The 288,358-nt window shown below is 44.2% G+C and overlaps 4 protein-coding genes, 1 long non-coding RNA gene, 2 other non-coding genes and 1 pseudogene across 21 annotated transcripts; 6 read left to right on the top strand and 2 right to left on the bottom strand.

The window, feature by feature from the left end:
• Nucleotides 1-64,911: 64,911 nt before the first annotated feature.
• PROKR2 (prokineticin receptor 2) lies at nt 64,912-77,695 on the top strand. Of its 2 annotated transcripts, none has more exons than XM_002747331.6 (3): nt 64,912-65,373; nt 67,484-67,949; nt 74,164-77,695. In XM_002747331.6, exons 2-3 carry the CDS (start codon nt 67,492-67,494, stop codon nt 74,858-74,860), a joined length of 1,155 nt encoding a protein of 384 aa, XP_002747377.4. In that variant the 5' UTR covers nt 64,912-65,373; nt 67,484-67,491; the 3' UTR covers nt 74,861-77,695. The 2 variants fall into 2 exon arrangements, with proteins under 2 accessions (XP_002747377.4, XP_035154216.3); XM_035298325.3 differs by lacking the exon at nt 64,912-65,373 and adding an exon at nt 65,384-65,581.
• Nucleotides 77,696-85,227: 7,532 nt separating this feature from the next.
• On the top strand, nt 85,228-127,707 carry LOC103792815 (uncharacterized). 3 transcript variants are annotated; one of them, XR_619701.4, is made up of 4 exons: nt 85,228-85,445; nt 100,525-101,071; nt 102,070-102,159; nt 127,526-127,707. It is a non-coding gene; the product is annotated as an uncharacterized LOC103792815 (long non-coding RNA). The 3 variants fall into 3 exon arrangements; XR_008481195.2 differs by lacking the exon at nt 127,526-127,707 and adding an exon at nt 109,465-110,627; XR_008481196.2 differs by lacking the exon at nt 127,526-127,707 and adding an exon at nt 109,468-110,611.
• A 5,968-nt stretch (nt 127,708-133,675) lies between these two features.
• LOC100385210 (ubiquitin domain-containing protein UBFD1-like) lies at nt 133,676-135,085 on the top strand (annotated as a pseudogene).
• A 16,435-nt stretch (nt 135,086-151,520) lies between these two features.
• Nucleotides 151,521-222,690, bottom strand: CDS2 (CDP-diacylglycerol synthase 2). Of its 4 annotated transcripts, XM_017971948.4 has the most exons (15): nt 222,376-222,690; nt 181,673-181,727; nt 181,132-181,469; nt 176,940-177,076; nt 175,607-175,703; nt 174,489-174,586; nt 172,292-172,431; nt 168,787-168,845; nt 168,078-168,160; nt 165,349-165,436; nt 164,500-164,568; nt 163,496-163,648; nt 160,548-160,667; nt 159,902-160,005; nt 151,521-159,636 (listed from the first exon to the last, which is right to left on the bottom strand). In XM_017971948.4, the coding sequence occupies exons 3-15, from the start codon at nt 181,246-181,248 to the stop codon at nt 159,504-159,506; spliced, it is 1,398 nt and encodes a 465-aa protein (XP_017827437.2). In that variant the 5' UTR covers nt 181,249-181,469; nt 181,673-181,727; nt 222,376-222,690; the 3' UTR covers nt 151,521-159,503. The 4 variants fall into 4 exon arrangements, with proteins under 4 accessions (XP_017827437.2, XP_035154212.1, XP_002747467.3 ...); XM_035298321.3 differs by lacking the exons at nt 181,132-181,469; nt 181,673-181,727 and adding an exon at nt 221,778-221,893; XM_002747421.7 differs by lacking the exons at nt 181,132-181,469; nt 181,673-181,727.
• On the bottom strand, nt 211,373-211,476 carry LOC118154394 (small nucleolar RNA U13). Its single transcript, XR_004744258.1, has one exon. It is a non-coding gene; the product is annotated as a small nucleolar RNA U13 (small nucleolar RNA).
• Nucleotides 222,691-222,893: 203 nt separating the features above from the next.
• Nucleotides 222,894-234,551, top strand: PCNA (proliferating cell nuclear antigen). Of its 4 annotated transcripts, none has more exons than XM_035298323.3 (8): nt 222,894-223,035; nt 225,489-225,641; nt 229,880-230,124; nt 230,844-230,941; nt 231,031-231,098; nt 231,929-232,123; nt 233,944-234,067; nt 234,149-234,551. In XM_035298323.3, the coding sequence occupies exons 3-8, from the start codon at nt 229,904-229,906 to the stop codon at nt 234,226-234,228; spliced, it is 786 nt and encodes a 261-aa protein (XP_035154214.1). In that variant the 5' UTR covers nt 222,894-223,035; nt 225,489-225,641; nt 229,880-229,903; the 3' UTR covers nt 234,229-234,551. The 4 variants fall into 4 exon arrangements, with proteins under 4 accessions (XP_035154214.1, XP_035154213.1, XP_035154215.1 ...); XM_035298322.3 differs by having other exon boundaries at nt 229,791-230,124; XM_035298324.3 differs by lacking the exon at nt 225,489-225,641.
• On the top strand, nt 227,767-227,889 carry LOC118154374 (small nucleolar RNA SNORA26). The gene has a single exon (XR_004744241.2). It is a non-coding gene; the product is annotated as a small nucleolar RNA SNORA26 (small nucleolar RNA).
• A 2,822-nt stretch (nt 234,552-237,373) lies between the features above and the next one.
• Nucleotides 237,374-249,536, top strand: TMEM230 (transmembrane protein 230). 6 transcript variants are annotated; one of them, XR_008481193.2, is made up of 5 exons: nt 237,374-237,476; nt 241,015-241,128; nt 242,405-242,527; nt 245,532-245,684; nt 248,158-249,536. XR_008481193.2 is itself a non-coding variant. In XM_002747328.7 (4 exons), exons 2-4 carry the CDS (start codon nt 241,030-241,032, stop codon nt 248,296-248,298), a joined length of 363 nt encoding a protein of 120 aa, XP_002747374.1. In that variant the 5' UTR covers nt 237,374-237,476; nt 241,015-241,029; the 3' UTR covers nt 248,299-249,536. The 6 variants fall into 6 exon arrangements, 5 of the variants coding, with proteins under 5 accessions (XP_002747374.1, XP_017827435.1, XP_008993961.1 ...); XM_002747328.7 differs by lacking the exon at nt 245,532-245,684; XM_017971946.4 differs by lacking the exon at nt 245,532-245,684 and having other exon boundaries at nt 237,374-237,567.
• Nucleotides 249,537-288,358: the final 38,822 nt, after the last annotated feature.

Below are 288,358 nucleotides of genomic sequence, written 5' to 3'. Positions count from 1 at the left end.
AATGACTATGACTATGGTATTGGCCTGGGAAAAGTCTGTTGGCCTCTCAAACAACTCTCCACGAAAGGGTCATTTCCTTGCTGTGGCGCTAATACTGCCACTTCAGAAATTTGATCTTCTTATTGTCCCGGAGGTGACGGGACTTGGGAATGGGACTCACATTTACTAGGATTACTGGGGCTGACCTCTCAGGGCAGAATGCCACTGCATTCATTTGTTCTCTGTAGCCGAGCTGTATGGGAAGTCCAAATGCCTCCTGAGGAGCTTGGGCCAAAAGCAAGAAGTTTGATTTGGGTAACAGGAAGGCTTCCTGACACCAGGCTGGGACGGCCCCTGCAGCCATCCCTAGCAGAGGATCTGGGTGATGGGCTGCACAGATCTTTCATGGATACCCTTGTCTCTGGGGTTCTGCTTTTTCCACAATCCCTCTTTATTTGACTGAGTCTATCCAGGCTGGCTAACACACTCTTTAGAAGCATTAATAACATGGAAGATGCTGTGCTTTGCTGCCGAGATCCACCTGCAGAACGGAGGCACTCAGTTATCCAGGTGCTGAGTCCCTCCCAGGGAAGCTACTTCCCTAGGACATCTAACATCCAATGACTAGTGGATGCAGAGGTATAAAAGCCCACCCCTCAGCTGGCTGCGGTAGCTCATGCCTATAATCCCAGCACTTTGGGAGGCCAAGGCAAGCGGATCACCTGAGGTTGGGAGTTTGAGATCAGCCTGACCAACATGGAGAAAACCCATCTCTACTAAAAATATAAAATTACCTGGGCATGGTGGTGCATGCCTGTAATCTCAGCTACTCAGGAATCCGAGGAAGGAAAATCACTTGAACCCAGGAGGTGGAGGTAGCAGTGAGCTGAGATCCTGCCATTGCAGTCCAGGCTGGGCAACAAGAGGGAAACTCCGTCTTGAAAGAAAAGAAAAAAATCTTACCCCTCTCACCCCAACTCACTGTCTATTGGAACTGTCATTCCCTCCTTTTCATACTCTTGGGAGCACCTCTTGTCTGTATTCCAAACTCTCCAACTTACTACTTTTGTGAACTTTGGAAGGTTACTTAACTTCTCTGTGCTTCTGATTTCCCATCTATAATATGAAATTCAAAAGAACGTTTCTATGCAGACACTGTGAGTTTTGAATGAGATAGTAATTAGGAACACATACTACCACATACGTGGTAGGCAGTGAATCTGTTTGCCAAATTAAGTGAACCATTAATGAGTAATATTAACAAATGTTAACCTGATCAGACAGCCAATTCTCCTTGTGAGCCTGGGATCAAAATGCCTGAGGCTTAGCTTGCATTTAGGCATTTATTGATTTATTCCCTTGTCCATTCACTCACTCACTTCCCATTCATTCATTAATTTGTGCATTCATTTGACACACATTTTTTCGCATCTTTCCTAATGAAGCATACAAGGAGCACACAATGACTCTTCTCAGTTATCACTGGGAGATAGTACACCTTACGTACTTAAAACATTTTAAAACTTATCAAATGTTTTTATATCTACCATCTCGTTAATCCTTACAACAACTGGTTGAGGTCAGGACAGTTATTTACATTTTCAGGTGGAGTTAAATGACCCGCTCAAGATCTTGCAGAAATTAAGTTGTGCCTGAATTCTGTTGTTTTGAATACAGACCCAAAGAGCTTTCCATGATCACATTCTAGGCTCCAGACAGACAGATGTGAAAAATTAAAGAGTACCTGATTAAGTGTTAAGCAACTGAGCCAAATAGCCTTGCAGACAGATGATAAATGGTGAGAGGAATATGTGAGGGATGGATTCCAGCACTTCTCCTGCTTTCCTTCCGTAAGTATGGTGGAAACACTTATTGATACCTATTTCTCTGCACCGCCTACACTCACTCTTCCCAACCACCAAGATGATTCTGGAACCTAGATTTATTTTTTTAATGATATGTCCACATCTTGGTAGCCTCCCCAACAAATTAACCTCACATCCTAATTCCAAAGCCTGTGATCGGAATAAATACACAATAGCTCTAGAGAGTGGTAAAGGGTGAAGACTAAAAGTTGAAAGGTTTCAATAAAGTCAAAAGATAGTTTCAGTGGTGTACTTGACAGGAAGTGGTGGTTGGAGAGTGGGATGTTTGAAGTTGCCATCTGAGAACTTTTGAGTGGATGTCTGAGTTGAAATGGAAAAGTCTTTGGAGATGAGTAAGTCAAGAAAATGAAGATCCAGAGTGGTCGATGATTCCTCCATATGGAAATGAAAATCAGAATGAAGCAAATGTTGACAGAAAACAGGGGCTCCCTTCTTCAGTGAATGACAGAAAGTGTTGAGGATGTTGGTGAATTACAGCAATGAGGAAGAGGGGAGGAGAGACAGATGGAACAATCCTCAGAGGCACTGGGGCTTACAGGAGAAATGGCTGGAATGTGGAAATGGGAATTAAGAACACAGACCCAACTTCCTGTGCTGTATACAGGAAAAATAGATAAGTTAAAACCACCCTCTGCTTGAGAGAGCTATGTAGGAAAGGGGGACCTACAGGAGAGCCTATCTAGTAGTTCAGAAGGAAGAGGCATGTTTTGAGAAGGTGTCGATGACACAGGAACTTTGCTGGCATTTCACAGCACACAGAGCCAGGCTTTGGGATGAAGAACCAGTCCATCTTACTGGATGAACTCAGCAGCACAGGATGAGTCAGAGTGATGATGGATGCTGCCGAGATGTGACTTAGGACTCACCCAGAAGTTCTGATGCATGGAGCCAACTGCCCACTGGTTTCTCCACATGGATGACCTGTGCATTCCTCAAACACAGTTTTTTCCTCTTCCTCCTCTCTTCCCTGCCCCAGTTTGCTTTTTTACATCAATCTAAGGTATCTCATTCATCCCATGCCAAAATCTGAAAAACAGGCATTATTCATTACAGATTTGTATATCTTTCTGTCAACCTCAAAGCAATGTCACCAACTATTGTTGGTGTTATCTCTTAAGTATTTATTGAATTTGTCCCCTCCTCTCCATTCCTTCTATTCTTTCCTCATTTTCCATCCACCTGTTACTTGCCCATCTCAAACTCCTTCTATTTTGTTGCCAAAGTGACCCAATGAATATGTGAAATCCAACCCATTCTCCTGCCTTGAAAACCTCACTGTCTCCCTGCAAGATGAAGCCCAGGACTCTTAGTGGAGTGCACACATGGACTTTGTGGCCTGACATCACTCGTCTCTCCAGACTAATTTTCACCAAACCTCCAACTGGCATCATCTTTTCCAGAAATATCAAATTGTCTGCAATTCCCTCAAACACCACACACACTCCTACACCAGACATTTCATGTTCTTCCTATGGCTTATGTGGGAGCAGGCTCTTTTAGTTGCAAAGAATAAAGATACACTAGGATTGCCTTAGGAAAAGGGTTATTGTCTAACAGAATGGAATTTACACAGAGTGGCATGCCCTCAAGGTGGGATGAAAACCAAGACACAGCCTCCTCTAGAGACCAGAATGTGGTTCAGGATCTAAAAAGTCATTTGGAAACTCTCTACTATCTTGTTCTCTAGTGATTAAGGGAAAAGGCATGATCATAAGAAGCACTAACACAAAAGATTTATTGATTGGTGCTTGGACAGGGTTGGGTGAGAGAAAAAGTCCCTCACAATATGATATTGTTCAGAAGCTTCTAGAAAAGGAGGAAGGCAAGGGAACTCCCACGGGAGAGAGAGATCAGAGGGGGTCTTATGTGTCTAGGTGATGTTGCTCAGCAGCACAGTAGGGAGTCCCCAGGTCAGAGAGCTCCGAGGTGTAGGGGTGGCTTGTGGTCTATCTCATCAATGCCCAGCAGATACTGGGTGTAATTTCACAGGGTAGACAAAGACAGTGGGCTCTAAAAGGTTTTGAGTTTGATGTCTGCAGGCTTTTGAGCCAACAGGTCTCAGCCTACTATGAAGAAATAGTCTAGAGAGAGGCCCTCTCTGGTTCATTCAGGAGCTCAAATTCAAAAACAGAGGCCCTCTTTGGTTCATTTATATAACAGGGCTGCTTCCATGCCAGGCTGCTCATAGGTCACTGGCCAGCCTGTTGAGTGGCTGCCATCTGATATGCTACCCAGTCCTGCTCCAACCAGCTGGGGCCACTGTGAGAGGGTCGACGTTCTAGACATGGTCATCCCTGCATAAGGAACCACTCAGAGGGTGGTTACTAGTTTAATGGACTCCAGACAATTTGCCCTGAAATCGCAGAGGGCCTTGTATTCTTCATGATCTTTGCTGTCCCATTCAGTCATTCACAGCTGAACACCAGCCATCTCTTACAGATAGCCTTCTCCCCTGACACGTGCCCACCCACTGCACCCATCCTCCTGTCTCCATAGCATCCTATACATGCTTCTGTCTTTCTATGTCCCCACCCAAATCTCATGTTGAATTGTAATTCCCAATGCTGGAGGCAGAGCCTGGTGGGAGGGGTTTGTGTCATGGGAGTGGATCCTTCATGGCTTGTTGCCATCTTCATAATAGTGAGTAAGCTCATTAAATGACCATTTAAAAATGTGAGGTACCTCCTCCCCAACTCTCTCTCTCTCTCTCTTGCTTCTGCTTTCACCATGTGACATGTTTGCTTCTCCTTCACCTTCCACCATGATTGTAAGCTTCCTGAGGCTTCCCTAAAGGTTAAGCAGATGCCTTCCTATAAAGCCAGCAGAACTATGAGCCAACTAAACCTCTTTTCTCCATAAATTGTATTTATACATATAAATCTATATTATAAATTATAATTTATGAAGCACACAAATTATAATATACTTTATAAATCATAAATTTCCTTTTGGCAATTCAAGAACAGCTTAATACATAAAATTGGTACTGAGGAGTAGGGCATTGCTATAAAGATTCCTGAAGGTGTGGAAGCAACTTTGGAACTGGATAATGAGCAGAGGTTGGAAGGGTTTGGAGGGATCAGAAGAAAACGGGTGAATGAGGGAAAGTTTGAAACTTCTGAGAGACTGAACAGTTGTGACCAAAATGCTGGTAGTGATATGAACAATGAAGTCCAGGCTGACAAGGTCTCAGATGGCAATGAGGGACGTATTGGAAACTAGAGCAAACGTCACCCCTGTTATGCCTTAGCAAAGAACGTGGCCCTATTGTGCCCACACCCTAGAGATCTGTGAAAGTTTGAACTAAAGAGTAATGATTTAGAGTATCTGGTGACAGACATGGGCAGCCTGTCAAAGGTGGAAGACATTTCTAAGCAGCAAAGCACTAAAGATTTGGCCTGGCTGATTCTATGATAACAGCCTGTGCTCAGATACAAGAGCAAAGAAATTACCTAAAGTTGGAATTTATATTTAAAAGAGAAGCGGAACTAAAATTTGAAAAATTTTTAGCCTTGCCATGTGGCAGAGAAAGTAAAAGCTTTTTTGGGAGAGGAATTAAAGTAGGCAGCAACCACTTACTAGCGGAGATAGTTGCATAACTAAAAGGGAGCCAAGTGCTAACACCCAAGAAAGCTAGAAAAAGACCTCAAAGGCACTTCAGAGACCTTAGAGGCAGCCCCTCCTATCACAGGCCTTGAAGCCAAGGAAAGAAGAACGGTTTTTTGAGCCAGATCTGGGGCCCCACTTCTCTGCACAGCCTCAGGACACTGCTCCTCACATTCCAGCCACTCCAGCTCCAGCTCTAACTGTGGATCAAAGGAGCCCAGGCAGAGCTCAAGCTGCCACTTTGGAGAATGCAAACCACAAGCCTTGGCAGCTTCCATGTAGTGTTAAGCCTGAGGGTGAGCAGAGTGCAAGAGTGAATGCTTGGCACCCTCCACCTAATTTCAGAGTTTGTGTGAGAAATTCTGGGTGACCAGGCAGAAGCCTGCTGTGGACACCCCAGAGAGAACTTCTACTAGGGCAGTGTGGAGGGGAAATGTGGGAATGGAGCCCCCACACAGAGTCCCCACTGGGGCACCACCTAGTGGAGCTGTGAAAAGGGGATTCCACTAGTCAGTGCCTCAGTGAGGTTCCTACTCTGCTGCCCTCCAGTGGAGACTAGCTTTACTGCCCTCCAGACTCCAGAAGGGTAGAACCACTGGCAACTTGTACTCTGCACCTAGAAAAGCTGCTGGCACTCAACAACCTGTGAGAACATCTGTGGGGGCTGAAGCCTGCAAAGCTATAGAGGCAGAGCTGCCCAAGACCTTGGGAGCCGACCCCTTGCACCAGTGTAGCTTGGATGTGGGATATGCAGTGAAAGGAGATTATTTTGAAGCTTTATATTTAATGACTGCCCTGCTGAGCTTTGAACCTGTATGGGGCCTGTGGTCTCTTTCTTTTAACTAATTTCTTCCTTTTGGAATGAGCATGTTTACCCAATACCTATACCCCCTTTGTATCTTGGGAGTAACTAACTTTTTTATTTTATAGGCTTATAGGTGAAAAGGACTTGCCTTGTCTCAGATGAGACTTTGGCCTTTGGACTTGGGAGTTAATGACTTTAGGGACTGATTATATTCTTCAATATAAGAAGGATATAAAATTTGGAAGGGTCCTGGGGCAGAATAATATAGTTTTGATATTTGTCCCCACCCAAATCTCATGTTGAATTATAATCACCAAAGGAGGAGCTGGGGCCTGGTGGGAGGTCTTTGGGTCATGGGGGCTTGGTGCTGTCTTCATAATAGTGAGTAAGCTCCCATGAAATCTGATAATTTAGAAGTGTGTGGTACCCACCCCCTCCACCACCTCTTTCTTGCTTGCTCCTCCTCTGGCCATGTGACATGCTTGCTCTCCCTTCACCTTCTGCCAGGATTGTGAGCTTCCTGAGGCCTCCCTAGAAGCCAAACAGATGCTAGCACCATGCTTCTCCTACAGAGATATGAGCTAATTAGACCATTTTCCTTTATAAATTACCCAGTCGCAGGTATTTCTTATAGCAATGCAAGAATGGTCTAATACGATGTCATTTATATAGGTTTTGTTTGTTTGTTTTTTATCACTTTGTGTCAAGTATGAAACTAAAAAGCATCAATGTCTGAACCACTTGCATGTCTCCAGGACATCTCAGAATTTCTGGTACAAGGGTACTCAACGAATAGACACTAAACAAAATTATTTCTGAAAAAGATTAAGAAGGTTTCATAGAAGGAATTATGACTAAACAGTGCCTGGAGACATTGGATTTCAGAGAAAGATGTAACAGTTTGGAAAAAGCCCAGAGGCATGAAAGTATAACATGGTTGAGAAACTGTAAGTACTTTGAGCTATAAGTCCTTGGCCAGAAGTTCCAAGTATTTGGTGGGGAGGGGAGGTGGGAATGGATGGTCCCTAGAGGCCTTCAAGGGTAATAGCATCTAAGTGAATTAAACCCAAATCCTCAGTTTTGGCAGCACCTCAGAATTAATCCCAGGCAGGCTGACTTGCACTAACAAAGCTAATTTAATATGAAGGGATAAAATCAGAATGCCAGTTTCTTAATTAACAAGGAGAAATAAAAATATCAGGCAGCACAGAATGCTTGTGTCAACATGACCAGTACATTCTCTCCCTGTAGATGGATTTACATGTGAAGCCAATTTATGAACAGAATAATGCTTGGTGAGGATGAGATTGGAACAAGGGAGTTGGGATTTGAATACTTAATCATATCAAGCCCTGATCAGGGTCCCAGCAGGAAACAGATGGCACACTCAAATTGGATAACTATGGAGACAGTTCAGTACACCATAACTACCCCTAGGTCAGAAGAAATGGGGGAAGGAGTGGCAATTGGAAATCAGAGAAAGAGAGCTGTCAGAGAAACCATAGTGCAGAAGCCATGGCCTTAAGTCAGGACAGCATGGAATGGAGCAGGAGGAATCAATAATCCAAACTGACTCTCATCTCTCTCTTTGATCTCCTGTTGCATTTTCCATTAACTAAAGCCAGTGCAAAGCCACATGGCAAGGGAACCCATGGATGCAGTTTATTCATGTCAGCCTTCCAAGACCAGAGTGGGATGGAGGGGACAACTGAGAACAGCCAGCACATTATGTTTATCTAACAGAGTTGCATCTGGGGCAAACCTCCCTGAGCAATGCTCAAATGTACATTGCAGTTCTTCCTGGTTGCAAACTCACTTTCCTCCCAGCTACTGATGGCTCTCCCCTTTGTGAACAACACATTTTCTTCACAAACTTCTTTAAACAGGGACATGATCTTTTCTCTGCCTGGACTTGGTTTGGCTCACATAGACAGACTTTTTTCACTTTTGCTGTTTCTGGCCCTGGAACTATTTTATCTCTAAGGAGCTTTCCATATATATCATTCTCATCCATTTGGGGTTGCTATTTATAGTTTAACTGGCAGAGTTAAACTCTACGTGTTGCCCACTTTAATGACCTTGAATTAAGTTCTACATGCATTGGGCTGGAAGTCGATAACTGCAGACATTAAGTAGCAAGACATCTGAGAGAAACAATTAAGGAAATTATTGCAGTGGCAATGAGAATGGAGAGGAGAAACTGGTTTTAAAAGCTGTTAAGGAAGCAGGGATGCCATGACTTAGGGAATAGGAGAGGAAGAACGGGGTGTCTGAAAGAAAATGAATTTCATTTGAGACTGCAAAGTTGGAGGGGCCTTAAGATCACCCAAGAATAAGACCCATCCTCCTCCCAGTAGCTATTTTTGTTCATTGTTCAGTCTATCCATTGTTTCTAGAAAGTAAGCCTTTCAGCACCACAACTGAGGACAGCTCCAGTCCAGTCAGGACTCACCAACTAACCCAGTGACATAAAGGTGCTGGATAACTCTTTGGAGGATCATATCTATACCCTTGGGGTGTACTAAAAAGCATGATTGTTCAACTGTATTATTCCCTTGTTTTTTTTTATTTGCTGGCACAGGTTAACTTGTTTCCTCACCTTAGGGTTACTTGGGGGATTATACACACAGCTCATCAGTCTGCGAAATTATCTTGGATGTAAATTAGGTAAATATGCAAACTAAGCTGTATGATAAACTGGAAGTTTTATAATTTCCATAATATGTAACTGTGTAATTCTCACTGCCCAGGCTCCAAGAAAGAATAAGAAATGTTCTTCATTCTCATGGAGCTTACAATCTAATTGGATGCATAAGACAATCACACACTAAAATGATAATTATGTAAAATAGCATTGGCATTCTCAGGAAAGAGAGACCAATGTTGGGGCAGGCTTAAAAGAGGAAGCTTGTAGGACACATAAAATTTGATTATGCTGGAAAGAGAGGGAAAGGCCCTCCAAGTGAGGGGAAGAGTCTAGGCAAAGGCATGGAAATAGGGATGCTCCCTGTGTTGGAGGCATGTGAAGGTGGAGCATGTCAGTGAGTATTCATCTATAATATAGAGGAGATGCTGTAGAAACTGTAGTAATAAAAATGTGAGGCTGTCCATGGCCTTTGGCTCATCTCACTTTAAATCATAATCATGGTGTTTTCCCTACCAGGTAAGTATCTGACCTTAAATTGGACTCTGAGAAAAAAAAGCAAGCCTAGTACTATACAAGCTGAAGACAAGGGTTTTGAGATTATCTTACTCATTGTTAAAAGCATTGTGAACACCTGCTATGAACAAGAATCCATGTATACCAAGATGAATGTCATTGAGTGCTTTCATATTTCTTTAATCCATTTGATTGTTAAAAACCTTTGTAAGGTAGACAGAAGGGAGAAGATTATGTGTAAGTTTCCAGGGGGGAAAACTGAGCAGAGTTCAGATGGCTTCATTAAGGCCAGGTGGTTATTGAGGAACAAAGTCAATACCATCATCCAAGTCTCTTTTTCTCCTTTGGGGTGCAATTGGCCCCAACTTTTGTAAGCTACCCTGAGCCTACCTAGAGGGTGATGGATGGCTGAGAGAATGAGAAATGGTGTCTACTGAACAGTAATGCATCATATATTTAGAAAACACCTACTGTCCTAGGTATTTTCCTCATTCTGCTGTGAATGAGGGGCCATAATCCTGGTTTTACAGAGTTCACTTTAGACTTTAGTGACTCTGTCCTGACTGTTAATCCATATAGGGATAGATCCTTGCAAAGTCTTCCCTACATAGTGGGGGCAATGGGATGTGGGACAGTCACTGATGGCCACCACTTTCCTGTTTCACGCTTTGCAATAAGCCAATTCGGAGAGACCTCAAGGGAAGTCTCATACCCTACACTCTAACTGACTTGACCCACAGTGTAGGTGTCTATATAGGCTGGTTTCCAAACTGAACTAATGAAATGTTTAAAGAAGGCTGGACATATGAGATTCCCTCTTTTCAGGTCTACAGTCATTCGGTGAGTATGAAGCAAATATAATTGATCCCTCAAGATTCTAAATGCCTTTGTGAGTCAGTCTTATTTCCCAGTCCTTCCTTTTTAGTTACTTAATTGGCATATTCACGCAAGAGTATTCAGAGACAGCAAAGGGAAAGAAGCCATATTATCCATTCCAGCACAGGCAGACCTGTTAACCACGTTATTTCTTGAAACAACTCTTAGATGAGGAAGTATTAAGGCAGAAGTCATCCCTAGTATTTCCTATTTAACACATAACCTCTATCTTGTTTCAGTAGTAAATAAGTCTTTGTTAATAACAGTGAAAGAGCTGTGAGCATACATGAACTTGTCTAAAACTACAGCATTTTCAAACTACAGAATTTAAAAATTAGCAATCTGAAATCTAATCCACCATTTTAAGTTTAAAAGATTCTTTTCATTGACCATGCCTTTCTTTATAACATGTAGTCAGAGATAACACAAAGACACACCCCATTTCTCAGTACATTTTTCTACATACATATGCATCCTTGACTATATTGTATTATATATGTAAGTGTCTCACTAAATTGAATCTGCAAACTTTCTAGATCTAATGTCTTTCCTAAACATATTTGTTTTACTATGGATATGATTATAACAAACTGTTTTGTAGAAACAGAATCCTAGGAATAGAAAAGATCTTAAATTTCATCCTCAACTTCCAATAGGCATTCTAAGGTAATATTTTTTAAAAATTATTTTTAAAATAGCCTCTCTGATTTGTAACATATTTTTATCTTCCCTGGATGTGAAGACAGCAGAGTGCATTTACAGTATCTAATTCCTGGTATTTGGACTGCTATTCCCTCACCAATCCATCTGACCCCATACACACGAGGGACTTTTTAAAATAAACATTTTCAAGAGTTTCAGGGCTTTTTATGGAAGTCCAGATCAGTTGCATTAACTGAGTTTCTCTAGCAACCCAGTTATTAGAATTCAATTAAAAATGAAAGTCCAGGAGAAGTGGCTAAGGTAATCCATTGTTCTTATTTGCTATTTATGGTTTATTATGACTCAGAGCAGTCAACTGCAGCTCAAAGAAAGGGAATGCTTGTAGAATAAAGTCATAAACTATTGGCTTTCTGCCTAAAAAACTATATGTCCTATATACTCAGTGCAGTAAATCATCAAGAAGATGAGAAAAGATCAACCAGTAATCACTGGAATTTTTCCATTAACCAGCAAAAACTTTCTTTTATTTGGCCCTCAAGCTGGAAAATTTGGAAGAGGAAAATGGTTAGAGCACCGGTTTTCAAGCTTGGCTGTGCATTTGATTCATTTGGTGAGATTTTAAAATGCTTAGGGCCCAGGCTGCACAGTAGACCCATTCATTAATCAGAATCTCTGGGAGCAGAAGCAGGTATAAGTATTTTCTAAAGCCTCCCAAGATATTCTAAATGTGAAGCCAGATTTTAAAATTACTGCCATCAAAAAACTACCGATGCCTGGGTGCCATCAGAAACACTAAGTTGCAAAAGGTCCTGCCCGAGCACCAGGATTCCTCCAAGCTCCCTAAGTGATCTCAGTTGTGTGGCCCAGTTGCGAGCCCATGATTTAGAGATGAGAGAGCAATGCAACAGCTGTATAAGATGAAAAGACATTCTACACATGGTGAGACCACCTTCCTGCCCATCCTCTCCACCCTCTCTCCCCACCCAGGTGGAAAATATACATTAGGAAGGAGTGGTTTGTCATAGAGCTTTACCATACCAAGCTATTGAGGGAGAACTTTGTAACATAATTGAGAATGTGGGTAAATAAATCCATCATATAGATCTGCTGAGGGTTTCCAACAAGGAACTACCTCTAGCAACATGAGCTACATGCGAGTTTTAAGGTTCTTGAAAAAGGAGGAAAGATTTCTATCTGCAGTGGATATGCCACATCTCCATCAGCCTTTCCTTCCCACTTAGGGACTTTGAGTTCATTTACCTGGCAGAGATCAGTTGCCTCTAATTTACATCAAAGACCACCAGAAGCTTCAATATTGGCAAGATCTAAGAAACTTAGTGGTTCTTTATATGGAAGGGGAATAATTTGAATAAGAGGGAAGGGCAAAAGAGAAAGGAATTGGCACAAAAAAATTGTCAATTCTTGTTGGACACCTGGATAGACAGAGGCCATATGGGTCATCAATTTGGTGGCATACAAATATTCAAGCTGATTCCAAACTGTGTTACTCACAGGAGAGGCACAGCCAGAGAAGACCCACAAAGGTGACATTTGGGGTAAGGCTTCAGGCTTTGTTCACCTTTAATCAGAAGCAAAGCTGTAGAGATGTATTGAGCATTGGAAAACTTCTAAACCAGTACTTAGATGTCAGAAAGTGTCACAGATTTCAGAATGAGGGAAAGAAAACCTGAAAAATGAAACTATCTTCATTACATTCATCATGCTTCTTCCTCAACTTACATGGCCTCTCAAGTGATTCTAAATGTACAACCAAACTTAATTTTGTAATTCCCCCAAATTCCTATTTTAAAGCATAAAGCTAAAGTTTGATCCTTGTATGTAAATGCTGCATTATTTGTGTTCTCTTTGCGAGATCTTGTGGCCTAGCCAAAGGCCTCTTCTCCGTGCCTGCTTAGCCAGCTGGTTTGGTCTTGGGCCCGGGTGGCATTCCTAGTGGGCAGAAACTTTGCAGTCTCGGTTGCTGGAATGATGAGGTGGTCATGGGGGCAAAGAAGATGGAGAGAAGAGACTGATGTAGGAAGGTTCTGCCATTACTTATTTTAAAGTATACTCTTATCCTGGGATTTCTCTACTGGCTCTTTGGTTTGAAACCAGTGGTCAGCATGGTACCTTAAAAGACACTCCACATTTTACTGATAGCCATTCTAACTAGTGTGAGTTGGTATCTCATTGTGGTTTTGATTTGCATTTCTCTAATGACCAGTGATGATGAGCTTTTTCTCATAGGTTTGTAGGCTGCATAAATATCTCCTTTTGGGAAGTGTCTGTTCATATCCTTTGCTCACTTTTTGATTAGGTTGTTTTTCTCTTGTAAATTTGTTTAAGTTCCTTGTAGATTCTGGACATTAGCCCTTTGTCAGACGGATACATTGCAAAAATTGTCTCCTATTCTGTAGGTTGCCTGTTCACTTGGATGGTAGTTTCTTTTGCTGTGCAGAAGCTCTTTAGTTTAATTAGATCCCATTTGTCAATTTTGACTTTTTTTTTTTTTTAATTTTTTATTGGATTATAGGTTTTGGGGTACATGAGCAGAGCATGCAAGACAGTTGCGTAGGTACACACATGGCAGTGTGCTTTGCTTTTCTTCTCCCCTTCACCCACATTTGGCATTTCTCCCCAGGCTATCCCTCCCCACCTCCCCCTCCCACTGGCCCTCCCCCTTTCCCCCCAATAGACCCCAGTGTTTAGTACTCCCCTTTCTGTGTCCATGTGTTCTCATTTTTCATCACCCACCTATGAGTGAGAATATGCGGTGTTTCATTTTCTGTTCTTGTGTCAGTTTGCTGAGGATGATGTTTTCCAGATTCATCCATGTCCCTACAAACGACACGAACTCATCATTTCTGATTGCTGCATAATATTCCATGGTGTATATGTGCCACATTTTTCCAATCCAGTCTATTATCAATGGGCATTTGGGTTGATTCCAGGTCTTTGCTATTGTAAACAGTGCTGCAATGAACATTCGTGTACATGTGTCCTTATAGTAGAACGATTTATAGTCTTTTGGATATATACCCAGTAATGGGATTGCTGGGTCAAATGGAATTTCTATTTCTAAGGCCTTGAGGAATCGCCACACTGTCTTCCACAATGGTTGAACTAATTTACACTCCCACCAACAGTGTAAAAGTGTTCCTTTTTCTCCACATCCTCTCCAGCATCTGTTGTCTCCAGATTTTTTAATGATCGCCATTCTAACTGGCGTGAGATGGTATCTCAATGTGGTTTTGATTTGCATCTCTCTGATGACCAGTGACGATGAGCATTTTTTCATATGATTGTTGGCCTCATATATGTCTTCTTTCGTAAAGTATCTGTTCATATCCTTTGCCCACTTTTGAATGGGCTTGTTTGTTTTTTTCCTGTAAATCTGCTTGAGTTGTTTGTAAATTCTGGATATCAGCCCTTTGTCAGATGGGTAGACTGCGAAAATTTTTTCCCATTCTGTTGGTTGCCGATCCACTCTAGTGACTGTTTCTTTTGCCGTGCAGAAGTTGTGGAGTTTCATTAGGTCCCATTTGTCTATTTTGGCTTTTGTTGCCAATGCTCTTGGTGTTTTGTTCATGAAGTCCTTGCCTACTCCTATGTCCTGGATAGTTTTGCCTAGATTTCCTTCTAGGGTTTTTATGGTGCCAGGTCTTATGTTTAAGTCTTTAATCCATCTGGAGTTAATTTTAGTGTAAGGTGTCAGGAAGGGGTCCAGTTTCTGCTTTCTGCACATGGCTAGCCAGTTTTCCCAACACCATTTGTTAAACATGGAATCCTTGCCCCATTGCTTGTTTTTGTCAGGTTTATCAAAGACTGTATAGTTGTATGTATGTTGTGTTGCCTCCGGTGCCTCTGTTTTGTTCCATTGGTCTATATCTCTGTTTTGGTACCAGTACCATGCTGTTTTGATTACTGTAGCCTTGTAGTATAGTTTGAAATCCGGTAGTGTGATGCCCCCCGCTGTGTTCTTTTTGCTTAGAATTGACTTGGCTATGCGGGCTCTCTTTTGGTTCCATATGAAGTTCATGGTGGTTTTTTCCAGTTCTGTGAAGAAAGTCAATGGTAGCTTGATGGGGATAGCGTTGATTCTGTAAATTACTTTGGGCAGTATAGCCATTTTCACGATATTAATTCTTCCTAACCATGAACATGGAATGTTTCTCCATCTGTTTGTGTCCTCTCTGATTTCGTTGAGCAGTGGTTTGTAGTTCTCCTTGAAGAGGTCCCTTACGTTCCTTGTGAGTTGTATTCCAAGGTATTTTATTCTTTTTGTAGCAATTGCGAATGGCAGTTCGCTCTTGATTTGGCTTTCTTTAAGTCTGTTATTGGTGTAGACGAATGCTTGTGATTTTTGCACATTGATTTTATATCCTGAGACTTTGCTGAAGTTGTTTATCAGTTTCAGGAGTTTTTGGGCTGAGGCGATGGGGTCTTCTAGGTATACTATCATGTCGTCTGCAAATAGAGACAATTTGGCTTCCACCTTTCCTATTTGAATACCCTTTATTTCTTTTTCTTGCCTGATTGCTCTGGCTAGAACTTCCAGTACTATATTGAATAGGAGTGGTGAGAGAGGGCATCCTTGTCTAGTACCAGATTTCAAAGGGAATGCTTCCAGTTTTTGCCCATTCAGTATGATATTGGCTGTTGGTTTGTCATAAATAGCTTTTATTACTTTGAGATACGTTCCATCGATACCGAGTTTATTGAGGGTTTTTAGCATAAAGGGCTGTTGAATTTTGTCAAATGCCTTCTCTGCGTCAATTGAGATAATCATGTGGTTTTTGTTTTTGGTTCTGTTTATGTGGTGAATTACGTTGATAGACTTGCGTATGTTGAACCAGCCTTGCATCCCTGGGATGAATCCTACTTGATCATGATGAATAAGTTTTTTGATTTGCTGTTGCAATCGGCTTGCCAATATTTTATTGAAGATTTTTGCATCTATGTTCATCATGGATATTGGCCTGAAGTTTTCTTTTCTCGTTGGGTCTCTGCCGGGTTTTGGTATCAGGATGATGTTGGTCTCATAAAATGATTTGGGAAGGATTCCCTCTTTTTGGATTGTTTGAAATAGTTTTAGAAGGAATGGTACCAGCTCCTCCTTGTGTGTCTGGTAGAATTCGGCTGTGAACCCATCTGGACCTGGGCTTTTTTTGTGAGGTAGGCTCTTAATTGCTGCCTCAACTTCAGACCTTGTTATTGGTCTATTCATAGTTTCAGCTTCCTCCTGGTTTAGGCTTGGGAGGACACAGGAGTCCAGGAATTTATCCATTTCTTCCAGGTTTACTAGTTTATGTGCATAGAGTTGTTTGTAATATTCTCTGATGATGGTTTGAATTTCTGTGGAATCTGTGGTGATTTCCCCTTTATCATTTTTTATTGCATCTATTTGGTTGTTCTCTCTTTTATTTTTAATCAGTCTGGCTAGTGGTCTGTCTATTTTGTTGATCTTTTCAAAAAAACAGCTCTTGGATTTATTGATTTTTTGAAGGGTTTTTCGTGTCTCTATCTCCTTCAGCTCAGCTCTGATCTTAGTAATTTCTTGTCTTCTGCTGGGTTTTGAGTTTTTTTGATCTTGCTCCTCTAGCTCTTTCAATTTTGACGATAGGGTGTCAATTTTGGATCTCTCCATTCTCCTCATATGGGCACTTATTGCTATATACTTTCCTCTAGAGACTGCTTTAAATGTGTCCCAGAGGTTCTGGCACGTTGTGTCTTCGTTCTCATTGGTTTCGAAGAACTTCTTTATTTCTGCCTTCATTTCGTTGTTTACCCAGTCAACATTCAAGAGCCAGTTGTTCAGTTTCCATGAAGCTGTGCGGTTCTGGGTCGGTTTCTGAATTCTGAGTTCTAACTTGATTGCACTATGGTCTGAGAGGCTGTTTGTTATGATTTCAGTTGTTTTGCATTTGTTGAGCAGTGCTTTACTTCCAATTATGTGGTCAATTTTAGAGTAGGTGTGATGTGGTGCTGAGAAGAATGTGTATTCTGTGGATTTGGGGTGGAGAGTTCTGTAAATGTCCACCAGGTTTGCTTGCTCCAGGTCTGAGTTCAAGCCCTGGGTATCCTTGTTGATTTTCTGTCTGGTTGATCTGTCTAGTATTGACAGTGGAGTGTTAAAGTCTCCCACTATTATTGTGTGGGAGTCTAAGTCCTTCTGTAAGTCATTAAGAACTTGCCTTATGTATCTGGGTGCTCCTGTGTTGGGTCCATATATGTTTAGGATCGTTAGCTCTTCTTGTTGTATCGATCCTTTTACCATTATGTAATGGCCTTCTTTGTCTCTTTTGATCTTTGTTGCTTTAAAGTCTATTTTATCAGAGATGAGAATTGCAACTCCTGCTTTTTTTTGCTTTCCATTAGCTTGGTAAATCTTCCTCCATCCCTTTATTTTGAGCCTTTGTGTATCCTTGCATGTGAGATGGGTTTCCTGGATACAGCACACTGATGGGTTTTGGATTTTTATCCAATTTGCCAGTCTGTGTCTTTTGATTGGTGCATTTAGTCCATTTACATTTAGGGTTAATATTGTTATGTGTGAATTTGATACTGCCATTTTGATTCTAAGTGGCTGTTTTGCCTGTTAGTTGTTGTAGATTCTTCATTATGTTGAAGCTCTTTAGCATTCAGTGTGATTTTGGAATGGCTGGTACTGATTGATCCTTTCTATGTGTAGTGCCTCTTTTAGGAGCTCTTGTAAAGCAGGCCTGGTGGTGACAAAATCTCTGAGTACTTGCTTGTTCGCAAAGGATTTTATTCTTCCTTCACTTCTGAAGCTCAGTTTGGCTGGATATGAAATTCTGGGTTGAAAGTTCTTTTCTTTAAGAATGTTGAATATTGGCCCCCACTCTCTTCTGGCTTGTAGTGTTTCTGCCGAGAGATCTGCTGTGAGTCTGATGGGCTTCCCTTTGTGGGTGACCCGACCTTTCTCTCTGGCTGCCCTTAGTATTCTCTCCTTTATTTCAACCCTGTTGAATCTGACGATTATGTGCCTTGGGGTTGCTCTTCTTGCGGAATATCTTTGTGGTGTTCTCTGTATTTCCTGCAATTGAGTGTTGGCTTGTCTTGCTAGGTGGGGGAAATTTTCCTGGATGATGTCCTGAAGAGTATTTTCCAGCTGGGATTCATTCTCTTCGTCCCCTTCTGGTACACCTATCAAACGTAGGTTAGGTCTTTTCACATAGTCCCACATTTCTTGGAGACTTTGTTCATTCCTTTTTGCGCTTTTTTCTCTGATCTTGGTTTCTCGTTTTATTTCATTGAGTTGGTCTTCGACTTCAGATATTCTTTCTTCTGCTTGGTCAATTCGGCTATTGAAACTTGCGTTTGCTTCGCAAAGTTCTCGTATTGTGTTTTTCAGCTCCTTTAATTCATTCATATTCCTCTCTAAGGTATCCATTCTTGTTATCATTTCCTCGAATCTTTTTTCAAATCTTTTTTCAAGGTTCTTAGTTTCTTTGCATTGATTTAATACATGATCTTTTAGCTCACAAAAGTTTCTCATTATCCATCTTCTGAAGTCTAATTCCGTCATTTCGTCACAGTCATTCTCCGTCCAGCTTTGTTCCCTTGCTGGTGAGGAGTTTTGGTCCTTTCTAGGAGGCGATGTGTTCTGGTTTCGGGTGTTTTCCTCCTTTTTGCGCTGGTTTCTTCCCATCTTTGTGGATTTGTCCGCTGGTCGTCTGCGTAGTTGCTGACTTTTCGTTTGGGTCTCTGAGTGGACACCCAGAATGTTGATGCTGAAGTATTTCTGTTACTTGGTTTTCCTTCTACCAGTCTAGCCCCTTCGCTGTACGACTGTTGAGGTCCGCTCCAGACCCTGCTTGTCTGGGGTGCACCTCTAGTAGCCGTGGCACAGCGAGGGATGCTACCAGTTTCTTTTTCTGCTCTCTTTGTCCCAGGATGATGCCTGCCTAATGACAGTCTTTTGGATATAGAGGGGTCATGGAGCTGCTTCAGGAGACAGTTTGTACTTTATAGGGGTTTAATTGCTGAGCTGTGCACTCTGTTGTTCATTCAGGGCTGTTAGGCTGCTATGTTTGATTCTGCTGCAACACAGCTCATTAAACAACCCTTTTTTTTTTTCTCAAATGCTCTGTGTTGAGGGGTTTGGGCTTTATTTTTGGATGTCCGATCAGGTGTCCTGCCCAGCTCAAAGGCAGACTAGCCACTGTTTGGCTGCCGAGGCTCCGCCCTGCTGTTGTGTGATTCGCGCTGTTCCTGCCGGCTCTGCTGTGGTCTCCGCCACGCCCTGCGGCGGAGTCTCTTCGTTGTAGCGTGTTGCCTCAGCAACGGCAGGCTGCGTCAGCAGTGGGCGTGTATCTCAGTAGGGACGGGTTGCCTCGGCAACGGCAGGCTGCGTCAGCAGTGGGCGTGTATCTCAGTTGGGGCGGGTTGCCTCGGCAACGGCTGGCTGCGTCAGCAGTGGGCGTGTATCTCAGTTGGGGCGGGTTGCCTCGGCAACGGCTGGCTGCGTCAGCAGTGGGCGTGTATATCAGTTGGGGTAGGTTGCCTCCGTAGTGGTGGACGCCCCTCCCCCACAGAGCGTCTCGGACCGTCTGCCCGGGATAGTTTGAAATCGCGGTTTTGTTCGTCCCACTGGGTATCCCAAGCGATCTGTCCCTGCAATCCCCTGGGCTGGGCTACTGTGCAAGTCTCGTTCAGTCTCAAGTCCAGCCCTCTCAAGTCTCAGGTTGCCGGTTCAACAAGGCACCCGGACAAGCGCGCCCTGTGGGGATTGCTGGGTAGGGCCGGCCGCCGCCGCCCCGGCTGCCGGCTTCGCCACCAGACCTACTGCCTGGCGTCCCGTGTCTTTTTATACTTGGGAGTTTCCCCGTTCTGTGGGCAACAAAGATCAGTCTGGAAATGCAGCACTGACTCACCGTTTGCGAATTCAACGCGGGCTCCAATCCTGGGTTGTTCTCACAGCGCCATCTTGAGTCCCCTCTCTCCGGAAAGCTCAATTTTGACTTTTGTTGCCACTGCTTTTGATGTTTTAGTCATGAAGTCTTTGCCCATGTCTATATCCTGAATGGTATTGCCTAGGTTTTCTTCTAGGGTTTTTAAGGTTTTAGGTTTTATGTTTAAGTCTTTAATCCATCTTGAGTTAATTTTTGTATAAGGTGTAAGGAATTGGTCCAGTTTCAATTTTCAGCATATGCTAGCCAGTTTTCCCAGCAGCATTTATTAAATAGAGAATCCTTTTCCCATTGCTTGTTTCTGTCAAGTTTGTCAAAGATCAAATGGTTGTAGATGGATGGCGTTATTTCTGGGGCCTCTTTCTGTTCCATTGGTCTATATATCTGTTTTGGTAGCAGTACCTTACTGTTTTGGTTTCTGTAGCCTTGTAGTATAGTTTCAAGTCAGGTAGCATGATGCCTCTAGCTTTGTTCTTTTTGCTTAGGATTGTCTTGGCTATACAGGCTCTTTTTTGGTTCCATATGAAGTTTAAAGTAGATTTTTCTAATTCTGTGAAGAAAGCCGTGATGGAGATAGCACTGAATCTATAAATTACTTTGAGCAGTATGGCCATTTTCACAATATTGATTCTTCCTATTTATGAGCATGAAATGTTTTTCCATTTGTTTGTGTCCTCTCTTACTTCCTTGAGCAGTGGTTTGGAGTCCTCCTTAAAGAGGTCCTTCACGTCCATTGTAAATTGTACTCCTAGCTATTTTATTCTCTTTGTAGCAATTGTAAAGGGGAATTCACTTATGATTTGGCTGTTTGTCTATTATTGGTGTATAGGAATGCTTGTGATTTTTGCACATTGATTTTGTAGACTGAAACTGCTGAAGTTGCTTATCAGCTTAAAGAGATTTGGGGCTGAGACAATGGGGTTTTCTAAATATACAATCACGTCATCTGCAAAAAGTCAGGAAACAACAGATGCTGGAGAGGATGTGGAGAAATAGGAATACTTTTACACTGTTGGTGGGAGTGTAAATTAGTTAAAACATTGTGGAAGACAGTGGTGATTCCTCAAGGATCTAAAACAAGAAATATCATCTGATCCAGCAATCCTATTACTGGGTATATACCCAAAGGAGTATAAATCATTCTACTATAAAGACACATGCACATGTATGTTTATTGCAGCACTACTCACAAAAGCAAAAACTTGGAACCAACCCAAATGCCCATCAAAGATAGACTGAATTCCATGGTGGCACACATACAACATGGAATACTATGCAGCCATAAAAAGGATGAGTTCGTGTCCTTTGCAGGGTCATGGATAAAGCTGGAAACCATCATTCTCAGCAAACTAACACAAGAACAGAAAACCAAACATTGCATGTTCTCACTCATAAGTGAGAACTGAATAATGAGAAGACATGGACACAGGGAGGGCAACATCATACACCGGGGCTTGTCAGGGAGTAGGGGGGTAGGGGAGGATTAGCATTAGGAGAAATACCTAATGTAGATGATGGGTTGATGGGTGCAGCCAACCACCATGGCATGTGTATACCTATGTAACAAACCTGCACACTCTGCACATGTATCCCAGAACTTAAATTATTTTTTAAAAAACAGTGTGACAACAACAACAAAAAGACACTCCACCTATCCTGACAGGTGTCTCCTCATCTGCTCACTGCGGCATTACTCATTAAACAGCATGAATTGTGGGGCTTCACTTCCCCTTTTGATTACCTTATTTTCTGCCTTCAAAGCTAAGCCCTAATTAATGAATTCCCAGATGGGAAACTAAGCCCAGCTATTGCCAGCAAGTCCATCCCTTAGGGAATCCTTCACTTCCCATCAGAAGGGAGCAGACATTTGGCGGCTGTCCAGCCCAGGGCTTCACAATTCCAGCTTCATAAAGCCTTGGAGGGTTTCTCTCTCTCTGGGAATCCACTTCCTTAATCACCAACACTTCAGAGCTAATTACACTGATTTAATGCACCTGGCTTTTTCTTGCACTTAAACCCTCAATGGGAGAGAAAATACTCTGACCAATCAGCATATTTGGAAAGCCATGAAACCAATGAGGCATAATCAGTTCCAGGGCATGTGCTAGGTCCATCGGAGCAGGAGTCACCTTAAGCCCCAGGGAAAGCTTTCTACCCTCCAATTATTAAAGGACTGTAAGCCATACTGAGAGTCTCAATGCCAGGGCATCTGTGAGTTCAGGCTGGTTCCTAATGGCTTAAAATGTGCAGGCCTGCTTTCCTCCATTAATAATAGATTGAAATCTGGTGTTGTCACTGTGGGAGCCCTTAGCAGTGGCTGAGAGAATGGACTCTGGAGCCAGACATCCTTGGGTTTAAAATCTTCCCACAAGACTGACTACATGTAGCATTTGGGTGAGGTAATTTCTCTAAGCCCAGTTTTGCAGCTGTCAAATGGGGGTACTACTGCCTAGCCCATACAGCAGTGGATCTAACTTCAGCTTCACATGAGAACCACCTGGCTCTTACCACCAGAGATACTGACATGATTAGTGTGGGCTACATCTGAGGATGAGAAGGCTTTAAATCTCCCCAAGTGCAGCCAAGTTTGAGAAACAGTTGCTATGACAGGCTGGGTGGCCATTTGCCCAACCCAAAGGTAGTACATGTGGGTGGGTACCAGCAAAAGTGGTACCAGCAGGTTGGGTGGACAGTCCTCAGTCCCCCAGGAAGAGTGCTCAGGAGCCAATGGTGGTGGGCAAGGCAGAATTATCCCTAGACCCCCAGAGGCCATGCTCAGGATCTGAGCGGGTGGAGCTGGGCCGGGTGGGCCTGTCCTCAGGCTACTTTGTGGTGCATTCAGGACTTGGTGTCCTTGGAATTTGTTTTGATAAAGCCACGTTAAATGACCAGCCTGTGATATTTTGTTCCATTGCTTTCCCTCTTTCTTCTCCTGAACTGAGAATGACTCAAAAGCTTTCCCCACTCTATTATTCAGGGCAAAAAGCAGCCACCATGGAGAGCTGGATTATAATTTCTGTTTTCTTGTGGCTATAATAAGGTTTTGAAGGGATAAAGTAAAGCTGTATCTGCACATGAAAAAACCCACAGTTTGAGTGGAAAGAGTCTGACTGACTTCCTAGTATTAGATTGCTTTTCACAACCTTGCCACTTTCATTATCTTACTGCACTTAGTAAAGATCAGCAATGACAAATAAAACATGTTGGAGATTGGTGACACGTGGAGAAAATGACCCTAATTCCAAGTAAACAGAGGAGCATTAGCACCACATGCAGGTACCAAACTGAAAAGCCCAACAAGCTGGTGTTAAAATAAGTCACATCCTGGGGCTGCTCTGAAACCAGTTCAGTTATGGGGAGAAGCCACTCTAGGGGCCAGGGAGGGGCTGGGTGGCCATGAAAAGGAGTTTTAGAAAATAGTAGAGCCTTCCCAGGTCATGCAGATGCATTCTTAATGCCCTGATACCTGTTCAGAAGATTGAACCCCCAAAGCCAAAGAAACTGCTGTGTTAATCTGTCACAGCGGTGGAGAAAAAAACAAATACATGAAAAATAAACAAACTGCTCTGTATTAATTTGCCCAACCATTCAAGGCTCTGATTACTCACGATATGATGTAAATGGTTCTGTACTTGTTCCAAGTGTGTGTTGCTCAGCAGGGCTATATTTTCAGTTTCTTTTGTTTTCTCCCACTACCTAGGCACCACTCCAATGCTCTTGTTTATGTAGTTTAACCTGAAAAGTACCACTTCTCTCAAGGCAGAAGGATTTAAGCAAAGGAAAGCATCTATACCAATCTCCCAAGATAAGATAAAATGATTTCAGATTATTAGGATGCTTGGCTAAAAAATGCACATGATGACAACATACCCACAGTAACAAGCTCATGGTAACAAATGAGACCCCCCTCCTGACTGACACGGCATACTACCTCCATGACTCCACTCATACCTTGTGATATGGTTTGGGTGTTTGTCCCTTCCAAATCTCACGTTGAAATGTGATTCCCAGTGTGGGAGGTGGGGCCTAGTGGGAGGCAATTGGGTCATGGGGGCGGATTCCTCATGAATGGCTTAGCACCATCCCCTTGGTGATGAGTGAGTTCTCAGTTAGTTCGCACAAGATCTGGTTGTTTTAGAGTCTGGAACCACACACCTCCTTGTAGTGATGTGCTTGCTCTGCCACGATCGGAAGATTCCTGAGGCCCTCACCAGGAACAGATGCTGGAGCCATACTTGCACAGCCTACAGAACTGTGAGCCAATTAAACCTCTTTTCTTTATATATTACTTACCCTTTATGACAATGTAAGAACGGGTTAACACACCTTTTTTTTTTTTAGATGGAGTCTCACCCTGTCGCCCAGGCTGGAGTGATCTTAGCTCACTGCAACCTCCACCTCCCGGATTTAAGCAGTTTTCCTGCCTCAGCCTCTTGAGTAGCTGGGATTACAGTCACATGCCACCACACCCAGCTAATTTTTGTATTTTTAGTGGATGCAGGGTTTCACCATGTTGGTCAAGCTGGTCTCGGACCCCTGACCTCGTGGATTGCCTGCTTTGGCCTCCCAAAGTGCTGGGATTACAGGCATGCACACCTTTTTTTGAAACTCTTTAGGTATATGACATAAACTAGTGTGTCTCTCTTTAACTGGGTTTTATGGAGGCATAATTCACATACGATGAACGATACAACACAATTCTTAAACATACATCTTGATGCCTTTATACCTATAAGTTACGCCTGTGCAAGTACCACCCCAATCGCAACTTAAAATGCTTATTACTTCTAAAACCCCAGCAGCGTTAGACACATGGTAAGTGTGCACATAGTGCTAGCCGCTCATTACTATCAGCAGCAGCAGCAGCAGCCTTTCTTAAGTGTTAAAGGATCAGAGAGGGACTTTTACTATTCATATTGTTTGTTTTCTCAAAATTGAAAATAGCCTTTATTTTACACATATGAATAACACATGTTCAGTGTTTCTAAAAATTCAAAAAATAAAGAACAAAGAAAGAATTTAAGAAAAAAATTCTGAGACCCTCCTTACCATTTATATTTTGATAACTAGCTTTTCATCTCTCTCTCTTCCTCTGTATATTTACACATATACACTTTCAAAGATGTCTTATTATGGACACTTTTATTTGATTTTAGTCTTTTCCCCCCTACCTTCAACTCCCTCTTTTTCACCCTTCCAGGTACCTCATCATTCACCAGCTGGTATGGTATCCACCCACAATGTTCTCTATGTTCACCTAATCATACACATGTATGTGTTCACATGTAAAAAATGATTTTTATGTTTGTTTTACAGATACAAATGATATATATTCATTTACATAGACATACCTATACATATTATATAGCCATATACCTGCATTTTTATTTTTCTCACTTATGACAACTAAAACAATTAGTTATTGTACACATAATATATTTCAGGCACTCTTCAACGCATTTAGATTTGTCATATCTGCTGATCTAGTTCTAATACATATGCTTAAAAGCAATATGACACTGCCTGGAAAGAATGACCATGTATTAAATCAATGGGCTGTTAATATGTATTCATGATGTTTCAGATATTTTTCTACCAAAAATGTGAAATAAGAAATATTCTAGAAGTGGAATTTCTAGGATGAAGGTGTGTTTTTAATTTTAAATATATTGGCTGCCAGGCCTTGTGGCTCATGCCTGTAATCCCAGCACTTTGGGAGGTCCAAGTGGGAGGACTGCTGAGCCCACGTGCTGAGTCACGAGCCCATCCTAGGCAACATGTTGAGACCTTGTCTCTATAAAATATATATACTGGCTTAGCCTTGTCCACTGTGGGAGAGGCAGAGTAGTTGTGGTCTCACTGTATCAGGAGTTCCTGTGACCTGTTGGAGTCCCATTCCATCATGCAAAAGTACAGTCGATGACACACAGAAAAAGGGGGCACAAAATGTAGCACCTTCCACCCCCAGTGACTCCCTAGGTCACCCCATCCAGAGCCCTGCATAGGAGGATTCCACTCCCAAAGCTGCATTTGCCTGCATGCATGGCCCAAATTTATAAGGTTCCACTTCGCAGAATTCTATATTCTGCAAGCCCAGATGGAAAGCAAAAGTCACAACTAAATTCAGTGACGATGATGCAATCCTAAAAGAGAATCTTGAGAAGGTAGACATAGAGGCTCCAGATGCTGCCCTGAACAATTCAGTGATATCCAGAGCTTCCAAGATGCACCTCCTAGTCTATGCATTCAGTTTCCTCCAGGACTCCAACAAACCAAAGAATACAACTATGAGGGCCGGCCAGCCAATAGACACAAGCACAGGCCCTATCCAGGTGTAATGGCGACACTCTGTACCCTAGAAGCAATTCTGGCCTCTGAGATGTGTCTAAAGAGAACTCTAAGCCTCATGAAAATTGCCTTGATGGACTGTGGGCCTATAGCTCTGCAAGCACAATTATTTAATGATTTTTAAAATTACATCTGCCCTTGTTTAGAGAAATATCCTAAAAGTTTTTAAAGTCTCTATAATGCAGAGAATGCTACAAATTTTCTGACATGGTTTCTTGATTGTTTTCCTTAATGCCAACGCCATGTAAGATTTGAACTATTAACATATGGAAGTGGATTCCTTCCAGGACAATGTAATGCACCAATAACCCCAGAAACTGCCTCCTGCCCTTAGTCCACTCCATCAGGAAATGTCTTCACCCTCTTCTCTCTTCTCACACGTCTTTAGTTTTCCATCTCTATTGCAGAGACAACTCCAAGCAATAGTGGAGGAGAACATGTATTATTTTTCCATAATTTAATGTGTTCCAGAAAATATATTGGCAACCATTATTTTTCTCCTTAAAAATTCTTTGATTTAATTTTATCTGGTGTTATTGTCTTTTTTCCTTATTTCTTTTCTCTTTTTTTCCCCTTAGGTCTTTGTGTCATAAAAGGCAAGAGAAGGAGCACAGATGTATTCAGAGTTAAAATAAAAGTGCAGTAAGACACCATAAGTGGTATAACCATTTCATCTGTTCATAAGTTTTAAAAGATTGTGTGAAATTAGTTGTGAATGCACTAATTCTTCCAACTCTGCTTCAGTTCACTCTGGCCATGTCTATAGAAACTTTTCTCAGACCAGTTTTCCTTGTGCATCTCACGGGATAATCGGGCAATGAACAAAGCCACATCCAGAAATCCCCATCCCTCTGCCCCTAGACCTCTATTTCTGGCCCTGTTAACCAGGGTCCAGGCTCTGCTGGCTCCCCATAGGCCACCCTGGCTGCCATGTACAACAGCATCTGGTCCTTTATTAGGTGGTGACAGCAGCCTGATTGCATATTGCTTTTCCCATCTAAGCAAAATTGTTGGCATTCCACGGGAGCCATTTGCTGCATAATGTACCACCTGGTCCTTTGGGATAAGAAAATAATTGATTATTTTTGAAGACTCTTAACTCATCCTGCCGGCTGCACCATATGAAGAGAGGGGGCCCTAAACTTGTGAGACAGCCAAGCTTTTACTAAAATGAAGTAAGCGGCTGAGCTTCATGAAGCCGACAGTTCCCTCCTGATTCACTTGTTTTTTAAGAAACAGATTGTGATAAAGTGATTGCTATATGCCAGGCACTGTTTTAAGGATTTTATAAACGTTAGCTCATTTATCCTCAAAGCAACCCTGATATGTGGGGGTGGGAATGAGGAGTGCTGGGAATGCTCTGTTTCTTGGTCTGGATGCTGGTTGTGTGGATGTGCTCCATTTGTGAAAATTTCTCCACTCCACACTTATATGTACTTATTTATGCTATTTTTCAAAAGAATTAAAACGCAGATTCTACTTAATACTATTATTTCCCCCCTTTTACTAATGGGAAAACTGAGGCATGGAGCTTGCCTGAGGTCAACATAGCTGAAAATGGTACCCTGGAATCAGAACCCAGACATTCGGATTCTGGCCTCCAGGCTCTCACTCCCACTTCACACTGGCCGTCTGAGCATGGTATTCTAGGGAGGGGCTCCGGCAGCGGAGGAGGATTGAGAAACACCACCTGTCCCCTCACACTGCTGCACGAGAAGGGATCCCTACAGCGAAGGAGGCCTCCTTTGGTCATCACCTTACTGGTTGCTTACAGATTGTTCTCTGGATAAATAAGTTTCAACCCAGGAACCAGAGAATGCAGCGCTGGCTAAACCAAAGTGAAGCTGCTAACATAGTGAGAATAAGGGAATGAGAATGGTGTCTGCCAAGACACAGGCAGGACAGGGAGCCAGTGGGCAAGCTGGAAGGGGAATCAAAGATGCGCTCCATCACCAGAAAGCTGGTGAGGAAATTAGTCAGGAGTGGCCTCCGGGGGAACAGCAGGAAGATGCCGGATCCAGGACACAGAATAACACACAGACTCAAAGCAAAGCATGTTCTGCAACCCTCTGGCTCCACAGGTGGTTGGTAGAAAGTGTGTTCATCAAGAAATAAAATAAACACAAGGGAGTTAGGTCTGTGCTGCTTTCCATCATTCTAGTAAGAACGAAACACGTGCGTCTGTACAAACTACAAAATATAAATTGCTTCCATGATTCTGCATACCAGTTGAATGTTTTAATTTGCACATAAAGCTGATATTACCTGAAGTTTATGCCGTAAAAGTTTAATTTTTTTCACTTATAACATTAAATAGCAAATTCAAAAAACCCCAGCCCGGCTGGGCACGATGGCTCATGCCTGTAATCTCAGCACTGTGGGAGGCCGAGATGGGTGGAATGGGTGGATCATAAGGTCAGGAGTTTCAGACCAGCCTGGTCAACATGGTGAAACCCCAGATCTACTAAAACTACAGAAAATTAGCCAGGCATGGTTGTGCGCACATGTAATCCCAGCTACTCTGGAGGCTGAGGCAGGAGAATCTCTTGAACCCAGGAAGTGGAGGTTGTGGTGAGCGGAGATCATGCCATTGCACTCCAGCCTGGGAGACAGAGCAAGACTCCTTCTAAAAAAAAAAAAATCCCAAGTCAAAAAACAAAAAAGACTGTAGATGAAATAAAAAAGCTTTGTCCTTTGGTAACTTTAATGGCCTTTTTTCCCTGCATTTTGCACAGGATCTCAAAAATTATGGAGCTTACCCTGCCTACAGAGGAGTAGCACCAGGGAATTTCAAGGGGGTTCTGGAATTATTTTATGTCTTGACTATGATGATGGTTGCCCTCAGATAACTCTACATGAAAAAAGGTAAATTTTACTATATATAAAATATCTCAATTTTTTTTTTTTTTTTTTAGATGGAGTCTCACTCTGTCACCCAGGCTGGAGTGCAATAGCATGGTCTCGGCTCACCGCAACCTCTGCCTCCCGGGTTCAAGTGATTCTCCTGCCTCAGCCTCCTGAGTAGCTGAGATTACAGGTGCCTGACACCAGGCCTGACTAATTTTTGTATTTTTAGTAGAGACGGGGTTTCACCATGTTGGTCAGGCTGGTCTTGAACTCCTGACCTCATGATTCACCCACCTTGGCCTCCCAAAGTGCTGGGATTACAGGCGTGAGTCACTGTACCCCGTCAAGTATCTCCATATTTTAATGGGGAAACTTTTTAAATATTCAGGGCTGATTGCACATGCTTTTCATGGCTTTTACTGACAATGAGAGTTAAATCCAACAAGCCTGCATTTGTGTTTGAAATCTGTGGAAACTGCCACCGAGTACAACAAAATAATGAGTTCTAAGTGGCTATTTCTTCCTTCAACTTTTGGATAATTATGCTCATCAGAACCTCCTGCCTTCTCAGAATCCCTGCCTGGCTTTGCTTGTTTTTCCCCCAGACAGAGCTGGCTGGTGAAGACCACCTTCTTTCAACAGCAGAGTATTCCTGGACAGGAGTGGCCCAAGTAGAGCCTGGCTGCAGTGAGGACGGTGAGGATAGGCTACATGCTGACCTGACACCTGAATCCTCACATGACGTGGCTCTCCCTGCAGCAGTGGCCAGGGTTCTGAGGTCCTCTATAGAGGCCGGCCTCCTCTCCCAAAATCTCCCTTGAGGGCTCAACTCTGGCCCCCAAGTCTCCCTGTAGACATATTTGAGATCAAAGTACAGGATTCCATCCATTCAGCATCCTGCAAGGTGAGCAGAAGCTTTGAAGGCTGACATCTCCTTGTCTCCATTTCACACTGTCCTTAGGACCCAAGTTGCATCTCCTTCCGGGCACTTGTGACTCTCAACCATTTGGTGAATCTCTCCAATATGATTGATTCTTGGTAACATTTGTCCAAAGAGTGGATGAACTACCTGTGAATAACCTCAGACCCAGCTGCTCTCAAAACTTGTTCTCTACCTCATTTCCTCACTGCTGTACTGCAGGAGCCCAAGTTCTCTATCTGAAGCAATTTGCAAATTTTCATGTGCTTACCAAAGAGTGAGCCCAGAATTTGAACCAAGGCACCCTCAACCCTAATACACACATATTCCGCCTCCTCCGACCGCAATAGCAGCGAGAGCTCATCATCAATGTATCCAGCCATTCATTTTTTATTTTCCTTGGCAAGTTTCACGCAACTGATAAAAGACTCAGAATGTTGTGACAAAAGTCTGCCTCTATGTTGAGGGAAAGACACTTGTCTTGGAAAGCTGTGGGGTTGAACAATTACCACCCTGGAAAGTTGGGATTATGTCAGCTTCCTGGTGGTTTGAATGATACGGTATTTTGGAAGGTCATAAATGTTTTTTAAAATAGATTAGGAAGGATCAGGTGTGCCATTTAGGGCATGGGGTTGCAATTTTAAATGGGGTGATCAGGACAGGCCTTAATGAAAAGGTGACATTTGAGCCAAGACTTGAGGGAAGTGAGGAAGTTAATCCAGGGCCACCTGAGATAAAGGTACTCAAGAGTAGAACCGCCAGTGCAAACACTCAGGTGTGGGGTGCTCAGCGTGAATAGCAAACAGCAGGGGCTCAGTGCAGCCAGGAGCAGAGCCAGCAGTGCTGAGTGGTCAGGGAGGTCAGAGCCCACTGTAAGGACTTGACTTTTACTCTGAGTGACCAGGAGAGACTTTGAAAGACTTTGAAAAAACTGCATTTATGTTTTGGTCACTTTGGATGCTGTGCTAAAAGCACAGGATAGAGGCAAGGAGACAAGCTCTGAAACTAGTATCGAAATCCAAGTGAAAGGTGGTGGTGTTCAGACCAGGTGCTTAGCTGTGGAGGTGATGGCACGTGATCAAATTCTAGATTGCGCGCGCGCGTGTGTGTGTGTGTGTGTGTGTGTGTGTGTGTGTGTGTGTATTTTTGAGACAAGGTCTTACTCTGTCACCCAGCCTGGAGTACAGTGGCATGACCATGGCTCACTGTGGCCTCAACCTCCAGGGTTCAAGCAACCCTCCCACCTCAGCTTCCCAGGTAGCTAGGACTACAGGCCTGCCCCAACACATCTGGCTATTTCTTTATTTTTTGCAGATATGAGGGTCTCACTGTGTTGCTCAGGCTGTTCTCGGACACCTGGCCTCAAGTGATCCTCCAGCCTCAGCCTCCCAAAGTACTGGTATTACAGGTGTGAGCCACCACCCCTGGCCCTGGATAAATAGGGACCCAAAAGGGTGTTCTTACAATAGGAAATGGAATGTGAAAGGAAGACAGCAGACTCCAATTTTCAGGAACCTGAGGAAGTGGAAGGTTGAAATTGCCATCAACTGAGAAGGAAAGGTTTATGGATAAAGTAAGTTTTGGGGGCAAGCTGAAGAGCTCAGTTTTGGAAATACTGACCATGAAATGCCCATAAAACATCCAACAAGAGAGGTCCGGGGGGCAGCTGGGTATATCAGACTCAAGGGAGAGTTCTGCCTGGAGATGGCAAAGGTAGCCATGTCACTTAGGGAGGTGTAGGGGCAGAAGAGGCAAGATATCCCCATCACAAAGATCACAACTGACACTTTTATAACAAAAGACAAGGTCAACAAGAAGAAAGAATAACAGACTTTTAAAATCAAAGTGTTGCATGGCATGGGGCCCTCAGAATAAAGACCCAAAGACTCAAGGGAAAAGTGTCCATTTTTATGATTGGGCAAAAAAGGGATGATCTAATGGTAGACTGATGCGGGGAAACCCAGCAAAGCCTGTCTGTTGAGATTCTTCTTGGTGCTCCTTGCAGTATTTCTTCTTCCAGGGTATGGGGCAGGACCACATCTCAAATGAAGGTCTTATGACCTACTATCAGACAAGGGTAGGTCAGAGAATTTCTTTATGGCCAGCTCTTACATGGAAAGGTAAGGGATAGTTAGAGTAATAATTTTAGTTGCCATGGCTGACTTTGGGGAAAAAGTGTTCTAGTTTTTATGATATGCCTTGAGGAAGAAGAATTTTGATTTCTATGACTTGCTTCCAGGAAGCATGAGAGGCAGGAGGCACGAGGGCAGGAGAAGGTCAGAGAAACTATGGTTCTGAGGCTGCTTCTGATGTCTTCCAATGTCCTTTAGTTCAAAGTACTCAGTATGCCCAGGCACCATACTTTGGGGTGTTGTTTTTTTGAGCCCCAAACAGAGGGGAAACGATGAGATCTAGCTCACAGGTGAAGAATTTGGAAAAGCTGGCCAGCTTACCTACAGTGACAGAGGGAAGTGAGATTATGAGGGTGGCAGGGGGTGGGGGCACTGCTTGTGGACATCTTTGGATTATCTCTGACTGCTTTCATTTTCTCAGTGCAGTGAGCTGAGTGAGAGTGAGAATGGGGTGGAGGTGACAGAGGTTATACAATGCTAGAACCTTCTAGCCTCACTCTTGTATCTTAACTTTGTTTTCTATGTCTATCCCTGTGCAGAAGTCCTTCATTTTTATACAGTCATTTCTGTTAACAATTTCCTTTATGGCTTTAGGATTTCAGTCTTATTTAGGAGGTCCTCCATCAAATAAAGGTTATACAATTATTCTCCTGTATTTTCATCTTGTACTCTTAAAAATCATCTAGATCTCTAATTATTCCTTAATTTTGTGCATGGGATATGGTAAAAAACTAACTTCCTTTCCCTCACATGAATGGTAAATCATCTAATACCATTAGTTAAATGGCCCATTGTTTTTTCCATTGATTTGAAATATTAACTTTGTCAATTACTAAATTCATCTATATAATTTGGTCTATTTCTGAACTCTAATTCTACTATTCAATCTGTATATTCTTAATTCAAATACTATAACGTTTTAATTATTGTGTCTTTATAGTATATATTAGTCTGTTTTTATGCTGATGATAAATATATACCTGAGACTGGGTAATTTATACAGGAAAAAGGGTTTAATGGACTTTCAGTTCCATGTAGCTGGGGAGGCCTCAAAATCATGGTGGAAGGCAAAACACATGTCTCGCATGTTGGCAGACAAGAGAAGAGAGAACTTTTACAAGGGAACTCCTTTTTATAAAACTACCATCTTGTGAGACTTATTCACTACCATGAGAAAAGCATGGGAAAGACCCTCATGATTCAATTACCTCCCACCAGGTCCCCTTCTACATGGTTGTCCTCAACGTTAATTAAACTATTTCTTTACCGCAATACTATAGTCTCAGTGAATTGATTTTGTCTGTGCAATGGGCAGGAAGAAATTGCCCATCAGGCAATTACACCAGCATATTGATGAGCAGGGTCTGTGGACAGTGAGGTCCTTATCATTACCTTTGATGGGGATAGCTCTACTGTTTCACCAGCATAATATGTCTAGGCTTGCTTCTTTTTCCTAATATTTCAATTTCTCATTTCCTCAGGTTGTGGACTCTTTTTTCTCCTCCTTTTGTCTTTCTTTCCTTCTAGTTGCTTGTCCTTCTAAAAATCCTACTTTAAGAATATAGAGTTCCCTCTCATATTTACCTCCCATATCCTTAACCTTTCTCTCATATATTCTTTTTTTTTTGTTTATTGCTAAAGTTTATTTCTCATCCATTTTTAAAAATTTTAGCAACTATATTTTTAATTTCCAAAAAACACCCCTTTTTCTTATTCTCTGGTTGCTTTATTCACAGTGGTTCTTTTTATATGAAATTATTTTATAGCAACAATTTATCAAAATATTCCCCAGGTATAATTGTGTTAAAGGTTTCTGTTTTGTTTTGTTGCATTTTTGAATAAACAGCATGAGGTTTAAGCTAAGGCAGACAGGAAGAGTGGAAAGAAAATAAAGGATTTGAGAAAAACTAGGAAACTAGAATTAATGATACTGAGGCAGGGATTGAGGCGAAGAGTGAAGAAACGGGGGAAGACAGTAAAGTTAGGGTTGAGGTTTTTTGTCTAAGCTATTGCTAGAATTCAGGACATGCTGCCCCCAAATATGACTGTAGGAGACCAGAATATGCCACCCCAAATATACCTCTTCTGCATGAGGATTATTTTGAGCGGATTATTTTGAGAAACTACAGGACTACTATGAAAACAAGAACAGAAGTGTTATCCTTTTGTTAGAGATATTTACATGTATAAAAGAAATCTCCATTTATAATGGTGCCTTCTTCTCTGCACCAAGAAGAGAGGAATGATTCTAATTCCCTAGAAACTCTCATCAGTGGAGAAGGCATGAGCTCAACTCCATATAACAAGCCTTGCTCATGTTTACTGAACTTTTCCTGGTCACCACAACTTAACAAGACTTTCCCCACACCCTTCTTCCTTTATTTCAGCAAATGGTAGTATTTAAGGCTGCAAGTCAAAGCCACCTCTCTGGGTTCTACTTTAAAGATGTATTAATGTTTCCCTGGGTATCTTCCATGGGAATGTGTTATTACATTCTGTTTGTTTTTCTTTTGTTACAAATAAAGGGAATAACTATTTTTTCTCCCTTACACTATTTAGTTATTTATTTAATAGCTCCTGAAAGTAAGGTCTGAAAATCAGCTAATAATGTTTAGAAGCATTTTTTTACTCTCTGTTGTTTTGATAAAAAACAAAAATTTCACAAATTTAGTGTAAAGATCAAATTGGCTATTATTAGGGATTTATGAACTAGGCAGAATCTCATTTAAACATTTAGAAAGTGCATTCCACTGGGCATGGAAGAACAGTCACTTTGCAACCACCCAACAGGTTCTTCCTGCTCACTGCACAAGTAAAGACCACGACATTGCAGTGAAGAAAGAGTTTCACTGACATGAGGCTAGCTATGCCATGTGGGAGGCAGAGTTATTACTCAGCTCAATCTCTCCAAAAATTCAGGGATCAGGTTTTTAAGGATAATTTGATGGATAGTGGGTGGGAAATTGGGGAGTGTTGATTGGTCATGTTGAAGATAAAGTCAGAGAGAGTTGAAGCTCTCCTCTTGCACTGAGTCAGTTCCTGGGTGAGGGCTACAAGACAAGATGAGCCAGTTTATTGATCTGGGTGGCATTAGCTGGTGCATCAGAATGTAGGGTCTGTAAACTATCTCAAGCACTGATCTCAGGTTTTACAACAGTGACTCTTAAACCATAATTTTGAATCTTGTGGCTAATTTGTTAGTCCTGCAAAGTCAGTCTCATCCCCAGACAAAAAGGGTATTTCTTTTGGTAAAGGGCTGTTATCGCTTTGTTTCAAAGTTAAACTATAAACTAAGTTCCTTAGTATTTTGCCTATGCTCGTCTCAAACCCCAGGCTCAAGCAATTCTCCTGCCTTCTACCTAAGCCTCCCAAAGTACTAGAATTACAGGTGTGAGCCACCTCATCCAGCCAGACAATTGCTTTTTAAAAATCTATGAACCGCCTCTATATTTTTATAAACCAAAACTCATAATCTAAGGGAAGCTTCACGGTATTGTGGAAAAGACACAAGGGGCTGGGTTCTGCTTCTAACCTCCTTTGGTAAGTTATTAAACTACTGTGCTCAATTTTCTTATCTGTAAGATGGAGATCAAAGAATGCCCTTCACAGGATTATAAGTGAGAACTGATATAGTACAACACTGATATGCAGACACATATTAGTTATTATTTCAGTGATCTTGTAACTCTTGACAATAATTTCCTAGTCACAGTTTTATTATTTCCATTTCTATGTTTTCTCATATGAAATTCTTCTCCTAGTGTTTGTATGAATTAACAAGAACTCTCAACAAGTTTTTAAAAAAGGAAAAAATGCTCTCAAGAATTATTTCTATTCCCTGAATTTTCTCATTAAGACTTATAAAAACAAGAGCATTTACCAAAATTGCTAGTTGAATCTAATTTAATATGTCTGCATGAGCACAAATTCTTAATAATAATTTTTGTTTGATTTCTGCTTCTCTTGGTAGTCTTGGGTGCTAGCTGAGAGTCAATATTTCACAGGAGCACCAGAAAGCATCTGAAATGACACATCACTGAGCTCAGAAGAGTGTCCAGTTCAAGGTTACTGACGTCTGTCCAGACAAGCAATCGCAGATGGTATCAGGAAACTAACTTTCCCCTCACTGTCTGCTGAAAAAAGGAACTATGAAAACAGGAGGATTCTTCATTGGGTGTGGTAGAAATGCTCCATAAAATGACCATGGAAAGCTAAATATTATTATAACAATAATAGTATTGTAATACTATTACAGCCTGAGGTTGCTAAGCACCTTCCTTCAGACCAAAGTCTGTCTGTGATGGTAACAAATCTTTATCACAATAAAACACCAAATTTACATACTCTCCAGTGGAGAATCAAGCATGGAATCAAGAACTACCTTACCACATTCACCTCCCTGACACCAGATACCCGCTGGATGGAGCTAGGATCCTAGAGGAAAAGGATTAGGAAAGAGAAGAGATAGGGAGACCAGAGTCAAAAGGGACTATGGGTGCCATATGAGGCTTATAATTTTGTGAGGTCAGAGGGAAACACAATGGGAAGAATAAAGACATGTCTCCTGCCACCCTCCGTGTGATCTGTGCTGTCATGATTTACTACCATTAGGATTGTTTTATTTCTAACGATGAAATCTATCATCCCACTAGACATTCAAGGGCTAACAATGGGATAATGATATCAACAGCCATGATTTATGTATGCTTTCTCTGCCCAGACACTAGATCAAGACTTCTATGTTCCTTACATCATCTAATCCATGAAATTATGTATTAGTTATCTGTTGGTACATAACACATTACCCCAATAGTTATCAGCTTAAAACAATAAACATTTATTGTCTCACACAATTTCTGTGGGTCAAGAATGTGAGAATGGCTTGGCTGGTGGTGGCTCTGACTCAGAGGCTCTCCTAAGTTTCTAGTTAAGATGTCAGCCAAGGATACTGTGATCAGAGGCTTTACTAGTATTCTTGGATCTTCTCTGTATGCCTGACAAGATACCATTGTTGGCAGGAGATCTCAGTTCCCTGCCATGCGGGCTGCTTGAGTGGCCTCACAACATGGCAGCTGGCTTCCCCCACAGCAAGAGATTCAAGAGAGAGCAAGTCACCATATGTTTTATGACCTAGCCTCAGAAGTCACATTCTGTCATTTCCATAACATCCTACTGCTTACACAGGTCAGCTGTATTCTGTGTGAGAGGGGACTACATGAAAGTATGAATACCAGGATGGGGGATCACTGGGGAACACTTCAAAGTCTGATGTCCTTGGGAGAGTGTGATTATCTCCATTTTACAGTAGAGGAAAATGAGGCACAGAAAGATATGTCCATTTGCCCAAAACACACAGCTGGCATGTGGCAGAGTTGGGATTTGAATCCTGGTTTCAGTGACTCCAACACCATGCAGAGGCAACATTGACGCCTTAAGTGAGAAGTCGGGTTGGGGCTTTAGCAGCATCAGGGCATGATGAGCTTATGGGTTTCATGTCTTCACCTGGCAATTCAACCTCCACTTGCGATACTGATTTCATGGCAAATTAAACTCTGAATCCCAGATATCCAACCTGCACATTTTGGAACCCAACCTGCTAGTAAAATGAGAATTGCCTGCATCATCAATTTCCAAGCATCCATCTGCAGTAAATAATTATAATGTGCACTTAAATGTAGAGCAGGAGTCTCACCGATTTATATCCACCAAACTGCTAACAGGTCAATTATGAATGTCATATTTTAGAGGAATAACTATGCCTGGCATTCTCTATTTATCAATAATGTCTAAAGTTTCTTCCAACTCTAAAATGTCCTGATTGTTTGATCATAAGAAATTAAGCTATTTTATTTATTCTGTACTTCATAGTTTTCTATAAATATGCAAAACCACTCATTAGCAAGAGAACTACTTGAGGACATTAAAACTGGAACTGTAAAAGCCAAAAAGAAGCTCATTTTATTCATTAAAATTCAAAATCTTAATAAATGCTCCTTGATTTTGGCATAAATACTTCATGCAATGGTTTATATGTCTTTTGTTACATCTGCCAGTCTTTTCCAGTCTCCATTCTGAACACAATAAAAACTCATTTTTCTGCCATGCTGTTTATCGAGATGAACACTTTTACACATCTTTAAGGCAGTAGTAATTTGCATTCATATGAAAGATTCCAAGATGTTCAGAATCCTGTAGTTACTTCTGGTTTGCCAATGGAAAAATACCCAGCCAGGTGGAACTGTAAGTACAATCAAACCTCTTTTTCTTCCCAGTCTCGGGTACGTTTTTATCAGCAGCATGAAAATGGACTAATACAATACTTCAGTCTGAATATACTGTAGGAGAAACAGTCAAGAAAGCCAGATTGGAATGCCCCAGTTTTCCAATGTGAGTCCACCCTGCTTTGGAAACTGGGTCCTCCGGTTCACATCTCTTCCCGACCCTCTCCACGGGGAACAGCTCTCTACTATACCTTCACCTTGTCCCTGGAAAAAGCCTAGAACTCTAGGTTCCGAGTCACGCTTTTTCACTAACCCAGCATACAGCCTTGGGGAGGTCACTTAGCCTCTGTGGCCTTCATTTCACTTACCCGTCAAATAGGCAGATTGCACAAAAGAACCCTGACCCAGAAATCTAATTAGGATAGAGTTGCAGAGGGATTTTTCCATTAAACCCCAGTCTGTGCAATGAAAATAAAACCCAGCCCTGCAACTGTCAGAGGGGATCATTATTCTTTCCTAAACTGCCCTGTCAATCATAACAGCAGAGGGGCTGGACCATGCCACGTGGGGTTCGAATAAATGCTGATTGTGGTTTTTGTTTGTTTGTTTGTTTCTCCCTCGTGTTACTTATCTAAAATTCAGGTTAAGCCAGGAATATGTAATAAGTGTTTGCTCTTTCTGGAAAGAAGTTGTAACGATTTGTGACTGTCTTCATCATAAGTTTAAAGCATCCCCTAGAGGTTCATTTTACTCAATAAAATTGCTTCCTCAAAAAGCTCTGCCCATGTATTTACCAGCTTATGGAGAACAAATAATCACACAGATATTTTCTCTTTTACAAAATTCCAAACATGATTTAAGAAAGTCCTCTGGGGGTAAAGTATGGGGAAACCAGTATTTTTTGAAAAAAAAAAAAACAAGCTGGGGAAGTCGTTCATTGATTAGAAACTCAATTACACTGACAAAACTTTATCCTAAAACACCACCCGGATGCATTTTAAAGCACTTTATAAACTCCTAATCATTTTCAACTGTTAGCACTCTGTTCCAAGTGAGGTTTTAGAAGTTAATCCACACGACCACATGGGTCAGTAATGTTCCTCATCTCATGCATTGAAAGCAAGAGATGGGACCAAAACCTCAAATTATAGGCTGTAAAAAAGAATGTTGTAGGAAAATCACATCAAGATTCAAACACTTTACAACACCACCGGTACTTTCTAAAATGTATATGGAAGTAAAAAAAGAAAAGAGCAAAAATGGTAAGCATACAGCTTGATACATTTTTTTACAAAAAGAACACACCACTGTCATAAGCATTCACAGCAAGGAATAGAGCATTACAAATCTTGCCTACACCCCCCATGTCTCCTTCCAGGGAGCACCCTCTCCTGTGTGACTGACTTCTGAACAAGGTGTTAGAGAAATGCTCTGAAAAAGTACATCCAAGGCCAGGAGAAGTGGTTCATGTTTGTAATCCCAACACTTTGAGAGGCTGAGGCAGGTGGATCACTTGAGGTCAGGAGTTTGAGACCAGCCTGGCTATCATAGTGGAACCTCATCTCCACTGAAAATACCAAAAAAAAAAACAAAAAATTAGCCAGGCATTGTGGCATGCACCTGTAATCCCAGCCACTAGGGAGGCTGGGGCAGGAGAATCGCTTGAATCCAGGAGGCAGAGGTGTCAGAGAGCTGAGCCACTACATTTCAGCCTGGGCAACAGAGTGAGACTCTGTCTCCAAAAACAGAAAGAAAGGCAGAGAGAGAGAAAGGAAAGAAGGAGGGAAGGAAGAAAGGAAGGAAGGAAGGAAGGAAGGAAGGAAGGAAGGAAGGAAGGAAGGAAGGAAGGAAAAAGAAAAGTACAGCTAAGCTGAAAAATCTGAGAATGGCAGGGTGATTGGGGATGTAGACAGGGAAGAGCTGAGGGGACAGGGTGGGGAGGAGGATATATCCCAGAGAGATGCAGCAATGTGTGCAAAGCCTGGCTTCTCACAGCATAGATTATTTTTGTCTGTTTTTATATTTTATATAAATGAAATCATACAGCATGAACTCATTTGTGTCTGTCTTCTTTCATTCAACATTGGGTCTGCAGCTGTAAATCATTCATCTCTCTTGCTGTCTTCCAGTGTGTGAATGTACCACAGTTTGTTTATTCATTCTGCTGTTGTGGGCATTCGGGTTATTTTCAGTTTGGGATCATTACAAATAGAGCATCCCCACCAGTGTTATTACCCTAAGATTAGAAGTGGCATGCCCAGGTCCTTGGCTCAGTAGTTCTGACGATGAGAGAATCAATGGCGTAAAAACAATAGACAGTGCAGCGGTTCTCAGATATTAGTGGGCACCGGACCCAGCTGCTGGGCTTGCGGCAGCACAGATTGCCAGGCCTCCAGAGACACTGATCTGGCAGGTCTACAGTGGGTCTGAGCATGTGCATTTCTAACAAGTTTCCTGGAGATGCTGAAGCTGCTGGTGCAGACACCACGCTCTGAGAACCACTAAACCAGAGATATTTGTAAAGCTTTGCCTCAGTGGGACCAACTATTACTGAAATCATACCAACTACGATGCATGGCACAGGCAGCCTCCAGCAATCCCTAACACTTAGGCTCGCTTTCAAAATCTCTCCAGCTTCACAGAGCCCTTACACAGAAAGTTATTTCTGTCTTCCATCAGGGAAGATCATTCAGGCTGCAGGAAACAGAGACCCCCGTCTCCTTCAGGTCCCCTCAAGTGACTCCCCTTTTATAAGGAGAAATGGGAGCAGGGACGCTCAGGAAATGACTCTGGGAGCGACTCAGCCAGGCCTTAGACAGTTGTGCTCATCAAACTTAATGAGCAAATGAATCATTCAGGGATCTTGAGTCAGGAGGTGGAAGGTGGGGCCCAATACTTTGCATTTCTAACGAGCTCCGAGGTGCTGCTAATGCTGCCTGTCCACAGATCACACAGAGTAAAAAGGTTATAGAGAATGAAGCCTCCTTCATCCCCGTTGCTGATACTGCAGCCACACCAGATCTCTGTTGGACCAAAGAACCTGTAGCAATCCAAGAAGTCTTCCAGGCTCAGACTCAACACCTGCATTTCTGCTTTCCTCCCTAGCTCCTCCCTCGCTTCCCCTCCACTGACTTTTTTCCCCAGACCTCGCACTCATCCGTGGCTTCTCCAGCTTTGGGCTTTTCCCCACTGCCTTCTCTCCATTTCTCTGCCCTCAACTGTCTGCTAATATTGTATGAGACCTTACATTCTAATTTTCCAATAGAGAAGATCTGATGGAGTCTTACTGGACAAAATTATTGAACTGTAAAGACAGGTCATAGATACCTTTGGGTTATGTGCCAATCCCTGGCCTCATTAGTTGTAGCCTGGGAAAGAGGGGTCTCAGGTACAAGAATAATGACCTGTATCAATGGTTCACAGTCCTGGCTACACATTAGAATTACCTGAGGACATTAAAAAAATGCCCAACCCAAGGCTGAAAACATGGAAATTTTATTTCTATTTGTCTAGGATGGAGACCTGGGCATTAGTATTTTCCAAGAGCTCCTCGGGTATTTCTAAGTAATAGCCAGTGTCACTGACTGTATTAGGTTCCAAAGGCTGCTGTAACAAAGTACCACCAACCGGGGGGCTTAAAAGTACGGAAATGTATTGTCACAGTTCTGGAGGCTAGAAGTCCAAAATCAAGGTGTTAGCAGGGTCATGCTCCCTCCAAAGCCTCTACAGGAGGAGACTTCCTTGCCTCATTCAGCTCTGGTAGCCCCAGACATTCTTTGCTTATGGCCATATAACTTCAATCTGTCCCTATCTTCTCTTGGCCATCTGCCCTCTGTGTAAGTGCCTGTGTCCAAATTTCCTTCTTCCTATAAGAACACAGTCATATTGGATTAGGGCCCACTCTAGTGATCTTATTTTAACTTGATTACACCTGCAAAGACCTTACTTCCAAGTAAGACCACATTCATGGGTACTGGAGGTGAGGACTACAACATATCATTTGGGGGGTCACACTTCAACCCACTGATCTTTGTGTAGGAACCTTTCAGAAGGGGGCTATGGCTTAGGAGGCTATGTGAAGAGTGTTCTGAAGGGGCCAGTGTAGGAGACTGTCACCTTGCATGACCCTCCCACATGACTCCTTCCCACATTTCCTCTGACCTACTCAAAAAAATGATGCTCCCTTGGGAGCTGGTAGTCTCAGTTTTCCTGCCCAATTTTGAGAGAGTCACTCGTTCCACCCACAGTAACCTCAATGCTCAAGAAAACAGAACTCACAACCTTGGCATCCACATTTGGAAGGTGGTTATTCCCACCACCCTAATTTATTCTCAGACCTATTTACAAAATTGCAAAGACACAGCATTTTGCTATCATGTAATTAACATTGCAGAGTCTGTAAGAAAATCACAACTCTTTGAAATACCGGAAAAAGTAGATCAAGCCAAAACAAAATTGTCATGACCAGAAAAATCTGGCAGGTTTGTCGGGCTTGTTCCATAGAGCATTACAATTTAGGGGGAATTGCATGCTCCCCCCATGAATATAAAGATATAAACATGGACAAATTCTTCATATGTCATTGACCCTTCAGCATATTGACATTCAAGTCATTTGGAAATTATCTGAGAGGTAAAAGAACGTTCAGGTATTCTCTGAGGACTGCGTGAATAACACTTCAAGTGCAAGTACAATTACTACTCCCCATTTTTTCAGTTTCAGTGATGTGAGTAGTTGTTCAAAGCTGATTCCAAAAGCCTAAGAGTGATTTTGTTTTAGAGGTGGCTGGGCCACAAGAGTACTCAGTTGCCACAAAATTACCATTTACAGGACAGAAAGCAAGTTTTAGCTGTGGTTCTGCCCAAGCAACACACTCTACATGTCCAGTGATTACTGAGTGATCTGGTCCTGTGTACACCACCCATCGCCTTTAGAGACCTTATAACATTGCGGTCATCTGAGCACACCCAGGAGTAAGGCAGGCAAGTCTCAGCTGAGTGGTTCATGAGCTGTGTGTACCCAGTCACATCATTTACTGCCTCTGAGCCTTGGTGTCCTCAGTTGGAAGATGAGAATCAATCTGCCTCTCTCATAGTGCTCTTTTGAGTATGAATTGTAACAATAAAATAAAGTGCTTAGCAGTGGCTACCACAAAATCAACATCTAATAAATATTATCTCCTCTTATGGACTGAATGACTGTGTGCTCCCCCATCCCCGCAAATTTATATGTTGAAATCCTAACTCCCAATGTGGTGGTATTAGGAGGTGGGGCCTTTGGGAGGTGATCACATAATAAGGATAGAACCCACATGAATGGGATTAGTGCCCTCATAAGAAAAGCTGCTTATAAGAAGAGACTCATAGAAGAAAGAGCTTGCTTCCTCTCTCTCTGCCCTCCGTCGTGGGAGGGCACAGAAAGAAGACAGCCATCTGCAAACCAGGAAGCGGGCCCTCAGCAGACACGCAACTTGCTGGCACCTTGATCTTGGGTTTCCCAGACGGCTGAACTGTAAGAAATAAATTTCTGTTGTTTAAGCCACCCAGTCTATGGTATCCCATGATGGCAGCCTGAACTGACTAAGGCAGCTATTAATTGGCTGTCATTCTCTCTGAGGTAGCAGTCTCCATTTGTTCCCATAATCCATGTCTATACATGGAGAGTGTATCCAATTACCTGAGAAGAGGGCCCCATGTTCCCCATTCTTTCTTCCTGAAGCAGAGGTCTGTTTTGCCTCTCTGTGACAAATTTCCAACACTTTTTCACATATCAAAATCAAGCAACCAGTAGGCCATACATTTCCTATGTCTTGTAACGTACTAGGACCTGTGAGAAGTACAAAGAAATGGAGGCCACCATCAGGGCCTCAAAGATTTTACAATCTTGTGTGATCAGAGCACAAAGGAGGGATGGGTATATCCAACTAAGTACCAAAGGAGATTACACAGAAAAGGAGTTCTTCAAGTTGAACTTTGGAGGAGTGGGGGAAGGGTAGTTTTCGTGGGAAGGACATTCCAGACAGCAGAAATGGCATAGGTAAAAGCCCAGGTTACAGAAAACAGAAACGGCAGCCTTAAACCAAAGGAAGTAGAAAGGAAGATAATTCTAAAAAGGGGAACAGTGCAAAAATATTATTAATATTTGAAGAGAGAATAGCTAAGGATTTCTCAGCATTGATTATGGGCTGAAGTCCACACATTAAAATATTCTCATAAGCACTCAGTAAAGTAAGTCTAGTTTTTAAAAAAAAGTTAACACAAACATATATCACAATGAAACATCAAAACAAAAGAATGTCTGAATGGTGGATCACTTGGCTGGTGTGTCGATGGATGAAGGACTCAGCTAGCTGTGAGAATGAATGTAAACGGCAAGGTATATTGATCTCCAACTCAGGAGGTCGAGGCTGCAATGAGCCGAGATCATGCCACTGCACTCTAGCCTGAGTGACAGAGTGAGACCCTGTCTCAAAAAACAAAACAAAACAAAAAGTGAAATTATACACCATTGTTACAATAATACTAGCTTTTATAGTTATTCATGTTTTCACCTTTACTGAGATCTTTATTACTTCATACAGCTTTCAGTTACTATCTAGTGTCCCTTCATTTTATCTTATAGGACCCCTTTTAACATTTCCTGTCGGGCAGGTCTAGTAGTAATGAATTCCCTCAACTTTTTTTTTCTATCAATGTCTTAATTCTCCATTAATATTTAAGGTCAATTTTGTCAGATATAGGATTCTTGGTTTAAAGGGTTGTTTTTTTTTAAGCATTTTGAATATATAAGCCCAGTGCCATCTGGCCTCCAAAGTTTCTGATGAAAAATCTGCTGATAATCTTACTGAGAATCACTTCTGTGTGATGAATTGCTTCTCTCTTGCTGTTGTCAAGATTCTCTGTCTTTGTCTTTCAACAGTTTGATTATGATGTATTTCAGTGTGTGTTTCTTTTCTCAATACTTACATTTCTCAATACTTTTTCTTTCTGTTCTTCATACTCAATAATTCCTATTTTAATAACTTCAAGTTCACTGATCCCTTCTTCTGCCTGTTAAAACCTGCTTTTGGATCCCTCTAGTGAATTTTAAATTTTGGTTATTGTACTTTTTAACTCCAGAATTTCTTCTTGGTTTCTTTTTAGGTTTTGTATCTCTTTATTGATATTTACATTTTGTTCATACATCAGTGTCTTGACTTTCTTCATGTGTTTCTTCAGTTTTTTTAACCATCTTTAAGACAGCTGTTTTAAAGTTTTTGCCATCAGGTATTTTTGCCATCAGGGATAACTTCTGATAGTTTGGTTTTTTTCAGAGTTTATTTCTATTTTTTATTTCTGTTTCTTATTTCTATTGTGGTAGCCATCTCTAGGCTAAAGATCAGCCTGAGGAATAAACTTAAAGTCTTTTTAGATTTTCTCTAAACCTGTGCCTTTCCCTGAATCCATGTGGTGACTTTCTAATCCCCCATATATGCAGTTGCTTCTGAATGTCTTAGTCTTCAATATCTGGTTCCCAAAAGGGGGAAAACAAGAAAAATGGAAGGGTAAAAATAAAGGATACTGGCCCTTTAAATCCTCAGGAAGTTGCTTCAGCCAGAGATAGAAGGGCTGGCAGCAATGGAGGAAGGTGTGACAATAATGGCTGCCACCTCTTTGTCTACATCTCTGTGATTTGAAGCAGCAATCAGCAATCAGAACATGGATCCCCAATATTAAGAGGAAAAGGTCCTTTTTGTCCACTCTAGCTTCCAAAAGCTGCATGCAACCTGCTCCAGGACCATATGCATGACGGCCTGCCATGGGGCTTAGGGGTGGATGATGGGTAACTACTGTGCTAAGAGCTAAAATTGGCCAAAATTAACTGCAATTTATCATCTAAAACCTTCCCCTGGAAATTGAAAGTCTTCAGTAGAATCCAGAGTTCCAAAATAGTTACACCAGACAGATTCTGCCGATGCAATTGTCACCTAGGTGGGAAGACAGATTTCTAGTGCTTCCTATTCTGCCAGCTTCCAGATGTTTTTAAATTGGAAATTTCAGATCTTGCTTTGGAATAATTTTTGTAAGTAATGCATGCCCGGCCTTCATGAAATAATATGTGGACCTGGAGTTGATCTGTGGAGCCAGCCAGAGTTTCACCAAACAGTATTCACGTCCTGTTGGATACTGACTCTAGGATGAGTGGTTTGGGAAGCAGAGGGATTGAGGAGATATAATGACAGCTCCTGTGTTCCCTGTGGCTTCAAGGAGGAAGGCAGAAAGCACCAAAGCAACATAACCCCGAGACATTCCAAGAAAGGGCAACAGAAGGAAGCACAGAACAGCTTCTGAGGTAAAATTCAAAACCCAAAATGAGCTCAGACCTGGTGGTCTGCACATGGCAGGGAAGTCCTGACTTTAAACAGAAAGACGCCTCTGGGAGGGACGAAGCAAGTTTTTTGGGGGTGGCTCTTCCTCAGTCTCCTGTGAGGGTTGCGCACAAAGACGTCCTGACATGTGACACTTCTCCACTTTCTCAGAGGAAACCTCTGAGATCTTTGCTCTTGTTCCTGTTTGCAGTTGTTGTATCACCGCCTCCAGACTGATGACTATGTGTACTGCAGGAGACATCAGTTAAAGCACTCCCTCCAGTCCCACTGAAACGGTCCTTACCATGTGCTATTAACTAATCCTAGTGCTGCTAAGTTACAGGTTGTTGCCTCCTGGGTACACATGCCTCATCAGAAAAATACTGACTCCTACTGAATCTTGAATGTCGATACTGGTATCTGACACCAAACTCCAGTGAACCAAAACCTCATCTTCAGACTCAGGAGAAGGTGACAGTCAAAATGAACTGCTTTTATGAGACACAGGGCCAGCCTGGATTCAAAGATATTAAGACTTGCTTAATAATTTTGCCTCTTTGTAAACGATTATAATTTTTTCTATGCCTTGATACTACATAATTTGAATGTTTGGCTAGCTGTGAGCTTCCTTTCCTTCTCACTGTCAAAACTAGACAAAGCTTGGCCGGGCGCGGTGGCTCAAGCCTGTAATCCCAGCACTTTGGGTGGCTAAGGCGGGTGGATCACGAGGTCAAGAGATCGAGACCATCCTGGTCAACATGGTGAAACCCTGTCTCTACTAAAAATACAAAAAATTAGCTGGGCATGGTGGCGCGTGCCTGTAATCCCAGCTACTCGGGAGGCTGAGGCAGGAGAATTACCTGAACCCAGGAGGCGGAGGTTGCGGTGAGCCGAGATTGTGCCATTGCACTCCAGCCTAGGTAACAAGAGGGAAACTCCATCTAAAAAAAAAAAAAAAAACCTAGACAAAGCTTAAAAATTTTTGTTGGAAATGTTGCTGATTCTTTATGTTGTGTTTTCCAAAGTCAAGGAAACCCTTTTTGGCCAGGAGCAGTGGCCAATACCTATAATCCCAGTACTCTAGAAGGCCAAGATAGGAGGAGGATGGCCTGAGCCCAGGAGTTCAATACTAGCCTGGGCAACACAGCAAGACCCCATCTCTACCCCAAAAAAATTTTTTTTTAACTTTTTTCTTTTGAGCTAAGTATAGCTAACAAGGGTCCCCAAGCCTTAGGCCACTGACCGATACCAGTCTGTGGTCTGTTATGAACCGAGCTGTACAGCAGGAGGTGAGCAGCCAAAGAGCAAGCATTGCCACCTGAGCTTTGCCTCCTATCAGATCAGCCCAGCCTAGATTGTCATAGGAGCGCCAACTCTACTGTGAACTGTGCATGCCAGGTATCTAGGCTGCACACTCCTCATGAGAATCTAATGCCTGCCTGATGATCTGAGGTGGAACAGTTTCATCCCCAAACCATCCTCCCTACCCTGAGGTCTATGGAAAAATCGTCTTCCACAAAACCAGTCCCTGGTGCCAAAAAGGTGGGAGACTGCTGGCTTATAGCAAGTAGATAAAGTAACAGAGCTCACAATTCTCTCTATACATATCTCCAACATTGGAAAACTATTCAGTCACACTGGGCCCAATACGTTTCCCATTGCCAACACACGGAGGAGCGCCAACCCTATTGTAAACTGTGCATGCCAGAGATCTAGGTTGCATACTCCTCATGAGAATCTAATTCCTGCCTGAAAATCGGAGGTGGAATGAATGCTGTACAATACTAAGTACCCTCCCTCTAGGGCCAGGGTATCGTGAAAGAGATGGACACCTGAGACTACAGTTTTGAGGGGTAAAATTAGTTCAGACCCTCCGAATCAAAAATAGGCACAGAGATGCCTAAATAGCTTACAAATTGAAGGACTTTGCCTCCTGGGCCACTCTGTGACCTCTTTCCAACCATCCTGACCATAAAAAATGTTCTTCTTCCTATAGACTTAAAGGAGAGTTACCAAGAGGACACTGAGATACCTGGTGACAAAGCCTACTGGGTGTGGGTGCTCCTGGTTACGGGGTTTACACAGAGAGATGATAAAAAAATTATTGGCCGCATAGAACAAATTACTAAAAAGATCACAGAAGGCATTGTAGCACAACAAAAAAATCTCTGAATTCCTTAGCTCAAATGGTTTTAACAAAATGCTTCTGTTTTATGAAGCTAATTGCTGTAAGTCTGGCTTGATGCATAAAACTTACAGATAAGTTAATTTTGTAACCTTGCTTTTTCAACTTTGGTTTTTGGCTCTTATGTTGCTTAGACAATTTAAGGGTTTAAAATTTAAAAAATTTAATAAGTTCCTGTTCACCTCCATTCCCACATGGCCTGGAATGTGAGTTGGTTGTACGTCTTTTGGCTGTAAGTCTCTTGAACACAGGGGTGCCACCAACAGAATGGATGGACTCGGGGCAGGTGACCACACCATCCAGGCAATGATTTGGAACAAAAATAAAAGTTTGGCCCTCAATCTGCTTCTGAAAAAATCTCAGCCAAAAGGGGGAAATAAGAGCTAAAAACAAAATCCAAAGCCCCCCCAACCAACTGAATGGTCCCCTTTTGGTCAAGGGATCCCAAAAGAAACCCTGAAACCTGAGTTCTCAGCTGTGATGGGACGGGAAGTCAGACACTCCTCATTCTATTCCCTCCCTTTTGAGGTTTAGATACAACAATTGACCAGCATTAATATTCAAATAGGGATCACGAAACTGATAGAATGGACTTTTTGTGGCAATAAGACACAAATTATAAACAGGACCTAAGGCCGTGTGAGACAAAAGTTGTCATGCACCTCTTCCTACACTTAAAAAACCATGAGGTTTTTCTTTTTCTCTAGCAGCTAAACCATCACTGACCTTGAGATAAGCAATATTAAAACAATTTGCAGCTCATCCACCACCAGACACTGACTAACTGACCGCCTGTTCCACAAGCCGTAACTACAACTTTGATTGAACAAGAGACTGGTTTCAGTAACCTCCCCTCGTAAGAGACCACTAACTCACTGACCGTGGACTGGTTCTGGCTGGTTTACAGATGCTGCACATGAGTGCCTTCATGTCCCTGCTTTATCTTTCAATGTATAGTGCCTAATTATAATGCATTTATATGTTAGGTCTCCACCTCCAAAGTGAACATGGGACACATGTAACACATGTTTGCTTATTACGCATGTGTGAGGACCCCCTTCATGAATATCCATAGTCTCTCCTATAACCTGTTGAATATGTATACTTGGCCAGCCCATTCAGCATAAATTTCGACCTCATCTTTCTTTCCCTCTCATGAATTGCCTGGCTTTCTACTGAAAGCTATGCTTTCCAGCCTGTCAGAATGGCCACCTGCAGGCCATAACACTTTATAATAAAGTCTCCTCTCCAAATTTAAGAAGACCTTGTGATTTTTCAGTTAACATATCAAACTTAAAATCAGCATCTTGTGAATTTCTATAAACATACTTATTTTCATACAAGAGGCATAAGTGCAGCTGAAAGATACCTTGGAACTTCTAAATCTTCTTTAGTTGGGTTGTTAACACAGACACACTGTTCAGTAGAAACACCAGGTTTCAGCCAGGCGCTGTGGCTCATTGTAATCCCAGTATTTTGGGAGGCCGAGGTGGGCGGATCACTTGAGGTCAGGAATTCGAGACCAGCCTGGCCAACATGGTGAAACTCCATCTCCACTAAAAATACAAAAAGTTAGCTGGGCGTAGTGGCACACACCTGCCATCCCAGCTACTCAGGAGGCTGAGGCATAAGAGTCATGCTTGAACCCGCGAGGTGAAGGAGGTTGCAGTGAGCCGAGATCACGTCACTGCACCCCAGCCTAAGAGACAGAGCAAGACTCTGTCAAAGATCGAAAGGCCGGCGGGGGGGGGGGGCGGGGGAGAGAAGGAAGGAAGGAAGGAAGGAAGAGAGAGAGAGAGAGAGAGAGAGAAAGAAAGAAAAAAGAAAGAGAGAGAGAAAGAAAGAAAGAAAGAAAGAAAGAAAGAAAGAAAGAAAGAAAGAAAGAAAGAAAGACGAAGGAAAGAGAAAGAAGAAAAAAGAAACACCAGGTTTTAACGAAGGCCAATCAAGCCAATCTGAAACACATCTGTTGAAAAAAGTTGTAAGAAAATCTCATAGAGGAGAACTCAGATTTTGCTGCATATTAGAATCATTTGGAGGAGCTTTTAAAAATCCCAAAATCCAGACCACACTCCAGACCAATTAATTCAGAATCCCTGGGATTATGCTCCAGGTATCAGTGTTTCTTTCACTGCTCCCTGGGTGATTGCAATGTACATCCCAGGCAGAGAACCAGAGCCACTGAGTGTGCCTGTTTGTAAGCATAAGTGTTTTTAAGTGTAAGATGTAAGTCATTTTGCAGCCTGAGTAATTGAGAGGAATGAGAATAGAGAAGCATAAGAAGAAATGTTCGCTCAACTGCAGTTTCTACTCGTAACAATTTCACGTCCTAGTGAGGGCAATACCAAATGAGTGTTCTGATGACCACACTTCACAATTGTTCAGTAATGTTTAGGGGTTTTTTCTCTTCCAGAGTATCTCCTAAACTCTGGACACTTATCAAAACAGTCCAGAAGGTTTCCAACTGTGTCATTAGAGGATTAAATGCACCATTTTCTCAATGGCCTGAGGATTCGCTATTCCATCACTTCCTGCCTGGCAAAAAGCATTTTGAAATCTCTTTGTGAAGGTTATTCTTGGCTTGCTATTCTGAGTTTCTTGGACTCTACATCCCAAAAATTTTATGGCTCAACGAAAAAACTTCTAAACTGTGTGCACCAAAATCATTGCATCTACATTTGTGACTTTCCCATAAGTGTCTTTTGTTGCTCAGGGATTTCGTCTGCATTTTACAACCTGGCTCCTACAAATCCTCCACAGCTTTTAAAACCAAAGATCTCTAAAATAGGCCAAACTACTTTTCTCTCTAGATTTTTCCAACCTTCCAAGGCACCATTGAATAGTTAGATGCCTAAGCCACATCACACCTGCAGTATAAGAAATGACGTATAGCCCAATATTCTCTGAGAAAGAAAATAGCACACTAGGATGAGAAGTTAGAAGAAATTCGGAAACTTTGCAGACTCCTTGCCCCAAATAAGATTGATTCAACCAATTACACCCAAGTTGCTAGTGTGACCATAGACATTCCCTGGCCAGGAATGCCCTATCCAGCCCAGAGGTGAGCCTTGAACTGAATTAAGTTAGTTATTTTCATAGCAGAAAATACACAATACAATCTGAAACAGAAAACCTAGGAACATCTGCAATATCTCAAACAATAGTCTAAAGTCAATGATAAGTATGTTGACTTCCAACTATAAGAAGAGAAAATGCCTTGTCATTTCACAAAGCCTAATGGGACGACATTGTGAAAAACATGCCTGGCAATACTGGGTCTAAAGAAATGGTGAGGAGAGGAGGGAAAGGCAATCAGTGGCAATGGAAGTTCCATGTCACGAGAAGAGCAGAGAAAAGAAGCCTGTGACTGGGCTTCTTACTGTGTTTCTGCCCCATCCTTCTCTTTCTCTGCCCCAGACCCAGCTTGACCAGTCTTCCTAGTTTTAAAGCAAATAATGACCCATCAGGCGAGAATGCTCTGCAGGGAGAGACAAAAAGATAATCAGGGGCCCTTGACACAGCCTGGAGTCTCATCAAGCACAGGAGGGGGAAGTGGGGGGCTGATGCAGAGGACACCAGCAGGTTTCTGGATAAATGCAGATGGGTTTTTATGGCTGATATGGGAACAAGGCTGCCAATTACAAACAGATTTCAGAAAGCCATGAGCCACTTTATAGGGAAAGCCTTCGAACAGAGTTCAAAGAGGAGTAGTCTTTCTCTGCACTAGATACTCTCATTGAGGATAAGGAGTGGCGGTGGGAGAAGCCATGTAGGCATGCCTCCACCTGCCCTTGCCCCTCTCCTGGTAGACAGGACCCTGTGCCTTCCCAGGTGTTTTAAGTTTCTGAAATGAAAGTTTCTCGAAGAAGAATGTCTATTCTTTCCTATAATAAACCATTTGTTTTTCAATCAGTCCCCAAAAATTACCTTTGATTTCACTCATTTATTTGATGATGCAGATTGAGCCCATATGAGCTCTATTTTTTCCATTAGCTATACATAGTAACACATTTTTCAACTTCTATTCAGTCATATCCTCCACACTTACAAACAAGGGTTGCAGTTTCTTAACAGAATATGCCAGGACGGAATACCTCCTCCAGCCCCACGGTAGCATGATCTGCCTGAGAAGGGCAGGGTGGAAAGTTCTAGAGCTGTTTTTGTTCATGGGAATGGAGGAGAGAAGGGCTGTCCTCCCCACCTACCTCCTTAGAAGACACTATGTGAATCTGCCTGCCTCTACCCCAGCCACAACTAATTGGATCAACAGTGGACAAGAGTTGTCATGTGGTGTTGCCAGGGTTGTGCCCTGCACAAGGAGAGGAATGGGTAGGCACAGAGAAGCCTAGATTGTGAGCACTGGCTCAGGGCTGCATCTGCCTGGTGGAAGGGTACCTTTTTCAAGTAATGCAAATATGCCCTGTGGGGTAGTGGCTACCTGGGTATATGTTTGACCCAAGCTGGGTCAGTTAAATTCTCTCTCTCTTAAGCATGTCAGATTCCTGGGCTTTAAAACTAGGAAGTCTAGCCAAACTGGGTCTGGGGCAGGGAAAAAGAAGGACAGGGCAGACACAAATTGAAAAAAGATGTAAAGACCCAGGCAGAGCCCCCAGAGAGTGGAGACACAAGTAGCTAGGATGACCCTCAAGCTGTGATTCGGGTCCCCAAGAGTCCTGACTTGGCTTGTGACACACACCACAGCTATCTACCCCAGATTCCTCTCCCCAGCTTGGGCATAAGTGCATTTCTGGTGGTTGCAAAGAACGATGCTTCCTTGAGGCAAAGGCGTTGTGAAAAGCTACTTCTCAGGCAACTCTGAGAATGGGCTGCCTGCATCCTATGCCTGATCTGTATAACCCCACTGATGGGGTCCCCTGACTTACGGAGGGGTTGCCAGTGCACTCAGCTGTTTCCTCAAGGAGACTTTACACTGGTTAACCATTTAGCAAGATGGCTCTAAACCAGTTGTTTGACTACTAGAAAATATTTGTTCAAAATTATCTGGGGTTTGATCATTCCCCAATTAAATTTTCAAAGGCATTGAATGTGTCAAAATGGAATATGTTGTTTACAAGATATCAGATATCTGTATAACTTTTGTTTTTGTTTTATATGTGTGCAACCTTTATTACACAAGTAATTCATGAGTTCCATGAGTTCCATTTAAAGATAGGAACATTAAAGATTCCTCCATAATTCCACCACCTAGAAGCAATCACTGCTAACTCATTGCAGTTTCTCATTCCAAGGTTTTCTTCACATGTCTAAGTATCTAGATTTTAACCACCTTTGTGTTACAAGAATTGTCTTCTTGGAGAGCCTGCCTGCCTTGATGTGCCATTTTCATTAATGACAGCTTTTAAGGTGAAGCTAAAAGAGCTTAGGGGGGAAATCGTAACTACGGTAGCCTGTTTGAGTGACCATCAGGCACAGATGACAGACTCTGTCATTTAGTTCTGGATGTTGCCAGACTTTTTTCTAAACCAATCCACCTGCCAAATTATCCCCCTAGAGTGTTGAAGTGCTGCCTGCAAGGAAAAAGTGGAAATAATAGCCGGCCCTTTCAAGCGCCATTCCTTTCTGCTTCAAGAAAAATAGCAACAGTCACTACCTCAGGATGTAAAATAGAAGTCAGCCCCCACCCAGCCTGTAAAACGTGAACCCACCAGACAGCCCTCAGAAAAGTCGTGATATTAACCAGCCTGCAAAGGTGCACAGACGTAAATGGGGAGACAATGACTTCAGAACTCCCTGAAATTCAATATCCAGAGACTCAGATTGACTTAGCTGGCCTTAAATAACAAGGAAGTTGCAGTCTAAACTCTATCTTTGCATGTGACGGTGTAAAGAGCATTCTGTGGGAACAAACATGTCATGGGGAAAACAGGGACTATCGAGGAGGCTTTTGCTATTAAAACCACAATGAAAACAGCAAACACCGAGGAGGTGGCGAGGAAGGAGCAATCCTGTGGGGCAATCTGACATGGACACAGTCAGGGGAGGGCTCACTTCTTCACTTCCTACCTTTCGAGTTTTTATAACATGGTTATTTATAATGTTTCACCGTAGCCATCTCTCATCCACATTTTCCTCTCCTTCTTTCACTTCACCCTCATCTCTGGCTGGGTCTCTTGGTCACCAGGCTGGGTCTCAGCAAATAAAGATGTATGTCTGTGGAATCAACCCAAGTGCTCACCAATGGTAGACTAGATAAGGAAAATGTGGTACACATATGCCATAGGGTACTATGCAGCCATAAAAAAGAATGAGATCATGCCCTTTGCAGGGACATAGATAGAGCTGGAGGCCACTATCCTAAGCAAACTAACACAGGAACAGAAAACCAAATACCACATGTTCTCACTCATCAGCGGCAGCTAAACAATGAGAACATGTGGATACTAGGAGGGGAACAATAGACACTGGGGCCTATCTGAGGATGGAGGGTAGGAGGAGGGAGAGGAGCAGAAAAAAATGCCTATCGGGTACTATGCATATTACCTGAGTGACAAAATTATCTTCACAGCAAACTCCTGTGATATGCAGTTTATCTATATAACAAACCGCACATGGACCCCTGAACTTAAAGGTTAAAAAAAAAAAAAAAGGATGCATGCCTGTGTGGGGCCTCCTTCTGTCCCCAGTCCTGCTTTTGCTGTACGGAAACCCAGTAGCCCCTGCTGGGCCTACGCATACCATATCCTCATCCTTCCTTCTAAAGGGTCCCTTGCGGTCAAGGATGGTGTTGTGTGGTGAAGGGGGTGCATAAGATGAGGCTAGAAGCAGGTGTGCAATTCTGGCTCACACCCCTCTCCCCAGCTCTTATTTACCATTGCCCTCAAAGGATAGCACAGCACCAATGTCCCAGGCCCCTGGATGCCTTTGTTTAGGGATATCTTTTCCACTGAGGATGCCTGCAATGGGAACAGTAAGGTTTTGGAGCTATAAGCTTTTTCCTTCCTTGTTCAAATGATGCAAAGGCCAAAAATATGCCCCCAGCTACACCATGTGAACACCTGAGGCTGCAAGCCACCCCAGCACCTCTCGGCTCTCATCCCTACCAAAGCATTTCTGGACTTAAATGCTAGATACCTTCTGTTTTAAAAGACTGGCCTGTGTGTGATTCAGGCCATTTATTGGGCACATGGTTTCTCAAAATCTACTTCCAGTTCCCTGTATCCAAAGCCACACCTTTGGATAACCTGACATCTCTCATCTCACCATCCTTGCCCCAGTTCAGCTACACCCCAACCGTCACTTTTCAAAGAATTGCAAGCCATGTGTGTTACACAGAGCTGGTACTCAAAAACAGCATGATGAATTTGTCACTGCTTCAACTTTCTCTTCCCAGCTTGTGTGTTTTTAGTGATGTTTTCAACTCGTAGAGGTTCAAAAAATGTACAAACTGAATTAAATATAGGAGAAAAGCCCAAAACCGAAGGTTATATTTTTAAAACAAAAGAAAAGCAGTCACACAATCTCGGCTGATACACAACATTACTAGAGAGAAAACAAAGGCCCCTGTGCTGGAAGATGTTCTGGTGTCTCTAGGCAGGGTTCATTCAGGTCCATTTCTTCTGGTCAATGATTTTCATCAGAGTATTTTTAGTTTTCCTTTTGCTTTTTTGTGGGAATCTTGGTAAAGAATGAATACTCAAAGAAGCCAAGAAAGTGTTACTGATATGTGGAATAAGAATCTCCCAGCATGGGCTGGGCACGGTGGCTCACACCTGTAATCCCAGCACTGTGGGAGGCTGAGAAGGATGGATCACAAGGTCAGGAGATCGAGACCATCCTGGCCAACACAGTGAAACCCCATCTCTACTAAAAATATACATATATATAGATACAAAACATTAGCTGGGAGCTATGGTGGGTACCTGTGGTCCCAGCTACTCGGGAGGCTGAGGCAGGAGAATCACTTGAACCCAGGAGGCAGAGGTTGCAGTGAACCAAGAAAAAAAGAAAAGAATCTCTCAGCGTCCGGCCAAGGCATGCACATTTTGAAAAAAGGTCTCAATATACACTCCAATTTGAGAGACACCATTACAGTCTGTCAATACCAGACAATCTGGGCTGGAATGCCCTTGGCCCCAGGGCCAAGTATGGGTCTTGGTAAGCTTATTCATTCCTCTCCCATTTTTTTTTTTTCTAGTTCCTGCTTCAATACCACACTCCTCCTGAGGCAGGAAGATTTCACTCAAGTTAGTGTAGTGAAAGAAGCCTAGATTTTGGAATCTGGTTTGAGTCCTAACTGCCACTCACCAGCTGTGTGACATTTAAAACTTAACCTGTCTGACTCTGGATCTGTTAGGATTCCTTGATAGTAAGAACAGAACTCAGCTCTGAGCAAATTAAGTTAAGAAGAGAAATGACTGAAGCAATCACAGAATCAGAGCAGTGCTGAAGGAGCAAGGCAGGCAGCTCTGGGATCTAAGACGTGAGAGCTAAGTGGGGGGACTGCATCATTTGGCCCGTTCTTCACCTGTCCCCACATCTGTGCCCTTTCCAGGTCACTTTGCAGCACCCACCTATTGCAGGTGGGGTGAATTGCCCCAACCCATGACTGTAGTCTCAGCTGTAAACCCTAACCCTACTCCCTGACCTCCGACAATAAACATGACTCAAATCTTTGTCTCAAGATCTGCTTTTAGGTGAATCCAACCTAAGACAACTTATTTCACCTCAGGTCACACCAAAATCACATTTTTAAAAACATTCCAGTTAATTAACTCAGAGATCTATGTTGGCCATAGTGAAAATGGCTTTCTCTGTCTCCTGACTCCACCCATAATGAGCCGAAGCATACCCAAAGCCTGTTTTGTTTGCGTTTGAACTTACGAAGTCCAGGTAATCATGTCACCTCTAAGGGGCTGCATTGTGGAGAGCAGACAAAGAATTTGACTTTTGACTTTCCAAATTTTCACATTATGTGAATTTTTCCACCTGAGTGCTCCCACACACCCTGCCCCTGACCTCAGGTGACACACCTAAAGGAGGGAGTTTTCATCCTTTCCTGAGCTCACGGCAAGACGGCATGTGATCACCTGGATACAGAGTCTTCAGCTGGAGGAGGACAAGCCAAAGAAAGTGAGGCTCAACATAAATTAATACCCAAGTGTCTCTTTATAAAACTAAACCCTTTCTATACTCTACCAAACATGGATCTGAAGGTGAAGCCCTCTCCTTCCTCTGCCCTGCCAGTGAACGAGGTCGTTTCCATGAAGGGATTTCATTAAGTGAACTCTCTATCATAGAGATCAGTTTTGAGTGCATCGAGGAGCTGCTTCCTGCAAGAACTTTGCTCCCTCAATCCACCTTCCTTCTACCACCGCCTCTCTCTGAGGGCTCGGGAAACTTCTTGAAACGGTTTTCACAGCAATCACAAATTTCCGACCGGAAGCTCTCCGGCTTTCATGTAAACTTACCTTTTTCTTGGGTCTGTCTCTATAGACAGTTAGCATGGCTGGTGAGCACTGACCCTGATTCCTTGTCTCAGTCCTGACTGTCGCTTCCTCCCCGAAAGGCAGATAGAAGCCAGAGAGGGAACAATACCTGGTCCAGCTGAGTCAGCCAGTGTATCCTACAGAGCCACTCTGCAGAACCCAATGAAAGCCAGCTGGATGGAAGGGAAAGTACAGCCAGGGTCAATGCACCTTGAACCATTAATTAAGCTCCGCCTTTCCCAGCTATGATTCATAGAGTTTAATTACATTTGCTTTCAACGTTAAAAAGTGTACCTAACAATATGTCTGCATTTAATAACAAGGGTACCTTCTCGATTTGATGATTGATTACTCCCAGAGAGAAACAAGGAAACACACTAAAATAACTTGAAGTCATTTTCTTGGGAATAGTGCCCCTCCCCATCATACTTTGAATGACTGAAAGGAACCTTCATTCAGGACTGAGGACCTGGCTGGGCACGTGACTCACACCTGTGATACCTGTACTTTGGGAGACCAAGGTGGGTGGATCAGCTGAGACAGGAGTTTGAGACCAGCCTGAGACCAGCCTTGGCAACATGGTGGAACCCTGTTTCTACTAAAAATACAAAATACACACCTGTAATCCCAGCTACTCTTGAGGCTGAGGCAAGAGAATCGATTAAAGCTGGGAGATGGAGGTTGCAATGAGCCTGGACCGAGCCTAGACCTCGCCACTGCACTCCAGCCTGAGCGACGAGAGCAAAACTCCATCTCAAAAAAAAAAAAAGAAAGAAAAAGAAAAAGTAGAAGAAAAAAGGACTGAGGACCTGTGTGAGAGACAGGCACTACTGAGAAATCAGGCACTTGAATATTGCCTCTGTGAACACAACAGACATTTTATTATTGTACTTTTTTAAGAAGCAGGGCCTTGCTCTGTTGCCAAGATGGGCGTGCAGTGGTGTGCTCATAGCTCACTGAGGCCTCAACCTCCTGAGCTCAAGCAATCCTCCCACCTCAGCCTCCTAAGTAGCTGAGACCGCAGGCACACACCACCATGTGTGGTGTGTGTTGTGGAGACAGGGTCTCACTATGTTGCCCAGGCTGGGCTTGAACTCCTAGGCTCATGCTAGCCTCCTGCCTCAGCCTCCCAAAGTTACTGGAATTACAAGTATGAGCCACCATGCCTGGCTGATATTTTATTATTGATCACTCCTGGTATTAACCTCTACCTCCAAAGACTACTGAATAGTGAGACCCCCTAATAAGTTAAATGTGACAATGTTTACATGAAAGCATTGACTCAGCAATACCACATCTAGGATTTAGTCATCCAAACGTATTTGCACATATACAAAAAGACATTATGTCAGAGTTATTCTTTGAAGCATTGTTATATGTATATCATCTTTACTACAGCACTGTAATAGCTAAAAATTGGAAACAACCCAATTTGTAGTTTAACAGGCATATTTTGAAAATATTAAACCAATGTGTCCAGCAAAAGTGACCTTAAAAAAATTAACTGTGGTATATCCACACAGTGGACTACTCTGTAGTTGTAAAATAAAGAATAAAGAAGCTCTATACATATTGATATGGAAACTTCTGAAAGGGGAATAAATGAGAATATACCATTGTGTTTACAAAAAGCAGCACAGGAAGGATACAACAGGAACTCATAAGAGGAGTCAAGGGGAACCAAATAGATGGGTACAGGGGTGAGAGCAACACTTTTCAATGTATAATTGTGTGTGCGTGTTGATTTTAGAATCATGTGAATTGATTACTGATCCAACAAACTTAACTAGGAGCCTGGTATGTTATAAAAGACATTCTTTCCACATTTTAACCAAGTTGTAAGAAATCCAGGTTGTTCTCAATTTCTTGTTATCCTCAACAATACTACTATCAATATCCTTGTAGCGAAATCTTTACCTGCTTCATTCATTATCACCATAAAATAAAGTTACAAAAATCGAATTTCTAGATTAAAGATTAGGAGAGGTAGAGTTTTTTAGACTTTTTTTTTTTTTTGGAGACAGGATCTTACTCTGCTGCCCAGGCTGGAGTGCAGTGGCATGATCATAGCTCATTGTAGTCTCAAACTTCTGGGCTCAAGCAATCCTCCCAAGCAAGTTGGGACCACAGGCATTTACCTTCATACCAGTTAATTTAAAAAAATAAATTGTAGAAACGGGGGTCTCACTATGTTGCCCAGGCTGTTCTCAAACTCCTGGCCCCAAAGGATCCTTCCATCTTGGCCTCCTAAAGTGCTGGAATTACAGGCACGAACTACAGTGCCCAGCCTCAAGCCTTTTTAATATCTATTGGCAAATCAAGCTCCAGAGAGTCTGTATTCATTTCTTTACAACTGAAAAAGTTTACATATAAAACCTGTATAAACCTGAAGACCCACGTGGTTTTGTCTTAGAAAAGAGTCGCTTTCAAGAAACATAAAACAATTATCAAAAGTAATTTAGGGGCCAGGTGCTGTGAATCATGCCTGCAATCTCAGCATTTTGGGAGGCTGAGGTGGGAAGATCACTTGAGCCTAGGAGTTCAAGACCAGCCTGGGCAACATGGCAAGACCTCATTTCTTGTTTGTTTGTTTTCTAAAAATAAAAATAAATTTACACTTACATTTAAAAAGCTGAGTATGGTGGTAGGCACCTGTATTTCCAACTATTAGGGAGGCTGAGGCTAAAAGACTGCTTGAGTCTGGAAAATCCAGGCTGCAGCGAGCTATAATCACACTAGTGCACTCCAGTCTAGGTGACACAGGGAGACCCTGCCCCCCACAAAGAAAAAAATAAAAATAAAAAAATAATTTCGGGGTCAAGCACAGTGGCTCGAGGCTGCAGTCTCAGCTACTCAGGAGGCTGAAGTGGGAGGATCACTTGAGCCTGAGTTTGAAGCTACAGCAAGCTATGATTGTGCTACTGCACCCCAGCTTGGGTGACAGATGGAGACCCTGCCTCTAAAAAATAAATACATAGTAAAAGTAATTTTAAAAAATTATCTGAAAATCAGATTTACCTGACAAACCCTGAGCTCTCTCTCCCTTTATACACATACTGACACATATTCTGAGTAGTGACACATACTCCCTCTCCCATTTAAAAGAATCCCTCGATGTGGCTCTATCTGGCTATCTCAGGCTGACCCAACAATTCCACCCTCGCTATTCGGGAGTATCTTTGAGAGATGTTATTCTGAGGCGGCATTAACCTACTCCAATTTCCTGAATTCATACTAGTGGAGTGACTGTCATGCACTAGGATTTGTGGGGGGAACAATAAAAACCATTCAGATTTAATATTATCAAAATATTACACCTGTTAAATTTCTATTCTTGTCTCTCAAGTGGATTCCAATATATAATCTTCTGGCCCTGTATCAAAGTATCCTTACCTCATCCATTTTTCTCATGTCCAGTTGTGTGTAGATAACCCCTCCCCTGAGGCTCTGTAGCAACTCCAGTCTGTAAGGTTTTTCTTTCCTCCCCTTGGCATCTTCCCCTCCCTAAGCACTTTATCCTCTAGTTCAGCTAAGCCTTTCTCACCAGAAAGACTTCAGAGAGAAGTCTCTTTCAGAGATAAGAAGAAGAGACTGTGGGCTTGCAATAGAGACATCTCTTTGACTAGGAGAAGTCCGTTAATAATTTTCACCTAAGTCATCTCCATTTCCCCAGTTCTCGCCAGCTTTGTGAGCCCAAGTGGGGTTGTAAGTTACCTCAAAGTACCTAATGCAAAGTCTTCAGCCCCTCTCAAAATCCCACTCAAATCACCCAGTTTCTCTGGGTTCACACCCAGTTCAGTCTATGAACTCCAGCTGAAGTAGGGCTCTTGCCCACCTCTGGAAAGGAAGGCCCCTCTGCTGCCCTCCTGTAGCAGCTGTGAGAGTGATCACCTGCCTGGAATCTCCTCTGCTCTCCTGGACTCACTGGCAGATGCAGTTCCAGGCACCATGACACCTCCCACCCACACGGCCTGATGCTCTCTTCTTTTCAGCCTTGGGCTTTCTACACCACACTGGGACACGACCTGAAAGTGAGGGAAATTCTGGCCCTCGGGTAACCTGTCCATGGGAGGTGGGGTAGAAATTGATGGCTGAATGTCCAGCCTCCCTGTGCTGCCGTGAACAACCATGTGGCATGTTCCACACAGCCTGCAGGTCAACTGGAGTAAGCCCCAGTGGCACCCTGCTTATTAGCATATAGTGTATGGGCCCTTCTCCCTTCTCTGTCTCACTTCCCCTCCACTTGTCTGGGAATCTCCTGAAACCCAAACCAAGACAAATCCCAGTAGCACTTTCTTTTTTCTCTCTCTCTCTCCTTCCTTCCTTCCTTCCTTCCTTCTTTCTTTCCTTCCTGCTCTCTCTCTCTCTCTCTCTCTCTCTCTCTCTCTCTCTCTCTCTCTCTCTCTCAGTCTTGCTCTGTCACCAGGCTGGAGTACAGTGGCATGATCTTGGCTCTCTGCAACCTCCGCATCCCAGGTTCAAGCGATTCTCCTGCCTCAGTCTCCCAAGCAGCTGGGATTACAGGTGTGCGCCACCATGCCTGGCTAATTCTTTGTGTTTTTAGTAGAGATAGGGTTTCACCATGTTAGTCAGGATGGTTTCCATCTCCTGACCTCGTAAGCCACCCACCTCAGTCTCCCAGAGTGCTGAGATTACAGGCATGAGCCACCGCACCCAGCCTGTTGCACCATTTTCTAAGCATGTCCACTCCCAGAAAAAGCTCCTAGTCTGGGCCGGGCGCGATGGCTCAAGCCTGTAATCCCAGCACTTTGGGAGGCCAAGGCTGGTGGATCACGCGGTCAAGAGATCGAGACCATCCCGGTCAACACGGTGAAACCCCGTCTCTACTAAAAATACAAAAAATTAGCTGGGCGTCGTGGCGCGTGCCTGTAATCCCGGCCACTCAGGAGGCTGAGGCAGGAGAATTGCCTGAACCCAGGAGGCGGAGGTTGCGGTGAGCCGAGATCGCGCCATTGCACTCCAGCCTGGGTAACAAGAGCGAAACTCCCTCTCAAAAAAAAAAAAGCTCCTACTCTGTCGAGGGTGGTCAGTATTTGGAGTTACTACAACGACATCTGCAGATCTCCAAATCTGTGTGGAAGCAACCGTGCTTTAACTCATCTTAGAGGATTCCATGAAAGCACCAGCAGGCAGATGTTTCTAGGGGTCTGTTTGCCCCCATTGAATAGGGCAGGCATGGTCCATGAGCAGAGAAGCCTCTAGCTGAAGTTGAAAAGTATGAGCTATGCCAAAGAATATGCCTAGGGTGTGTAACTGGCTACCTCATCATCTCCCTTTCTGGAGCAACAGAGCCTCTTTTGCCTCTGTCTCTGGAGTTTGCCCTGACCCTATAGAACACCTGCCCAATCGCAGCCCCTCCCCAGGAGAAAAGCAAACAGCTGGCTCTCCTGCCTTTGATCAGGCCCGGAGAGATGCTAAGAGGGGAGAAGAGTGGGGTCAGTTTCACTTAAGGTGGGAAAGTCAGAATCACAGAATGTCACAATATGAAGGGATTTGAAGTTCATTCACCCACAAATTTTTTTTGAAATGGAGTTTCCCTCTTGCTACCCAGGCTGGAGTGCAATGGCGCGATCTCGGCTCACCGCAACCTCCGCCTCCTGGGTTCAGGCAATTCTCCTGCCTCAGCCCCCTGAGTAGCTGGGATTACAGGCACGTGCCACCATGCCCAGCTAATTTTTTGTACTTTCATTAGAGACAGGGCTTCACCATGTTGACCAGGATGGTCTCGATCTCTTGACCTCATGATCCACCCGCCTCGGCCTCCCAAAGTGCTGGGATTACAGGCTTCCACAAATTTTTTAATTGGCAGTCCTGTGGACTGTGTTCAGTCTGAGACAAGTTCTCTTTAGCCAAAACAAGAATTTTGCTTTAACAAACCCAAAGAGTATTTTTTTAAGTTCTCAAATTCCAGATTCCCTTGGGAAAAAAAAGGGCGGGGGGAAGCTCTGACATAGTGGAGTCTATATTCTGACCTGCCAATTATCCGCTGGCTGGGGTTTAACAATGGGGAATACCTTTTTAGACCTTCAGGGTCCTGCCACAGGTCCAATCCTGTACACCCAGAGCTTCCTGGGCACCAGTCATCTGAATGGGCAGTTCCTGTGTTTAACCAGGGAGATCGTGGGAGGGGTTCGAGCCTGTTAGAAGCAAAGTGGAGGGCTCCGGACTCTCGGGACAGATGGGCCGAGGCAATCCTGGGATATGGCCCTGGAATCTGATGGCGGTGGTCATCCCAAAGTTTGAGTGAGGACTTTAGGGGTTTTGAGCAGGGCAAGCTGCCCCCATCCCCAGCTTCCTCCTGGGGGCCTCCTCCTTCACCGCCATCGCCAAAAGGCCCACACTGCACTCGTCAGAGCCGGGCTTTCCTTGAAAGAGTCACCTTGTAGTAGGCGCGGACGCTGGCACTGGGCACCTCCGGAAGACAGTACGCTCCGCTCCTGCGCCCGCGACCCGGGTGCCGTGCCACGGCTGGCGGCAGAGGGCGGTGCTCGCTGTTCCCAAGCGCACAGTCGAAACCCGGCTACTGTGGTCCGATTCAGACTGTAGGCGAAGGCGCTGAAATCCCTGCGAGGGGCGGCCCTCGCTGCCCCGGGACCCGCGTCAGGGAGACCAGAGCTACGGTGCCCGGCGCCCTGGACGCACCAGCCCAAGAGCACGCGGTGGGGTGCGGGAGCTGGGCACCCACCCTCGGCCTCAGTTCGGGGGCTGGCGGGGACCCCGGGGCGGAGTCGAGCGCGGGGCGGGGCTCACAGGTCCGAGCCACAGGAAAGAGCTGCGGGGGCGAGCGCCAACTCCAGCTGGAACCCAGAGACCGTGACGAACCGGGGGAGCGCGCCAGGGCGAGGAAAAAAGAGGGACATCCCCCACGCAGCGGCTCTGCAAGTGCAAGTCCCAGTCCTCGAGGCGAAAACCGAGCGGCCCGCTGGCGCCCAACCACCCTGTGACCCTCGATCCGGCTTCCAGGGCCGCAGATCACATAGAGAGGAGGCGCCGAGGCAGGTAAGGGCTCAGATCCGTGCAGTCCCGGGACTCCGTCGGTGCAGTGGGGGAGTCGCTGGGACAAGGGCCTCCGACGCCCACTTTTTCCTCTGGGATATTCTGGCCGCGTTGCCTCCCGCCACTCTCGAGATGCGTCGGGGCTGGCTCGAAGAAGGCGAGTTGGTTTCAGGAGATACCCTCTGGGCCCTCTAGGACCGAGCAGCGGACGGTAAGCGGGGCTTGAGGTGTGCGGGTGCGGGCGCGGGCGAAGGGAGCCAGCGAGTAGCTAAGCTCTCGGGGGAGCTCCACATCGCCGGGGAGGGCGCAGGTAGAGGGGCACCTTCCTGAAAGGTGAGAAGAAAATAGCAAGCGTCTGTGGGGAAATTCCCGCGCACCGCATCCTCCACCCACCTGCAGTTTTCTTCCCGCCCGGAAGCACCGCAGCCTTTGCTTCTGGAGTCTGAATTTGTGACTTAGTTCCTGCCCCTGCCAGGGCGTCGCCTCCAGACCTCGACCGCGCGGCCGCGTTGATGGGGCAGGAAGCGGGCAGCTGGAACGTGTTGCTCCCAGACCGGGAGCTCAGTCTGTGAAAATGCGCCCTGGACCTGTCCCAGCCCGGGCGCGCGTCCTCTCATCTTGGGTTAGGAAAGCCGAGGAGGGGTAGGATTCCCGATTGTTGGTCCCTGGCTGAGCAGAGGCTGGGGATTGGGGTTTCGCATGAGACGGAGGGGCGACCTGGAGGGAAGACACCTCCGGATGTGGATGCCACTGGGATTTGCAGCTCACCTCTTGGAGGTGTTCACTTTGGGAAAGGAGCTAGAGGGCACACCCCAGGGTAGGGTGTCTTTCGCTGGGGCGCAATTCCTGTCCTTCGGCGTTCTCCTCTCCTCGCAGGAGTGGACCAAATGCGTTGTCCAGCTGGGTCCTCCTTTTCTACGCAGCACACCCCGCGGCGCCCACATATGAGGTCGTTTCCAGGTGTGCTGTGAGGTGGGGGGAAGGCCACTCACAGTTGGACAGCCAGGGCCCCTTTCTGTGGGTGTTGGGGTCTGGGTTCTTTTTCCAGCCCCTCAGTGAAGCCTTGCACCCTGGGGTGCCCTATCTCCTCTAGGCTCAGGGCTTCAGAGACTATTTTCCCCATTTTGAGACCTTGGTGACAGAATTGGTGTCTTTCAGGCAGAGTTGACTCTGGATGGAGAACTAGAGCCCAGTGAAGGAGGTCCGAGAGCAGATCCAATGAAGTGAGAGCAGTGGGGGAAGGCAGGCAGAGGATTTCTTTCTGGATCTGATTCCCTAAGAACAGGGGAGCAAGAGGGGAATTCCTCTCCCCCACCCCAATGCAGCCTCCCCCACCTACAGCATCCTGGTCATGCACTCAACAGATCCCTGTCCAGCCCCCACTATGCACCAGCCACTAGACTGGGCAGCAGGAATTCGGTTTACAGGAAGATTAGGACTCGGAGAGCATAAATCGCTGGCCCAAGGTGACTCAGTCTGTCCATTTGAAAATGGACTTGATGATTTCCAAGTCTGTGGCTTGGTCAGTACAGAGGGAGTGATGTCCTGCTTTTGGAGAGAAGACCCTGCAGTGTCCTGGCAGTCCTGCTTCATTGTCCGTGGCCAACAGGTGCCACAACATTGCAACTGCTGTAGGTGCCAGGCCAGTGCCTGGGAGCAGCCTTGGAAGAGTTCCAGAAGCCCCTGTGGGAGCTGATGCATGGCGAGCTGGAGGATGTGACTGGGCAAAGAGGCCCTGGCCCCTGGGCAAAGGGCAAAGGTGCACATTCTTCTTGAGAGTTTTAGAGAGTCTGATCCATCCTATGCCATCTTTCCCAACAGCTGGGCAGCCATGGAGGGCTTCCCAGCTTACAGATCTCGGGTCTCCTCTCCCAGCATCCTGGGTAGTTCCATCTGGGTAGGCAGTGGATCTGGTTGGCCTATACCTGGGGAACTCGGGGAATGTGACCAGATATTCTCCTGCATGCTGTCCACTGGTTGTGCCTCCCAGTATCCAGGATGGCGAGTCAAGTCTCCCCAAGGCTGTGGGCAGGGTGCTAGGCTCACCGACCCTGAGAGAGCAGGAGGCTGCACCCCTACCCCTCGCACCTCCCTCACACCTCTTTTCTTTCAGGCATCACCATGGCAGCCCAGAATGGAAACACCAGTTTTGCACCCAACTTTAATCCACCCCAAGACCATGCCTCCTCCCTCTCCTTTAACTTCAGTTATGGTGATTACGACCTCCCTATGGATGAGGACGAGGACATGACCAAGACCCGGACCTTCTTCGCAGCCAAGATCGTCATCGGCATTGCCCTGGCAGGCATCATGCTGGTCTGTGGTGTCGGTAACTTTGTCTTTATTGCTGCCCTCACCCGCTATAAGAAGCTGCGCAACCTCACAAATCTGCTCATTGCCAACCTGGCCATCTCCGACTTCCTGGTGGCCATCATCTGCTGCCCCTTCGAGATGGACTACTATGTGGTCCGGCAGCTCTCCTGGGAGCATGGCCACGTGCTCTGTGCCTCCGTCAACTACCTGCGCACCGTCTCCCTCTACGTCTCCACCAATGCCTTGCTGGCCATCGCCATTGACAGGTGAGGATGGTGGGTGGGGTGAGTGATGGGGCTGAACCAGGCTGTCTCTTTCCTCACTTGGGCTCTGACAGGCTGGCATTGCTCCAGGTAGAAATGCTCGCCAATCTATGGAGGGCAAAAGGAGGTCTTATTTCTCCAGGTGTGTTCTGTTCCCCCAGATGTGAGCAAGACTGAGACTGCCGAGAGGCCCATCGCTGAGCTATGCCCCCGGATACCACATTTGCTTTGATACAGGCATGCCACATGACAGTACGTGGCATCAACACAAAGGGAAAGCAGACAGGGCAGGCAGCTACCTAGAAGCCACATGAGTGTTAACAAGGGCAGCTTCCAGTCAGGAAAACATGTATCAAGCTTTTCCTATAGCCACCATCCAGATGGAGACGTAGCAGTTACATCCCCTAGAGAATCTTCTGTGCTCCTCAGCAGTCAATCCTCCCACCAGGAACCACTAATCTGACTTCTATCATTACAGTTCAGCTTCACCTGTTATTAAAAAAGAAATCATACCGTATGTGCTCGTTTCTGGTAGACTTTGTTGCAGAGCTGCTTTTAAAATGAGATAACAGGGTTCATTTATGCAAAACAGGAAAGGACATGCTTGCTTTTGCTTTTCTGTATATATTGGTGTGCTCATTTGCATACATTTGCATAAGACATTGCAGAAGTCCTTGCTCTACTTTATTTTTTCCCTTCCTTTATGTATTTATTATTTTGTTTTACTTTTGGCATTTATTCTTTTTAATTGACATGTAGTAATTGCATATACTTATGGGGTACAGAGTGATATTTTGATGCATGTATACAATGTGTATGATCAATCAAGTTAATTAGCATATCCATCGCCTCAAATGTTTAGCATTTCTTTGTGTTGGAAACATTCAAAAGCCACTCTTCTGGCTATTTGGAAATTATATAATGAATTGTGTTAGTTATATTCACCCTGCGGTGCTGTAGAACATCGGAACTTATTCCTCCTCACCAGCCCTTGCTTTATTTTAAATTTATGAAGTAAAATGCACAGTAGCGGTTTATGACAAACCTTACACATGTTTTGTCTATGTGAACAGTTGCAGGCCAGCGTTGGGCCATCGCTGGCTCTGTTCAAGGAGACAGTTATCACCTTCTCTTGGTTGCTGTCCACCACTCTAAGCTGTGCTCATTTGGATGACCGCTTAGTCATCTTTTTTCCTTTCATCTTTCCAACTCTTCAGTTTTTCCCTTGCTTGTTCTCAGTGCTGTTCAGGTTTGTTCTCTTTAATCAACCACTTTAATAGTTTTCATTTTGGTAATAAAATACACAGACAAGTGTAGGAGGCATCCTCCTTCCTTTGCATAACATAATTCCTGCAGGAAGAATAATTTTTTAACAACTCTGAGACTCCAGCCCGGAAACCAGCCTTTATTAAATGTGTACCTATCAAACAACTGCACAAAATTATCCAGGGAAAATGGTGCAAATATCATTTGATAGACAATTACAAAGTCAGGTTGGGCATGGTGGCTCACACCTGTAATCCCAGCACTGTGGGAGGCCAAGACAGGCAGATCACCTGAGGTCAGGAGTTTGAGACCAGCCTGGCCAACATGGTGAGACCCCATCTCTACTAAAAATACAAAAATTAGCTAGCCATGGTGGTGCGTGCCTGTAATCCCAGCTACTTGGGAGGCTGAGGCAGGAGAATCGATTGAACCCAGGAGGCAAACATTGCAGTGAGCCAAGGCTGTGTCATCGCACTCCAGCCTGGGTAACAAGAACAAAACTCCATCTCGAAAAAAAAAGACAGAAAGATACAAAGTCAGATTTCTGGGCTCCACCCCAGCCTCTTGAATGGGAATCCTTTGAACTGATAGAATATATATATATATGGGAGTTTAAAGTGTTAACTCACATAATCACAAGATCCCACAATAGGCCATCTACAGACTGAGGAGCAAGGAGAGCCAGTCCAAGTTCCAAAACTGAAGAACTTGGCGTCCAGTGTTGGAGGCCAGGAAGCATCCAGCATAGAAGAAAGATGTAGGCTAGGAGGGTAGGTCGGGCTCTCTTTTCACATTTTTCTGCCTGCTTATATTCTAGCTGAGCTGGCAGCTGATTAGATTATGCCCACCCAGATTAAGGGTGGGTCTGCCTTTCCCAGCCCAGTGACTCCAATGTTAATCTCCTTTGGCAGTGCCCTCACAAACACACCCAGGATCAATACTTTGTGTCCTTCAGTCCAATCAAGTTGGGCCTCAGTTATTAACCACCACAGAGAGTGAGTACTGTTCCCAACTCCCTTGTTCCACTGAAACCTTTGTCTTTATAATGCTGGTTTCATTTTTTGTAACATTGGAGTTTCTTGGAAGCAATCGCCTTGTTACGACAACATAGACAACAGAATGGGTCCTTTTCCACCGCAAACCAACTCTGCCCTAGTCAGCCTGCAGCTCCGTCAGCAGCTCCTCCATCCTCTCAGCCATCCAAGCAGGGAAAAGTTACCATCATCCTTACCCTTTTTCCCTATCCTACCTCCACTCATCCCACCCTGTGTGTTTAGCCATGCAGCAAGTCCTGGCAGCTCGCCCTCCAGCTTCATCTCTTAGAAAGTCATAGCTGGACCATCATAATGCTCTACTGACCTGTGTTTTCACTCCTCAGGGGCTCCTGACTGTTCCCTGAAGTCTATACTTATTCATATTAACAGAGGAATGTCACCACTGATGGATCTTCCTGAAACATTTCATTGCTTACAAAATGTCTAGAAATTCAAGTGCTTAAGGAATACATATTAAATCCTGAGCCTAGCATTCCAGGGCCCTTGTAATCTGATAGCAATATTTAATTTGCTGTCTTTCTAAATTCATGCTATGTATGGAGATACTGATAGTATTTTCCAAAAGACAATTGGTTTTAAGCACAATAACTATGTGTTCTATCTTTCTCCGCAGTACCTAGTACATGGACTTATACCTGTGTCTTAGCTTGAGTTACACCCAAATCAGAATCTGAGACAAAGATTTATGTGCAGGTAACAACCAAGAAGTACTTAAACGAGCTTTTACTGTGGGCAATTAGAGCATATCCTGCTGAGGGACCCTTGGAGCCAGAGTAGACCACAGCTCTACAGAGAGTTCTTCCAGACGTGGGCAGTATAAATACCCCAGCTCCCAATAAGTCATTGATGAGGGCTGCTCTGGAAATGCTGTATAGGTGGCAGGTGGTAGGACAGGGAGAAAGGGTAAGGATCCTCTTCTCCAATCAGCTTCTAAACTAATTGAAAAAAATAAAGTAAAATGGTAAGAAAGATGGATGGCCAAACTCTCACCTGTGCCTGGATGATGCTGATTTTGGAGAAGGGGGCTTTTATCACTGGGCACAGTCAATCCCAGTATAACATAGGCCTGTGTACCCTGACATAAGTAGGGTGGGAGAAGCACAGGCCTCTCTGTCCTACTACACAGAAATATCAGAAGGGCCATCTAATGCTGTTTCCATATGCCAGAGGCAGCTCCATCTAGAGAGGGCCCCAGAGGAGGTGCTACTTCAAGTCATAGAAATACTAGAAGGAAAGGATTGGCCTCAAGAATCACATCCAAGCAGACAGATGAAAACAAAGACCTTGCAGAGATCCCTCTTGCCAATGAATGAGTCACAGGAAATGATTAGCTTAAACAATGTGCAATAGCTTTCAACACCCCTTATGTATGTTTACCTTCTCAGAACATGACAAAAAGCCTTAGAGATTGTCAGTGATGTTAATTATCCCCACTTCGCAGACGAAGAAACTAAGTCCCCCATGCATATGTGATTTATCCAAGTGCACAGTTTGAGTCCAGGTACACAGCTGGAATCCAGGTCTTCTGAATAACTCCTAGGCCAATGTTATTGCTTTCTGATTTATTTGAGGACAACTCCGAATTTTGGAACATCCTACAATGAGGAAGATGTTAGTGGAGGAAAAAGAATGAGAACTAGGAACTGAAAACAGAATAAGGAGGAGTGTGGAAATTCCCTTTGGCATGGGTTACTGAAATACTTTTCATGATAAAACCAGATTGAGGGAGACCTTTTAAGTTCTGAATGACTTCTGCATTATCCAAAGACTTTGGACTCAGTATGGGAGGCAGAATAATGTCCCTCACCCAAGGATAACCACATCCTAATCCCCAGAATCTGTCAACATGTTACATTACATGCCAAAGGGGAATTAAGGTAGCAGATGGAATTAAGGTTGCTAATGAGCTGATCTTAAAATACAGAAATTATACTGGATTATCTGGGTGGGCACAATGAAATCAGAAAGATCTTTAACTGTAGAAGAGGGAGGCAGAAGAGTTTGTGTCAGTCATACAATGAGAGAAACTTGATTGGCCCTTGCTGGCTTTGAACAAGGAAGAAGTTACCAGCCCTGGAATGCTGGAATCCCTAGTAAAGGCAACAAAAACAGATTCTCCCCATCAGCACCTCCAGAAGAAAATGCTGCCTTGCCAACATCTTGATTTTAGCATGGTGAAAACCATGTCAAATTTTTGACCTCCAAAACTATAAGACAATACGTTTGGGATGTTTCAAGCCACTACATTTTTGGTAATTTGTTACAGCAGCAATAGGAGACGAATTCACTGAGTCCTCACGAAAGACAGGGATTGTGAGATGTCCCTGCCCCCATCAAGAATGGGCCTGCCCATTTGTTCCATTCTGCAGCCCTGTGAGCCTTGTACCACGCAGGCGGGTCACGTAGGTTAATTTGGCAAGGCCAGGTCACCTGCATGGGTGAAGAACCTCAGCAACCACTGTGCATATTGATATATCTAGCTAGGGTGTAGCCAGTGGTTGGGGGAGGATCCACCTTCATCCCAGATCTTCAGAAAGTCAAAAGTGGGGGAGAGTCATGCTGCTTTGGTATCTCCTCTAATGGAATTCAATGGATCAGAGCCACTAGCAGGCAGCAGGTACACAAGAGAAGATAAAACAACTTTGTGGCAGAAATATTGGCAGGGACAGGAAGAAATAACATGACAGAAGGACTTCTTAGTCCAGTCAGACTTGGAAAGGGTGGCTAAAGGATCTGTTCACAAAGGAAAGGCAAGTGGGATAGAATTTCCTACAGGCAGCATCCGGCTCTTGTTCTCACCTCACTCTTGTTCTCCAGGTATGAAGCACACGTTCATTTCTAGGGTTGATTTGTTTCCTCCCTGTCCTTCACGCCTCCCGTCTTCATCTACCTCATCCCAAAGCATTCTTCTCTTACCTCAACCATAAGATGCACAGAAATGATGCCAGGGCACCAAGTATCTAAATAGGTGTCATTAGGTGTCTCTGGAAAGAAAGTATTCAGCCCACACAAATGAGCTCACTTCCCACAAAGGGCTCCAGTTTCTCTCCCAGACAGTGTGGCTCATTGGAAAGAGCAAGACTTATGGTGTCAAGGTGACTTCACACACCTTCTCACTTGAGCACAAGATGGCCCAGGGAGGTAGGAGCGTAAGCTTTGTATCAAGAGCCTGGATTCTGGTCCCTGCATGATGTGAGCTTGGGCACGGTGTTTACTTTTTATTAGAGTCCTTAGATTCCACCACAAGCCCACCTTGACTCTCCTGCCTCTGAAATGCAGGATGACAGCTCATGGCGGGGGAAGCAAGTTCTTGCCCATTGCCCTGAGAAAGCCCCCCACCTCTTTCTGTGGGGCACAAGCCCTTCCTTCACCTAAACCATGAGGTATTTGAAATGAAGAGCTTTGCGAGTATTATATGTTCTTGGGAAGAATGGCAAGATGGAAGCCCAAGGTGGTATAATAGGATGCTTAAGAACAGTAACAGGTCACAAGTATTTATTGAATACCTACTATACACAAAGCATTTTACAAAAATTACCGCATTTAATGTTCACTGTAGCCCTGCAAAGTAGGTATCCGCTTATCCCAGCTTGCATTTGAGGAAATAAAGCTAAGAGAGATTGAATAATTCATCCCAGACCTCAAAGCCAATCCAGGGAAAAACCAGAATGTATTCAGCCTGTTTGACCCAAAGCCTGTGCTGTTTTCACGAAAACACTCCACTACTCCAAATGACATTGCTAAAATAAGATGAAGCTTGTTAAAGCTGGATAACAGGTACATGAGGACTCACTGCCCCACTATGTCTGCTTTAGTGTATGTTTGGGGTTAGTTAAAAACTAACGTTTTGACGTTTCCAAGCATCCATTATTACTACTGTTGGCTTCCCTCCCCAGATACCTTGCCATCGTTCACCCCTTGAAACCACGAATGAACTACCAAACGGCCTCCTTCCTGATCGCCCTGGTCTGGGTGGTATCCATTCTCATTGCCATCCCATCAGCCTACTTTGCAACAGAAACTGTCCTCTTTATTGTCAAGAGCCAGGAGAAGATCTTCTGTGGCCAGATCTGGCCCGTGGATCAGCAGCTCTACTACAAGTCCTACTTCCTCTTCATCTTTGGTGTGGAGTTCGTGGGTCCTGTGGTCACCATGACCCTTTGCTATGCCAGGATCTCCCAGGAGCTCTGGTTCAAGGCAGTCCCTGGGTTCCAGACAGAGCAGATCCGTAAGCGGCTGCGCTGCCGCAGGAAGACGGTCCTGGTGCTCATGTGCATCCTCACGGCCTACGTGCTGTGCTGGGCACCCTTCTACGGTTTCACCATCGTACGCGACTTCTTCCCCACCGTGTTCGTAAAGGAAAAGCACTACCTCACCGCCTTCTACGTGGTCGAGTGCATCGCCATGAGCAACAGCATGATCAACACCGTGTGCTTCGTGACGGTCAAGAACAACACCATGAAATATTTCAAGAAGATGATGCTGCTGCACTGGCATCCCTCCCAGCGGGGGAGCAAGTCCAGCGCCGACCTTGACCTTAAGACAAACGGGGTGCCTGCCACAGAAGAGGTGGACTGTATCAGGCTGAAGTGACCCACTGGTGTCCCACAATTGAAAACCCCAGTCCAGTACTCAGAGCATCACCCACCATCAACCAAGTTCACAGGCTGCATGGGAAGCAACATCTGTGCTCATGTTTCCCCAGTGCCCTCAAGAAGCCGAATGCTGCAAAGTCATAACATGCAATGAGACTAGACATGAACCACAGCAGCTGGCATTTACTGATATCTGCTCAACACCTGCTGTGTGCACAATCCCAGCAAGATAGACATAAGGAGCAACTGACATGGACTGAACATCTACTGTGTGCGAACCACACCAATGAGGTTAGACAGGGACAGCGGGAGCTGACATTTACTGACTACCTGCTATAATCGAAACCATTTCATTTGATTACAATCAAAAAATATTTTAAAAAAAGAACAAAATGGCAGAAGCTATTGGAGTCCCCAGGCTATCTCCAGATATATAGGTAGCTCACCCTCTATCTTCCCTAATTCTGTATCTTATCACTGCAGGAACCTCAAAAGGCTATAGTCTGAGCATGATGGCTCATGCCTATAACCCCAGCACTTTGTGGGGCTGAGGCAGGTGGATCACTTGAGGTCAGGAGTTCAACCCAGTGTGGCCAACATGGTGAAACCCTGTCTCTACTAAAAATATAAAATTAGCCAGGTGTGGTGGCACATACCTGTAATCCCACCTACTCAGGAGGCTGAGGCAGGAGAATAGCTTGAACCTGGGGGTCAGAGATTGCAGTGAGCCAAGATTGCTCCACTGTACTCCAGTCTGGGCAACAGAGAGAGACTCTGTCTCAGGAATAAAGAAAAAAGGCTATAGAAGAAGGCCCTTAGACACAATGGAAATGTAAGAATAAGTTTGTCGGTGTGGGGTTTACAGCATCATGGGAGGAGTTGTAAATCCATCACATTGAACTTTCCCACCCTCCTCCTACTGCTTTCCAGGACATTCTCTAGGATTTTGGCTTCAAGAAAAAAACCTTATAGTCAAGCCAGCCTGATATGGTTATCCACAATGGTGTAATTTCAAAGGAAAGAACCTAAAAATCACCTTCCCGTTGATGCTTGAAAGCTTATTTTATTTTGGTGGAGATGGGTAATCTTGAGGTGTCAGTTTTTGACACCTCAGTGCAAAAGATGTCAGGGGCTCTGGGGTCAGAGAGGAAGACGATAGAGAAAAAAGTGAAGGTTGCCACTAGCAATGAACAAAATCTGAGTGGGCATTTTACTAAGGACTGGACCACTTTCTAGAGCACACCTTCTTTTACAAAAGAAATTCTACCTGGAATCTAAAGACCTGGGTTCAGGTCCTAACTCTAAGACTCATGTCCTAAACTTACGATGTTTTCTCTCTGTATCTCAGTTTTGCTTTAATGAAATGGCCATGATGAAAATACTTGCTCTGCCTACCTTGCAGGACCATTGGGAGAGCCCGTTGAAGTCATGATTTGTGAATGTGTTTTTCAACTGTGCACATGACAAGAATGGAGAAGTAATATTGAACAGTTTATTTGGAGGGAGTTTATCTAGAAACTCCATCCACTGTGATTTATTAGAGAAATATCCCCACTTTTTCATCCCTGTTCTTTGGACTAAAGATCCTGAACTCTTCACAGTGTACTCTGTCTACAGTGAGGCAAAAAGGAATCCCTGTTCTTGGTTATAATCAGGGAAGATTAACCTCAGAGTCTCTGTGACCCCAAGACTCTCAGCATCCCTATGGTGGTCTTACAAGTGTTGACAGTCTTCCCTGCATGTTACAAAATAGCACCCTAGCACTGCATAAATATAACTTCTGAATCTGTTTGTATTATTATACATTTGTGGTGACTGTAGATACACATCCTCATTTCTTCCTGATTCATTTTGAAGCGGCAGCTATACAAATAGTACCTGGTTTGGGACTGACCCATCCATATTTGGTCAATTCCTAATTTTGTACCGAGAATGAATTAGTTGTTTGCTTGTTTTTATTATTTGTTGATTTGTTTCTCCAACTGAAGTTTCAACCAACATTTCTTTCTATCATCTCCCAGCAGACCCACCTTCAACCCAATCGTTGTACCCTCACAAAATGCAGGCTGGCACGGTGGTTCACACCTGTAATCCCAGCACTTTGGGAGCCCAAGGTAGGAGGATCACCTGAGGCCAGAAGTTCGAGACTACCCTGGCCAACATGTCAAAACCCCAGCTCTACAAAAATACAAAAATTAGCCAGGTGTGGTGGTACATGCCTGTAGTCCCAGCTACTTGGAAGGCTGAGGCAGGAGAATCACGTGAACCCCAGAGGCGGAGGTTGCAGTGAACTGAGATCATACCACCGCACTCCAGCCTGGGCGATAGAGCAAGACTCCATCCTAAAAGGAAAGGAAAGAAAATGCTGCATTGGAACTGAATCATTTTCTGATTGTTAAAAAAAAAGAAAATGCAAATGTACTGTAATATGCCTAAGCAAAACTATTTAATTCTGATTTAGAAAAATTCTTACTTGCTTGGCTTTGAAATGCATTATGTAATCACAAAATTACAAAATTACACAATGCGTTTCAAAGCCAAGCAAGTAAGAATTTTTGGTTGTCTACATTTCTATAAATATAATAATAATTGTATTTTTATTTATTATTCTATCCTGGCTTTTAGCCGAATCAGAAGATTCTTTAGGAATGGACCATGTCGAGTCTGTCAGCAGGATCCATCCCCCTTTTCCTTTATGTCCTACAAGATACCATCTTCTTTTATTGAAATTTAACTGAAAAAACTTTTGTAAATATCAGTGTGTATTTGTGATTTTCCAGCGAATAAAAGTGTAATGTTGTTATCCAATTAAATAATTAACATATGGAATTAATCACAGGTTTCAGGTGCTTTCCCTGCCAATCTTTTATAGCCTGTTAGTATATTTAGATATGAATGAAGTAATAGCCACCTAAACACTCCAATCCTAGAACACAGAAGGAATTTATTGAAGGCATTTTTAGAACAGTGGCAGCTCATAGTACCAATCAGCCTCCTCTCAGTTGCATCCTTCGGGCTAATAGCCCAGGAGTGTATTCATGCGTGCAAATAAGCAGGACCACAGTCCTGGACTGATGTGATGCCTTCGTTCTAAAACAATCTCGTTTGTTCCAATGAAAGCTGCCGCTTGCACGGTGACTATTCATCCGTCCAACTGGTAATAAATGAATTACACTTGTATTTAGCCTTTTCTTTTCAAGACTAATTAGTGGTAAGCTTAAGACATTTTAATTAGTGGTAAGCTTAAGACACTTTTAATATGCTAAGATATATAGACATTTATGCCTATCATTATATATTGAAAAATTAATCTCATTTAGCAAAATGGATCCATTTCCTCAGCCAGAATAAGAAAAAAGATGGCTCTGTAATTAAGCTGATTTTTCTATCAGCATTTAACATTTAAAATAAGTTGCTTTACAAATTAAATAAATCAAAAGATGGCTTCAGGTCCTCAGTCATGAGAAGCAATCCAGACTTGAAGAGGAAGAAAGAATGTGACATGTAGGAGGTAATTAGAAAACTTAAAGTGAGTTGTTCTATTTCTACAGGAAAAATGATGGCTTTGAAACATATCCTTCCAGTTTAACAGTTATGTCTCCTTTGGCTGAAGAGATGGGTGCGCATGTGTACACACACACACACACACACACACACACCCCAGACCAGGAAAGACCTTATAAGGGCATACAATTCAACTCACTCCTTTCTTAAGTGAGGAGATTTGAGTTTCAAGAGGAAATGTCTTGCTTTAAGGGTGCAGCTAACACCGCTGGAGCCAAGATATTGCCCCATGTGTTCTCATTGTTCAACATCCACTTATGAGTGAGAACATGCAGTGTTTGGTTTTCTGTTCTTGTTTCATTTTGCTGAGAATGATGGTTTCCAGTTCCATCCATGTGCCTGCAAAGAACACGAACTCATCCTTTTTTGTGGCTGCAACAATCTGCACATGTACCCCAGAACTTAATTTAAGAAAAAATCTTGAAAAAAAAAAACATTGTCCCAAGATTTTCACTCTGATGCAGTAAACTGCACTCCTAACTTTCAAGAGTGAACCCTCAGTTGGTTTCTGGCCTCCCAGCCGAATCTTAAACTGCAGGAAAGATACTGTTCCTCCCTTCGGCAGGCCAAAAGCCATCCAATCCAAGGGACCATAATTGAGACTCCAGGATTCCAGGGAAACCAGAGGAATCACCCCAGAATCATTCTAGTGCTCTTGTGTTTTTTTCCTAATGAGAGAAATGGGCGTGTAGGGGCTCTTAACACATTTGACTTGAACGTATGTGGAGCTATTTGCAAGTGATCCAGGAGCCACACGGGAAAGCAGATTGTGCTGAGAGGCGACCTGGCCCCAGGAAAAGCAGGTGGAGGGGACGGGATTTGCTTGCACTCAAAGACAAGGCAAGTCCAGGGACACCCACAACACAGCATGCAGTCTTCATCCAAGCCACCGCTGGCTGACTCAGCTGTGGTCGTGCTTTGTGCCTCCCAGTAGCCAACTGCATTCTAAAGAAATAAACATCAGCTTTTAAAGAGTTCAAATTGGTTTTATTCAGAAGTCTTACTAAGGACGACAGCCCAGGGGGAGTCTTTCAGAGAGGTTCTGCCTCCAAAGCTGTGTTTTAGTTCACAATTTATATGCAGGTGTGAAGATTCAGCACGTGTACAACCACATCAAAGCCTGGATGGAAGGCTTTATCTGGTTATGGTTTACAGAAGCATAATCATTAATCCCATCAGATGTTACCTTATGTGCAGAAAAAGGCAAGGGTTAGGGTCATTCATCTTGTGAGAAATAGAGTGACTCAGGCAAGAGGCGTGGGTCCCGATAGGATGCTGTCAGCTGTGGTTCTTGTTGTTAACTTAAAATGCTACATGTCATTGTCAATTGAAAATTTTCATCAGATTTTACTGTGGCTATTCTAAGTTTTGTCTCTATGCTGTTTTGTCTTCAAAGCATGCCTCCAGAGAGCTGCACATTGTCACAGTCAGGGGCTTTGTGAAATTTTGCTGGCAAGCAGCAATGAGCACACGTGGCTTCTAACATTTGCTACTTTATCTTACATGGTGCTGTGAGACAAACACAGCATCTCTTGAGGTGCGCCAACCAGAACACATCACCTCCTGGGGCTGCTGATGCCTTCTTTTTATAATTTTAATTCTTATGGGTACATAATAGGTGTTTGATGCCCTTTTTTTTTTTGAGATGGAGTCTTGCTCTGTCACCCAAGCTGGAGTGCAGTGGCATGATCTTGACTCATTGCAATCTCAGCCTCCCGGGTTCAAGCATTCTCCTGCCTCAGCCTCCTGAGTAGCTGGGATTACAGGCATGAACCACAATACCTGGCTAATTTTTGTATTTTTAGTAGAGTCAGGGTTTCGCCGGGCTAGTCTCAAACTCCTGATCTCAAGTGATCTGCCCTCCTTGGCCTCCCAAAGTGCTGGATTACAGGCATAAGCCACCATGGCCGGCCTCGTGCTCTCTTAAATAGCAGCACAAACACAACTTTTGTTGGTTTCTTCCCTGGCAGAAGTTTGGACAGCCCTACCCTAGAGGGACCTGGATACAGAAACCCTGAGTGCCCAGTGGTGGAACCACTATGTGAGGAACATATTTATTTAATCAACATATCTTTTGCTAAGCAAGGTCTTCACCTTCAGCCCTCAGCTGGGAGAAACCTCGCTACTACATGGGGCAGTTCATCAGCAGGGCAGCCTGGATTTCAGGCATGAGTCACCGTGCCCAGACTCAGTCTTTTTGATATAGACATTTAGGGCTATGAACTTTCCTCTTAGCACCAGCTTTGCTGTATCTCAGGGGTTTTGATAAGTTGTGTCACTATTGTCATTCAGTTTGAAGAATTTTTTAATTTCCATCTTGATTTTGTTTTTGACCCAATGCTCATTCAGGAACAGATTATATCATTTCCATGTATTTATCCAGGTTCCTTTTGGAGCTGATTTCCAGTTTTATTCCACTGTGATCTGAGAGAGTGCTTGATATAATTTCAATTTTCTTAAATTTACTGAGGCTTATCACAGGGTCTATATTGGAGAGAGTTCCATGCACTATTGATTATAATGTGTATTCTGCCATTGTTGTCTGGAATGTTCTGTATATATCTGTTAAGTCCATTTGTTCTAAGGTATAGTTTAAATTCATTGTTTCTTTTTTGACTTTCTGTCTTGATGACCTGTCTAGTGCTATTAGTAGAGTATTGAAGTCCCCCACTATTATTGTTTTGCTGTCTATCTCATTTCTTAGGTCTATTAGTAATTGTTTTAGATTTGGGAGTTCCAGTATTAGGTGCATATACATTTAGGATTGTGGTATTTTCCTGTTGTACAAGGTCTTTTACCATATACTGTCCCTCTTTGTCCTTTTTAACTGCTGTTGCTTTAAAGTTTGTTTTGTCGATGTAAGAATAGCTACCCCTGCTCGCCTTTGGTGTCCATTTACATGAAATGTCTCTTTCCACCCCTTTACTTTAAGTTTATGTGAGTCCTTTTGTGTTAGATGAGTCTTCTGAAGGCAGCAGATAGTTGGCTGGTGAATCTTTATCCATTCTGCAGTTGTGTATCTTTTAAGTGGAGCATCTAGGCCATTTACATTCAATGTTAGTAAAGAGATGCAAGGTACCATTCCCCTCATCACACTATTTGTTGCCTGTGTACCTTGGTTTTTGTTTTTGCTTTTTAAATTGTATTTTTGTTTTATAGGTCCTCTGAGATTTATGCTTTAAAGAGGTTTTGTTTTGATGTGTTTCAAGGATTGGTTTCAATATTTAGAGCTCCTTTTCGCAGTTCTTGTAGTGGTGTCTTGGTAGTGGTGAATTCTCTCAGTATGTGTTTGTCTGAAAAAGACTGTATCGTTCCTTCATATACGATGCTTAGTTTCGCTGGATACAAAATTCTTGGCTGATAATTTGTTTGGGGAGCCTGAAGACAGGGCCCTAATCTCTTCTAGCTTGTACGGTTTCTGCTGAGAAATCTGCTGTTACTCTGATAGGTTTTCCTTTATAGGTTACCTGGTGCTTTTGTCTCATAGCTCTTAAGATTCTTTCCAAGAAAATGGAGGACAATGTGCCTAGGAGATGATCTTTTTGTGATGAATTTCCCAGGTGTTCTTTGTGCTTCTTGTATGTGGATGTCTAGGTCTCTAGCAAGGCCAGCAAAGTTTTCCTCAATTATTCCCCCAAATATGTTTTTTAAACTTTCAGATTTCTGTTCTTCCTCAGGAGAACCTATTATTCTTAAGTCTGATCATTTAATATAATCCCAAACTTCTTGGAGGCTTTGTTGATATTTTCTTATTCTTTTTTCTTAGTGTTTATTGGATTGGGTTAATTCAAAGACCTTGTCTTCGAGCTCTGAATTTCTTTCTTCTACTTTTTCAATTCTATTGCTGTGGCTTTCCAGAGCATTTCACATTTCTAAAAGTGTGTCTGTAGTTTCCTGAATTTTTCATTGATTTTTCTTTATGCTATCTATTTCCTTGAGTATTTATCCCTTCATTTCCTGTATCATTTTTTTAGATTTCCTTGTATTAGAGACTTCACCTTTCTCTGGTGCCTCCCTGATTAGCTTAATAACTAACCTCCTGAATTTTTTTTTCAGGTAAATCAGGGATTTCTTCTTGGTTTGGATCCATGGCTCATGAGCTAGTGTGATTTTGGGGGTTGGGGGGAGTGTTTAAGAGCCTTGTTTTGTCATATTACCAGAGTTGGTTTTCTGGTTCCTTCTTATTTGGGTAGCCTCTGTCAGAGGGAAGGTTTAGGGCTGAAGGCTGTTGTTCAGATTCTTTTGTCCCACAGGGTGTTCCCTCGATGTAGTACTCTCCCTCTTTTCCTATGGATGTGGCTTCCTGAGAGCTGAGCTGTAGTGACTGTTATTTCTCTTCTGGGTCTAGCCACCCAGCAAGTCTACCAGGCTCTGGGCTGGTACTGGGGGTTGTCTGCACAGAGTCCTGTGACGTGAACTGTCTATGGGTCTTTTAACCGTGGATATCAGCACCTGTTCTGATGGAAGTGGCAGAGGGTGCAATGGACTCCATGAGGGTCCTTAGCTTTGGTGGTTTAATGCTCTGTTTTTGTGCTGGTTGGCCTCCTGTCAGGAGGGGTACTTTCCAGAGAGCATCAGCTGTGGTAGTATGGCGCGAGCATGGCCCTAGAACCTCCAAGAGTATATGTCTTTTGTCTTCAGCTACCAGGATGGGTAGGAAAGGACCATCAGGTGCGGGCAGGGCCACGCATGTCTGAGCTCAGATTCTCCTTGCAGTTCTTGCTGCGGCTGATATGGGAGATGGGAGTAAGGTTCCCAGGTCAATGGAGTTTTGAACCTAGGAGGATTATGGCTGCCTCTGCTGAGTCATAGGGGTTGTCAGGGAAGTGAGGAAAACCAAGCAGTCACAGGCCTCATCCAGCTCCCATGCAATCTGAAGGGCTGGTCTCACTCCCATCATGCACTTCCTAACAGCACCAAGTTTGTTTCCAGGCTGTGGGCAAACAGGGCTGAGAACTTGCCCAAGGCTACCTGCCTCCCAGCTGCAAAAGAAAGGGGCTTTCGTTCTTCCCTTGCCTTTAGAGTCTCACTTCCACCATGCACCCCCATGTATCAAGTCTGTTTCATGGCTGTGGGTAAGCAGAGCTGAGAACTTACCCCAGGCTACCCACCTCCCAGCTGCAAAAGAAAAGGGCTTTAGTTCTTCCCTCGCCTGTGGAGTCTGCACGCCAGATTCACACCCTCCCCACAGTTCTGGCCAGAAGTCTTCTCCACAGGTTCAAATTGTTACAAAGTTCAGCTGGAGACTTTCTTCTCTCCGTGGCATTTTTCCCATGCCTCTGGCTGCTCTCCTGAAGGATCCCTGACTGCCAGGCAGGAACCGCCTGCTTGGGAACCCAGTAATCTCCCAGAGCCTTTCCCGCTGCTTCCTCTACCCCCCTATTTCACTCAGTTCTCTAAATTGACTCAGCTGCAGATAAAATCAAAATCTTCTCTGGCAAACTAGACCTTCAGTTTCCCCAGTGAGGGGTATGTGTTCGAGAGTGGAGGAACTCTCTTTTCCAATTCCACGGTTTGGGCATGCACAGTATTTGGGGTGTCTCCTGGGTCCTGCAGGAGCAGTCTTCCTCCTTCAGAGGGTCTGTGGTCCTCTTGGGATTCCTAATTTATTACTGCAGTCATTCTGGAGCTAAAATTCACAGTATGAGCTCCACACCCTGTTCTGTCTGTATGAGTTGGAGCTGCAATATAGTCCTGCCTCCCATCTGCCATAATTGACACCTTGATTTTATCCTCATAAACTCATTTTGGACTTCTGACCTCCAGAACTGTAAGAAAATAAATTTGTGTTGTTTTAATCCATTAAGTTTGTGGTGACTTGTTACAGCAGCAATAAGAAACTAATACACCTGGGTACAAATTTCCTTGCTACCTTTGAGGATGAATAGTTGGAAAGCACTTTGGTCCTCCCCAGACTACATCCCTCTGGCTGGACATATGTGCTCCTGTCTTAAATCAGTGAGGACAGACATAGAATGAAGTTGATCTGGAGGGCACATAACAGGTTCAGAAAAGAACAGGGTGATTCTGACAGTCAAGGAAGGCTAAGGGTCGAATCTACAGAGAGCAAAAACAAAAAGCAGGGAGGAACACACAGAGTCCAGGAGGTCAGATTACAAATTCAGCACTGAGGAACAAGACTGACATGCTCAGCTCCTAAGCCAGCAATGGCTTCCCCCTCTGTTTCAGCTTTGCACATCAATGGGGAATTGTTCATTGTAAGGCCAGTTGCCTTGCCGGGAGTCAAACGGACACATTCATCACTCTCCACGCCTGATAACTGTGTCATCACCCGAGCTCATTATCTGGCTTCCCCACAAAGCTTCCCCACACCTGCCTCTGCATACCATGCCCAAGCACACACTCAGCACTAAATTATGCATCCAACCTCCAGCCCGCTGTTAAAAGAGCCTGCAGAGAAATTTTTTTTAAAGAAGCCCCACCATTCCCTGCCCAACAACTGCCAGCCCCATACGCCCCTGGCAGGCCCACGTACCCAAGGTCCTGCCTGCCTACTAATGGCAGCTAGTTTCATGTACTTCCTACTTCAACTCCATGTACTTCCTGCTCCTCAACAGCCAATAGAAATGCTTTCTCTTTGTTTCCCCAGTAGTCAATCAAGGCCCACTTACCCAAAGTCCCTCCCACCTACCAATGGCAGCTAGTTTCATGTACTTCCTACTTTAACTCCATGTACTTCCTACTCCTCAACAGCCAGTAGAAATGCCTTCTCTTTGTTTCTCCAGTAACCAATCAATTGCCTGCACTCCCCATAAAACCGCTGGCCCTGAACAGTCGGGTGCGACTTCTCTGGCCCCCACTTGGGCCACTGAAGCTTGCCTGGGAGCTGAATAAATTGGCTTCTCACTTTTTTATACCAGCCTCAGTTTCCTCATTTTACCTCGGAAATAAATCTTACATTTGGTGCTGAAACCTGAGAAGAGTTGTGAGACCCCCCTCCTGGGGAGGGAAACCAACTCTTCCACTGGAGGCTAGACCAGGAGCTGCTCTGCCATGAGGTAAGACTTCTGTTGCCCATAACTTTTCCTGCTGCCTGCTCTCTGGACTCCCTGCTCGTAATTGTGGCCACGTCGGGCACTCCTTCTCATTACTCACTGTGGGCACAGGGCCCCGGCCTCGTTCCGAGGACCTGAGCATAGTGGAGACATCCCTACACCCTTGTCTTCTCCCCATAAGGGGTCTCTCAGGGCCAGGAATCTGAGGGAGATGTCCCCACCTTCCTGAACCCTCTCGTAATCTCCGGTGTTCGGTGGGGACAGCCCAGGATGCTGAGCCGCCCTTCCGATCATCTCCGCAGCAGCGACTAAGGTTTGGGTGATAAGAAGCCCTGTTCACAAGTCCGGGCTCTGCCCAGGACTGAAACAGACCTCTGGATCTCAATCTCAAACTTACCCTTTGGCAGGTCAACTCCCACTTAGGGACTTTTAGTTTCTCTCTCTCTCTCTCTCTCTCTCTCTGGCACTTTTAGTCTCTCTCTCTCTCTCTTTCTCTGGCACTTTTAGTCTCTCTCTCTCTCTCTCTCTCTCTCCCCCCCCCCTTCCTGAGCAAGTGTGTGAGTCAGTGAGTCTATGTGTAGTCCCACAGCTTAACGGCTACGGGGCTTGTGTAGGCCTCCACCCGTGGTTCCACGGGGACGTCATAAGGCATAACGGTGATTCACCTCAGGACCAACAGTTCTGAAGTGACCATCAGACTGGTCTCCCATCTGGGGGTGGGGTGGGGGCACCCACCTTTGTTCATCAATTCTATACGTGGCCTTGTCTTTATTGTAGATTCACCAGCTTTGTTAGGCTCTTACTTGCTGATATACACTGGTTCAGGCCTGCCTCCCTGGAGGTACTGGATATTCTGCAGTGGGTAACAGACCACTAGCTTCAGGGGAACTTCATTGAGTTCCTGCCTCTACAAATAAATCTGTTCTCCTTTTTCTTTCTATTCTTCTACCACTGAAACCCCACTTCCCACTTCCACTAGTTTCACTTCCTCTAACTCTACCATGTGGCAAATAGCTCTAGCCCTGTCCCTGTTTATTTTCTTCCTCATTGTTATCATTGCAGCCTGTAAGTTCTCTCAGCCTCCCCCTCCAGGAAAGGAGCTTTTCTACCCGTGTTGGGTATAATTGCTTTTCGTGTCCACTTCTTGCTCTTAAGCAACAGAAGAAGATAAAATATGGGTAATCAGAACTCCCGCCCAGACCCCAAGTCACCACTAGGATGCCTGGTCCAAAATCTACCTAAACTGAGTCTTTCTATAAAAAAGAAAAGGTTACTCTTCCTCTCCTCTGTGGCCTGGCCACAGTATCCTCTAGACAACCAGTCCAAGTGGCCTCCTGGGGGCACCCTCAACTTTAACATTCTAACAGATTTAGACAACTTCTGCCAAAGAAATGGCAAGTGGGCAGAGGTTCCCTATATTCAGGCTTTCTGGCACCTCCACTCCCACCCCAGCCTCTGCTCATCCTGCAGTACTGCCCAAGTACTCCTGGCAAAAAACGTCCCCCCACTGCCCTCAGCCCCTTCGCCGACCTCCTCCTCTTCTTTTTCTGACCTCAATCTGCTTGAAAAACTCTCCTTACCCTCCACTCCATCCACTAACCCCCCGCCATATGCGGACCCCCAACCTCCTGCTCCTCCTCCTCTTCCAAGTTCAGATGTGGACTCTCCTGTTAGTGCTCACACTCGCTCACACAGCACTCCCAGTGACAAAAACTCCCTCCTTTGTCCTCTCTGTGAGGTGGCCAGAGCAGAGGGTGTTGTCCGAGTACACGTTCCTTCTCCCTTACTGATCTGTCCACCATTGAGAAGAGCTTAGGGTCATTCTCTGCCAACCCTACTGCTTACATTAAGGAATTTCGTTATCTCACTCAGGCATACGACTTAACCTGGCATGACACTTATGTAATCCTGTCCTCTATCCTTACTCCTGACAAGCGTAACTGCATCCTCATGGCAGCCAAGGCACACGCTGATCAAGTACATCTCACTAATGATCAGATGCCAGTAGGCGCAGTGGCAGTCCCTGAGGCCGATCCAAACTGGGACTATCAAACTGGCCAAAATGGCCACCGCCACCGAGACCAAATGCTACAGTGCCTCCTAGCGGGCATGCAGGACGCAGCCCAAAAAGTAGTTCATTATGATAAACTGCAGGAAATAACTCAGGGTCCTACTGAAAATCCAGCTGCCTTCCTAGACCGGCTAACTAACGCTATGGTCCTTCATACCCTAGTCGATCCAGACTCTTTAGCTGGGGCTACCCTCCTAGCGGCCCATTTTATTTCCCAGTCAGCACCACATATTAGAAAAAAACTAAAGAAGGCAGAGGAAGGCCCCCAAACTCCCATACAAGACCTGGTAAACATGGCATTTAAAGTTTTTAATGGCCGAGAGGAAAAGGCTGAGGCTGCCCGCCAAGCTGAGCTGCAGCAACAGGTAAGCCTCCAAACCCAAGCTCTTGTAGTGGCTCTGAGGCCGGCAACTCACCAAGCGTCTGGTGTAAGGGGCCTATCAAAGCCCCTCCAAAAGGGTCCCTCAGAACCCTCTGGACCCGCCCAGACTGCTTCAAAGGTCCTGCCCAGGCCCTGTTTCAAATGCGGCCAGGAAGGACACTGGGCCCGACAGTGCCCCTGTCCATGTCCGGCCCTTGGACCCTGTCCTACCTGGAAACGGACCGGACACTGGAAGGTAGACTGCCCATCCCGGACTACAGGCTCACCCCCCACACCTCCATGTGAGGGGCAGGCCGGTCCGAAGGATACAGTCCCTTCATTTGAACTCCTCGGCCTCCTGGATGACTGATGTGGCCTGGACTCAGAGACCCCTATCACCCTTGCCGAGCCCAGAATAACGCTACAGGGAGCGGGTAAATCCATTTCCTTTTTAGTGGACATGGGGTCTACCTATTCTGTATTGCCTTCCTACTCAAGACCTAGCACACCTTCCCAGGTGTCAGTTATGAAAATTGATGAAAAGCCCTCCTGCCCCAACCAGACTCCTCCCTTAGCCTGTAACCTTGAGGGACACCCATTCTCTCACTCCTTCTTAATTATGCCTTCGTGCCCAGTTCCCCTACTAGGGCGGGACATCCTCCAAACTCTAGGGGCCACCCTCCAACTCACTAGCCCCTCACAGCCAACCTCATCCCCCACCCATCTTCTAATACTAACCCTAACTGGCAATGTACCTAGTCATAACCCTTCCCCTCAACCCCCTATCTCCCCTGAGATAGCCCCTCAGTATAGGATCTCTCCAAGCCTGTAGTGGCCACATATCACACACCAGTTAAAATATTTCTCAAAAACCCTACCCACTTTCCCTCCCATCCTCAGTTTCCCATCTCAAAAACCACCATCAAGGCCTAAAACCAATCATCACTCGACTTTTGGCCCAGGGACTCCTTATCCCCACCAGTTCACCTTGTAATACTCCTATCTTACAGCCATCCAGAAACCACCATCTAATTCAAGACCTCCATCTAATCAATGAGGTGGTAGTACCTCTCCACCCAGTAGTCCCTAACCCTTACACCCTGCTATCCAATATTCCTTCCACTACCTCTCATTTTACAGTTCTGGACCTCAAAGATGCCTTCTTTACTATTCCTTTTCACCCAGAGTCTTACTTTCTCTTTGCCTTCACCTAAACTGACAAGGTATCAACATGTTAAATTTAGCCAAATACACAAATTTCACCAACTGCTTTTTATGTGCCTCCCTCAACAACCCCTTTGCCACAGTTCCCCTCCAGACCAGGTTCAACCTGTCACAATCGCCTACAGGGCAGCCTAGCCCCCACTTAACAGACATCCCCCTGTTTAAAGTACACTCTCAAGGACTCATTAAAAAAAAAGAAAAGAAAGAAAAAGCCTAAGCCACAGTTTCCTACTCACCAAATGCGTGGCAACTTGCTGGCCCAAGACTGGCAAATTAATTTTACTCATATGCCCACCCACAAAAAACTTCACTACCTCCTAACCTTTATAAATACTTTTTCTAGATGGATTAAAGCCTTTCCCACCTCCAGGGAAATTGCAGACACAGTAACCTTCCTCTTAATTCAAAAAAATCATCCCTCTTATCATTATTTGTCTTTTACTTAATGTTAGCCCCTTTCTTTCTCAGGTTTTTACAAACTCACATAAAGAAAATTTCCAGGATAGCTGTAAATCAAATGTTGCTTCACCCCTCCATCCGACTCACAACCGAGACACCAACCAACTGATCCCCCACTCCACCCCGTTCAACAGGAAGTAGTCAGAGAGAAGCGGCGTCCTATATCATCAAAAAGGTTGGAATGTAAGGCCGGTTGCCTTGCCGGGAGTCAAACGGACACATTCATCACTCTCCACGCCTGATAACTGCGTCATCACCCGAGCTCATTATCTGGCTTCCCCACAAAGCTTCCCTGCACCCGCTTCTGCATACCATGCCCACGCCCACACTCAGCACTAAATTATGCATCCAACCTCCAGCCTACTGTTAAAAGAGCCTGCAGAGAAATTTTTTTTAAAGAAGCCCCACCGTTCCCTGCCCAGCAACTGCCTGCCCCATACTTCCCCGGCAGGCGTACCCAAGGTCCTGCCCGCCTACCAATGGCAGCTAGTTTCATGTACTTCCTACTTTAACTCCATGTACTTCCTGCTCCTCAGCAGCCAATAGAAATGCCTTCTCTTTGTTTCCCCAGTAGTCAATCAAGACTCACTTACCCAAGGTCCCACCTACCAATGGCAGCTAGTTTCATGTACTTCCTACTTTAACTCCATGTACTTCGTACTCCGCAACAACCAATAGAAATGCCTTCTCTTTGTTTCCCCAGTAACCAATCAATTGCCTGCACTCCCCATAAAACCCCACGCCCTGAACAGCCGGGTGCGACTTCTCTGGCCCCCACTTGGGCCACTGAAGCTTGCCCAGGAGCTGAATAAATTGGCTTCTCACTTTTTTATACCTGCCTCAGTTTCCTCATTTTACCTCGGCAATAAATCTTACATTCATAATATTTGTTTTCCATAGAAGGAGGTTAGAACCCTGCAGGCAAAACTTTGCATTAGGCTGAAATCAAAACAGAACAAAATGGCTGCCTTCCCTTCCACCTGGACATGCTCATTAGACTACTGAGGCCATGAAGATGTCAAAAAACACATTTGAGACCAAGTATTTATCTCTGTGGCTTTCCCAAGATCTGTTCTTATGTACTAAACCTAGGATGCGCTAAACTCTTCTTTGAAAACATAGAAATTTCTTGGCCAGAATGGTTCACTTACAGCCTCCCTACTCCCAATTATGCTGTTACCATTTTGGCACCTTTCTTAAGTGAAGAAAGAAGAGATGAAATCAATGGGGTAAATGATAGGAAATAAGAACACACCTGCACTGTATACTTGTATACTTTCTTGGTGCCAGATTTCATGAGGCACATTTGACATACGGAACCACGTTTAAACCTTGTTTTCACTTGATCATTTAAAAGTGGGTTATATCTCTTCACCTGGAATTTTTTGATACAGGAGTGACATCAATGTGCAAAATAAAGTGGACATTGTTAACATGGTTTCCTTGTGAGTAGCTGTTGGAAGCACATGGTGCTTCATCTCCAGGAGGTGTTCAAAGAAGCATCTATTTCTTTAAAATAAGTATTTCTTTAAACATTTTTATACAAGATTTTAATAGATGCTTTCTCATGTACGACCTTTTTACATATAAAGATGAGTTCGCCCTCATTCTTTTTTTTCTTAATTTTACTTTGAGTTCTGGGGTACATGTACACATGTCACAGGATTGTTGCCTAGGTACACACATGCCATAGTGATTCACTGCCTCCATCCCCCTGTCACCTACATCAGGCATTTCTCCCAATGTTATCCCTCCCCAAACTCCCCACCCCCTGCTGTCCCTCCCCCAGCCCCCCACCCCCAACAGACCCCAGTGTGTGATGTTCCCCTCACTGTGCCCATGTGTTCTCATTGTTCAACACCCATCTATGAGTGAGAACATGCGGTGTTGGTTTTCTGAGAATGATGGTTTCCAGATTCATCCATATCCCTACAAAAGACATAAGCTCATCCTTTTTTGTGGCTGCATAGAATTCCATGGTGTATATGTGCCACATTTTCTTTATCCAGTCTATCATTGATAGGCATTTGGGTTTGTTCCAGGTCTTTGTTATTGTAAACAGTGCCGCAATGAACATATGTGTGCATGTATCTTTATAATAGAACGATTTTTTTGTTGTTGTTGTTATTCTTTTTTTTTTTTTTGAGACGGAGTTTCGCTCTTGTTACCCAGGCTGGAGTGCAATGGCGTGATCTTGGCTCACCGCAACTTCCACCTCCTGGGTTCAGGCAATTCTCCTGCCTCAGCCTCCTGAGTAGCTGGGATTACAGGCACGCGCCACCATGCCCAGCTAATTTTTTTTGTATTTTCAGGAGAGACGGGGTTTCACTATGTTGACCAGGATGGTCTCGATCTCTTGACCTCATGATTCACCTGCCTCAGCCTCCCAAAGTGCTGGGATTACAGGCTTGAGCCACCGTGTTTTATTCTTTTTTATAGAATGATTTATAATCCACTGGGTATATACCCAGTAATGGGATTGCTGGGTCAAATGCAATTTCTATTTCTAGGTCCTTGAGGAATTGCCACACTGTCTTCCAAAATGGTTGAACTAATTTACACTCCCACCAACAGCGTAAAAGTGTTCCTGTTTCTCCACATCCTCTCCAGCATCTGTTGTCTCCAGATGTTTTAATGATCAGCATTCTAACTGGCATGAGATGGTATTTCAATATGGTTTTGACTTTTATTTCTCTGATGACCAGTGATGATGAGCATTTTTTCATATGTTTGTTGGCCTCATAAATGTCTTCTTTTGTAAAGTGTCTGTTCATATCCTTTGCCCACTTTTGAATGGGTTTGTTTGTTTTTTCTTGTAAATCTGCTTTTTTAGATTCTGGATATTAGCCCTTTGTCAGATGAATAGATTGCAAAAATTTTTTCCCATTCTGTTGGTTGCTGTTTCACTCTAATGATAGTTTCTTTTGCTGTGCAGACACTCTTAAGTTTAATTAGATCCCATTTGTCTATTTTGGCTTCTATTGCCATTGCTTTTGGTGTTTTAGTCATTAAGTCCTTGCCTATGCCTATGTCCTGAATGGTATTGCCTAGGTTTCTTCTAGGGTTTTTATGGTGTTAGGTCTTATGTTTAAATATTTAATCCATCTGGAGTTAATTTTAGTGTAAGGTGTAAGGAAGGGGTCCAGTTTCAGCTTTCTGCACATGGCTAGCCAGTTTTCCCAACACCATTTATTAAATAGGGAATATTTTCCACATTGCTTGTTTTTGTCAGATTTGTCAAAAATCAGATGGTTGCAGATGTGTGGCATTACTTCTGAGGGCTCTGTCCTGTTCTTTGGTCTGTATCTCTGTTTTGGTACCAGTACCATGCTGTTTTGATTACTGTAGCCTTGTAGTATAGTTTGAAGTCAGATAGGGTGATGCCTCCAGCTTTGTTCTTTTTGCTTAGGATCGCCTTGGCTATGCAGGCTCTCTTTTTGTTCCATACAAAGTTTAAGGTATTTTTTTTTCCAGTTCTGTGAAGAAAGTCAATGGTTGCTTGATGAGGAGAGTGTTGAATCTATAAATTACTTTGGGCAGCATGGCTGTTTTCACAATATTGATTCTTCCTAACCATGAGTATGGAATGTTTTTCCAGCTGTTTGTGTCCTCTCTTATTTCCTTGAGCAGTGGTTTGTAGTTCTTCTTGTAGAGATCCTTCACATCCTTTGTTAGTTGTATTCCTAGGTATTTTATTCTCTTTGCAGCAGTTGTGAATGGGAGTTCACTTATGATTTGGCTCTCTGTTTTTCTGAGCCCTCATTCTTGAATTCTGTATTTGTAAATCCAGAACTAAAATTTATTTGTAAATCCAAAATCAGTATTTATGGTGCTTTTGCAGTCATTTGTGTACATGCACAAAACAGAGAATAATTTGAGTCGTCCGATGCACATTCCCAGGGAGGTTGAACAAGCTGACATTCTGCCTTCTTGTTTCAGCTCTCATATAGTAAACAGTTATCCTTTCCAACATCTATTTAATGCCATGTCTTTTGATTTTTTGCTTTCTGTTGGTGATTTTGCTGTTTAAAATGGTCCCCAAGCACAGTGATAAAGTGCTGTCTATTGTTCTTAACTACAAGAAAGCACTGATGCACCTTACAGAGAAAATATGTGTTCAATAAGTTTTGTTAAAGAATGAGTTATGTTGGTTTTGGAGGTGAGTTCAGTGTTAATGAATCAATGAGATACATTAAATAAGGTGTCTTTAAATAGAAACACACATACAACAAAGTTATGTATTTATCTCTTGACAAAAATATTGTGACCAGTGGCTTGCATGAACTTGACCTGTACTTCCCCTAGGAGCAATGGTTCAGTATTCACTAATTCAGTGTTTGAGATGACTGTAGAACATGACCACCATGAGTAATGAGAATTGACAGTCATATTTTAAGTTTAAACCTTGTTTGTCACAAGACATAACTTTGGATGTTAGTTGGATAAAACCATAGGGTCCAAGATTTGAAAAAGCCAAATGGCCACTTTGCAAGACATCCCTGTCACCCCTCCCTCCTGCCCAAGTCTGCCATTTTGATGCAAATTGAAACCCTTTAGGCAGAAAGGACTGGGATGGAAATACACACATTTAACCAAACCACACGCCACACTTTCAGGTGAATACATGTCCAGAAGAGCAGCCCTCATTTTTTTTCCAAGAAAAAAAAACACTACGAACTTGAAAGCTCCAGCTCATCTGTTCTATCTTATTGCTATGGAACGGAAAGAGGAAAACCACACACTCTTCCCATCCCACACTGGAAAAGAAGGTAGTCCTTGGCCAAGACTTTAATTGAGCCTTTATGTGGCAATTGCAAAGCTTTTTAAAGTCAATCTTGGCAGAGCTGAGGGGACAGTTACTAAGGAATAGTGCTACTTCCTACTCCCAGTGACCCAGGTATACAAGGGGAAGGGGAAGGTTGAGAGAATAGGAAGGAGCCAGTGATCTTCCACATCAAAATGTGAAGTTTAACTCCACTGAGGAGCTGTGGCCTTGAAAATTGTGGGGCATCAAGAAAAATGTGATTCTTCCTCCTTGTGGGTTTCTACTGTCTCTGATAATTACCATTTGTCCTTGGAGTGAGAAAGAAAGAGGAGAGAGGAAGGGGGAAAGAGAGAGCTTGAGGGAGAAAGAGGGTGGAGCAGAGAGAGAGCAACAGTCGCATGCCTTTCCACTTGATTCAACAGCCACTTACTGGAAAATGTGAAAGATGAAGAGGTTCGCCTGCAAAATATGCAGATAGGAGAAGACATGGAAGGGAGAGCTCATGCTGGGCTACCCTGTGGGTCCTAGAAGGCAAAAGCAACTTCCCACTCCCCTCTGGAGCCCCAGGACATTCTCACAGACAGAGCTCAGCAGCAAGGAAAGTATGGCTAGTGGGAGAAGAATGAATCCTGGGGAAGGCAAATTGCTGGGATAGCCAATGGAGTTTCTTAAAAAGTGAGTTGAGAGTCCTATAATGAGAATTTAAAAGAAGTTGATACTCCCTTAACAAGAACCAGATACAAATATCTGCTCCCATCCCTTCCATTCATCCTGTACTAGAAGTTGGCATAATAAGAAAAAGAAAAAAAGTTACAAAAGATGAGGAAGGAAGAATCCATTGTCATTATTTGCAGAAAATATGATTGTCTACACAGAAATCCAGATCGATCTAGTAAAAAGAAATAGAGCCAATAAGAGGGTACAGCAAGATAGTTGGTCACAAGACCCAGAAACAAAAATAAATAGAGAACTTGACAAGTCTACCCCGTAATGCAAGCCAAGGCAAATTTCTGGAGGGACTTATTCCACCAGAGAGCAACATTTATTATAAAGCTGTGGTAATTAAAAGAGTGAGGCATGCAGGAAAGATAGACAGTCAGGCCAATGAAATAGAATATGAAGCCCCAGAGACAGATGCAAATATATATGAGAACTAACAAAATCAAATTGTCTCCAAAATGTGGAAATCAAGGCTTAAGGGCTAATTTAATCTCAGCTATAGAAAAATAAACTGAGAGTTTTACACACTTGGCTTTTTTTTTTTCCAAAACATTTACATCTTCAACCTATCCAGCACATTCTATGGTAGAGATGCTGAAAGGGACATGATCAGGATGGGAAAGGAACTGTGGCCTAACTCCTTTCAGCCCCATGCTGATGCCTGGAGAGAAGCAACAATGTCCAGGGGTCAGGCAGGCCTGGGTCACCATCAGCGAAGTGAGTAGGAGCGGAGCTGGGCGCCATGATGGCCTGGATACTGCCAGGTGCATACCTCGTGAAGGACTTCAGAGAAACTCCTGTCAGGAGGCCGGGAGGCAGGGAGGCCGGAGGCAGGGAGGCCGGGAGGCTGGGAGGCTGGCCCATGAGGAACTCTTCCTAAGCCCAGTCAAATACTGAGTATTACCAACGGAACTCCTCCACTGTGCATAACACACTAGCACTTCACTTCCTAAAGATATTCTGCAACTGTCCTCCCTGTGCCAGAAGCACTGCTTTCATGAAGACTTCCTCATCCATCTTTATCACAGTAATAATCCCTTCCTTCTCTTACCAACACCAAAGAGTGGGCCAAAGCTGCATTGTTCATGGGCTCAGATTCTGTCCCTACACAGCTGTCACCAGCTAATTTGTGTCCATTCCTGCCTGGCCCTGGACTCTTCCATACAAAGCCCCCAAGACCATAGGAGTAACCCTGAACCCCATGCCTTGATGTGACCCACTTCAGTTTCTCTCATGACTCTGAGCCCATTGCTGGTTCTAGCCCCATGCTCAGCTCTGGGCTCCCCAATCCATTGGGACTGAGCCCTGATGGATGCAGAAGGATTCCCCAGAATGAAGATGCAACTGTGCCATCTCCATTGCCCAGAGACTCCTGCCTCCTGTTTCACCAGAGGGCCGTCTCCAGGTTTTAGCACCAGCATAGACCAGCAACGATGACCTGTAATTTAGACTTATGTGACCCAGCTCTACTTTGGGCTTGATTCCTGGGCCTTGCCCCTGTAGCTTCCCAATTTACTCCAGTCTTTCTTCCCCTCCAATCTACATCCTGCTGTCTCAAAAAGCCAGTCCCACCCAAATCAGGATGCTTGGAACCTTTACTCTTTCTCCATGTGCCCATCAGGATCTTAGAAAGAAACAAATTCAACTCAGCTGGTTCAACTGAGAAGCCTTTAATAAAGGTGCTATTTTCAGCAGTATGGTTGGAGCTAATGGGACCAACGAGGGTAATTGGGTCCCAAAGACAAGCAACAGACTGCAGCATTACTGCCCTTAGGACTGGTGGTGGGGGCAAGGGAAGGAAATGGCAGCACAGGAGCCCAATGAGAGCTGGAGCTAGGTTAAGGGACTGTTCCTGGGGGGATGGTGCCAGTCAAAGCAGGAATTGGGGGTGGATCTCTCCTTCCATCTGCCCTTCAGTCTCAGATACCTCCAACTGGTCAAGCCCAAGAAGAATCTAGTTGTCAAGGGAATCTCAAAAGTGCCATTCACAGGGTCAACCTCTGCAGTGCAGAGAAGGGCTTAGGATGCCTTCATGTGTGTGGGTGTGGGTGGAAACTGAACAAACAGCCTACCCCTCTCATGGCAGGCCCTTCATTTCTCCTACGATCATGACAGCTTCTGCCCTATTGAGCCCAGACTCAGGCTCTCCTGGACTCCTGACAGGGGAGCTTCTCTTAAGCATTTCACAAGGTGTCCGCCAGGCACCATGACTTTCATGATGCAAATTGCTAAATTTCTATTCCAACCACTCAGCTGCAAGTGAGACTGTGACTGATATTCTCCCATTCCTGGGAGGGGAAAGTGGAGAAGGGGGATTCCTGGCACTTCTCTGATACCAGGTGTTACTGGGAACTTATGGAAAGAGAACAGAGAAGGCTTGTCTCTCCCAGGAAGCTGTCAGTGAAGACACAGGCAGGTGGGACACAGCACAGGGAAGGAGGACCACAGGAATAAAAAGCCCAAGACAGGACCCCTGTCCAATCGGTTAGGACAGTAAAGTGAATCGCTTGGGAGACAGTCTGTTCTCTCATTCCAGGGGATGCCCAACAAGAAGCAGAATGGCTCAGGCACCCCTGAGAGACTATGTGACAATGCTTATTCCAAACTCACACTTCTCCTTCTGTCCAAACCAGGGACAGCTTCCTGACCCCCACTTGGTCCCATACAGCTATCCCACCCTTAACATGCATTTCTGTACCTGCTTCTCATATTCTTAATTGCTGCTACTTCTTCTCTTTTGTAGGTCTATTTATGTCATTCCAGCACTTCTTATTGTCACATAGTCCCAATTTCACATCCTTTGCCAATTTTGTGACTTAAAAAAATATGGTTGCCATAACAACTCTTGCAAAAATCATGGACCAGCTGCATCATTTAGCAGTTGGCATGTCCCACTTTGGAAAGACTTCCCGATCAGATATCCCGGACTTCTCTTTTATGTTAACCCGAGACCCAGGGACCAGAACCAACATGTTTACCATAGCAGGCACATGGAACTCTCTCAACTGCCCTCTGAGCTGTGATCCACTATTACTCCCATTTTACAGATGAGGAAACTAAGGCTCAGGGAGGTTGAGTAATTTGTCCCAGGTCATACTGCCAGTAGGGATCAGAAGTGGGACATGTGAATACATAAAAGTAGAGAGCGGAGTAGAGACCACCTGGGGTGGGGAGAGGGAAGACATGGGTGAGGCAGGTCAAAGGGCACAAAGCTGCCATTAAATAGGATGAAATAGCCCAGAGAGCTAACTACAGCAAGGTGACCTTGCTGAAAATTTGTTGTATACTGAAAATTTGCTCACCCCAAAACCTAAAATGCAATAAAAAAAAATAAAAAAATAAAAATAATTAATATAAAAAAAAGAAATTTGTGAAAGCACAGAAATATATATATGAAAACAAATGAGCCAGAGGAAATTACTGTTGACATCCTGGCATATTTTCCTCCAGTTTTTCAACAAATTTTATATAATCTTGAGTTACTCTTTTAAAAATTGACATTATAACATGTACATTTTCCTGTTTTTATTTAAAAATTCCCATAAATAAAAAAAGAAAGAAAATTTGCTGAGAGTAGATTTCAGATACTCTTACCCTGTGAAAAGATGTACCTGTTAATTTGCTTAACTATAGTCATATTTTCACTATGCATATGTATGTCAGAACATCATGCTGTACACCTTAAATAAATACAATCTTTGAAAAGTGGGACATGAACTCAGATCTGCCTGAATCTAAAACACATGCTTTTGCGGAATAAATCTAGAGTCTCCCACATAAATTTCTCTTTTTTTTCCCCCATGTAAATTTCTTCAAAGATCTCCAAGTGAAGACACAATCATTGGAGATGATGATGCTGACCTCTAGGAGCCCCTCGTCCTAACATCCACCCCTCCTCCTCCAGCAGAGATCTGCTGTCTTTTCTAAATGACAATTCTGCTCTGGGGTATGGCCCGTTGAAGCTGTTCTCCTTCCTGAGAACCTGGGGTGTTAATTGAAATGTCTTCCTGGAGTTTCCCCACTATCATAATCACATCATAATCTGATCCCAAGACAGGCATTCAGGTATAAGTGGTCAATTGAGAAATAATTAGATAACTAATTAATTAAGGAGAAATCAACAAGAAAGTATGGAAAGCAGGAGGAAGAAGCCAAGAAAGGGGTGCATTTCGGGTGGAGCCCCAGCCTCAGCCTGATCCCATGGTGAGCTCTGGAACATATACAACGTCTCAAACTGTGTCTTGCCTTGGGCGCCGAGCTTCTGCACTCCCACACCCGTCCTGGGCTAGGAAGGGAGAAGGCTCAGGGGAGGGCATGAAACTCCAAGTCTCCTCTGGCTCATTGTTGGGCTCCACTGTCCAAGACAATCTTCCAAAAGGCACAGGTGCCACTGTTAGCAACAAAGCACAAGGGGCAGAGGACGCCACCAGAGGATGATAAGAGGAATCTCAGGGGAGCTGGGTGGCACAACAGCAGTGTCCAAGACCACTGCTACGATCTGCCTGAGTTTCCCAAAGTCCACAGATTGAAACTTAATTGCCAATGATAGTATTAAGACGTGGGCCCTTTAGGAGGTGATTAATCTGGGCAGGAAGATCCCTCATGGATGGGATTAGAACCCTTCTAAAAGAGCTTGAAGGAATGGGTTTGTTTTCTTCTGCTCTTCCACCATGTGGGGGGTTGCAATGTTCAAGGCATCATCTTAGAAGCAGAGACCACCCTTCACCAGACACTTGGACCCATTGTCACCTTAATCTTGGACTTCTCAGCCTACAGAGCTGTGAGAAGTAAATTTTTATTGTTTATAAATTGCCCAGTCTGTGGTATTTTGTTATAGCAGTGAAAACAGACTGACACAGCAACACATACCAACTTCTCTCTTAAAACCAAGAGCCAACACTGTTCTGTGTCAGGGCAACAGATGCTTCAATTCTCCTGGTGTTCTGTCTTTCTAGGCAGTTCTGACAATGTGCTGGTTTCTTTACCAGCCCTGGGTGAGCTTTACCCAAACTTTTTCAGTTAGTGTCTCTTTCTGTCCTGCCAAATGTCTGTGATCCCAGAGTCAGGTACAAAAGCAGCATTTAGGCCGGGCACGGTGGCTCACGCCTATAATCCCAGCACTTGGGAGGCAGAGGCAGGTGGATCACAAGGTCAGGAGTTCAAGACCAGCCTGGCCAAGATGGTGAAACCCTGTCTCTACTAAAAATACAAAAATTAGCCAGGCACAGTGATAGGCACCTGTAATCCCAGTTACTTGGGAGGCTGAGGCAAGAGAATGGCTTGAACCCAGGCAGCAGAGGTTGAAGTGAGCCGAGATCACGCCACTGCACTCCAGCCTTGGCAATAGCGTAAGACTCCATAAAAAAAAAAAAAAGGTAGTATTTGACAGGTAGCACTTCTCTCTCCCCTTGTTGCAGTTCTTTTTCAGGCTTCTCCTCAGATTCTCTGTAGCTCTGCCTCTCCTCCTTGTCTTGTGTTTCAGAATGATATTGAACAAGTGAATAGCCAGGAGCAGCTTCCCAGATGGAGTGACCTGGACCCAGGCACCTGGAGCAGAAGCCAGGCCCCTTGCCGCTGAGCCCTTTCAAGCTCAGCTCAACAACCCCCCATTGTGCCTTTGTTCCTTTTTGCCAGCCTGCTTTATTCCAGGGACAGAAGAAAGAACCTTCGTTTTTCGCCAGGGAGTGAGAAAGGTTGGGGGGAGTCATTCTGGGGAAGTTAAACTGAGATAGAAATGGGGCAACTCCCAACTACTCTCTCCCCCACTGACTGCCACTGTCAGTACAGGAGTTGAACAAAATCAAAAAAGCATGGCAGGTGGCTCTTAACAGACCATGTCCTGCATCATCTCAGGCAGTTTGGCATCTCTCATCCAACCCCTAGCACACACAAGCACACACACAGCGAAAGAGAGAGAGACAGAGGAGAGAGGAGAGAGGAGAGAGGAGAGAGAGAGCGCCCTTGGTGAGTACACAGAAGACACATGGACAAATGCTCCTGTCCCAGTTGCCCTCTGAAGCTAAATCCAGGTAAGATATTTGAATTTGAACAGTCCATAGAATCCTCAACTGTCTCTAAATGAGGAGATCAAGCCCAGAGTCTGCCAGCACCAGGTTCTGTGACCTTGCTGGCAGACTATGGTCTGGAATTCAGGTCTCCTGATTTTCAGTTCACATTGAGCCATCCACATTCTCTGCACCCTACAAGGGCAAGGTGAGGAGAGTCAACAGCAGGCTCCTCTAGCCAGGCCCTGACTGCCATGGTTGGAAGATCTTTTACGGGGAGAGGCCTCCTAAAAACCCAAGAGATGAAACTCATAACCTTTCTCAGGCCAGAGAGAGCCTTTCCCTGGCAGTAGGGCTGTCAGACTTACAAATTAAAATGGCCGGGCCTGGTGGTTCATGCCTGTAATCCCAGCACTTTGGGAGGCCGAGGCAGGCGGATCATGAGGTCAGGAGATCGAGACCATCCTGGCTAACACGGTGAAACCCCGTCTCTACTAAAAATACAAAAAATCAGCTGGGCATGGTGGCATGCACCTGTAGTCCCAGCTACTAAGAAGGCTGAGGCAGGAGAATCCCATGAACCCAGGAGGCGGAGGTTGCAGTGAGCCGAGATCACACCACTGCACTCCAGCCTGGGCAAGAGTGAGATTCTGTCTCCAAAAAAAAAAAAAAAAATTAAAATACATGTCATTCAACTAAATTTGAATTTCAGATAAAAATGAATAACGTTTTGGAACAAGTATGTCCAAATGTTGCCTCTGTCTGGCAATTCTATTCCCAAAGCAGATTTTGAGAAGTAGGGGGAGCAAGCACAACTGCCATAGACCCTTTGTTTATTTCCCTAAGGGTATTCAGAGAACACCAGCCGGATGAGACCCTCCCCTGATTTCCAGTTCAGAGGTTCAGTCTGAAGTCAACAGAGCACTAGGGAGCAACTGGGGAAGTCAGAGATGTAAATTGTTTGAAAATAGAAATTTCAAAACTTCTAACCCATACCACCTCTTTGCCATATGAATTTCTAGGAAAGTGAGAAATAGACTTGCCATGCTGGACAATCTGCCGTTGGGAATGCCACTCTAAGAAAGATGCCAAGCAGATTATCCTGAAAGTAGGTAGGTGCTCAACACTTTTTCTTAAATGAAATAATTGATGCATGAATGAATGGATGGATGGATGAGCAAGCCAGGGCTAGAGCAGGGTGTCAGGATGCCCAACCTCCAAGAGACAGCACTCACATCCTAAACGGACATCTCCTCTTCTCTCCCAGCCCAGGCCTGAACCATCCTTCAGAGCTCAGTAGAATCCTCTCCTCCTCCAAGAGCCAGGCAAGCTCCTGGTTTTCACCTTCAACACAGGATATTTTTCATCACCTGATGGAAACTGTGGGCCTCACAGTTTACAGAGGGGTAAAACGAGACAGCAGGAGTCGGCACAGTGGAGTGCACTGTAGTGTGGGATGCATGAGAGACTGCGGGACACAGTGTCCTTCTGGGGATCCCATGTGACTCTAGCCACATCTCAGTCTCTCCACGCTGCCCTGTGGTGCTCTGGGGTCTTGTGCCCACTGCTTTATTTCTCCATCAAAGGATTTTCCTGCTGTCTCCCATGCACAGATAAACAATCTTCACCATAAAGCTAATGACACACATTTTCTTTTCCATGACTTCCCAGAAATTCCCTCTTATTTTCCTGGCTACTCATCCTTAAGAATTGACTTCCAGGAAGTTCCTGCTAACTTCTATGCTATCCCCAGGCTGGGCAAGATGAACCTCTTCCAGCAGCAATGCATATAGATCTGCCTGTTTAATTTAATGCTACATAATATTCTGTTGCACGGATCAACCACAATTTATTTGATTCATCGCTTATTGACTCAAATGCCTTGTTAAATTCCTACCAAGAATGGAATGCTAGGGTAACAAAATTTAATGAGACACAGTATCTATAAACAATGAATTCAGCGTGATGGGTAAGCTGACATTTAACAACTTGATATAGTTTGAATATTTGTCCCCTCCAGACCTCATGTTGAAATTTGATCCCCAATGTTGAAGGTGAGACCTAATGGAAGGTGTTTGGGTCAGGAGGGCAGATCCCTCGTGAATAGATTAATGCCCTTCCTGGGGGCAAGTATGGGTGTGTTCTCCTATGAGTTCCTGAGGGACCTTGTTGTTAAAAAAAGCCTGGCTGCTGGGCACGGTGGCTCACACCTGTAATCCCAGCACTTTGGGAGGCCGACAAGGAGGGCAGATCAAGAGGTCAAGAGATCAAGACCAGCCTGGCCAATATGGTGAAACCCCATCTCTACTAAAAATACAAAAGTTAGCTGAGCGTGTTGGCATGCACCTATAGTCCCAGCTACTTGGGAGGCTGAGGCAGGAGAATCACTTGAACCCGGAAGGTGGATGTTGCAGTGAGCCGAGATTGCACCGTTGAGCTCCAGCCTGGATGACAGGGCGAGACTCCCTCTCAAAAAAGCCTGGAATCTCCCTTACTCTCTCTTACTTCCTCTCTCACCATGAGATCTCTGCATATATCCAGCTCCCCTTCACCTTCCACCAGGAGGGGAAGCAGCCTTGGCTTTAATCAGATGCCCAAAATTCCAGCCAGCAGAATCATGAGCCAAATACGCCTTTCTCAGCATTACTTACCCAGCCTCAGGTATTCCTTTAAAGCAACACAAACTAAAACAACAACTAACCATGATTAAACATAATCAGAGCTATGAGGGCATTATTAGCCAAATGTAACAAAAAATCAAAAGCAAATAAAAACATTTGGATCTGAGAAGGTCCTTAGCTCTTTCTTAAGAAAAACATTTTAAATGCCATATATAAATGATTTAGAGTGTAAAAGTTTAGACTCTTGCTGCTTAAAGTATATTCTGCAGACCAGCAGCATCAGCATCACCTGGGAGCTTGTTAGAGATGCAGATTCTCCCCTGAGACTGCAGAATCAGGCTCTTCATTTTAACGAGATCCCCAGGTGATTCATGTGCACATTACAATGTGAGATGTACTAAGGTAAAGGATTTGTTGGTTTTTCCTATCTTGACCTCGTTCCCGTTCCTTTACGAACACTAATTAAGCTAACTAATTTGATGGCAAATCTTATGAAGAATAATTTTTTGAAAATTGTCCAAGTGCTGTACATAAAATAAAAAACCGTGAGTACAATACTGGATCTCACAGATAGCTCGTGGGATCCTTTTCTATCCCAAGCCTCTATCCACAGATGTATTATTCCAGTTCTTCAAGTTTCTAAGTCCTTGTTCTAGAAATTCCCGACTTTCCTCCTAATGATTCCTTGCTCATTTTAATTCATCACTCACATTCCTAACGTTGGGAACTGTGGAAGGTGGAAGATATCTTATCAGGAGTGCCAGCTTAGCTTATAGGTCTTCCTTAATTCTGAATTGTAGGTAGTACAATTCTGGAGCCTAGCTCAAAGAGATATTCTAAAACAAATTATCTGGACAAAAAAAAAAAAAAAAGAGAGACAAGAAAATGTAGATGTCTGGTCCTTCAAAGACATTCTACATTAGGATGCTTCCTAAAATGCTCAACATCACTACTTATCAGGGGACAGTCAATTAAAACTACAGAGATACGTCTGCACACCCTCCAGAATGGCTAAAATAAAAGACTGATGAGATCAAGTACTGGTGAGGCTGGAGAGTAACGAGAACTCTCATACATGGAAGCATAAAGTGGTACAACCTCTTTGGAAGACTGGCAAACTCTGCTAAAATTAAACATGAATTGGCCGGGCATGGTGGTTTACACCTGTAATCCCAGCACTTTGGGAGGCTGAGGAGGGCAGATCACGAGGTCAGGAGTTCAAGACCAGCCTGGCCAACACAGTGACACCCTGTATCTACTAAAAAAATACAAAAAATTAGCTGGGCACGGTGGCTCGTGCCTGTAGTCCCAGCTACTCAAGAGGCTGAGGCAGGAGAATTCCTTGAACCCAGTAGGTGGAGGTTGTAGTGAGCCAAGATTGCACCACTGCACTCCAGCTTGGGCAACAGAGTGAGACTTCATCTCAAAAAAAAAAAAAAAAATTAAACATGAATCTACCATGTGATTTTTTTCAGAATGTCATATAATTGGTATCAGCCTTTTCAAATTGGCTTCTAATAATATTCATTTAAGTTTCCTCCATGTCTTTTCACTAATTTATAGTTCCTCTTTTTTTAAACCAATGAATAATATTTAATTGTCTGGATGTACCACAGTTTATCCATTAACGTACTGAAGGACATCTTGGTTGCTTCCAAATTTTGGCAATTATGAATAAAGCTGCTATAATCAACCACAGGCATAATTAAGTGTGGACATAAGTTTTTACCTTCTTTGGGTAGATAACAAGGAGTGTGATTGCTGGATCCTATGGTAAGAGTATGTTTCATTTTGTAATAAGCTCCCAAACTGTCATCCAAAGTGCCTATGCCATTTTGCATTCCCACTAGCAATGAACGAGAGTTCCTGTTGCCCCACAACCTTGCCCCATTTGATGACAGTGTTCTGGATATTGGGCATTCTTATAGGTGTGCAGTAGTACTTTCATTACGTTTATAATAATTTTACATTATTTTTAATGTAAATAATCTTTTTATTTTCCTAATATTAAATGTGTTCTCCCTAAGGGGAAGAGAAAGTTGGCCTCTGTTCCCAGCCCTCCCCATAAGAATAAAACGTAAGGAAGAGCACCATCAGCCTGAGAAGACTGTGGGAAAGGGATAGGGAGCATCTCCTCCTTCCACAACAGGTGTTTCCACCTTTTGGCCTCTTTCCCCTTCTTCCTCTCCCCTGTGAGCCCCCTCTTTAACCGCCTCTCACAGCCTAATGTGTATAATACTCAGTATGCACCAGACTCAACAGACCTTGCATGTACTTATTATATTATTTCCCCAGAACATTCAAAACATTTGAAAACAACTTTAAATAGAGAATATATTTTAGGTGAGGTTGAGAAAGGGGGTGGCTACATAAAGAAACAGTGAAAACAGTTACCAGGGGGAGAGAGTAGTGGGTGGACAATTTAGCAACATGATTCCATTTCAGAGTTCTCTGCTGTTTGTGGGTGATATTATGTCACTGAAACTGTCATAGTTAATCCACAAGGAAGTGGGCGGTGTTAACACAGCCTTTAATGTGCTGCCAAGGATGTTTCATTAACTTGTGAATCCTGCAAGCATAGAGAGTATACTGGTGGGCCAGTGGGGCTGCTTCTCCAGGTCCCCGAATGCAGCTGGAGAGATATATACTCCATATAACGAGGGGGTGAGGACGGAAGGAATGTGAGTGGGCCTATAAAAGGGCAGCATGAGGGATTCTTGTGGTGCTGAAATGTTCTATATCTTGACTGTATCGGTGTCAATATCCTGATTATGATATCGTACTACAATTTTTCAAAATTATTATAGGGAGAAACTAGCTAAAGGATATATTGAATCTACCATTTCTTGCAAATTCATGTGAAGCTACAATTATTTCAATATAAATGCATATATCTGGAGTGGATATATATATATTCCTACACTGTGCATATATACAGTTAGAACCACATCAGATAGTGTTACGATTTTTGATTCAAATGTAAAGTATAATTTTTAAAACTCAGGTGGAGAATGAAAGTCTATTGGAACCATCTACATTTTTGCTTACCTTGTTCTTTTCCTCCCCCCGATAGTCCGTGATTTCTGCTTTTATCGTTTTGCTTCTGTTTAGATAACTGATTTAGCATTCTTTTAGGGTAGGCCCAGCCAATTGATTGTCTTTTTAAATTCAGCTCAGGTCGTCCTTGGTCTTGGCATGATGAGTGATTTTTCTATTAAAATCTGAGCATTTTGAAATTCTGGGTCTTATTTAAAACTCCTGTTTTAGCTGACTTCTTCTGATGCTGCTCCAGCAGGGAAGGGGAGAAGAGCACCACCTCATTACTTTCACCTGTGGGTAGAAGTCCAGATTCCCCACTTGATCTCCACTGACACCTGATAAGGGGAGGACAGCCTTATTACTGCCAGGTGGAGGAGACATCCAGGCTTTCTAAGTAGTTTCCATTGACACTGTGGTGTGAAGAGATCACCTCATTATTTCCCAGTGGAGAGGAAAGTCTGGGCTCCCTAATTAATCTGTTCTGACACCATCTTGTTTAGGAAGTATGTCAGTCATTTTATAGCCTGGCAAGGCTGAAAGTCTAGGCCCTCCATTCAATATTTGTTGGCAGGGCTGGGAGTGGGGCCATCATTTTTCGTGATGTTTGGCTAGAGTAGAACAGTTATTGCCTAAAATACGTCTATATTTCTAAGCGTTCCTGGTCCTTCGGCTGGAGAGAGCAGACTTCACTTGGGGTTTTTTCCGTCTCTATTAACGTTTCCAGGCTGCTAGTTTCTTTACCTTCTAGTCTGAGATGTATGAAGCAAAAACCAAACAAACAAAACCAGGACAGAAAACACACCTCCCATCATATTTTGGGAAAAGTACATCTACATCTTCCTATAAGCAGAAATCCTTCTGCTTTTCTTTTTAAATATTTGATTGACAAATAACAATTGCATATATTCAAGGTGTACAGTATGATGATTTGATGTATGCATACATTGATGTATTAACAATCAAATTAACATATCCATCACCACCTATAGTTACCGTGTGTGTGTTTGTGTGTGTGTGGTGGAGGCACACAAAAACTACTCTTGTATCATATTTCAAGAAAACAATACAATTATAGTCACCATGCTGTACATTAGATCTCTAGAATTTATTCATCGTATAATTTCAAGTTTATACCCCTTGATCGAAATCTTCCCATTTTTCACACCTCCCAGCCCCTGGAAACCACAGTCCTACTCTTTGCTTACATAAGTTTGACTTTAAGATTTCACATGTAAGTGAGATCGTACAATATTTGTCTTTCTACATTTGGCTTATTCCATTTAGCAAAATATTCTCCAGGCTTTTTCATGTTGCTGCAAATGGTAGGATTTTCTTCTTTTTTATAGATGCAGACTATCCCATTATAGACATAGATATTCTTTACACCAACAAATTGAATAACCTAGAAGAAATTGATACATTCCGGAAAACATACAACCTACAAAGACAAAATCATGCAGAAATAGAAACTCTAAACAGACCAATTACTAATAAGAAGACTGAATCGGTAATCAAAAACTTCCTAACAAAGAAAACCCCAGAATTGAAGGGCTACATAGCTGAATTCTACCTAGCATTTAAAGAAATAAGAAGTGAGTCACTCACTCACATCTCCCCAAAACCACAACAATTCTCCACCAATCCACAGACAGAAGTATTTTTGTAGGAACCATGGGATTTAGGTTGAAGGTTCTAGAATCTTGGTGAAACTCAAAACCTGAGAGGGTCATTTTGAGACTGCAGACCCATACCCAGTCTGCAGTCCTGCCAGTTGTGGTCCTGGGTTCAAACCCGGAAATGATTTCACTCCCTGAAGCGTTTGACTACAGCTCTGTTTGGCCTTGAGCCTATGATAAAAACCATCTGCCTTGGGGTTCAGAGGAATAATGACCCTAGTGCCTCAGCAGAAAGACTCATCTGCCCATCAACATCGGTCTTGGCAGTGGACCAGAAAGTTACCCTGTAACTTGACTCCAGCCCTTCTCAGCTTTGGTCCCTGCTTAGTACTGCTTACACAAGGGCCCAGTGAGAGACTTGTTCATCTGAGCCACCAGCACAGGCTTATCTGCCTCCGTCCCATAGCAGATCCTGAAGGGACGCTGTCTCAGCTCCGGACCCACTCTGCCATAGCCAGGGAGTAATCCTGCCTATGCAGAGAAGAGCTGAGAGACTTCTGTGACTGTCACCTTAGTAGGCTTGCCACTCTCTATCCCATAGCAGAGACTGAAGAGCCCCTAAAATTCAATGCTACCCCACCCATTGGGAGCTATGCTGATGACACAGAGAAATTCTGGGAGATGTGCCTCTCTGTGCTAACTGGGCAAGCTTGCCAGACCCTATCCCACAGCAAATCCTTAAAGGGGTCCTGTCTCAGCTCCTGTTCCTCTCTGTAACAACCTTAGAGTTACCCCACCTATGCAGGAAACTCCTAGGAGATAGATCCAGACAGACTTGCTGGACTCTGATCCATAGCAGTTCCATCCCACAAGTTCCAGAAAGGGCTCTGAATGTCAGCTCCGGCTCCTCTTAGCTGCAATATGCAAGCAAATCTGCCTGCATAGGAAACTGCTGGGACCACTGCTGTCACTAGTTTGGGCTTGCTGACATTGGTCTCATAGCGGATTCTGATTGGCCCTGAAGCTCAGTTTCAGCCTCTCCTAGCTGTGGTCTTAAGAGCAGGTCTATCCAGGCAGGATCCTGCTGGGAGACATGACCATCTGAGTTCCTGCCTTAAGCTTGGCAATCTCTATTTCTCAGCAGATCTTCAGATGGCCCTGGATATTGGTCCTGACCATTTTCATCTATGGACTTAGAGCAGTTCTGCCTGCCTGGGAACTCAGAGAGAGGCATGTTTAATAGTGCCCCTGGAAGCTGATGCCCAGATTTTGGTCACATTGTGAATCTTGAAGTTGCCCTATAAATTGGCTCCAGTTCTTCTCAACTGCAATCTGAGAACAAATCTGCTCAACCAGGAACCCAGTGGGAGACACCTATCAGTGACCCCAGAGACAAACCTGAATATCTTGGTCTTTGCCATGGACCTGAAACAACCCTGTATCTCAATTTTAGCCCATACCAGCAATGAGCTCAGGTAGTACAGACAGCCCAGGGAATCATCCAGTAATCCAACAGAGGCTCTCTCAGAGTCCCAGAGGAAACCATACTCATCAGTGTACCTAGTAATAGGCCCACTATCTGCAAATCCTGAAGTTGATGCTTACGTTAGCACCAACCCAACAAACCAAGGTCCTAGAGAGTTCAGTACCCAGGGACAAGATAACACTTGCACCAAATAACACTTGCACCCACTAAAACCTCTGGGAATAAGCCCTCCAACTGTGGTTTCTACTGGGGACCTAGAATCAGCCACATGACCTGGACCCAACACCACTCAATTGCAATCTCAGAGGCAATCCCTTCAGCCCAGAGACCTAAAAAGAAAAGATTTAAGCTTGTCAAAGCCAGTCTTTAAGACTGAAAGAGATTTTTTTCCTTCAAATGCACACATGCCAATGCAAGACTACACAAAAAACAAAGAATCAGGCTCACATGACACTACCAAAGGAAATCCATAAGGCTCCAATAACTGACCCTAAAGAAAAGAAGATATACAAGTTGCCTGAAAAAAATAATTCAAAATAATCATCTTAAAGAAGTTCAGTGAAATACAAGAAAATATAAACAATTAAATAAAATTAGGAAAACAACATATGAACAAAATGAGAAGTTTAATAAAGAAATAGAAACCATAAACAGGAACCAAATAGAAATCCTGGAACTGAAGAATACAACAGAACTGAAAAATTAAGGAGAGAGTTTGAACAGCCGACTCAATCATGCAGAAGGAAGAATTAATGAACTTAGGTCATTTGAAATGATCCAAGTAGAGAAACAAATAGAAAAATAATTAAATAAAGTATAAGAGATTTGTGATGACACTGTCAAACATACAAATACATGAATTATAGAAGTACCTGAAGGAGAAGAGAGAAACAAGGAGTCAAAAAACTCAAAGAAATACCGTTGAAAACTTCAAATCTTGAAAGGAATACAAACATACAGATTTCAGAAGCTCAAAAGAACCCAAAGCAAGATCAATTCAAAAGAGAATACTCCAAGGTCAAAGATGAAGAAAGAATCTTTAAAAAAGCAAGAGAGAAGAAACTTGACACGTATTTCCCATAAGGCTATTAGTGGAATTCTCAACAGGAACTTTATAAGCAAAAAGGGAGTGGATTAAAAATATAAATGTAAGACCTAAAATCATAAAAACCCTAGAAGAAAACCAACCAAGGCAATCCCATTCAGGACATAAGTATGGGCAAAGACTTCTTGACTAAAACACCAAAAGCAGTGGCAACAAAAGCCAAAATTGACAAGTGAGATCAAATTAATCTAAAGAGCTTCTGCACAGCAAAAGAAACTATCATCAAAGTGAACAGGCAACCTACAGAATGGGAAAAAATTTTTGCAATCTATCCATCTGACAAAGGGATAATATCCAGAATTTACAAGGAACTTAAACAAACTTACAAGAAAAAAACAACCCCATCAAAAAGTAGACAAAGGATATGAACAGACACTTCTCAAAAGAAGACATTTATGCAGCCAACAAACACACAAAAAAAGCTTATAATCACTGGTCATTACAGAAATGCAAATCAAAACCACAATGAGATATAATGGCAATCATTAAAAAGTCAGGAAGCAACAGATGCTGGAGAGGATGTGGAGAAATAGGAATGCTTTTACACTGTCGGTGGGAGTGTAAATTCGTTCAACCATTGTGGAAGACAGTGCGGCAATTCCTCAAGGATCTAGAACCAGAAATACCATTTGACCCAGCAATCCCATTACTGGGCATATACCCAAAGGATTATAAATCATTCTACTCTAAAGACACATGCACATGTATGTTTACTGCAGCACTGTTCACAATAGCAAAGACTTGGAACCAACCCAAATGCCCATCAAAGATAGACTGGATTTTTAAAATGTGGCACATATACACCATGGAATCCTATGCAGCTGTGGAAAAGGATGAGTAAATGTCTTTTGCAGGAACATGGATAAGGCTGGAAACCTTTATTCTCAACAAACCAACACAGGAAAAGGAAACCAAACATCGCATGTTCTCACCCATAAGTGGGACTTAGATCACATGGACACAGAGAGGAGAACATCACACACCAGGGCCTGTTGGAGGATGAGGGGCTAGAGGAGGCATAGCATTAGGAGAAATACCTAATGTAGACAACAGGTTGAGGAATGCAGCAAACCACCATGGCAAGTGTATACTTCTGTAACAAACCTGTACCTTCTGCGCATGTATCCCAGAACTTGAAGGATAATAAAAAAAAAAAAAGACAAAGAAAAGGGGTGCACATCCCCCAGCCTGCAACTTCCCACAGGAAAAATAACTTGAAACTGAAATATGATAAAATTGACAAAAAGTATATTCCTTCATAGGCAGGCAAATTGTGAAACATAAGTTTCAATTCCATTTATAATTTCAACAACAGAAATTATAAATCTTTCATCAAGATAGAAAAGAAAATCTAAAGCCACTTTTGCATACCCCAAATGTCATTCCAATTAGTCGTTCTCTGTGTCCCTGCATCATCTGACTTCATGTTGACACATGTGCATTCTACATTGCTGGGTTCACACATTTCATATTTTTCTTTCAACTGTGAGACAGTTTAGTTGTGATTTCTTTTCAGAATAAAATGTTTTGAAATAAAATATTTAGAGAGAAACTTAGAAAGTTTCTATATTATTTTATTGGTAAAAAATATAAGTGGGTCATTTGTCAACTCTCTATTCAAAAAGAACGATTGTTGACTTACCCATCACCTACTTACCCACCAGTGTCTGTTTCTGGACTTTCTGCAGCACTGTCCAACACAGTAGTCATTAGCTACATGTGTCTATTTAAATTTTATCTAATTCAAATTAAACAAAATTTAATATTCAGTTCTTCAGTCCCCTGTGCCACATTTCAATAGTCACATATAGCCAGTGGCTACTGTATCAGACAGCACAAATACAGAAGATTTTCATCACAGAAATTTAACTATTATATAGTGCTATTCTTGATCATTGGGAAAAAATTTTTTAGAAAAAAAATATTTCTGTTTTCTCCCTAGCAGCTCTCCTCCTCCCTCACTCCGTTTCTATCATTGCCTCTTCTTCTTACATGGATTCAGAATTCCTGGAAGAGATTGGACATGGTTCTCCAGGTTTTGTGGGTGTGAATAAACTTCTGAATTCTATAGCAATGACACCAAACTTGTTATATTGTGTAGCCCGCCAGTAAGAAAGCTCAAGCCACAATCAAAGAAATTTTTAAAGGATAACCTAAATAGGAAATAAACGTTTAATACGTGTTTTAATAAATTTATTAACAGTTCTGTTTATTATAATGAGTCATTCTCATTAAGATAGAATTAAAATATGTTTATTATTTGGATTTTGAATTCAACTTAATTCAGTCTCCTTTAATTTAAAAAAAAATGACCTTTTGCAATAAAATAATTTGAAGGCATATTCTTTCAAGACTTGCTTTCAATTGCTGTCATGGCTAAAAAATTCTCACAAAAAGTAAAGATAGTAAGGACATCACCACATTACTGAATGTGCTGTCCTAAATTGTGAAACTCATTTTTCCATCTCCCTCACCACCTATTATGCAAAGATTCTTGTTGACACTTGGCAAGTAAATGACCATGTTCCCTGATGTTCCTGCAGACTGATCACAGGGTGATGTGTTTTTAAATATTTAACAGTGTTTCTGTCCAAACCTACTGAAACGCTCCATTTGGAAGCTTTTAAAACAGTTCAATAATTCTGTTCCCGGGTCTCCTGTCCTCATTGTTTCATTGTGGTAAAAACACATAACAAATTGACTATCTTAACCATTTTTAAATGTGCAGTACAGCAATGTTAAGTATAGTCACATTATTGTGAGACAAATCTCAAGACTTTCATTGTGCAGAAGTGAAACTCAAACCCGTGAAACAACTCCCCCTTTCCCCCCTCCCCTTTCTCTAACTTCTGGCAACTCCATTCTACTTTATGTTCTATAAATGTGATGATTCTAGATACTTAATATAGGTGCACTTACACAGGATTTGTCTTTCTGTGACTGCCTTCTTTCACTTAGCATTATGTTTTCAAGGTTCATCCATGTTGTAGCATATGACAGAATTTTCTTCCTTATAAAAGATGAATAATATTTCGTTGTGTGTATGTGTGTATATATGTATGTTTTATATGTGTGCATATATATGTACGTTTTATATGTGTGTATATATGTATGTTTTATATGTGTGTATATATGTACGTTTTATATGTGTATATATGTATGTTTTATATGTGTGTATATATGTATGTTTTATATGTGTATATGTATGTTTTATATGTGTGTATATATGTATGTTTTATATGTGTGTATATATGTATGTTTTATATGTGTGTATATATGTATGTTTTATATGTGTGTATATATGTATGTTTTATATGTGTGTATATATGTATGTTTTATATGCGTGTGTGTATGTATGTTTTGTGTGTGTATGTGTATGTTTTATGTGTGTGTATATGTATGTTTTATGTGTGTGTGTATATGTATGTTTTATGTGTGTGTATATACATATTTATAAAACATTTGTTCATTCATTCATCAGTGAACATTTGGGTTTCTTCTATCTCTTGGCTACTATGAATAACACTACTATAAACGTGGCTGTGCAAACATTTCATTGAGACTCTGCTTTCAATTCTTTTGGTTATATACTCAAATGTGGGATTACCAAATCATATGATAGCTCTATTTTTAATTTTTGGGAAGCCTCCACACTAATTTTCATAGCAGTTGCACAATTTTACAATCCTACCAACAATGAGCAAAGGGTCTATTTTCTCCACATCCTTGCCAACCCTTGTTATTTTCCAGTTTTTTGATAATAGTGTCTAATGGGTATGAGATGACATCTCATTGTTTTGATTTGCAGTTCTCTGATGATTAATGATAAGCATCTTTTCATATGCTTGTTTAACATCTGTATGTCTTCTTTGGAGAAATATCTATTTAAGTCTTTTGCCCACTTTTTAACTAGGTTACTTGATTTTTGTTTTTGCTGTTGAATTGTAGGAGTACTTTATATATTCTGGATATTAGCCCATTATCAGATATATGATTTACAAACATTTTCTCCTATTCATAGATTTTCCTGTCACTCTGTGGATTTGTGTACAGTTCAGCAGTGTTTTTTGTTTGTTTTTTGTTTTTTTCTTGTTTGTTTCTTTGTTTTGAGACAGAGCCTCGCTCTGTCACCCAGGCTGGAGTGCAGTGGTGTGATCTAAGCTCACTGCAACCTCTGCTTCCTGGGTTCAAGCAATTCTCCTGAGTCAGCTTCCTGAGTAGCTGGGATTACAGACATATTCCACCACACCCAGCTAATTTTTTTTAATTTTTATTTTTAGTAGAGACAGGGTTTCACCATGTTGGCCAGGCTGGTCTCAAACACGTAACCTCATGATCCGCCCACCGCAGCCTCCCAAAGTGCTGGGATTACAGGTGTGAACCCCCACACCCAGCCTGCTTTTTGTTTTTTGAAACAAGGGCTCACTCTGTCTCCCAGGCTAGACTACAGTGGCTTGATCTGACCTCCCAAGCAGCTAAGACTACAGGTGCACACTACCACACCCAGCTTATTTAAAAAAAAAAAAAAATAGGATTTTGCCATGTTCCTCAGGCTGGCCTTAAACTCCTGGGCTCAAGTGATCCTTGTGTCTTAGCCTCCAGAAATTGGTGTACAGGTGCATACCACCATTCTCAGCTAATTTTTTTTTAGAGATGAGGGTCTCCTATGTTGCCCAGGCTGGTCTTGAACTCCTAGCTTCAAGCAATCCTCTTTCCTTGATCTCCCAAAGTGCTGGGATTACAGGCCTGAGCCACTGTGCCCAGCTTGGATTGTGCTCTTTGATGTGCAAAAGTTCTAAAGTTTGATGTAGTCTTATTTGTCTAGTTTTGCGTATGTCATCTGTGCTTTTGGTGTTAACTATTGTCATTGCCAACAATGTCATGAAGTTTTTCCCTATATTTTTTCCTGGAAGTTTTGTAATTTGAGGTCTTATTTTAGGTCTTTAATGCATCTTGAGTCAATTTTTTCATATGGTATAGGACAAGGGTCCAAATTCATTCTTTTGCATCCAATTTTCTCAGTATCATTCGTTAAAGAAACTGTCCTTTTTCCATTGAATGATCTTGGCATCTTTGTTGAACATCACTTGACCATAGACGGGGGCTCTCTATTTAGTTCCATTGATCTATTTGTCTATCTTTATGCCAGTACCACACTATTTTGCTTACTGTAGTTTTGTAATGTTTTGAAATCAAGAACTACTAGTCCTCCAACTGTGTTCTTTTTTCTCAAAATTGTTTTGGCTATTCAGGGTGCCTTGAGATCTCATATAAATTTTAGGATAAATTTTTCTATTTTACAAAAAAATGCCATGGTATTTTAACAGAGATTGCATTTAATCTATAGATCACTTTGGGTAGTGGTAACATCTTAATAGTAATAAGCATCCAGTCCATGAACACAGGATGCCTTTTTATTTATTTCTCCTTTAATTTTTTTCAACAATGGTTTTGAAGTTTTCAGTGTACAAGTCTTTTACCTCGTTGGTTAGGTTTAAGTATTTTATTCTTCTTTATGCTATTATAAATACAATTGCCTCTTTTTTTTTTTTGAGACGGTTTTGCTCTGTGGCCAGGCTGGAGTGCAGTGGTGCAGCCTCGGCTCACTGCAACCTGTCTCTCAGGTTCAAGTGATTCTCCTGCCTCAGCCTCCTGAGTAGCTGGGATTACAGGCACCCTCCACCACACCCAGCTAATTTTTGTATTTTTAGTAGAGACAGGGTTTCACCATGTTGTCTAGGCTGGTCTCAAACTCCTGACCTTGTGCTCTGCCCATCTCAACCTCCCAAAGTACTGAGATTACAGGTGTAAGCCACTGCGCCCAGCCATGAAATTGATTTAATTTCCTTTTCAAATGATTCATTGTTTTTACCAAGTTTTTTTTAATATGGCAGGAGGATAGTGGGCAAATTATCCACTTATATTTCTTTTATCAATAAAATAATATAACCATAGAAACTTAACAAATTTCTCTACCTGTATTTGATTCCAAAAAATGTTACTTTCTCCCACAATATAAAATACCATTTTCACCTTGATGATAGAGTTTGTGTTTGCTTTTTAGTGTATTCCTTTTTATAAAATTTTTATTATAAACATTTTAAACACATAAATGAAGGGAGATAATGGTGTAATTATCTGCCATATAGCCAATACCTGGATTTAATTATTCTTTATATTTTACTAGATTTGCTTCATCTAATTTTTACCTCAGTATTTAATATTAAGTATCTAATATTTGCCTAAGTATTAATAATAAGCTACAATGACATTTCACCTCATCATATTTTCATATGCATCTCTAAAAAAGCAGAATATTTTTTTACATAACCACTATCTTAGCTTGTTCAGACTGCTGTGACAAAATACCAGTGGCTGGGCACGGTTGCTCATACGTGTAATCACAGTACTTCAAAAGGCCAAGGTGGGAGGATCGCTGGAGCCCAGAAGATCGAGGCTGCAGTGAGCCATATTCGCACCACTGCACACCAGCCTGGGCAACAGAACGAGACCCTATCTCAAAAAAAAAAAAAAAAAAAAGATAAACTGGGTAGCTTATAATGAAACTTATTTCTCACAATTCTGAAGGCTGGGAGATGCACAGGGTGCCATCGTGCTGAGGACCCTCTTCTGGGTTGCAGAATGACAACTCCTTGTTTTATCCTCACGTGATGGAAGAGCCAAGGAGTTCTCTGGGGTCTCTTTTATGAGAGCACTGATTCCATTTATTAGGGCAGAACCCTTATGACATAATCACCTTCTAAAGGCCCCACCTCCTAATGAATTCCGGGGGTGACACAAACATTCAGACCATAGCAGCCACTATATCATTATCATACCTAAAAAAATGAACAATCATTCTTTTATATTACCTAGTACCCAATCCGTGTTCCACTTTCCCCAGTTGTTGCCAAAATGTCTTGCAGTTGGTCCACATATGCCAAGATCCATGCTAGGGCTACACATTTCATCCTGTTCAGCATTGGTGCACTAAATTTAGCAACATGTCTGGACAAGGCTGCATTAGCCTGGGGAAGCAGAGGGGACATAGAAGGCTGTGTTCCTGCCTGAGGGTCTGGGACCTTAACAACGTGGCTTATCATCAACTCTGGGAGTGATGAGGTGCTCCTGGCCCTGGTGCAGAAGTCTGGAGCTGGAAAAACAATTCAGCTTCCAGAAGACCTGATGGAATTCTCACCTGATCAGATGTTACCATCTGACACTGCGTGGCTCTGGGAATAACTGCAGTGGACAAGTTTACACCTCTACGTGGTCCAGTTAGTATTCCTGATCTCTTTACAGTGAATTCTGACTATGCCAACTTCCTTCCCCATTCATGATATAAGTGAACATTGCTAACTTACCCATCAGTGTTTGTTTCTGGACTTTCTGCCAATCTAAGCTCTTCATGTCTCTTGTCAGTTCTATTGATAGTCACTTGTCTTCCCGGAAGAGTTTCCCAAATTTGAAACATTTGCCACCTTGTCGTAAAGGAAAACTGTGTAACTCATCTTTAAAGAAACTGGCCACAAATAATCAGTGAACTTCCTGGTCAACGAAAAGATTTTCATCCCCATCCTTATAAAATGCCCCTATAAAGCAAGCTACATTAATGGAGCATCTCTGTCTTTTATTTTATTTCATTTTATTTGAATTGTTTTAACTTAAATCTTTTTTAGTTTATGGGGGAAGGGGTGCGGAGCTTCCATGCCCTCCCTGGGTGAGCCGCTTTCAGGAATCTCCACATGTTCAGCTATCCGGAAGCTCAGCATCGCTGGCTTTGACCTCTGCTGTAACACCTGGCCTATGAGACAATGGTGGATATGTTCTTTATGGGAAATTCAATATTCTCACTGCAAAGTCCTTTCTGTTCCCCTCCCAAATCAAAGCAGACGACTCTTGGTAGCGTTTTCACATTTCACTTTTCATCAAACACTGTTTTTTTCTTTTTTGTTGTTGTTTTTTCTAACCACTAGATGATGTGGAACGTCAAACACTTTTTTTCATAAGTCATTATTATTGAGACTATATCTTATCTAGTTCATCTTTCCTTTCATGGCTTATTAAAAAGTAGTTCTTTCCGTTCATGACTGACACAGTCTAACAAGCACTATGAGCTAGGATGTGTTACAAGCATCTGTACTTTTATCAAACTGTATTGCAAATTTCCCACCAGTGTAATTTGTTTTAATATTTTCCAAATCTTTGGCAATATTTTCTGTGTTTCTTCCACTCTTTGACTAGCAAGGACTGCACTTTGATCTTGCCACTATATTGCCTCCAGATATTCTTTCCATTGTTTTTATTCCAGCAGAATGAGACTTTTATACATAGTGTGATTTTCATCTTTTACTCTTTCATAAGGAATCTCAAAAGAGGCTTTGTAAGTATTTATCATTAAGTCCAAGAGAATTTTGTAATGGTCTGAATAAGGTTTATCATAACTTTTAAAATAAAGTAATAAAAAATTGGAGTTTTTCATCCTTGGAATGCTTTTTTCCCCTTTTTCTTTCTTTCTTTTTTTTAAATGGAGTCTTACTCTGTCACCCAGGCTGGAGTGCAGTGATGTAATCTCAGCTCACTTCAACCTCTGCCTCCCAGGTTCAAGTTAATCTTGTGTTTCAGCTTCCTAAGTAGCTGGGACTACCAGTGTGCACCACCACACCTGGCTAATTTTTTTAGTTTTAGTAGCGATGGGGCTTCACCTTGTTGGCCAGTCTCTCAGACTCCTGGCCTCAAGTGATCTGCCCACCTTGGCCTCCCAAAGTGCTGGGATTATAGGCATGAGCCACTGTACCTGGTCTAGGATGCTTTTTATTTTAACCTTATGCTTATTGATACTAGGAAAGAGACTGTCAGTTCCCCCATGTTCTTGTAGAGTCATTTGACTTGCCTCATTAGTCTCTTCAATCTGTGAGTTCTTTGCAGCACTTTTAAAAGCCACTTGTTCATTTGGAGAGTATAACTCATAAATCTACTTGGCAGGCACATTTAAATCACAGAGAGGGTATGAGGATGCCACAAGCAACACCCCGTTTCTTGGGGAGCACCCTCTCTTTACTTGGGATCTCACACTCCACGGAAGCCTCATAACCCATAATCTAGCAAGGATGTCAGTGTCTATTGATACATGCAATATTAACAAAGCTTTAAATACAAATTAAATAGCCCTAGCTATTACATTTTATTTCTGCCCTCCAGCATGGGCACTCCTTTTTAGGAGGTCACTGTTCTAGGTTGGGTGTGGTGCCTCACGCCTGTAATTCCAGCACTTTGGGAGTCCAAGGTGGGTGGATCACTTGAACTCAGGAGTTCGAGACAAGCCTAGGCAACATAGAGAAACCCTATCTCTTCCTCAAATACAAAAATTAGCTGGGCATGGTGGTATGCACCTGTGGTCCCAGCTACTCAGGAGGCTGAGGGGGAGGATCACTTGAGCCCAGGAGGTGGAGGCTGCAGTGAGCTGAGATCACACCACTGCAATCCAGCCCAGGTGACAGAGGGAGACCCCATCTCAAAAAAACAGAAAGAGAGAGAGAGAGAGATTGAGAGAGAGAGAGAGATCACTGTTCGTTATGACCGTGGGCATCTCCTCTACGATAGGCTGCCCATCACTCTCCAGCCCCACCAGCAACTCATCAGACCCAGCCTATGGTTAGTGCCCACCCTCTCTCTTGAGAGTCACATTCACAGGAAGCCACCTTTGCTGTCTGTTCTTCCCTAATCTGCCCTTACCCCACATTCCATATTCTTAGCCTAACACACTACACTCCTGTGGAGTCTCAGGTGCAGCACGTGCACACATTGCATTAGTAAGAACTGGCTTTCAGTCAGGCAAGGGAGGAAACTAATTTCTAAACTGGAAAGCACAACACAGGCATTGGAGCAATGTTCTTTTGCAGGCCCAGCCCAGGAGTAGTGGATCCAAGTCTCTGGGTCATGCCCTGGACATCTCTATCATTACCTACCTTTCTACTAATTATGCACAGTTATGCATATTTAAATTTCAGGACCTCAGAATTAGACCTTACATCACCTGCCTACTCTTATTCTGGAAAATTTCTGACACTGCTATATGATGGCAGTGAAGACTCTCTTCATTAAGAGTGAACTTAAAGGCACATGATCAGCACTGCACTTGTTGAATGAACAATTCCTCTGGACTTCTGGGAGAAAGATAACTTTTTGGGATAGTTGGTTGGGGAAAAAAATCTACCTTGAGTCTGGTGTTGAGGGTTGTAGAATTTCAATTAAGAATTGAGTATTGGAATAATAAAGGGGGAAAGACCTGAAGTCAGGGAAGATTTGTGGTCTTATTCTTCTGGTTCTCAAAGAGCTGGAAGGATTCTATTTTTCAAAAAAATCAAAATTATTGAGAAAACTTTCTAAACTGTGGATTTATGTCCTCTCTCACTAGTTTTGAACCTTGCCTTAGGTGAAAGTGTTTTGAGAAATTAAGCAATGATTTCATTATACGTAGTCATATGGGTCCACAGAGGGGGCTTTTGGTGGAGTGCTTGTTTGTCTCTAGACATGGTTTTGAGCAAAGCGTCTATGCAGTGCCTCAAACAGAGGAAGAAAAAGGAGCTTCTGATGGAATGTGGGGTCCCAGGACGGCGTGGTGCTGCCGGCTCCAGGCAACAGTCCAGACACAGCCAGCCAGGACATGGAAAGGCTAGGCTTGATTTCCATGATTTTTTTCTAAATAAGTCCTACAGAAATGTTGGAAGCAGTGCTGCAATAAAAAATAATTAGCATAAAGAACTTTAACAACAAACACTCAGGAACTCCCTGGATAGGAGAAGAAACAGAGGAAGGAAATGAGGAATCAGGGACACAGGCCTCGCCGTTATGACCAACCCCACTCACTGCAGAGACTGTCTACACAGCAGGCAGTGCTGGGCTAAGATTCCTCCAAGAACACTGCGTACTGAGCTCCCCTTGACCAGGTTGAGGTTCATGAGGCCTGGAGCATACTCTGCTCCTTCAGCAATGGCTCTGGCGATTTCAAATCCTCTCGTGCTTGTCATTCTAAACTGAATGTGTGACAAAGAAATCCAGATGGAGATGGCTGGATATGGTGCACAAACAATTCAGGTCAACCCGTAAGTTCCCTCCCCTGGGCTAAAGTGAAATGGGACCAAGGCATGTCCTTGCCTTAAGGTTAGAACAGATAATGCACAAAGATGGGCACTGTTGGAAACAGATGGTTGGTGCTGCAAAGAAAACTCAGCACTGAGACAAAGGATCTTTCAGCAGGTCGATTTTTACTTTTTGCAGAAAGGGTGTTCTTGTTAGCTATCTTGTTATGAGAGTACAACGAACAAAGGAAAAGCAGACATGTTTATCTTTTATGCATTTGGGGTCATCTTTACTGCTGTGTCTGATCTCTGTTGGTTGGAGCTAGACTTCACAATCCAAACTAAAACTTGATTGGCTAACAACTTAAAACTTTTCTAAGCAGGTAAAAGCAATGGAGAACAAAAAGGAAGTCTAGATAAGGCAGGGGCGTAGGCTGGGAGCTGGGACATGCCTGTGAGCACATCAAACACAGATATCTTGGTTAAAGTACAAGGACATAGGATGTACTATGTGCTTGTGGGCATGTATAACAGCTACATAGGATAGGGCTTAAAAAAGAGCTACTAGCAAGAAGGCTTTGAAGAAAGTTAAAACAAACTATTATTTCTAACACTTATGATTTATTCTTTAATGAGAAAGGAAATTTTGAAGGGGAACTTTTCTACTTCCTACAGGCACTTAGCAGGGGCTGTATTGGTTTCCTAGGCCTGCCCTAACAAAGTACCACAGACTGGGTGGCTTACATCAGAAATGTACTGCCTCACAGTTCTAGAGGCTGGAAATCTGAACTTGAGGTGTTAACAGGGCCATGCTCCCTCTGAAAACCTGTAGGGGAGAATTCTTCCTTGAGCCTTCCAGCTCCTGGTGTTGCTGGCAATCCTTACTGTTCCTCAGCTTATAGACGTTACTCTAATCTCTGCCTCTGTCTTCACACGGTCATCATTCTCTGTGGCTGCCTCTCTTCTTCTTCTAAGGACACTAGTTATGTTGGAATAGGGCTCCCCCTACTCTGGTATGACCTCATCCTAATTACAGCTGCAATGACCCTATTTTCAAATAAGGTCACAGTCTAAGGTTCCAGGTGGTAGGACTTTAACTTATCTCTTTGGAGAATACAATTCAACCCAGCATAGGGCATAAGAAGTATCTGTTGGAGGAGTGACAAAAGGTACTCCCAGCACTGGCATTCTCTGTCTCCATAAATGAGACAACCCAACGTGAAATGCTGTGAAAGCTAGAAGTTACACTTGCAGGAGAACTATGGCTGCGTCCCACGACTGTCCATCGGGACAAGGTCGACTGGTAATATCATTCTGGCTTCTGGCTTCTGGCTCTGCCATCAGGTTTTGCTTCACTCAGACCCAGACGGGCTGGGTCCTGACTACTGTTCAATCAATGTATATAGTTACATCCTCTAGCCACAGGAGAGCTCTATTTAAGAATATTTCTTCTGGCTGGGTGTGGTGGCTTACACCTGTAATCCTAGCAGTTTGGGAGGCTCGGGTTTATGCCGCAGGGAAGCAGGCTTTGTTTGGCTAAAAATTATACATTTGAGAACTCCCGCATTCAGGGTGCTTTGAGTAATGGTGGGCAAGAAATGCTGTTAAACCAGGCATGCTTGTTGTCTTCTGTTCATGAAAGATCTTGGCTTTATAATGGTGTCTGGGGATATAAAACGTCATTGGCGGGCGAATGATTACAATGACACAATCTTACCCAAAGATTTGATGGTTGGATTATGATGGAGAAGTGCTCAAATAGCTATTGCTTTCTGCTATATTATGCAGGGGTGGGGAAGATAGGTTGCTATGATTTACCATCCTCTTCTCCACAATTAACAATGAGTTGCTTTTTGGTAAGGAATGGCTGGGCCCTTGTTAAACCATTAGGTGGCGCTGTCTCTGCGGTAAAGCAGGGCAATGCTATAGCTACATTGTTAAAATTATTTCGTCACAATATTACGTAGTTACAGGGCTGTAAATCCATGACTGAGGCCATCTCTAATTTCCCAATTGTCTAAGCTGATACACAGGACAGGAAAAAGCAAGGTCTACCACAACCGCAATGAGCGAGGGGTGGGGGTCCAGCAGGACTTACATGGCTTATTGTGGTTTCTTCAGGGGATGGAGGCTTCATGATGGGGAGCCCAGGTCTCAGGTCTACTGACCTTTTAACAGCATCCTACCCTTCGATCACCACCCCCAGCTGGCAGAGTAGATTAGTAGTTTGAACAATAGAGCTACACTGAGGTTGAAAGGAAGGCAGCTGGGAGAAGAGGTAGTTTTGCTCAAACTAAGTGTGCCAATAATCGCGGAAGCAGGAGGAAAAAATATTTTTTGATATAGCTTTCTATTTATAAAAGAAAGATATATCAGTGAAACACTATGAAAACACATGTATAGTATTTTTCCAAACATTTCAAATCACCCCTCCACTCAATGTGCCTGTTTTGAATACGGTCTACTCTCCTGGTATTTATGTATGTCTGATTTTATATGTAAGTAATTAACATGTCTGTATAATATAAGCATGTGTATTTATAATTTACATCTGCCTATATAATTTACCAAAATGAGGACCTCCTGTACATTCTGCCTTGCAGTCTGCAATCTATTGCAGTCAATATTGTGTTATTGAGTCAATATTATTTAGAACCTGACTATAGGACTGTGAAGCAATCCATCAAATGGTCACACCTGGGATACAGCTAGGTGATCAGATCACACTGAAGCAGGAACTGTACCACAGAGCTGGTCCCACCTTAAGGCAGCACCAGCTTTGATCACCTAGCTGCATCCCAGGTACCTTAGTCCATTTTCTGTTGTTTGGAACAGAATACCTGAAACTGGGTAAGTTATAAAGAAAAGGAATTTATTTCCAACAGTTATGGAAGCTAAGAAGTCCAAGGTCAAGGGGCTGCATATGGTGAGGGCCTTCTTGCTGGTGGGGACTCTGCAGAGTTCTGAGGTGGCTCAGGGTACCACATGGTGAGGAGCTGAGTGTGCTGTCCCAGGTCTCTCTTCCTCTTCTTATAAAGCCACCATGATAACTCATTGATCCACTAACCCATTAATCCATGAATGTGTTAATCCATTCATGAGGGCTTGGCCCTCATGACCCAACCACCTCTTAAAGACCCCACCCGTTCAATACTGCCACATTGGGGGTTAAATGTCAACATGAGTTTTGGAGGAGACAAACACTCAAACCACAGCACCAGGGTTGGATGTTTCGGTGGATAGATTTAGAATTAGCTGTTTTGTTTTGTTTTGCTTCCTTATCTTTGAGGCAAAGAGTTGGACTGCAGTGGCCAAAACAAAGATGAAGACTGAGAAGGAAGGCAAAAACCTTTCTGGTTTGTCCTCCTCCCCTACATCCCCCCACCCCCACCGTGCCTTCTATCCCCTCAGCTGCACACAGAGCCCACCGTCCTTGAGTTAATTAGAAATGCTTGAGGAGCATGGAGTGATGGTAGTAGATTACATCTCTCAAGGTTCCATAGAGTGTGATGTTGCATGGGATTATGAAATGCATTATTTATTTCAAATACAGCTTGCCTCCAGGCAGGCAATTCAGCCTTTCCACAGTCTGTCCATGCTACTAGTCTAGTCAAGGATGTGAAAGCTAACATTCATATGCTGGATATTCAAAAAAATTCTACATTCAAGTGTATGCTTGGGGTTGACTGGCAATTTGAGGCTGTATGCCACTTTTAAAAATAAGACACAGGGTTCTCATCCTATTACTTTTAGAAAATTTCCAGGAAGAAGGAACATTATTCTTTCGTACAATTTGTCTGTTTCTTTGCTTGTTGTCACTCATGCGGCCAACAGAGAATGCGTCATACCCAATGCGCTGTGAATAAACAGCAATTTCTAGTTGTGGTATGAAGCCTTTGGGGTGGACTTTGAGCTCATAGAGTCCAGTGTGACAAGGAAGACAAACTTGTTAACTGCTTGCAGTTTGTGCAGAGAAGCAGGCACGTGTGCAGGGGAGACCTATTGTTTTGCTTATCTTAGAGTCTTGAAGGGTAGGGTTGGTCAAGAAGGTGAAGATCCCCATGTGAATAGCTTAGATGAGAGAGATAAGGATAAACAAGAGTTAAATTGCACTCCATAACAGTGTTGGCATTGCCTCCTGGGGCTTGAGGGAAAATTGGAGACTGTGGAAGAGGAAATGGGAGGAAAGGGTCCTAGCCACATGGTGGAAAGAGGGGCCTGTAGGAGGACATGTGTGGCAATGGGAAGGGAGGATGGGGGCCAGTACTCCACCCATCCAGTGAAAGAGAACCCACCAAGCAAATGCATGAGGTGCTTTCAGCTGCCCAGATGCAGTAGGTTCTGTGCCTGCTGAGAAGGAAAAGTCAAGGTCCCCAGAAGGCGAGCCTGAGGCAGGGATTTGAGTACAAGTAGATTAATTAGGGAAGTGATCCCAGGAAACACTGGAAAGGGGTAAGACCAATCAGGAAGCTGGTACCATAAGCCAGGGGTGAGGTTATGGTGGCACATTCCAAAGTGGTAGCAAGGGAGGGAATGAGATCAGATGAGAAGCGCATCATTTGTAAGAGAAAGCGTAAGTAAAACATGCATTTGTTCCCAAAGTGATGTTACAGAGATCCATGTCATAAAAACCGGAATAGCAAGAAGAGAGCCAGGCACAGACACTGTTAGCATGAGATGTGAACTCAGAGAGGCGAGCAGAGGGGTGCCCAGCCTGATCAATGCCTCACTCCTTCTTCCCATTCCTGTGCTTATGGCAAAGACCCTCTTTGAGCTGTCACTCTTTTCCCCATGAAGTGCTGATATGGTTTATGTGTGTGTCTTCTCCAAATCTCATGTTGAAGTGTAATTCCTCATGTTGAAGGTGGGGCCTGGTGGGAGGTGATTGGGTCATGGGGGTGGATCCCTCATAAATGCCTTGATGCCATTCCCAAGGGTGATGAGTGAGTTCTTGCCAGTTGTTTCCAGGAGATCTGGTTGTTTAAAAGGCTCTGGGAGCTCCCCCTTCTCTCTCTTGCTCCCTCTCACCATGTGACACTGCCAGCTCTCCCTTACCTTCTACCATGATCAGAAGCTTCCTGAAGCCCTCACCAGAAGCAGATGCTGGTGCCATGCTTCTTGTACAGTCTGTAGAACAGTGAGCCAAATAACCTCTTTTCATCATAAATTACCCAGTCTCAGGTACTCCTTTATAGCAGTGCAAACAGACTAACACAAGGTCCATGCCTGTAAGATGCCCACAGCTAGGGCTTGGATTGCAATTTTTTGAGCTAACTAAATCTATGTTCACTGGACACTGAATTGCAGGGGGTTCCAAAGTCAGCATTGCCTCGTTTACTTCCACACACCTTCCAAAGCTAGTTAGTGTCATGGTCTTTGAGACCCAACTGGTGGGCTTGAGTTTCCTTCTGCCCCTTTCTGTAGGGTGGGGGTGAGCTGTTATTTGGTGCTTGCTATTACTTTTTTTTTTTTTTAAGTAAAAGCTGTTCTTCAAGATGACTGATGTGACTTTCTACTTAATCCTTTGCAGCTTAATCGTTAATGCCCTCAGAAGATCCAGTCTGTATTTGAACTGATTTGGGAAGAAATCTGGCAGCTCCTAGAACTAAGACTCATCTTCATAACCATGTGGATGCAAATGCAGTCCTTTATTGTGCCCAATGGTTGATGAAATGACAAACTATGGAGATAAATCATTCTTTTCTAAACTCACCTTTCCTGTTTGGCACTCCATTAATGCATATGGCAACTTTGTCCAAAGGATGAAAGGATAGACCCTCCAGACGTGGCTCCTTGCAGGACACAGGACAAGGCAAGTGAGCTGGGCTGCATCTTGGCCTTCACGGCCCCAACCCCCAGCTCCCAGCTACCTTGTGCAACATGGGATCTGCACCACAGCATCTAGCAGGCTGAGCCTACACATGCCAGGTATCAATAAATTAAAGCTAGCCAATTATCCAGATTCCTTATTATGCATTCCTGAAAAAGATCTGCCACCGCCATACATATAACTTCATATACATATGAAATTCACATAATATTCTGGCTGGTGTGGTGGCTCATGCCTATAATCCCAGCACTTTGAGAGGCCCAGGCGGGTGGATCACTTGAGGCCAGGAGTTTGAGACTAGCCTGGCCAACATGATGACACCCTGTCTTTATCAAAAAATACAAAAAAATTAGCCAGGCATGGTGGTACACACCTGTAGTCCAAGTTACTTGGGAGGCTGAGGCACAAGAATCGCTTGAACCCAGGAGGTGGAGGTTGCAGTGAGCCAAGATCATCCCTCTGCACTCCAGCCTGCACAAGAGAATGAGACACTAAGAAGAAAGAAAGAAGAAATGAAAGAAAGAAAGAAAGAAAGAAAGAAAGAAAGAAAGAAAGAAAGAAAGAAAGAAAGGGAAAGGAAAGAAAGAAAGAGAAAGAAAGAAAGAAAATTCATTTAATATCTTGGAGATGGAACCATCATGAAAATTCTTTTTCTGTTGTTTATAAGTTGTGAGGATCTCCAACTGTGAACTGTCACAGGCAATGACAATATCCTTTGCATTATGTTTGGAAAGACAGTCTCCATGCCCCTCCCCCTAGTCACTGCCTTGGGTCCAGCAGTCCAGGCAGTTGTAGCAGCACTGTCAGTGGCCTCCCCACATGCCCTTGACCCTCACCATTCCCACACATGCAATGGCTTCCTACAGCAAGCGTTTGCAACTCATTGCCTAAGAGCTATCTCTTGCTGCAGGAATGTTCTCGGCTGCAGGTGCAGCAGAGAAGATATGCTGCAGGATGAGGCTTCTGCCTCATCTCTTAGTGTTGACAACTTTGAGAAGTGCTCTTTATAATTCCCCAAGTTTCTGCAGGGGAATTAAGTCCCAGTTGTATCCAGCAGCAACCTGCTTGTTACAGGATCTCACTCTGTCACCCAGGCTGGAGTGCAGAGGCATCATAGATCAGCAGACTTGAACTCCTGGGCTCACCCAATCTTCCTGCCTTAGCCTCCTAAGTAGCTGGGACTACAGGCACACACTATAGGATCCAGCCCTACAGGGTTCTGTGTGCCCCTCCCTATTGGCACAGAGATGAGAAACTGTAGAAATAAAAGACACAGACACAGAGAGAGAGAAAAGAGAGTTAGGGCTCGGGGATCCACTGCCAACCAAAGCGTGGAGACCTGCAGTGACACCGAGTGCCTAGACACTCTGACTTTTATTGAGTATAAAGCAGTGGGCAGGGAACGTAGGCTGAGGTAATGGTGGTTGGTGATAGGGTCAGATAAATCACGTATCTTGGAGATAGGGGGCCCAATACTTTCAAGTAGCCAAGGAGAGGAGAAAAGCTAATGTGTCAGCGCTCTTCGCATACGTGTCAGAAATGTCAAGGACACTACGATTATGTTACTATTATTAATTCTTCATCTTTTAAGAAAAAGAGAAACCAGGTGCAGAAGCAGGGCGTGAGAGTAGACATGGAACGTGACCACTGAAGCACAGCATTACATAGAGACAGTTAAGCCCCTGGACGTCTGTGGGCTTCCCTGACAGCCATCAGGCCTTGCCACAAGAGCTTGGAGAAGCGGAGTTTTCTCCTAACTTGCCCAGGAAGGAGATGTCTCCGTCATTTTGGACATCTCCTTCCCTAGCTGGCTAAACAGCAGGCACTTTCACAGCGCTGGTGCTGCCGCACAGCCGAGGCACCCTCCAGCAGCCCTTATGCGGGCATGACAGGGAGCTTAGAGCATCCTGCCTTAGGATCACTTTGTTCACTATGTCACCTCAGTTCCATGCTTCATAACCTGACAGTCATTAGTAAAATTAAAGGTTATATTGAGTATATATCTTTATGATTATAAGTAACTATAAAGATTATCTATGATTATATAAAGGAATAACTATGTGCCTACATTTCTAATTCTTTTCTAAATCAATATTTATATGGGAACAGGCTGAGGCTTCAGACCCTTGCCACAGCACTTGAGGGGATTCCCCCCTACAACATACCACCATTCCAAGCTCATTTTTTTGCATAGATATGGGGTCTCTTATGTTGCCTAGGCTCAAACTTCTGACTTCAAGCAATCCTCCTGCCTTGACCTCACAAAGTGCTGGGATTGCAGGTGTGAGCCAATATGCCCAGCCAGCAACCTGCTCATTAATACAAATTTATGTGTGTCACCTGTCCACTCAACTTAGGGGTTCTTCCTAAGCTCCTCCAAATAGCCTACTTGCACACAGATTCTTGATGTCTGAAGCCTAACTCAAACCAGCTGCTTACTGGATTAGTTAAATTGATTCCTCCTTTAGACCTTCCTTTAGTTCTCCTTCTTCAGACTCATTTTCACAGGAGAATTTAAAATATGCAGATGACATTCAAGTCCCAGAGGAAGAACTACTGTTATTTCTGCCAACCTAATTATGCTCACACCCACCAAATGCCAGAAAAAGGGAGGCTGTCAAACAAAGATAACAGAAACAAATGCCGAAAGCAGTCAGCCCTGGCCAGCATCATCAACTCCAGATGAACAGGACTCTGCTATCAGGAGCTCTGATCTCCAAAGTAGGGAGAGAGAAACGGAGAAATACGGGTCCTCTTCCCTCTGAAACATCCTCACAACCTCGCCTGGTGATGTTCCTACTCCCTCCCCATCTCTGTAACAGCCTCTTCCCTACACTAAGCAGTAAGAGTCTTCCAGGGAAATAATGGTATCGTGTCCAACTGTTGAACAAGGCTAAAAACTTGTTGTTGTTGTTGTTGTTGTTTTGAGACAGAGTCTTGCTCTGTTGTCCAGGCTGGAGAACGGTGGTGCAATCTCAATTCGCTGCAAACTCTGTCTCCTGGGTTCAAGTGATTCTCCTGCCTCAGCCTCCCTAGTAGCTAGGACTACAGGTGAGCACCACCATACACACCTGTAGTCCCAGCTACTAGGGAGGCTGAAGCAGGAGAATGGCTAATTTTTGTATTTTTAGTAGAGACGGGGTTTCACTGAGTTGGCTGGGCTGGTCTCGGACTCCTGACTTCAAGTCAAGTGACCCACTCACCTCAGCCTCCCAGAATGCTGGGATTACAGGTGTGAGGTACCGTGCCTGGCTAAGACTCGTTCTTGATTCCTCTTTTTCTCAACACTCCCATGCATTTCATCAGCCGGCTCCAATGGTTCTGCCTCTAAAATACATCCCAAAGGATTCTGTGCCTTCCCTTCCAGCCTGACCACCTTAGTTGAAATCATACCCTGCACCAGGGTTACTGCAGCAGCCTCTTAACTGGTCATGTCTGCTTTGACCCTTGTTTCCCTATGGGGGAGCTAGAGACCAATTTCCCCTGCCTGTGATGCACGTAGCCCAACTGCACTGTAAGTCCCACTTCCGCAGTAACTGCTACGTCTACTGACCAACACGCTCTTGGCAGGATTTAGTTTTCTGTAGCAGTGCAGAAGTCCCAGCACATTAACCCCTGCTTCATGAGGGTCAAGTTGGCCTACTTATGGCAGCAACTCCCTGGGCGTCTCCTCAGCAGGAAGTATTTGTCCCCAGAGCCAGCCATACAGGCAGCAGCTCCCTGACCATGGAGGTGGCAGCAGCTCTCTTAGCCAATTCTGCAGTGTCCCTCTGCAAATCATTCCCAGAGCTCAGCCTAGCGTCTCATTCTCTAGTTTGTCCAATGATTTTACAAGAACCTAATTCTCTATATAAATCCCTTTCTGCTTGCCCCAACTGGAAGAATTGTTACCTATATCCAACTCTGATGGTCACCACTGCCGTATCTAAAGGGAATTACAAAGATTGCGTGGGTGTGTGTTTGAGAACATATTTAATAAGCCCTTCAAAAGAGGAGATTAAAGTTATGTGTATTGCTCTCCCCATAACCATGGGAAAATATATCCAAGAATTTAGTGCTTCCCAGGAGGTCTCCTTACTTATCCCTGGTTCTTGCCCTTGTTTCCAACCTGAATGCAGCCCCTGCCTCCTCCTCTTTGCTGGGGAATCCCCATGCAGCTTCTGGGAATCCTGGCCCTACCCAGAGTGCCTGGTGTCACCCAAGGGGCCATTTCTCTTCCCCTAGGATTATGCCCAGTGGCTCCCATGTGGCATTCCACAAAAGTGTCAGCCACTCCGAGATTGTCCAAACAGTAGAAGGAAAGGAGTTTGAAGCACCAAAGTCCCACCAAGTGGTCCTATGTGTGCTCGTGTTCCTCCCAAGCTCTTCCCCCCAGGAGGAGTTGCAGAGGTGCCTGTTCATGTTTAATTTTCCAGTCAGCTACTATATTTCCCATAGACATCCATAAATTCTCAAAGACAACGCCTACAAAGAAGAGGTGACATAGTTCTCCAGCTGCCTGATTTATTTTCAAGCCCATCTATCCATAAGTTAGAAATTCACAATTCCACGAAAGATTATGACAGTTCCTTTCCTTAAATCCCCATTTCCAAATTGAGCCCCCCTTGAACCTATAGGCTAAACAAAGGGTTTATTGCTAAGTCACACATTTGCTTATAGCTATTCCATGGCTGCACAGACCAGAAACACGTTCTACAGTGACCTCTTGTAAGGAGTGGACTAAACTCCTGGCTACCTTACCTTGGAATCTCTGTCTTGCAGGTAAAAGGAGGATTTTAGTCTTTTAGTTAATACCGTATTGAATATACAAGTCCAGGAATCTTAATTTATTTTTTTAAATAACAATAATTCCTTTAGCAAAGATGTTGCAGCAGAAATGGCACTAAGTGCCCATTGGTTCTGTTTGTTTCTAAGAGGACTCAAATCCCTATCCCTAAACCATCAGTGAAAACGTGCTGTGGCTTCCTAGGGACAGACAGGGAGGATGAGAGGATGAGCTGCTCATAACCTCCTCGCCCATGCCTCATGCAGGCATACACACACACACACACACACACACACACACACCCCGCCTTTTAAAAAAATTTTTATTTCAAATTACGGGATACAGGGGCAGGATGTGTGGGTCTGTTGTATAGGTAAACGTGTGCCATAGCAGTTTACTGCACCTATCAACATATCACCTAGATATTAAGCCCCACATGCATTAGCTAGTTCACCAGATGCTCTCCCTCCTCTCCCACAACCCCCTGGACAGGCCCAAGTGTGTGCTGTCCCCATCCCTGTGTCCATGTGTTCTCATTGTTCAGCTCCCACTTATAAGTGAGAACATGTGCACACCACACCATTTTTTGGAAGCAAAGGTATCAAAGGCAAGAATTTGGCCACAAGGCTCTATTCTGCTAGTGAAAGCAGCCTGAAAGAATACTGGCAACTCATGCTGCCAGTTAATGATGAAATATTTCTGTAGCATTTATCAAGCCCCCATTGTGCTTTCACATCAGTCTCCCCAAGGTGGCGTAGGATTGTGATAGAGAACAATAGTTGCCTCTCAATAACCATTCTTCCCTTTTCCCTTAGTAACAGAGCTCTTTCATTTCGGCACATGGCTGGCCAGAATAAAGGCTGCTTTCCTAGCCCCTCCCCCCAGCCCTTGGTCTAGAGTTCATTTGGCTCAATTCTGGCCAATGGATTATAAATGGACACATTGCTGGGACTTCTGGGAAATCTAAAAGGGGAATTAGTAGACATTTCCTCTCCTCTTTCTTTCCCTGCTGCCTGAAATGTAGGTGTGGTGACAAGCACTCCTGCAGCTATCTTGGACCACAAAATCAAAGGCCACACCCCAGAACCAAAAGCTGGAAGGAGCTTTGGCTTCTGATAATTTTGTGGCACCAAAACCACAGCACTTAATCTTGGGATTTCTTTTACATAAGATAGAAACAGACACAATCTTCATGGCGGCGGCCAGGGTCCCGGATGGCATGGAGGAACCTGGCATGGACAGGGAGGCCGAGACCTTGGTGATCTAGGCACCAGCGAGGCCCCTCAACTGCGTGGAGACAGAAGCCGCAGTGGAGGCAGCCTGCAGCTGGCCCTGGCCCAGGCCCCTCGGGACCCCGCAGCCTAGGCCTCAGTCAGCAACAGGGAGGACACAGATGGTGGCACAGGCAGGGAGCTGGTGGACCTGAAGATCATCTGGAACAAAACCAAGCATGACATGAAGTTCTCCCTGGACAGCACAGGCTCCAAGCCAAAATAGAAGATCCACTGGATAACCCATCTCCCGCCTGCCATGCAGAAAGTCATGCATAACGGACTCATCCGCAAGGATAAGACATTAATACAAGTGACCAGTGGTACCAAGATCATGGTGGTTGGCTCCACCATCAATGACGTTTTAGCAGTTCACACACCCAAAGATGCTGCACAGCAGGATGCAAAGGTCAAAGTGAACAAGAAGGAGCCTCTCTGCAGGCAGAAACAACACAGGGAAGTGTTGGATAAAGGAAAACCTGAAGATGTGATGCCATCTGTTAGTGGTGCTGAGGAGTGCATGCCAATGGTACCCCTGTCCAGCATGTACCATAAGTATGGAGAAAAAGTGAAACTCATCATTTTTTTTTTTTTTGAGACAGAGTCTTACTCTGTCACCAGGGTGGAGTGCAATGGTGCAATCTCAGCTACTGCAACCTCCACCTCCTATATCCTTATCTCTACAGATAAGGACTGGTGGGAAATTTGTTATAGATAAGGACTTATCTTATAGATAATGTCTGATGGGAAGTTTGTTTACCAGGGCAAGGGATACAGAGAGTAAAGAAATCTAGCCTTGAAAGCCATGAAAGGTGGCGTTATAGGAACCCGCCACCATGCATGGCTAATTTTTTGTATTTTTAGTAGAGATGGGGTTTCACTATGTTGGCCAGGCTGGTCTCAAACTCCTGAGCTTGTGATCCACCTGCCTCGGCTTCCCAAAGTGCTAGGATTACAGGTGTGAGCCACCATACTCCAACAAGATTCACCTTTAAGCTAGAACAAGACCACCTGTGGATTGGCACTAAAGAGCAAACTGAGAAATTGCCCATGGGCTCCATAAAAAAGGTTGTCAGTGAACCTATTGAAAGACATGAAGACTATCACATGATGGCCGTTCAGCTGGGGCCCATGGAAGCCTCTTACTACCAGGTGTACTGGGCTCCAACGCAATATGTGGATGCAATCAGAAACACTGTGCTGGGGAAATGGCAGTATTTTTAAAAGCACTTTCACCTTTGGCCCAGGAGGCTGACCCAAAGTGAAGGACATTGCTGGGAGAGGCCTGCAGCATCCCTGGATTTCAGAGTTCTGGAACTTTGTTCACAAAAAGTCTATATTCAATCTAAGACAATGTGGTGGCTGTGACTGTTAAGAACAAATGCTCGGTGCTGCAAGGAAGAATCAGCACCGAGACAAAGGATCTCTCAGCTTCGCAAATTTACTTTCTGCAGAAAGGGTGCTGCTTGTGATGGAGCAATGGCAAGAGCACCCCGAACAAAAGAGGGAAGGAGTTTTTCTTTCTAACGCAGCTCACCCCTGCTACTGTGTCCTGTCTCCATTGGCTGGAGTTGGACAATTTAAGCTGAGCCCAGCTAACTTGAAAAGTGAAAAAATGCAGTTATACCAGTGAAGAGTGCAGTTTCGGGGGAAGGAGTCTTTGTGACAGGAGGGGTAATCTATGGAGTGGGTAGCAGATGTGGAATGTGGTCTCTATAGATAAGGACTGGTGGGAATTTTGTTTACCAGGATAGGGGATACAGAGAGTAAAGAAATCTGGCCTTGAAAGCAGTGAACAAAGAGCAAGGATGCTGAGCAAGTTAAACCCTTGAAGAGGAACTCTTTTTATATCCAACAGTGACTGAAGCCAGAGGTGATGTACTTTCACCATTAGCTTAATTTTAACTTAAAATCACCAGCTCCCTTTCTTGCAGTCAGCTTCATACCATCATTAAAGTCAGTATGATGTAAATCAACAAATCTGAATTCAAAAAAAAAAAAAAGATAGAAACAAGGTTCTGTCTTGCTTAAGCCACTTGCTTAAGCCATGGTTATGCTGGCTTTTCTCAGATGTAGCTAAACTGATAAATTACTAAAAATGTGTGAAATGTTTCACTTTGTAAATGAAGCCCTGAAAAGAAAGTGACTTATTAAAAAGCAGGCAATGGAAAAGCTGGGATTAGAAACAATATCACTCAACCATAGCTTATGATGCTCCCCACTGTCTTATATTTAATATAGAGAATATATATATTATATAGATAAGATATATTTTATATAATTAAACCATCAACTGCAGAAAAGAAGTGGAGGGCTATAGCTGCCTCACTGATCAGACAGACCATTTCCTTCTTCACCAGCTAGCATTGTTTAATTACGAGACCCGGGTCTGACAAACTGAACTCGAAGCTCATCCTATATTGGTTAGGGCACTCCACCTCTTCCTTTCTCTCATGACAGTTAGACTATGGAATCTCCAAGTTGAAAAGTACCTTGAAGGGCTTTAGCTCAAGAGCAATGCCCTGCTCCATCACCAAAGTAAGAGTTAAAATATTTCTTTTTTTTTTTTTTTTTTGAGACGGAGTTTCGCTCTTGTTACCCAGGCTGGAGTGCAATGGCGCGATCTCGGCTCACCGCAACCTCCGCCTCCTGGGTTCAGGCAATTCTCCTGCCTCAGCTTCCCGAGTAGCTGGGATTACAGGCACGCACCACCGTGCCCAGCTAATTTTTTGTATTTTTAGTAGAGACGGGGTTTCACCATGTTGACCAGGATGGTCCCGATCTGCTGACCTCGTGATCCACCCGCCTCGGCCTCCCAAAGTGCTGGGATTACAGGCTTGAGCCACCGCGCCCGGCCCAAGAGTTAAAATATTTCTACCACCCAGCAAGGACTTGAAAGAGAATAGAAACATGAGAAATCATAAGGGAAGATACTTTTTAAGGCTAATTTTCACAAAGTAGAATTTAATAGTAATTGCTTGCCTCATTGTCATGAGGGTAGATTCATACTGAGTCTTATCGAACACTTTGAGAAAAATGTGCCATGAAAGTACAGACATCCCCAACTTTTAAAATATATAATGAACAACAATTCACACAATCACTTAATTTTCATGCCATAGTGAGTACATTAATTCCCTATTGAGATGAACCAGCCTGTCATCCTGATCAGGTCCCAGAAATGTCAGAATTTTGAGGATTTTAAAGAGGAAAAAAATCTATCAATAGCATTTATTTGGCCCCACTTGTTTAGAAGCTTATGAGTCATCTTTTGTCCCTCTCTTATTATTTTTCTGCAATGGACTGAGTGTTTATGCTCCACTCCCCCTCAAAAAACATTGTATGTTGAAATTCTAGCCCCCAGTGTAATGGTATTATTAGCTTGGTGCAAAAGTTACTTCAGTTTTTGCCATTGAAAGCAATGGCCAAAAATGCAATTACTTTTGCACCAACCTTATAAAAGTTGGGGCCTTTGAGAGGGGATTAGGGCAGAACCCTGGTGAATGGGATCAGTGCCCTTATAAACGGGGCCTCATTGAGATCGCTTGCCCCTTCTGCCATGTGAGGACATGGCGAGAAGATTGCTTTCTATGAGGAACAGGCCCTCACCAGACACCAAATCTGCCAGCACTTGTTCTTGGACTTCCCAGCCTCCAGAACCATGAGAAGTAAATTTATCTTGTTTAAAAGCCACCCAGTCTATGGTATTTTTGTTATACCAGCCCAAATCCGAGACATCACCCTTCCCTAACTAGGGTCATTTCCAGGCTACACTCCTAAGTAGCTTCTTGGTACATAGTTTTTCATGTCTGAAGAAAGAGAGGGTGGGATTTAAGAGGTACAGGGAAGACTTTTGCCTCCAAACCTCTCTTCCACTGTTCTTAAATGCAAACTAGAAATTCATTCTTTGGGATGAAAAAGGCAGTTCCCAAAATGAGTTCCACAAAACACCAGTCCTGAGAGATTCTTCCCCTGCCCAACCTTACCTTCACAAAAAATAAGGTATTCCATATCAAACACATTTGAGAAACTCTTTATACTGTATTCTGTTTGGAAAATTCCAGGAAGTTTTGAGGTAAAAGAAACTATTTAACTTGGTTTATCCCAGAGCTGCTCAAAATTCTTTGATCAGCGACCCCTTTCTGTAAATAGCTATTTGGTGACCAGAAGAAGAGGCCAAAAGGAATTTGGAAATATTTTATATGGTGTCATACTAAAATATTCCACCACCCTCAGGATGAATACGGCATTCAGCCCTTACTCCTGAAACACAAATTCATTTATTCTCCCCATCTTATTTATTGATACAGGTTAGATGTACTATTGTGGGGGCACATGTAAGAATTCAATGCATTCATACAATCAAATCAGGGTAATTGGAATATCCATCAACCTAATCTATCTTTACAATAGGAACATTTAAATTATTCTCTGGTAGCTATTTTTAGATGTACAATCAATTAATGTTAACTACAATCATCATACTAATCTATGGAACACCAGATCTTATTTATTCTAAGTGTTTATTTGTACCATTAATCAATCTCACCTCACCCCAGTCCCCTTCCTCCCCTCCCCAGCCTCTGGTATCTTCCCATCTTTTTTTTTTTTTTTTTTTTGAGACAGATTCTCGCTCTGTCTCCCAGGCTGAAGTGCAGTGGCACAATCTCGGCTCACTGCAACCTCCACCTCCCAGGTTCAAGCGATTCTCCTGCCTCAGCCTCCGGAGTAGCTGGAATTACAGGCACCCACCACCACGCGTGGCTAATTTTTGTATTTTTAGTAGAGACGGGGTCTCAAATTCCTGACCTCAGGTGATCCACCCACCTCAGCCTCCCAGAATGTGGGGGTTACAGGTGTGAGCCACCGCACCAGGCTTCCCATCATTTTTAACAGCTTACTGAGAGCAGTTTACAGCAGAATCAGAAATATCACTGGATATTTCCTACATCTTGTCTAACACAGTTTGCTTTATGCCTGCTCCTGTGCAATTATTAATAGCACTGCTGTCACTCCCAAAAGAGTCCTTATGTAGATGATAAGGTATAAGGTCACCCCAATCACAGCTAAGTTCTGGTGGGAGAGGTATGGAGAAGACACTACGGAACAGGATCAGTGTCCTGGGATGTGTTAGAAGTTCCCCATAGATGTGTAGAAGATAAATAGAAATTCCAGGACCCTAAAGAAGACTGCACAGGAGGCAATGACAAAAGGGTATGGAAGTGAGAAGGCACTAGAAATAAACTTGGCCAGCCTGGATTTTTGCCAATGGCTAATCCTGCCCGTGGTCAGCATGGCCAGGATAATATAAGCTCACACTGCCAGCTTCACAGGCACCTTTTCTGACAGGTACAGAGTAGCCTGTCCCACTGGAGAGAGACACCTATGTGTTCAGAGGGTACATGCCTCAGCAACCCAATGCACGGTTGCCCACCTAACTAAACTAGCTGGAAGAAGACTCACCAGCTGCCCAACAGGAAGGGCATCTAGAGATGTCATTTCCCAACCCTGAGGTTGCAACAGCTGCTGCATGAGGTTCAAAGTTCTCAGAGCCTGGAAGCCACTGGAGGAGGCTTCTTCAGCGAAAACCAGTGGCAGAAACCATGGGCATCTCAAAAGTGCTGCCATGGTACCCTGTACGACCAGCAGTTCAGTGTGTGGGTTCTGGACTCAGCTTGAACCTTGATTCCACTTCTTATCAGCTGTCAGACGCTGGGCTATAAACTAAGTCCTAACTTCCTAGTAAGAGGTTAAGAGTAGCGCACACAGTAACCCGAGGAAATATAATGCAAGCTACCAATGCAGCTAAATAACAGAGGTAATTTTAAAGTTTCTAGTAACCACATTTAAAAAGCAAAAAGATCTACCTTCAAATACATTTTTAAAAAATAGTAAAAAAAGGCCAGGTACAGGGGCTCAAGTCTGTAATCCCAGTGCTATGGGAGGCTGAGGTGGGAGAGGGTAGGTAGGGAGGATCACCTGAGACCAGGAGGTCAAGGCTGCAGTGAGCCATGATTGCGCCTCTGCACTCCAGCCTAGGCAGAAAGTGAGATCCCGTCTCAAAAAAGAAATAAATATATAAAATAAAAAGTAAAAAAAAAAAAAAGCTGAATTTAGCTTCAATAATTTTAATACATTATATCTGAAATGTCACTGCAACAATATTATCCCTGCAATCAATATTAAAAATTATTAGTGAGATATTTTACATTCTTTCTTCTGTCTACTGTCTTCAAAATTATTGACGTATTTTATGCCCACAGCATATCTCAGCTCCAATTGGCCCAATTTCAAGTACTCAGCAGCAACATGTAACTGGTGGCTACCATATTGGACAACAGGGCAGATGCTATCAGTTCCCTTTACATGTCTTGGCCACTAGCAACTTCTTACTGTAATCACCTGTGGCTCTGCCTTGGAGCTTCCTCTCATCTGAACATGCAGCAGGCCAGAAGTGCTGAGGAAGAAATGTCCCAAGGAGCAGCCCTCAATCAATGAAGATTCACAGTTGGCAGATTAACAACCTACTTCCTGACTCCTTAGATGGGGCGGGACTATTTAAATTTTAATTGAAATTAATTTGATGTAATTCAACTTCTCTTTTGCATTTTTTTTTTTTGAAATGAAGTCTCACTCCATCACCAGGCTGGAGTGCAGTGGCACAATCCCGGCTCATTGCAACCTCCACCTCCTGGGTTCAAGCAATTCTCCTGCCTTAGCGTCCCCTAGTAACCGGGACCACAGGCGTGTAGTCCTGTCGTCTGTGCTGGGATTACAGGCGTGAGCCATTGTGCCCAGCCATCTTTCACTTTTGTTGCTTGTGCTTCTGTTTCCCTGTCCAAGAGACCATTGCAAAATCCAATGTCATGAAGTTTTCCCCCTACACATTCTCAGGGAAGTTTTACAGTTTTGGGTCTTACATTTAAATCTTTCATCTATTTTGAGTTAATTTTTGTGTATAAGTCCAATTACAGGCCAGGAGCGGTGGCTTATGCCTGTAATCTCAGCTACTCAGGAGGCTGAGGCATGAGAATCACTTGAACCCGGGAGGTTGGAGATTGCAATAAGCTGAAACAGCGCCACTGCACTCCAGCCTAGGCAACAGAAAGAGACTCCATCCAAAAAAAAAAAAAAAATCCAGTTCCACTCTTTTGCATGTGGATAGCCATTTTCCCCACCATCATTTGTTGGAGAAACTATCCTTTCCCCAATGTGCATTCAGGGCATCCTTGTTGAAGATCGGTTGACCATATGTGCATATGTGTGTGCATTTATTTCTAGGCTATCTATTATGTTCCATTGGTCTACATGTCTGTTTTGATTCCAGTATCACACTGCTTTAATTTCTGTAGCTTTGTAATATATTAATATTTTGAAATCAGGAAGTGTGATGCCTCCAGCTTTGTTCTTCTTTTTCAAAATTGGCTTGGCTATTGGGGGTCTCCTGTAGTTCCATATGAATTTTAGGATTTTTTTTTCTATTTCTGTTTTTTTAAAAATGCCACTGTGTTAGCCAGGTGTGGTGACATGTGCATGTAGTCCCAGCTACTGGGGAAGCTGAGGTGAGAGGATCGCTTGACCCCAGGAGTTCTAGTGTGCAGTGAGTTGGGATGGCACCACTGCACTCTAGCCTGGGCAGCAGAGCAAGATCTCATCTCAATAATAAAAAATAAGTAAGTAAATAAATAAATAAATAAAATCTGTATTTTTTAAAAAGTCATTTTAATAGGAATTACATTGACTCAATAGATTGCTTTGGGTTGTATCGACATCTCAACAATATTGCCTTCTAATTTATGAACACAAAATGTCTTTTCATTTATGTATGTATTCTTTAATTTGTTTCATCAATGTTTTGCCATTTTCAGTGGACAAGTCTTTTACCTTCTTGGTTCAGTTTATTCCGAAATATTTTATTCTTTCTGATGCTATTGTAAATGAGATGGCTTTCTGAAGTACCTTTCACATAGTTCATCACTGACGCATAATATTTCAATTGACTGTATAGTGATCTTGTATCCTGCAACCTTGCTGAACCTGGTTGTTAGCTCTAACAGCTTTTTGGTAGATTTTTTAGGGCTTTCTGTATACAAGTTCATGTCATCTGCAAATACAAATGGGTCCACTTCTTCCTTTTATCGGGATGACTTATGATTTTTTTTCTTCCCTGATTCCTCTGTTCATCATTCATTCCCTGATTCATCATTCAGTACAATGTTGAATAGAAGCAGTGAAAGTAGAAATCCTTCTCTGGTTCCTAATCTTAGAGGGAAAAGTAGTCAGTCACCATTAAGTATGACATCTGCTGTGGCTTTTATATAAATGTCCTTTTATCACGTTGAGGAAGTTCCCTTCTCTTTCCAGTGTGTTGAGTGTTCTTATCATGAAAGAGTATTGGATTTTGCCAAACGCTTTCCTGAATGTATTGAGAAGTTAATGTCTTGTCAGGAGAAAACAGAATTGTAATCAGTGCATCCCAGAAGGTGCAATAATTTTGGCATGGACAGATTTGTTTCCTGTGCCTCGGGTCACTCCAGAAACACAGCTATTGGGCTTTCTCTGTTTGGGGCCAGCCAGCTATGGCCCTAACCCTTCCTGGAGTGGCGTGCTATCAAGGGGTGTGGCTCTGGGGGCATAAGTCACCACCATCAATCCTTTTGAAACATATGGCTTAAAAAAAAAAATCACACTCTGACTTTAAATTTGGCATCAGCACTCAGCCATATTATAATCACACCAGCCAGATTTTTAATTAAGGCCTCAGGCTCCAAATAATTTGGGTGACAGATTGATAACAAAATAAGAAAGAGTTATTGCCAAACGACATTTGATTGATGGGCTTGGACCTCTGAAGAGTATTGTCTTGAGACCCTTACCAACATATGCAACCGAGCTGTTAAATCTCTGTGAGCCTCAATTTCATGACCTATTAAACAGGTAGAATAATATTTAGCTCCTAAGGGTGCTATGACGATGAAAGGACATGGTGCGAATAAAGAGACAGTCACAATACTTGGTCGAGGAAAAGCTTTTAGAAGTGTCATTAATAATTAACTATGAATAATCCTTCCCACATAGTGTTGCAATGATCCATTTAAAATGTCTCTCTTAATAACAAGCGCAAGGTATGATTTGTTTTTGTACATTATTTTGTGAATAAATGAAAGAGCAATCCCAGCTAGTAAAGGAGAGGAGGGAAGGGAGAGGCAGGGTCAGGAGGAGCGTCTTAGGCTAACGCTCTGTACAATGACTTTTCCATTTCCCTGAATACCTTCTGGTTATGTTCTCAGAAGCCACCACCTCTCTCCTCTCTACAGGACCCTGACAGAATCGTAATCATCATTAATTGACAACTTCACAACCCTAGGCCATTGACAAACAAAAATCAGCTGTCAATGACACAGAAGAGTGTTTGTCCCCCTCCTACCTCGTTCTTATTCTTCAACCAGCAAAACACCTCTCCAAATAGAGGCCAATCTAGGCCAGGTGTACTCTCTGGGAACTGAGCAAGTTAACAGCAGGGCGCCTGAGGGGTACATAGTCTACCACCTAGGGAGAACAGAACAGGGAAGACAGCCAGCTTTTAAAACTCTGCTCTTAACAACAAAAAAAGAAAACAATAGGCTTTATTATGAACTTCCTAAGGACAAGAACCAGGTTTTGCAATCACTCAAGGTACCTAATACAGTGACCCTTCAGTCTAATTTATCAATTATTTTCTTTTATAGTGAGCCTTTTTGTGTCATGTTTAAGAAATCTTTGCCTCCTCTGAGGTCATGAAGGTGGCCTCCTACGTTTCCTTCAAAAGCTTTATTGCTTTACCTTTCACATTTAGATGGATTTAAAAATCCATCTGGATTTTTTTAATATGGTGTGAGGTAATTTTTCACATGAACATAAAATTGATCCAGCAGGTTTATTGAAAAGACTGGTCAGGCGCACTGGCTCATGCCTGTAATCCCAGCATTTTGGGAGGCCAAGGCTGGAGGATTGCTTGAGGCCAGGAGTTCAAAACCAGCCTGATCAACATAGCAAGACCCCATCGCTACAAAAAAATCAGTTTAAAATGAGTCAGGCATGGTGGCACACACCTGTAGTCCCAGCTACCTGGGAAGCTAAGGTAGAGGATCTCTTGAGCCCAAGAGACTGAGGCTGCCGTGAGCTATGACCAGACCACTGCACTGCAGCCTGGGCAACAGAGCAAGATTCTGTCTCCAAAAAAATGACCACCCTGTGCCCACTGCACGATCACCTTTGCATAAATCAAGTGACCATATAGGTGTAGGCCTGTTTTCTCTGCTATTAATTCTGTCATTTTAATTACCAGTTTAAAAGTTACTGCCTAGACTACTACTTGGTTCATCTTTACGCAGCAGGTATTTAGGCCGGGCATGGTAGCCCACAGCTGTCATCCAGGCACTTTGGGAAGCCTAGGTGCAAGGACTGCTTGAGGCCAGGAATTCGAGACGAGCCTGGCCACATAACAAGACACCATCTCTATATATCAAAGTAATATTTTTTAGAAAACAAGTATTCAACACCAATGGTACGGTTTGTTTAGAAAAGGCAGGGTAAGTGCTTGATTCTTTCCCTTCATTTACTAGTTTTAGAAATAGAGTTGGCTTGCCCACATCCTCCAAAACTGATCACATGAATTTAGGCATTATTATTCATATACTTAAACATAATCAATGTGTTTCCATCAATTGCAGTTATGACCCTTATTGATGTTTAAAATGTTCTATCTTTGGGAGTCTCTTCTTGTCAGCTCTGCCTCATTTTGACATGACCCTACTGTTGGCTTTTTATCTCTGGTGTGTTTGCAGCAATAAATAATGAACAGATAGAAAATCTTTGGTCAGATAACAATCCTTCAATTTCGACTGATGGCTCTGTAGAGCTCAGTATGAGCAGCCACTTGGGCAACAGCTATGTTCAGGGGCAGGGAGACCCAGATCCCAAGAGTAATTCCCCCACCCAGAATGGGACCACCTCGGGGGTGATATGAAAAGGCCAAGTGACCAGTTGTGGTGGTTCATGCCTGTAATCCTAATATGTTGGGAAGCTGAGATGGGCAGATCACTTGAGGTCAGGAGTTCGAGACTGGCCAGGCCAACATGGCGAAATCCCGTCTACTAAAAATACAAAAATTAGCCGGATGTGGTGGCAGTGCCTGTAATCCCAGCTACTCATGAGATTGAGGTTCTGCTTGAATCCGGGAAGCAGAGGTTGCAGTGAGCTAAGGTAGCACCAGCACTCTAGGTTGGTGACAAAGTGAAACTCCATCTCAAAAAAAAAAAGGAAAGGCCAGATCAGAAAGAAAACGGGGTGCCAGTGGGAGGAAACAATGAAGTAATAATAGTAATCATAATATTTATGAAAACTCGTGTGCCAGAAGCTAGTCTAAGCTCTTTGAAGGTATTAACTTATTTAATCTTCACAATGATCATGGGGTGAGTATAATCCACATATAGTATAAATGGTATTATCTCCTGTTTTGCAGACAAGGAGACTGAAGCACAGAGAGGTTAAATAACTTTCCCAAGGCCACACAGCCACTAAGGGATAGAGTCAGGAATCAAACTCGGGCACTTCCCCAGCCTGTATGGAAGACAAGCTGTTCCTCCTTCATGGATTTGGTAGGGATAGCTATGGAGGAAGTTCTAGCACCTGATGGGAACCTGGACAATGCCATAAAATACTCAGCCAGCATTCCAGTGTGAATTTTAGTTTGAGCTGGCTTTGGTGTGTTCAACATAAGGTCAGCCACGGCTACCACTTCATTCTCCTCCCCTTCGTTCCCTCCCTCTCTGTGCCCACAGCCTCAATGTCCGGCCCTGTCTCTGCCTTCGCTGGAAACTTTCCCTGCTTCTTCCCCGGCATCCCTGAGAAATTCACTTCTCAGCCAAGGTGGTAATATTACAAATAAAGGTTTAAAATACTGCAAATAAAACTATCTATTGGATGATTACTACATGCTAGGAGTGGACATGTGCTTTGCAAATGTTCTCAATTATCCTTATTTTATAGAGGTGGAAGCTGAATGGTTAAGGGTTTTGTTCAAGGTCACAAAGCTAGTGAATGCTGGGCCAGGATCCTCTGTGGATAAATGTCTCACTCCCAAGTCCTGCCTGTGCCTCACTCCTGAACCACCACTGCCCTCTGCTGGGCTAAGGACAGCACTGCCTCACTATGCTGGGTACCACATCTTACCTAGGCCTCTCTACAACAGCGGCCTCAGGCGGTTCCATCACAACAGGGAAGGGGCAGCCAGGAAGGAAGCAGGGAGGCTATTTCTTGTTCTCAAAGCTCCTGCAGAGCTCCTCAAGTTGCACCAGTCAAAAACATACGTATTGCTGAGCGTGGCGACTCACACTTGTAATCCCAGCACTTTGGCAGGCTGAGGCCGTCGGATCACCAAGGTCGGGAGTTCGAGACCAGCCTGACCAACATGGAGAAATCCCGTCTCTACTAAAAATGCAAAAAATTATCTAGGCGTGGTGGCGCCTCCCAGCACTTGGGAGGCTGAGGCAGGAGAACTGCTTGAACCCGGGAGGTGGAGGTTGCAGTGAGCCGAGATCACGCCATTGTACTCCAGCCTGGGCAACAAGAGCAAAACGCCTTCTCATCTCAAAATGCCCCCGAAAACGCCATCTCATACACACACACACACACATTTTTTTTTTCTTTGCTATGATGGATATTATTGGGATAATTGGTGAAATCTGAATAATGCTATATAAGAGTAAAGGGGCATAATGTCTATGACTTTCAAATAACTAAGAAAAAATGTGTGCATGGAGAGAGAATACAAACAAATGTGACAAAATGTTAACATTTGGAAAATTTGGGTGAAGGATGTAGGAAATTCTTTATACTATTCTTACCACTTTTCTGTAAGTCTAAAACTATTCAAAATACAAAGTTAAATAATTGCAACTTCAGGAAGCCACCAACCCCAGCTCCCCAGATTCAGGAAGTTCTCTGGTAACCGACAGATTACCAGAGGGCCCCCTCCTGGCCCTGCTTCCTAACGAACAGCATGGTAGACAGGAAATCTAGGGGTCCGTGAGACTACAGCAGGAAAGAAGCTCACTCTTGGGCATTGGGAGTCTCCAATGCCCACAGGATCCCATGCATGCCCCCTCCAACACACACACTGGTGCACAACCACAGGCAGTGACTTCGGACCCCCAAAAAGGATAAGCTTGTGGGCATGCAGAACTGGGCAGCACAGTGAAGGGAATGGGTGGCATTTCTCATGAGGAAGAGTGAAAAGAACAAGATGGAGAACTTGGGAAGAGAAGGCTGGGCAGCAAAGGGAAGGGCGGGAGGCACTTAAGAATCACTGTAAGCCAGGCATGGGGCTCATGCCTGTAATCCCAGCACTTTGGGAGGCTAAGGCAGGCAGATCACGAGGTCAAGAGATAGAGACCATCCTGGCCAACATGGTGAAACCCTGTCTCTACTAAAAATACAAAAAGTAGCTGGGTGTGGTGGTGTGCACCTGTAGTCCCAGCTACTTAGGAGGCTGACGCAGGAGAATCACTTCGACCCAGGAGGCAGAGGTTGCAGTGAGCCAATATTGCGCCACTGCACTTCAGCCTGGCAACAGAGCATAACTCTGCCTAAAAAAAAAAAATTGTAGACATGTGTCATGCAAAAGAGGAATCAGATTCAGTCTATTCAGAGGTGTAAGAAGACAGGAGGCAACAAGAGCAAAGCGCCATCTCATCTCAAAACACCCCCGAAAACGCCATCTCAAAACGCCATTTCATACACACACACACACACACATATATTTTTTTCTTTGCTATGATGGATATTATTGGGATAATTGGTGAAATCTGAATAATGCTATATAAGAGTAAAGGGGCATAATGTCTATGACTTTCAAATAACTAAGAAAAAAAGTGTGTGGTGGCTCACACCTGTAATCCTAGCACTATGGGAGGCCCTGGCAGGTGGATCATCTGAGGTCAGGGGGTTCAAGACTAGCCTGGTCAACATGGTGAAACCCCATCTCTACTAAAAAATACAAAAAATTAGCCAGGCATGGTGGTGGGCACCTGTAATCCCAGCTACTCGGGAGGCTGAGACAGGAGAATTACTTGAACCAGGGAGGCGGAGGTTGCAGTGAGCCAAGATCACACCACTGCACTATAGCCTGGGTCACAGAGCAAGACTCTGTCTCAAAAAGAAAAAAAAAAGACAGAAGTCCTAGGCAGAGGCACTGGGAGGCACACACCCAGGCCTCTAGAATTCTGGCCCCAGGGGGAAATTAATAGCTGCTTCTTCTGTCAGGTGGGAGTGGGGCCACCTGAAGGCAAGTCTACCCAGGCCTTTCCCCAGGCCTTAAGGCTGGATTGTCTTATTGAAGGGAAGGGGGTAGCCCTAGCTGAAAAGAAGTAGATCCCCAAGTCCAGAACAATAGAGGCTCATCTTCAGACCTCAGCTCCTCTCTATGGATGACTTTATCCAGTCTTCTGGCTCCTGGTGTAGAATAACACCCACACCCTGATTACTCTCAAATTTCTATTTCCATCTCAGACTACTCCCCAGCACTGGACATCCCTGTGTGGGCATTTCACAGCCATTTCAAACTGAAAGTGTCCAAACCCCTCTCTAATCCACCTCCCACCTACACCTGTCCTCCCACAGCTGTCCACAGTTCAGAAATGGCAGTGCCATCCTTCCGGCTGCCCAAGCCAACTTCACAGTCATCCTTGACTCCTCTTCATCCCTCTCCTCCATACCTAATCCTTCTGCAGATTCTGACAATCTGACCATTTCTCACCACCGCACCACCGCCATATGCTCCACTGAGCCGTGTGTGTGTGTGTGTGTGTGTGTGTGTGTGTGTGTGTATCTGTCTCTCTCTCTTCTTCTGGATCGCTGCTGTTGCCTCCTCTCTGATCTCCCTGCTTTCGCCCTTGCCCCGCTGCAGTCTGTTCTCAACATAGCAGCCCTTTGCAAACAAACACTTCGAGTCACTCCTAGGCTCTGAACTCCCAACCCTTCTCATCTTGTTCAGAGTAAAAGCCAATGGCCTTGGCCTTGTGTAATTACGATTCTTGGGACCCCTGGGTTTCCCGCCAGTGCTCCTCCCCGCTCCCCTGCTCCATCCCTGCAGTTCCTCCACCGCACAGGGGTCTTCACATTTCCCCAGACACCCAAACAGCTACCTCCCACACAGCCTCCAGGTGTGTCCGTTTGCCCACACACCATCTCTGCAGTGAGGCCTTCCCTGTGCACCCTATTTAATATGGCAACCTCTCCCCACCAGCATTCCCTTTTCCCCTCTCCTGGCTACATTTTTATCCATTTAACATGTTTTCTCAGGTTTGTCGTTCTTCCCTAAGATGAGCTCCATGAAACAAGGACTCTTTGTTGCAGTGTCTGGAGAGGGCCTACTCTAGAGCAGGCACTCCACAAGTGCTGGCTGAATACACAGAAATCATCGAGGTGGCCGGGCACCGTGGCTCATGCTTGTAACCCCAGCACTTTGGGAGGCTAAGGCGGTTGGATCACCTGGGATCAGGAGTTTGAGATCAGCCTGGCCAACATGGCAAAATCCTATCTCTACTAAAAACACAAAAAAATTAGTGAGGTGTGGTGGCATGTGCCTGTATTCCCAGCTACTTGAGAGGCTAAGGCAGGAGAATCGCTTGAATCTGGCAGGCAGAGGTTGCAGTGAGCTGAGATCGCACCACTGCACTCCAGCCTGGGCAAGAGAGGGACCCTCAAAAAAAAAGAAAAGAGGGGAGGGGAGAGAAGGGGAAAAGAAGAGAAGGGAGGGGAGAGAAGGGGAAAAGAAGAGAGGGGAAGGGAGAGGAAGAGAGGAGAGGGGAAGGGAAGGGAGGGGAGAGAAGCAGAGGGGAGGAGATGGGAGGGGAACCATTAAGGCCAGTGTTTGTGGGCTGTGGGTATGGAAGGACGCCAGATGCAGGCAACTACACAGGTGCTCTGATGCCACTGACCTAGGCCCTGCGGACTTCACAGGCCTGGACAACAGAGCCTTCAGCAGAGGGAGTGGAGCCCAGGGACCCTCACCACTTCTCCAGCACCATGTGAGCCCTCAGCTCCTGGTGCAACAAAAGGGAGCAAGGCAGCCAGGGAAAATGACTCATGTTGGGTTTCTTAGCAATCCTGGAAACTGGTGGCTTGCAGTTAGATTTTGTGGGGTTTAAGAAAGCAAATGAATGAAGTGGGGTTTTTTTTGTTTTTTTTTTTTGGCATCTGGATGTTGGTGAGCAATTCGTTGTGTAAGTTCCAATGGTAGTAGGTTTCCTGTGGGCGAAAACAGCAGACGCCCCTGTCCAAAAGGTAGTTAATCTACAGGTCCCACTGGCCTCAGACATTTGCCCTGGTAAGGTTGGCCCCTCTGGCTCCCAGGAGTTCAGACTCTCCCACAAAAATAGAAGGTCCTGGGGCAGAAGGCACACAGTGAGTGAGGAGACAGCATAAGGCCTCCCAACAAAGTGCTGTTGACGGTGAGAAGTGCAAGGAATAGAGGAGTTAGGCAGGCTGAGGAGGAGCCGGGGAAAGGAAAAAAACTGGGCAGAGGAAACAGCACATGCCAAGGCCAGGGACAGGCTCACACCTGGAACAAGGAAGGACAAGCGGCAGGTATGGCTGTGAGGGCAGGGCCTGAACGCATGGGTCAGGCACTGGGCAGCTCACAGATGGCCCAGAAGCCTCGTTACCAAGTCTGAACTTTAACCTCAGGCACCAAAGAGTTCCAAACAGAGAGAGCTCATCCAGCTATTATGTAAGAAATGGATTAGAGGGGCCAAGCATGGTGGTTCACACCTGTAATCCCAGCATTTTGGGAGGCTGAGGCAGGCAGATCACCTGAGCTTGGGAGTGTAAGACAACCAGCCTGACCAACATGGAGAAACCCCATCTCTGCTAAAAATATAAAATTAGCCAGGCATGGTGGCGCGTGCCTGTGATCCCAGCTACTCAGGAGGCTGGGGCAGGAGAATCGCTTGAACCCAGGAAGCAGAGGTTGCAGTGAGCCGAGATCGCGCCAGATCACTCTAGCCTGGGCAACAAAAGTGAAACTCAAAAAAAAAAGGATTAGCAGAGGTGGCCAGGCTGTAGGGAGAGGGCTGGAGGCTGCCCTAGGAATCCTGACAGGAGTTGGGGCCTGGCCCAGAAGGCTGCAGTAAGGATGACTCTGAGGATGTTGGGAATGCAGAACGCGCAGGACTGGGCAGCTGATGAGATCACTCCAGTTACTGGCTTGTGTGACAGACACACGGGTAGTCAAAGAACACTGACTCAGGGCAGGGGTAGGAAAAGGGCAAGGTTTGGGTTTTGTCACGCAGAGTCTGTATGAGAGGCCTCACAGGCAGATGGAAATGCAGGCCCATGTGGGCTACAGACATGAAGTGAGTGTGGTGATCAGAGCCCCGGGAGCGGGTGGGAACACTCAGGGAGGAGAATTCAGTGAGGGAAAGAGAGCCTCAGGCAGAATGCCACCACCAAGGAATGGCCCAGAGGGCAGGATGCAAAGGCCAAGAAAAGAGGGAGTCTCTAGAAGCAGGGGGTGGTCAGTAGCATCCTGGGAAGTAACGCTGGCTCCACAAACGTGACTGGACGTCCACACTCTTGGCCTTCCGACACCCCCCACCATCAAAGACCACACAGGATCTAGAATTTAATATATGTTTATTTGTGTAGTGGGAACATTCAGGTATATAAATACGGTAAATGCTTTCCAATGTACAGTATATCATGTCCTTTCATTGCATGGAAAAAGAAGCTACATGTATTGTTCAACACAGATCACGAGTGCAGAGAGAGAGATCAGCTGCATTTAGTGAAACACCAAGTTGGGGAAATGGCACAGCAGTAGCGCACAGGCACACACCTATCTGGGGAGTCTGTGGGGGCTGTCACGTGAACTCTGCACACCGAGAGCTGCTTCAAGTTCGCCCATGTCTGATTGCGGGAAAAGTGAATATCATCAACACCCAGGCTATCAGGAATTCCACCATGTCCATCCACTTTACAAAGGGGCAGGGGGCATCAAGGAGAAACTGACCAGAAATGCTCTGCCCTGTCACAGAGGAGACAGGGCCAGGGCAGACACAAGGCTGACCTTTGGGAGGCACAGACACTGGCAGTGATGGGTCCCGTGGGACGCCTGGCACTCCTAGCTGACAGCTCCCCTAAGCAGGTGGGGAGGCCATTTCTGTGTCTGGGAACTTTCTAGTTAAACAAATCCTCAGAGTGGAGAGAATTAAGAAGGATGTCCACAGCTGTGCATAACTCAACCAAAATCCACCAAGGTTCCCAAGATCCTTCAACAGAGGGGCTTGCCATCTGATCTCACCCTCCTGTTTTAGAAGGTGTTAAACATCAATAAAAATTAAAACTTGGTGTCAGCATCAACTCTAGAAGATAACCCATGGCTTCAAATCTCCCTAGACGGGTTCTCTGAGCCCAGATTTCTGGTCCCCAACTCACATGACATCCAGGGTCAGCAAGCATTCAGCTGGCCTCTGTTAAAAGAGTCTGCCCTCCACTGTGGAACTCCTGGCCCCTCCCTGGCCCCCGTGTTCTTCCTGCTGCTGCCCCATGAGTCCTCCAGCTGGGTAACAATAAACCAAACCACTGTCTCCTAGTCCCTGCCTTGTTCTTCTGACTCCTAGTCCTTTGATTTCATTGGCCCCTGATGTCTGTTCAACTCTTCCCCTTTGTAATCAGCCCCTACCACCCAGCCAGCATGACGTAAGACAGAAAAACAGCGTTTACTAAAGGCCGGAGCCCTGTGCATGGAGGAGTTAAAAGAAACAGCACACAAAGGACACTCATAAAAACATGTATGCACATCCTGCCTGCTAGAAACATTCTTAACCCCTTTTCTACTCTGGTGTTCCTTTAAGAAAAGCCAGCATAAAAAGTACAAGAACCTAACGCAGGTGAAAAAGAGGCATCCAAACGGCGAGGACAGAGAGGGCTATGTGGATATTATCAGCAAACAGGGTTTCACTAGGGACAGAATCACCAGGTGACTAACCCCTCCAAGTGCTTTATGCAGGGAAGTCCTCTGGGGGCTGCAAAGGGCTAGGCTCTGCCCAATGCCCAGGAGACCACTGCAAGGGCTTTCTCTGCTTGATTTCCAGAGGGCCCTTACCCCCAAGAGTGAAGGTTGTCTATGGATACAAGGCTGCCTGGGTCCATTCAACAGCACAATGAGGGAGGAAGAGCCAGGCCAGGCCAATACAAACCCAGAAGGGCGAGAGGGCTCCAGGGCAAGCCTGGGATTGGCCCATTCAGAGCAGCTGCTTCCTAGAACCCCCACAACCATCTTCTCCTGGTTCATGGTATTATCATTACTTCATTAATTCACTGAAGCAGAGAGACCATTCTTTCCATATATTATTAGCAATGTGCTGTTGGGTCCCACTAATATCCAGGAAATAATCCACAGTCAAACCAGTAGTTCAAAGTTATTAATCAATTAACTAGAATTCCAAGGATCCTGTTAGCCAACACCATTCCTTCAAAGTGAAGTGGCCTCCCCTCACACACACACGCCGCAACTCCCCATCCCCATTCAGAAAACTAAGTTAAAGAAACTCTTCAGGCCAGGCGCGGTGGCTCATGCCTCTAATCTTAGCACTTTGGGAGGCCAAGATGAGTGGATCACCTGAGGTCAGGAGTTCAAGACCAGCCTGGCCATCATGATGAAACCCCATCTTAAAAAAAAAAAAAAGAAAAACTCTCCATTCAGTCTTGTGTCTCTTCTCCCTTCATTTATGAGTCACCCATCTGAGTCTTTGCTAACCTAAAATCTGGGAGAAATACCTCACATCATGTGTCCTCAATGGGTCACCCACTTCTACCCTGTTACTACTTTTAAGAAGGAAACATGAAGCTCCAGATTGCCTGTGTCATAAGGATGTGGGCAGAACTTCTAGGCTTTTAGTCTACATAATCCCCTACAAAGCAGGTTTCTGTTATCCCCACTCTTCTTGGCCCCGATAACATCCACCCATATAGGAAAATGCTGCAGGTTCCTAAGCTATGTGCACAGAACACAGCCCTTGGCCAGAGGGGGAAGTGGGGTCCACAGCAAATCACCAACAGGCCCTCCTTGCCCAGAGGGGGGCGGGCACCACCAGGCAGAAAGAGAGGGCCTCCTTCACACAAGCAGTCCAGACCATGGGCAGAGGAGGTGAGCTGCAGTCTCAGGCCAGCCATTCCCACTAAGGCAGAACTTTTGCACACCCTCATGTCCTCTTGCCTCTTGTTAGGCTGGCCTCCTAAAGGTGTGTGAAGCACCAAGATGCTTCAGGGGGTGTTAGGCTGGCCTGCTTCTCTCAGAGGGACTCAGGCTGTGTGCAGGGTGGTGGTAGTGCGGTGGCTGGGAATCCCATCTCTGGCATTGCAACAATGGAAGTCAAACTACCAGCTGAGCTCAACAAAAGTAACTACCATTTACTGAGCACTTACGATGTGCCAGGCACGGTGCTAAATGCTTACATGCACTACTTCATTACACCCTCACCACCACCCGGGAAGAAGGTAATATTATCAGACCCAACTGACTTAAAGGTTGAAGCTTAGAGTAGCCTAGCAACCTGCCCGCACCTAGGGTGATTTAATCCCAAAGTCTGTCTTCTTAACCACTGCTCTCGGTCTCAGTCATACTGCCTCAGTTTCCTCATCTACAAATGGGGATAATACCTAATTCAAAGGTTGTTTTCTGGATTAAAAGGGATAACGTATGTAAACTCCTGGCACTATGCCTGGCACATACATATTAAGCACTATGCTGTTGCAATCCTTATTAATAAACACACTGATATCTCATTGGCTCAAGAATAAAAAGAGAAGGTGCCTCAGTAGGCAAGCATTTGATGGAAAAAGGAAGGGGAGGGTAGAGGACAGGGTCTTTAAACAGCCAACGAATTCAAAACCCACTGGCCGCAAAACCCTAGACTTCACATATTCTACCCCTCTGTTCTCATAAATCATCTACATGTCCTCAAAGCCCCAACACTTCAGCATCCAAAGGAAAACCTCCTAAACTGCAACGTGTCTTGGGAAACATGATCCCCATACAAACAGGTAACAGCCTTAATCAAGAAACAGACCCAGGTGAGAACAGCCTCCATCCACCTGAGAGGCCAGATAAGGCCACTGCTGGTCAACCTGAAAAGTGGGGGCACGTTCAAATGGCAACAGCAGCCAGGACTCTTCTGAGAATAGGGCCCACCTTCTGCAGGGATGTGGATGAGGACAGTCCAGGCTCAAGAGAAGGTGGGACAGGCAGAGCCCTGAGATAAGAATCCTTCATCACCACTTGGTTTAAACCCTAGGACCCCATGCAGGTTGTGGCACAAGACCCCCACCCAAGAAGAGAAACTGAGTCAGGAAATGAGAGTTGTTCATCTCTTTAAATACTGGCTGCTGGGCAAATGTGTGGAGGGTGATGAAGAGAAAAGGAAGTTTGTTTTGACCAAGACAGGGAAGAATATGAGGCTCTGCCCAAGTATTAGCCACCATCTTCAAGAGCCCACAGTTTGGTCCACCTGCTCCTTGGAGCCCTGGGTTCCAAAACACAAGCGCGAATCCATCCGCAGCTTACTGTCTTGCAGTGTGTCCACAGAAGTCACCTGGACATTCTCCCTACCCTGACCTCAGAAGAACAGGAACCTGGGTCCAAGTGAAATTGTCCACCTCCCCCTTTTTTTTTGTTGAGATGGAGTTTCGCTCTTGTTACCCAGGCTGGAGTGCAATGGTGCGATCTCGGCTCACCGCAACCTCCGCCTCCTGGGTTCAGGCAATTCTCCTGCCTCAGCCTCCCGAGTAGCTGGGATTACAGGCATGCGCCACCATGCCCAGCTAATTTTTTGTATTTTTAGTAGAGACGGGGTTTCACCACGTTGACCAGGATGGTCTCGATATCTCGATCTCGTGATCCACCCGTCTCGGCCTCCCAAAGTGCTGGGATTACAGGCTTGAGCTACCACGCCCGGCCTATCTTCACTCTTTTCTTAGCACATAATCAATGCAAGAAAGGTGATCCCAGATGTGTCACTCTGGAAGACAAAAGACAACAGTGTCTAAGATATTACTAAAATGGAGAGGCTTTAGCTGTGACATACCACATTTAGTAGAATGATGAAAATCTACTTCCTTGAACATGCATCTAGGGATGGCTTTGTAGCTAACAAGGCCCCTGCTTCACAGTTTTCTCCATCCCAAGTCATTTACACCCTTCCACTACCCAACTCTGTCAACAGTGGACATGGACTTGAGCCAGCCAAGGACTCACTGACAATGTGAAGATCTCAACTCAAGGATCCATTCAAATAAGGCTCCAGTCAACTCAGCAACTAGCTCAGCCCCAAATCACAAGGTCTATATAGTCCCTCTTAAAACATATTTTAGGGATTTTCTTGCATAATATAGGTCAAGTTACAGGATAAAAACCCAGTGAAAAAAAAAAATCTATAAAAATGGTCTCAAAGCCCACCTGTGTAAAGTAAAAAGTTATATCCCCCCAATGAAAGAGACTAGTTTCAAAGGATGTGAAACTAGTTCTCATACATTATAGGGATGCATAATACTAAGAGTAATTACATTTTAAATGCAAAATACTGTAGCTACTAAAATGCCCAGAATACAAAACGAGCTGCCTAAGACAGTTTCACTTTCAGGAATAAAATATAAATGGAACCTTTTCAAATATGAAAGGCAGTTAAGACAGCAGCATGCAAACACACAAAAGGCAAAGACTCAGTGTCCTGTAAGCGGTCATGAGCAGAGCTCCCAGGGGCTGGGGGGATGCCCATCAGCCCTTGTTCATCAACTCCTTATTCTACCAGGTAGGAGCCAACAGCAATCTAAGCTCCAACCTGGCTCAGGCCAGGCCTCCTGAGCTAGAGGAAAGCTGCAACACCTCAGTGTACTCACAACACACAAAAGCAAGCAGGGCTGGGAGACTCTCCAGGTGTCCTGTGGGTAAAGCACAGGATGGAGTGATTCCCTACTCCACCATGCTATCCTGGGGAAGCTCCCTGCATGGTAAGGTGCTCATGACTCACACCCAAGGTAAGAAGGCTGTTGTGAGAATGTAGGGATACAAGCTGGAAAGCAAAGCAAAAGTCTCTGAATGAGGACTATGCAATATTTATGAATACATAAACAAACAGGAAGCATAAAACCACAATGAAAGTAATAAACAGGGAATCCACAAGGGAAGGCACACAGTTGCAGTCACATTTTATTTCCAACCAAAAAAAAAAAATGGGTCTAAAGCAAGTGATGCCATTCATTAAGATCTGAATGTATATACATAAAAATAGTTTCTTGAATCTTGTCTGTGAATAGGCAAAATGTGCTGTATATGGACACAAGGTGGCGACACTCTCCTAGCCACCTGATGAAAATTCCTCATCTCCAGAAAGCATGCAGGGGAAATCAGAAAATAAAACACAAGCTGACCCTCTGGCCGGCCTGCTAGCAGCTCTAGTGAGCACCCAGCTTCGGCTTCCTAGGTACCACCTTCTGCACCCCACCCCCTACCCAGTGACCACTTCCACAAAGGAACATGAGCCTTGCCCGGTATGCTCAGCTCCCTGATCCCAGAGGCAGCCCTATTCAAGAGCAGCTCTCTGCAGCCAGGGCCCCAGCTGAGACTCCCTCCTCTCAAGGAGCCCACCATATGCCCACAATTGGACAAAAGAGACAAATAAGGAACGCTTTTGGTATCTAGTTTGGTGATCCAGGTTCATTCTTCAATCTGAAAACTACAGTTTCATTATCGATCACCTTCACTGTTCAGGTGTGCTGCTGAGATACCTATTCACCTAGAGGATAAGCATGTAAGGGCCTGAAAGCACTACCCATTTGGGGGTACCCAGGACCTTACTCAGTGAGCCTCTAGTGGCATGAACTTGCTCAGCCAAAATCGCAAAAAAGTGGAACTGGGAGTAGCTCTGAAAAAGAGGCCCTTGAGAGTGATGCATCCTACCTGGGGTCACACAGTGAGTACTGAAACGAAACCTTTTGCAATAATATATTTTGCTTTTAAGGAGCCTTGGACCTGAATAAGAAAAGCCACAAGGCTGAAATGGAAATACAATTTCAGAGGAAAGAAGCTGCTTCGGCCCTGCACGCATGTGGGAGGTCACTCAGGGATATGTGAGCTGAAACATCCCAGAGCTCCATCCTCTGCTGCAGGCTCCAGAGACCTGGGCTGACTGTGTGCTTTCAGGAAGGTGGTGAGGCTAATTTACAAACAAAACCACCACAAACCAGCACTAGACCAAGGTGCTGAAATAAGTAATTACACCCTCATTGGCAATGAAAACGTCCATGGCACAGAATAATTTAATATATTTGGGCACCAAGTTCTCTCTCCTGCACTCCATTGCTTGTTGGCCTGACAAAGAACTAATCTGTCTTCCCAAAGTCAATCTCATCCCTGAAATTAGGGAGGAGAAAAAAAAATCACAGTTTAAGCAAACAACAACAAAAGGTCCCCCAGTAAAATACAAACTACATTTAAATTGGTCACATTATATTAAAGTATGCATTTAATCTTCACAATAGTCAAGCCTCTAATCAGGTTAGCTTTTCCATAGTTTTAAGCAGGACTTTGTGGTTTCATCGAAGAAGTCATGGTGCAATTGAAATCAATGTAAGAAATAAGTGACTTTTAAAACACACACAGACACACACACTCCTCTAAAGAGTAATATATACATACACAGCAGCTACATGGGTGTTCAGGCAAAGGGTGCATGAACGAGAAGCCCTCTGCTCCCTGCCCAATGGGAAAGTCCCCAGAAAGGATTCAGCAGCAGCAAGTCTACAGCACAAACGTGGATGGCATCATCCCTGAAAAGACATGGTTAGGTGGACTTGAGACACTGGAGCCTAGACATGTGGGAAGGGGCTCAGTTACAGTACATTCTACTGCATTTACTTGAAATATTACAGTGTGTTTTTTTCTCCAGACTATTATAAATAATTTTTCGTGCTTTCTGAAAAAAATAAAAACTGAAACTTTCAATCTGCGATGAAGGTGAAACCATCTTATAAAGCAGAGCTTAGTTACATTCTGCATGATTTTGGTGTGAATAGAAGGCTTAGCTGGTTAGTAAGCCTTTGTTCCTCCGACCTACAGAAGGCAACCCTCCTGCAGGTCCAAGCAGGGATTTCTAGAAAAGACCAGGTGTACAAGACATCCAAGCTATGCCTCCCCACACAGGTGGGGAAGCCCCCTGATTTGGTCAGACACAGATGAATGTCTGTGTCTGACTGAGCCCAGAAACAGTTCAATTGATGGGGGCTGGAACTACCAGAAAAACACTCCTGACCTGGGCAACACTGTCTTCCAGATTATTAATACTTTTGTTTAAAAAAAAAAAAAATGGTTTTACCCCGATGACTTCTTTCCAACTCAAAGCTGTAGTTTAGTTACAACATAAATTCTAAACATACAGACCGTATATACAGATTTTTTGAACCCACAAATAAAAAACAACCTACAAAAAAAAAAAAAAAGAGTGAGTTGAAGCCTTGTCATTGTCTTAAGTCACACCAGCTGGGCTTGTCTTGGAGACCTGCCCCTGCTCAGTTCCGTTCCTGTTCTCCTGGCCCTGAGTGGCCCCTACTCATCCTCTATGGCAGATGTCAGCATCCCCTTGTCGATCAGATGAGACTGCAGCGTGTTGAAGATGTGGAGCTGCTGATCTGGCCGTAAGGTCAGGAACTGCTGAATCAATTTGCTTGGGTTAGGGCCTCTGAAACAGAATGTGAATAAACAGCACTAAGCTGGGGCCTGGAAGCTTCTAGGGCCTGATTATCCAAGTGGCTACTCTGATCTCTAGATCAGAGAGCTATCTACTAACAGACGGCAGGAGGAAGCCTTAGAAAATCCATAAGCACTAACAACTGAAAATTGCATTATTTGGGATGCTTTTCACTGGAACTTAGATGTTGCTAGAATTCTAGAATTGCCCGATAATTAAACATCCACCAATTGGTTCAGATGAAAAGGCACTATACCTGATAAAGCTGGCGATGTATACATTGACAAAGGTGGCCATCAGATACTGGCAGTCAAAGCGATCCATGATCCCTCCATGGCCAGGAATGGTATTGGCAAAGTCCTGTTAGAGGCAGCGGAAGGAGGGGTGAACTGGGGCTCAGCCACTGACCAATCCCAGCCTAATGGTCCCACCCTGATGTCTGGCTTCTGTCCTGAGTAGCTAAGGGCAACAGAAGGTGAGAAGTATTAAATCTAATGGTCAGGCTATATTAGGACACAATTTTATTGCATTACAAAATGTCCTTATTTTATTTACTTCTAGAGACAGGAGTCTTACTATGTTGCCCAGGCTAATTTCTAACTCCTAGTCTCAAGTGATCCTCCCACCTTGTCCTCCCAAAGTTCTGGGATTACAGACATGAGCTACTGCCTGGCCCAAAATGTTATTTTGAAGAAAGATACATTGACAAATAAACTGAAAAACAACTATTGCATTTTCCTGAAAATAAAGTATTTTTATTTAACTCACCTAAATTCAGTGCATGGGTCAAGAAGATTAATTGCCAGGGTGTACAGCCTCGTATTTTGGAGGGAGCAGGGAAGGTGGAGAAAGGCAGAAGACAGGTGAGAAGGGAGACGAGAGGAACGTAAGACTTTTCTTACTTTGATTTTAAATGCTCGCTTGAATCCACTTGCGAAGAATCCTCCAAAGGGGCCAATGAGCGAGGCAAAGGTAGAGAGGGCGATGCTGTGAATCTGGAAGGGGTACATCCGGACCGTTTTCTGAGAAGGGTAAATGAAGTAAAAGTCAAGGTACATACATGCCCAGTGCTACAGTTTGAGTTGTCAACTCATGCTGAAATTTGATCGCCATTGTGGACTCATTGGGAGGTGACGCCTAGTGCGAGGTGTTTGGGTCACAGGGGCAAATCCCTCATGAATGGCTTGGTGCCTTTCTCGTGGTAGTGAGTCCTCTCTGTCAAGAGACTAGATTAGCATTGGCAGGAATGTAACCGAGGGAATGGGTTGTTATGAAGTGATGAAGCCCCTGGTTTTGCCTCTTTGCATGCGTCTACTTCCACCTTTGACCTCTGCCAAATTACAATGCAGCACATAAAGCCCTCACCAGAGGCCAGGCAGCAGCCAGTACCACACTCCTCGCCCTTCCCAGACTGCAGAAACAAGCTAAGTAAACCTCTTTTCTTTATAAATTACCCAGCCCCAAGCGTTCTATTATATCAACCCTAGACAGAAAAAGACATCCAACCTCATAACTATGAAACTAATTATATTTATGTAGGTTTTTAAATCAATAAAAGGAGTGGATTTTTCCCATTTTTGTGAATCTCTAATATCTAAGTTAATGGAAAACATGAAGATATTCTGCATTCAACTTGTTGCAACACGATGTTTTGGTAGAAGTATATAAAGAAAAGACAGCCTCACACAGATACAGAGTTGAAAAGAGAGTATTTTAGTAGTAGTCTCACATGGTTTTGGGTATTCTGACATTACACCAGAGCTTGACAAGTAGTCATTTCTTGAATATTAGGTGTGATATGGATCTGGAATTCCATCAATGGACTTTTATTCTCTCTTACATTAAAATCCACTGGTCTATCTTATACTTGATGACTCTCTTACCCATGCATGACTATACAGCACCATGCATTGGTCATTTAGAAAATAATGGTTCACTGAGTTATGTAAATCTCTCATATGTAGACACATTTTATTATACAGTATCAAATGTGTTTTTTCTCATGTGATCAACACACACACACACACACACACATTAAGAATCGTCACAGCCAGGCGCGGTGGCTCACGCCTATAATCCCAGCACTTTGGGAGGCTGAGGCAGGTGAATCACGAGGTCAAGAGATTGAGACCATCCTGGTCAACAAGGTGAAACCCCGTCTCTACTAAAAATACAAAAATTAGCTGGGCATGGTGGTACGCGCCTGTAGTCCCAGCTACTCGGGAGGCTGAGGCAGGAGAATTGCTTGAACCCAGAAGGCGGAGGTTGCAGTGAGCCGAGATCATGCCATTGCACTCCAGTCTGGGTAACGACAGCGAAACTCCGTCTCAAAAAAAAGAAAAAAGAATCGTCACAGACCTCATCAGAAAAGGATTTAAGTATTAGAAAGCTGTCAAGCTCATAGTGGCAGGTTAAGCTTTCCAAAATTCAAATTTTCATCTGAAAGTCAAATTTTATCTTGGTAACAATTACTGGCAGTCATTTTTTTTTCTTTTTTTTTTTTGAAACCGAGTCTCACTCTGTCACCTAGGCTGGAGTGCAGTGGTGTGATCTCAGCTCACTGCATCCTCTGCCTCCTGAGTTCAAGCAACTCAACCTCCTGAGTAGCTGGGATTACAGGCACACACCACCATGCCCAGCTAATTTTTTGTATTTTTAGTAGAGACAGGGTTTCACAGTGTTACCCAGGCTGGTCTGGAACTCTTAACCTCAAGTGATCAGCCTTCCAAAGTGCTGGGATTTCAAGTGTGAGCCACCATGCCTAGACTCAGTCATTTTCTTTAAAGTGACAGGATTACTTCATTCTTTTCTTTTTTTCTTTTTTTTTGAGATGGAGTTTTGCTCTTGTTACCCAGGCTGGAGTGCAATGGCGCGATCTCAGCTCACCACAACCTCCGCCTCCTGGGTTCAGGCAATTCTCCTGCCTCAGCCTCCTGAGTAGCTGGGATTACAGACGCGCCATCATGCCCAGCTAATTTTTTGTATTTTTAGTAGAGACAGGGTTTCACCATGTTGACCAAGATGGTCTCGATCTCTTGACCTTGTGATCCACCCGCCTCGGCCTCCCAAAGTGCTGGGATTACAGGCTTGAGCCACCGCACCCGGCCTACTTCATTCTTTTCAAGAAAAATGTCTGCCAGATACCCAAGTCTGAAAAATCATAATTTGTTGGTTCTTTCCAAGTAAAATTTACTTTCTTTTCTAGAAAAAAGCAGCTAATTCAGTTCACAGCTCAAATAACTGCACACATGCATTCCCTTTAGGCAAGCAGTGTACTGCAGTACTTAGCAGAAATGTTTTAGACACACTTCCCATTTCAGTAGAGAGTATTAAAAAGGTGTGTATGCAAAGGTCAAGATTTAACAAAATTAGTAACTTTACTATTTCATGGACATTCATAAGAAGAACTGGCTCATTTGTACTGTGAGTGTGTGGCATGAGGAACCCACTGCCTTAACTCACACGAAGGCACCAGCAGTTTTAACCACTGCTGCTTTTGTACCGTATCACAGCAAATGTCAACACATTGGAAAAGGCAAATAATGTTAGTCTAATTATGAAATAGTGGTGACCTCACAGACCCCCCGCCATACCCCCGCAACTAAAAGGATCCCAGAGCCCTCCAGGGATCCACAGAACAAACTTTGAGAACCACTGGTCTACATGATCTGATGTTGGGGGAAAGGTCTCCTGCCCATACCCTGACCTGGCGTGAGCAATTCTTCACCCTGGAGCTTACAGCTTTGGGAATGGGGAAGCTAGCTTTTTTGGGAGGGCAGGTGGTGGAGGGAGATCTCTCTTTGTAGCTACTGTCCACAGAGGCCACTCGCCCCCTGTGAGTGGCACATACCCAGCCAATGACTGACTGGATCACCCCAGGAATGTTGTACTCCTGCAGGCGAAACAGGTCTGAGGGCTCACAGTCCACAGTGAAGCTGTTGGTGTCGTTGTTGTACTCCACAGGGCAGACGAAGCATCTGTACCCAGACATCACATAGGACAGCTGAGGAGGAATAACAGAGAGACCGGCAAGGAGATAAGTTCCAGCCATCCAGCCTAGACACAGGCACCTAGCTTGGCCATGTTTCTCAGGGTGCCTAGTGCCCTGCTAACTGCAAGCTATGTGTTCAGAGGTTTGTGTTTTACCATATGTATTTTATCTCAATTTTAAAAAAAAAAGACTCATGACCCATCAAGGTCATACATAGGCACCCAAATACCCAGGCCCTGAAAGAATCCAGGAAAACCTGAAGGGATTGGGGCAAAAAACTACAAGATTCTCCCCATTTGGGAAGCTATGTCCACTTTCCTCAGGATCTCTGAACTCAGTAATAACTGGAGAGAGGCTGTGGGGGAGGGGCACAGTGAGAGGCAGACCTCAGGAGGAACAAGGCTGGAAAGCATCAAGGGTAGGCACTGAGCACTGAGGGGCAGCCAGACAGCACTGAAGAACTATCTGGGACTGGCCCAAGGGCCAAAAGCAGAGAATGGTGCTCTGGTAAGGACAGGAAGACCGTCCCCGTCTGGGCAAGGCACATGTAGGAGAAAAGCTATGTATCTCACCTTCCCTTGGGTGCCCTCACCCTGACCCTGGAACATCAAATGCCTGACAAGACGGCTACCTGCTGATGCATGGGCATGAGAGGGCATTGAAGGTGCTCTTCAACTGCTAGCACCCTGCCTGAAAGCCGGTAGATGGCTGATGAGGCCAATGACCCTGTTCAGGGCAAGGCTGTCATGTAGTAGGACAAAGTCTGGCCTCCAGAAACAATCTCCAGCTCTGGACAGGCCTTAGAAGGTGGGGTGATGCTTCTGTCCACACACTCCCTCACCCAGCTGGAAGCTACCACCTACCAGAAGGCCAAACACCACAGTAGCAAAGAAGCCCCCAATGAAGCCTTCCCAGGTCTTCTTCGGGGACAGCTGCGGACAGAGAGCAAGTTCTCAGCAAAGGGTGGTTCAATAACTACAGCTTTGGGAACAATGATTACTTGTTAAGAACCTTTATTTCATGAAACCCCATTCTCTTAACCATGTCACCTTCTACATGGTTTTCTTGTCCCCTTCCTTATACCCTCCCTTTTGTTCCCTCTCTGTTTCAGTCAGTCATTCAAATAGTTTTATATTAGAGAACTATATACTAATTAAATGACTACATTCAAACCCAGATCAAAGTCCCAAAAAATGTGTCTATATAATCTTTAAAAATATTTTCCTTTCTTCTTTTTTCAAGAAATGATCTTGCCCCATCACCCAGGCTGGAGTATAGTGGCACTATCACAGCTCCCTGCAGCCTCAATCTTCTGGGCTCAAGAGATCCTCCCATCTCAGCCTCCCAAGGACCTGGGACTACAGGCGAATGCCACCACAATGCCTGGCTAATTTTTAAATATTTTAGTAAAGGCACAACCTCACTATGCTCCCCAGGGTGGTCTTAAACATCTGGCCTCAAGCAATCTTCCTGGCTCAGCATGACAAAGTGCTAGGATTACAGGCATGAGCCACGATGCCTGGCCTACTTTCTTTATTATCTTTTTTTTAATGAGTCGTCAGTGTTTTCCTTTGGCCTTTCTCTAGGATGACATGAAGGCATGGCCACAATACACACAGCTAGATTTCTTCTGTCTGCCAGGCTGATCTACTCACATTGAGAGCACCACCTTCCCCTCACAGTGATATTTCACATTAGGGAAATCCATTTACCTTGATGAGTGGGGTCCGACCAAAGAAAAAGCCAAACATATAGGCCATGATGTCATTACAGATCACACAAGATATGGGGACAATGAACCTAGAAATGAACCAAAGTAAAGATCAACTTGACCAAGGTGACAGTGCCTCGACAGTACACAAAGCAGTGCCGTTCTTAACTTCCAGTACCAAAATCACCCACGAAATTCTAGTCACCCATTAAGGAGTAAGTTACAAATATACAAAATACCAAAACAGTCGTACTTAGTACCTGGCACAGAGTACACATTCGAGTGTCTGCTGAATGAATACTGAATAAGTGGAGGTGGCAATCTGTAAAAGGTTAGTTGTCCTTTTTTCATGATAAAGTAATATATGCAAACGATAATAGAAATTTAATTGTAAAAGGAAAAAAAAGTTTTCTTTCCCCCATCCCTATCTCCATTCCCAAAAATAACCACTTTTAATCATTTCTAACTTTTATTTTTCTAGTGGTTACCTCCCCAATTCTAAATAATATACTTTAATGTCTATTTCATTATTTACTGACTTTTCTTGCTGTTTATCACTAGCTGTAGTGAGCCCTACCTTTCTGAAACCCCAACACGCACAGCTAGATTTCCTCTCTGCCCACTCCCGTGCTGATCCAGTCATCCTCACTACGAAAGAGAAGGTGGTTTCCACACTTGTACTCTCTCTCTCCTCACTCTCCACTCTGATGCTTTTTAAAAAGTTCTTCGATTACAGGGGTTTTTTTCTTTTATTTGTTTGTTTGTTTGTTTTGAAGCAGAGTCTCTCTCTGTTGCCCAAGCTTGACTCACTGCAACCTCTGCCCCCCAGGTTCAAGCAATTCTCCTGCCTCAGTCTCTTGAGTAGCTGGGATTACAGGCATGTGCCACTAGGCCCGGCTGATTTTTTGTATTTTTAGTAGAGACAGGCTTTTGCCATGTTGGCCAGGCTGGTCTTGAACTCCTGACCTCAAGTGATCTGCCCACCTCGGCCTCCCAAAGTGCTGAGGTTACAGGTGTGAGCCACTGTACCTAACCTGATTATAGTTTAATATAATACTATATACATAAATCCAATGTCCTAGCCCATCAACCACAGGTGGCATTTCCTGGCTTCCTGTTCATTAAGGAAGGGAATGAGCATCTGTATCCCCCTTACTCCATTCACCTCCCAATCCCCACAGCACAACTTTATCAAGGCCTCTAGTACATAGCCTCTGTTCTATAACTATCATTGTATTTATATTTATATAACATATATGATTTTAAATTTATATAATTTACAATTATAGAACAGAGGCTATGTGCTAGAAGGGTGAGTTTGAAAACCATTAATTATGAAGATTTTAATATTATTTGCTATAGAACCAAATGGTATGTCTGGCCCTAAAGATAAGAACCTAGCACATGCCAGTCTTAAAAAATACCTAACAAAAAATGCTGAAGGAGGAGTTACTTGCCTCCACAGGCCATTATAATTGTTTTAAATGCCATAATGCCTAAGCTAATATGAGTTGGCCTCAGTTCTAAATACTTTACACATAATATTTAATACTTTACTCTTTAGGAGGTAGGCATTATTGCATTCTAACTTTGAGATCTTGAAACAGGCAAATCTGGGATCTTAACCACAGTACTTAAGAACCTATCTCTTATATACACTAGCATATGCCTTTACTTTTTTTTTTTGAGACAGAGTCTCGCACTGTTGCCCAGGCTGTAGTGCAGTGGTGCAATCTCGGCTCACTGCAACCTCCATCTCCTGGGTTCAAGCAATTCTCCTGCCTCAGCCTCCTGAGTAGCTGGGATTAGAGGCACCCGCCACCACACCCAGCTAATTTTTTGTCGTTTTAGTAGAAATAGGGTTTCACAATGTTGGCCAGGCTTGTCTTGAACTCCTGACCTCGTGTTCTGCCCGCCTTGGCCTCCCAAAGTGCTGGGATTACAGGCATGAGCCACCAAACCCAGCCTTTTATCATTTCACTAAGGTCATCTAGCTGCTTCAGTTGGCCGGTGATTTCTATCAATTTTGATAGACTTCCTATTGAAACCACTGCATTTTTGGAATAAAATCTCAGTATTTGCATATTATTCCCTTGACACACTGCCAGATTCTATTTGCTAATATTTCATTTAGAATGATTTATCTATAATTTTAGCAGAAATGGGTTTGCCATTCCTGCTTCTCTCTCCTCATTGGCTTTGGTATAAAGGTTAGATAAAACTCAGCTATATTAAAAAAAAAAACTCAGCTATAAACCCATTTGGTCCTGTTTCTTTTTTCAGATATGGAATCTTACATAATTTTCAAAGCTCTTTTATAGTTATTGATCTACTCATGTTTTCTTCTTCATGACTTTTAATATACATTTTGCCAGGAAATCATAAATATTTCCTCTAGGTTTTCAAATTTGTCGCCATACATGTTGCATTGTCTTTGAGTCTTTAAATATTCCTGTACCTGTTAGCCCAGAACAGTGGTTCTTAGAGCGTGGGTCCTGTCCAGCAATATCAGCACCGCCCAGGAATGTACTAGGTGGTGCTGATATTCTCAAGCTCTACCCCAGATCTACTGAATAAAAAACTCAGGGGTGGGGCTCAAAAATTTGTGTTATAATGAGCCCTGCAGAAGATTCTTATGTGGCTCAAGGTAAGAGCCATTGGCTTACAAGGTAACTGTACGTGAGAAACACCCACAAAATAAAAGGCAAGATCCACCCCCCCAAAACTCACCAGATCATTCCTTCAAATAGGTTATGGATCACAAGATGTGACTGTGTTACAACAATAAGTAGTGTCACATGGGTCCAGCCAAACTGCAAAAGAAGAGAAATAAACACTATTTACTAATTTACCTTGAAAGTAACTTCAAAAAACAATCAGTACCAAATAGAAAATTGCTGAGAAACAGGTAGGAAAAACATCTGCTTTTGTATATGACTTATTGAAAGTGAACTGGTAAGATCAGGCTTCTGAGAGTAACACTTTGTCCCCCCTAGTTTGGCGGGTATTTTTCATTTTCTTAGTAGCCACTGAGCACTTGGAGCACTCACAGAGGAGCTGTTCTTAGGGAATAAGCGATACCAAGTGATGTACCAGACAGGACATATGAGGGCAATGTCCAAAGCTTCAGCTTGAGCCTTCTCTGGAGCCCACTTCAGGGTCCTAGTGGAGAGGCTGCTTAAGGTGTAAGTTAAGTAACAGTGACTGGGCCTAAGTCATTGCAGAGCCATTAAACCTAAATGGGTATTCTTCCTTCATGCTCTAGATGCATACAGATCAGACCAGGTTCCAGGGTTTTCATTTGTCACAGAAAGCACGAAAGGCCTGTTGAGCTCCTGAAAAACTTCATTTCAATCAAGAGGTCTAACATGCGCGCGCGTGCGCGCGCGCACACACACACACACACACACACACACACACACACACAAATTTCCCTTACCATGTAGAACTGCAGTCGATAATGCTTCTTGACCAGACTCAGTACAAACATGCAGAATCCTAGTTTGAGGTGGGAGGAGAAAGGAAAAATGAATTATATTCTGCATTTATCTTAGCCCTCTGTGAGCTATATTAAGTGGCTGCTGGCTAATTTATTCCCAGCAGCTAACCAGTGCACAATGTCAAAACCCAGGGGAGGAAAACATTATCCAGATAAACAGTCACAAGGAAAAAATAACTCCTCCGAAACAGTAAAAGGAAGGCAATATTGTATAATCTTGCAGACCACACTAAACTTAGGACATAGTTCATCAGATAGAAATGTTTTATTCCGAGAACAGGGGCCAGCAAACAGCGGTCAGGCCAGTTGCTTGTTTTTATAAATAAAGTTTTATTCAAACACAGTTAAGTCCATTTGTTTACATATTGTCTATGGCTGCTTTCAAGCTACAGCTCAGCAGAACTGAGTACAGTCATACTCTGAACAACTAGGTTCTAGTCAACAACAGACCACATGTACAAAAATGGTTCCCTAAGATTATAGTACCCATTAGACTGTAATACTATAAGATTTACTAATTACCATATGGTACCTTTTCTATGTTTAGATACACAAATACTTACCATTGTGTTATAAATGCCTACAGTATTTATTTGGTAAAGTAACATGCTGTATAGGTTTGTACTCTAAGAGAAATAGACTACACCTTATAGCCTAGGTGTGTAGGAGGCTATACCAGCTAGGTCTGTGTAAGTATACTCTATGATGTTTGCACAATGACAAAATCCCGCCAATGCATTTCCCAGAAGGTGTCCCATCATTAAACAACACGACTGGAATTGCAAGAGAGACCCTATGGTACCCAAAGTCTAAAATATTTACTGTTTGGAACCTTCATGAAAAGTTTGCTGGCTGCTGTGCCTATAGAGTAGCAATTCTTTTATTCCTTTACTTTCTTAATAGACTTGCTTTCACTTTACTCCATGGACTCACCCCAAATCCTTTCTTATATGAGATCCAAGAACACCCTTGAAGTCTGGGTCTGGACCCCTTTTTGGTAACATCTTTCTGGTGAACCCCAAAGGGACAATACTGAGGAGACCCCCCAACCCAAAGGAAATAGGCTGCAGCACTGATTGGCTGACTTCAGGGTTTTTCTGCAATTTAGACTGACTGCTTGTTCCTGTGAACCAACCAGTGATCTCTGGCTGCAGCTCAGAAGAAACGAGGGATTGGTGATGTAGAAACTTGAATCAGTATTCTAATTCTGGGAACATATTGTAGTCAACTACTGACCCCATATCAGCTTGGTTCCAACAATTGCCTAGTTCATAGAAAGCCTTCTTATTTAGTTTACTTGGGAGAGTTTTGCTTACTTTGCCTTACTGTTGTGGAAGATATTACTGTTGTACTCCTTGTGTAGGAATGCAGGATAAGCTTACCCAATGTTCTCTTAAACACTTATTAATCTTCCAGGTATCACCTTGTGTCAGAGTTGTGAATGGCCCTCACCATACTGACACTTTCTGACTGAGCTCCTCTCAACCCTGAATACTAGAGATCTTGATAGTTGGGCAGGAATATCATCACCCTTATTCAGCCTGAAGAAGTTATAGAAGATGGTTCATCCCTCTGCAACTTTTAGGATTAAGGGTTCTCTTATAAAAGCGAGGGAGGAAATGTCAAAGGCATTTGAACTACAGCAACTCCATCTTGAAAAGGAGCTGGGTAAAATCAGGCTGAGACTTACAGGGTCTACATTCCCAGATGGTTAGGCATTCTAAGTCACAGGATGAGATGGGAGGTCAGCACAAGATACAGGTCATCAAGACCTTGCTGATAAAACAGTTTGCAGTAAAGAAGCTGGCCAAACCCCTCCAAAACCAAGATGGCAATAAGAATGACCTCTGGTCATCCTCACTGCTACATTCCAACCAGTACCATGGCAGTTTACAAATGCCATGGCAACGTCAGGAAGTTGGCCTATATGGTCTAAAAAGGGGAGACACGAATAATCCACCCCTTGTTTAGCATATAACCAAGAAATAACCATAAAAATGGGTAACCAGCAGCCCTTGGGGCTGCTCTGCCTATGGGGTAGCCATTCTTGTATTCCTTCACTTTCTTAAACTTGTTTTCCCTTAAAAAAAAAAAAAAAAAGTTTGCCAACACCCATCCTAGAGAATAGGGCTGGGAGAAGAGGGATCTACATAGTATAGATCAAGACTACCTTTTTATGTCTCTCATAGTGACCTAGATAGTAGCAAAACATGTCTGCAGACCCCTTTTCCAGGAAGGAGAGGAATCTTTATCCATAACTATGCAGAGCCCCTCAAAAGCAGTCCTGCCCAGAAATAAGCATGCCACTGTTCCAGACCCCTCACCTCCCACTGGGGAAGGCTGCTTTCAGGGTCTGCAGCATGCTCTCTGAATATCCTCAATGGCAGCAGACCCCTTCGAAGTAGATTTTAATAGCGAGGTATTTATTATTTTAATAGCCAGGTATCATTCACAGAAGTATTGCTATCAAGCTGATCAAAAATAGGTCAGACTGACATTGAAGTCAGAACAAATTTTTCATGTACCTCAAACTAGCTTTGAAGGCAACTATGAAAAACTATCAGCGTTATTAGAATTAGGACCCAGGCTTAACTGAGTTTATATTAATATAACGCTTTAACGTTTGTGAAGTTTTAATGTATTTGATTTAATCCTCACAGTAACCCTGCAGTTTTAGCTCTAGATTACAAAAGAGCTAACTGAGACTCAGAAAGATTAGGTTCCTAGCCCCCACTGAGGTTGCAGAGTCTTTTTAAGCCCAAATCCAATAAAATTTCCACCATGCTGCAATGTTACCCAAGGTAGTCTCCTAAAATGACTCCCCTAAAGATGGCAAGTTCTGAGATGATTTTTGTTTCGGCAAATCTTTGCCAACAGGAGAGTCAGGACACAACCATGCTGTGGTACTATTCAATGGTGGCTAAAACACAGAGGCAGGTGGCACACACTACAGTCCCCGCCCTTCACACTCCATTTCTCTTAAAAGAACTGCTACAAGACTGGGCATCGTGGCTCTTTGGGAGGCTAAGACGGGCGGATCACTTAAGCTCAGGAGTTCAAGATCAGCCTAGCCAACATGGTGAAACCCCATTTCTACTAAAAATACAAAAATTGGCTGGGTGTGGTAGTGTGCACCTGTGGTCCCAGCTACTATGGGACCTGGGGTGGGAGGATCACTTTAGCTCGGGAGGCGGAGGTTACAGTGAGCTGAGATTGTGCCACTGCACTCTAGCCTAGGTGACAGAGTGAGACCCTGCCTCAGGAAAAAAAAAAAAAAAGGAAAGAGCTACTACAGCTCAACAGACAGAACATCAGCTCTGCTCCCCTCCATGGTCAGAGTTAACATCACAAAACTGTGCACTAACCAAGAAATTCCCCAATTCCTACTTGACAGATATACAAAAACAATACAGACACAAGAAGTGGTGAACTACTTAATGCATACCTATTAGATAGAGAGTAAAGGAAATGAACCGGTGGTATTTACTGAGAATCCGCAAAGGTTCTTCTCTCTGGACCAGGGTGAAGAAGTAATCTGTCACTGTCTCACCATAGAAGAAATAGTTTACACACAGGAGGAAGTACCTGCAAATGAAAACAGGTCATTGCTGCAGGGAGCACCCTTGACTTTACAGCAAGACAGTCAGACATCGCTGAGGAGGGGACAGAGAGCAGCAGAATGTCCCCTTCCCCCCCACCCTTTAGCCCCACAGAACAGCTTACAGAGGGACAGGCAGACCACAGTTTCCTGCTCTCTGATGACACTGCATGTGAGAAATTTATCCAGAAACAGGTAGCAGCTTTCATTCACTCTCCATTTCTCCCAAACTTGAGACTCCATTTTTGCCCCTTTTGTAGCATTCCCATACCTAACTGAGGGATCCTTGAACCATACGACCTTCAAAAACACGCCTCATCCTGCTTCCCAGTCTCATTTCCACTCTTCCCAACGGGAACCACTCCACTCCTATCAAAATGGTTTCTTCCTGCTTTGCTGCCTATCTGCTGTTCTCCTGCCTTTTTCCTGCTCCTGACATTCTCTTCGCTTCTCCATTTTTTTCACTCCTTGCTCAATTCCCATTTTATTCATAAAACTTTGGAAGACCTAACATGATATCTGCCTTCCCTGCATTTATTTCTATAGCAAGTAATATGTGATTATCCAACTAAGCAATTAATGATGCAGCTCCTTCTCTGAAGCCTGGCTCTGACACACAGACCATCCGCTAGCGTTAACTCTTCACTTGTTTATCCTCAACTGGTGTTCGTGAAAAGAGAAGCCATCCCTTATGGCTTTCGCAGTGCTGCTGAGTATGAGACCATGCAGCCACCACTGCAAACCTCCAACAAGGATCCTGAGATAGAGAAGAAAGTGGAGAGCTTTCTTTCCCATTCTTTTTTTTTATATAATTTTGAAATACAAAAACTCCCATATTGGGTTTATTTTCTGTTACATGGAAAAAACTTTCTTTGGAAAGTGACCACAGCAAGGAGTCAGGCCTCCTGAGTATGTTAACAAAAGCCCAAACACTGCTTTCCAGCTATAGAATAGGCACAAGAGGAACCTGCATCTTAAGCCAGGTGGCAATCACAGTTCCATCTGGAGGCTGGGAGGCAGCCTGTACTGTTGGGTAATGAGAAGCACCTCAGGAAGGGGGTGCCCAGCTTACATCTGAGCACATCGACTTCCTTGACCGTGACCAGGTTGCTGGGGCAAAAACCACTACTCTCCAGCCAGCTAAGCCATGGTCTCAACCCCTGTATCCCTGCACAGTGGGGTGAAAAGGTCTGCATTTGCCCCAGTCTTCTCAGCATTTAAAGTCACTACCTGAGAATACTACAGCCAATAAGGCAGAGGGTTTCAGATCAGAAAGGGGTCTCACACATGCGCTACAGGGTTTTCTTTTGTTTTTGCCTTAAGAAAGCTGAGTCCTTTCCTAGGAAACGGAGAAAGCCAACTTTCCCAGTGGAGCCCAGATCCCACGCATTCAGTCTCACTCCTGCCCACTCTGGCACTCAAAAGACCTCTGATGAACTAGGGCTCCAACACCACAGTCTGGAAACCACTAAATCTCAACCATCTGTCTTAGAGACAAAGAAACCAAGTTCCAGGGATAACAAGCAAAGCCAGCAGCAGAACCTAACAACTCCCAGACGGCTCTAACGGGATGCTGAGATATGACAGCATGAAAAATATGCTGATCTAGAAAAACAAGATCATCGTGCAGAGTTTAAGGAATCCAAATACCGAGGCAAATACAGTCACAGAATACAGCCCATCTGGTTTCTTCTCAGGAAGCTTCCAGACTCCAAGTAACTATTAAAGACTCCTCCAAGGCTAACCACACAGTCTGGCCTATGAAATTACTCAGGTCTCAAAGGTACTGTGCAAATCTGTGGCAATCACTCCATCTCCTTTTCTCCTGCCTTTTTCTTGCTCCTAACATTCTCTTCACTTACCCATTTTCTCACTTGTTGCTCAAATGCTATTTTCTTCATAAAACTTTGCATGATCTAACATAACTGCCTCCCCAGCCCTTATTTCTATAGCAAGTAACAGAAATACCCACCATCACTGTAAACACCTGCCACAAAGCACATTATCCAAATTCTAAGGGCCTCTGTGAGGCCGGAGAGCTTACCAGCTGAGGGTCCTGAACCAGGGCAGGTCATAGGAGTGGTAGACGTTGTAGCCAATAGTGATTATCTCATGGAAACACTTAATCTGAACACACATTACCTGCAGGACACAAAACATCCAATGATACCCCAATTCTTATGATTTTTGGAAATGGAAACCAACAGGTCATGAGCCTTCCAGAAAACCCATTATATTTCAGAAAAACATCAGGCCTCCAATGATTCTGCTTGCCTTATCCTTCCCCTCTCACATTATCCCACAGAGCAATGCAGCCCTCTATGTCACAGGGAGTAGATCCAATTTTCCACTCACAATAAAATATACATCCTGATGTTTCAATTAACTTTTTTTTTAAGACATGGTTTCACCATGTTGCCCAGGCTGGTCTTGAACTCCTGGGCTTAAGCAATCTACCTGCCTTGGCCTCCCAAAGTGCTAGGATTACATACATGCGTCACTGCACCCAGCCAAAAATATTTTTTTTTCAAGTAGAAATGAGGTCTCCTCTTCTTTCTCAAGTTGGTCTCAAAATCCTAGGCTCATGCAATCCTCCTGCCTTGGCCTCTCAAAGTGCTGGAATTACAGGTGTGAGCCGCCGTGCGTGGCCCTCACTTAACTTTTTATTCTAGAACCTCCAAGGATTCAACCAATCCATTCTCCTGATGACTTTGAATACTTGAAAAGTCCCAACGGCTTTGCTCGCATGCAGCTGATGGTCACTTGACCCTGTCCAGGACAGTGGAAAGACAGAGAAAGCAACTCTTGGACTGGGATTTCTTAATAAAAGCTCTAAGCCCTGGAGAGAGGCCCCAGGAAAACAAGAAACAAAACCAGGAGTCACACAGAGACATGGCCAGGGTAAAAGTTTACAGAGTTGGAATAACAAAGTCAGTTTTTTAAATGAAGAGACATCTTCAACCATAAACAACTAGCCTATCCCAAAGACCCTCCAGGTGGCTACTGAAAAGTAGAAAGTCACAGATGTTCTATGGCAGAGGTTTTTTGAGGAGCCTGGACCCCCATCAATTCCCACAACCAACCCAACACCTGGCACTTAAGACAACCAGGCCTGTAGCAAAAACTGAAGGGAAAACTAAAATAGTGTGAAATGGCACTTACAATTATCATTAAAACCATTGGTCCCAGGTAAATTATGATGAAGAAAAATGCAATCATGGCCAAAGTCAGGATGCCTCTCACCCACCAGTTCTTCCATCTAGATCAGAGAGCAGGAGAAGGAGAAAACACCAGTTAGGAACCCAGAAAGAACCAATGCACAAATCCAAGGGATATGGATCTTCCTGATACTTGAGGGCCCTGAGCTCAGTCCTTTCCAGATTCACCTTGAGGGAAGCACCAGCCACATGCTGGCAGGAGCAGGACAACTAGTACCAATGCCTCACCCACAACCACACTCGGCAGAAAAATACACCCAGCTTATATCTTAAAGAAGGTATCAGGCAAAAGCCAAACAAAAAAACCAAGGGAAATACAGTGCCCTCTGCATCTGTATCCACTTGAATGGTTTCTACAGCTGACTAGCTGAAGAAAAAAAAACATTTTCTTCTGGCAGCAGGATCCCAAACTGCACTGCCCTGAATAATTATGGGAATAATAGTAACATTATGCAATGATAATAACAGCTACCACAAATACGCATAAGGTACTTTTATGAGGACTTTACATATATTAACTCCTTCAATCCTCAACACACTTCATTTTTACAAGAGGAAATGGAGGCACAGGTCGAACAGCTGGCAAATAGTAAAGCTAGGATCTGAATCCAAGGGTCTGGCTGCAAAGTCCATGCCCTTAATCACTGTACAATTCAGCCTCCCAAGGGGACATCTGGAGGCACACATCGGAACATTTAGATAATGCTTTGGGGTCTTATAATTTGTTTTTGATCTACCCACAAAGCTGTGTTAGAAGGACCAAGTTCTCAAGGGCCAAAAGTTTTAACCCTAGATTCATCTAAGTTCAGATGTTTCCCAGTTCTTCCTGGAGAATTTAAAGAACTGTTCCCAATGAATGTGGGAGAGAGAAACTAAACTCTGAACTGGAAACATGGACTCCTCAGTGAAAAGCAGCCTGCCCATTAGTCACAAACCCAAGGCCAGTTTCCTGTGACATGCAGTGTCAGCTGAACTCACCCACCTCCATCCTTCCTGTCCCCTCTTCCTCTTTGGACCTCACCTCCTAGTCCAGTCTGGAGCACCCTTCCAGGGCCAGATCCTTCCAGCCTTGGTTGCCCTCTCCTCCTGGTCACTGTGCTCACAGCCACTGCTAAGCACTAGCTTATACTCAACAGGGCCTGGAGCAGCGGCATGGGAGGCTGAGGCAAGTGAGCAGGCCTTCTCCAAGAGACCATGGGCTCTCTGCAGGTTCTTCCAGGGCACTTGGACATGGTGCAAAGCCCCCAACAAGCACCTGTATCATTAAGCCAGGTTACCTTGAAGACAAATTGGAAAGGGCCCTATTGAGGACCTCCGGGGTATCATCTGCAGGGACTGGCAGGGGAGCAGATTCTGTCCGGCTCTCACTGTCCGACGCAGTCTCTCCATCTACCTTTGCTTCTGACTCTGACTCCTATGTGGCAGAAACACACAAGAGAAAAAGGTAAAAAGTGCCGAGTAGACCACTGAGAAGTCTATACCTGTCATGAGAGATCTGTGGGGAAAGATTCCAAACAGGGCCTAAGAACCTGGCACAGTCAGGTGACGGGACTGACAGCACTAGCAGCAATCCTGATGCTGCTGTGACATGTGCCGAGGTGGCCAGCCACACTCTGCTGGAAAAGAGGTGTGTATCTGCACCGCATACCAGCTGCTCAACCACAGAGGACAGATCCAGAAGAGAGAGCACATGGCTCCTTTGTATCCAAAGAATGCAAAAGGGAGGCTGGCACTGGTTTTACCAGGAGGTTATCCCTGAGCCTGCCAGGGCAGCCAATGGCACTGACCAGGCTCTCTCAGGGGAAGCCAGGTGGTGCGGGCTGTTGCCCCTGTAGACCTGTTAATGCCAACATGCCCCAAGTCCAGAGTATTATTTCTGGACTTCACTAGAGCACTCTGTGAGGAGGTCAACCACAGTCAGTGTGCACAATGAACCATATAGCCTACTCTAGCCAATGCTTGAGCCAGGACTGGTGCACCACTGTCCTTTCCCTTCCACCATGCCCTGGGTGTCAAAAGACCTGCAGGAACTCACCCTGCTCCTAGCCTGGGTGAGGGAACCAGAGTCACGCCAGCAGTAAGCTCTTTATCCAAAGTATCAAGGGACAGGCTACTCTGAATCCGAGGAACCATCCTACTACTCAAGTCTTTTCTATCAGAGGTGAATTTAGAATAGTAGCTATGACAGGTGGAGGAGAAATTAAATCACTTAGAGTATCAACACTACTTAATATCTGTATAGCCCTGCGCAGTCTGAAGAGTCTTTCCCAGGCCTGCAAACTTCAGGGCAGTACTAGGAGGAAGGGAAGGGCAGGAGAAGCCCTGTTTACAAATAAGAAACAGGGGAGCTGGGAATTTCAACATGTGGCCCAATGTCTCATATTAACCCAGGTCCTCTGACTTCCCTGATGACTGATAAATGCATGGAATTGAGCACTGTTTCACGTGTTCATCGGCCATTTGGATATCTTCTTTTGTCAAATATTTGTCAAATTATTGGCCAGTTTTTCTGCGGAGTTTTCTGCCTTGCTTTTTTCATGGATTTGTAGTGGTTTATGCACTTCAGATTTGAGTGAACTGTGTCACAAATACGTTCTCTCGGACTGCTCTAACCCTCACCTTCACCTCAGCCAAGGTTAGACACCCCAGTGACTTGCTCTCTTAACACTCAAACCTTCTCCCTCTCAGCTCTGGCCACAATGGCGACTTTGGTCAATGTCTCCTTGGCTGACAATAAGCTCCTTAAAGACAAGAACATAACATCTTGTTCTCATTATCCCCACGCATGGCACACAGCAAAACACTTACTAATGGATGGAAGGAGGAAGAGAAGAATTAAGTCCAGGTAGGTAAAGAAAAATCCATACCCTAGAACCTAAAATACAATAAAAAAATAAAATACCCTACCCTTTCAAAAAAAAAAAGAAAAGAAAAAAGAAAAATCCAGCCCCTGCCCTCAGAGAAACAGCTCTTTCTAAATTAATTTACAACTGTGAGAAGACAGAGACCCTTAACTAGTGCAGATTAGCAAAACAGAAAAACAAAACAGATTAGCAAAAAGAGGGCCTCATCTAGTGCAGACTGCTGATATAAAAGAGACAGCTGGCTTTGGTACAGGCCTGATAGAGACGGCCTCATCATCAGGATCCAAGGGAAAGAGCCACAGCTTCTGATGACAGTGACAGCTCCCTACTCCACTAAAACTGAGCCAGGTAGCTCTGAATAAGTCACCCAGGTACCTCTATACTTTGGCATCTTTACCTTATAAAAGGGGCCCAGTAAGGTAAGGCCCCTTCTTCCCATGGGGAGTCCTTGAAGAGATATAACCAAACTCCCACCCAGGGCTGTGTCCCAGTACACCACTCCAGAGGCTCTGAAACACAGCAAGGTCTCCAGAGTTGCCCCTCTCCAGGGAGACTAAATGAAGATAAAGCATTCACAACAGCTTTGCAATCTTTATTTCAACATTGACACCCACACACCATCAGCAACCACCAGTTGTCGGTAATATTACAGTAATCATTACAAGGTAATGATGCTGCCTGATTACCTGGCTCTGACCTCTAAAAACTCAGGGCTTCAAAATGCTGGCACCTGGACCCCACCGAGACTCTCATAGATGCATTCCAGGAGCACCCAGAAGCTGCAGGGACTGTTCTCCAGCACAGCAGGCGAGAGGACACTCACACACAGAAAGCCCGGCACAAGGTTATCCTATCAGAGAAAGAGCTCTCTTATCAGGGCCCTTCTGACTCTGGCCAGCTGCAGGATGTTTCTACCCCTCTCCCTACTCCTGTATTAGTTATTTCTGTACAGAGATTGGCCAGTTGTACGAGAAAGCCAGCAAGCATTGGGAAGAGGGGTAAGAGCAGACAGACTGGGAAGGAGACAGAGCTCATCAGTGGTCCACTCTCGTTCTGTTCTCTGTTTTGTTCCCTACTATTTCTTCAGAGTGTCTGGGCCTGCAGTGGATGTTGTGGTTACTCAGAGTCTCCTTTGCCTTGGCCTTTTGCCCACCCAGTCAAACAAGTCCCATCTCCCAAGGATCTGATGTCAAAGTTTTCAGTTGTGATGAATTCATGTTGTAATACTGAGTGCCCATTATGTGCTAGACATTCTGCTAATTAATGTAGACCAGAGATTGCAGAGTGGCAGCCTATAGGTATAAGCAGTCTACAGATATGTTTTTTTGAATGGCCTGCCTAGTGTTTAAATAAATTTTAATCAGTTGCCATGTTCAATAATTGGGAAATTTCACATTTAAAAAGCCAGGTTTCTGCTTTTCTAGAAAAGTTGGAGGAATTGGTGATGTTACTGGGCCCACATTGATGCAGGCAGGGCAGTAATATACCAGAGCTCAGTAGAGTTTTCTCCGTTGACAAGGGAATGAACTCTCCTCACCACTCCTATGATCTTATGCTTAGAGAATTCAATTAATTACCTGCCTAATCTTTGAATTTGTAACCCTGCTTAGTCCTCTTAACAGCTCTCTCAGTTTCTATCATGTCCCCATTCTACAGACAAAAAATTGAGACTAAATATGTTTATAGACGTTCTCAACATTATATAACTGTTACATAGTCTAACTAAAAAAAAAAAAAAAAAATTGCTGGCATCTGGACCCCACCGAGACTCATAGATGCATTCCAGGAGCACCCAGAAGCCACAGGGACTGTTCTCCAGCACAGCAGGCGAGAGGGCACTCACACACAGAAAGCCCGGCACAAGGTTATTTTTAGCTTATCCATCCTGTTGTCAAGGAGACTCACAAGGGCTGCTGGTTCCCCAGGCAGGGAAGGACAGGAATGGAACCCAGGCAGTGTCCTGTGAGGGAGGAACAGGCAGCTCCAGCTCCAGCTATAGCTCCGTGCTAAGAGCCTCTTTGGACCTTCCATTAGCCCAGCACTGCATCCTGCAACACTGTCAGAGCTGACTCCCCTCTTTCCTTCTAGGAAGGAGTGAAGTGAAGAGAGGAATCCGGAGGCAAAGAGAGGTAAAAGGAGATAGAAAATTGTTAGATGATACCGCAACTATTGTTACCAAGACCTCAAGGGGACCGAGCTGAGCAACTAAGGAATAAAGTAATCACCTGAACAAACAAGCCTGAAAGAGATTAACTTTCTAGGTTTTTCCTGCCTTTGAGTAACTCCAGGTTCCCTGGGCCTCACCCAGGCGTACTGAGGAACCATCCTCTGAGCAGGAGACCAACACCAACACGGATCACGCTCTCCCACAAGCTGAGACAGGGCCAAACAGGTGGCAAGGGCAAATCCCTGTGAGAGGGGAAACTGCACAGCCCAGGGAAGACACAGAGGAGGAGGGGGACAGGTCAGCCAGCCACCCTGCTCCCGACATCCTGTGGATGCCAAAGGGAACAGGAACCTGAGAGAACCTGAAGGCCTGCAGTCTTCCAGCTCCTCCCCACCCCGTGGACAAAGGCATTCTGCCTGGGGAAACAGCTGCTCATACCTGGGAAAAGGAAGCTGAGTGCCGGCGACAGCTTCCACAGAGGATCGGGAAGGACTCAAGGACCTGGGACCCATGCTCCTTCCCACAAGAAACGTGGCACATGCTGAACATGTTCATCAGTTTGCTCCTCTGGGGCACAGCGAGGCGGGGAGACGTCAAGGAAAACTTTCTGCAGAATGAGGCAGCAACCAGTCCAGGAAAGCAAGGCCCAGGGCCAGCTCTGACACTCGTGACACGCAGCACAGGCCTCCATGCTCTGGTCTTTAGTGGGGAAAGGACTCCCTGTCTTGGAAGGTTGTTGGGATGACCAATGTGACCTCGATGAAAGTCTATGAAAACTATAAAGGACAGAATAGCAGCAGGTGCCTGCCACACTCCCCTCCCCGACCTACCCCTCGGTAGCCTGACCATAGCACACAGGACTGAAGCACAAGAGCCTAGAACACCCACCCCAGACAAGCTGGGAACCCTTCCTGAGGAGAGTATCAGGCCTTGCTGGGGCCAGGTGCTAATAAGTGATCTGGGCATGGGATTTGCCTACCTTGCTTCAAGCTCTTTCACACTGGCAGCCCCGACTCAAAGCTGTAAGGTGGTGTCTGAAACGTAAAGGCTACCATTAAAGCAACAGTCCACACTAGTGGACTCTGAAGCTGGACGCACATATCAGCATCTGCCAAAGCGTGCGAAACCATCTTAGAACTTATCTCTACTTACCTCATTCTTACTTTTCTTTCCCATGTATGCTTTGTATTGGGCATTTTCATCAGTATATGTCATATGTTCATGAGTATAAAGTGGGACACATGGTAAAAACATCATATACATGTCAGACACGGTGGTGTGTCAGAGGCCGGGAGCCACCTGTTCACCACAGCACTGAGCGGTGCCTGGAACACAGCAGGTGCCCCAAGATTTGTTGAACTGATGAGCTAATTAATTCTACTTGACCTATGACAGACCAAAGTGTCCAGACTATCCTGAGATATGACAGCACCCATTTTCCTGCTCACATGCCTGACAAGTGCCCCTGCCTCCCCTGCAGCAGCCCTGGCAGCAGCACCAGGCCAGCATCCACTTCTGCCTCACTCCTGGTGAGCGCTGGGACCAACTCATCTCCACCCAACTCCCGGGCACCCCTCCTCCTTCCTTCCCTTTCAATCCTGAGGGCTGGGAACAGAGGCCAAGTGAGGCAGACCCTCTCAGGTTCTCTCTCAATCACCACCCAACCTCCCACAGTTCCTCAGCCATTTCCCCAGGGGGTTGTGGTACTGGTATAAACAGGAAACAAGAGTCCTGCTTTACAGGAAGGGGAAAAGCTCCTCTGAGGACCCACCCCTTTTGGTTTACATAGACCCTCTAGGGAAAGACAGAAGCACTTAGGATGAGAAACACCTGGAGTGTCCTGTGTACCAAGGGCTCAGTAAAAACCATTAGCATTTTCAGAGAAAATCATGCTCAGAAAGCTTCTCCACCAACTGCTCAGTAGCTCCCCTACACCCAGCACTGACCCGAAGATCAGAACAGAACAGAAGCCTTCCTTCAACGGAAGAAAGAGAAGGCAGTGAGGGAGAGCCAGAGGAAGCAGTGGGCAGAAGGGGATGTTCCTTGTGGTTAAGGTCTGGCTTTTCCTTGGGAGGGACCTATCTCAGTCCAGAACAGCATTTGTGGAACTCATTTTCACCATCGACTTTCCGGGTGGAAAACTCTGCTGTTCGGGTTTCCTGCCCGCCTGGTGGGCTTGCAAGGCTTTCTGGGCAGCAGCCTTCTGAGGCTCCCTTTCAGTTATCTGTTGGTGTCAGGGGCCCACCCTCCTACCTGTATATTTCTCAAGACTCTGACACCCAAGATAGTGATGGTCAGTGTTTGACCCCAAAAAGTGTGGCTGTGGCCAGGGCTGGAGAGAATCCCTTGAGCACTGTGTCAGGCTCCATGCTGGTGGAACTAACCCTACCCATGCCCCATTTCTTTTTTTTTTTTTTTGAGACAGAGTCTTGCTCTGTCACCCAGGCTGGAGTGCAGTAACACGATCTTGGCTTGATAGTGTTCAAGCAATTCTTCTGCCTTAGTCTCCCAAGTAGCTAGGATTACAAGCACCCGCCACCACACCCGGCTAATTTTTATATTTTTAGTAGAGATGGGATTTTGCCACATTAGCCAGGCTGGTCTTGAATGCCTGACCTCAGGTAATCCACCTGCCTTGGCCTCCCAAAGTGCTGGGATTACAGGTGTGAGCTACCGCGCCCGGCCCCATACCCCATTTCTTTACCAGATAATGGCTCAGCTTTGGACTCCACTAAAGAAAATATATTAATATCCTGTTCCCATTTGCCTACGAGGAACTAAAAACTAGGGAAAGAAAATAAGCAGTACCATCATTAGGCTTTTCTTCTCTTTTTCTTTCATCTTCAAGGAAATGTCACTAAAAGGTAGAGTTCAACCACACTGGTGGGTTATGCCTCCAACAACTCTGCCTTTCCCACTCACAATGCATTCAAATTCACAAATTTTACTAACTCCATAATTTACACAAACAATTTTTGCATTGCTTTATATGCAAGTTACCGACTTTCTCCTGGAGGAAAGTCATTAGTCTAAGCCTACCCTTTCTGCTGAATACCATGGCCTCCATCTTCTAGATCAAGCCCTGTGGCCACCTGCCAGGGAGGGCAACTCCTCACTCACACAGACAGGATCCTAGGAGAGAAATTACCAGAGATGGGTTTATCCTTAATAAGCATCCTTAATAAGTGCCAGGGACTTAGGTGGCCCTCTCGTTGAAAAAGCCAAGTAGGCTTTCATCTGAGTTCCTACTGAAAAAAAATTGACATATATGTGTGAGAGAATGTGCGTTTGTGTGTGTGTACTGTTAGGGATAACAAAGAAATACTCTTAGGCCTGTCCAATACTGACTCCAATTGACAAGTTCAATTGTCAGAACAACACACCAAACAGAAGGAGGAGCCCACTCTGAGTGAGTTTACAATCATCCCCAGTATGGCCAAAGCCTGTCCTCCAAAAGCCTCGTAACAATAATGGGATCCACAGAAAATGCATTCGGCTACTCAGACGGACAGCTTCACTTTTCGCATCTCTAACAGGTTAACTGGACTCAGAGAAAGGAAAAGAAAAGACGTGTATGTGGCAGATTCGGCTTCTTAAAACCTAACTCCAGCTGTGAGCCATTTTGCTTCCAGATAAAGAGATTTACAAAGGACCACAGGGGACTTAGTAGAGGACACACCACTGATGGCCAAGGCCTAGTGTCCTCAGGACAGCCACACTGGGAGCTGACCACGTGCTCGCCATGCCCTCTCCTCCCACCTCCTCAGAGACTCACTCCATCGTCCTCCCCATCTTCTTACCTCTCTCCCTCACCACAGCCCTACTTACAACCATCTAGGCAGGCTCAACAAACAACTTCTGACAGCACATCCAACCAGTGCACTTTCTTCCCCACTTCGTGGGTAAACCTCTGGGAAGAGCTGTCGACATTTCATGTCCCCTCCCTGGCTGTGTATCATTCCTCAAACCACAACAACCCAACTTCAGCCCCACCTATTCCACTGAAGCAGCCCTCCCAGGTCAATAAGGACCTTGTCACGAAACCCACCAGGGACTCAATCCTCACCTTGTTCAATCCCTCAGCAGCTTTTAATGCTATTATGGAAAAACACTCTTCCTCTGGCTTCCAAGCAGCACCTCACCCTGGGTTTCTGCCTGCCTCTCTGGCCCGGCCGTCTTTAGCTGGCCTTATCCTTAGCAGCTGCCTCTTCGTCAGCCTGTCCTTTCAATTGAGGGTTCCTTGGGGGTTGGTCCTAAGCTCTCTTATTCTTCTGCTGACACCCACTCTTCCTGAGTTTTTCCATTCATTCTCATGCTCCCTGCAGTCTCTTCTTGAGCTCCAGACCCTAAATCCAAATGCCTATTAGATGTCTCCACAGACACCTAAAACTCATCATGTGTCCAAAACCAAGCTCATCATCTCTTCCCACAAACCTCTTCCCCCTATGTGACCTATCTTAGCAAATGGTACCCTTTCCACTGAATTTTCAAAAGAACAAGGTGGCCATCAGCCTTAATGGCTCCTTCCTCAGCTTGTAGATCTGTCACCAAGCTTGTTCATGTCACCTCCAAAAGTTTTGAGCTGCATCCACTCCTCATGCCACTCTGTCATTCCTTTAATTCAAGCCAACATCATTCCTCCTCTGAGTAACTGCAACAGCCCAACTGGCTACCTCACCTTCAGCCTAGAGTCCACTCCCACCTTCACTCTTGCCACTGCAGCACAAAGACCTTCCCAGAAATTCTGACTGTGTCACTCTCCATCCTGAAGCCCTTCCACAGTTCCCCAGGGCCTAGACGACAGGTCTTTAAAATGCATACAAGCCCCTTGGGATCAGGGCCTTACCTGCTCATCCAGCCTTATCTCCTACAGCCATCCTGATCTAAAGTCAGTTTCCACAACAGGTTGTACTTTCTTACCGTTAGGGCTTTTGCTCCTGTGTTCCTACCTAAAACAGTCTGCAAACCACCCTCTACTTAGTCTAAGCCTACCCTTTCTGCTGAATACCATGGCCTCCACTTCTCTTCTGGCAAAATTTCACTGACCCCTTAAGAGATCCCTTTCTCTCCAAATCTTCCCTAATTGCCTGTGTGTCCCAGCAGCCCCTATCCTTCTTTAAGAGTGCTCCCCACCATGGTTCATGCCTGTAATCCCAAAACTTTGGGAGGCCAAAGCAGGAGGATCACCTAAGCCTAGGAGGTGGGGCTGCAGTGAAACCTGATCATGCCACTGCACTGCAGCCTAGAAGACAGAGCAAAATCCTGTCTCAAAAACAAAACAAAAATCTCTGTGGGGGAGCCATGTTGACTTCTTCACCATTTGTACCTCTAGCACCCGCCTGGCACCTAGAACCACTCTGCACAGGCAGCCACAGCCAATTATTTTGAGAGAATCCAGGGTTTACTAAAGTGGCAGGTACAGCTGGGCTACATATAGCGTAGGCCAACAATTCATTTTTGCACTCAATAGCACTATAGGAAGCATTTTAGGGCTGCAGCCAGCTGTCCCAATGTTTTATTTCCCCTTCTTCTTAGACATTCGTGGCCAAATGTATCCTAAGTGATACGGGGGTTTCCAAAAAAAGGACAATCTGTATGTCTCAAAAAAGGATGAGGAAAGCCTGTCTGAAGTCCAGCTTCTACAAATACAAGGCTTTCTAATTCAAATACATACAGTTGTACTGAGTCCCAACCTCTGCACGACTGCCAATCTCATACATTAAACCAATAATTTTTGTCACAAGGAATGATCAGGAATCCTTCTTTCTGCTAATACTCTCTTCCACCTTGTCCATTAAAGCCTCCTTCTGGAGTAGATGCATTTGTTTACTAATACCAAGCATATAACTATAAATATGAAATAGCTGCAGGAAGTACCAACCCCCATCACAAGCCATTACTCAATTCAGAACAGAGACTATCAGAGACTGAAAAACCACTCAGGTCCCCAGGAGGCTCCACCAATGGCTCCGTTCTGATGACATCACTTGTTTGCCTATTGTCTTCCAGGGTTAGGGGAAAGACACCAAAAATCAGCAGCCCCACTGGAATCCAATAGGTCCTCCCTTATCAGTTACTTAGTTGGGCATCTCTATTTAGTATTTAAGAGAAAATGAGTTCTCAGCCTTACTGGGGAAGGAAGGAATTTTTTTTTTTCAATTTATCTTTTATTAGGATAAAGCTCTTCCAAGGAGGGAGTATGTCAAATACTGCCCAAAAAATCTAGTAAGATGGAAAAGAAAAATATATTTGCAATCTCAAGACTGGTCTCAAGTGTGCTCCCCAGACGTCTGCCAGGAAGCTGAACCGGACAGCTGCTGGATTCCCCTAAATCATAAATTGTCATCTGGTACCTGCTTCACTGTCACTCACCTCACAATGGTGCTTTCTACAAAGATTCCTAGACAAAATAAGTTGATGTGAGAGCAAATGTCCCCAGTGTCTCATGCCCCAACCTCCCCTACGCCTGTGGGCAGGCAAGCACCTGGGGGCTGTTTACCATATTGGAACATTATATCGTCACTTTTGTAGTATTCCTGGTTTATAACCAACAATCACGGAATCAAGTACCAATCAAATACACTCTAATGTTTCTTCCTTAAAGAACATGGAATTAATAGTGTTCTCAATCCCAAATTTGTCATATTAGTTATAGAAGAGTTTTGGGCTGGGCGTGGTTGCTCATGCCTGTAATCCCGGCACTTTGGGAGGCCGAGGTGGACAATCACCTGAGATCAGGCATTCGAGACCAGCCTGGCCAACATGGTGAAACCTCGTCTTTGCTAAAAACACAAAAGTTAGCTTGGCATGGTGGTGGGCACCTGTAATCCCAGCTACTTGGGAGGCTGAGACAGGAGAATTGCTTGAACCTGGGAGGTGGAGGCTACAGTGAGTCAAGATCATGCCACTGCATACCAGCCTGGGCGACAGAGCTAGACTCTGTCTCAAAAAAAAAGAAAAGAAATCATGAAGGCAACAATGCTAAATAGTTTCTCTTTTTGACAAATAACATTAAATTGAAAATGAGAAAGCCATTGAAGAAGATTCCTAATGGCCAACAATAGAACAATTTGAGCATTAAAATAATAAACAAAAAGTAATTTAAAGACAAATATATGAAAATTTATGAGTTTGAAATGATAACTGTAAGAAATGGGCCACCCTTTGGCCACCTTTGAAGGGTGATGAGACACCAAATATTTTTTGAAAAACAATAATTAAAAGGAAAGAGCCTCCTTACATTGCCCAGGCTGGTCTCAAACTTCTGGCCTCAAGTGATCCCCACACTTGGCCTCCCAAAGTGCTGGGATTATAAGCATGAGCCATAGTACCTGGCCATCAAATCATTTTCAAATATCCATTACCTCAGCAGAGAAGTTAATGTGGCCTCAGTATGATCTCCCCAGGCTCTGGAGACCAAAGTGCATCTCAAACATAAAAATAAAACACTTCCATGCTGCCAAATCAGATAAGACTCTCTTGTCTTCATCTTATCATATATCTTGGCAATATCAGATCTAGTTGACCATTTCCTCCTTGAAACATTCTCCTCTCAGCTACCTCCGTACCATACTTACCAGGTTCTCACTCTGACTGGCTGCTCTTTCTCAGTCTCCTTTGCTATTTTCTCTCTCACTGTCAGATTTAAATTTTGTTTGGAGAACCCCTAACTTACCAGCAGAGAACACAATTTGCAAACTACTGTAAAACATAACCATGTATCTCTGACAAATGAGTCATTACTACTTGAGGACGCACCTTGTGAGATACAACCATCATCCAGTACTAAATTTCTGCTGTGCCCCCAAACTGCCAGCTGCTCAGAAACTGGCTGTGTTCTCATCCTGTCACTCCAACTGGAAATTGGGATACATACTGGTGGCTCTGTTTGTACATATCAAACCAAGATTCACAAGCTTTACTGTTAATAGAAAAGTCTACTTATGGTCTTATAGCCTGAAAATATTTCATTTGATGACCTGGAGACCAGAGTCTAACAGATTCCATTATAATCTGGAAACGACTGAAAAATCCTGGTGAGATTTTCCAGGTTTTTAAAAAAATTACCTAGGCTGGGCACGGTGGCTCATGCCTGTAATTCCAGCATTCTGGGAGGCCAAGGCAGGTAGATCACTTGAGATCAGGAGCTCCAAACCAGCCTGGGCAACATGGTGAAACCCCATCTCTACTAAAAATATAAAAAATCAGCCAGGCATGGGGGCGGGCATCTGTAATACCAGCTACTAGAGAGGCTGAGGCAAGAGAATCGCTTGAACCCAGGAGGCAGAGGTTGCAGTGAGCTAAGATCATGCCATTGCACTCCAACCTGGGCAACAAAAGCAAAACTCTGTCTCAAAACAAAAACTTCCCTGGGCCACAATGGAAGAAGAAGAATTGTTTTGGGCCACACATAAAATACACTAACACTAACAATAGCTTATAAGCTTTAAAAAAAAAAAACTCATAATGTTTTAACAACGCTTACGATTTTGTATTGGGCCAAGGGTTGGACAAGCTTGAACTAAAGGACCTAAAATGATAATCTGTCAGTAACAAGCTCCTTCAGAGAGAAATGAAATAAGTGCCTGCCACCTACTATCATCTGAAGTCTTGGCCTTCTGTACTCTGAATATGTATGTCTCCCCAAAATTCATACACTGAAATTCTAACCCCCAACTCAACAATAGTAGAAGATGGGCTACTGGAAGGTGATTAGGTCATGAGGCTGAACCCCTCATTAATGGGATTAGCACCCTTATAAAAGAGGTCCCAGAGCGATCCTTCTTCCACCATGTGAGGCCTCAGTGAGCCACCATGGATGAACCAAACAGCAGCTCCTTATCAGACGCCAAATCTGCTGGTGCCGTAATTGTGGACTTCCCAGACCCCAGAACAATGATAAATAAACTTCTGTTATTTGTAAGTCACCCAGCTCATGGTGTTTCATTACAGCAACCCAAACAGACTGAGACATGGCCTCTGTTTTCCCTGCCCAGGCCCCAGATCCCACATCTTCCAGCGCTCTCTTATGCCACTCAACTCCTCCTCTCTCTGCCTCTACCATCATGATCTTTTCTCTCAGATTTTTTTCCACTTTTCAGATGTTTGTCCTAAAACTGTTTTTCTTTCAACTGCATTCTGCCTGGAGCCACCAATCCACCTCTCCTCCTCTTTACTTCCAAACTGTTTTACAAAGTCTGTACCTACAATATATTCTCCCTTCCCCCACCAACTCTTCAAACTTCTCAGTTTGGCTTCAGCCTACACCGTGTCAGAAACCATTTCCTGAAGGGTTAGCTCCTGAAGTCAAGCCCCACACACTGCTCTCCAGCATCCTCACAGTCATCTGAGTAGCATCCAACCAAGCCTTGCTTTGTGCACCACCACTCCCCCTACCATCCGGATCCCTGGTGTCCCGGACATTTAGTGTCTTACCTCCCAGCTTCATTCCACTCTGAAATAACAGTTCCTTTATTTTGCTTTTGAGTATGTGATATAGCTAACTTAAGTTGGAACCTGTATACTGCCATCTTACAAAAGACAAAAATGTTTCCATTCTCCTCACAAGGACTGCTAACCTTGGTTTCTGTAATCTGCTAGATTCTTTGCACGATGCAAAGAGAGGTAAAGCTGCATACCTTCTCTTATGTGCCAGAATTGCTGGCCTTTGTTTCCCAGAGTAAGCACCCCCAGATAATTCCATCCTGGTGCCAAGCAACTGAAAATCTATGGATCCCACCCCTACCCAGACGATGTATAAATGAATGCTAATCTTAGCATCTGTGAACCCCTTAAATAACAATCAGAATGTCAAATAGTCCCCTGGCCCTCGAAATGTCCGGAACCCCCTCACCCTCCTCTCCGCCCAGAAGGTGATTTGAACCCACTGGCCCTCGGAATTTCTGAAGCCCCTCACCCTTGTCTTAGCCTGGGAGGTGATTGACAGCTTTCATTCCCATCTCCACCCCCACTCCCAAGGTGGTTTTGCGGGTATAAAAAGGTCTTGTCTCTCTTCTTTCGGGGCCATGGGTTGGAGAGACGTGAGTCCTCTGTGGTCGCCAGCAATAAACCCTGTAATTTGGCATACTTTTGTTCTGGTGTTGACTTTCTGTGCTGAGTTCGATATAACAAGTACTCCCTTCCACCCCCTACTCCAAGTGTAGGCACATAATTTAGACCTAACTCATCAGAGCACTGTGCTCCCTTAACCAAAGTGACTAGGTCAGAGAAGACAAGAACATGTAACAGTGACTTCCTGTGCTTCTGGAGCCACCAGAAGGAAGGCATGACCTTTCCCATGGGACTTTCACCTGCTGGCAGACATCTTGCTTCATCTAGCTACTACCATTTAAAACCCAAAAATGAAGCCAACATGAGGAGAAGTCAAGAGATGGAGGGAGACCAAAGCTTGGTGACATTTGGATTAAACCAGGCCTGAAGCTAGAATTATCTTAGTCTTTTAAGTTACATGAGCCAATGAATTCCTTTTTTCCTTTTTAGTCAATTTGAGTGCTGCCTGCATTTACAACTAATCACATCTGAATCCTCTCCAATTACATCTTCTCTGTTCTTTCACCCCACACTTCATAAATGCCAGTAACTCCCTCAGGCTGTATTTCCACACTGCCCCTTAGTAAGCTGACCTGCAGTTCAGCCTCTCTTCTGTGGACCAGCTCCCGTAACACAACTTATGTCCTCTCCTCCAAGCTCCAGTGCAACCTTTCAACCTGCCAACAAGATACCTCCAACTCAGTGGGTTCAAAAATAATCACCACCTTTCCCACCCACACTAGTTCATCCTTCTGCTTTCCTTCAAGACTCTAATCCCCCGAAATGGGCCCCCTGGAAAGCAATGTCCGCATCACTGTTGCCAAATCCTCTGCCCTACACACCTCCTCGATCCTCACACTATGCAGACCCTTTCATTTAGGGTCTTTCCCTTGCTGAAGCCTACAGGTCAACCCTTCACTACTAGGCTGGCCTCCTAATTGGCATCTCCACAAATTCCTGCCTACTCCCTCTCATTTATTCTCCACAGACTACCACATTAATCTTCAAAAAGCACAGCTCTTATCACACCCCTCCTCCATTGATTTCTGCCTACTGAATTAGACAAACTGTTCCCACTCGAGGTTCTCCACCATCCATCCCAATTCATCCCCCACACCACCTGCTCCAGCCAAGCAAAACGGCTGCTCCCTGTTCCTGATTACTTCCTGCGCTTTCCTCCTTTCCCACTTTACTCTCAAGTCTTTTCTCCTCCCTGTTAATCCTTAGATGCCACTAAGAAAAACCTCTTCTGATTGCTGTCTATGGGTAGGCAGGAAACTCCCCCAACAAAATGAATTCACTTCCTAATCCCTGGAACCTGTGACTATTATCTTACATGGCAGAAGAGTAAACATTACCTTACATGGCAAAAGATACAATTAAGAGGGAAGGGATTTATCCTGGATTATCCATGTGGGCCGTAAATGTAATCACATAGATCCTTACAAGAGAGAAGCAGGAGATTAGAGAGAGCAATGCAAAGACAGAGCAGAGAGAGAGATGGCTACAGCCAAGGAACGTCAACAGAAGCTGGAAGGGAGATGGCCAGATCCTCCCTAGGGCCCCCATATGATATTTTATGACTTTATATTTACACTAAGAGGGCACTTTCCATAATTTTAGACTTTCAGATTATAAAAAGTAAGGCCTGTCCTATTCATCTTTGTTGACCTTGAGAGCTCCTTCCCTTGAACCTGTTGAAAGCTCAAGGATTAATTTTTTAAAATGAATGAAATCCATCAATCTTTATCTACAAAGCCTGTAAAACTGGAGTGCCAGCATTTGTGTGGAAAAGACAACCCTAGAGCTACAGTTACATAAAGGCAATTAATGACTAAAAGTACGGAATTTCAGCCCTTCTCAAAGGTTAAAATGACTTCAGGTGGCAGGGGCATGCCTCCAAGGAACCACCATAAAATGGAGGATGGCAATGAATGTGCCACATTTCCCACAGCAAGGGTGCTGCCAGGGATAATGACTAAGTATACACAGCAGAAACTTTTAGAGTCCTAAGCGGTTCAGTCTAAACCTACAGAATGTATGGGTTTCCGTTTGTTTCCCTTGAATAACAGGAAATGCTCTAAGCAGAATCAGAACATATCAGCTGAGCACAATGGCTCACACCTGTAATCCCAGCACTTTGGGAGACCAAGGCAGGCAGATTGCTTGAGCTTAGAAGTTTGAGACCAGCCTGGGAAACATGGTGAAACCCCGTCTCTACCAAAAATACAAAAATTAACTGAGTGTGCACGCACATCTATAGTCCCAGCTACTTGGGAGGCTGAGGACCTCTTGAGGCCAGGAGGTGGAGGTTGCAGTGAGCCAAGATCACACAACTGCAGTCCAACCTGGGCTACAGACTAAGACCTTGCCTCAAAAAAGAAAAAAAAAAGAAGAAGAAGACATCTGTCCTTTGTGCCAACTGGAGAGCACACTGGAGAGCTCCTTCAGACGCTGGCACTTCAAAAGGGTACATCCTTTTAAGAAACACCTGTTTTATTCTTCTAATATCACTACCACCTGAAACGATTGCATATTGTCTGTCTCCTCCATTCAGACAAATGCTCAGAGTGGAAGCGACTTTGTTTATTCCCTGCTATATCCCCATGGCCTGCAACACAGCCCGGGACATACTTGCCCTGACAGTGTTTCCAAGCTGCCTCTCTTCCAGAGAACTACCAAGGGTGATGAACCCAGAAGGTCAAGGCTCTTAGAATGAAAGCCTCAGCTACAAACTACCATAGCCAGTGAACACTTAGCCCAAGAGAGCCCCCAGGCTCAGCAAATGGGGGAAAAATTTCCGGGTATGGGCTATGGGACTTCTACTCCCAGAGGTGCTGCCTGGGAGCAACGATCTCACAATCAGACAAGCTTACAGATGACAGGATAGCTCAGCACTCAGGCCCTCCATATAGGTATTCTGGAGCCTGAGGGAGACAGGTGGGAACAGGGTAGAAAGAAATCTCTCCATAGGCAAAGGCTACAGGCAGGGAAGGAACTGGTGGGGAGCTGTGCACAATCATCATTTGTCATACCTGCATGCCACCTATGCCCCTGCAGAGCTTCATCCTATTAGGGAGAAGCCAAAGACAAATACTAGGAAAGTTTCCAAGCCACAAACCTCCAAAGCAATATCAAATGCCTCTGACTCAGTCACAAAAACACAAACCAAAAACATTCTCAGTACTTAAGAATGGTAAGATCAGGAACTCACTAAAGCTACATTAATAATGAATACAATCTTGGAAACACATTAACGGGGAGTGATAAACAAGACATAATACAAAGATGGCTGCAACTGCCTTTCCGAAGCAAGTCACCCCTCATCTCAGGGAGAAGAGTCGCTCAAATGCATTGGAAAAAGGGGAAACGGTACAAGCTGTATGATCTTGGGAGAAATCTCACCATTGGGCCTTAGCTTTTTCATCCTTAAAAAAAAATAATTCCTATCTTAAGAGCTTTTGGGGAAAATAAAAGAGGGTTGTGTTTTTCTTTTTTTTTTGAGATGGAGTTTTGCTCTTGTTGCCCATGCTGGAGTGCAATGGTGTGATCTTGGTTCACTGCTACCTCTACCTCCCAGATTCAAGCGATTCTCCTGCCTTAGCCTCCCAAGTAGCTGGGATTTCAGGCATATGCCACCACACCCGGCTAATTTAGTACTTTTAGTGGACATGGGGTTTCTCCATGTTAGTCAGGCTAGTCTCAAACTGTGACCTCAGGTGATCCACCTGCCTCAGCCTCCCGAAGTCCTGGGATTACAGGGGTGAGCTACCGTGCCTGGCTTAAGGTTGTTTTTTTCAAACTACAGGCTGAGACCTACTCAGTCTTAAATCAATTCAGTGGGTCACAATTAGCAAAATATAAAATAAGATATGGTGTCAAAAGTCAGGCTAGTGGTTACCCTGAGCAGTTGGCAGTGATTAGGAGACATCATGAGAGACCCTTCCCCAAGACTGGTGCCATTTTGTTTTATCGTGGTTGCAAGGATGTCCTTACTTTATGAGAAATCATTGTAAACATATGATATGTATACACTCTATACAGATGCTATAATAAAAAGTGTACATAAAAGTATAAGATAGACTCAAATAGAAAAGAAAATTTCTGAATATATCGCAAATAGTAAGTACTGCTTCCTGAAACTCGTTTCCAAGTGATATATGCATGCAAGGTGATATTGAGACACAGTGGAGGTGTATTTACTCCTGTGGATCAAGGTCCAAAACAAGCCCCAAAGGTCTCAAGACAATCCAGACAAAATATTGTAAACTAAACTACACAAAAGCTGGCTATTATTGTGGGACAAAACAGGAGGAACAGGAGATACAGTATTGCTGACCTTTTACAGATGAGAACGTAAAACATGAAGCCATAACACCTGGGTGGTACATGCATTCTAAATGGCATGCTTTTCCAGTTACTCCACTTATATTTTGAGACTTATCCATATCAAGGTGTCCTCATTTAAAAGCCTTCTTCTTTTTCTCCCTAATCCTCAAGAGGAGGAAGAAAACCAATCAATAAAGCAATTTTTTTGCCTAGAGACTAACTCGTGTGTGTGTTTGTGTGTGTGTGTGTCAGAGTCTCACTTTGTCACCCACATTGGAATGCAATGGCACAATCTTGGCTCACTGCAACCTCTGCCTCCAAACTTCAAGCAATTCTTCTGCCTCAGCCTCCCGAGTAGCTGGGATTACAGGTGTGCACCACCATGCCCATCTAATTTTTTGTATTTTTAGTAGACACAGGGTTTCACCATGTTGACCAGGCTGGTCTCAAACTCCTGACCTCAAGTGATCCACCCACTTTGGCCCCTCAAAGTGCTAGATTTACAGGTGTAATTCATGAGCCACCATGCCCAGTCTGCCTGCACACTAATTCTTATGCCAGTTCAAAGAGTTTCCAAACTAAAGATGAAACTAGAGTACACCAAGATAAACAGGAAATGCTGTCTTTGAAACAAAAACACAGGACACTAGCAATTAAAAGGCTGCAACCTTGGCCGAAAAAAGAAATCCTCAAAGTTAGCAAACAAAAAGGATTCTTCTGAGATAAAAGTTTAAGAGAAAAGCGTTGCAGTTCAGTGCTCTCATCATTCCCCTACTCCTAGTTTATCAGCACCAGGAAAAAAAAAAACTTGAATAAAAATATATTTATATCAATGTCACCAATGACGCATATTTTAAAAGATCATTACCTGTTTTTTGTTTTTTAAAAGTAGAAAATAAAAAAAACACATGGAGTCTAGGCTGGACATGGTGGCTCATGCCTACATGGGCTCATGGTAATCCCAGCACTTTGGGAGATGCAGACAGAAGGACTGCCTGAGACCAGGAGTTCAAGACCAACCTGGGCAACAAAGCGAGACCCCATCTCTAAAAATATTTTATTTGATTTTTTTAAAAGAGATGGGACCCCGCTATGTTACAAGGCTGGACTGGAACTCCTGAGCTCAAGCGATCCTCCCAGTTCTGCCTCCCAAGTAGCTCAGACTACATGTAAATACCACCTTGCCCACTGATCACTACATTTTAAATCTTAGTTTCAATTTTGAATTAAATATAATAAATGAAGTAAAATAATTAACTTAGTACATCTTAGTAAACATTAAATTTTATCTACTAACCTACACAGGAATGGTAATTTATGTTTTACATTTAATTTTTGTGAAATTTGTTTTTTACTTGATATTCTGTAATGTGTCCAAACTTGGTGCAGTTGCAGCAGTTTTACTTTTGTAGATTGATAAATTCTAAGCACTGTTTAATGAAATATTGGGATTGATACTAAGTATATCATATGTTAATGTAGCATTAACGCTATCAAGTTGTTAAGGTGGGACTTCAACACTAAAAATAAACACTAAGATGGCAATATTTTATTTTGCTGCACAACTTCCTCCTGAAACCAGAGACCTGGTTCTCACTGCCCAGGCAGTTGCTAATCTTCACAGTTGATTCAGTACCATCTCAACCTCCTGACAACCATACGTGCTAGGATCAGCCAGGTCTGACCAGCAAGGAGGTTCATGACCAAGTCAGCAGGCAGCTCAGCAGTGATCTCTGGCTACTTTTTTCCCCTGATAGTTTTGCCCTTCTGCTAGAAACCCCTATGATGAATCAACATGCCTTTACTGAATCACCTGGGAGCTAAAGAAATCCAAGACAAAGAGCCTGACTCCAGAGACCATCTGCTGAGGAGACAGCACCTAATGAGGGTTTGGACAGTCAATTTCCACAGAAGCCTGGAGAGGAACAGAGATGAAGAAATGGGGTGGGAGCATCAGGAGAGCTCCACAGCGGAGGCTGGGAGCTAAGCTGGGACTCGGGATGAGGGCACTGTGCCACACAGACCTGGCACTGCTCCAGGGCACTCTTGCTTTTGGCCTGCAGGCCCCATGGAACGCAGAGGCCACTGTCACCTCCTCTTCTCTCTGAGACAGGACACAGAGGAAGGCAAGGGCTGCTCCGCTCCTAATAGCCCTGCTGGCTGACCCTAAGAAACCTACAAGTCTTCCCTGTGTTAGCGGCTCTTGGGCCAACCCATGAAGAAAAATGACTGGCGGAGACCAGGAAGCCAGGAAGGCAGAACTGTAAAGCAAAGAGCATGGAACTAAAATTCAGCCCACCTGGGTTCAAACTCCAACATGTCAAGTTACTGAACTGCAGGCCTGTCTGCTCATCCCAGAAAATAGAAGAAGCCAATGCTTCTGATAATCCAGTGAATCCGTTTCTAGAAATGGACACAGGCGGACAGCTGGTCACTGCATGGTCAGCCCTGCTGAACAACCAGCCAACACAAAGCCACACCCTGTCCCAAACCCTCCTCAGTTATCACAGTGGCAGCACTTTGAAAAATGGATCATTTTTAAAAATCCTTTAAGAAAATACCACATTTTAGATGTCTGCTTCATACCATTCACTAAAAGATATTCAAGATGGATGAAAGATTTCACTGTCAAAAGCAAACTATAAACATATTAGGAGGGCCGGGCACAGTGGCTCACGCCTGCAATCCTAGCACTTTGGGAAGCTGAAGTGGGTGGATCACCTGAGGTCAGGAGTCTGACACCAGCCTGGCCAACATGGACTAACCCCATCTCTACCAGAAATATAAAAATTATTTTTTTATAAAAGAATAAATTTTATAAAATTTATTTTATAAAACCTATGGGCCGGGCGTGGTGGTGGGCACCTGTAATCCCAGCTACTCAGGAAGCTGAGATAGGAGAATTGCTTAAACCCAAGGGACAGAGATTGCAGCCACTTCACTCTAGCCTAGGCAAAAGAGCAAGACTCCGTCTCAAAATAAAAAAATACTAAGAGAAGGCTATGCACAGTGGTTCACACCTGTAATCCAGCACTTTGGGAGGTCAAGGCAGGAGGATCACTTGAACCTAGGAGTTCAAGACCAGCCTGAGTAACACAGTGAGACCCCATCACTATTTTTTTTAAAAATAAACTAAAAGAACATATAAGTTAAGGATGTATATGGTGGGGGCAGCAAGGAGAGGAGGATTACGGCCCTTCTAAGCATGTCATCACAGGCAGAAACAAAGGAAGGCTGATAGGTTTAGCCAAAATAATTTAACATTTCAAACTTCAAACACTTCAAACAACACTAAAAATGACAAATTGAGAAAAATCTGCAGCATATAACAAATAGATCAACTTCTTTAACTATTTTAAAAACTTACAAATCAGTAAGAAAAATGTGAACATGCCAATAGGAAAATTAGCAAAAAAGAAAAAGCATTTCCCAAATACAAATAGCAGGTATATTTAAATACTCAACCACGGCCAGGCTCGGTGGCTCATGCTTGTAACCCCAGCACTTTGGGAGGCCGAGGCAGGTAGGTCATCTGAGGTCAAGAGTTCGAAACCAGCCTGACCAACATGGTAAAACCTCATCTCTACTAAAAATACAAAAATTAGCTGGGCGTGGTGGCAGATGCCTGTAATCCCAGCTACTTGGGAGGCTGAGGCAGAAGAATCTCTTGAATCCAGGAAGCAGAGGTTGCAGTGAGCCAAGATCGCACCATTGCACTCCAGTCTAGGTGACAGAGTAAGACTCTGTCTCAATAAATAAATAAATAAATGCTCAACCTCACTAATAATCCATCATATAAAAAATAAAATGGTCATGAGAAACAATCTTTCTCACATCAGGTTGATGGGCCAGGATTGGAGAATACACAGTATACTATACTCAAACGATATTCATGGAAATGGAAATTAGCACCACAATTTAGAAATATGTATTCAGCTGCTTTATTTATTTTTACTTTATTGTTATTATTATTATTTTCTTAGAGACAAGGTCTCACTGTTACCCAAGCTGGAGTGCAGTGGCATAGCATAGCTCATTTTAATCTCGAACTCCGGCCTCAGGCCAGCCTCCATCCTTAGGCTCCTCTGTAGCTGGAATTATAGGCACAAGCCACTGCACCTAGCTTAAATGAATATCTAAAAAAACATAGTTTATAAGACGATGTCATCACAGCATCATTTATAAGAAGAAACAACTGGAAGCAACCTACATGTACAACAATGCCTTGATTTATTTAACAACTTTAGGGGGAGACACCCAGCAGCCATTTTAAACCCATAGGAAAAAAGATCAGCGGAGCATGTATGAAAAGGTTAACCATAGTTCCATTTTGGGTAGTGAAATCAAAGACAATTTAAATTGGCTTATACTTCCCCTTTTCCTCCACATTTTCTACAAAATAAGTATTGCTTCCGTAATTGTAAAAAGTACAAAACTACTTTTTGATCTTCAGAGAGAAGACAAAATATAAAGAAACAAAGAAAAAATAAATAAAATTTAAAAGTACAAAACGAAGCATCTAAAGCATCTCACTCCTCTAATGCTGACACCATTACTGCCTTTCCTCTAACTCTCTGGCCTTCCCGTCATACTTCAAGAACCTTGACTCATTCTCTGTCCACTTTCCAGGCACATTCCCGCTCTTCCAGCTCAACTATCGCCACCCCTGCCACACCCCTTCCTTGGCCCTGCCCTGACAGTGCTAAATATCTGAGCCCCTGAATCACACACAAATGTGTGTGATAACTGAGCCCCAGAATCACACACAAATGAACACATGAGGCAGTACAAGATTTGTCAAGGCAACAAGGAGAACCAGCCTCCCCTCCAGATCAGCTTTCACAACCTCATTACCTATGCCAACTCATCAAAGCTAAGAGATTAACGGGCCAATGAAGGCTGAAAATCTTGATCCAAATTTCCCTAAAAAGGAAGGGCCCTCATCATGGTTTTATTCCCTTTTTGATCTGCTGGATACTTAAAAGTCTTTGTTTTATCAACTCTCATATAACTCATTCTAATATTTTAGATATTTTAAGACCAAGGAGAAATATGAGTCATGTGTTAGAATGCCAAATCCAGTAATAGAGCTGATTATACCCTGAGATCTAGAAAACAAGATGTTCCTCTAACTACTGCTCCCAGGACTTCAGAGGAACCCTCTGGAACAATAAGTCACTTGCCTGATGAAAAGTCCCTAGGAGATTGGCCAGGCTTACAGTAGCGTATATCTGTAATCCCAGCACCTTGAGAGGCCAAGGCTGGAGAATCACTTGAGTCCAGCAGTTCAAGACCAGCCTGGGCAACATGGCAAAACCCTGTCTCTACAAAAAATTAAAAATTTGCTGGGCATGGTGGTGTGCACCTGTAGTCCCAGCTGCTTGACATGCTGAGGTGAAAGGATTGCTTGAGCCCAGGAGGTCAGGGCTGTAGTGAGCTATGATCATGCCTGCACAATAGCTTTGGTGACACAGCAAGACCCTGTCTCCAAAAAAAAAAAAAAAAAAAAGAAAAGTCCCTGAAGAGACTGGTATCTCTGAAGAAACAGCTCTTGGTAAGTTTTTAAAACAGTTACTCCTTAGTGATACATTTTCAACAGAGAGACCATTGTGTGCATATTGAAAAAAAATCTCTGTACATAGTATTCTGTGGAACAGATAGGAAATAGAAATGGCAACTGTTCAAGAGAAAACTGGGTGTTTAGCTGATATCCCTGTGAGAAAACAAAGTTCAGGCAGCTTTTACACTCCCAAAACCATGAGAGGGGAAATATTGACCCAAACACAGTGCACACTACATTGCAGGGAGAGATTCTATTCAAAGTGCACAAAGAGGAGGGATTCCAGGGCATCTACAAAAAAAAAAAAAATTACTGCTCTTAGAGACCAAAAGACACAAATAGACAACGAAGGACATGAAGCTGAAGGATTTTTTTCCTGTACTTTTAGAACAGTGTGCCCTGCCAGGGGCAGTAGTGTGCTGCTATCATCCCAGCACACTACTCAGGAGGCTGAGACCAGGAGTTTAAGAGCAGCCTGGGCAACATAGCAAGACGTGACCAAGTAAAAAAAAAGGAAGAAAGAAAAAAGAAAAAAAAAAGTGTGGCCAGGCAGGGTAGTTCACACCTGTAATCCCAGCACTTTGGTAGGTTAAGGTGGGTGGATTGCTTGAGGCCAGGAGTTTAAGACCAGCCTGGGCAACATAAGGAGACCCTGTCTCTACAAAAAAAAAAAAAAAAACAGAAAGTTAGCCAGGCACAGTGACATACATCTGTGGTCCCAGCTACTTGGGAGGCGGAGGTGGGAAGATCACTTGGGCCCAGGAGGTGGAGGCTGCAGTAAATCCTAATTATACCACTATACTCCAGCCCTGTCTCAAAATTTAAAAAATTAAAAAAGAAAAGGAAAGAAAGAAGTGGGCCTGGACATACTTGGGAGGTACTGGGAAGCAGGGAGTATTCTGCAGATTAATCCCTTTATTTACCAAACATTTATGCACCAGACACCAAAAGACCCTCAAAGCCTGTGCTCTCCTGGACTCCACTATTGATGGATGTGCAGGCAGCTACTTGTGACTACACTTGACCCCACTCTTTCCTATCCCCAAACCTATAAAACAGTCCCCTTTTCCTTTCTGCCTGGCTATCATTGAGCCAGCTCTTACTACTACTAAATGAAGACCACAACTGATCTCATCTACTCTCCATCCTTGTAATCTCCCAGCCTCTCCTCTGCATTGCATCTTAGATTGGTCCATTTTTAACAGGCATCTTCAGGCTCGTCAGGAGTTCTCAGAGATTGCTGGTTGTCTCCCAACATCCATTCTCTTTTTCTTCCACTGTAATAGGAACCTTAATGCTTAGCCAAGCACATGACCCCTTAGGAAGGACATGCCCCAGCTTCTCTTGTGGTTAGATAAGAACATGCAAATTAGTTCTGGCCAATGAGATGTGAGCAAAAATCATGCGTTTTTCAGAAAGTATCCTTTCAGGAAAGGAGTAGGCCTCTCTCTCCTTCCTGCTTACTGAAGTATGAAGTGATTGCTGGGATTCTAGCAGCCATCCTATACTAGAGATGCCAAACAGGATGGTAGAAGAGCAAGACAGTAGAAACCTGAATCCTAGACACTGCGAAGCTGCTAGAATTCTGACCTCCAGACTTCTTTCAAGTGAGGAGAAATAAACTTCTAGCTTGTTTGTTACATATAGTTTTCAGTCATTTGCAGTTAAAAATACATGGACTATTTTTTGGTATAAAAGCCTAGGCCAGGTGCGGTCGCTCATGCCTTTGTGAGGCTGAGGTGGGTGGATCACAAGGTCAGGAGTTCAAGACCAGCCTGGCCAACATGGTAAAATCCTGTCTCTTTGGGAAATCCCAGCACTTTGGGAGGATGAGGTGGGTGGATCATGAGGTCAGGAATTCAAGACCAGCCTGGCCAACATGGTAAAACCCTGTCGCTACTAAAAATACAAAAATTAGCTGAGTGTGGTGGTGGGCACCTGTAATCCCAGCTATTCAGGAGGCTAAGGCAGAGAATCACTTGAACCCGAGAGGCAGAGGTTACAGTGAGTCAGGATCATGCCACTGCACTCCAGCCTGGATGACAGAGTCAGACTCCGTCTCAAAAACAAAACAAAAACCTCTGAAATTTTGTTATAATGGTTTAAAGAAACAGGTTATACATGCATAGTGGTAGTTATTTCGTAAGAGAATAGAGGATAAAAAAAATCACAAATAACAGCTTAGCAACATCTAAAAAACAGCAAATGTGCCGGGCACGGTGGCTCACGCCTGTAATCCCAGCTGAGGATTATAGGGAGGCTGAGGCGGGTGGATCACGAGGTCAAGAGATCGAGACCATCCTGGTCAACATGGTGAAACCCTGTCTCTACTAAAAATACAAAAAATTAGCTGGGCGTGGTGGCGGGCGCCTGTAATCCCAGCTACTCGGGAGGCTGAGACAGGAGAATTGCCTGAACCCAGGAGGTGGAGGTTGCAGTGAGCTGAGATCCCGCCATTGCACTCCAGCCTGGGTAACAAGAGCGAAACTCTGTCTCAAAAAAAAAAAAAAAAAAAAACAGCAAATGTATTTTATAAAGGTTTACTGCTCAAAAGAGCTTAGGTCCTATCACCTGAGATGACAGCCTCTCATCTGTCATCTGCGCCCCGTGGGAAGCACACAAGGGTGAGAGAAACCATGTCTTCTTATTCTACTCGACAGCCTCCCGTGGCACTTCACATTGACCTTTTCCTCCTTCTCAAAAACATTCAGGCTTTGGCAGCACCCATACTCTCCTGCCTTCATTGGTTTCCTACCCTGGCCCCTCTGCTCCATCACCCACCTCCAATCAAGCACAGGTACTTCCCAGGGTCACTGTCAGCACCTGCCTGTCCTAACGCCAAGAGCAGAAGCCCAGAATTCACAAGTGTCATCAATCAAGAGGAACCATTTTTATCCTTCACCAAGTACACAAAACGAACCCAGAAAATGTCAACAAAAGTGTTGCAACTGCCTGTTTCTATGTTGAAATGCTAGCTCAGTCTCTCAAAATTGGATGGGCACAGTGGCTCATGCCTGTAATCCCAGTGTTTTGAGAGGCCAAGCTGGGAGGATCACTTGAGCCCAGGAGTTTGAGACCAGCCTAGGCAACATAGTGAGACTCTGTCTCTACAAAAATTTTTGTCTCAAAAAAAAAAAAAAAACCACAAAAAACAAAACACACAACTTGAAATTTCCTGCTGAAGACTGGAGACAAAGCCATGCTTTGGGCCCCAATATCCCAATGAAATTAATGTTAAATAAGTACTGTAAGGAATGAAACTATGGCTTTAGAAATAGCAAGGGACAGGCATCATCAGTGGATGTGAGATTTCAGCAAATTTCTGATGACAAAACTCTGAAGAGCTAAGATGGATGAAACAAAATAGAAAATGCAGCCAAGAGTGTACATCAGGAATGCTCTAGAGGAAGTAGGAACCTCTGCCCTCCGAAACTCTGGAGAAGCTCCGGACCAGTATCAGACACATGGGATAGCAGATGACAGCAAGAACTAGGGATTGTAACAGAAATTGAAGGTCTATACACTGAAACAACTATGCAAGTTACAAGCTCTATTCCCAGACTCACCTATACAGGACATGGCTATTCCTCCAGGCTCAAAACTAGGTTTATCTTTAAACAAACCAAACAGACCATCTGGGTTAATTTAAGCTTCCAGTGTGAATACTGAGCCCTAGAATGGAACTCTCCTCATTCTGGGATTTGGCGGGGGGCAGGGGGAGTCTCTCCTCTCTATCCTTTCATCCTAATATGAGGCCTATCAGGCAAAAGACTGCATCTATGCACCCAGAGATCTTAGTCCTATTTCCACTCAGGAGAGAGGTGAGCCAAAATACTGCTGTGTCTTGTCTCCCCCATTCTTTCCTTGTCAGAATGGGAAAGCTTATTTTGGCTATTCTGCCCACCCCCCGATCCTGTCCCTTTTCCACAACTGCAGTTGGAGGAAAAAGGGATGACAGATAACCTGTTGGTGCACAGTCACTAGACCCAAGAAGGAGACTACTGGGCATGAAACTGTGATGCTGAACTCTGAGCCACTCACAATACTAGCAACTGAATGGGGCTTCATGCTGCCTCCCTTGGGGAGGAAGCGATATGTTCCGCAAGCCAGAAGGGAAAGGACTGGATCAAGCCAGCACACCCTGCAAACCCTCCACAGTTAACATTTTTCTGGGAAGACATGCATGGACTGTTAAAACACAAACTTCACAGAATGCATGAAATCCTCAACATGATGGTTTCAATGTTTATATGAAAAAAATGTATATTTTGTCTCAAAATTTACTCAACTTTTTTTTTTTTTTTTTTTTTTTTTTTGAGACGGAGTCTCGCTCTTGTTACCCAGGCTGGAGTGCAATGGCGCGATCTCGGCTCATCGCAACCTCCACCTCCCGGGTTCAGGCAATTCTCCTGCCTCAGCCTCCCGAGTAGCTGGGATTACAGGCACGCGCCACCACGCCCAACTATACTTAACATTTTTAACAAAGCAATGTGTAGAAAAAGTTGTTTCATGTTGAATTTCAAATAACACTGAAAGAATGTCAGAATCATTACTCATTTTGATAAGTATGTCAAATCTCAAAAGAGATATGTAGTCTCCAAAGCTATTGCATTTTGATTTCATGTTGGCGACATACTCTTTGTGATATGATGAAAAGCTTTCTTTTAAAAAGAAAATGCCCTGAAATTTAATAAAAATGTCTTATAGTATCATTCAAAAAACTTGTTTTTTTTTTTTTTTTTTTTTGAGATGGAGTCTTGCTATATTGCCAGGCTGGAGTGCAGTGGCATGGTTTTGGCTCACTGCAACCTCCACCTCCCAGGTTCAAGCGATTCTCCTGCCTCAGCCTCCTGAGTAGCTAGGACTACAGGCACCCACCACGCCCAGCTAATTTTTTGTATTTTTAGTAGAGACAGGGTTTCACCATGTTGGCCAGAATAGTCTCAATCTCTTGACCTCATGATCCGCCCACCTCGACCTCCCAAAGTGCTGGGATTATAGGAGTGAGCCACTGAGCCCGGCCTAGAAATTTTTAATATAACAGCCAGGACTGTAACAAAGCTTCTTTTGCAGTTTTTTTCATCCTAAACCTTGGTCCACCAAGGTTGTCCATAGGAAGATTAAAGTTTGCCTATTCAGAGAGCTCCACAGCAACACCAACACTAAGGTGACTTCATTACCAAGTGTGACCATCTGCCTAATATTAACTCCATTACTAGGGTGGCCATATAATGTATCACCCAAACTGGGTCACTTGAGAGCAAAAGAGTATGTCGCCCAACTCACCCACGTTATCACTTTCTATACCCACTGACAACGGCTACGTCAACCCTCTCCTTAATAATACAGTTCATTAAAGTAGTTCTCCAATTACTGAGGATCACAATAGCTGTTTATGTAGATTGTATCTACAGAAAAAAATCAAAACCGAGAAGTTTCTAAAACACAAAAATACCCAAATGTGGCAGTTCCCCACAAATTAAACAGAATTACCGTATGATCCAGCAATCCAGTTCTCCTGGGTATATACCCAAAAGAACTGAAAGCAGGTGGGGATCACAAGCATGAATCATCATGCCTGGCTAATTTTTGTATTTTTAGTAGAGATGGGGTTTCACCATGCTGGCCAGGCTGGTCTCAAGCTCCTTACCTCAAGTGATCCCCCTGCCTCGGCCTCCCAAAGTGCTGGGATTACAGGTAGGAGCCACTTCGCCTGGCCTTAAATCTTTCATTTAGGAAACAGGGTCTCACTCTATTGCTCAGGCTAGTCTGGAACTCCTAGCCTCACAAGCCATCCTCCAACTCAGCCTCCAGAGCGCTGGAATTATAGGCACAAGTGAGCATAACCAGCACCTAAAGTCTTTTAATCTATAGTTTTTACCTTTCATATCTATCTCTATCTATCCCCTCTTTCTTCTATAGTTTTTTAAATCAGAGAGAGCCGTGTGTGAAAGTGGTAAAACTCAAATTGTGTGTTTTTTTTCCCTCAGTTCTCACACTATAACAACAATCATGGAAGACTTCTGTGACCAAATGTTTTTTGGGAATGTCTCCCCACACACCAAACAAACAATCAATTCTGCAGTGGACACTAGCTGGGTGCCCTCCAATTTAATTCACTTCAGCCACTATTTGCCTGAAGATAGCCTCGGAAACTACAGGATGAGAGCTCAGCCCCACAAGACCACCCCCTCTTTCCCATCAGCTGCAAATCTGAGGCTCAAGAATTTCTGATCTACCAGCTTTAAGCTGGAGTCCCCATGACTTCCACCACCTTTGAGTTCAACTAATTTACTAGAATGGATCACAGAACTCAGTAAAACATTTACTTACATTTACCATTTTGTTACAAAGGATGCTTTAAAGGATGCAAATATACAGTCAGATGAAGAGATATATAGGGAGAAGTGTGGAAGAGTTCCCAATGCGATAGCTTCTGTCCCAGTGAAGTTGGAGTGCACCAAACTCCCAGCACGTGGATGAATTCTTGTTCGCCTTTCTGTAAGCCTCCATATGTTCAGCTACCCAGGAGCTCCCTGCACCCTGTCCTCTAAAGCCTTTTATAGAGGCTTCGTGAATGCACACGTTGCATGGACAACTGCAGAAATGTGACTGAACAAAAAGGATATGATCTAACACTAGCAAATTAAGGGGGAAATACAGCAAGGCCTGTCTATTCAGATTCTTCTTAGTCTCCCTGTGCATCAGTCTTTCCTCCAGGCTATGGGGTTCTGAAGTGAGAGTCTTATAGCAATAAAACAGGGAAAGCCAGATAATTTTTTATGGCCAGCTACAAGATAGAAAGGCAGGGGAAGATTCCTACCTTGGGGAGAAAAAGGAGCAGGTGAAAGGGGAGCAGGAGATGGTCAGAGAGGGAGATTCTATTTTCTGATGCCTGCTTCTGAGTTTCCAAGTGCCCCAACATTAAAACAAAAGACTTTAATAAGGGCTTTGAGAATTATAAACCAGGAATCACAGACATGGATAAAGAAATTTACACACACGCTTATTTACTCCTTGCCATTTATTTACTAAAGCAACCAGGTCCATGTGTTCTTCTGTCTCTTGAATTTCCTATAAACCAGCACTTAGAACTAGTCTTGATCAAGCTCAAATATGATTTTATGACAAGATTTCTCCATCAGGAGGTACATAGTATTTAGTTGTTTCTGTGACGGTAGCAGTATTGGTAATTACTGCCTCATCCTATTAATTCATTGGGGTTTGGAAATTTTAAGTATTTTAATTATATCACTTTGTCATTTATTCTATGAAGAGAAACTTTCCTTAATCAACTTCTTGAGCTCTAAGATACAATTTGTAAAGGAAAGAAATGATAATGCCTTAGAACAATCGTATAAGGTTGATATTATTCTCCGCCCGATTGTTCAGATGAAAACACCGACACAAATTAATGACGGAGCTAGGCTATAAATGAGGCATTCCAACTCCTGAGTCTATGATTGTAATCAGTAGGCTAAAATGCCTCTTTTCAAATCAAGAAACTAGTGAATACCAGTATTAATTCTGCAGGGAGGAGGGATCACAAAGACAGGCATTTATACAGGTATAGTGGCTACAAATTTACTGGAGAAGGAAATATATTAATTGTATCAAAACCTAAAGAAAGTACATCCCTTTGAGTCAGCAGTTCCAAACAAAGGAACATGCGCAGAAAGGTTTTTGCTTTGTTTTAACAAGGGTTATTTCCTGCAGCATTACTTACAATAGCAAAAACCTTAAAACACCTTAAATGCCTGATTAGTTCAGTAAGTTGAGATACAGCCACAAAATGAAATGACACACCACCTCTAAAAATGATGCTATATTAACAGAATGAAGGACAAAAACCATAAGAACATTTTAATTGATGCTGGCCATATGATCACTTCAATTGATGCTGGCTAGGCACAGTGGCTCACGCCTATAATCCCAGCACTTTGGGTGGCCAAAATGGGCAGATCACCTGAGGTCAGGAGCTCAAGACCAGCCTGGCCGACATGGCAAAAACCTGACTCTACTAAAAAATACAAAAATTAGCTGGGCGTGGTGATGGGTACCTGCAGAGGCAGGGAGAACTGCTTGAACCCAGGAGGTGGAGGTTGCAGTGAACCAAGATCACACCACTGCACTCCAGCCTGGGCAACAGAGTGAGACTCTGTCTCAAAAAAAAAAAAAAAATTGATGCTGAAAAAGTACTTGATAAAATTCAACAACTGTTCACAATAACAACTCTCAACAAATTAAGTATAGAAGGAACATACCTCAACATTATAAAAGCCATATATAACAAACTCATAGCTAACATCATATTGAAAGGCAAAAGCTGAAAACCTTCCTTTAAGCACTAAAGACAAGGATGCACAATTTTATCAATCTTATTCAACATGGTACTGGAAATCATAGCCAGAGCAATTAGGCAAGAGGAAGAAATAGAAAGCATCCAAATTAGAAAGGAGGAAGTCAGACTATCCCTCTTTGTAGATAGCATGGTCTTACATACAGAAAAACTAAATCCACCATAAAACTCTTGGAACTGATAAACTAATTCAGTAAAGTTGTAAGCACAAAAACAACATACAAAAATCATATTTCTTTTGTTTGTTTTTGATACACAGTCTCAGTCCTGTTGCCCAGGCTGGAGTGCTGTGGCATGATCTCGGCTGACTGCAGACTTAGCCTCCCAGGTTCTAGCAATTCTCCTGCCTCAGCCACCCAGCTACCTGGGATTACGGGTGTGGTGGACTAATTTTTGTATTTTTAGCAGAAATGAGGTTTCGCCATGCTGGCCAGGCTGGTTTTGAATTCCTGGCCTCAAGTGATCCACCTACCTTGGCCTCTCAAAGTGCTGGGTTTACAGGTGTGAGCCACCACACCCAGCCCAGTATCATTTCTATACACCAATAATGAACCATTTAAAAAAGAAATCAGGCCAGTAGCGGTAGCTCACGCCTATGATCCCAGCACTTTGTGAAGCAGAGGTGGGTGGATCACTTGACTTCAGGAGTTCAAGACCCATCTGGCCAACATCATGAAACCTTGTCTCTATTAAAAAAACAAAAATTAGTCAGACATAGTGTGTGCACCTGTAATCTCAGCTACCCCAAGAGGCTGAGGCAGAGGAACTGCTTGAATCTGTGAGGTGGAGATTGCAGTGGGCCAAGATCGCACCAGTGCATTGTAATATGATTAAAATAACCATACTACCTAAAGCAATGTACAGATTCACAGATATTTTTTAAATCCTGAAATCTGTATGGGATCACAAAAGATCCCAAATAGCCAAAGCGATACCAAGCAAAAGAACAAAGCTGGAGACATCACACTACCTGACTCCAAAACATACTATGAAGCTATGGCAACCGAAACAGCATGATATTGGTATAAAAGCAGGCACACAGGCTGGGCGCAGTGGCTCATGCCTGTAATCCCAGCATTTTGGGAAGTCAAGGCAGCTGTATCACCTAAGGTCAGGAGTTTAAGATCAGCCTGGCCAACATGGTGAAACCCATCTCTACTAAAAATACAAAAATTTGCTGGGCATGGTGGTATGCGCCTGTAATCCCAGTTACTCAGTAGGCTGAGGCAGGAGAATGGCTTGAATCTGGAGGGGAGCAAGAATGCAGTGAGCTGAAATGGTGCCACTGCACTCCAGCCTGGGCAACAAGAACGAAACTCCATCTCAAAAACAATAAATAAATCAAGTAATTGTGGCTGGGCACAATGGCTCACACCTAATCCCAGTACTTTGGGAGGCCAAGGTGGGCAGACCATGAGGTCAGGAGTTTTGAGACCATCCTGGCCAACACAGTGAAACACCATCCCTACTAAAAAATACATATAAAAAATTAGCTGGGCATGGTGGCAAGCACCTGTAATCCAGCTACTTGGGAGGCTGAGGCAGAAGAATCACTTGAACCCAGGAGGCGGAAGCTGCAGTGAGATGAGATCGTGCCACTGTACTCCAGCCTGGGTGACAGTGAGAGACTCAGTCAAAAAAAAAAAAAAAAAAAATCAAGTAATTAATTAAATAAAATAAAAACAGACACACAGGCCAATGGAACAGAATTAAGAACTCAGAAATAAAGCTATGCATTTACAACCAACTGATTTTCCACAAAGGAGCCAAGAACACACATTGGGAAAAGGACAGCCTCTTCAACAAATGGTGCTGTGAAAACTGGATATCTATATGCCAAAGAACAAAACTAGAACCCTATCTCTCCCCATATACAAAAATCAGCTCAAGGCTGGGAGTGGTGGCTCATACATGTAATTGCAGCACTTTGGGAGGCTAAGGCAGGAGGATCACTTGAGGCCAGGAGTTCCAGACCAGCCTGGACAACAGTGCACAATCCTGTTTTTACAAAAAAAAAAAAAAATTAAAGAAATGATAAATGTTTGAGGTTATGGATCTGCTAATTACCCTTATTTAATTATTATACACTGAATACATGTATGGAACTATCATCCTGTATCCCATAAATATATGTCAACTAAAAAATTTTTTTAATGCTGGGTTAAAATGTTTAAAAACTTATGCAATATTTAGGTCACATGTATATTTTTTGAGACAGTGTCTTGCTCTGTTGCCAAAGCTGTAGTACAGTGGGCTACACTGCAGCCTCAAACTCCTAGGCTCAAGGGATCCTCCTGCCCCAGCCTCCCAAAGTGCTGCAATTACATGGACTACAGGCACGCATCACCACGCTCAGCAAATTTTTTTTTTTTTTTTTTTCAAGTCAGATGGGTAATGTGCCGACGTCGTAACAAAGTTTAAGGGTAGCACATCTCACACAAGCGTGTGAACACCCAATCATCATGCTCATGAACTACAAAAGGATTTTTTTTTTTTCAGGCTCAGCAAATTTTTAAAAATATATTTGTAGAGGCTGGGCACGGTGGCTCACACCTGTAATCCCCGCACTTTGGGAAGCCGAGGCGGGTGGATCATGAGGTCAGGAGTTTGAGACCAGCCTGACCAATATGATGAAACCCCATCTCTACTAAAAACACAAAAATTAGCTGGGTGTGGTGGTGCGTGCCTATAATCCCAGCTACTCAGGAGGCTGAGGCAGGAGAATTGCTTAAACCTTGGAGGCAGAGTTTGCAGTGAGCCAAGATTGCGCCACTGCACTCCAGCCTGGGCAACAGAGCAAGACTTCATCTCAAAAAAGAAAAAAAATTTTGTAAAGACAGTTCTTACTATCTTGCCCAGGCTTGTTGCAAACTCCTGGCCTCTCAAAGTGCTGGGATTACATGAGTCACTACTCTCAGCCTGGGGCATATTTTAAATCTAAAAAACCAGTGGGTAGTAAAATGGTAATACACCATTTTATTGGTAGTGCAGGAATGTGTGACATGTCTAAAAAGAAAGATATATATAAGGCCGGGCGCAGTGGCTCAGGCCTGTAATCCCAGCACTTTGGGAGGCCGAGGCGGGCAGATCATCAGGTCAAGAGATCGAGACCATCCTGGCCAACATGGTGAAACCCCGTCTGTACTAAAAATATAAAAATTAGCTGGGTGTGGTGGCATGTGCCTGTAGTCCCAGCTACTTGGGAGGCTGAGGCAGGAGAATTGCTTGAACTTGGGAGGTGGTGGTTGCAGTGAGCCGAGATTGTGCCACTGCACTCCAGCCTGGTGCCTGGCAACAGAGCAAGACTCTGTCTCAAAAAAAAAAAAAAAAAAAGAGATATACATAAAACACAAACAGCAGTTTTCTCTGAATGGCAGAATTAAGATCATTTTTCTTTCTGATGCTTCTACAATGAATATCTTTTATTTTTGCTTGTTTCTTTCATAATAAAAAGAAAGTTTGAAATACTATTTATAAAGAACCTTAAGGACGTGGGGTAATGCATAAAAAGGCAACAGCATAAAAAGGCAAGCTATCAGATGCATGGTTGCTCTCATTACAGCCCTGAGTAGCAGTATGTGCGGGAGAGAACAAGCATTTGAAAAATTTGTTTCTCTGAATGACAGCAGCGTAGATGGATTTTATTCTCATATGTACACACTTCTGTAATTTTTTTTTAATTGAGATGGAGTCTCACTCTGTTGCCCAGGGTGGAGTACAGTGGCATAATCTCGGCTCACTGCAACCTCCGCCGCCCAGGTTCAAGTGAGTCTCCTGCCTCAGCCCCCCAAGTAGCTGGGATTACAGGTGTCCGCCACTATGCCCGGCTAATTTTTATGTTAGAGATGAGCTTTTACCATGTTGGCCAGGCTGGTCTCGAACTCTTGACCTCAAGTGATCTGCCCACCTCAGTCTCCCAAAGTGCTGAGATTACAGGCATCAGCCACTGCGCCCGGCCCACTTCTGTAATTATTAATAATACATGCTTATGTCACTTCTAGCCAGAGATGCTCTGTGATAAATTTTGAAAAAGTAAGACTTAAATAGGTAGAAAGGCCAGGCATGGCAGCATGCCCATAATCCTAGCACTTTGGGAGGCCGAGGTGGGAGGATCATCTCAGTTCAGGAGTTGAAGACAATCCTGGCCAACATGGTAAAACCCCATCTCTACTAAAAATACAAAAATTAGCCGGGCGTGGTGGCACACATCTGTAGTCCCAGCTACTAGAGAGGCTGAGGCAGGAGAATTGCTCAAACATGGTAAGTGGAGGCTGCAGTGAGCTGAGATCACGCCACTGTACTTCAGCCTGGGTGAAAGAGCAAGACTCAGTCTCAAAAAAAAAAAAAAAAGGTAGAAAAATAGGTAGAAATGAGAGAGGGTGACAGAAAGAATACATTTCAGGGGTAGGAAAGAGCTAGAATCAGTCCATGACACAGAGGCACCAAGCAGTGGTGGCCAAAGAAGGCTACATAAAAAAGAATAAAATCATGTCCTTTGCAGCAACACAGATGCAGCTAGAGGTCATTATCCTAAGCAAATTAATACAGAAATAGAAAACCAATTATTACATGTTCTCACTTGCAGAGTGAACTGGGAGCTACACATGGACACAAAGTGGGGAATAACAGACACCAGGGTTTGAGGGTGGAGAGTAGGAGGTTGGTAAGGATTGAAAAACTACCTACCCAGTGCTATGCTCACGACCCAGGTGACAAAATGATTTGTACACCAAACCTCAACAATATGCAATTTACCCATGAACCAAACCTGCCCATGTACCTCCGAACCTAAAATAAAAATTCAAAGGAAAAAGAGAGAGGGAAGGCTACAGAAGATCTTAAAGTTTATGCATTATGAAAAATGCCAGAATTCTGTCCTTCCGCTGCCACGCCCCATAATTATTAGGGTAATTTCAGAACTCCTGGAAGATACAAAGGGCAGATGGACTAGGAGGGATCTAGAGCAGACCCTAACAGGAGGAAGCTCAATTCACAGGGTTTACAATAAGAGAAGCAATATATTCTGAAATCTGGGAAATCTGAAAGCGCAAAAGACAGATAAGGCTTCCAGGAGAGGTGAGGAGCTTGATTTAGAAGCATTTACAGGCCAGGCACAGTGGCTCAAGCCTGTAATCCCAGCACTTTGGGAGGCCAAGGTGGGTGGATCACGAGGTCAAGAGATCGAGACCATCCTGGTCAACATGGTGAAACCCCGTCTCTACTAAAAATACAAAAAATTAGCTGGGCATGGTGGCGCGTGCCTGTAATTCCAGCTACTCAGGAGGCTGAGGCAGGAGAATTGCCTGAACCCAGGAGGTGGAGGTTGCGGTGAGCAAGATCACGCCATTGCACTCCAGCCTGGGTAACAAGAGCGAAACTCCGTCTCAAAAAAAAAAAAATAGAAGCGTTTACAATACCACACGCATCAAATCCTGAAGTATGTGAAATCTCCAAGAGCAACGAACAGATAAGGATTCCAAGTCACACCTGGTTAGATTCTGTATACTGTCCTGGGCGAGAGAAAAAAAAAAAGGAATAGGAGATTTCAAGCCAGAGTAACTGAGTCATCTGTGATTTTACCACAGGAGAAAGAAACCAGAGCAGGGTGGTAAGAGTAGAAAGAGAATTCAGATTTGAGACAAAATCAGTTTTTGTGGACTGTAAGGGCACGCGCCTAGGAATGTCCTGTAGACCACTGAAACCACAGCACTAGCAGGGCGTGGCCTGTGGAGACACAGCTCAGAGAGTTGCCCCCTCATGGGTTCGGTGTCAATGGCAGACATCCTTTCCACATCAGAGACCCAGGGGCAGAGAGTGTTGCCTATAAATCCCAAGTCCCAAGAACTCTCAAAACCTCAGCAAAGTCTTCACAGAGAAGCCCCAAGCTGGCCCTATGGTGATTCTAACACAAAGGAGCTGCTGCCAAAGGCAACAAATCAAAAAGATGTCCGACTTTGGTAGGACAGGTCAGGTCCTTCCACACACAGAGCAGTGCTCGTGATAACCACAGTGTGCCATGAGGCTGTCCCTGGGAGAAGCAGGTGGAAGAAAGGGAACCTTCACAGAGTACCCTTTGCTCCCTTCAAGTTCTGAACCACACACATTGCCTATTCAAAATAACATCATAAAGTTTAACTTCCTTTAAAAGGTCACTCAACTTAGCAGGCTCAATGCCATCCCTACTGTTGGGGCAAACAACATGAGAACAAAGATCAGGGACTGGCAATGGAAGCTGCCTGGTGGGAACCATATGTGGGGGTGGGGAGGGGGTGCCTCACTATTACCCCAACCAAGTAACCACCATGTGACAAGACTTGGAAGGCAGGAACTCTGCCCAATGCCAGGAACAAATCAGCATTCTTCCAAGGAGACCCTGGCAAAATTAATAGTGAGGAGTCAGTGTCCGTCTCTTTTCTGAACCAAAGGCAGTATGATACACAAACATCTGTACTTTTTCACCGCCAACAGCCTCTAGTGCCAGTCCAGAAGGCCTGAGAGGCCTAACCAACACAGAATGTAGGCTAATAAGCTGTGGAGAGGAATGTCCTCCAACTATGTGGATCCTAGAAAAGATGGAAAAGTATGAAAATCAGAAATAGTAATATTCAGATCTTTTCAAACAGTTTAAAGGATGATTATCTGCACTGTGAAATTAGTTAGAATGGCCAGGCACGGTGGCTCACGCTGTAGCAGCACTTTGGGAGGCCGAGGCGGGAGAATCACTTGAGCCCATGAGTTTGAGACCAGCCTGGACAATACTGTAAGACCCTGTCTTTATTATTATATATATATACACAAATACAAATTTTAAAAAATTAGTTATAAAATTCATTTTTAAAAGTGTATCAAATATATTCAAGATTATATAATTCCTGGCAGTTGTAAGGTTGAGAATTAAGTGAGAGAGAGGAAATGCTTTACATTAGTAGTGCAGTGCAGGTTTTATACAACCTTCTTGTTTGTCAAACATATTCTGAATGACTTTATCAAGTATTATGTTCCAATATCCATCAGTTGTTAGACTCTCATGATCATTTTCTACCTTATCAATATGCAGTCCACTGGGTACAGTGGCTCATGCCTATAATCCCAGCACTTTGGGAGGCTGAGGTGGGTGGATCATCAGAAGTCAGGAGTTCGAGATCAGCCTGGCCAACATGGTGAAATCTTGTCTCTACTAAAAATATAGAAATTAGTTTGGTATGGTGACGGGCAGTTGTAATCCCAGCTACTTGGGAGGCTGAGGCAGGAGAATCGCTTGAATCCAGGAGGCGGAGGGTGCTGTGAGCCAAGACCTCACCATTGCACTGCAGCCTGGGCAACAAGAGAGAAACTCCATCTTAATCAATCAATCAATATAAAAATGCAGTCCACATCATCCAGAACCCTGTCCTTGATGCTTAGGTGCTCAGACATAAAACTCTTAAAATATGATTGATTTTATATTATTTAAGGTTATATTATTTTTCAAATCAGTAGGGGAAAAACTGATTATGTGGAGTCAAAACAGGTATAAAATTCTGAATAATATCCTTAGGATATTATGATATTATGAACTCTGACAATACCAGCCCCTCTCAGAAATGCAGACACTGTCCCTAGCAGACTATGAAGTCAGTGAATGTTCTAAAGAAAAATGTTGATTACTGAATGAGTGCTTATTGCTAGAACAAATGGTTCTCATGCTAACAGTCATTAACTGGAAAGCATTTCTTCCAAGCAGCCTCACCTGCTGCCTGGATGAGGTGCCTTGTGGTCTTCAAGCACTGCGCTGGGAGTGCCTTTTGAGGATACCAGAGTGGCCACTCCCAGGAAAGTGCTCACAAATTTATAAATCATGCTCATCTAGTAACCAGGAAAATTGAGCCTCATCAACTTTCTCTGCCAAAAAATATAAATTTTTTTCTTCACAGAGTCTCCATATTTATTCTCTAAGACTTTACTTTCTAACATTTAACATTTTGAACGACTTAAATAGTATTTTTCTGATTTTGTAGCCGAATAAGAAAAACAGGTAATATTTGGGTATCTTATCTATCAACGTCAATCAGTACAGAAGCTTTTAAAGTCTGTAAATTAATTCTATGAGAAAAAAATAAAAAATGACAACCGGGAATGAGAAGACTTTCACAATAAGTACCACTCTGTATCTAACCAGCTACGTCATCTTGAGCTAATAACTTAAACTCCCTGAGCTGTGGTATCCTCTTCTATAAAATAACTACCTCAATCTGGGTGCCATGGCTTGGGCCTGTAGTCCTGAGCTATTCAGGAGACTGACGCAGGAAAATGGCTTGAGCTCAGGGGTTTAAAGCTGTAGGGAGCTATGACTGTGCCACTACACTCCAGCCTGGGCAACAAGGTGAGACCCTGTCCCTAAAAATAAAAAACACCCCTAAAGGCCCTTCTAGTCCTAACAACCAAGGAGAGCAATTTAACACCTTGAAAAGATGATAAAAATTCTTCTAATGAAATACCATATTAATTTGTGCAAACACAAAACGTTTTTTAAAAATAGATTTTAGAAAAACTAACTTGAAATAGTCAAAAACCATGAAGTAATTGAGTTTTTAAAATAAAATCACACTGAACAACAAAAATATAAGACATATAAGATACTGAGTTATATGACAAAATAATCTTTCACCTCCTCTCCCTGTTAAGCCTGGGAATCATAGTTAAGGTTTACTGATATTTCAACTCCCAAATTATTTCTCAAAATAAAAACATTCTCTTGAAAAAAATTAAGCATTTCTCCTACACCTGAAGTAGTTATAGTTCTTTAATATTTTATTTCAGTAGTTCAATCTCAAAGTCTATTGAAAACCATTTTTAGTTATAAAAGAAGACAATTACATACAGCAATGTTCAGTGGTCCTACAGCTAAAGTTTGATTGTGATTTGGAGTACTGAAAAATTCAGCAAGAAAATAAACTGAAAAGATAGGTCATAGAAGGCTAAGTCCTTTTTATAAAACTTTCCTTAGAAGATAATTAATATGAATAGACTCTACAAATACATATAACTTGAAGATTTAATCACCTTCTAAGAGTGTAAGATGAATATTAAAGTTTTTTCCTATAAAAATCTATTTTAACCAGTAGCAACAATAGCTAACATTACAATGTGACAAGCTCTGCTGCCCATACATACATTTAATTCACATGAATAGCCTGTGAAGCACACACAATTTTATCACCCCCATATTAATGATGGACAAACTGAGGCTGCCACAGCTTCGGTGATCTGCTCAAAGTCACACAGCCTCTATGTGGCAGAGCCCAGGCTCAAGGCAGATGTAACTGACTCAAGCCCCTGCTTTTAAACACTATCTTCAGTTAAAATTTAAACTCCCCTTTCTAAATGACGTCACTCTTTCCTCTCTATATGGGTTTCACCTATCTAGAAAGGAAGCCTTGAAATAAGTAAAGCTCTAATTTAAAAAGCACCTCGGATCGCTTCTCAGCCTTTTGGCTAAGATCAGATACTACACGCGCTCTGAGCCAAAATGTTCTTTCTTTTTAAAGAAGAAGGCTGTGGGAAAACAAAATATTGTCCTCGGATAGAGGACGTATCAGATATTAAACTGATAAGCAGGACAATATGTTAATGGATTTTTGGAGTAGGGAGATGGATTCTTTTTTTTTAAAAATAAAAATAGATATAAAAATAAAAAAATAGCACCTCGGGAAATAAGTGAAGCAGAAAACCCCAGAACCTTTACTCTAACTTACAAAACAAAATCTCCTGAAATGATAACTCAGTTATAAATTTTAAGATGCCAATCTTTCAGCCACATCTCATCCTTCCCTTTCCTAAGCTCCATCGTAAAAATACATTTGGGCAGGACAAGGATCATTCCCAAAGCCTAAACTCCAACTTTCTTAGATTGGCAACTATACTGTGCCTTGGGACTTTAAAATTATAAGCAGAGTTCCCAGAGGAGAACATTTCCTTTATTAGCAATTGGCTTTGAAAATTCCATTCTCAGATGCTAAATATAACAAAATACCTTCTGATTTTTTTTTTTTTTTTTTTTTTTTGAGATGAAGTCTCACTCTGTTGCCCAGACTAGAGTGCAGTGGCGTGATCCTGGCTCAGTACAACCTCCGTCTCCCGGGTTCAAGCAATTCTCCTGCCTCAGCCTCCCAAGTAGCTGGGACTACAGGCATGCGCCTCCATGCCTGGCTAATTTTTTGTATTTTTAGTAGAGACGGGGTTTCTCTGTGTTAGCTAGGATGGTCTCCATCTACTGACCTTGTGAACCACCCACCTTGGCCTCTCAAAATGCTGGGATTACAGGTGTGAACCACCACACCCAGCCTATGACTTTTATAAATAAACATTCTCCAGATTATTTTGATACTAATGATTATCTATTTACAAGAAAGTTTTGCCACTGGCAGTTAAGCAACTGTAACATTTTGAAGAATCTTTCAAATTTATTCCAGAGCTTTTAAAGCACTGACTTGAAAATTGTTTACTGGATTCTTCTACTATGAAATAAAAAAAGTTCTCATTTCCTTAAAAAGACAACCTGTTTTATTATTTCTAATTTCCCTGGGTTCTAACACAAGAATATTGGCAAAGCCAAAGTCATGGAAGTAGGCTTTTCCCAAACTATGAAACAGAATAAATCAGGATTTTTGAAAAAGTTTACTATGGGCCTGGCGCGGTGGCTCACACCTATAATCCCAGCACTTTGGGAGGCCGAGGCAGGTGGATCACGAGGTCAAGAGATCAAGACCATCTTGGTCAACATTGTGAAACCCCATCTCTACTAAAAATACAAAAAATTAGCTGGGCATGGTGGTGTGTGCCTGTAATCCCAGCTACTCAGGAGGCTGAGGCAGGAGAATTGCCTGAACCCAGGAGGCAGAGGTTGCAGTGAGCCGAGATAGCACCATTGCACTCTAGCCTGGGTAACAAGAGCGAAACTCTGTCTCAAAAAAAAAAAACAGTTTACTATGGGCCAGCTGCAGTGGCTCACACCTGTAATCTCAGCACTTTGGGAGCCAAGGTGGGTGGATTACCTGAGGTCAGGAGTTCAAGATCAACCTGTACAACATGGTGAAACACCATCTCTACTATAAATAAAAAAAAATTAGCAGGGCGTGGTGGCAGGTGCTGTAATCCCAGGTACTGAGGAGGCTGAGGCGGAGGTTGTAGTAAGCTGAGATTGCACCATTGTGCTCCAGTCTGGGCCACAAGAGCAAAACTCTGCCTCAAAAAACAGAAAAGAAAAGAAAAAAGTTTACTATATACATTCAAAGACAAGTAATAGATTTCACACCTTTTAAAACGTGCCCTTATTAAAAATCCCATGCATGACAATTCAGAAGTTCTGGAGGATGTGGTGAGGGACTGATTGCCTTGTTCTGGGTAATGAGTATCAGTGTGCATAGCAGCTGTCTTTTAGGGACCTCATGACCCCAGGCATTATGTCACTGCATAAGTGATGTAAGTGCACCTTCAGCTGGACAGCTCCTCATGTCCTCCCTACTGAAAGTAGGGGATGTGAAAGTAAGACCAACAGGCACTTTATCTCTGGGGATGGATCCAAGGAGTCCAGAAAGGGCAGAATCTTTATGTTCCATCTCACAACCCCATCGTTGTTTTTTTTGACATTCTAACTATTGTACATAGTCAGCTTTTCAAAAACATGGCCTACCAGCTTTCATGCCTTCTTTCTTCTCCCTCTTCTCATACCTTCTAGGTCCACAATGTCCCAGTGACATCAAGTATGATCTCACCTTAAACAGAGCCTCCAAACATCTGCATACTCACCAACTAGCAGTAACAAGGTAAGTCACAATTCTTTCAGGCTGAACCAGAAGAGCCCACTGAAAAATTAGAGACTTCAAAGTCTCTTGTCTCTGCAAGCAACTGCTAAATCCTTAGCCCTAGCCCTAAATTGTCTCCAAAATATGTTTTTTTTGTTTTTGTTTTTTGAGACAGGATCTCAAACTCCTGGGCTCAAGCGATCCTCCTGCCTCAGCCTCCCTAGTAGCTAGGATTACAGTTGTTCAGCACTGTGCCTGGCCAAAATACATTTTCTAAAATTCAGTATGAACAGTTTTCTTTGGATGGTCCACTGTCAATTGCAATAACACAAAAGTTGATTTTAAAAAAAACAACCATTATCTTTCACCCAAAACATTCCTCCTAGTGTAATTGATCTGTTGACATCCTGTCACCAGATCTTGTGCTTTCTTCCTTCTTGGTGTCTCCCTAATGTCCCTTTCTTCCAGTTATCAAAAAGTTACAGGCTGCATTAGAAGAAGCCATGAGCCTGGGTGTAAGGCAACAGGAATTGGTGGGAACAGATGATCCTCAGCTCCAGCCAATCATTAATCAGGTGAGAAAATGATGGTGGACCCTCCAATTATCTAAGGCAAGAAACTTAGATTGTTAGGAGAAATTTTCTGATTTTTAAGGCAACATGTGGGCCAAAGAAAACATCTACAGGTCACCCATGGGCAATCCCCAAGTGAACCAGTCTCCCTCATTCTAGTCCAAGCTCCCTCAATCCATTCTACACATCACTGCCAGATCAGTTTTCCAAATACAGGACTCCTGACCACTGCTATCTCGGAAAGCACAACTACAACTACAAAGTCCTATGCTGCCATTCAATGTCCACAGTAATACAACTACTCCCTACCTTCCTCAACTCCCCTACACAGACCTTTCACTTCACCCAAAGGAATCTACTCCCACACCCGTCACCCCCCAGCCGCTGTCCCCGCCAAGATGGCCTCCTTCCTACTCTCCTCCCCTACTCACCAGAACCCATACGGCACAGGAAACAACCCATCAACTGGGAGGACTCCCTCCAACACCTGCTGATGACGGGGTGGCTCACTGCGTAACACACCTCTCTGCTCAAAGCCGATGATTTCCTGTCCAAGAAGGGATTTACATATGCCAGGAGGCAAATGCTATGGCCTTGTCCCGATTCCGACACCCCCCAAAATAATAACATTGCAAAAGGGAACGGAGAGCCTAAGTCGCGGTCAGAGGAGCCGCCTATCTGAGAAAGCTCTGCACATCTTCACCTCCAGGAAGGCCTCAGGGAGGTAGGGGGAGAGGGGGGTCCCGCAGTCAGCCCAGCGAGGCAGGAGGCCGTGCGCCACTCCAGGCGAGCTCCTTCCTGCGCCCCAGGGGAGCCACTCCAGCCAGACCCTGAGCCGGGACTCCGACCCGCCAACCCTTGACATGCGCGCAGCAAAGGCTAGGCACCCGAGGACCCATCGCGCTGCCCGGGGCCGCCGTCCGCCACGACAAGGGATCAGAGGACTAGAGGACCCCCCTGCGCGCGTCCCCACCGGGCCTCCTGGATGCGCCGCTGTCCCGGCCGCGCCCACCCCGAGGCTGCCGCTACCTTGTCCTCGGGCGGCGCATCCGGCTCGTGGGCCACCCTCTGCCTCAGCTCGGTCATCCTGGAAAAACCTGCCCGACGTCGCCGCGGGCGAGCAGCGCAGCAGCCAGGAAAGGCAGCTCAGCGCGGGCACGCGCGGACTCCCTCGGCCGGCCCCGCCCCGCCCGGGAGTCGCGCGGCTCCGAACAGCTCACAGTTCCCTTAGCAGCCCAGCAGCCAGCCCTGGAGCTCGGCCCCGCCCAGCGCCGTCACGGCCCTTTCACCCGGGCGGAGCAGGGTCTGCCTTCCCTGGCCCCGGCCCGCGAGCTCCTCCTCCCCGGAGGCGGGCTCGGAGCGAGTGCGCACGCGCAGCGCCGCCATCACGACCCGAAAGATCGACCAACGGCGCAAATACGCCAGGGACAGGGAGACGGGGGCGGGGCGGAGCAGAGTTGAGAGGCTCGCATTGGACGGCAGCGTCAGGGGCGGGAATAGGCGTGCGTTTCAGAGTCCGATTAGCCAATGGGAGCTCCTGCTTCAATGCAGATGGCTGAAGCTGGCGCCCTGGTTCTGGAGGTAACGGATTACCGACGGCGAGAGGCGCCACCCGGAGGCTCTAGCCTGACAAATACTTGCTGACCTGGGCTCTGAGCCCGCAGCAGCAAGGGCTCTTTCTTCACGCAAGTAAGTAGACGTTATTTAGGCCGAATGGAGAGGCCAGGTGAGCCGACCTGATTAAAAGCATTATCGCTTATCACATGATGAGAAGTGGAACCCACACTTCAATCTGCCTTGCTTTGCCAAGCGGTCTCTAGTACTTGTTGAGCGCTAACTGTATACTAGGCACTGAGCTGGGTAATCGCTTTAGTTGGCTTATCTCATTTAATCCACACATGGCTTGGAAGTGAGTATGATTTGCATTTTGCAGTTGAGATCTTCCTCAGTTTATTTATTTATTTATTATTGAGACAGAGTCTCGCTCTGTCGCCCACTATCTCAGCTCACTGCAGCCTCCTCCTCCCGGGTTCAAGCAATTCTGTCTCAGCCTTCCGAGGAGCCGGGACTACAGGCGCTCGCCACCACGCCCGGCCAATTTTTGTATTTTTAGTAGAGACAGGGTTTCACCATATCAGGCTGGTCTTGAACTGCTGACTTCAGATGATCCGCCCATCTTGGCCTCCCAAAGTGTTGGGATTACAGGCGTGAGCCACTGCACCGAGCCCTTCCTCACTTTCTAAAATTTGTCTTCTGGACTATGGAAAGGCTCAATAATTTTGAGCCAGGCTGGCCAACATAGTGAAACCCCATCGCTACCAGAAATACAAAAATTAGCTGGCCATGGTGGCGGGAGCCTGTAATCTCAGCTACTCAGATGGCTGAGGCAGGAGAATCGCTTGAACCTGGGAGGCAGAGGTTCCAGTGTGCGGAGGTCACGCCACTTGCACTCCAGCCTAGGTGACAGAGTGACATTCCATCTCAAACAAAAAATGATTTACTTTGACGGCTGCTAAAATTATTGATGGAGGGGCCATCCTAAAGTAACTAAATTTCTGGGGGAGGGCCAAGTGGAATAGGCTTTTTTAAAGCTCCCCAGGTGAGTCTAGAGTGCAGCCAGGATTGAGAATAATTCTGATACATATTACCTTATGAAGAAATTTGCCAGATACTACATAAAATAATTTATAGCATTTTCTCCCAGTATTCATTTTCTGACCAATACATTTTTACTGAAAAAAGTATAGAAAATACAGAAAATGCAAGAAAAATTTAAAATTATTTGTGGCACCATCAGCCAGATAATTACTGTTCATATTTATCTTCTTGCTTTTCCATTCCATTTACTGTACACATACACCCAGATATAACAATTTGAGAAAATTGGAATACCTTTGTTTATTCTGCTTCATAACGTGATTTTTCTCTTTATTAAGCTCTTTGCAAATCGTACGTTAGAGGCTAAACAATATTCCATCTTACAGATTTATCACAATTTACCTAACAAATGCAAACACTGTTAGACCTTAAGGTTATGTCCAATTTCTGGGGGAATTATTAATAATTCTGTAAGAGGCCAGGCACGGTGGCTCATGTCTGTAACCCCAGCACTTTGGGAGGCAAAGGTGGGAGGATCATTTGAGCCCAAGAGTTTGAGACCAGCCTAGGCAATATGGTGAAACCCTATCTCTCCAAAATATTAGCTGGGCTTGGTGGTGTTCACCTGTAGTCCCAGCCACTTGGAAGGCTGAGGTGGGAGGATCACCTGAGCCCAGGTCAAAGCTGTGGTGAGGTGAGCTCATGCTACTGTACCTCAGCCTGGATGACAAAGTGAGAACCTTTCTCAAAAATAATAATCATCGGGCGGGGCATGGTGGCTCACACCTGTAATCCCAGCACTTTAGGAGGCTGTGGCGGGCAGATCACAAGATCAAGACCATCCTGACCTACATGGTGAAACCCCGACTCTACTAAAACATTCAAAAATTAGCTAGGCATGGTGGCACACACCTGTAGTTCCAGCTACTCGAGAGGCTGAGGCAGGAGAATTGCTTGAACCCGGGAGGCAGAGGTTGCAGTGATCTGAGATGGCACCACTGCACGCCAGCCTGGTGACAGAGCAAGACTCCATCTCCAAAAAAAAAAAAAAATTGTCAGTCATCATCATCATTCTGTAAGAAACATTTTTTTTTTTTTTTTGAAACATAGTCTTGCCCTGTTGCCCAGGCTGGAGGGGAGTGTCGCAATTTTGGTTCACTGTAACCTCTGCCTCCCAGGTTCAAGCAATTTGTGCCTCAGCCTCCCAAGTAGCTGGGATTACAGGTGTGTGCCACCACACCCAGCTAATTTTTGTATTTTCAGTAGAGACAGAGATTCACTTTGTTGATCAGGCTGGTCTGGAACTCCTGACCTCAAGTAATCTGCCCACCTTGGCCTCCCAAAGTGCTGGGATTACAGGTGTGTGCCACTGTGCCCAGCTGCTTTTATTATTTTCTAATAGTTTAATATCTGATCAAAATTTACTTAATTGATTCTTTACTGATTCAATAGTACATTTACTAGATGTTAAAGTATCCTCTTAAAATGTAAATTGGATCATATCAAAGACCTGCTGTTGACAACGTTCGCTTGCACTTTTACAGAGCCTACAAAGTCCTGCAAGAGTTCACCCCAGCCTCTCTGCAACCTCACCGAAACCTCACCTTGCACCACTCTTACTCCAGATGCAACCTCACCTTGCACCACTCTAGCACTTAGTCTGAGTGCTACATCTAACTTGTCTGAATATATTCCAAGTATGCTGACCTTTATTTTTTTATTTTATTTTATTTTTTTTGAGACGGAGTTTTTGCTCTTGTTACCCAGGCTGGAGTGCAATGGAGCGATCTCGGCTCACTGCAACCTCCGCTTCCTGGGTTCAGGCAATTCTCCTGCCTCAGCCTCCTGAGTAGCTGGGATTACAGGCACGCGCCACCATGCCCAGCTAATTTTTTGTATTTTTAGTAGAGATGGGGTTTCACCATGTTGACCAGGATTGTCTCGATCTCTTGACCTTGTGATCCACCCGCTTCGGCCTCCCAAAGTGCTGGGATTACAAGCTTGAGCCACCACTCCCGGCCTATGCTGACCTTTATAATCATGCTATTCTCTCAGCCTAGAATGCTTTTCTTCCAACTCTCCAAACAGCTGTCTTCTCTGACAAGATGCTATCTTCTCAGAGAGGCCTTCTCTGACCACAGTCAGAGGCATGTTTATGTCCTCATTTCAATTTAACATGAGTTTAACACAACCGTACACCTCTTTATCATTCGACATTTTTAGGAACACATCACTTCTAAAATAGCAAAAATAATTCATCTACATTGTAAGTCCCACATGGGTAGAATTTAATTGACATTTAAAATGCCGTCAAATCTATTACACTGTGATTTGGCATTAAACCAAAATGTTATTATGTAAGCAGACAGGACTGAAACAGAGTAGTGGAGCATATGCATTTGTTTTTAGTGAAGCAAATGTTCCTCACTGGAGGAATGAACACATTCCACATTTTGTGAGATTTTAAGGGACCCAAGAAAGGAAAATACCCACAAACAGATGATGCTGTATTATGTTTTGATATTGAGATGCATGCAAATGGGTTGTCCATCACACATAAAGCAAGAAAGTGCCAACATCAAACTTACAAATGGGTAGGAGAGGCTTGCAAGAAATTCTTCGAGAGACAATAGAATAGCACTATTGAAAAATGCTGCATCATCAACACCCTTAACAACACAGGGTACAATATTATACAGAAAAACAGCAGTATCAGCAACTGAGTGGAAAAACAGTAGAAATGCCTTAACCAATATAGCTTACATTTTTTCTTGTATGCACAAGAGTAATAAGAATGTGTTTAAAGTCTAAAAGTTCTTTTAAAACAAATTAGAAATTCTAAGTGATAAAGCATTGTGTAACAGTTTGAGGCTGGGTGCAGTGGCTCATGCCTGTAATCGCACACTTGGGGAGGCTTAGTGGGAAGATCGTGTGAGCCCAGGAGTTGGAGCCCAGACCGACATAGTGGGACCTCCTCTCTACAAAAAAATTTAGAAGGCCAGGCACGGTGGCTCACGCCTATAATCCCAGCACTTTGGGAGGCAGAGGCGGGTGGATCACGAGGTCAAGAGACCGAGACCATCCTGGTCAACAAGGTGAAACCCCGTCTCTACTAAAAATACAAAAATTAGCTGGGCGTGGTGGTGCGCGCCTGTAGTCCCAGCTACTCGGGAGGCTGAGCCCGGAGAGTCACTTGAATCCAAAAGGCGGATTCCGGCCTGGTGACAGAGCAAGACTCCATCTAAAAAAAAAAAATTTTTTTTTGAGACGCAGTTTCGCTGTTATTACCCAGACTGGAGTGCAACGGCCGCCCGATCTCGGCTCACCGCAACCTCCATCTCCTGGGTTCAAGCCACTCTCCCGCCTCAGCCTCCCGAGTAGCTGGGACTACAGGCGCGCACCACCACGCCCAGCTAATTTTTGTATTTTTAGTAGAGACGGGGTTTCACCTTGTTGACCAGGATGGTCTCAGTCTCTTGATCTCGTGATCCGCCCGCCTCTGCCTCCCAAAGTGCTGGGATTATAGGCGTGAGCCACCGCGCCTGGCCCAAAAAAAAAGTTTTAAACTTAGCCAGGTGCAGTGGTGCACATCTGTAGCCCTAGCTACTTGGGAGGCTATGGCAGGAGGATACCTCAAGCCTAGAAGTTGGAGGTGGCAGTGAGCAGTGATCATGCCCCTGCACTCCAGCCTGGGTGTCAAAGGGAAACCCCCTTTCTAAAAAAAATAGTAAATAATAGTTTGACAGTTTTCTTTCCTGTGCTACATAAAATGATGGTACGTATTACACTTGAAGGCATCTTAAAATAGAACTGCCTTTTCCTGTTCCCTTTCAAGGCTGACCCAGTGCTTTAAGAGGCTGACACAGAAGGGTAAAGTTAAGGCTCCACAAAACCCAGGAAAGAGACTGTGAAACTCCTCTTAGAATCCTGTCTGAAGTCACAGCTGAACTAGGGGGGAAAAAAAAAAGACATTCCAGAGATAAAGAATAGACTAAGGAGAGGAGATATTTGAAGCCATAATGAATGAGAAAATGTCAGACGTGAAATGCATCTGCAGTTCCCTGAACAAGATAAATAAAACTAAATCCATACCTAGACACATGGCAGAAAAACTAAGGAGTTCTACTGACCAAGATGTTAAAAGCAACTAAAGAGAAAATGGTGTAAACAGAGCAAGACAGAAACAACAAACCCCGTAACAATTCCTGTAACAATTGAAATTTCTGGCTGGGCGCAATGGCTCACTCCTGTAATCCCAGGACTTTAGGAGATGGAGGTGGGTGGATCTCCTGAGGTCAGGTGTTCGAGACCAGTCTGGCCGACATGGTGAAACCCTGTTCTACTAAAAACACAAAAATTCTGTGGGCGTTGTGGTGGACTCCTGTAATCCCAGCTACTTGGAAGGCTGAGGCAGAATTGCTTGAACCCGGGAGGCGGAGGTTGTAGGGAGCCAAGATCATGCCACTGCTCTCCAGCCTGGGTGACAGAGCTAGACTCCATCTCAAAAAAAAAAAAATTGTAATTTTTACACTGATGAGCAACGATTTAAAAACGAGATTGCTGACATCTAGTTTGGAAAATAAAGAGAAAGCATGTTCATACACAATCTTGGCTAGAATGTAAATTGCAAACTTTTGGAGATTAATTTAGTAATATTTATCAAAAATTTAGCCACGTGCGGTGGCTCACGCCTGTAATCCCAACACTTTGGGAGGCTGAAGCAGGTGGATCACCTGAGGTTGAGAGTTCGAGAACAGCCTGGCCAACATGTTGAAACCCCGTCTCTGCTAAAAAAGTACAAAAATTAGCCGCGCCTGGTGGCAGGTGCCTGTAATCCCAGCTATTTGGGAAGCTAAGGCAGGAGAATCACTGGAACCCGGGAGGCAGAGTTTACAGTTTGCTGAGATGGCACCACTGTACTCCAGCCTGAGTGACAGAGCAGGACTCCATCTCAAAAAAAAAAAAAAAAAAAAACAAAACAAAATTAAATGTATACGCTCTTTGACTCAGCCGTATTACTTCAAGGAGTTGATGACATCAAAATTACCTAAGTACTCAAAGGTGTTTGTAATTAACAACAGGCGCTTCATAAATTAGGTCACACATGTGATGCTATCTTTTAAAGAGGTACTGATATAGAAAAAATGTGGCATAAAATTAAATGTACTTTATTATTCTTTCAAAGTGCTTACGGAATGAACGCATTTTCAAAAAGATGTGTATTCATACTTTTAAAAAAGCTTTAAAAACTTTATACAGTGAACGATTGACTCTAAGAGCCGATGGAGGAATGTTAAGAGGGTGATAGAGAGCTAAGTTTAACGTAACAGCCCACCTGTCTATCAGGGGACACTTAGGAGCGCATCAATTCTGTAATTGAAAAATAAAGAGCATATTTGCAGCAGCTGAACTCTTCAGGCTGCAAGGAGGTTTTTCCTCCCGGTATGCTTGACTTGCATTTCGCTTTCACTTTCGTGGCTGGAAACTTTCTGCCCACGAAGTGGGAGGCTGAGGAGGCACCACAAAGCTGGAGCTTGACGAACCGGGGCCTGGGCCTGATCCCCACAAACGCCCGGACTAGTCCAGCGGCCAGGTTCAGAAATCAGGCAAAGAGGCGGGGAGACCTGCGGAACGCTGCCTCGCCCTGCGCCCGCATCCTCCAATGCATGTTCTAGGAGGGCGGGCCTCGCGGGGAGCAGGGACACGATTGGCCCTAAAGTGTCCCCGCGCAGCCCGTGGGCGTGGAGACGTAGTGACGTCACAACGCGGCGCAGGGTGAGAGCGCGCGCTTGCGGACCCTGCGCTATTAAACGGTTGCAGGCGTAGGGGAGCGGTCGTTTTTCTAGGGTTCAGCCTCTCGTCACGTTCGCCCGCTCTCTCTGCGGCTCCTGAAGCCGAAACCGGCTAGAGTTTGCTTCTTCCCGCCTGCCTGTAGCCGCGTTGGTGCCACTCCGCCACCATGTTCGAGGCGCGCCTGGTCCAGGGCTCCATCCTAAAGAAGGTGTTGGAGGCACTCAAGGACCTCATCAACGAGGCCTGCTGGGACATCAGCTCGAGCGGCGTAAACCTGCAGAGCATGGACTCGTCCCACGTCTCCTTGGTGCAGCTCACGCTGCGGTCTGAGGGCTTCGACACGTACCGCTGCGACCGCAACCTGGCCATGGGCGTGAATCTCACCAGGTGAGCCCGGCAGCGCCTAGAGCCGACTCCGGCCCACCCCTATCTCCGGCGCTTGGCGGGAGCGCTTCCGAGCCGAGCCCTCATTGGCTGGCGTGGGCCATCCGCGCCTTCTCACTGGTTTGCCACGCGGGGTGGGGTGGGGCCCAGCCGAGCGCGCGGTTCCGAAAAGCCCGCGCTGGCTGTTGTAGCGCGAACCTGCTTTTTCGCGCCAAAGTCACAAAGCAAGTGGTGGCGGGAAAATGACTGGTTTTTCTGCAGTGCCAGGAACACTGCTCCGGGGCTCTGGCTCCTTATATCCCGATGGCCTTGAATGGACGCTTTAGTTGTGGCTGACTTTTTTGTTTGAGACGGGGTCGCGGTGTGTTGCCCAGGCTGATCTCCGACTTCTGGGCTCAGGCGATCCACCCGGCTCAGTCGCCGTTGACTTTAAATGGTTTATAATGTGCCCTTGCGAGAATGTGTCAGCCTGTCATCCTACTTGGTGGCAGGAGATTGTTTCTATCCAGAAGGGAAACTGCCGGTGGCGTTTTAGTATAAATACTGCCAGATGCATCCCAAAATGTCTGCATTAATATTCACATCCTCTAGCAGTACGTTTACTCTCCACCAGTTCTGAGATGGCCCGATGGGTGAGAGTGGTAACCCCTTCTAACTGCATTAGAAATACAGACCTTTAGCAGGTGGTGTTGATTTTAAACCATGTGTCTCCTGTCTTCTAGTATGTCCAAAATACTAAAATGCGCTGGCAATGAAGATATCATTACCCTAAGGGCTGAAGATAATGCGGATACCTTGGCGCTAGTATTCGAAGCACCAAGTAAGTCATCTTTTTACTGAGTTGTGAAGCTACAGAAACTCAGAACTCTGTATCAGTATTTCACAGCAGCATTTGCTTTCTTTTGGTAGACCAGGAGAAGGTTTCAGACTATGAAATGAAGTTGATGGATTTGGATGTTGAACAACTTGGAATTCCAGTGAGTATCAATTTCTGATTGTAGAGAGTACTGTACACAGGCATGATAGTTGTGTAATAGAATGTGGGGTTGTCAGTCCGTCCGCCCCCCTCCCCTCACACAGGGTCTTGCTCTGCTGCTCAGACTGGAGTTTAGTGGAGCCTTATAGCTCACTGTAACCTGGGACTCTTGGGCTCTAGCCACGCTCCTGCCTTGGTCCCTAAGTGACCAGGAAGGACTACAGGCTTGTCCCATCGCACCTGGCTAATTTTTTTATTTTTGTGTGTGGGTGGGGACAGTCTTGCCCAGGCTGGTCTGGAACTCCTAGCCTCAAGCAATCCTCCCCACTCAAAATATGTTAATATAATTTAAGCCTACTTCACATAACTTTTCTAGAAATGTATCTACTAGTGCATGTTTCAAAGACAGATTTTTAGTATTTGAATAGTTGTTGTTTACCACAAGCCTAAAACTGGTTGTATTTATTGTTTATTGCCAGTTGTCTATTTGCATTAACTTCCATGAACCTCTTTTAAAAATTTTTTCCTTCTAGAATGCTTGGTTTTTATTAAGTGTATTTTAAAGATATCTTCGAAGAAATTTATCCAAGTTAGGTTTATAAACAGCAAAGGAGAAAAGAAATGTCAGAATGTTGAAAATGCCTAATGTCATATTCTTAGGTTTTTTTAGAAAGTAGTTAGGCTTGCTTGCACCGTCATCATTTCTTTGGTTGGTTAAGAAATTATCTGAGAATCTTGATTCTGCATTGTTTAGATGTTGCCTCTTAAGAAAGAGTGCCTAATCATTAAGTTTCTAACAATTAACTTTTGGAAAAAATTTGTTCTTAATAGGAACAAGAGTACAGCTGTGTAGTAAAGATGCCTTCTGGTGAATTTGCACGTATATGCCGAGATCTCAGCCATATTGGAGATGCTGTTGTAATTTCTTGTGCAAAAGACGGAGTGAAATTTTCTGCAAGTGGAGAACTTGGAAATGGAAACATTAAATTGTCACAGACAAGTAATGTCGATAAAGAGGAGGAAGCTGTAAGTAGTTTTTAAGTAAAAAGAAAATAGTTTGAAGAGAATTGTTTTCTTCTTTTTTTCACATTGCTACAAAGACATACCCAAGTTTGAAGAGAATTTTAATACCACTTAACATTGGGTTAATTGCTAAAATTAAAAGTGGATAGAATTGTACCTTAAGTAATTTGTGAAAATTGGGATACTTTTGAAATCTGCAATTGATTTATAAGTGGCCGTCCAAATTCAGCACATGTACATACCATGGAACAGTGGTTTATGAATCAAGCCCACACAGGCTCTTAAGGATAGGATTGGGAAGCTAGGTGTCTAACCTTTAGGTTTCTGGAGATACTTACTCTGTTATTAAATAATTGAGCATAGGTCAGCAACTCAATAGAAGGATATGGTTAGGAGTAAAAGTCTACCTGTTGTGAGCTCTTATGTAATCCTTATATTAGCTTACATGTTGTGGGTCCAATTGGTAGCCCATTCTAAAGGTAGAGAAGCAGGCTGAGCCAACCTTAAGTGGCAATTTAGCTAAAGTCACAGGCTGTAGGAATCAAAGGTTAAACAGAAGGGAGACTTCTCACTAAAGCTAGAATGCAGACTCCATGCAACTTTGAGAGTGCCTAGAGAACCCTTGGCACAAAATAGAATACATGGTAAAACCCTGTTTCTACTAAATACACAAAAATTAGCTGGGCATGGTGGCACACACCTGTAATCCCAGCTACTCGGGAGGCTGAGACAGGAGGATGACTTGAACCCAGGAGGCAGAGGTTGCAGTGAGCTGAGATTGTGCCACTCCCCTGCATCCTGAGCGACGAAGCAAAACTGTCTCAACTTAATAGCCTGAGCATAAATCAAAACTTTGTAAATCAAGGACAAAGGTCCTAACCTCATAGGATTGTTTGGATTAAATAGCATATGCTGTGTCTGACACATTATAAGCTTATAATAAATACTAGATGTTGCTTTCTTATTCCTTGAATGAATAGTCTACCTTTAGTTTAAATAAAAGAAATTCAGTTGAAAATGTTTTTTTTAAATTAATGAAGTCTAGGAGCTGATTCTTTTGTTTCCTGAATCACATTTCCACTCCTATGCCAATCTCATGGGGTTTTGTTTTGTTTTTTGTTTTTTTTTTCTGTTTTTCTTTGTTTTTGGGACAGGGTCTTGTGCTGTCCACCCAGGCTGGAGTGCAGTGGTGCAGTCTCCAGGGCTTAAGTGATCCTCCTGCCTCAGTTTCCCAGGCAGCTGGGACTACAGATGTGTGCCACCACACCTAGCTTGGTTCCCTCTAATTTCATTTTCTCTCTTCGATTACAATCTATTTTTTAACGAAATTAGATCATTCGTTAGGTTTTCCAGAGTTTGGATTTTGCTGATTGCATCCCTGTATATACATAAATTCCTCTATCCTGTATGTCCTACAAACTGGTTGCTACAGCCCTGGAGCCTTGATGATATTCAGGATGTTTTGTTTTGGGGTTGGAGAGCAAGAATACTTTATAGTTGGTAGTGTGTGATTCTAGTAGGAGGCACAGGGTACCTGGGTGTCTTTGCAATGTTTGTTAGCAGCTATAATAAATTAATGTTTCATTTTTTTCTTTTAATATATAATGAGCTGGGCCAGGTGTGGTGGCTTACGCCTGTAATCCAAGCACTTTGGAGGCCAAGGCGGGCAGATCATCTGAGGTCGGGAGTTCAAGACCAGCCTGACCAACATGGTGAAACCCTGTCTTTAAAAAATATATATATATATATGTATATATATATAGTGAGCTAATAGATTGCAACTTTCTTGCTGTTTTTAATGATGAATCTGTTTTCTCTTGTAGGTTACCATAGAGATGAATGAACCAGTTCAATTAACTTTTGCACTGAGATACCTGAACTTCTTTACAAAAGCCACTCCACTCTCTTCAACAGTGACACTCAGTATGTCTGCAGATGTACCGCTTGGTAAGATAATAAATTGGAACCTTATTTTGTAGGTAATATATGTGATACTCATCAGTAATTAACTATCTTCCTGTCATTCAGTTGTAGAGTATAAAATTGCTGATATGGGACACTTAAAGTACTACTTGGCTCCCAAGATCGAAGATGAAGAAGGATCTTAGGCATTCTTAAAATTCAAGAAAATAAAACTAAGCTCTTTGAGAACTGCTTCTGAGATGCCAGCATATACTGAAGTCTTTTCTGTCACCAGATTTGTACCTCTAAGTACATATGTAGATATTGTTATCTGTAAATAACCTATTTTTTTCTCTGTTCTCTGCAGTTTGTTTAAAGATCTCTGCAAAGTCAGATCCAGTCTAATTAACCTAGAAGTATTTTTGTCTCTTAAAAATACTTGTGATTTTTATAATACAAAAGGGTCTTGACTCTAAATGCAGTTTTAAGAATTGGTTTTGAATTTAAATAAAGTTACTTGAATTTCAAACATCACGGGGCAGTGCCTTCATTTGGACCAAGACTGTTGGAAGTATCCTCCTGAATTGCTACAGCTACCCTTTCCTGTGAATGTTTTTTCAGCTTAGAGCAACCTGGTGAAGATAAAATATTTCAAATACAATAGGTTACTAGATATTTTAGAGGATTCACTTGTCAAACTTGTTATTCCAATTTGAGCTCAAGTAACAAATGAGAGAACAAATCCTGTGTATTTCATCATTTTAGTTGGCAAAAATTAATATTCTTCAGAAGCTTAGTACTCAAAATCGTGTGTGCTTTATGATAATGCAGTGGTTTTTTTTTTTTAGCCAAGGGAGTCCTACAGTAATCTTGGATGTTTCAGTAGCTCTGTGATGGAGCCCAAGGAGTATGGTTGTGCAAAATTTCTCTAAGTACACTTTTTGCAAGCAGCTCCCCTCAAAGAACGAAGATGTCTATGTTTGTGTGTGTGTGAGAGAGAGAGAGAGAGACAGTCTTTTTTTTTTTTTTTTAATTCTAGACCAGGACCACCAGAAATAAGACAGAGCCTTGCTCTGTCGCCCAGGCTGAAGTGCATTGGTGCAATCTTGGCTCACTGTAACATCCACCTCCTTGGCAAGTGATTCTCCTGCCTCTGCCTTCTGAGTAGCTGGGATTACAAGTGTGTGCCACCACGCCTGACTAATTTTTTGTATTTTTAATAGAAATGAGGTTTCATAGTGTTAGCCATGATGGTCTCCTGACCTTGTGATCCACCTACCTTGGCCTCCCAACGTATTGGGATTATAAGTATGAGCCCCTGTGCCCAGCCTAAGATGTGTTAAATTCCCCAGATGTTGGATCCAACCAAGAAAGTGAAAAAGCCCTGAAATTGTGAAGAAAGACAAAAACATTCCCACTAATAGCTGCAAGGTCACTGTGCTGAGAGTTACGAATTTTTTGCTGGGTACAGTGCCTCAGGCCTGTAATCCCAACACTGGGAGGCTAGGTCGGGCAGATCACTTAAGGTCGGGTTTGAGACCATCCTGGCCAACATGGTTAAATTCCATCTCTACTAAAAATAAAAAACATGCCTGTACTCCCAGCTACTCGGGAGGCTGAGGCAGGAGAATCGCTTGAATCCGGGAGGTGGAGCTTGCAGTGAGCCGAGATCATGCTGCTGCACTCCAGCCTGGGCAAGAGTGAGACTCCATCTCAAAATACATATATACACATATATTTTTGGCTAGTTTGGTAGGAGGTTATCAGAATTTAACATTAGTGTCACCAAAGTAGATATATACAACCCCCACGGCTACATTTGGCTTTAGAAAACATCCTTTGTTTTTTTTGAGACAGTTGCTCAGGCGCCAGGCTGGAGTGCAGTGGCACGATCTTGGCTCACTGCAACCTCTGCCTCTCGGGTTCAAGCAATTCTGCCTCAGCCTCCCCAGTAGCTGGGACTACAGGCGCGCCCCCCCATGCCCTGCTAATTTTTGTATTTTTTTTAGTAGAGATGGGGTTTCATTATGTTGGCCAAGATGGTCTCGATCTCTTGTGATTCAGCCTCCCAAAGTGCTGGGATTACAGGCGTGAGCCACCGCGCCCGGCCAGAAAAAATATTTTTTAAAATTGCTTTATCATGATCCTTTTTCCCAGTGCATTTTGTGTTTGGTACATTAAATGACTGTTTTTTTATCTTTATTTTATTTTTTGAACTCTGCTTTTGAGAATTTGGTCCCAAGTCTAAATGACTGGTTTCTTTCTTACATTACTTGGATTGAGTTCTAGTTACTGGACGTGAGAATTAACCAGGTCCAGTAGTTAAATATTCATTTGCTTACAGTGTGTGAGTGGAGAAGGAAATAGGCTGCAAAAGAGCCCCATGAACCTTTGGCATGATGAATATATTTCCATCTAGATTGGTTCCAGGACGCTGTGCATTTTCAGAGTTCATCTATTTGTACTTGTGTATAAATTATATACCTTAATAACTTTTTTTTTATATAGTTTTGCTGGTTACCCAGGTTGGAGTGCAATGGTGCAATCTTGTCCCACTGCAACCTCTGCCTCCCAGGTTCAAGCGATACTCCTGCCTCAGCCTTCTGAGTAGCTGGGGTTACAGGCATGTGCCACCATATCCGGCTAATTTTGCATTTTTCATAGAGATAGGGTTTCTCCATGTTGATCACGCTGGTCTATAACTCCCGACCTCAGGTGATCTGCCTACCTCGGCCTCCCAAAGTACTGGGATTACAGGCATGAGCCACCGTACCCGGCCTAAACCTAATTTTTTAAAAAGCTTCATGTGCAACAAAGTGTTCCTTGTGGGCAGGCCTTTTACCTGGGCAAGGCCTGAAGACAAGCACAAATTTGTGGAGTTATTCAAGGGAAGTGCAGTGGGGTGTTGACAGCAGAGATTAAGAGTGTTATTCAAGGGAAGTGTGATAGTGGAGTGTTGACAGCGCGTGCCCTTGGAAGGCTTGCGCCTTGCAGCGGATTAAGATCTGGCGGCTCTGACTGCTGGTCCTGAGGCTGCGACAGACTCGGCTTCTGCCTCCCTGGGAAGCCACGTCGCCCTCTAACCCGATCTCTTTACTGAAACCACGTAGCCGGCTAGCCCTGGGCCTGACTCGGACCCAGGGGGGTAGGGACCCTAGGTGCTCGCCCACCATTGCCAAGGTAACCGACAGCAGACACAGGTCGCGGCTGCTCAAACAAAACCCACGGAGGAACACTTGATCGCTACCGCCCCGGAGCCCGGATGCTGAGTGACTAGACAAACGCTCCCGAAGACGCAACTTCCGGCGCGCCTGTTTCCGACACGCCACTTCCGGCGCACTGATCTCGCCTGGGGCGGGCTGGGTAGCGTTTAGGCGGGCCGTGCCATGCGATCTCTGGTGCTGCCAACCGTGGACGAGCTCTGGGCGTGCGGGCAGCCTGGCGCGGCGCTCCGGTAAGGTGTGCGTGCGTGCGGCGGGGCGGGGACAGAAGCGTCTTCTCAGGCTCTGGGTGTGACCAAGACCGCGTTCCCCGCGGAAATCAAGGTCCGAGTCATCCCTGTGGGGCATTCGCTCGCCCAGGTGCGGTTGGCCTCTTTCCAGAAGCCAGTTTTGTTTGTTTTATGTCTAAATTCGCGCCGGTTCTTATTTCTCTCCCTGGCAAGGTCTGAAGACGGGCAGAAGAATAACGTATGTAAAGGCGCGTAATGCCAGGCACTGTGCCAAACGTTTTATGATGCTTTTAGAACTTAACATGCAGGTGCTAAGGGAGTTTAGGGGCTGCGGTGAGCTGATAAAAAGCCTGTTGGGAACGAGGACTGATACTTTTAAAATGCTTGTTTTTACTTTTTCCTTCTTTTAGAATCATCTTTGCCAAGAATAAACGTTCGTCTCCCCCTTCGCTCACGTACCCGGCGATGTATTTTTTTTTTGCGGATATATGAATAGTTAATGTCAGAGGACGTACTTTTTTAAAAAGCCTAAATGCGAGTTACATGTGGCTAGATTCCCTCAAAAACTACACATATTGGTAGTTTGTTTTATAGAAGTAAATGCAGTCAGAATCACAGCACTAAAACCCTAGTGACGCAGTTTGATCCAATCGTTTTTGAAAAGTATGGAAATTAGCCTTACGCTAGTTTTTTCAATACTTGATTTCTAGACCAGGATGTAATCAATAAAAAGGGAGAAGAAGGGCCGGGCTCGGTGGCTCACCCCTGTAATCCTAGCACTTCAGGAGGCCAAGGCGGGTGAATGCGTCGGGAGTTCGAGACCAGCCTGACCAACATGGAGGAACCCCTGTCTCTACTAAGAATACAAAATTAGCTGGGCATAATGACACATGCCTGTAATCCCAGGTGCTATTCGGGAGGCTGAGGCAGGAGAATCACTTGAAACTGGGAGGTGGAGGTTGCGGTGAGCCAAGATTGCACCACTGCACTCTAGCCTAGGCAACAGAGCGAAATTCCGTCTCAAAAAAAAAAAGACATGAATATTTAGCACCAGTTCTTTAATTATGCTAGTTATTTTACATTGACCTAAAGCCACTTAAAACAGTTTGTTAATTTTTGGAATTAAGTATGTATAAAGTACTTAGAACAGCTGGCACCTAAAAAAGTACTAACCACCATTATTGTGATGAAGATGAATTTACAAAATGCCCTCCAAGAGAAAAATTAGTCTTTTTTTATGTTACCCTTATTGAAATACTTTTTCTCTTTTTTAAAGATATGTTTTTGAATTTAGAATTTAAATAACTTTATAATAAATGCCGAAAATATATTTGCCCATTTTGATCGTATAGTTTTGTTACTTTATGTAGGAAAAGTGGACAAATTAAAAAAATTTTTTTTGTTTTAAACAGTCTCGTTCTGTCACCCAGGCTGGAGTGCAGTGGTGCAACCTGGGCTCACTACAGCCTCTGCCTCTCAGGCTCAAGGGATTCTCATGCATCAGCCTTTTGAATAGCTGGGATTACAGGTGTGTGCCACTGCGCCCAGCTAATTTTTGTATTTTTAGTAGAGACGGGGTTTCACCATGTTGACCAGGCTGGTCTCAAACTCTTGACCTCAGATAACCCACCCACCTCAGCCTCCCAAAATTTTGAGATTACAGGCCTAAGTCCACACACCCGGCCTACAAATACAAATTATCTCAATTTAAATGTTTTTATTTTTCAAACTTATCCACTGTCTCTTAAACTGGTGACAAAATAGCCGTTATTTCACTACCACTCTCTGCTTTGAATATTTTGAACAAGAAACCAGGTTTTTATTCCTTTTGTTGTTGTTGTTGTTCTTTATTTAAAATTTATTGTGAGATAAATATTGTACAGTGTTCTGTTTCTTAAGGTAGGTACAGAAGTAATTAGGAAAATGAAATCACTACTTTCAGTGCTTGGCATAGGACAGAGAGGCGGGCACTTCTGGAGGCACTAGTATAGTACTGATAGCCAGGGCCTTATCCAGATTTACAAGGGGCCTTGCTCAGTGGCCTGTAATCCCAGCACTTTGGGAAGCCAAGGCAGGGGAATCACTTGAGGTTAGGAGTTCAAGGCCTGGCACAGTGGCTCACGCCTGTAATTCCAATACTTTGGGAGGCCGAGGTAGGCAGACCACTTGAGGTCAGGAGTTCAAGGCAGCCTGGCCAACATGATGAAACCCTGTCTCTACTAAAAATACAAAAATTAGACAGGTGTGGTGGTGCACACCTGTAATCCCATCTACTCAGGAGGCTGAGGCAGGAGAATAGCTTGAACCCAGGAGGTGGAGGCTGCAGTGAGCGGAGATCACCCCACTGCACTCCAGCCTGGGTGACAGAGTGAGACTCCATCACAAAAAAAAAGACTTCGAGACAAGCCAGGCCACCATGATGAAACCCAGTCTCTACTTTAAAAAACACAAAAACGGGGGAGGGGGGCTTGGCTATTAAAAAAAAAAAAAAAATTCATCGGGCATGGTGGTGCATGCCTCTAATCCCAGCTACTCAGGAGGCTGAGGCAGGAGAATCACTTGAACTCAGTAGGCAGTGGTTGTAGTCAGACAAGATTAACCCACTGCACTCCAGCCTGGATGACAGAGCGAGACACCAACTCAAGAAAAAACAACATATATACACAAATTTACAGCAAGAAACTTTACAGATATTTTACATTAAAAGGTTGATTTCTGTCCACAGGAAATAGGCAAAATGCTGATGTGAGTGTATTTCATTCCCTGCCCTCTTCTTTCTCCCTGTTAAACAAGAGTCTTGAGTATATGCTCCTCTTTTCCTTAAAAGTGGGAGCAGGCCAGACACAGTGGCTCATGCCTGTAATCCCAGCAGTTTGGGAGGTTTAGGCAGACAGATCACGAGGTTAGGAGATTGAGACCATCCTAGCTAACAAGGTGAAACTCCTATCTCTACTAAAAATATAAAAAGTTAGCTGGGCATGGTGGAACGCGCCTGTAGTCCCAGCTACTCAGAAGGCTGAGACAGGAGAATTGCTTGAACCTGGGAGGTGGAGGTTGCAGTGAGCCAAGATCTTGCCACTGCACTCCAGCCTGAGACTCCATCTCAAAAAATAAAAATAAAAAAGCAGGAGCAGGGGACAGATAACACTGTGGTGTCAGTTGGTCCTGGATTTAAGTCCCCACTCTTCTTCCTAGTTTCTGTGTGACTTTGGAAAAAGTAAGAATCGGGGAATCTTGGTGGCACAATAAACTGGAATGTGATTCTTGATGAATGTCTTCACTCATTCTACAAGGACAGACCAGAGTAGATATTTAATACATACTGAGAATGTCTTCACTGTGTCACAGGCATATTTGGTTTTCTATATGCATATGCTTCTGACACAATGAAAATTAACAGTGAAGCATAAATTGCCCATTGCTAGTCTGACATGGCAGCCCAGAACTCCAATGCACAGCTCTAATAATCCTGAACTCACTGACTGTAATGCACCATTGTCACCTACAGACAATAACAGGGTTTTTTGTTTCCATACTCTAGCCGTATCAGCGTGTTATGATGCCGTCCCGTACCAACTTGGCTACTGGAATCCCCAGTAGTAAAGTGAAATATTCAAGGCTCTCCAGCACAGACGATGGCTACATTGACCTTCAGGTAAATGCAGAAGAGAACTGACAAGACTGGCTGGCCATGTTTCTGTTGAGTTAGCAGGAAGACCTCCCAGAGGGGCGTTTTGCTAACTGTCCCTAGGGATTAGGGGAGCAACAAGAAGAAAACTCAGCTCTGAGACTCTTTCAGCCGTAATTGCAGAAGGGGGCCTTGACAGGGCAGTTTCAAACCAATTCCAATATTGTCCATTTCTAAGAATTTTTAGTTGTAATGCCAGAGTCTTGTAATTACAAGTTTTATTTACTTTAATCCAAAACTAATCAGATTGTGTTTTGTTGAATGGAGTGTTTTTTAAGGAACTGTAAAATTTTTGTTAAGTGGAATTTTTTTTATCACTGTTTATTTACACTTTAGTCAAAGCCAATTCATCTTTTCAGAGTGTTTTTTAAACAAAAACAGAAATCTTTATAAAGTTGCTTATGATACAATTAATGATTTATGGAATGAAATTAGAACTAGAGACTGAGACTCCTTTGAGTAACTGTGAGAGCAATAACTAGAGCTTCATCTCTTGCCAGTCCCTTTTATTTCTCAGAACTGCGCTGGGTGGTAGGACATACTTAAGACACATAAAGCATCTAGTTTGGTTCTTAATTACCCTCCCATTTTTGTTGTTGTTGCTTTTGTAACAGGCTCTGGCTCTATCACCCAGGCTGAGTGCAGTGGTGTAATCTTGGCTTGCTCCATCTTCACCTCCTGGGCTCAAGCCATCCTCCCACCTCAGCCTCCCAAGTAGCTGGGACTGCAGGCACATGCCATCACACCCGGCTAATTTTTGTATTTTTTGTAGAGACGAGGTTTCACCATGTTGCCCAAGCTGGTCTCAAACTCCTAAACTCAAGTGATCCACCTGCCTCAGCCTCCCACATTGCTGGGATTACTGGCATGAGCTCTCCTCCCTGTTTTAAAGTGTTTGAGACTGGGTTTGATGGCTCACACCTGTAATCTCAGCACTTTGAGAAGCAGAGGTGGGAGGATTACCTTGAGCCCAAGAGTTCAAGACCACCCTGGGCAACTTAAAAATTAGCTGGGCATGATGGCGTATACCTGTAGTCCCAGCTACTTGGGAGGCTCAACAAAAGAATTGCTTGAGTCCAGAAGTTTGAGGCTGCATTGAGCTTTAATTGCACCACTGCACTCCAGCCTGGGTGACAGAGCAAGACTCTGTCTCTAAAAATTAAAAATAAATAAATAAAATGTTTGAACCCTGGTATTTGCCTAATGTTCTTCCTTGTCTTTTTCATCTCTGTTTCTCTTCCAGTTTAAGAAAAGCCCTCCAAAGATCCCTTATAAGGCCATTGCACTTGCCACTGTGCTGTTTTTGATTGGCGCCTTTCTCATTATTATAGGCTCCCTCCTGCTCTCAGGCTACATCAGCAAAGGGGTAAGCTGACGAGCATGTTGGAATAAGCTGTGAGAGCCATAAAATGCTAGCCAAGGCTCGTGTGTGTGTGTGTGTGTGCGCGCGTGTGCGCACGCGTATCCATTCATCCGTCGCAGTAGTCTATTTTTTTGAGACAGGGTTTTGCTCTGTCATGCGAGCTAGAATGCAGTGACACAACTTTTACCTCCCTGGGCTCAAGTGATCCTCCCACCTCAGCCTCCCAAGTTGCTGGGACTATAGGTGTGCACCACCACACCCAGCTAATTTGATTTATTTTTTACTTATTTTTGTTCATTTTATTTTTTTGTAGATACAGGGTTTCACTGTGTTGCTCAGACTGATCTCTAACTCCTGAGCTCAAGCAGTCTGCCCAAAGTTCTGGGACTGCAGGTGTGAATCACTACACCTGGCCAGTTTTTACAGGTATATGGTGTCTATACTTACGGGATATGAGAGGTATTTTAATACAGTCATGCATTCATAATAGTTAAATCAGGCTAAATGGAGTATCCATCACCTCAAGCATTCATCGTTTGTGTTACTTTCCAATTATACTTTTATTTATTTATTAATTTATTTTTTGTTGGTTTTTTTGAGACGGAGTTTTGCTGTTGTTACCCAGGCTGGAGTGCAATGGTGCGATCTCAGTTCACCGCAACCTCCGCCTCTTGGGTTCAAGTAATTCTCCTGCCTCAGCCTCTTGAGTAGCTGGGACTACGGGCACGCACCACCATGCCCAGCTAATTTTTGTATTTTTAGTAGAGACGGGGTTTCACCATTTTGGCCGGGTTGGTCAGTAATTCCCGACCTCAAGTGATTTGCCCACTTTAGCCTCCCAAAGTGCTGGGATTACAGGTGTGAGCCTCCATTCCCAGTCTTAGTTATTATATTTTTAAAGGTACGATAAATCATTCTCTAGTCACCTTGTGCTATCAAATACTAGAGCTTACTCATTCTATGTAACTATATTTTTGTACCCATTAACCATCCCCATTTCCCCCCTCTCCACCTTTCCCAGTCTTTAGTAACCATCATTGTACAGTCTTCATGAGTTCAATTGTTTTAGTTTTTAGTTCCCACAAATGAGTGAGAACATGCAAAGTTTTTCTTGCTGTGCCTGGTTTATTTCACTTAACATAATGTTCTCCAGTTTGATCCATGTTGTTGCAAGTGACAGGATCTTTCTGTTTTATGGCTGAATAGTACTCCATTGTGTATTTGTACCACATTTTCTTTATCCATTTGTCTGTTGTAGAACACTGGTTGCTTCCAAATCTTGGCTGTTGTGAATAGTGCTGCCATAAATATGGAAGTGCAGATAATCTCCCCGACAGACTGATTTCCTTTCTTTTGGATATATACTAGCTGTGAGATTGCTGGATCATATGGTAGTTCTATTTCATACTGTTCTCCATAGTGACTATATTAATATACATTCCCATCAACATTGTACGAGGGTTCCCTTTTCTCCACATCTTCGCTAGCATTTCTTATTGCCTGTTTTTTTGGATAAGCCGTTTTGGCTGGGTACAGTAGCTCACACCTGTAATCCTAGCACTTTTGCAGGCCAAGGCAAGAGGATCACTTGAGCCCAGGAGTTCAAGACCAGCCTGGGCACGATAGTGAGACTTCGTGTCTATATTTTTAAAAAGCCATTTTAACTGGGGTGAGATGATACCTCATTGTAGTTTTGATTTGTATTTCTTTGATTAGTGATGTTAAGCACCTTTTCATATACCTATTTGCCATTTGTATGTCTTATTTTGTGAAATGCCCAATTTTGATTGGATTATTAGATGTTTTTCCTATAGAGCTTGAGCTCCTTGGATATTCTGGTTATTAATCTCTTATCAGGTGGATACTTTGCATATATTTTTTCCATTCTATGGGTTGTCTCTTCACTTTGTTGATTGTTCCCTTTGCTGTACAGAAGCTTTTTAACTTGATGGGATCTCATTTATCTTTTTTACTTTGTTTGCCTGTGCTTTGAGGGGCATTACTCAAGAAATCTTTGCCGAGTCCAACATCCTGGAGAGTTTTAGGTCTTAGGAGAGTTTTAGAGCTTCATAGTTTTAGGTTTAAATGTTTAATCCATTTTCATTTGATTTTTATATATGGCAAGAGCTTTCAGGGGTCTAGTTTCATTCTTCTGCATATGGATATCCAGTTTTCCTAATACCATTTATTGAAAAGATTGGTTCTTGGCCAGGCACAGTGGCTCACTCCTGTAATCCCAGCACTTTGGGAGGCTGAAGTGGGTGGATCACCTAAGGTCAGGAGTTCAAGACCAGCCTGACCAACATGGTGAAACTCCAAAAATCAGGGGTCTAGTTTCATTCTTCTGTGTATGGATATCCAGTTTTCCTAATACCATTTATTGAAAAGATTGGTTCTTGGCCAGGCACAGTGGCTCACGCCTATAATCCCAGCACTTTGGGAGGCCAAAGTGGGTGGATCAGCTAAGGTCAGGAGTTCAAGACCAGCCTGACCAACATGGTGAAACTCTGTTTCTACTTAAAAAATACAAAATTAAGACCGGGCCTGGTGGCTCACACCTGTAATCCTAGCACTTTGGGAGGCCGAGGTGGGTGGATCACCTGAGGTCAGGAGTTCAAAACCAGCCTGGCCATCATGGCGAAACCCCATCTTTAAAAAAAAAAATACAAAATTAGCTGGATGTGGTGGTGGGCACCTGTAATCACAGCTACTCGGGAGGCTGAGGCAGGAGAATTGCCTGAACCCAGGAGGCAGAGGTTACAGGGAGCCGAGATGTTGCCATTGCTCTCCAGCCTGGGCAACAAGAGTGAAACTCCATCTTAAAACAAAAGACTGATTCTTTCCCCAGCATATATTCTTTTTTGTATTTGAGACAGAGTCTCACTCTGTTATCTGGGCTGGTGTGCAGTGGCATCATCTCAGCACACTGCAACCTCAGCCTCCCAAGTAACTGGGACCACAGGTATGCGCCACCACACTTAGTTAATTTTTTTTCCTTTTTTTGTAGAGACAGCGTTTTGCCATATTGCCTGAGCTAATCTTGAACGTCAAACTCAAGCAATCCAGGAATACAGTGGTGTGATCACAGCTCTCTGCAACCTCAATCTCCCAGGCTCAATCGATCCTCCCACCTCAGCTTCCCAAGTAGCTGGGGTTACAGGTGTGAGTCACCATACCCAGCTAATTTTTTTGTTTGGTAGAGATGAGGTCTCATTATGTTGCCCAAGCTAGTCTTGAACTCCTGGGCTCAAGCAGTCCTCCTGCCTCAGCCTCCCAAAGTGCTGAAATTACAGGCTTGAGCACTGTACTCCACTGCACCCTACTGGCCATGTTCCCCGTTGTGTGTTAATTACAGTCAGTACAAGGTCCACCCTAGCCTCCCAAAGTACTGGAATTATAGGTGTGAGCCACTGTACCTGGTAGATGTAGAATTTTATCAGATGCTTTTCTAGCATTGATTGAAATAATCATAAACATATGGTTTTCATCTTTCATTTTGCTGATACAGTTATATCACATTGATTAATTTGTATAAGTTGAGCCATCCTTGCATCCCTGAGATAAATCCCACTTGGTCCTGATGAACAGTCTATTTAATGTGTTGTTGAATTCTGTTTGCTAGTGTTATCCTCCTTATTCAGGATTTTTGCATCAATGTTCATCAGGGATATTAGCCTATAGTTTTCTTTTTTCCATGTGTCTTTGCCTGGTTTTGGTATCAGAGTAAAGCTGGCCTTACAGAATGAGTTTGAAAGTTTCAGAACAGTTTCAGTAGGATTAGTATTAGTTATTTTTCTTCTTTTTTTTTTTTGAGACAGGGTCTCACTCTGTCACCCAGGCAGAATGCAATGGTATGATCTCAGCTTACTGCAACCTTTGCCTCTCCAGGCTTACATGATCCTGCCACCTCAGCCTCGCTAGTAACTGGGACCACAGGTGCATACTACCATGCCCATCTAATTTTTGTATTTTTGTCGAGACGGGGTTTCACCATGTTGTCCAGGCTGATCTCGAAATCCTGAGCGATCTGCCTGCCTTGGCCTCCCAACATGCTGGGATTACAGGAGTGAGCCACCGTGCCTGGCCAAGTATTAATTCTTTAACCGATTGGTATAATTCATCAGTGAAACCATCAAGTCCCAGGCTTCCCTTTTTTTTCTTTTATTTATTATTTTTTTCTTGCCCGTCACTTCACAATTTTATGAGTCCCAGGCTTCTCTTTGCTGGGAGACTTATTATTAGGGTTTCAATCTCATTACTCCCTGTTCAGATTTTAGTTTTCTTCATGGTTCAATCTTTATTTTTATATTCATGTCTGTACAGCAGATTTCAGCAGAAAGAACAAAAAGATTTTCTTTTATATTTTGTTCTCTGTTGGCAAAACATGTTTTTCTTCCTTTGAGCAATAGTAAATTTCCATAATTCCAGTAAGGGAACTAGTGGCAGGTAGGCACACTTGGCCTCTGAGATATTAGACAAGTTTGCTCCCTGTCATAGTTTGGAACAACACGGCTGAGCCTGACATACAGGAGTCCTAATTGCTAAAGGGTGTAGCTGGAGCAGCATGCTGTCATTTTAGCTGTGCAGTGCCATGAACATACGGGTCAGTGTTTGGAGAGAAATAGTGATTCTGTTTATGTGGGGTCACAGTGCCTCATAAGTCAGTTCCTTCTTACCTTAGGTTTGGTTTGAGTTCCTGTTGAGCTTCTTTTCCTTTTTTTTTTTTTTTTTAAATCATTCTTCAGAGTATACCTGTTGAGCTTCAATATGAAATCTTAGTAACCTAAAGTAGTTGGTGGTTCTTTCTCATGGGCTGTCCCCACATACACAGTGTCTAAGTTTTCTTGACCAATTCTGGCCATAGTTAACACACAACAGGGAACACAGCCAGCCAGGTGCAGTGGCTCAAGCCTTTAATTCTAGCACTTTGAGAGGCTAAGGCAGGATGATTGCTTCCAGCCTAAGCAATATAGTGAGACCTCATCTTTACCAAACAAACAAAATTAGTGGGGTATGGTGACTCACACCTGTAACCCCAGCTACTTGGAGGCTGAGGTTGGAGGATCACTTGACCCTGGGAAGTAGAGGTTGCAGTGAGCTGTGATCACGCCACTGTACTCCAGCCTGAACAAGACTCTATCTCAAAAAAAAAAAAAGGAAAAGAAAAACCTGAAAGGCTAAGAAAAACAGTTTTACTGTAGTAGCATCTATACGATTACAAAGGTGAAAAGCCACCAAAGTGTCCAGCAGCTGTGTGGGGGGCAGTTAAGTAAAACTGTGTACATTCATTTCAGTGGAATGTTAATACCATTATGGTTTAAACATATGAAGAGGTTTTAATAATATTGGCTACAGGACACAGAGTATGGTGTGTTTACAACTAAGAACTTTTAAAAAAGGGAAAGAAGCCAAAATATCTAGTTGAGATTGGGTCATTCTTTATAATTGTTAGTGCTTTGTAATTCTCCTTCAATTTCTAATAAGGAGGAAACCTTTTCCCTTGGTAGTGTACAACTCAAATAAAATGTACTGAAAAGTATAAAATACTTATCTAAAGATTAGGTCTGAGACTTTTTATTTTAAAATGTGTAACTCTTAAGAGTACTAATGTGTTTGCCTCCTTCTGCCACCAGGGGGCAGACCGGGCCGTTCCAGTCCTGATCATTGGCATTCTGGTGTTCCTACCCGGATTTTACCACCTGCGCATCGCTTACTATGCATCCAAAGGCTACCGCGGTTACTCCTATGATGACATTCCAGACTTTGATGACTAGCACGTACCTCATATCTGAGGAGAAGAGTCACAGTGGGACTGCCCCAGCTTTAAGATACTGAGCAGAAACTCTAGATAAGGGCTAAAGAATTCTGCATCTTGCAGATGTTTAAGTAAACAATGGCCAGATTTTATGGGTTCTTCCCAAAGATGTTAACTGAGCCTACAGTTAGCTAGTTAGGACATGACCTGCTCTGTTTCTCATCCCTTGGCCCTGGCAAGAGCTCCTGACAAGTTTTTCCACAGGAATATTATCATGGAAGAATAGAGGTTATTCTGTAGTGGAAAGTATTGCCTGTCACCGCCCTCGGTAGAGCTGAGCATTTCTTTTAAATAGTCTTCATTGCCAATTTGTTTCTGTAGCAAATGGAAGAATGTAGTATGGCTAATTTCTTACTACTAAGTAATTTATTTTTAAAATATCTGAGTATCTTGGTTGGGCGCAGTAGCTCATGCCTATAATCCCAGCACTTTGGGAGGCCAAGATGGGCAGATCATAAGGTCGAGAGTTTGAGACCAGCCTGACCAACATAGTGAAACCCCATCTCTACTAAAAATACAAAAAAATTAGCTGGGCATGTTGGTGCACACCTGTAATCCCAGCTACTCGGGAGGGTGAGGCAGGAGAATTGTTTGAACCCAGGAGGTGGAGGTTGCAGTCAGCCGAGATCGCACCACTGCACTCCATCCTGGGCAACAGAGCAAGACTCCATCTCAAAAAAAAAAAAAAAGTTGGAGTATCTTATCCTCTACACTTACCCCTACCTTCATGTTCCAGTGGAAGACCTTGGTAAAAATCAAAGATTAGTGAATTCAGTAATATTTGTTTTATTTGCTTTCTTATTGACAGCAGCCAGGAATGTTTTAGCCTGCACAGCAAGTTTTCAAAATGTAAATACTTTCTCTGTTTAATAGTCCTTGGCCCATTCTGATCCAGTTCACCAGTAGGTTGGACAGCATATAATTGGGGTCATTTTGTCCCTTCTAAATCAAAATGTTCTGTAGATGATTCCTTTAAGGGCAGGACTTTTGGCTGTTCCTAGTGAAACATGTAGATAAGCATTTATTAGTTAGAGTTTATAGCCCTGTTGCTAGCACCTTGTATTATGTCATTATTCTGGTCATGATTGCAAGGCTCTGCCTGGATGCCTGGAGCACTGGATTGCCTTAGTTTGATTCTGTTTTTTAGCTTGCAAAAAGTTACTTATATTCCAAAGAAATTAAAATGTTGAAATCCAAGTCCTAGAGTTAAAATGAGTTAACTTTAAACATTTCAGAAAACACTTCAGTGATTTTATGGTATCTTTAATCCCAGTACCCAGATCTACCTTAGTTTCTAGGTAGCTGGCATTGTGAGTCACACTACTTTCCCCAACCCTGAGGTTAAGGACTTGGGCAACTAGAAGCCTGGCCATGCCATCAGCTGAGATGGAAGGCTATGGGAAGAGCAAGTTTTAGATGTCTGCTCAGTATTCAAATGGAGCTGTCGGGGAGGCAGTTGAGTGTGTCTAGAGTTTAGAGTGGGTCTTATGGAAATAGAAATTTGAGAGTCACTATTTGGACAGTATCTTAAAAACCAGAGTGCTATTTGAGATCACCAGTTGAATGAGTGTACATGGAGGAAGAAAAAAGGACCCAGGAAATAAGGGACGAAGAGGGGGTGACCTGAAGCAGCCTCCAAGATTAGGCACTTTTACTAATGGGAATGTTTGCTGGGGAGTCCAGTAGTAAGTTGCTAAGCCTTGACAGTGAATTGTGAGGTGATATATAAAGCTTTATCTTGGGGAGTGGTTGCCTAGCAAAGCTCAGATCAGAAGGTTTTGGCCAAACCAAATGATTTGGATTGATTGATTGATTGATTTTTGGAAACACAGTCTTGCATTACCGCCCAGGCTGGAGTGCATTGGCACAGTCATGGCTCACTGCAGCCTTAACTCCTGGGCTCAAGTGATCCTCCCACCTTGGCCTCCCAAAGTGTTGGGATTACTATTATGAGCTACTGAGCCTGGCCGGTTTGGTCGTTTTTTTAAAAGTTGAGGCTGCTGGTCAAAATAAATAAATAATAATGGAACAGAAGGGTATAAAGTGAAAAGTAAACATTTGGGCATGGGGTGGAGAGTGTACATTTACTCCAGCTTACCTTTCAAGGTTTTCCAAATACATTTTTTTTTTTTTGAGTTGGAGTCTCACTTTGTCACCAGGCCTGGAATGTAGTGGCTCGATCTCAGCTCACTGCAGCCTCTGCCTCCTGGGTTCAAACTATTCTCCTGCCTCAGCCTCCCAAGTAGCTGGGACCACAGGCAGGCACCACCACCCCCAGCTAATTTTTGTATTTTTAGTAGGGACGGGGTTTCACCATGTTGGCCAGGATGGTCTCTATCTCTTGACCTCATGATCCACCTGCCTTGGCCTCCCAAAGTGCTGGGATTACAGGTGTACTGTGCCCAGCCCCAAATAAATTTCCTAATATATCCTTTCTGAAATGTTCTAAGCACATAAATACATGTCTGATTTTTAAAACTTAGGCTCACATTCTATGGTTCTATAATTTCTCCCTTCCCCCACTGATTGATTTTGTGTATCTTTGCATATCCATGGAGATCAGTCATATTCTTATTGATGTACCTTATAAGTGTAGTTTTTCATCCTGTTTATTTACTAGTCATAGTGTCAGAGCAGAAACCAACTTCCTACATGGAGCAGGAATCTCCTCTCCAGAGTCCCCTGAGGAATGGCCTTTGCTGCTCTATTTGAATATTCCAGCTGGAATTGTTAAGCAGTATCATTTATTAAGCCAAAATCAGACTCCCTGTAATTTCTATGCTTTGGCCATAGTTGTATTTAGTGTTTTATAGAAAAGACCTAAATTCCTACAGCCATACTACCCTGAATGCTCCTGACCTCATCTGATCTTGGAGGCTAGGTAGGGTCAGGCCTGGTTAATATTTGGACAGGAGAAAACATCTAAACCTATGTAATAATGTTGAACATTTCTTGACCCCTTTGCCAGATAATTCTGCCAAGTGCTTTTATTACATATCTCATTTTAATCCTTAGAAAAATCCTGAGTTAGGTAAGACTCTTAGGAAGTAAGAGAGATATTTAGGATTAAAATTAGGCAAAGCCTGGGCCAAACATGACGGCTGATGCCTGTAATCCCAACACTGGGAGGCCAAGGCGGGCAGATCACTTGAGGTCAGGGGTTCAAGATCAGCCTGCCTACTAAAAATACAAAAATTAGCTGGGTGTGGTGATGGGCACCTATATCCCAGCTACTCAGGAGGCTGAAGCAGGAGAATCACTTGATCCCAGGAGGCAGAGGTTGCAGTGAGCCCACATCACACCACTGCACTCCAGCCTGGATAACAGACTCCATCTCAATAAAAAATAAAATTTGATAATAAGGCAAAGCCTGAATTCCCTTTACTACCCTGATAACCAAATGCTTTTAGGTACGGGACCAGTGAAGAAATGGGGAAGGTGGGTGTGGAAAATAGAAGTAGTTAGGTGACTGGTCAGCTGTCAGATGTATATTTTACCTCAAAGTAGCCGCCTCCCCACTCCAAAGTATTGGCCAGACCATATACCCTAACTTTTTAAAAGGCTGTTCTTATTTGCAGCAACTATTCTGCCTCCTGTTCGTCATTTCCAAGGCTAAAAATCCTCTCCAGTTGCTTCAGCTATTCTGCATATGATGGAAATTTCAGATTCATTGCCACTCTGGCGAGTCTCTTGGATGAGCTTCATGTGGTCGTATACCAGAGGCACTTCTGCTAGGAATTGTGTGTTGCTAGAGGTACAACAGGAAAAAATAGCACTTTGGTTGTTTGTGCTGCAAACTAGCAGCCACATACTGGCCTGCATTTGAGGATTGGTCGATTGATTTTATTTGTTTATTTTAATAGAGACAGGGTTTCACCATGTTGGCCAGGCTGGTCTCGAACTCCTGACCTCAGGTGATCCACCATGTCTGGCCGAGGATTTACTTTTTTGATTTAATTGTTCCATTTTATTTCTTACCACCTATCTCCAAGTTCTGCACATTTGTTTCTAAAAAGTGAAATGTTCACATGATCTTGATTTTGGACTTCTCTTGAAAAATCAGGTAGTCCTTCATTACTGAGAGGCTCCAGCCAACTAGAGCAAGGTAGTGAAAGCTTTAGCTCAGCAGCATTCTCCAGGTCTCCAAAGTTTCTACCACTCTGCTACTTTTAGATCCAGCATGCTGGTTTTACTCACTAAGGGCAAAGACTATGTCTTAAACCCTCCCACCAAGCCTAGCACAGTGCTTATCAGCACTTAGTTTGTCAAATGAAGAGCTGGAATCTTGTGTGCATTTCCATCCCAGGACACTGTTCCTTTGAGGTATGGACAGGTAGGCGAGTACCATTTACTTCAGACTTTTCTAAATGGCCATCCGCCAGCTGCCTAGCAGGCCAGCTACTTTTCAAACAGTTGGTGCTGCCTGGTTAGTCATGCCTCTGCATGGCACCCTCTGCCCAGGCCAACGAGCCCAGTTAACAGCCTACCTATACCAGCTAGCACAGGAGAGCCTCCTGCCACTGTTGTATGGTAAGGGAACCTGCTAGAGGGATAATAACACAGCACTGGCTTTCTGCTTACCTGTGGAGGGTGATATACCAATCAGTGCACCGTAGTTGCCTTGATTTTTCATTAAATTCCAATCCTGAGGCTTCTCTCCTAGATTTGGCCCTGTAGGCCCCTGGCCTCACAGGTACGTAGTTCAGTGATGTGGCCTCAGTTTCCTTGTCTTCTAAAGTGGTGATAAAACAATTCCTACCTTACAAGGTGGTTGTAAGGACTCAGTAAAAACAGTTCCAGATCGTGGTTTCACACAGCCTGGCACAAAGTAAGCTGCCGTTTAAGAAAATAAAGAGCATCACTCCTTTGACTTCAGGGAGCAGAGCCTGGGATGAGGCAGAGGTGGAGGGGAAAGAGACCATCTGTTATCCTAGTGCCATCCTGAACCTGCTGTTTCATGGCAGAACCACCCCAGAGCCACTGGCAGGGGCGAGGGTTGATTGTCTGCCCAGCCCAGGCATGGCTGCTCTTCCTGACAGCTGCCAGTGGAGGGTGTTAGGAGGTCTCAGGCCCCTGCCGCTTTGCCAGCATGCAGCTGTGCCTGGAAGGCTGTGTGCTCCAATCCTCTGGAAAAGGTGAAAGGCCCTGCAGGGAAATCCTTGAAAACAACGTTTTGTAGCTGGAGTGCAATCAGATCACCTCTCATGGAGCTTGTTTTTCCTCCCTATTTTTTCATCTCCCTTTTCACCTCCTTGCAGTCTTGCTCCTTGGAACTCAAATGCAGTCTGGTCTGTGGACCAGCAGCATCAGCATCACTTGGGAACTTTGAAAAGCAGACTCTTGGGTTCCTCTCCTAAATCGGTATCTGCATTGTAGCAAGATCCCTACATGTAAAGACCCCTACCTGATAGTTGCATGTCAGTGTCAGAAGTGCTGGCTGATGGGGGCCCACTTTCCCTCCTAGTCCATCTTCTCTCACTTTGAGACTGGACCTCCTCAGGCAGTGCCAATGGGTGGCCCTGGGGGTGGGGCACTTAGAAGGTATAATCCCTCCTCTTTGATCCACTATTATTCTCTAGTTAAGACAGTCACTCCCAGAGTCTGCAGAGGCTTCATAAAAGTGGCAGAGAAACAGTGCAGTAAGACTGTGAAGATTTTTGTGATCAGCGAAAAATCAAAACAAATCCCAAAGATGAGGAAGGTTGATGGCAAGAGTGGAACATGCATCAGTGCCCTGAAGGCCCAGGGAAGGGGACAATGTATAATTTATGACCTAATGAGAAGCAGGATAGGTTTTCTTTCTGTCTGTGTGAGGCAGGCCTGGTGGCTCAGGAGTTGATTCCAATCGATTGAAGTGCTAACTTGCCTCCATTCTTTTATTTCTCTCACTAACACAAGAGGAGCCACCTAGAAAATGCTCCAATCTGTAGGTTAAAATTTCTTGGCCAAGATGCTAATCCTTCAAGAGGGTTTTCTCTAGAATTAATGTCTACAGACTGGGCACAGTGGTTCACACCTGTAATCACAGCACTTTGGGAGGCTGAGGCGGGCAGATCATGAGGTTTGGAGTTTGAGACCAGTCTAGCCAACGTAGTGAAACCCCGTCTCTACTAAAAATACAGAAATTAGCCAGGTGTGGTGGCACACTCCTGTAGTCCCAGCTACTCGGGAGGCTGAGGCAGGAGAATCACTTGAACCTGGGAGGTGGAGGTTGCTGTGAGCCAAGACCACGCCATTGCACTCCAGCCTCAGTGACAGAGTGAGACTCCATCTTGAAAAAAGAAAAAAAAGGAATGTCTACAGAGTTTGCCCTGAGACCACCATCCTTTTGCTCCACAGTTGAAATAATGGCAGCAACAAAATCACCAGCACAGCCTGGGAGGGTTTGTGGCCTGGTAGAGTTGAAGGAAAGCAGTGCCCCATTGCTCGTAGTTACAAGGAGATGACTTGCATTGGGAAATAGGAGGTGCCCATGAGGAACCTGGGCAGTAAGATCAGCTGTCCCTGTAGCTGTGATCAGAAAAGTGTAAGACTTAGCTTACTGATGACACTGGGCATGGTGGCACACACCTGTAGCCCTTGAGGCCAAGGGTTCAGGACCAGCCTGGGCAGCAGATCTACAAAAAAATTTTTTTAATTAGCCAGGTGTGGTGGTGTATGCCTGTAATCCTAGCTACCCAGGAAGATGAGGTGGGATCAGTTGAGCCCACGGTTTGAAGCTACAGTGACCTATGATGGTCCACAGGACTCTAGCCTGGGCAACAGAGTGAGGTCTCATCACTTAGGGGAAAAAAAGCTCACTGATCGAATTTGTTCATAGCTCCAAGTTTCCCCTTCTTTGGGATATCAGTGTTATTTTGAAGTATTTTATGTTTTTTATAGCTTTGATAAACGGGAACTTTTAGGCTGGGTGTGGTGGCTCACGCCTATAATCTCAACACATGTGGAGGCCAAGGCGGGCGCATCACTTGAGGCCAGGAGTTCAAGACCAGCCTGGCCAGCATGTGAAGCCTGTGTCTCTGAAAAATACAGAAATAGCTGAACATGGTGGCATACCCCTGTAATCCCAGCTAGTTCGGTAGCCGAGGCATGAGAATCACTTGAACCTGGGAGGTAGCGGTTGCAGTGAGCCAAGATGATGCCACTACATTCCAGCCTGGGCAACAGAGCAAGACTCCATCTCATAATAAATAGGCCAGCAGTGGCTTATGTCTATAATCCCAGCACTTTGTGAGGCACTCCTGTCTGGGTGATAGAGCAAGTCCATCTCTAAATAAATAGGCCAAGCACAGTAGCTCATGCAAGATTCCATTGCTCTTTTTTTTTTTTCTTTTTCTTTTTTTTTTTTTTAAAAGATGAGGGTTTTGCTCTTGTTCCCCAGGCTGGAGTGCAATGGTGCAATCTCGACTCACCACAACCTCTACCTCCCAGGATCAAGCGATTCTCCGGCCTCAGCCTCCCTAGTAGCTGAGATTACAGGCATGTGCCACCACACCCAACTAATTTTATACTTTTAGTATAGATGGGATTTCTCCATGTTGGTTAGGCTGGTCTTGAACTCCCAACCTCAGGTGATCCGCCAGCCTCAGCCTCCCAAAGTGCTGGGATTATAGGCGTGAGCCACTGTGGCCAGCCAAGACTCCATCTCAAAATAAATAAGTAGGCCAGGCATAGTGACTCATGCCTGTAATCCCAGTAGTTTGGGAGGCTGAGGCGGACAGATTGCTTGAGCCCAAGAGTTCAAGACCAGTCTGGGCAACATGCCAAAACCCCATCTCTACAAACTATACAAAAAAAATTAGCCAGGTATGGTGGCATGCACCTGTAGTCCAAGCTACTCAGAAGGCTGAGATGGGAGGATAGCTTGAGCCCAGGAGGTGGAGGTTGCAGTGAGTCACGATTGTGCCACCCCTCTCCAGCCTAAGTAACATAGTGAGACCCTCTCTACAAAATAGTAAAATACAAAATAAAATGGATTTTTTATTCATTTTTTCTTTGAATAGTTCTTTGTTAATATATAGAAACATTACTAATTTTTATATGTTGCTTTTGCTTCCTACAACTTTATTTAGTTTTGACAGGTTTTTGGTGGTGTCTCTAGGGTTTTCTATTTATAAGATCATGCCATCTGTAAATAGAGACAGTTTTACTTCTTCACTTTTGATTTGGAGGCCTGTCATTTCTTTTTCTCGCCTAATTCTCTGGCTAGGTTTCCATTACTATGTTGAATATAAGTGGTGAGAGTGGGGACCTTGTCTTGTTCCTGATCTTAGTGGAAGAGCTTTCAGCTTTATACTGTCAAGTATGTTCACTGCAAATATGTCATACAAGGTAAATTTCAAGGTATATTGAAGTACGTTCCTTCTATACCCAATTTGTTGAGAGTTTTTACCATGAAAGGATGTCAAATTTTCTCGTGCTTTTCTGCATCTGTTGAGATGATCATGTGATTTTTGCCTTTCATTCTCTTAATGTGCGTATCACATTTACTGATACGCGTATGTTGACCCTGGCATGTCAGAAAATGTCAAGTATTTTCCCCACTTAATGGGGAGTGAAACCACAGTGAGATCAAAAGCGCCGTAGATTGACGCTGGCCCAGGATCAAGGACTCCTCCTCGTTCTGAACATCAACTCAAGAAGATCTTCCACTGTATTTTTCTCCCTGGTGTTTTTATCTCCCCACCTCCAGCAAGGGGTAAGACACTAATCTCTCTCTGCCAATCTTATCAGACTGGCAGTAAAAGAAGTTCAGCATCTCAGTGCGTGGAGATTAGGACTTTGCAATCTAGGAAAAAAAGGGAGGCAGGCACAAAGTCTAGAAAGTCACATAGGGTGTTGGCAGAGTAGATGCATGTTTATATACCAAGTCCCAGGTGACCAAATGAACATTAAACGAACATTAACCAAAAAACATTTCCTAGACTTTGCAATCTAGGAGAGAAAGAAGGCAGGCACAAAGTCTAGAAAGTCACATAGGGTGTTGGCAGAATAGATGCATGTTTATATACCAAGTCCCAGGTGACCAAATGAACATTAAAATGAACGTTAACCGGCCGGGCGCAGTGGCTCAAGCCTGTAATCCCAGCACTTTGGGAGGCTGAGGTGGGTGGATCATGAGGTCAAGAAATTGAGACCATCCTGGTCAACATGGTGAAACCCCCATCTCTACTAAAAATACAAAAAATTAGCTGGGCCTGGTGGTACGTGCCTGTAATCCCAGCTACGCAGGAGGCTGAGGCAGGAGAATTGCCTGAACCCAGGAGGCGGAGGTTGCAGTGAGCCGAGATGGCGCCATTGCACTCCAGCCTGGGCAACAAGAGTGAAACTCCATCTCAAAAAAATAGATAAAAATAAAATAAAATGAACATTAACCAAAAAACATGAAAACAAATGAACATTAACCAAAAAAGCAGACCACAGAGCTTTGAATGCAGCGCTATCTTGATGTACTTAGGTTCTCCAAATGTCTTAACTGTTATCAGTGACAGCTTTAATCTAACCTTGGTTTTTATCTCCAGACTTTGATTTAAATTTGCATATCAAGTCACCTTGAATTAGGCCTTTATCCATGAAATATTTTGGGGGCATCTACTATGAACATAGCTTTGACAGGCATCAAAAAGGAATTGTCCACCATGCCCATCCTCCAGAAGTTTGCAATATGCATGCAGAAGTAGATCCATATTTCAAATAACTGAACAAATATAATATTAATAAATGAGTACAGTCAGCCCTTTTTATGCTTGGGTTCTATATCTGAGATTCATATATATATATATATTTGAGACGGAGTTTCGCTCTTGTCACCCAGGCTGGAGTGCAATGGCACGATCTCGGCTCACCGCAACCTCTGCCTCCTGGGTTCAGGCAATTCTCCTGCCTCAGCCTCCTGAGTAGCTGGGATTACAGGCACGCACCACCATGCCCAGCTAATTTTTTGTATTTTTAGTAGAGACAAGGTTTCACCACATTGATTAGGATGGTCTGGATCTCTTGACCTCGTGATCCACCCACCTCGGCCTCCCAAAGGGCTGGGATTACAGGCTTGAGACACCGCACCTGGCGAGATTCATATTTTTTATCGGATCTAGATAAAAAATATTTTGGAGAAAACATAACGAAAACAGCTGGGCTAGGTGGCTCACACCTGTAATCCCAGCACTTTGGGAGGCCAAGGTGGGGTTGATCACACGAGGTCAGGAGTTCAAGATCAGCCTGACTAACTTGGTGAAACCCATCTCTACTACAACTACAAAAATTAGTTGGGCATGGTGATGCATACCTGAGATCCCAGCTACTTGGGAGGCTGAGGCAGGAGAATCGCTTGAAGCCAGAAGGCAGAGGTTGCAGTGAGCTGAGATCACACCATTGTACTCCAGCCTGGGCAACAAGAGTGAAACTCCATCTCAAAAAAAAAGAGTAACAAAATAACAAAAAAAAAATCCTTACAAAGAGTTAAAAAATTAGCTGGGCTCTGTGGCCCATGCCTATAGTCCCAGCTACTTGGGAGGCTGAGGTGGGAGGTTCACTTGAGTCCCAAGAGTTCAAGGCGGCAGTGAGCCATGATCTCGCCACTATACTTCAGCCTGGGTGACAGTGAGACCCTGTCTAAAAAAAATTCAACAAGGCTTATGAAAATCAGTAGTTCTTGGCAACCCCTCTTTCCTCTCTCCCCAGGAGATAGCCACCTTCAGTTCTTCCAGATGAATGTTTTAGTATTAAATTTTATCTCCATGTGAAGTATTTATATTACCATTTCACAGTTGTTCACTATTAGGCCTTATCAATTGACTGTATCTGGTGGTGCAGATTTGGCTGCTCTTTAGTCATCCTTTATCACAGACACGTACTTTCAGTCCCTCCATTTTTCCATATAATTGTGTCATTTTGGTGGGGTCCATATTAATGTTGATATTACTAAGGATATACAAACCCTATTCATAGCTGAGCCAGGGCACTTATTATGACTTCTTTTCCTTCTGACACAACTTTTAGTTTTTTATTGGAGTTAATAATCATGCTCGTTTGCATGATTTTCTGTGTATTTGTTGTAAGTTAAGCCCCAACTGACCCCATTTGTATATATCCCCTAGTCTTCTATTCGTTTCATCTGCAAGAACTCTCTCCATGCTGCCCTGTCCTCTTCCTGCCCATTGTTCCTCTGAGGGGAGGAAGTGACTGTAGTGCCTTCTGGCTTCCCACATGACTTCTGATTCTTGGTTCTTCCTTTGTCGTCATTTTTCTCTCTGGATGCGTGTAGAGTTGTCTTCAGTGTTCTGAAATTTCACAATGTGATGTTCTGCTGTTGGCCTATTTTTATTCAGCACCCATTACCCATTGTGCCAGGTGCTCTGGGCCCTTTCAGTCTGGAAACTCGTGTCTGTTAGTGCTAGGGAATTTTCTGAAATTAATTTATTTGATAATTTATTTCACTCATACCTTGGTTTCCTATTTCTGGAATTTTTTTCATTAGATGTTGATCCTTTTCTGTTTTTTGTATTTTTGACTCTTCCATATTTTGTCTTTCTGATCGCCATTATGGAAGATTACCTCAGTTTTTGTCTTCCAACTCCTCTGTTATACTTTCTACTATTTTTTTTAAACAGTCTCACTGTGTTGCCCAGGCTAGAGTGCAGTGGGGTGATCTCAGCTCATTGCAGCCTTTGCTTCCCAAGCTTAAGCAATTCTGCCTCAGCCTCCCAAGTAGCTGCGATTACAGGCCTGAGCCACCACACCCAGCTAATTTTTGTATTTTTAGTAGAGATGGGGTTTCGCCATGTTGGCCAGGCTGGTCTCAAATTCCTGGCCTCAAAATGATCTGCCCACCACAGCCTCCTAAAGTCATGGGATTATAGGCTTGAACCACTATGCCCAGTCTTCTACTCTTCTGTTACTATTTTTTATTTAAAAAAAAAAAAAAAGGCCGGGTGCAGTGGCTCAAGCCTGTAATCCCAGCACTTTGGGAGGCCGAGGCGGGTGGATCACGAGGTCAAGAGATCGAGACCATCCTGGTCAACATACAAAAAATTAGCTGGGCATGGTGGCGTGTGCCTGTAATCCCAGCTACTCGGGAGGCTGAGACAGAGAATTGCCTGAACCCAGGAGGCGGAGGTTGTGGTGAGCCGAGATCGCGCCATTGCACTCCAGCCTGGGCAACAAGAACTCCGTCTCAAAAAAAAAAAAAAAAAAAAAGAAACCCTTTTAAATTTTTGTTTTATTTTTGTATTGAGATAGAGTCTTCCTATGTTGCCCAGGCTGGTTTTGAAGTCTTGGGCTCAAATGATTCTCCTGCCTCGGCTTCACAAAGTGCTAGGATTATAGACATGAGCCACCACACCCAACCTGTTACTTGCCATCATGGTTTTAATGTCTAAGGACTGTTTTTTATATTTTACAGCAATTAATTTTTATTTTGTGAGCATAACATTTTTAATTTCAGTATATTATCAACGTAAAATAGTCACTTATCAGCACAGCAGTCGAGTGATCCCTTCAAAATCTATTATACTAAGTTCCCACCCACACTCCAATGAACTTGGTGTCATTACACCTGCTGCTTGGATCTCCTATCACCATTTCCTCCTCTACAGTTATTAAATCTGGATCTGGGTTGAGCATGGTAGCTCACGCCTATAATATCAGCACTTTGGAAGGCTGAGTTGGGAGGATGTTTTGAGCCCAGGAGTTTGAAAACATCCTGGGCAACACAGACCCCATCTCTACAAAATTTTTTTAAAATTAAGACAGGCATGGTGGCATGCACTAGTGGTCCCAGATACTCAGGGGGCTAAGGTAGGAGGACCCTTGAGCCTAGGAGGTAGAGATTGCAGTTAGCTGTGATCATGCTACTGCACTCTAGCCAGAGTGACAGAGTGAGACCCTGTCTCAAAAAAATAAAAAAACACCTGATTGCTTTGCTGTTTCGCATCCTTCTGCTGACCTAGCAGAGTTAGGAGACACAGGCACAGCTTATTTTTCTTTTCTTTTTTTTTCCTTTTCTTTTTTTTTTTTTTTTGAGACGGAGTTTCGCTCTTGTAACTCAGGCTGGAGTGCAATGGCGCGATCTCGGCTCACCGCAACCTCCACCTCCTGGGTTCAGGCAATTCTCCTGCCTCAGCCTCCTGAGTAGCTGGGATTACAGGCACGCACCACCGTGCCCAGCTAATTTTTTGTATTTTTAGTAGAGACGGGGTTTCACCATGTTGACCAGGATGGTCTCAATCTCTTGACCTCGTGATCCACCGGCCTCGGCCTCCCAAAGTGCTGGGATTACAGGCTTGAGCCACCGCGCCCGGCTCTTCATTTTTCAAATCTCTGTCTCCCATGGAAAATGCTGGGGTTTTTTTTCTCCCCTTCTCTTTAAGGGAGGTTGGTTTGCATTGTGTTTGAAACCATTTTTTTTTTTTTTTTAAGTATGTCCTGGCCAGGCCTGGTGACTCATGCCTGTAATCCTAGCACTTTAGGAGGCCTAGGCGGGTGGATTGCTTGAGGCCAGGAGTTCAAGAGCAGCCTGCCCAACATGACAAAACCCCATCTCTACCAAAAATACAGAAATTAGCCAGGTGTGGTGGTGCATGCCTGTAATCCCAGCTACTCCACCAAGTGCCTCTTCTTATCGTTACCCGAAGGAGCCTGTTTTTCTCTTGTGTCAGGAGTTGTGATATGGGTTTCCTGTTTTAATCTTCTAGTCCCAGACCAAAAAAAAAAGCCATACTTTCTTTAGGTTTATTTACCAGATTTAGATGTCGAGCTGAGAGTGAAGAAAAGGGCTGGACCCCCAGCTAGGGTAGGGGACAGGAAGCCAGTCTCTACCCAGGCCAGGCCAGGGGAGGAAAGGCGGAGGTTACACATGGCACCACTGCATTCCAGCGTGGGCGATAGAATGAGACTGTCTTAAAAAAAAAAAAAAAAAAAAAAAAAAGCGTGGCATCTTACTCCTTGAGATTCCTGGAAAGCACCTGGAGTGTACAAAGCACTGGCAAAGACCTAGCAATGATCAGGTTCCAACATTCAAAACCCTGTGAGTAGTTGATACTCTGGGGTGAAGGCTGGAAGGCAAGGTTGTCTGTTGTTAAGGAGGGAGACAGCTACTTGTTGAAATCCAGACACAGTTGAGGCTGCGATCGTGCCTCTGTCTTCTAGGGTCAGCCCTGGGTTTTCCTGTGTCATCTTCCAGACTTTGGAAAACAATTGTTGGCTGGGCACAGTAGCTCATGCCTTTTTTTTTTTTTTTTTTTTTTTTTTTTTGATAGAGACAGGGTTTCACCAGGCTGGTCTCAAACTCCTGACCTCAGGTGATCCACCCACCTTGGCCTCCCAAAGGGCTGGGATTACAAGCGTGAGCCACTGCACCCAGCCAGCTCATGCCTATAATCCCAGCACTTTGTGAGGCTGAGGCAGGAGGATTGCTTGCTTCCAGGAGTTTGAGACCACCCTGGGCAAAATAGCACGACCTCATCTCTACAAAAAATCAATTATAGCTGAGTATGGCAGTGCAGACCTGTAGTCCTAACTACTTAGAACGCTGAGGCAGGATGATTACTTGAGCCTTGGAAGTCAGGACTCCAGTCAGCCGTGATCACACTGCTGTACTCAGTCCGGGCAACAGAATGAGACTCTGTATCAAAAAAATAAACAAATAAGAAATTAGCCAGGTGTGGTGGTGTGCACCCGTAGTCCCAGCTACTTGGGAGGCTGAGGTGGGAGGATGGCTCAAGCCTAGAAGGTTGAGGCTACAGTGAGCTGTGATTGTGCCACTGCACTCCAGCCTGGGCAACAGGGCAAGACCCTGCCTCAAAAAAAAAAAAATTGTTCATTTAAATATGGAATTAAATTAAGCAAAATATGAAAGACTTCATATTAACAATCTGTCATTGTATTATTCCAGGGGGAAAAAAAAGCATATATAAAAATATGTACAGATACCTTTTTTTTTTTTTTTGAAACAGTCTCACTCTGTCCCCCAGGATGGAGTGCAGTGATGCAATCTCTGCTCACTGCAACCTCCACCTCCCGGGTTCAAGCAATTTTCCTACCTTAGCCTCCTGAGTATCTGGGACTACAGGCACCTGTCACCATGCCTGGTGAATTTTTGTGTTTTTAGTAGAGATGGGGTTTCACTATGTTGGCCAGGCTGATCTTGAACCGCTGACCTCAAGTGATCCAGCTGCCTTGGCCTCCCAAAGTGCTAGGGTTACAGGTGTGACCACCATGCCTGGCCAATACTTTTTCTTTTTTTTTCCAATAGAGATGAGGTCTCACTATGTTGCCCAGGCTGGTCTCAAACTCCTGAGCTCAAGTGATCCTCCCACCTTGGCCTCCCAAAGTGCTAGGATTACAAGCATGAGCCCCGCCCCCGGCTGCATATTAAAACCCTTTTCATTGTGAAATAAAATATATACATGGAAAAGTACACGAACATAAAGGTATAGCTTACATTTTAGTTTATTTTATTGAGACGGAGTTTCACTGTTGTTACCCAAACTGGATCGTGCAATGGCATGATCTCGGCTCACCTCCTGGGTTCAAGCAATTCTCCTGCCTCAGTCTCCCCAGTAGCTGGGACTACAGGCGCATGCCACCATGCCCAGCTAATTTTTTTTTTTTTTGAGACGGAGTTTCGCTCTTGTTACCCAGGCTGGAGTGCAATGGCGAGATCTGGCTCACCGCAACCTCCACCTCCTGGGTTCAGGCAATTCTCCAGCCTCAGCCTCCTGAGTAGTTGGAATTACAGGCACACGCCACCATGCCCAGCTAATTTTTTGTATTTTTCATAGAGACAGGGTTTCACCATGTTGACCAGGATGGTCTCGATCTCTTGACCTCGTGATCCACCCGCCTCGGCCTCCCAAAGTGCTGGGATTACAGGCGTGAGCCACCGCGCCCGGCCAGCTTAAATTTTAAAAGCAGAAGTTTAGGGATGTACTACCTAAGTCGAGAAGCATGACATGGGCATCTGGACTGATGGAGCAGCCTGTGAGAGGAGCGCCTGTGAGAGGTGACATGGCAGGTATGGCCTGACAACCACCTGGCTTTCTTACGGCTAAGAGGTTGTAACATGAGGGTCCTGTGGAGAGGATGCAGGCAGGTGAGATGCTGGAGAGCCCTTTATGCCATGGAAAAGAGCCTGGCCTCCTGTCCCCTACTCTGGCTTGGGGTCCAGCCCTTCTCTTTACTCATCATCTAAATCTGATAAATAAGCACTGGCTTTTCTGTCTGGGACTAGAAGATTAGAACAGGAAACCCATATCACAACCCTTGACACCAGAGAAAAACAGGCTCCTTTGGATAAAGATGAAAAGAGGAACTTGGCTTATGAAAAGATTCAGGAGGCCAGGTCCAGTGGCTCACTGTAATCTCAGCACTTTGGGAGGCCAAGGCGGGCAGATCACTTGAGGTCAGGAGTTTTGAGACCAGCGTGGCCACTGTGGTGAAACCCCATCTCTACTGAAAATACAAAAATTAGCCGGGCGTAGTGGCATGCACCTGTAATTCCAGCTATTTGGGAGGCTGAGACGTGAGAATTACTTGAATCCAGAAGGCAGAGGTTGCAGTGAACCAAGGTCATGCCACTGCACTCCAGCCTGAGAGACAGAGTCAGTCTTGTCTCAAAAAAAAAAAAAAAAAGATTCAGGAGCAGGAAAAAAAAAAATGGAACGGCAGAATTGGAGGAGAATTGCTACCAGCAACAGGAGAAACTTGTACAAAAAGAAGATTCGTACTTACGGTGAGATCAGAGAGGATGCTGGAGGGGCCATTGGGAGTCCAAGGATACAGCTTTCAGATGAAATTCTGGATTCAGGGATAAACACTCAGATAACAGAAGATTGGGTACAACCTTATGTGTGAGTTAAAAAATGGAAATGAAATGGACTTTTTTTTTAAGGCGGGGTTTCACCATGTTGGTCAGGCTTGTCTTGAACTCCCGACCTCAGGTGATTCATGATCCACCCACCTTGGCCTCCAAAGTGCTTGGATTACGTTCGTGAGCCACCATGCCTGGCCTGAAATGGACTTTTAAAAATAAAATACAAATTACTAAAATTGACTCAGGAAGAAATCAAATAAATATTGGAATAAACCAGCTAACTCTGGAGGATAGGAAAAGGGTCACCAGGGATCTTATGTTTCATCAACAGTGGACTGGATAAATAAAACATAGCACAGATACAACATGGAATATTATGGGGCCAGGAGTGGTGGCCCACGCCTGTAACCCAAGCACTTTGGAGGCCTAGGTAGGGCGGATCGCCTAAGGTCCAGAGTTCAAGACCAGCCTGACCAACATGGTGAAACCCATCTTTATTTTATTAAAAAAAAAAAATACAAAATTAGCCGGGCATAGTGGCACATGCCTGTAATCCCAGCTACTCAGGAGGCTGAGGCAGGAGAATTGCTTGAACCCGGGAGGCAGAGGTTGCGGTGAGCCGAGATCACACCATTGTACTCCAGCCTGGGCAACAAGAGCGAAACTCCATCTCAAAAAAAAAAAATGTACATTCGAACTTCACCTATAAATATTGATTTTAAGATTTTAAATAAATTACAATAAGATAAAATCAAGCTGTGGATTAAAACAAATAGGCAAAGTCAAAGGTATATTAAGGAAATCTGTGTGTACTTCATTGCCCTAATAGATTGAAGGAGAAAAATCATATGACTCTCTTAATAGAAATCAAAAAAACCATCAGATGAAATTCATCATCTATTCCTGATTTAATAAAAGGTATATTAAAACTCCCTAGCTGGGTCTTTCCTCTCAGAAGTCCCTTCTCTCTCAATAGAGAGAGAGAGCTGTTTTTCTTTCTCTTTCTTCTATTAAACCTCTGCTTCTAAAAAAAAAAAAAAAAAAAATCTCCCTAGCCAACTTCAAAAAGATGGGCACTAACATCATCAAGAATATGAAGAATTAGGCTGGCTGTGGTATCTCATGCCGTAATCCCAGCACCTTGGGAGGCTGAGGAGGGCAGATCCTCTGAGGTCAGGAGTTCAAGACCAGCCTGGCCAACATGCTGAAATCCCATCTCTACTAAAAATACAAAAATTAGCCAGGCGTGGTGAAGCACACCTGTAATCCCAATTACTCAGGAGGCTGAAGCAGGAGAATCGCTTGAACCAGGGAGGTGAAGGTTGCAGTAAGCCGAGATCATGCCATTGCACTCCAGCCTGGGGGCAACAAGAGCAGAAACTCTGTCTCGAAAAAAAAGAGTTAATCACAAATGCCATAACTAACAATAAAATACCAAATGCATTTTCACTAAAATCAGAAACAAGGTAAAAATGCCCACTAACATCTGTCATTTTTTTTTTGTCACTTGGTGTCAAGGCCTCCAGAAAGGAGGAGCATCTGACTCTTGAGTGTCCACACTGGCAAAGATGTGTTTTGTTTTGTCTAGACCTTGGGTACTGGTGGTACAGGTAGCTGTGGTTTTGTTCCCTGTTCTCAGCTATGAACATGCTTCTGATCTGTGTCTCAGCTCCTGCACCCCGTTTGGGAATGTGGGAGCTTTAGGTGGTGTGTGTGCCTACTTTATGGGAATATTCAAGGTTCTATGCTGCATTTGGGCTCCTTCTGGACACACATCAAATTGTTCTGCTGCTCCCAGCACATGCTGGGGTGCCTGAAAACCATGTAGGCTGACAGACCCAGCAGCTGCCCTACTGTGCCCATAGCCTTTTCACTGTCTTACCACTTCCCAGACTCTACTTAGAAAAAGGGCATGGATCCCTTCAGATTCCAACTTTCTAGTTGGTCAAGGATATCTTTTGTTCTCCTGCTGGCAGCTTGCCCCTTCCATCCCCCACCACCCACTTAGAGCAATCTTTTGGGCTTCTAAAAAAGGAGACAAGATGCAGGGACACATCTCAGATTCAAACCCACGTGCTTCTCTCTAACTCTTCTCTTTCTCTGCATCAAGAGACTTCTAGAGAGCAGCTAATCGCACTGACTTAAGGGTAAGTAAAAAATAATACGTTGAATAATATATATGAGTTTGGGGCAAAAATAATAAAAACAAAGATTAAAAAAAAGAAGAAGAAGCACTTATCAGGCTGGGTGCAGGGGCTCACACCTGTAATCCCAACACTTTGGAAGGCTGAGGCAGGTGGATCACAAGGTCAGAAGATCAAGATCATCCTGGCCAACATGGTGAAACCCCATCTCTACTAAAATACCAAAAAAAAAAAAAAAAAATTAGCCAGGCGTGGTGGCGCATGCCTGTAGTCCCAGCTACTCAGGAGACTGGGGCAGGAGAATCCCTTGAACCTGGGAGACAGAGGTTATAGTGAGCCAAGATTGCACCACTGCACTCCAGCCGGGTGACAGAGCGAAAGTCCATCTCAAAAGAAAAAAAAAGAAGCACTTATCAACGTGTGATGGAAGATCAGTTTTGTTTTACTTCCAGTAGTCATGAATTAATCTGTTTGGCCTATATACTGTTGAATGAGATGAGTCAGCCAATCATGCACTTGGATATTGTGGCAACATCATATTGCTATAACAGCTGCTAAATATTTGTTCCTAATACCTGTACTTAACTCATCATGGACACTAACAGATAGTTCATGGATCAGCAGGAGTCCAGGGTATAGAGTCTCACTGGCCTCATCTGCTATTTCAAGACTTTAGAAATTAAACATTTCAAGAATTTGACTTCCTTTTTCTACGTTCTGCTGTGTCATTCCTTTCCTACGCCAGTAGGCACTGAACGCCCTGGCTGCTGCCAGCCTGGAGAGAAGCAGTCATGGGGTCACAGAAAATAGTGGAAATGAAAATATATCAATCAGTTAGCACAGCAACTTTCAGTCTTCCTGCAGAAATGAGAAGTATGAGAGGTATGAAATCAGTACAAAGAGAAAAAGGAAAGAATGAGAGAGTAATCATAGTTTGTGAACACTTTCATTGCAACTTACAAAAAACTAGAATTTTTCTTCTTTTTTTTCCTGGTCTCTATATTAAGGACACAGATTTTTTCAAATGCTATTTGCACTAATAAGAGAGTTCAGCAGCAGTGTAGATGGTTACAAATAATATCAAAATTGAGAGAATTTCTACTCTACTAGAATAACATTTAGAAACATGGTCTCATTCACAATAACTATAAAACAAAATACTTGGAAGATCGAATTAATAAGTTACTGAATATAGTAACCTGGCTTTTACTAGTTTAATAAAATAATATTTTTAAGTATCTCAGTAAGATGTTACGATTTTTTTTTCAGACAAAAACTATGTAGTTAGTTTTTTAAACTAAAAATACAAAAATTAGCCAGTTGTGGGGTTTATACCTGTAGTTCCAGCTACTCAGGAGGCTGAGGCAGGAGGATTACCTGAGCCTGGGAGCCAGAGGTTGCAGTGAGCCGAGATCGAGCCACTGCACTCCAGCCTGGGCATCAGAGCAAGATCTTTTTTCAAAAAAGAAAAGAGAGAAATAAGGCTTCCAATATTTTTCTTTTTAAAAAAAAAATTTCAGTGAATTTCAGTCATTCAGTGACCATTCCCCCAGGGACGGAAAGATGATTTCGTTACACAGGTGAAAGCTGGGTACAGTGGCAGGCATCTGTAATACCAGCTGAAATGGGAAGATCACTTGAGCTGAGGAGTTGGAGGCTACAGTGATCAGTAATTGTGCCCTTGCACTCCAGCCTTGGTGACAGAGCAAGACTGTCTCTAAAAACAAAACAAAAACCTGATGTCTCAGTATTATAAATAAATGCAAATTCATCTACAAATGCAATTCCATTCTAGTCAAAATCATATAGAAGGAGTTAGGGGATTTGACAGAGTGATTCTGAAATCTATCTAGAAATAAAGATTAATAGCTAAAATGGCTGGGTGAGGTGGCTCATGCCTGTAATCCCAGCACTTTGGGAGACTGAGGTGAGAGGATCATAAGGTCAGGAGTTCAAGACCAACCTGGCCAACATAGTGAAACCCTGTCTCTACTAAAAAAACAAAAATTAGCTGGGCTTGGTGGCATGCACCTGTAGTCCCAGCTATTCAGGAGGCTGAACCCAGGAGGCTGAGGTTGCAATGAGCAGAGACCACACCATTGCACTCCAGCCTGGGCGACAGAGCAAGGCTCCATCTCAAAACAAAACAAAACAAAAGATAATAGCCAAAAAAAAAAAAAAAAAAAAAGTAAAAGGAGAATCTTGACAATACTTAACTTCTTTGGTATTAAATGACGTTATAAATCAGGTTTGGTGTCTCAGGCCTATAGTCCCACTACTCAGGAGGCTGAGGCAGGAGGATCCCTTGAGCCCAGGAGATCAAGGCCAACCTGGGCAACATAGCAGGACTCTAAAACAATAAAATGTGTTTATTGTCTCTAAAACAATAAAGTAAAATGTCATTATAAAGCTACAGAAATTAAGACTGGGCACAGTGGGTCACGCCTATAATCCCAGCACTTTGGGAGGCTGAGGCGGGTGGATCAAAAGGTCAAGAGATAGAGACCATCCTGGCCAACATAGTGAAACCCCGTCTCTACTGAAAATACAAAAATTAAACGGGGCGTGGTGTCGTGCACCTGTAGTCCCAGCTACTCGGGAGGCTGAGTCAGGAGAACCACTTAAACCCAGGAGGCAGTTGCAGTGAACCAAGATCGTGCCACTGCACTCCAGCCTGGGCAACAGAGCGAGACTCCATCTCAAAAAAAAAAAAACCTACAGAAATTAAATCAGGGTAATTCTGCATAGGCATTGAAAGAAAAATCAGTGGAACAGAAACACTATGCAAAAAGTTTTGCATATGATAAATGGGCAATTAAAATCACCAGAAAAAGCATGGCTTGTTTAATAAATAGTGTTGGAATAATGAATGTAGGCTGGGCCCGTTGATGCATGCCTGTAGTTCCAGATACTTAGGAGGCTGAGGCAGGAGGATTGCTTGAGCCTGGGAGGTTGATGCTGCAGGGAACCATGATCACACTTCTGCAGTCCAGCCTGGGCAACAGAGCAAGATTCTGTGTCTTAGATAAACACACAGAAAAACAAGTGGCCCAGTTCTCTGGGCTCATGTTCGTATTGAACTTCTTCTTCTCTTAAAGGAGGGTGTCGCCACGTGACTTGCCTTGGCAGGGAAATGTGAGTTCAAGCAATATGTGTCATTTCTAAGTAGAGGCTCTAACCACTAGTGCGTCATTTCCCTTGTTCCACTTTCCCTCCGCCACAGTCCTAGAGGGACGATGTTGCTCAACAGAGCCCCCAGTTGACCCAGCATAAACAGGAAGTGTGAGAGTAAAGTACACCTTCCTTGTTTTAAGCCACTGGATTTGGGGGTTTCTGTCATGCAGCATACCCCAGCCCATCCTGGATGATAGAGTCTCTATCTCATACTTCACACCTGTTAAAGGAAAAACAAGAAAATTAGAAACATGAATCATTAGCATTTGCTGGGAGTATCTGTGCTTCCAAAGTGGGTGACAGGGAGAAGGCGTCGCCTATTCAAAAGAATGAAGGACCAGCTACCTAACTTGTAACTTGTGAGGCCCAGTGCAAAATGAAAATGCACAGGCCCTTGTTTAAAAACGGATTAAAAACTTCTAGAGGGTGACAGCAGAGCATCGAATCAAACACAGAGTCCCTCTAAGCATGGGTCGCTGTGCAACTACACAGGTCACACCCCCAGGAAACCATGAAGCACCACTGGCTATGTGTAATTGATGTGTCTACATCCTCCCTTTCCTCCTGGACCAGTTTCTACTGCTCTGCCTCAGATTATACTTCCACAGAGCAGTGAGGTTGGTGTGTGTGTGTGTCATTTATGAAGTCTTGATGCAAATGTCCCCTCTGTGAAGCTAAGCCCCCATGCCCCATGCTACTTATCTCTGATCCTGATTAATTTATCTCCTTAATACCACCATCTATCATGGTACATATTTTACAAATTTATCTTATTTACAAGTATTTCCCCTAGTAAGATGGAATCCACAAGGGCACAGATTTTTTTTTTTTTTTTTTGAGATGGAGTCTCACTCTGTTGCCCAGGCTGGAGTGCAGCAGCACGATCTTGCTTACTGCAACCTCTGCCTCCTGGGTTCAAGCAATTCTCTTGCTTCAGCCTCCCAAGTAGCTGGGACTACAGGCACTCACCACCACTCATGGCTAATTTTTATATTTTCAGTAGAGATGGGGTTTCACTATATTGGTCAGGCTGATCTCCAACTCCTGACCTCAAGTGATCCTCCTGCCTCAGCTTCCCAAAGTGCTGGAATTCCAAGCGTGTGCCACCATGTACAGCTAGTTTTTGTATTTTTAGTAGAGATGGGGTTTCGCCATGTTGGCCAGGCTGGTCTCAATTCCTGACCTCAGGTGATCCACCTGCCTCAGCCTCCCAAAGTGCTGGGATTACAGGCATCAGACACTGCACCTGGCCAAGGACACAGATTTTTGTCTGTTTTGGTCACTGTGTAACCTCAACATTTAGGATAGCCTGTCAGATAGCTGGGATTCAGTAAATACTTGTTTTTTGTGTTTTGTTGTTGTTTTTGAGACAGGGTCTTGCTCAGTTGGCCAGGCTGGAGTGCAGTGGCATGATCCTCAGCTCACTGTGGTCTCTACTTCCTGAGCTCAAACTACCCTCCCACCTCAGATTCCCAAGTAGATGGGACTATAGATGCATGCCACCACACCCAGCTAATTTTGTTTGTTTTTTGTAGAGATAGGGTCTCACTGTGTTGCCCAGGCTGATCTTGAACTCCTGGGCTCAAGCAATCCTCCCTCCTTGGTCCCTCAAAGTACTGGGATTACAAGTGTGAGCCACTGCACCCTGCCAATATTTGTTGAAAGAACGTATAAATGAATTTAAAGACTATCAATCAGCCGAGCACAGTGGTTCACACCTATAATCCCAGCACTATGGGAGGCCGAAGCAGATGATCACCTGAGGTCAGGAGTTTGAGACTATCCTGGCCAACATGGTGAAACCCCATCTCTACTAAAAATACAAAAATTAGCTGGGCATGGTGGCATGTGCCTGTAGTTCCAACTACTCCAGAGACTGAGGCAGGAGAATCGCTTGAACCCAGGAGGTAGAGGTTGCAGTGAGCCAAGGTTGCACCATTGCATTCCAGCCTGGTGACAGAGCAAGACTCTGTCTCAAAAAATAATAATAATACAATTTTAAAAAATAAAAGAAGCAATAAATTATTTCTATTATTTTTATTTTTCTATAAACACAGGGTCTTTTTTTTTTTTTTTTTTTTTTTTTTGAGACAGAGTTTCGCTCTTGTTACCCAGGCTGGAGTGCAATGGCACGATCTCCGCTTACCGCAACCTCCACCTCCTGGGTTCAGGCAATTCTCCTGCCTCAGCCTCCTGAGTAGCTGGGATTACAGGCACGCGCCACCATGCCCAGCTAATTTTTTGTATTTTTAGTAGAGACGAAGTTTCACCATGTTGACCAGGATGGTCTCTATCTCTTGACCCCGTGATCCACCCGCCTCAGCCTCCCAAAGTGCTGGGATTACAGGCTTGAGCCACCGCGCCCAGCCAAACACAGGGTCTTAATATGATGCCCAGACTGGTCTCAAACTCCTGGGCTCAAGAAATCCTCCCACCTCAGAATCCCAAAGTGTTGGGATTACAAGTATGAGCCCCTACACCTGGCCAGCAATAAAAATTTTAAAAAAACATTAAATTTACCATCTTAATCATTTTTAAGTGTACAGTTCAGTAGTGTTAAATATATTCATTTTTAAGTGCACAGTTCAGTGTGTGAAACAGATCTTTAGAACTTCTTCATCTTGCAGAACTGAAACTCTATACTCATTAAACACTAATTCCCTCTCCCCCTTTCCCCAGAGGAAAATATATACTGAATCACCTCTATACAGTAAATGGAGCATTCAGTATGTTTAAAGAACTCCCTAAAATACTCTCAAAATAGGGCCACTTCCAAAAAGAGCCAGTAAATCATTCAGGGCTCTAAAGAGTGCAATTTTTTTTAATTCAATTCAAATTGGCAAAGTAGCAAAAAAGAATTTGAGGACTCCTGTACCAGAACAGTCCTCTATCCAGGACTCACGTGATGACCAGGGCTAGTTTCTCTTTCTTCCCGACTTGACACTGTCTCTGGATGTGTCTTGTTCACATAGTGGCAGGGTGCAGCACCGGGGTTATGGGCTATGTAGGTCCCTCCTCAATCACAGCCTTTTCTTCCTGGACCTTCCAGGAAGGAAACTTTTCATTCCTGGAAATCCCCACAGATGCATCCTCTACTGGATCTGCTTGGGTTTCCTTTCCACCATGATCAAAGAAATGTCCATGATGTCTTAAGCCAATCAGGGTCCATGTGAGAACTTGGGTGGGGGTTGATGCTCCCTTACTGCATTGCTGAGAGTGGGTGAGCCAATAATTAACCAGGGCAAATTGGTTCCAGCTGGTAAAAGGGGGAATGGATGCTAGGCAGATACTGTGATATCTTTATATGTTATATTACTCAATCATTCAGTATTCAGTGAGTTCCAGTTGCAAAATGATCATCTTGATGAATGTTTGGGATGTGGATCAGGCCGTCCCTGAATCAAAGTTTCAGGTGCCAATGGTTTATTAAGGAAGCGCTCCCAGGAGAAACCTGTAGGGGATGGAGTGACTGGCCTGTAAATTACACCTCCAGGCAAAGGACCTGGACTAATGTCCTCCCATGCCAGTCTGGCTACTGGTCAGGGAGAAGGGGGAATTCACAACTCCCAGACACTTCCAGCTCTCCAAGCAGTCACTGAGGCTCCTGGGGCTCCAGTTGCCAGCCATTCATGGCAAGCAGACAGGAGATGGTTGCACAAAGCTTGTCAGACTTTCACGAGTTGAGGCCAGCCTGGGCAACATAATGAGATTCCATCTCTAAAAAAAAAAATACCAAAAATAATTTTTTTTTAAAATGACAGGGGCCAGCCAGGCACAGTGGCTCACACCTATAATCCCAGCACTTTAAGAGGTCAAGGTGGGAGGATCACAAAAACAGGAGTTTGAGACCAGCCTGGCCAATATGGTGAAACCACCCCATCTCTACTAAACATACAAAAAAAATTAGCCAGGCATGGTGACGCATGCCTGTAATCCCAGCTACTTGGGAGGCAGAGGTTGCAGTGAGCCGAGATCATGCCACTGCACTCCAGCCTGGATGACAGAGTAAGACTCTGTCTAAAAAAAAAAAAAAAAAAAAAACAGGGCTTCCATAGAATTCACTGCAAGGCATTACCAAAGATCTAGTATGAAAGCTGGTGCCAGGATAGGTGGGCCAAGGTGGCCGGAAGAGCTGGAGAGGGGCCAAGGCTTGTGCCTTGAAAAGAGTCACTGCCAAAAGTGCCCATGCAAAGGCATAAACTGCAGACCTGGCCCAGAGAACACCTGGCCATGGGCCTGGAAGAATGCGGTTGTAGAAAAGAGAAGAGAAATGTGTGGTCTTGAGAGTGAAGAACGGAAAAACTTTTACTCTTTTTTTTTTTTTTTTTGAAACAGGATCTCACTCTGTCACCCAGCTGGAGCGCAGTGGTGTAATCTCAACTCACTGCAGCCTCAACCTCCCGGCTCAAGTGATCCTCTGACACCCACCTCCAGAGTAGCTGGGGACTACAGGCATGTGCCACAGTGCCAACCTAATTTTTTTGGTTTGGTTTTATATTTATAGAGACAGAGTTTTGCCATGTTTCCCAGGCTGGTTTCAAACGCCTAAGCTCAAGCGAGTTGCCCGCCTTGGCCCCGGAAAGTGCTGGAATTACAGGCATGCCCAGCCTCCTCTACTCTCATATTCTGTAGCTGGGCCTGGGAGTTAAACTGTCAAAAGACAGATTAACAAAAGGAAAGTTTTATTTTGTGTACACATAGGGACTTCATAGAAAAGAAGTGAAAACCTAAAGAAGTGGTTAGATTTGAGAGCTTGTATATGGTTTTAACAAAGGGTGATAAATTGTGGAGAGACAAAAAAAATGGGTTTGGGCTTCTAGGGGATGTAAATTGTGGGAAAGTAAATATAAGGGGGTACTATAGATAGGTTAGATAAGGGTTATCTGGGAAGGTTTGTTTATGCAGACTCATCTTGGTACCATCTCCAGTGATAATGGTTTTAAGAGTTATTCTACTCTTTCTGGGAGGCAGAGAAAGACACCTTTACAAATGAAAATTTATGTTCTGCTTTTAGGCAGAAATGGGAGGGGCAGTGATACGGTTTGGATGTGTGCCCCTCCAAATCTCATGTTGAAGTGTTGGAGAAGGGGCCTGGTGGGAGGTGTTCAGGTCAGGGGGACGGATCCCTGTGAATGGCTTGGTGTCATCTTATAGTAATGAGTGAGGTCTTGCTCTGAGTTTAGGCAAGATCTGGTTGGTCAAAAGTGTGGCACCTCCCCCAGCCCTGCTTGTTCCCACCATGTGACATGCCTGCTCCCGCTTCACCTTCAACCATGAGTGGCAGCTCCCTGAGTCCTCATCAGAAGCTGAGCCCTGGCTGGTACCATGCTCCCTGTACAGCCCACAGAGCCAAATACACTTGTATTCTTTTTTTTTTTTTTTTTTTTTGAGGTGGAGTCTAGCTTTGTCACCCACGCTGAAGTGCAGTGGCACGATCTCCACTCACTGCAACCTCTGACTTTTGGGTTCAAGTGATTCTCCTGCCTCAGCCTCCTGAGTAACTGGGGGTACAGGCACACGCCACATGCCACCACACCAGGCAGATTTTTGTGTTTTTAGTAGAGATGAGGTTTCACCATGTTGGCCAGGCTGAACTCCTGACCTCATGATCCGCCTGCCTCAGCCTCCCGAAGTGCTGGGATTACCAGCGTGAGCCACCACGCCCGGCCTATGTCTCTATCCTTTATAAATTCCCAGCTTCAGGTATTCCTGCAAACAGTAACACGGGCAGAGAGTTCTTCCTGTGTCTGCTATTTCCTAATTGCCTTCAATTCAAAATAATTCTTGTGCCAATGTGGCATATTTTGGAATCATTCTGATTCTCTTCAAGGAGGACAGCCTAACAGTGAAGGGGAGAGAGGAAGCCGTGGTTCAGTCTCCTCAACTTTGTTGCCTCAATTCCCATGACCCAAGCCTTAGACTGGCCCTTGGGCTTTCCTGTCTCTGGCCACTGAGCTGTCACCTGGCATCGCCGCTGGTCATCCAGGGCCCAGGCAGCCTCTCCAGTGCAGTCCCTAGTGCCAGTCCTCAGCCACTCCTTGGCTCCAGCCCTGCCCTCCAATAGCTCTGACCACACCCTGGTGTCCCAGCCAGTGGCACCAGGCCAGGATACACAGTGAAGTTCCCTCAGTGTGAGCCACCAAAGCCAACCCCCAGGGCAGGAAAAATGCGGAACCTCCAGGCCACTCCAACAAGGGCTTCCGGTACCCACATCCTCTCTCGCTATCTTTGTGTGCTCCACCTTCGGGGCCTTCCTGGTGCTTTCCCACACCCGTGACTTTCAGGAGCATCTTTCTGGAGTTTCTGGAGCTGCTATGTAAGCACTGGGACTTTATTCACCAGGGTGATAATGTGGGAGGAAGAAAGTCCACATCTCTTGGATAGGAAGGATAACCCTGAGGTGTAATTGACACCCCACAGCTTCTCAAGGGACAAGGTCAAGACTGAACTTCACGTGAAATCCCACCCTAACTCAGTTTTCTCCTTTTCCCTGACCTGCTTCTCTCATTCCCTTACTGTTTCCCCTGGAAGTGCCTCCTTCATAATCTCCTGTACTTAAATCCTCACTTCAGAGTCTATTTCTGGGGAATCCAGCCTAAGTTACTATGCTGTTTGGCTTCTGTTTCTCAAGTCATCAGTCTCCACACGGAAGTTGGCATTAGATCCTCAGGCAACTTCAAGTTCAGTTCCTATAGTCTCATGGCCAAAAAGGAAAAACACTCTTTTCTACCAGCTCCAGGTAGAAAAATCCCAGGGAGACTTCTTGGCCAACATTGGTAGTGTATCCTTCCCTGGAACCATCACCGTGGTCAGGGAAATAGGGTCCTGCAAACTCCCCTAGAACTACACTGTTCAAAAGGGGCTGGACATGGAGGCTCATACTTGTTTGTAATCCCTGCTATTCTGGAGGCCGAGATCACAAGAGTTCAAGACCAGCCTGGACCACACAGTGAGGCCCCATTTCTGCAAAAAATAGAAAAATTAGCCAAGCATGGTGGTACACGCCTGTAGTCCTGTCTACTCAGGTGGCTGAGGTGGGAGGATCACTTGAGCCCAGGAAGTCAAGGCTGCAGTGAATCATGATGGTGCCACTGCACTCCAGCCTGGGCGACAGTGTGAGACCCTATCTCGAACAAAAACTCAAAAAAGACTGGATGTGGTGGCTCACACCTGTAATCCCAGCACTTTGGGAGGCTGAGGCAGGTGGATCACTTGAAGCCAGGAGTTCGAGACCAGCCTGGCTAACATGGCAAAACCCCATCTCTACCAAAAATGCAAAAGTTAGCCGGGCGTGGTGGCACATGCCTGTAATTCCAGCTACTCAGAAGGCTAAGGCATGAGAATCACTCGAACCCAGGAGGCAGAGGTGGCAGTGAGCTGAGATCACTCCACTGCACTCCAGCCTGGGTGACAAAGTGACACTGTTTCCAAAAATAAAAGAAGACATTTTTCTACTTTCTATCTTTCTCTAAATGCACATATTAATGTCTATATTCACCTTGCTATATTCGTATCACTGTAATATAAATCTATGTACCCTTATATGAATATTCATGCCCCATCTTTCTCCGGCTTCCATCTCTACAGGTCCATGCCCAGTTCTGCATCTGTCTGTCTTTGTGTGTGCCTGATTGGCCCTGCCCTGCTTTAGGCCCCATATAGCCCAGGGATGCTGAGCTGAGGCATTCACTAATGACTAGAGTCAAAGGTATCCCCACTCCCAAGCTTTACCATCATATCTGGTGCCTCTAAGGACATGATCAGCTGACTTTTGAGTATTGAGTACCGCCGGACAACCATTCCATTGCCATTCACCTGGAAATGGAGCATTGTTAGCTCCTAGAAAATAAGAAAAAACAAACAAACAGAATATCCTCTACATCTTCTGAGATTATTTCTTTTATTCTGCCACATTTGCTTCAGAGCAACCAAAAAAAAGTTAGGAGTGGTGCCTGTGGTCCCAGCTATTCGAGAGGCTGAGATGGGAGGATCACTTGAGCCGGGGGCGGGGGGCGGGCGGCGGTTGAGGCTGTGGTGAGTGCTCCAGCCTGGGCAACAGTGAAACCCTGTCTCAAAAAGAAAAAAAAAGAACCAACCAGCAAACAAAATCTGCCAGGTTATTTGCACAAGGTGAACAAAAACCTTTTTATGCAAATATTTGTTAGGTCTTCACCCTCTGAATAATTAAATACTACTTTCCACTTACACATGAATTAGTGTAACCACTGTAGTGGAAGGAGGCCACCTGTCACCTAGCTCATCTGAATGAGGAGTATGGCAGAGTAGGTAAGCTGGGCAGTGCTTTCTCACCAGTAAGGCTCCTGAGTGATCAAGACAGCGTCTTCCAGGTTCTCTTCCTGGTGTAGTCACTCTTCTGGTTATCTATTTCTGCTTTACAGATTGCCCCAACACTTCATGACTGGACAATTGGTTTTTGTGTCTTATGGTTCTGTGAGTTCACTGGGCTAAGCTCAGCAGTTCGCACTTGGGATCTCTCAGGTGATCGTTGTCAGATGTGGTTAGTGCTACAGTTAGCACAGGACTTAATCGGATCCAATGCAAGATGACTCATTTACGTGGCTAGTAGGTGATGCTAATTGTCTGCTGAGAACTCAGCTGGGACGGTCAACTGGAGAGTTTATGTGTAGCCTTTCCAGGTGGCTTGGGAGCCCACTTAGTATGGGGGCTGGGGTCTGAGAAGGAGTGTCCTGAGAGCAAACCAAGAGAGCCAGATGAGACCTGCAAGACTTCTTAACGCTGTGCCCTGGAAGACACAAGATATCCCTTCCACTCTTAAGTCACTAAGGCCAGCCCCAATTCAAAGAAAAGGGAATTTGCTGGGTGCAGTGACTGACACCTGTAATCCCAGCACTTTGGGAGGCCAAGGAGGACAGATTAGTTGAGACCAGGAGTTCAAGGTCAGCCTCTGCCCAACATGGTGAAACCCTCTCTCTACTAAAAATACAAACATTAGCCAGATGTGGTGGTGCATGCAAGTAATCCCAGCCACCTGGGTGGCTGAGGCATAAGAATTGCTTGAACCCTGGAGGCGGAGGTTGCAGTAAACTGAGACGGTGCCACTGTACTGCAGCCTAGGTGACAGAAGGAGACTTTGTCTCGGAAAGAAAGAAAAGGAAAAGAAAAAAAAAGAAGGAGAGGAGAGGGAAGGGCAGGGAGGGAGGGGGAGGGAAGGGGAAGGGGAGGGAGGGGGAGGGAAGGGGAAGAGGAGGGCAAAGGGGGAGGAGAGAAGGGGAGGAGGGAAGGAAGAGGAAAGGGGGAGGAGGGAAGAGGAAGGGGAGGAGGGAAGGGGAAGGGGAGGAGGGATGGGGAAGGGGAGGAGGGATGGGGAAGGGGAGGAGGGAAGGGGAGAGGAAGGGAAGAAGGGAAGGAGGAGGAGAGAGGAGGGGGAGAAGGGGAGGAGGAGGGGAGAGGAGAGGGAGAAAGGGGGAGGGGAGAGGAGGGGAGAGGAGGGGAAGAAGGGGAGGAGGAGGGGAGAGGATGGGGAGAAGGGGAGGGGGAGGGAGAGGGGAGGAGGGGAGAGGACTTAAATTCTACTCCTTGAAATGAGTTGCAACATTCATCTATGGGGAGGGAAGGAAAAGTTGGTGTCTGCCCTCTTCAGAGATAGTTTACCTTGGTCGCTTACTGAGTGACAGATTATAAGCAACCATGCAATGAACAGGTAGAACTTGAGCTCCTGCCTCACTCAGGCCTGCAGGAGGTGTTGTGGGGCACCAAAATGCATAAGATGTGGTTTCAAGAATAAAAAAAGAAAAAAGCAAGGCCGGGCACAGTGGCTCACGCCTATAATCCCAGCACTTTGGGAGGCTGAGGCAGGTGGATCACGAGGTCAAGAGATCGAGACCATCCTGGTCAACATGGTCAAACCCTGTCTCTACTAAAAATACAAAAATTAGCTGGGCATGGTGGTGCGCACCTGTAGTCCCAGCTACTCAGGAGGCTGAGGCAGGAGAATTGCTTGAACCCAGAAGGTGGAGGTTGCGGTGAGCCGAGATCGCGCCATTGCACTCCGTCACAACAGAGAAACTCCGTCTCAAAAAAAAAAAAAGATGTGGTTTCTCGACAGGATTTTTTGAGGGTTGAAGAGGTAAGAATGGTACAGGCAACTTTTGGTGGAATTCAGAAGGGGTGTTTCTTTGTCAGAGTCTTGGAGCCACTTCACAAGAACAAAAGAAAGCTGACCACAGACACCTACCAGCATCCTGTGGGACATGATGGGAAGTGTCAGTGGGAGGAGTCCCAAAGGAAAACTCAGCTCAAGGCTTCCAGAAGGAAAAGGAACTCAGGCATCACTACCTGACTGAGGTTGGTGCCTCCAGTTTGAGATAAGTATCTTAAAAGGGCTAAGCTGAAAATGTCCTAGGAATAAGTACTTCAGCATGAAAATGACCCTGATTGTAAAATGCAGCAGAGAGCTTCCTCTACTAAGAGCAGGATATGTGGAGGGAATGCTTTATATGCCTAGAGGAGCAGGCAAAAGGAATTCCAGCTGTCCTCTACCCCCAGGCAACTCCTCCTGTGAATGGTGAGAAAGGTCCAGACCACTCCCCATGGCCTGCATGCCTGTTCCTGAGGGCAAGAGGATTCCTGTCCCCTTAGTACTATCCTTGGTACTGAGAGCAATGCTGAAGAGAGTGAGATGCGCGTATTCCCACAAAGGGACTGCAGGATGGTACAGATGGCTGGATGTCCAGTACTACATCCATTCTCCTCTTTTTCCTTGGTAATAGAACCACTGAACCATAGCTGGATGAGTAATAAAACCACTGAATAGCCGGGCGCAGTGTCCTATGCCTGTAGTCGCAGCTACTCGGGAGGCTGAGGTGGGTTGGGAGGATCACTTGAGCAAAGGAGTTCTGAGCTGTAGTGCGCTATGCCAATCGGGTTTCCACACTAAGTTCGGCATCGATATGGTGACCTCCCGGGAGTGGGGGACCACCAGGTTGCCTAAGGAGGGGTGAACCGGCCCAGGTTGGAAACAGAACAGGTCAAAACTCCTGTGCTGATCGGCAGTGGGATCGCGCATGTGAATAGCCACTGCCCTCCAGCCTTGGCAAAATAGCGAGACCCCGTCTCTTAAAAAAAAAAAAAAAAAAAAGCAACACTGGCAACACTGGATAATCTTGGCTTAACATGGTGATATGATTTGGCTCTGTGTCCCCACCCAAATCTCCCCTTGAATTCTAATCCCTGTAATTCCCACATGTCAAGGGCAGGACCAGGTGGAGGTAATTGGATCATGGGGTGATTTCCCCCTTGCTGTTCTTGTGATAATGAGTCACTCACGAAATCTGGTGGTTTTATAAGCATCTGGCATTTCCCCTGCTTGCACTCACTCTGTCCTGCCACCTGTGAAGAAGTTGCCTGCTTCTCCTTTGCCTTCCACCATGATTATAAGTTTCCTGAGGCCTTCCTAGCAATGCAGAACTGTGAGTCAATTAAACCTCTGTTCTTTTTTTTTTTTTTTTTTTTTGAGATGGAGTTTCACTCCTTACCCAGGCTGGAGTGCAATGGCGCGATGTTGGCTCACCGCAACCTCCGCCTTCTGGGTTCAAGCAATTCTCCTGCCTCAGCCTCCCGAGTAGCTGGGACTACAGGCACGCACCACCATGCCCAGCTAATTTTTGTATTTTTAGTAGAGACGGGGTTTCACCTTGTTGACCAGGACAGTCTCGATCTCTTGACCTCGTGATTCACCCGCCTCAGCCTCCCAAAGTGCTGGAATTATAGGCGTGAGCCACTGGGCCTGGTCAAGACTTTTTTTTTTTTTTTTTAAATACACCTGGACAAAAAAGGGAAAAAGAAAAAAAAGAAAAGATAGGAGCCTAAACACTGTCGACATTGTGGCACATTCATCTGCAGCATGGTTGGCAGTTCCAGGACACCTGACTTGTTTCCACTGCAGATACCGCACAGGTTTCCCTAGCACCACTGAAGCTTGCTTAGCCTGTGTTGAGTAGTCTGGACAGACTGGGGCTTTAGTTCCCCAAGGACAACTCTCAACCAATGAGTGCCAGGAATCAGTGGGTAACTGCCCACCTGCTTTCCCACATCTCACCAGATAATTCTGAAGCATCTACTCAGCTCTGCAGAGGGTCTCACCAGTACGAGCCTGGTGCCCCCAGCAATAATCTGTACTTCAATGCACCCTTCCCTGGCTTTCCACCCTGCCTGTTCTCACTTATCCACTACTTGAAATCCTTTCCAAACTACCCATACCTGGAATCTACTTTTACATAAACCCAAGCTGAGACGGTGGAACATTGCTTCATTTTGAAGTAAGTGGGAGCAATTAGAAACTTGAACGGTGGTTGGATGTGTGTGGATTGGCAGCTGAGGACTCCAGAGGTGGGGCCGGAGATGAAACAGCTGAGTGGGGAAATGAACACACTCATGTCTGTGAGGGATGATGCGAGTTAACCTGGGTCAGTGAAGTTCTGTCTCACTCGAGAGACATTCAAGGATGACCTCGTGAATCACAGGTGTGAGTAACCAGAAGGAGGATACTTGGGTATATTTGGGGTTTTGACTTTTGTTTTGTTTTTTCTTTTTATTGCATTTTAGGTTTTGGGGTACATGTGAACAACATGTAAGATTGTTGCATAGGTACACACATGGCAGTGTGATTTGATGCCTTCCTCCCCATTACCTATATCTGGCATTTCTCCCCATGCTATCTCTCCCCAACTCCCCACCCCCTGCTGTTCCTCCCCTATTACCCCCCAACAGACCCCAGTGTGTGATGCTCCCCTCCCTGTGTCCATGTGTTCTCGTTGTTCAACACCCACCTATGAGTGAGAACATGCAGTGTTTGATTTTATGTTCTTGTGTCAGTTTGCTAAGAATGATGTTCTCCAGATTCATCCATGTCCCTACAAAGGACACGAACTCATCGTTTTTGATGGCTGCATAGTATTCCATGGTGTATATGTGCCACATTTTCCCTGTCCAGTCTATCGTTGAGGGGCATTTGGGTTGGTTCCAAGTCTTTGCTATTGTAAACAGTGCTGCAATGAACATTTGTGTGCATGTATCCTTATAGTAGAATGATTTATAATCCTTTGGATATAGACCCAATAATGGGATTGCTGGGTTAAATGGAATTTCTATTTCTAGGTCCTTGAGGAATTGCCACACTGTCTTCCAAAATGGTTGAACTAATTTACACTCCCACCAGCAGTGTAAAAGTGTTCCTATTTCTCCACATCCTAACCAGCATCTGTTGTCTCTAGATTTTTTAAAGATCGCCATTCTAACTGGCATGAGATGGTATCTTAGGCCGGGCGCGGTGGCTCAAGCCTGTAATCCCAGCACTTTGGGAGGCCGAGGCAGGTGGATCACGAGGTCAAGAGATTGAGACCATCCTGGTCAACATGGTGAAACCCCGTCTCTACTAAAAATACAAAAAATTAGCTGGGCATAGTGGCCCATGCCTGTAATCCCAGCTACTCAGGAGGCTGAGGCAATAGAATTGCCTGAACCCAGGAGGCGGAGGTTGCAGTGAGCCGAGATTGCGCCATTGCACTCCAGCTTGGGTAACAAGAGTGAAACTCCGTCTCAAAAAGAAAAAAAAAAAGAGATGGTATCTCAATGTAGTTTTGATTTGCATTTCTCTAATGACCAGTGATGATGAGCATTTTTTCATATGTTTGCTGGCCTCATGTATGTCTTCTTTTCTAAAGTGTCTGTTCATATCCTTCGCCCACTTTTGAATGAACTCGTTTGTTTTTTTCTTGTAAATCTGTTTTGGTTCTTTGTAGATTCTGGATATTAGCCCTTTGTCAGATGGGTAGATTGCAAAAATTTTTTCCCATTCTGTTGGTTGCTGATTCACTCTAATGACTTTCTTTTGCTGTGCAGAAGTTGTGGAGTTTGATTAGGTCCCATTTGTCTATTTTGGCTTTTGTTGCCAATGCTTTTGGTGTTTTGGTCATGAAGTCCTTGCCTATGCCTATGTCCTGAATGGTTTTGCCTAATTTTCTTCTAGGGTTTTTATGGTGTTAGGTCTTATGTTTAAGTCTTTAATCCATCTGGAGTTAATTTTAGTGTAAGGTGTCAGGAAGGGGTCCAGTTTCTGCTTTCTGCACATGGCTAGCCAGTTTTCCCAGCTGTTTTGTTTTGTTTTTTTTAAGATGGAGTTTCTCTCACTCTGTCGCCCAGGCTGGAGACCAGTGGTGTGATCTCAGCTCACTGCAACCTCCACCCGCTGAGTTCAAGGGATTCTCCTGCCTCAGCCTCCCGAGTAGCTGGGACTACAGGCATATGCCACCAAGCCTGGCTAATTTTTGTGTATTTTTAGTAGAGATTGGTTTTCATCATGTTGGCCAGGCTGGGGTCTCAAACTCCTGATCTCAAGTGACCCGCCCGCCTTGGCCTCCCAAAGTGCTGGGATTACAGGTGCGGGCTACTGCACCCAGCCGACATTTTTGTTTTTAAAGAAATGTTCTCTCTCCTCTACTCCCTAGTTTTGCCTTTTCTGAGATGCTAGAGAACTCTAGGAGGACAAAGAAGTCCTTCATGTCTACCATCAGGGGAAGGGAGCATCCTCCAAAGAAGAGTGACTGACCATGATCAGCTGGCAGAGAAGCCCTAGGCCAGGCCCCGGGATGCAAAGAGTCAGTCCCAGCCTGGTCCAGAAGGAGGCATGCCAGTGTAGCAATGATGCATCATCACCCACGTGGTTTACCAGCCTTGACTGACCTGACCATGACTGAGCAAGGCTGTGAGGTTTCCCAGTCTGGGCCAATATGTGTGTGGGTAGAATACAGCCAGCATGGGGAAGTGAAAGCCTGGGAAGCAGGCCAAAGCCGGGAACTTGTGGCCTCCTTCCACATCGCCGCAGCCCCTTCTTCCCTGGTCATCCCAGGGAGGGGGTTCTCCAGTGCAGCCCACCCCTAGTCATGGTATTACTCAACCCCAGGACAGCTCCAATCTGACCCACAGTGGTGGTGTTTGGCATGGCGAGGGCGTGATCCCCACTACGTACCACCAGTGAGTCACAGCCCTTTGGTCCAGTCTGTGGACTGGTCACTTCCTGTCCTTCATATGAGCTCCCACAAGACCTGAGCTCTGCCCCAGGGCCTAGGCATTAGACAGGCCCTGGACTTAACCTGGTTATCTCAGAGGCATCCCACATGTTTCCAGGACATCTGAGAAGCTGCTGGTGAGGAGTGAAGGGTGGTAGGGGCCTCTGCTCTGGCCCCCTGGCTTCCTACAAGCCAAGAAAACAGGCCCCACTCATGGCCACTTCTCCCCTGCTTGCAAGCTTCAAAGAGATCATTAGAGCGACTGTGCTGCCCATAACAACAAGGGCCATTGGTGAAAACAAGCTGCTCAGGGAGGGGGATCACGGAAATCACAGAAATGGGATTTCTCTGTTTTCATCCCCCGAGATCATCAGTGACCCTGCTCCTGACATCGGATCACCTCTCAGCCAACATCTGAGTCTACGGTGTCCTTTCCTAGAGTCAGAGTTCACTCGTGATTATTTCAATGTGTTGGGAAGTTAGTCATTTTTACTTTTTTTTTTTTTTTTTTTTTTTTTTTGAGGCGGAGTTTCGCTGTTGTTACCCAGACTGGAGTGCAATGGCACGATCTCGGCTCACCGCAACCTCCGCCTCCTGGGTTCAAGGACCTCAGCCTCCCCAGTAGCTGGGACTACAGGCGCGCACCACCATGCCCAGCTAATTTTTGTACTTTTTTTTAGTAGAGACGGGGTTTCACCATGTTGACCAGGATGGTCATGATCTCTTGACCTCGTGATCCATCCGCCTTAGCCTCCCAAAGTGCTGGGATTATAGGCGTGAGCCACCGCGCCCGGCTAGTCTTTTTTACTTTTTAAGAGATGTTATCACCAGGTGTGGTGGCTCAAACCTATAATCCCAGCACTTTGGGAGGCTGAGGTGGGAGGATCACCTGAGGTCATGAGTTTGAGACAAGCTTGGCCAACATGGCAAAACCTTGTCTCTACTAAAAATACAAAAATTAGCTAGGTGTGGTGGCAGGGGACTGTAATCCCAGCTACTCAGGAGGCTGAGGCAGGAGAATTGCTTGAACCTGGGAAGCAGAGGTTGCAGTGAGCCGAGATTGTGCCATTGCACCCCAGCCTAAGTTAAAGAGCAAAATTCCATCTCAAAAAAAAAAAGAAAAAAGAAAGAGAGATGGGGTCTTGCCATGCTGTCCAGGCTGGCCTCAAACTCTTGAGCTCAGTAATCTTTCCCACCTCGGCCTCTCGAAGTGCTGGGATCACAGGTGTGAACCACCACACCTGGCTGAGGAAGTTAGTCTTCATAATGGGACTAAACCTGCTTTCCTATATTTTTCATCTTTTCATGTGTTTATTGGATATTTGAATTTCATTCATGAAAAAAATGGTATCTTTTTGTTTTCTGCTGTTTTTTTTATTAGAGATGAGGTCTCACTTTGTTGGCCAGGGCTGCTCTTAAAATCCTGATCTCAAGTGATCCTCCCACCTTGGCCTCCCAAAGTGCTGGGATTACAGGCATGAGACAAGGCGCCCGACCCTAATTTTTGTATTTTTAGTATAGACGAAGTTTCACCATGTTAGCTAGGCTGGTCTGGACTCCTGACCTCAGGTGATCCACCTGCTCTCGGCCTCCCAACGTGCTGGGATTATAGATGTGCGCCACCACGCCCAGCCAGTCTTTCTTGTTTTGTTATCTGTGCATCTGTGGGTATGCATTTTCCCAAGTACCACTTTGGCCACATTTTCCAGATTTTGACATGCAGCTCTCTAATTATTTTTATTTATAGGTTGTAATTTGTTGTGTTTCTTTCTTTCTTTCTTTTTTTTTTTTTTTTGCCCGGGCTGGAATGCAGTAGAGTAATCTTGGCTCTCTGCAACCTCCAACTCCCAGGTTCGAGCTATTCTCCCGCCTCAGCCTCCCAAGTAGCTGGGACTACTGGCACCTGCCACCACACAAAATATAATTTTTTATATTTTCATAGAGACAGAGTTTCACTCTGTTGGCCAGGCTGGTCTCAGACACCTGACCCTGTGATCCACCTGCCTCGGCCTCCCAAAGTGCTGGAATTACAGGTGTGAGCCACGGCACCCAGCCCTTTTTTGGCTTTTTCTTATAAATTCTATTTCATCGTGATCAGAGAATTCACATGTATGTGTACACCTGCATGTATGTACACTTGTATGACTTTTCACTCTTCTGTAACCTTAATCCACCTGTCTCAGGTCTATTCTCTGACCCCCTCAAAGAAAGCTTAGTTCCTTTTTCACAGGATGTGCCATTAAATATTTCATAGCAGGCCGGGCACAGTGGCTCACACCTGTAATCTCAGCCTTCTGGGAGGCCAAGGTGGGCAGACCACATGAGGTCAGGAGTTCAAGACCAGCCTGGTCAACATGGTGAAACCTCACCTCCACCAAAAAATACAAAAATTAGCCAGGCCTGGTGGTACACACTGTAATCCCAGCTGCTCAGGAGGCTGAGGCAGGAGAATCAGTTGAACCCAAGAGGTGGAAGTTGCAGTGAGCCAAGATTGCATCATTGCACTCCAGCCCAGGCAGCAGAACGAGACTCCATCTCAAAAAAAAAAAAAAGGCCGGGCGCGGTGGCTCACGCCTATAATCCCAGCAAGTTGGGAGGCTGAGGCGGGTGGATCATGACGTCAAGAGATTGAGACCATCCTGGTCAACAATGTGAAAGCCAGTCTCTACTAAAAATACAAAAATTAGCTGGGCATAGTGGTGCGCGCCTGTAGTCCCAGCTACTTGGGAGGCTGAGGCAGGAGAATTGCTTGAACCCAGAAGGCGGAGGTTGTGGTGAGCTGAGATTGTGCCATTGCACTCCAGTCTGGGTAACAACAGGAAACTCCGTCACAAAAGAAAAAAA

This window comes from Callithrix jacchus, chromosome 5 (assembly GCF_049354715.1).
Source record: "Callithrix jacchus isolate 240 chromosome 5, calJac240_pri, whole genome shotgun sequence".
Classification (NCBI taxonomy): Eukaryota; Metazoa; Chordata; class Mammalia; order Primates; family Cebidae; genus Callithrix; species Callithrix jacchus.
The sequence above is the reverse complement of the archived record's forward strand: the minus strand, read 5'-3'. Positions and strand labels throughout refer to the sequence as shown.

Excerpts from the sequence above, each read along its gene's own strand:
- TMEM230 (XM_002747328.7), top strand. The coding sequence starts at position 241,030 with ATGATGCCGTCCCGTACCAACTTGGCTACTGGAATCCCCAGTAGTAAA. Across the intron at positions 241,129-242,404 it reads ATGGCTACATTGACCTTCAG|TTTAAGAAAAGCCCTCCAAA; the intron begins GTAAATGCAGAA and ends TTTCTCTTCCAG. Across the intron at positions 242,528-248,157 it reads CAGGCTACATCAGCAAAGGG|GGGGCAGACCGGGCCGTTCC; the intron begins GTAAGCTGACGA and ends TTCTGCCACCAG.
- PROKR2 (XM_002747331.6), top strand. The coding sequence starts at position 67,492 with ATGGCAGCCCAGAATGGAAACACCAGTTTTGCACCCAACTTTAATCCA. Across the intron at positions 67,950-74,163 it reads CTGGCCATCGCCATTGACAG|ATACCTTGCCATCGTTCACC; the intron begins GTGAGGATGGTG and ends TTCCCTCCCCAG.
- PCNA (XM_035298324.3), top strand. The coding sequence starts at position 229,904 with ATGTTCGAGGCGCGCCTGGTCCAGGGCTCCATCCTAAAGAAGGTGTTG. Across the intron at positions 230,942-231,030 it reads GCTAGTATTCGAAGCACCAA|ACCAGGAGAAGGTTTCAGAC; the intron begins GTAAGTCATCTT and ends TTCTTTTGGTAG. Across the intron at positions 231,099-231,928 it reads TTGAACAACTTGGAATTCCA|GAACAAGAGTACAGCTGTGT; the intron begins GTGAGTATCAAT and ends TGTTCTTAATAG.
- CDS2 (XM_017971948.4), bottom strand. The coding sequence starts at position 181,248 with ATGAACATGTTCAGCATGTGCCACGTTTCTTGTGGGAAGGAGCATGGG. Across the intron at positions 168,161-168,786 it reads ATCGACTGCAGTTCTACATG|TTTGGCTGGACCCATGTGAC; the intron begins GTAAGGGAAATT and ends CTTCTTTTGCAG. Across the intron at positions 163,649-164,499 it reads CTGTGGTGTTTGGCCTTCTG|CTGTCCTATGTGATGTCTGG; the intron begins GTAGGTGGTAGC and ends ATTCCTCCTCAG.